The 273,256-nt window shown below is 40.6% G+C and overlaps 1 protein-coding gene and 2 long non-coding RNA genes across 5 annotated transcripts; 1 reads left to right on the forward strand and 2 right to left on the reverse strand.

Moving 5' to 3' along the window:
- Positions 1–98,046: 98,046 nt before the first annotated feature.
- On the reverse strand, positions 98,047–99,936 carry LOC136298840 (uncharacterized). Of its 2 annotated transcripts, none has more exons than XR_010723388.1 (3): positions 99,863–99,936; positions 98,695–98,781; positions 98,047–98,345 (listed from the first exon to the last, which is right to left on the reverse strand). It is a non-coding gene; the product is annotated as an uncharacterized lncRNA (long non-coding RNA). The 2 variants fall into 2 exon arrangements; XR_010723387.1 differs by lacking the exon at positions 99,863–99,936 and adding an exon at positions 99,146–99,735.
- On the forward strand, positions 98,875–221,984 carry ZEB1 (zinc finger E-box binding homeobox 1). 2 transcript variants are annotated; one of them, XM_066199856.1, is made up of 9 exons: positions 98,875–98,971; positions 197,714–197,914; positions 202,969–203,031; positions 204,611–204,772; positions 207,673–207,875; positions 213,114–213,219; positions 214,032–215,842; positions 217,311–217,491; positions 219,495–221,984. In XM_066199856.1, exons 1-9 carry the CDS (start codon positions 98,914–98,916, stop codon positions 220,046–220,048), a joined length of 3,339 nt encoding a protein of 1,112 aa, XP_066055953.1. In that variant the 5' UTR covers positions 98,875–98,913; the 3' UTR covers positions 220,049–221,984. The 2 variants fall into 2 exon arrangements, with proteins under 2 accessions (XP_066055953.1, XP_066055961.1); XM_066199864.1 differs by lacking the exon at positions 98,875–98,971 and adding an exon at positions 99,768–99,858.
- A 41,307-nt stretch (positions 221,985–263,291) lies between these two features.
- Positions 263,292–266,743, reverse strand: LOC136294152 (uncharacterized). The gene is made up of 4 exons (XR_010722337.1): positions 266,465–266,743; positions 265,864–266,048; positions 264,756–264,848; positions 263,292–263,820 (listed from the first exon to the last, which is right to left on the reverse strand). It is a non-coding gene; the product is annotated as an uncharacterized lncRNA (long non-coding RNA).
- Positions 266,744–273,256: the final 6,513 nt, after the last annotated feature.

Genomic DNA, 273,256 nt, shown 5'->3' on the forward strand with positions numbered 1-273,256 from the left:
CCATGTCTCAGGTACTGGGCTTGGGTTTGGGGCCCTCATTTTAAGGCGGACACTGAGGTGCTGGAGCGTGTCCAGGGAAAGACAGTGAAGATGGTGAAGCATCTGAAGGAAGTCTCATGAGGAGCAGCTGAGGGAGCTGGGGGTGTTTAGTCTGGAGAAAAGGAGAAACAGGAAGGACCTTATTGCTCTTTAGAGCTACCTAAAAGGAGGTTGGAGTGAGGTGGGGGCCAATCTCACTAGTAACAAGTGATAAAACAAAAGGAAATGGCCTCTAAGTTGTGACAGGGAAGGTTTAGTTTGGATATAAAGCAAATAATCTTGAGTATCCTCACAGCCTCACACGGCACATACAGTTAATCAGGCCCAGCTAGCATGAGTTTATTAAAGGCAGGTCCTGACTGACTGACCTGTTGCTCTGTTACAGGGTCACCCAGTTAGTGGATGAGGGAAAGGCTGTGGCTGTGTCTACCTGAACATCACTAAAGCCTTTGACACCATTCCCCACAGCATTCTGGAGAAACTACTCTTCATGGTTTGGACAGGTGTGCTCTTCTTTGTGTAAAAATACTGTCCAGATGGCTAGGCCTAGAGAGAGCTGGTGAATGGAGCTACATCCAGCTGGTTACCAGTGGTGTTCCTCAGGGTTCAGTGTTGGGGTCAGGCACGTTTAATACCTTTATTCATGATCTGACTGAGGAGACCAAGACCACCCTCCGTTTATGTACATGAGCAGAAGTGTTGATCTCCTGGAAAGTAGAAAGGCTCTGCAGAGGGATCTGGGCAGGCTGGATCAATGGGATGAGGCCACTGGTACAAGGTTCAACAAGGCCAAATGCTGGACCCTGCACTTGGGTCACAACAACCCCTGCAGTGCTATAGGCTAGGGGAAGAACAGCTGGAAAACTGCCTGGTGGAAAAGGACCTGGGGGTATTGGTGGACAGCAGCTGAACATGAGCCAGTGAGTGACCAGGTGGGTATCAGTCCCTTTTGCCAAGCAACAAGAACTAGGATGAGAGGAAGTGGCCCCAAATTGCACCAGAGGAGGGTTAGATTGGATATTGTAAGAATTTCTTTTCCAGAAGGGTTGTTAAACACTGGAACAGGTTGCCAGGGGTAATGATATAGTCACCATCCCTGGAGATATTTAAAAGATGTTCAAAAAGGTGTTTGAAAGGCATTGGGCTTAGGGACATGGTATAGTGGTGAACTTCACAGTGCTGTGTTAACAGTTGGATGATCTTAAAGTCTTTTCCAATCTAAATGGTTCTATAATTCTATGGTTCTCTGAAAGGAAGAATGAAAGTGTGACAGAAATAGATAATACGGGATTTAAGAGGAGTCTGAAAGAAGTTTTTTGGGCAGGAGAGAGGTGAGAAGGTGCAGAAGAAAAAAGGAAAGTATAGAATATGTAGGTGTGAAAAGAAAAGAGAAGGGAAACAACATTGAGAAATTTTTAAAAAAACATTGTTGCAGCGGCGTGTGCAGATAGTAAATGCCACAACCTTCCCCAAAAGTGTCTCCTTACACGAAGCCGCCTGGGCAGGCACATGAGCCATCACACTGTCCACACAGTCACACACAATGGATAGAAGTCAGCGAATGAGAGCTGGGAAGAGTCTTCTGTATGGGGTTCTGGTGGAGTTTATTGGTGTCACACCGAAGGGTTCCAGGGACAGAAAGACCAAGAATGCTGGAGGGTATAGGTTTAAGTGCAGGGGAAGTGGGGGCAGAGCAGAGCATCAGCTCCAATGGTCTGAGGGTACAGGGGTGGGTTAAAGGGTAACAACCAGTAGGGGATGCCAGGGTAGATAGGTGGGGATCCAGAAACCAATGAGGAAATACGGGAAATGGGCTGAACTGAGGTGACATGAACTTACACCATCTTAACAAACCGATGGAGTAACAGAATCCAGAAGATATTGACATGTTGCTGCAAGGATCCATAGGAGAGAAGCCTTTCTCACCAAATAATAAAAGTCACATGAACCCTATGGTGGCAGGCCCCCTGGGCCTCCACAAAACCTCTTTTCTTTACCTTCTTCTAACCATCTCTTCTACCATGGAGATGTAACTTGTGGGGAAGAAAAGGGCTTCTGTCTGCACCACTTCAAAGCTTTTTGGACATTGAGGCCACGTCCTTTTCCAGCTTCATCCTGTGATGCAGGAGTGTCTCCATTTTCACGAGCTCCTCTTGTATGTGCTTTGCCAAGACACCTCCATCTCCCATGAGCCTGCACTCAGCACGGCCTTCTGCCATAGCCCTTTGCTGGAAGAAGGGGTGACAGGGATCCCCTAGCCACAGCTGGAACAAAGAATCTGTGGAAAAGCATTGACACAGCTTCTGGGAAGTGGGAGTAAGGGAAAGGAGGAAGTGGTGTTAAGCTAAGCATTTCATTCTGATGGTTTTTGCTATCATCTCCTTAGCATGATGATGCTGCTGTGATAAGATGTCCAAAAGTGGCAAAAGAAATCAGCGTGGGAGAAGATAAAAGGAACATGGGATATCTTCCAAATATTCACATTTCTTTATGTGTACCTAAGGCTGAAGTTTGAACTGTGTAGGTATAGACAGTATGCTAACAATTAGAAATATATTTAAAATTAATATGTTTAAAATGTTTGTGCAGTTTTCTGAAGACCTGTTTCTGCAGCTCACTGCAAAATGACAGCTAAGGAAGCAGATATCCTGAGTACCTGACACTTTTTTCTAGTGTAGCCTAACAATAAAAAGAAGTTAAAAGTTTAGGCTCTTTTTGAACTCAGATTTTCTGAAATTAATTGTGAATTAGAATTAGTGACTTTGAATATAAGCACAATTTTGTGAATACAGTAATTGCATCTTGGCAAATGAAATTTGTGGTGATAAAACAGGCAGACTGACTCAATCATTTCAGAACATTTATGATATGATACTTTCTTTCAGTCATGTATTCCACTTGGAAGTTCTGTATCTGAAAAACCTGTTTTGGTGCTTCAGAATGCTTCCTTTAAAAGTCATTGACAATTTCAACAGGAACTGAAGTTTAAAAATAAACATACTTATTCTTCACCTTTTTGTACCTACTAAAGCTGAAGTGGTTTGCAGTTAGAGCTTATCAAATACAGTGAATTTGAAGGTGAGTCTTCCAAATGGTGTTAAATAATTATAATTCCTTTTGGATTTATACAAGTCCTAACTGTTGGTCAAGCAAAAGTATTATTATATCCATTGTATGTACTGCCTTTCTGAACCACTCATGTGGCAAAATGGGCATACAATGGTTCTTGATATATTACGTGCCACTTGGAGAGACACAAAATATTCTTTCCAATGTGCACATGTGTTTGTGCCTTTACTAACTATTAGTTTTCATGTAAAAATAAAATGCTACAGTGGATTTATCTGCTGCTGGTGAAAAAGAAAAGAGATCTGATGACAATATAAGCTTCATGTATAGACTATTTTCAGTTTTTGCAGAAAAAATCAGTCATTTCTAATAGTGTATTAATTTTCCTCAAGCCTTACCTTATTAAATACTCTAGAAACTTTGTAGCAGTGATAATTAATGTCAATCTGGAATATAAAGTTTTAAAACAACACTAGGAAAAATATTTCATTGTGACTAGTTGAAGAAAATAATTTTTGTGGCGTAGTACCTCAACATGTGAGCTTATAATATTCAGTAGTACTGTTTCTTGGGTATTTTTCAGAAAAGTGTGTCAGTGATCTCAATCTTATTTTACAAGCTTTTGTGAAGGAGTTTTTCTTGAAAGTGAAGTAATAGAATGAGTTCCTGCTTAGAATTGAAAGTAAGCAGACCTTAGTCACCAATAAACAATACCATAGACACCATAGGAAAAAATGAAAGCTGTCATATCTGAAGATAATACTTTCTCTTTTTGCAGTCTAAGTGAACAAAGAGCTACTTACTGTTTTAGAGATTACATTGATAATGATTTAGAAGAGTGGTAGTGTAATATCAGATAGAGTAAACTGAAGAGTATACCTACATGATTAAGAATTTTATGATGTACAGTATTAATGTGCACTACTTAGAATTCAGGGAAATAAAAAATCCACAGTTGCAATGCTCACATTAATTTTTTTGTATTTAGCAATGTGGTGTATTTTCAGAATTAAATCAATAGAGGTGTTTGCACAGCAATGCTTTTGCTGTGTATCAGTGCAAGTGGAAATGCCAAAATGTGGTCAAAAGAGGTGAACCACTGTGTTCTGTGGTGCTGTGAACTGAATAATCCATGAAGTTTTAGAACATTAATTGTTACCCTACTGTTCTCTCTTGCACTTCGGTCTACATGTAGGAATTTTACATCACCTCTAAAGAAAATCCTCCCACATGCAGTAAGGTATTACTGCATAGTACTACTTTCCTTTAGACCAGGCAGAGAATCATTTAGGTTGGTGTTGGTTTAGGTAGTTAAGTTTGTAGTACTTCAGAACACTGTTATTTCAAGATGATGGAGGTACTTAACTCCGCTGTACTAGAGCACAGTTTCAAAGAAGTTGGGAAACTTGGACAATACCGAACACAAGCTTTGTAAAACCTCTTAGTACCAGATTTCTTCTGCTTCCTACAGATTAGGCCTCCTGCTGACTATTTGTACTTTTTAAATGTGTAAGAGATTTAAGCTTTAATGTCTGCACCTCGGTTCACCTGCCTTTGAAACAGCAGTGGTAATTCTGACTTAAATATTGTGATGATACATTAATAAATATGAGCAAAACTCTTTGAAGTTGAAAAATATAATGAGATTTATGTACATTCCTTTTTGTCATGATTAACCTGTCAGACATTTAAGAACTGAAATATTGCTTTTTGAAAAAAAAAAAAAAAAGGGAGAAATGCCAACAAAGATAATAAAGAATCCAAGATCCAGGTCAAATAAGCAGAAGAAGCAACTTAAATAAATACAGGGGGAAAATCCAAGGGACAGAGCAGATCAAAATCTACAGCTCAAAAATGAGAAGAAAAAAATTTGAAACAAATGCTGCTGGAAATCAGAAGGGCGGTTAATATGCTACTAAGAAACACTTTTGCATAAGATTCAAAGTGAATGTGTATTAAGACAATGTGTCAGAGAAGTGTGGGCAGCAATTTTACTCCCACAGTCTCAAACAGATCAATGGTGTCCTATAAGTTCTTGTTTCTTCTCCTCTGACTCTAAGAGGAGCCTATAGCACTACTTCAGATGAGCTCAAGTAACTCTGGTGTTAGGGGATGCTTGAATGGAGATTTTCAGACAATGGTTTTGATGTTATCTTGATGCAGACTGGACAAGAAGACTGAGTCTGGGCGGAGTCCCATAAGTGAAGTCAAAAGACTTCAGTCTGCTGAAGTGGGACAGGATAGACTTGCAGGAGAAAGTAGGAGGAAGGACAAATTCATGGACAGCAAGCAGAATAATCTTGCACACCGGAATACACCCTTTTCCAAATCCTGGAATGGATTAGCGATGTTTAATTTTAATATTTCCCCTTACAATAATATATATCTGCAAATTAAAGGCCAAAAGCATGTATCTTCATTTGCACAGAAGGTGAGAATCCATGACTGCTAGTGGTCACCACAGTAGTCAAAACAACAGCACTCTGTATGGTTAATCACCCACCTGACCAGAAAGAGAAAGTAAATACACTCATTTGTAATTGCTCATTTAGCCCACCTCTTGTTCTGTTAAAAAAAATTAAAAAAAAAAAAAAAAAAATAAAAAAAAAAAAAGTTGGGCACATATAACTAAGAACTGTATCATCATCAAGAGCATGAAAGCCAAGATCAGGCTGGTTGGAATTTCCTAAATTCTCAGGTTGTGATTTCTCAACCTCCTAGAATTCTTTCAACGTAGCTTTTGTGTTGTGAAGGCTAGAATTTATGTCCTTTATTATTGCTTTATGGAAGAGAGTAGGAACATATTTTAAGTATTTATTATCCTTCTTTTGAGGTGACACTTTCAAAAGCTTCTAAGAAGTCGTAAAGTAAGAAAAATCCCTCTTTGAACTGATTTTGTACCAGCTTAGGTTGACTGATTTTTCAGAGACAGCAATACATTTCAGCAACATGAAAGGCTTGACTGGTGATGCCAAATAAAAATTATTTTTAAAAACCCACAAGCTGCTTGTTCTAAAGTTTTCATTTTGTGCCCAACAAGTTGATCTCTGTCCTTCAAGGTAGTAAAATACTGTGACAAGCCAAGAACACATAGTTCTTGTCTCTTTTTTTGTTGTTGTTTTTCTTAATGAGAAGCCAAGGAAGCACACATGACTGAGAGGAAACCTGCAGGCTTGTAAGCAGGAAGAAGCAAACTCCCTTCTTTCAGCATCACGAAATGTTTTTTACTACTACTGTGGACTAAAAAGCCTCTACAAAACCTCTACAAAGAACTATAACATTGTGAAACAAATGAACAAAATGAAACAGTAACATGAACAATGAAACATACCAAAATTAAAAAATAAAGAGAAATATATACAAAAATAAAATATTTTTAAATGGGATGTTAGAAAAAAAAGAAATTATACTTAAAAATGTGGGGAAAATAAGCTTTTGTAAACAGAATGAAGGTGAAGGGAAACTGAAAATAAACACAAGATTAAATGGGAATGACAGAAATTAGTGACTGAGAAATAGTGAAGATAATGTTTCATATTCATTTAGAAAGGAATTTCCATAAAGGTTGGACAACTTAGAAGTAACAAAAGGTTTATAGAAATAGTTGTTCCTAAAAAGCAGTCAAGGAAACATTTGAAAAATGTGCAGAGTTGTAAGTCCATCAGCCAGCCCAGCTGCTATGCATCCTAGGGGATAAAAGGTATTTGCTGTGAAACTTCCTGTAGTGCTGTCAATGAAGCTTGAAAAGAGGGACAAATACTGGAAGACTGAAAAAAAATCAAATATGACCTCTTTTCAATGGAAATATAGAACGCCCTTTGTAACTGCAATTCTACTTGACCACTATGTATCTTATTGTAGCAATGCTGTATAGCAAGAGTGCTGTGTTCCAGAGACAAGGATTAAACTGCTTTTGCTTAGAATTTTAAGTTTGTTCTTGAGGGTGTTATGCTGACAATGAAGAGATGCTTTGTAAAAATAAACTTTTGAATGAAGACTGCAGCTCACAGAGAGACTGTTCAAGGCAGTCAGTGGAGCAGGAACCCTGCACAGACAGCCGTGCTTTTAACACCTGATGATCTGTGGCAGGGATACACTGTTGGCTTTCTAGGTGGTTTATTACATGTCCTCATAAAAATCTTAATTTGTGTGTCTGTTTTGCAATATGTCTCTTATGTAATACAAGGAAGTGCCCCTCTGTTTCAGTTTCGTAATGCATAGGACTTTCACATTGGGACTTGGCTTCTTGCTGATGATTGTGCCAGGGTACAGTTTGCAAAGGACCTTCTAGGAGTGCAAAGGTGGCACACGTGCAGCTGTGTCTAGCAGAGCTGCAGATTGAGGGTGAGCAAATTGCTCTTGAATCACAGGACAGACAGTTGGTTTTATTGAAAATTGCAATCTGGATTTATTTTAAACCATCCTATAGGTATCTGCAGAGTGTATGGGAATGGGATGCGAGGGAGATTGGACTACAAAGAATTTTTGTCATTTTAATCTCAAGAAATTTCAAATAGTTCTTTAGTACTTTTTGGGGCAGTTCTTGCTATTTTCTTTCTTTCATTTCAAAGAATTAATTAGAATACCTTATCTGTATGCCACTCAGTGGGCAAGGAAACTATATTTTCCTTTTCCAGTTAGCCATTGAGGCAGGAAAGCCTTAATGTTTTTCGCAGGGTTTCTCAGAGAATCCCAGCCAGTCTGTTCTGCCCAGACTGACAATTAAGACAGAGGCTTCTGTTAGAGGCAAACCATATAGGAAAAGGATCCTGGTGTGAAAAAGCTGAGTGTCATTGAGCTACTGTCAGTCTTCTCTGGAAAATTCTTTTTCCTTGTCTGCTCTTTATAATATATATTAAAGTTGTGTTTGTTGTTTTTTTCTTTTACCATTACTGGCAGTATATAATTTCTATATCCCTTGTCTTCAGTGTACTTCACTACACGAGAGAGTTATAAGTACATCTAAATTTATTTGGTCAACTTCTGTGTTTATACAGTTCCCACTGAAGTGAGGTCACTGAACTAGAGAACTGACTCTCCAACTGGTTCTCAAACCCTTGCAGCATCTCACTGTCATTCTTGGCACATGAAGCGTGACCTCTTGTCCCTCAGTGGCCAGGCATATTACCAAGAGGTTTTATCATAGTCACTTACTCCACATTTAATTGGTAATATTTTTTTTCACAGCAGTGCATCTACATGGCAGTTTTATTTTTCATTTCCATTAATAACTCTGCACTCTATGGTGTACAGATAAAGGTGAGAGATCAAAGGTCCCTGTAAATGCTTACATTTCTGGAAAACTATAACATGGGGAAAAAAGAACCCTGAAAATTATGGTCAAATTTTATGTACTCCTATTCCCCAGCTGAATTTTAAAAATCATGGGAACCAGCTTCAGCCACTAAGGAGTATCATGTGCTGAAACCTCATCACATCGACACATCACCAGCTAAGTACAGAGTAAACTTCTGGATGCAATCAAGTGACCCATGGCCTTGGCAAAGATCTGGCTTGAAGTCTCTTGGGGAAATAATTTCTGGCTCTTAATTTAAGATAAAGCCAAAGGAATTGAGCCCTTCAAGTGCTACAGTTAAAACCCAGAAATCCCATTTTGATTTGAATAGTGAGCTTCTCAGTTGCTAGCAGGTATGTGTGTAAGAGTTAGTGAGGCACAGATTTCCTGCTATTTTGCCCTTAATGTGGAAAAATCAATCACCCTCTTTAAACGGTAGACTTCAGATTAAACATGCACTGCTCAGTCCTTATAAAAAGGCTCTCTTTTTCCAAGACTTTGATAAGAGGAGGAAGTTAAACAGAATTTTAACCTTTTTTGTGAGTACTTTTGAAGTGACTGAGGACCTGATTTTCATTTGCATCAAGGCTTCTGCATTAAGCTTAAAGAACCTTAAATGGGCATAAGCTGTAATTAGGACCAAGTCCCCTGTCTCTCCTAGCTTAAGGTATGTAACGACTCTGAATCTTTAATGTCTATAGATGCAGCTCCAGGGGAGAACCTCTGATGTCCAGAGATTCAGCTCTAGGGAATAGTGACAGCCTGGCAACAGCCCAGAAATACGATTAAACAAAAGTCTGTCCTCTGAAACCCCTAGAAAGTCAGTATGTTAAATGCATTAAAAATTTATTATTATTCTTTATTCAGGATTCATAACACACATAAATATGAAACCAACTATTATAGCTTTCAGTCAGTGGTGAAAAAGCCTAATAATTTTCATAGTTTCTTTTCTTAGTATTTTACATTGATAATACATTTATTTTATTTTTCATATATATTATTTGTACATAGGTATATTAAAAATATGTTGGAGAATAAGGTGCACAAAGAAAAGCTATAGCTACTTTAAATTAGAATTAGAAAAAGAATCCAGTTTACATGTTTTCTTTATGATTACAGTGAGTGCATAATTTCAGAAGGTGTGTTTGGGAAAATGATCTAATGCTCATATAGTGCCTTGTGATCCTCAAATAGAAAAATTATACAAAGGCAAAACCTGACTTTAGCTTTAAAACCATAAATAGAATGTTCTTGAAAGGGTAGCATAAGGCACGAAAGGAAGTTGTTCCTGTAGTCTTGAAATTCCTACACCTTGATTTGCCATACATTTGTCTACCTCCATCGCATTCAGGACCATCCTGATGTTCCCAGTCTTTCAAGGGACACCAGTATTGTGGCTAGCAATGCTTGGAGCTTGCTGGGTCATCAGCCAGCTGCTGCCACTCAAAATATGGCACAATTTATGTCCAACTAATCCACTCAAATGGCACAATTTTACCTCGCTGTTCTCCCCTACCTGCTTATTGCTGCAAAACCTGTAAGAATGTCATTTTCTTTGAGACTCCTCTTTTGGATGAAGACAAAGTTCCTCTGTGGATTTCTCTGTTACTACCAGGGCACTGGCAAGCATTTAAAAAAAAAAAAAAAAAAAAAGGCAAAACAAACCGCATCACCAGAGGAAAAGCAGTGTTGCAAATACCTCATTTCCGTGGGCAGCCAGGTTAAGAAAAGAAGATTATAAGGCCTGTGACCATCCGGCTCTTGGCCATGGGCAGTCCAGCAGTGAGAGGAAGGAAAAGACCAATAATACTGAGCTGTGATTCTTCAGTGCAAATCCTGTGCCAAGACATCTGTGTCCTGAACAGAAAGGAATGGAACCATTTTGATAGTTTGTCTCCTGGGTTAAGGGTAAAATATGTCACAAGAAGGATGCAGGATATCCTAGGGAGTTCTTACCAATTATAGCCCACATAGTAATGGTAACACAAATGGAGGTAGATTTAGTGCACTCATCAAATTACTTAGCAGATGTAAGAGAGAAGAAAGGAGATGCCTGATGTCAGGAACCTCGTGGTGTCTGGTACAGAGGACAGAAAAGGAGCTTCCCACAGCTTCTTCCTCCTACGCTGGTTCCATAGCAGCACAATGTGTCTGTATAAAAAGTGAGGAAAGCACTTTTGTTTGGCACAAGAAAACTAGCTAAGGTTTTCCAGTTTGTGAAATAAAACTGAAGAAAAGTATTAGCCTAATAATGGCAAGTATAAAACATAAAAAATAGCATCTATATTATTATATTTAATTAAAATATATGGTAAACTAAATGAAGGTTTTTTTGAAAAAACAGGTATTCCTAGGGCCACAATTTGTGGAAGGTAGGAAAGTATTCCAAAGTACTGAAATATGCTTTTCTTGTAGTACTCTTCCCTGCATATCTGCTAGGAGGTAGGATGTTGGAATAGATGAATCTTTGGTCAGGAAAGCCTTATATCAGTCTGTTTGTTCATACTTCAATTACTGACGTTTAAAGTTGGATGTTTCATACTGTAGTCAAAGGAATTATTCAGTAAAGCTCCCTGTGATGGCAGTGGTAACATATATCCTGGTGTTTATTTTCTTCATAGAAGGCAACAACTATATTTTAATTCATGAGCATGCATTTTACATAATTTAAGTTACATGAAATGGAGAGAGAGAGCACCGTATCTAGAGGTGAACTATAATGGCTTTATTGTTGCATATCTGAAATAGAGGCTGAGTGGGAAGGAGTCATAGTTTGATTTACTCTTGGAAGGAAAAAGTATATGCTTTTATATCACCAGGTTTTTCCCAAATGTCACATAAAAAGGTTTTTTAAAGTATCACTAATTAATTGATCTTTACAGTCAGTACATGAGCCTTTTAGTCCTATACAAGTGAAATTGGTGTATTTGAGAAGAAAGCAAAGGTTCTGATGTATATGTATGTCTATTTAGTATTTTTATAATTTATATACTTTAGACTTGAAAATATAGTCAGAATTATGTTGAAATTTTTTAAAAATCCTGGAAACAGAAGGCAAAACCTGAAATTTAGTAGCTGTCACTAATGATTCCAGATTGGATGCTTTCATGCATAGCCTACTAAGCCAAATGAAGGTGCATAATAAAAAATGTCACTGAATTGAGAATGTTAATTTTTCAGAAGATGTTGAGTTGGTAGTTGTCTTTTTTTTATATTTTTAGCTAGGAACACACACCAAAGAATGTTCTAAGTTATGTATAAATAACTACACCTTTCCCCTGTGAAGAGAGAGTATGTCTCACAATTTGCACTGGTAAAATTTAGGATGATGGAACATACATAGTATAAAAGCAGAATATGGAAGAAGGACTGTTTTGAATTTTAACATAAAAAACTTCTGTCTATGGAGGAGAGAAAGAAACAAAGCTTTTTAGGGGTACTCCTAATTGAAACAGACTGAATAATAAAGTGTACAGAATTAGAAGTCCTTTTTACAAAGCAATAGAGAGAAAATATTCCAAAAGGGGGGACATGCCTTGGGGGACATCAGTGGAAAATTCCTGGATATGTCTACTTGGGGTTATTCCATTGGATTAGTTTAGTCATGCACTGAAATTACAGTGATTGCATTGTAATTGCAGTGTAATTTAATTACAATTAAAAAGATTAAACAGAAGTGCACACATGCCACCCTTTTTTTTCCCAGTTAACCCTAACCCTAACCCTACAGCTCTCTGTCTATATATATTAATAAATCCTCCAATATTCCATGAGGCTATTCTATAGTTGTTTTTCTAATGATGAATTCCAGGATTTCTACCAGAAACTACAGAAATTTGGAAACTGGATTTAAAAGTAACAACTCCTGTGATTCCTGTGCTGGCATCTGCTGATTTTGCCAGCGTGACCTTTGACCTGCTGACAGGCAGTGCAGGGGATGCTGCCGAGCGTGTCCATCAGAGTGTATACACATTGGCAGGTGGGCAGCAGACTGGTTTGGTAGTGTAATTTCAGCAGGTTTCTGAGGACATGGGAATATCCTTAACAGAGAGGAAGAAAGACGAGGACTGAAAAGCAGTTTTTCTGGAACCGCTGCACATGATATGAGATGTGCTTGTAGGCTGAGTCAACTAGCAGAGTTCCTGGGATGGGTGGTGAAGCAAAACTCAGACGTCTTAGCTTCCTAGCAGATAGATAGAAAGGTAAAGGAAACTCCTGAGAAATCTGTGTCCTAGAAGTCACCTAAGTGTTGCAGCACCGGAGCAGCAGTATGAAAGTTGTCCCCAGTGCAGGAGAACTAAGTTGCCCTTGCTCTTTGGAGTGCTAGCTGCCCCCACTGACTGCCTGTTAGTAGTTAACCAGGTTGGGGCTGGCAGATCAGCTTCTGGGCTTGTTGCCATGGAAGATTGAGATATTTCTTTGAGTAGTGCTGCTCTACCAGGTGTATACACAGGAGGAACTGGCATCTTTTCAGAAAGCAGAGGAGAGAGATTTGTGTCCACTGATTTTTGGGAGCAACTTTTCTGCTTCATTTGCTCTGACAGTGCCTTCTCAATGTCTGGGTTTGTGACTCGTAGATAGAACTAAATGTAACAATTGGGAAGGACAGGACTGACCTCTGCAGTAGTCCATGCACATGCATGGCAGTCCATGCAATGATTGCTGCAGAGCATCTTTGCCTAGCTTTACCTCAGACAACAGTAGAGTTTGAAAAAAGAGTTCCCATGTAGCTGGCACAGACACTACTTAAAAACATTGAAATGCTGCCACCTGTTTCAAGGGCTAAAAAAGGAGTAGAAAACTTGCTTGCTGGTATTCTCGGTGAGAAAAGTGACATACGAAAATGCAGAAAGTACCTTGATAAGGCTTTTGGAAGTAAAGCATAAGGATGGCATGTAACACCACGGGCTGGCAGAGGCTGTGGCAACAGAAGCTGCTCCTTAGTAGGCTGGACACTTGAGAGAAGTTCACTGTAATCTTCCCTTCTCCCTACATCTGCTCTTGTTTTAAAATCCTAATTCAGTTGTAAAAACCTTTAGTTCCGCTTCCTCCACTTAAATCAATGAAAAAAGACTCTTTAGACAAATTCTGATCCTGATCCCACGTATCTAAAACAAAATTAACTGGGTTGACTTTAATGGCATCAGTTGGGGCATACTTTACTGAGACCCATCAGCAATTAGATCACTTGGCTTAAGTCAAATGCATAAATAACAAAGGTATTTCCAGTGCTTTCTCTGTAACCTGGATTCATTTGGCTGTCCCTGGAGTTAATTTTAGCCCTGAGTTCAAAAAAACACTGGATTTCACTCAGAGGTGTTCCATCAGCATAAATCTGGCCTAAATGATACCAGAATAAGCTCTACCAGCTGAGTGAACCATGCAAGCACCTTTCAACTGCAAGTTTGGGGCTTTCAGTGCACCTGTCTAGTACCCTGCTGAGGCAGAAAGGGAGCACATTTCACCAGTGATGGGAAAACAAGAGAAGAGAAACATGTTTGCAATTCCAAAATAACTACATGGAAAAGCATTGCTTAAAATAACTCCACACACATCCTTGCATAAGTATCCTTTGTCTGTGTGCAGGGCTAACTTGTAGTGAACTCCTTGATGTGGGATTTTATTTTCAGACCACTGCAGACACAGATTTTTTTTCAAAGCAACAACTGTACTATTTACTGCATGCCACAGCTGGTTTTAGAAAGAATTGCTGCAAAATGTAATTTAAAAAGGACTTTTGTGTAAGCACCACAAATTTCAAAGTATCCTTACCAAACAGTTCACATTTCTATCAAAAACCTCTATTCCATTTTTCTCAAATAACAATATTATTATATAATTCTTTGCTTCAGAAGACATCAATATTTTGTTCTTTTCCTGTATGTTAATGGGAAGGGAACAAGAGGTTGCTTTGATTCTAGTCTGTTTTGCCTTTATCTGTAATACTTATCATGCAAAATAGATGCAGGCTACTGTCGGGTATTTGAGCAGCTTTCTGTGCACATTTTGAAAGTGGTTTGCCCAGATAGCTGCATATGAAACAATGTGTGGGAAAATCAGGGCCCAAAACTCAACTGAAGACATACCTGGACTGAGGGCCATACCCCCTTTATGACATAAAGCAACATCATTCTATTTTTAATGGAGCCCATTTTCTGTAGATAAGGATGTGGCCTTAGGGGTCCTCAAACTGCTATAGCTGAGAAATTTCGTATGGAAACTAGAATGGGAAAAATAGTCTAATATCCAACTTCTCATTTGATTATACTGAAAATTAGTAGTCGCCCTTCATTAATTGTGAATCTAAAAGGTGAAAAATAGCTGATTAAAAAAAAAAAAAAAGAAATTGCTATGTCCACAAGCATCTCTCTGTCCTGAATCCTGGGCTAGAAATCTCTTTCCATAGAAAGTTTTGCTTAAGACTCGCTTACCCAGTCTGGTAGCAAGTCTGCCTCTGTACATGAACTACATACACTCTTCTTAGTTATGACCATAAAGAAGAAACAGAAATCATGCATTTAGAAACTCAACATCCATTTTACCCTCATCTATCTGCAATCCTTGATTATTCAATATCTTCAGATGTGTGCATGCAGCTTCTAATGGGTGAATTTATGCCAGTGCCATACTGAGCAGCACTGCATTTCCCTGCTGAATAGCTATGTCAGTTTTCAGCTGCTGAAAGGACACACTTTGAGGTTAAGCATTCTCACTGTCTGTCTGTCTGGGATGCCCAGAGTTACAGTTTTTCTGTGTGCTTTCAATGGTGAAGTATGGGTGGGCCACTGGCTGCAAGAAGGTCCCCTAATTTTGTTCTTTAACACTGTTGTATCCAAACAAGTGACAAAACACAGAGGACTGAAACTAAATCAGATACCTCTGCCTTTAATTAATCAAAGCTGTAGTGCAGATAGGTCTTGAAAAGGCTGGAAGGAACTCCAGCATCTTATCTTCTTTTGTTGCATTTTTTGCAGATGTGCATGCCAACTTTTCTTTCTTTTGAGATAAATATAATCAAATATATGTGCATATTATCTACAATATTATTTTATATAACTCAGTATTTACCTGTTTATATACTATATATAAGCACACAGAATTTTTTTAGCTGAAAATTTAAGATGACAACTGAAAAGCTACTTGTAGGAGAAATACATATTTTCAAAAATGTGAAAGCTCTATTTTTGGGAGCAAAGCTCTAAGCAATGTATGTCATTTTCTCACAGACCCCTTTCCTTTTGTACTCCCTCCTTTGCCTTTATTGATGCTACTTCACTTTAAAACACAGTGCTCTAGGGTAGACCTCAGAGCCCCAGTTCCTATCAACCTCTTCCTCTCTTATTCTCAGTACCAGAAGCTACTGCAAGGTTACTTTGTGATCAAGAAAAGAAGTTTATACAATGCCCCAACTCTGCAGCTTTCAACTGTTCCTCATTTTTCCAGATTAGTGCCTTAATTAAGTCCAAATGTTTTTCATTTTCTCCCTTATGGTCCCTTCTGTGAAACCTGATGCTGGCCATGGACACTGTCCTCTTGTGACCTTTTCTCTTCCTGTTCCTGCTGCTGGCTGGCTTTTAAATTGTGAGCAATTGTAGGAGGGTGATGGTTGCACACTTTTTTGTCTCTTCACACACACAGAGGGCTGTTCACTCTGCTACTGAAATCAGAACCAGTCAGGACTCCACCTTGCTTTTCCTCTTCTCTATGAGGCAGAAGAGAGTGAGAAGAAAACAGATTTTTAGCTGGTGGATAAAGCAGTTCATACTATCCACTTCAGTTACTCTCAGTATAAACTCTTAATACAGTGCAACAGTAATTTATCACATTGCATAAAATGCATAAATGAGGTTTCTTAAGTCCAGCCATTGATTTCAAGATGATTATTTTTTGGGAGCTATCTTGCAAGTTCAGCCTGCAATTTGACATGCATTATTTTAGCAAATCACATGGGTGCCTGTGAGGGCAGGAAGAGAGCTCAAAATACTCAACACACAGGAAAGAGTTCAATAGAATGGAAATACAGAAATTTTAACTGACTCATTTAGAAATTTACCTGTAACAATGAAATACAAATTTTGCCAATACAGTATGTCAATAGAGCTGAACTGAAGATAACAGAGGAAAATTAAATTAGCTAAGAATCTGGCCCAAGTGATTAAGGAAAAAGAAACTAAGGAAAACAAAAAAAAGGGCTTAATCTTTTTCTTGTGGCGTGAGTAGCCCCAGTTACTGGAACTACACTGATGTAAAATTGGTTTATGTAGCAGAAAAATCAAATCATATGTCAATTGGAATTGCATGACTGATGGTAAACATAAAAATTAAGCATGAAAACCATGATTAGAGACAAAACCATTGCAATGGGAAAAAGATGGCAGTAGCATCCTCAACAGCACTTATCTGCAGGAAATAAAAGAGAGAACTTCTAACACTTTTATTTTAAAACAAAGCAATAGCATGTCTTGCTTTTCAAACAAAACTTTGTATCATTAACTTCATTTCTCTATGTGAGGTTTAATAGGATTTGTAGAAATCATGCAGATGTGTCCACAAAAACTGCAAGTATCAGAAGATGAAAGGGGTACAGAAACAGTAATTGTTTACTTTTTCCGTGCAAGATTTGTTCATTGTTTCCCTCAGGGAGATAGATGTGCAGACTGTATGTGCTGAGTGAAATGAGTACCCCTTCCTTTTTGACACCTTTAAAATTATTAGAATTAAATCTATACTTTGCTAAGTGAAATGTTTCAATTTAATCAAACTGTGCTGTCATGACCATACTTACATTAAGAGTTTAAGAGCCCTACTTTGCCCTCAGCTAATCCCTCACATATGAGGTTTCCATGGTTAAACTGTCTCCTGTGTAAGTAATCAAGTTCATATGAACTTTGCTGCTAGGGAAATTGAGCACAAGTCAAAATCTCTAAGAATGAATTGCTACAAACAGGGGAGTTAAGGAAAGGAAGGGAGCTGGCCTCAGTCATCAGGTCCTCCTGATTCTCTCTCTTACCATGCAACATACTCCAGTGAAAATCTTAAAGATGAGCAATATCTGCTTCTGTACCAAGAAAATGCATTCAATCTGTGTGCTCCTGCTGCCAGTCTTTCACTCTTCTAATCATTCTCATAATTATATTTTGAAAAGCGAACACTCATCATCTTATATTAATGCTGGTCCATGGAATAAGATGCAAGACCTAAAGGACAGCATCGCTGTGTAAGTTTCCAAGTGTCTGGAAAGTGGGCCCAGCAGGAATGAAAAGGGCAATAATGGAACTTCCAGTTAAGAATACTTTTTTGTAGGATGACTGGAAAATGTTGCAATCAAAAATCAGGGAAAGCAAGTGGAAGAATTCCAGTATTTAAGGAGGTTAGAGGTATATAAGCCAAAGCAGGACCACTGTGAATTTTTAATCATGAATTTAAAAATTCACAGAGAGAAGGTGGTAAAGAGCCAAGATTTAGGCCTTTATGTGATGAACATACACATAAAGGAAGCATGTGAACAATTGCAAAGTTGATTAATAAATGAAGCACAGTTCTATAAAAGTTGAATAAATGCCTAGAAGGATGGTCAAGAGGTCATGTAGCCCACTGTTTTACCCACTAATAGGAACTATTTATAGATGACTTCTGACAGTTTCTTGTCTTTCCTAAAAACCTCCACTGATGTAAAATCTGTGATGTCCCTACTCACAAACAATATATATTAGTTTTCTGCTACTTTACCACTGAAAATATTACTTAATGTTGAAATTAAAATTTTTGCTGTAGTCTGATCCTATGTTTAAAAAAAAAGAAAAAAAAGCCCTCTCATTTTTATGGCACTTTTAATCTATTTGAGAATAATTTTCATTTTCCATCACAGCTCCTTTCCCCTTTATTTTCTGTGTTGTTTATGCTGTACAAGTGTTTCATTTTACTTCCTTTGGCCATATTTTGCAGATAGCTTAACCAGTTTGTTCTCTTTTTACAGTGTCTATAGTTTCTCTCATGTGGAATAATATATGCTTAGCAACATTTTTGAGGAATTTACAGCTGTCTTTGATGCTTATGTTCACTTAGCTACTTGCTGTCTATTAGTTTATTGAAGCCTCCACACTTCTAGTCCATCATCTTTTTTTGCTCTTCTTCCTTGCCTTTCCAAGAATCTTATACCCTGTGACTCCAGGGTTACTCTTACATATGTAAACTTTCACCTTCACGTTCTCACATTATTCTTTACTGCTTAGCTTCAAATCTGGAAAACCCTACACTTTTTTAAACAGGAATTGCCAGTAATTCCAGGAACTCACTGGACATTGGCGTTCTGTTGCGTTCTTTCACTAAGGAATACCTGGATTGTTAAAATCCCTAGTTAATATTATATCCTGTCCTTTGGCTGATTCTGCTTTTTGGACATAAAAAGCCTCAAGTCTTCCTTGTTTAATATTTTGCAATCCTTGCAATCAAAGCCTTCATATTCTTTTCCCCTTTTACCTTCTCAGTGATAGTAAATTCCTCCGCATTCTGAATCTCCCAGCACACCTGTGTACCCTTGAATGCAGGGCAGTATATCTAATCTTTCCTGTCCTTTCAAGCAAGCTAATGCTTCCTTTATTAATATTCCAGTCATGCCACCGCCTCAGCACAATTCATGAGTATGTTGGTGAAGGCAGTCCCCATTAATGAGTTGAAAAAGTCTTAGTGCCTTTAAGAAGATGCATTCGTTGGAAAGCCCAAGGACCTAAAAAACTGAAAAATAATTAGGGGAAGTCTTCTGAGGAAAAAAAGAAACTCTCAGAAAGATAGGACAGAGCAGGGAGAGTTCAGCATAACAACAGTTCACACCACTCACCTTGAGGCAGGAGCTAATATGAGACTGGATAAGTGCTCTGAGAGACCTGAGAAACCACGAGTGGCTGAGCTTGTTGGACACCACAGCAGAGAACAACAGAAGCATTCACTTATATAGAGAGAACCTGAAAAAAAATGAAGGAAGTATGTTAAGAAAGGAATATTTTCCACTACCTACAAGGAGAGAAATCTTTGGACACATGGCTTGTGCCAAATATTTTCCTATGCTTGGTGCATCAGCAGGATTCTGGCAGGTGTCCTTAGGAAAACAGAGCACATGTTTGTGTGCACATTTTGCACCTCCTCTGGGAGACACTGTTTCTGCAGATGGCTGTTTGGGTTGTGTTTGGCGCCCACAGTATTTCATGGGACAACGCAGGAAAAAAGCAATGGAGGTGATATTAAAGGGTATTAAAGTATTAGATGATATTCTTACCTGGGGAAGGCAGTAGAAAAACATGACCAGAAACTCTGAGTAGCCAGAGGTTTACCAAAATACCAACAGTAAGTATTGTTAAGCAGAAACAACACATCTGGGAGAAAAATTAGGATGTGAGTAGGCCACTGTAAAGCCATTTCCGATTCGTTTGCTCGAAGAGGCAAGAATGCTGAAGACTGCATTCCCCAGCTGTCCCTGCCAGGCTGGGAAGTGCTGACTGTTCAAGTTGTCCAGCTCCAAAGCAGCAGCCTGCTCCTACGGATAGAGGTGTCCTGTGGCTGTGGCCACAGTGTCTCGTGGCAGGCAGTCTATGGTGGCTCGTCAGGACCTGTGGCTGCTTGGTTAGCAGATGGATGTTTTTAGGCAGTGACTTTGGCTGGAGCATAGCTCTGCTCTGGCACATGTGAAGCCAGAGACAGTTACTTAGGTGTTATGGGTACAAACAGAAATGGTGCCACTGCACTCATGTAGAGAAGGAGGCTTCAGCCTGAAATCAGGAGTGAAAAGTAACCATGTTCTGTAAAAAGCAGAGGCTGTTGAGCTGACCATAAGCCATTGTCCCTAGGGACCTACTAAACTTCCTAAAAGGATTTGAAACTCATTTTTGCAGCTACATTTTAACCTTTGATTTAAAATCAAATGCAAATCTGAGAAAGATTTACAGCTGCAAATTTAGTTTCTATACCACAAATAGTCAGAGTGCAAAAACTGGAATTAAATTTCCCTTAGGTCGGTGTGATAAAAGAAAACAGTGCAGCCTTGGACAAATGATTGTCAGGAGCTGAAGTGCATGTTAGGCAAAGCACCACTATGCTTTTTTGTACACTTTTCTCTAAATAATCACAACTGATCTTTGTTGGTGACAAGGTACTTGGTTGGGAAGACCTCTGGTCTGGCAGTTATTTGTTCCTCTGAACTTCTGGTGAGAACAGAAAGTAGTGAAATCCATGAGCAGTGGCCCATGTACAGCTTATTTTCTCACCCTGCTAAGATGGAGTTCTTGTTGTTTGGAAGTATTTTGTTTAAAGGCACTGAGCAGTAATTCCGAAGGCACCATAAAAAATGTGCTTAAAAGGATACATGAAAGTCGACCAAGGGACTGAAAAATCTAGCAGAAGGGCCAGGGATATTTTATATTGGCCTTAAATAAACAGTGCCATTGTGGGAAGTTAAATATGGTAGCATCTGCCAAAAATACTACTCAAGCAAAAGAGCCTATGTTGGTAGCAAAAGAAATACATCCCCCCTCTCCTCTGCTGGCATGAAGCAGGCGTAGGTTTGTTTATGTTGGCTATATAAACTTCATTGCTTCAAGAGAATTATTCTCAATTCCTGAAATGGACTCATTTGAAGATATTAGAATAAAAAAAGGACGATCTCATGTAGTAACTCTGTTTCACTGTAGCTGAGTTTTCTCCATTATCAGACATCGTGCTTGAGCTGACATAGAGGCTTGGAGGGGTAACCAATGCAGAACTAGGACCCAATCAAATCATATTTTTCCACAGAGTCTCACACAGTCAGAGATCCCAGGAGGGTATGCCATTTGAGTCCCAGAACACAGTATAAGCAAACCAAAAAGGTTTACAACCAACCTGAGAATATGAGACCTGGGGAGCACAATTTGTCCCCTAACTGAGTAAACACAGTAGCTGCATTTTATAGCTCCAAATTCAAGAGGTCATTCCTGCCTGAAAAAGTACCGGCGTGTGCTTAATACCCATTGAATACCTCTGTAATCTGAGCCTCAGCCAGTCCAATAGGCAGGTCACAGAGGAAAAATATCTTCAAAACACACAGAGATTTGCATGCAGAAGGACGATGCTCACGTGTCTAGAGAACCACAAAGGGCAGAAGAGGTACAAAGACTTTGCCTAATGCAACTGCAGCTGAACAATGACTGGGAATCTGCTTCTTGCACAAAGCAAAATTGCACAAACCACAATTTCTCCTCCCTGGGAACACAGAGATCAGTGGAGCTCACCTCCTGCCTGCAGCCGAGTTAGCCATTTTCTGCAAGGAGAACATTGCATTTAATCCAGCAGGGAGGTCCCCATTCAGGTCTCTACCAAATGCTGCCTTTCAGCTTAATGTTTAATCATTCAAGCTGCCCTCATGCCTTTATGAATATAATATGAAAGGGATGGAAAAAGAACTGTTTGCCTCTAAGATTCATTGCCATCAGATAAAACAATGATATTTATGTGGTGTGTTACACTAAAGAAAATTACTCTACTGAGGCATAGCTCAGTGCTGGCAGAAACAGTGAAAGAGATGCTAAATTTCTGGAACTGCTGTGAGAGACTGAAGAAATTTGTTATTTCACTATCATGATAAGCAATATGTGCATTGAAATTCTATTCTGTAAAAGACTGTATACTGACATTCAATCAATAAGACCTTTTGTTTTGTGGGGGTTTTTTCCCCTCAAGGATTTTATTCAGGTCATGCCTCAGAAATTAACAATGAGCATGTAAAGTTTAAACTTTTACATTAAGTTGCTCGAGACCGTAGAAGACTGAGTGCATGTGGAGAAAAAAGCAGAGGATCTTCTATTCTCCACTTAATCATGCTGGTTACATTTTTCTATTGTTCTGACTTGGAGATACACAGAAAGCAAACAGTATTTATAGCATAAAAAATATTCAGTTGCCATCCTTTATGCTTTCAGATGGAAGATGTGAAAATGCCACAGGCTGAGATTTTTATTTATGTAAATATATATTTTTATGTTTCAAGTGTTTGTCAGGCCAGAAGAGTGTAAAAAATTGAATTTGACAGTTAATTTCTAATAACCTCCTTTATCATCCATTGCAGTGCAGTAATAAATCCTACTTCACCTCTCCCTTGGACTCTTTTTATTCTAATCACTGCATTTCCGTGGCTGATGTTTTCATACCTCTACCTCCTTTTCTAGGCTCTAACGTGCTTCAGGATCCATCATCAGAGTTCCACTGTCTAGCAAAGCCCACAAACACCTAACATTTAGAAATATTACATTAACAAAGGGAAAGGAGTGTTTAATTGGATTTTTCTCAATGTATTTAATACATTTAGTGATGTATATCCTTTTACCATGTCATCTTCAGGCTTGGTTCACACAAGAAAATGGTTAGCAACTAATAAAATAAGTTGATGAAACCTTGATGGTTCACTGCATCCAGCAACAGCCCCTGGGCCAAAAATGACTTGGGAACAAGGGCAGCAAAGTAGTAATGAGAGGGAATGGAAATTCTACTTTGCATAAGGAGGCCAGAAGAGCTTGACATATTTAGTGTAGCAAAACAAAAGCTGATACAGAATGTCATTGCTTTCTATAAATACACTGGAAGGTTAAACATCAAGGAAGGAAAAGATCTTTTGAAGATAAAGTACAGTGTTGGCACAAGAACAAATGGGCATAAACTGCCCATGAATGTATTTTAACTGGAAGCTGAAAGACATTATGTAGCCAGTTGAGCAATCCGCGCTGGAGAGAGCAGACAAAATGCAAGTTTGGGGGCACGAGAGGGTTTGTAAGATGGAGTGAGAACAGCTGAGGAAAGGCATTGTGTGATGTGGCCTCGGGCTAGCAGGGGACTAGGCTCCAAGACACAGGGGGTCCCTTCCAGCCCTCTGTTCCTTTGTTTTAATTTTTCTCAAAGGTATTTGGAGATTCTACATGGTGATGTCTCACAGCTGGTAAAGGATATGGCTCAGAGAAGAAAAAGAAATAAGCAACATGTTTTAGCTCACCAGATGTATGTTATTACTTTATTCCCAATTCACAGGAAATGAACGATCATTTAGTACTGACAGGTACATACTGGAACCTACTATCTTTCTTTTAAACCTTAAAATAATGTACTACAGAAGTTTAGCATTAAACTTAAAGTAGATGTCACATTTTTGCCAAGGTTACTGTGATAACTTGTGAAACCTATGGGGGAAAACAGGAGAAGGAGGAGGCAGCAGGCAGAAACGATATAAATTGCTGCCAGAATGGCTGAAATGTAAGCAAGGTTAAAAAACCCCCAATCATCCAAAACTCTTCTGCTCACAGAGAAACCTCACTGAAAGGTCTCTTGGGAGCTGCAGAAGGTTAGGTGGGTCTGATTTTCACTGGGATGTAACCCAAATTACCTTCTTAACAGACAATTAGACAAGACAAAAGTAATGGTAAAAGCAGCCAGTGTCTCACTGAATCAAACTACTACAGTTTGTTAACTGCATTAAGTGGAGTGTGTTACAGCTATATAAGGGTAGGTCATTTCAGGTCTAAGACAAGGTCAGTGTTGTTTACCAGGATGATTCAGTTTGGCTTTTTACATAACTTTTTAGTGTTTGCCTCTGAAGAGGTGGAGGTTAGGTATGAAAGCAACCAAAAAAAAAAACTCAGGCCAGTACTTTCTAATGTTGCTAGAGAGTTCAGCATACCTTTCCTTAAAAACAGATAAAGCTGGGCATTCAAAGGCAGGCAAGTATCCAGCCGTATCAGCAGCCTGTTTGTCTAAAGGAGAAATCTGAATGGCGTTTGAGGGCCAGCAGGCTGCTGCTCAGAATGTCACCATTGCCACTTTCTCCTTTTCCACTGAGCAAGTCAATGCCAGAAGTGACATTGGAAAGTCACGGTTTTCCCAGACACCCTTTGAACTGGCAAGTCAGGATGCTTTCTAAATAGTAAATGGAAACAGAACCGTTCAGGTTGAAAGGGCCTTCTGGATATCACCTTACCCAGTCTGCTCTTCAAAGCATGGTAAACCTGCCCAGCTGAGGTTTGAGTATCTCTAACAACTATCACAATCCCTCTGGGGAACCTGGCCAATGTTCAACTATTCTCACTGGGAGCTTTTTCTCCCATATGTCCAAGTGGAACTTCACGTCCTCACATTTGCCTTGCCTGTTATCTTCCTGCTATGCAGCTTCAGGAAGAGTCAGTCCCATCCTTCTCTACAACCATTCCCTAGGTAACTGAAAACAACAGTAAGATTTCTCCTGATCCTTTTCATCCCCAGGCTCAGCAAAGCCAGTTCTCTCCGCTTTATTGCCTCCTGCTTCAGCCCTTGAGCATCTTGCTGGCCTTCTGGACTCCACCACGTATCAGTGTTTCTCTTGTACCAGGGGTTCCCATACTGGACACATTATTTCATACATGGTCTCATGATTGTCAAGGGGATGAGAATAGTCCCTTCCTTTGGCCCCTTGGTTTTACCCTTCTGTCAGAGATTAGTCAATCCTTGAACCCTTCCTGTTACAGCCCAGTATGCAGAGGGACCTTTGTTCCCAGAGGGCACACTACTGACATGTTTAACCTGTTGTTCACCAGGACTGCCGTCTTCTTTCCTGGTGAGCCAGCACTAGTCCAGTTGTTCTCCTGTGTTGGGTTAATTCATCCCAGGGGCAGCTTTTAGGTTTTCCTTTGTTGTACTGCAAGAGTTTTCTCATGACCCATTTCTCCAGCCTGTTGATGTCCTCCTGAAAGGCAGCTCTGCCCTCCAGAATACTGATCACTCTCCCCAGTTTGATATTATCTGCAAATCTGCTGAGAGTACATTATGGATTATTGTCCAAGACACTAAGGAATACATTAAACAGAATCAACCCCACTGTTAAATCCAGTAAACTATTCAACTGGTTATCAGTTAGACTGAACCATTGCTTAGTTTTCTTTGAGCCTGGAGATTCAGTTAGTTTATCACAGATCTTCAAGTCCAGCCATTTAGTCCATATCTCTCCAGTTTGGCTACAAGGATGCTATAGGAAATAATCCCTGAAGTATTGCTTAAATCAAGGGAAATGCTCTCTATTGTATTGCCTTCATGTACGGAGCCAGACATCTTATCACAGAAGGCAACCAGGCTAGAGCAATTTAAATCCTTTAAAAATATAATTTGGTTTTTATTCTGAATTTCATATTTAAGTTTGGAAATTGCCACCTTTTCCAACATCCTTCCTCCAAAACTATATCTCACATCCAGAATATCACTAATATGATTGGGCTTTATTCTTGAGGTAGGATCAGTAACACAGCACTTTCAAATCTCTGTCACCAAGACTCAGTAGCTGTCCTGAAAATCACCCAGATCTTTGCTCATGAATCTTTTTCAACCTCTTTAAAAATAAGGCTAACCGGAGGCCCCTGCCCTTCCTTTATTCGTTCATTTTAAGTGAGCCAGAATTAAAAGATACAGATAAGAAAGCTAACTTCACTTTTCACTTTCCATCTCTGTATTTTTTCCCTCTGTGAACTTACATTTGTTTCACTAGAATCTATAAAGTCTATTTTCCTCTTTTTATGTTGTGTGAGGAAGGATATAAATGGACTAGCACCCTTTTTTTTTGAGCTTATGCACGTTCTCATTTTCTTTTCCCCTTTTTTTTTTTTAATGGATATTTATGTGAGTTTGGCTAAACTGAACTCTTGCAAGTAACGGTAAGGCTGAACTACCTGCAGGTAATTTTTAGTACCCTCAGAGGAATGCAGTTAACTTCTACTCATCTCCAGTCTGAGTTGGTTCTTTTTGAAGTAGGTCTTCATGTGGTGAACAGGAAGACTATGAGGGTTTTATTATAGTTGGCTTCCTTTACTGCATTAGCATTTATATTTTCCCAGTAGAAATCCCCAAATTGAAAATATAGAGGTGTCAGCTAGCACCACTTTATTTAAGGTTGTGTCAACATTTCCTATAAATGTTGTTTTTCTACGGTTTATAACTAGACCGTAAAAATGTGTTCAACGCAGAAACTTGGCATAAAAGTGTTCAGCCTGGGAGAGAATTTTCACAATTAAAAATTGAAAAGTCCACTCTGCTGATTTTACCTAATATCCGTGTAATTAAATGGAAATTAGTTGATTTAAAGATGGATTTTTACAACAGAATTCAAAGCAAGCTTTTATTTAAAAGAATAAATTCATCAAGGGATTATTTCATTAATGTTATCTTGTTGCATTCAGTAATATTGAAAAAGCCAAAATTACTAAGGTATTACCCACTAGGAAATACTGACTATATCTGCAAGTGCTGGTTTGTATAAGCCTCTTGGCTACACATAAGGAAACATTTTTAATGGGGGGGGGCTAATAGTGTATAATATGATATTTTTACAATATTTCCTATTATAAAATCACATTTTGACACATTGTCAAGTTTTAACCATTTGGGATGATATCTTATATTCCAGGTGTATGCCTAAGGCAGAATTTTTGGAAAAAAAATTTGTCAAAACAGTTTAGCAGATTCTGGGAACAAGATTTGAGAAAATATTTTGGTTTGTTCATATTACCAAAAAAATGATAACAAACTTTTTTTTTTTTTTTTCCAAAAAGGCCTAGTTTCTCAGAAGTCTGTAGCAGTGACTCAGAATGTCAGAGTGGAGCTAAGTGGCCTTTTCTGTTAGGACATGCCTGTTGCTGTTTTTACATAAGTCTCTCATTTAGGTCCAGTTAGAAACTTTTGGAATAAAACCTACTTTGCCCATGCTAAGTAGAGACATTTTAATTTACGAATTATTATATCCTAAGTAGAGACATTTTAATTTACGAATTATTATATCCATACCTCCCATCTTTAGGGCACACGTGCAAGTTTCTCAGGGCTGCTGGAGTGGATGAAAGAAGATGCTGCTTGTCCATGGAGAGTGACTGCACATGTTCTGTCCACTCAGAGCTCCTGCCTGGCACAAAGCTGGTATGAGCATCATCTTCACCCTGGGCTGAATGTACTCCATTCAAAGTCAAATAAAGTTGATTTCTCCAACTTTGGTCGCTCAAAGTAAAAGACAGGGATGGGATGAAACACCCCTGCCAGAACTGAGACAGTGTAAACAAGGAATTCTTTGGAGCAGCTGGAAAGAAGGCAAAAACTTGACTAAAGGAAAACAACAAACAGATGGTGGAACCAAGAAGTAGCAACAGGTTAGGAGTGGGAATTGACTGACCAAAGAGGGAGGGACATGACAGTGGTGGGGGTCTGGGCTCCTCAGGTAAGAAGACTGAGGCTGAGAGCCAGGATCTGGGACTGTGGCAGATGTTGTGAGAGAACTGGGCAAGAAAAAAATATTCTTCCTCAAGGATATATGAGCTTGCATCTCCAGTGATCAGACTAGGCCAGAGTTTTAGACATCCATCTGAATTTCAGAGGATGGGTTGTGAACTTTGAGAATGGAGCCAAGTACTGGTCCAGACACTAGTAAGTCCTGGTGGTGACTGGTAAATCCAAGAATTTATCATCTGGATGTTTTTTTCTAATACTTAAAGGACACTACAACTACATTATGGTGTACTGTCAGTGTCTTTTTTTAGATATGCAGTTGATGTGACTGAAGTAAAGATGTTCAGTCATCACTGGGGAAGAGCTGCTCCCCACAGCTGGGGAGAGGACAGCATGGACTTCTGAGTGGAAACAGCAGAGGAGTGCTCGCAGGGCAGCCTCCTATAAAGTTCAAGGCAATGCTATGATTAGTCCTAGGGTCCCTATTCCAGATGTAACCCAAACTTGGTCTCCTAAATGTCTCTCTTCCGAGCAAATAGCAGAACAATGGCAGAGTGAAAGATCTAAGAGAAACCTTCTTTGGTGTTGAGCTCCCTGAGTTGAAAATACTATATATACCAATTAAATACAGCCAGGCTGTTTGAACTGCTGTGTTTTAGTAAGCAAGCAGTATATCACAGCAACACCTGAGGGTGCTGCTTTGATCACAGCCTGTCAGCATTTCCGCTGTGAACTTTGTTTATTAGAGGTAGGCTGCAAAAGATCTCTCTATGCTGAAATTTCAGTGCAAAGCCTGTCCCAGTGATCAGTTTACGAGAATCAGGAGGAAAGAAGCTCAAGCAATAATGTCATACTCCTATGTGGGATTTTCTTTTTAAATCTGAGGCTTTTCTCCTTTTCTGGAAACTAAAGTTTCGGTATCATCTTCAAAGTGCATTAATCCTTACTGCATACTGAAGAAGAAAATCAAACATCTGAATTATTAAGTGAAGTGCTTGAATGGCTGAAAAACTTCTCATCAAATTTTTATCCATTCATTTTGTACAGTTTTCAGGACACAAACGAAGCATTCCTCATCCTGTCTTCCTGCTGGACTCTGAGGTGGTTAAACCACATCTAACTGGAATAAAGACGGGGTGGGGGAGAGAAGAGAAAGGAAGTGTCACATCCTCCGCTGTGAATAGCTAACACGCTCACAGCTATGCTGAGCCGAATGCTCAAATCCTTCATCTGCCTGCTCTGGAGCAGGCGCCTGGGATCGGGTGTCTCTGCTGCGCACTCTGATCAGTGGCTCTCACTGCCGGGTCCCTCCCAGGCTCCCCTGCTGAAGCCGCTCTGCTTTGTATGAGCTGATTAAATATTCAGAGGATGGGAATGAAAAGGGCTCTGCGGCTTGGGGTGGGGGTGCTCATCCAGGAGGCCGGCTCCCAGTCCCCGTGCCAATGAATATTTAATGGCTTTGTACAAAGTGGAAGAGTTTCAAAAGGAATCCCTGAAAATCTGTAGCTTGGCAGCTCGGGTATTTAACCGAGAAGAGTCTTGGGTCAGAGCCCCTTTTCAGTATTGTGCGGGAGAAGGGATTTAGACGTAAAACCCTGAGAAATGCTTTAGCCACTACAGTCTTCAGGACGTAGCTTTAGGGTCGTGGTGTGAGAGCTGGCTTAGGCAGTCAGCTCGGAGGAAGGAGCGCTGTCCTTCCCACCCCAATTAGCCGTGTGTGCCCTGCTGGGCTCCGAGCGCTGCGATCCCTCCCAGGAGCGCGCACGGACCGCAGGACACCCGCACTGCACGGGCCGAGGCGGGGGGCAGCACTTCGCCACTGCCATACAGCTACCCCTGGGTCCCTCGGAGGCTTTTGCACTGGGGCTGTCGCTCGGCGGTGTCGTGTTTCACCTTCCTGAGAAACATTCAGCGATTTCCTTGGACGGCGGTGAGGTTGTGTGCTTGCTGCAGGTGGGGCACTGCCAGCTGAGAGGACAGGCTCTGAGCAGGTCCTCCTAGATGGAGTTGGAGTTGTAGCGTTGGACAGCTTCTACTGCTGTGTTCTTGGTCTGTGGCTGCCCTTGGGAAAAGAAGAGATTTTTAAAAAGCCCAGCATCTTTTACTGCTACAATATTCATGAGGGGGAAAAAATTTTACAAAGGAGTCTGTTTTATGATCACAGCAACCTTCACTACGTATTTTTATAACTCTATAGGAACAAGTAACTATGTTATTATAAACTGGAGTCAATTTGTATCTACACCTGTTTGTAACTATAGATACATGTGCACATCAAGTAACATATACATACAAGTGTATACGTGCATCTCGGTCGATAAAATTCAGTGCTTTCACAGTCTGGAAGTGATCATGCCTGGCCATCAACAAAACTGTCCTCCCCAGTGCCCTGCCAAGCGTTGCCACGGCTTATCGTATCACTTCAGCAATCAAACGACAAGTTCATTGTGGCTGAAACCCCAGCCTGGATTCAGAGAAATATTTACAGATGTGCTTAACTTTCCGTGAGTGAAATTCCACCCCTATTTAGTAACACACTTGATCTCAGCAAGATCCAGCTGCTGCTCCAGGGCTGACATCCCTGGATGTGCTGGTCCTTCTCTGAAGTAACCTGGGCACATCAGTAGTACCTGCAGGTTATCGGGTTTTTATAGGAGCTTGATGAAAAGAGGACTAGTCGTTCTTTGTCAGCTTCTGTGCTGTGGGAGAGAAACAGCAAGGACTGAATAAAGGACACCAGAGGGGCTCCCTCCATCCTGCTGCTGGAGCCCACGTTGCCCTGCCCTTCCTGCAGCACTAATCCTTCGGGCTGAGCTCCCACGAAAACTGAGGCAAGCGCTGGCCAGAGCTGCGTGTGGGCTCCTGGGATTCCCAGGCTGCATGTGCCGAGGGGCCCGTGCCTTCCCACAGGGCTGCTGCTCCCCCCGCAGAAACGTGACCTGGGGAAGCATCCTCATCTCCCTTCATCTCTCCTCTGGCGGGTCACGCTCCCAGTGTGAGAAAGCTCGCCAGCTTTGCAGTGAAACCGGACCCCGCACGGCCGGTGAAGGTGACCAGATGTCGTGGTTTCACCAGCAGCAGTGGCCCCCGGAGGGGAATCGCGCGGTGGCCAAAACGCCCCGCTCTGCCAGTCCCCCCGCGCAGATGGCCAACCTGGAAATCCCACCCCAGCGCTGCCGCGTGGGAGATGCCGATCGGCCAAATCTGCTGCTGTCAGCAAAAGACAAAACCTCTCCCAAGCCTTGAGGCTGGCGATAAAAGGGAGCGGGCACAGGAGCAGCCCTGCGGAGGCCCCTCGGGAACAATGGCAACCTTTTCGCGAGCCGGCGAGGCAAGGCTGGACAAAGGCTCATGCTGCCCCCAAACTCCAGCTGCTGCCTCAACACAAAACAGGGAGCTGCAAATTTGGTTTCTTTCATCTAAATCCTCTTAGGCGGTGCGAACGCGGAGAGCAGGCCAGCACCCCCGCGTGTCACACTCCCTCCCTGGGCCGTCAGGACACGCAGCCCCAACGCCGGGCGAAGATTTATTGTGGGTTTATTTGACTTTTGTAGGAACGGGGCGCTTTCCGTGATGGGAGCACACAGGGAAACAGGCAGCGGAGGGCCATGGAGAGTATTGACCAGAGAATTTGTGCCTGCCTTGTGCTGTTTTGCCTGGAAAAGGCTGAACTTTTCAAGTTTTGAAAAGCCAGATGAACAGCACAAGTCATTAGTCACCCAGGTATTTACAGTGTTTTTCCTATTTCCTTTCTCCCATGGCCTCTGTGGTCAGCAGTATAAAATTCCTAGGCACTCCCACCTAAACACAAGTTTCCTGTTTATGCTCTCAGTGGCTTTTATGTTTAGCTGTTAAAACCCGTTGTCTAAAGAACCATAAAACAATATGAACAGAGTCTGCAGGTGAGCAAGCAGGGGGGAAAAAAGCAAAGGCAAAGGCACGAGCAGGCTGCGCGGAGGCTGGTCTGGCCAGGGAAGCGGGGCTGGGGAAACAAAGGAACAAAGCTCCGCGGCAGCCAGGCTGCTGCTGCTGCTGCCCGAGCGCCGCCGGATGCGCCCGCGCTGCCGCCGCTCCGCCGAGAGAGCTGCGCTGGCTGAGCTTCCTCATCTCAAATCGGCTGGAAACACCTGATATTAAAACTTAGGTGGGTCAGTGGGTAATAAAAGTCATTCAACGTTTGTGTTATTTAATAACGTAGAGTTGGTTGAGTCATGACACTTCTTTTGAGTATTTCCCTTACAGTAGCATTGCACTCACGCTGTTCCTGTTTGGTCTGGCAGCATTTACATCATGTAAGTTCCTCCTTTAATGTAAGTGATGTCTGCTTCATCCTGAAACCTAGTAGAAAACTTGCCGGCAAGAGCAACGCTGAGATTCTCTGGAGCTGCAGGAAGGGAAAAGCTGAAGCTGACCACCAAACCTACCCCTGGAGGTGTTGTGAATTCCTGTCCTGCCACAGGCTTTCCTACACCTTGGTCAGACTGCACGAACAATCTAAAGTTATGCTGACATCAAGAAAATCCAATTTAAGACACTTTGTCGTGACTACATGAGGTCATAATTTCTGAGGACACAAAATATGGTAGTGGTCACACCACAGATTTAGATAACTCTTCCCAGAGCCTTTAGGTAACTTTTTACCCATAGCTATATCTGTATCACAAGGTAATATTATAGACTGATCAACTCACTTTTATCACCCTCTCAAATATGCCAACTGCTCAAAATAACACTATCATTGGCTTTGACTACCATTGAAATAAAGAAGAATAATTATAAAAATACAAAATAGACCTTGACCCACCATAAAATTTGTAATTAAAATTAACATGATTCTGTGAAAAACTTTTTTACACAACAGTGTGATTTAAGGGCCTTTGTCAATACTGTCTTTGATTTTTTTGGTTAATTTGGTTTAGCCAGACACTTACAGCTATTTAAACATAGTTTTGTGTATTTAATTATATCATACATTATGTCATTTTTTTACTACGGGCATCCTTGACATTTAATGTATTTCATCCAGTAATTAGTAAAGAATAATTAAGCTTTTACTACTTCAACTGCTTCTAATGATCCTATGTCTTCTAGAGCAAGATAGAGCAGGAGTAGCAAAGTTTATGTTTCAGATACTAAGATTTATTTGCTTTCACATTAAACGTCTGTAATTTTACAGTATCTGTATACAAAGCAAGTACTGGGAAGAAACAACATGTTACAGAATGTAAGTGTTCCCTTACGGAGATTAGCATGAGTGAATAATAGATCCACTTCTTTCGAAATCACAGCATACACAGGGAGATGATTTTATGTGTATATATAATATATATAAATACTTGTGATCTATATGTTGCATCATTTTGGGGGGTTTTTGTTTAGTGGGACTAAAAAGGTTCTAACACATGTACAAAGACTTCATTGCAATATATGCAGCATCATTTCAACAGCTCTGTTTGTACTGGCAACTCTCTCATGAGCGATATGTCACTTCACAAACTTTTTAAACACTCTTTTTCAAATACAGATGGTCTTATTTCCAAATATCATTATATTTTCTCTGTATGATGCACAGTGGAGCACTGGCCACTGTTCCTTGGTGCACGTTGAAGGTTTGATGTTTTATTATTTTTACCCTAAATTTCAGGCCCTTCAGCAGCCACGCCACAGGAACAGTGTGCTACCCTGGAGCATGGCATGGTCTGAACATGTGTTTGTCCACAGTGGGCCTCCAGAGCATGTTTTTTAGTGTGTGTTTCACTTAAAAGGCATTGGGCTTATCTTCTCCAGATCCACTTCACAAACGAAAAGAAAGCACAGGAAGGAGGGACTGCTGGGACACTGGCTTTGGTAGCTGGCTCCTGGCCCAAAGTAAGATGCTGGTGTGGATGCACCGGTGTTCAGGTTTGGATCTTACTGTCACAGTTCCTTCAGATCCTCCATCGAAGTATGCAGACTTCAGAGAAGTGTGTCCCCAAATCTCATCTTCTGACAACCTCTCTGCAGCCCTGTTCAAATGAGCCCCTTCCCTGCCTTCCCTGCAGTAGTTCACATACCATTCTCCTGGTCCCCAGCTGACATCACTCTCTCCCACTGCAGAGAGGGTATTGAAAGCACCTTCCTGGCCTGGCTGTCAATGGAAAGTTAACTTAGTCTGCAAACCAGGCTAATTTGTAGATATGATGAAGCATTACAATAAGAGACACATGGGAAAAAAAAAAAGAAAAGAAAAAAAAAGAAGATGGGAAGTCTTTGAAGAAGTCAACACAGAGGACGTACTTTAATACTTTAATTTAGTCTTGATTTTGTAAATCACTTCGGTTTCATGCTCAGCATCCCAGAGAGGCATCATCACTTGGTGTGTGTGTAGGCAGAAGGTAGACAGGGAGAGGACTCACTAGTGCAGGAACACAAGAGGGGAAGCCAGAGCATCATCTGTGGGAACCTTTGAAGAGAAAAGAAAATGTCTCTGCTGACAGAAGGCTACAAATCTTCATGCTTGTTGCAATATGTGCATCCAACCACTAGCATCATTCTAAGAGCAGCCAAGGAAGCATGAAGAGAGAAAAACTGCTTTAAGAAAAGCAATCTGAAACATGTATTTAATTCTACAAGCAATAAAGCTTTTACCAGTGCTGAGGCAAAACCAGACCTAGCAGAAAGTGATCTTTGCCCAGCTGCTAGTTCTCAGGTGAAAGCAAGCAGAAGTTTCCAGCACTGTACCCTTTATTTCCACTACAGGTTCTTGTGGCCATTTTCCACCCATACCAGTGACAATGTACAAGTGTGTAATCCACTCCTCAGTCTCTTAGAAAGTACAACCTTCCCTTTCTCCTGTCACAGAAGTTCTAGCGCAAATAAAAATACAAAATAGGCATAACAAATCTGTTGTTCCTTTGTCAGGTCACTAACAGCTGTGTTCCTGAAAACCAGAGAGCTTTCAGCAGTCCTGAGGGAGCCAGGTAGTCTCCAAGCTGGAAGTGCAGAGGGTGGATTAGGGCAGAGGAGGAAGGACTGGGTGGGCTTCCTTCTCGAGTGCTCAGACAAGATGGGGGCCCTGTTCGTCATGGTGGTGCAGCTGCCTGTGGTGGCTCTTGCAGGCAGGACTGTGTCTGCCAAGCTGCAGCTCCAGCACTGAACTGTCCCAGGTGACTTGAGGCTGTCCTGCCAGTGTCCCACCTGGGCGATGGTGTCCCTGCTGTGGCTGTGCTCCCCTCCTGTGCCACCTGCATTTCTAGAAGCATCTTCTACCAGTCACTGCATTAGAAGGGGTGGTGCTGGTCCAAGTAGGCAGGGGAGAGGGAAAGCAGCATCTTCTCTCTAGCCCATATTCCCTGCCAGGATAGAGGTTGCTCCAAGAGAGGTTTCTGTGGGAGGGAGGAAAGAGGTGAGGGGCAACTCTTAAGGAGCAACCCAGCTCATGCTGAAGCCAAGACAGCCCTTGTGCAGCCATGGAGGGAAAGCCATTGCCCCCATGCCCAGGCACCTTTACAAAGAGAGCATTCCCCCACTTCCTCCTGGCGCTGCAGGATAATCCACTGAAATACAAAAAGTTTCCTCTCTCTTCTTTAGCTCATCACAGGGCTGGTCCTCACAGCACCACAGCTGGAAATTCAACTTTGAAAGACAAGTGTTTTCTGTACCACTGACACTCAAACATGGAATAACAATATGGGTCTGGACACAAATCTGATCTTCCCTGGAAATCCTTGGGCTGGCATCATTTTAAACTGCAAAAATTAGAATTACTAAATACATGCTCCCTGTCTCAAGTAAACATGCTACTCTTTTGTCCCTGAATTTCACACATCTCTGATTAAAGAGGAAACTAGAAGTTCCACTGTTTGTTGTGATTATGGCTGTTATCTTTGCATTTGGACTCAACTGATATTATGGGTGGTCCAGCTCATGCACAAAGCTTGACTTGTTCTACCCTGCTACAGCTGGGTGGATATTCTGTAATGAGACTTGAAGACAGGTGGACACAGATATAGATCACAGGTCAAGCTGGATTCAAATTTGTGGAGAGTCACAAGGCTTTCAGCAGACATGGACCAGTTTCTGCTTCCAGGTGGGAGTCAGACTAAACTCTGGCTTCATCTGTTTTTCTGGAAATCCCAAAACAAAGCACAGCTCAGCAGTTTGAGAGAAGTTTGGCTTCGTTTTTACAAATCTAACAGTAAAAAAAGAAAAAAAAACTAAAAAAAAAAAAATCCATGCAAGGGAAAACTGCACAAAATAGCTTCAAGAACCCCTGAAGCTAGGACTGCTGAGATTAATTTACTGTCCCAGATTACTTCCCTAGTTTAAGTACACAGTGATTTCTGCCGGTCAGCTCCCTTGAAGTCAGTAGGAGTTTTGTAACACGTTCCATTGCTGCAGTCACTTTCCATTATCCATGGGTGGCTTCTCTGTTGGCAGATAAGCTGCATCCTGGGCCTGAGCCAGCTGAGCCAGCTCCGTGCAGCTCGGCTGAGGTGGAGCTCTGAGCTCAGCCCTGCACACCTCTGGGTGACCACGGAGCAGACACTGGAGTTGGCTGTTTTGATCTGCTGTGAAGGCAGGGAAACTTTCAGAGGGCTGGGAAAGGGGAAGAACAGTGGCAGAAAGCAGTAACAGGCTTCAAACAAATAGTTAAAGTCCTTTGAAAAACAGTCAATGTGGAATGGGCGTGTTTAGAATTCACTCTTCACTCTTCACTATTGGCTGAGTCCTTCTAAGTGGAAGGAAAAGATCTGTCTGTGCTTCTAAATCCCAAGGAACAGGGAAGGTATTGCAGAGTTGTACCTCCCTGTGGGCAGCAGGCAGCCTCATCCTGCCTGGGGGAGAATGCTGCCTGCTCTCATGCCCACAGGCAGGCACTGTCCCCTTCCTTCCCCCATTGCTGGGTGTTGACAGGCCAGACTACTCCTGCATGGTTGCCTAATTACACAAATGTAGCATCTTCAGGTCTGAGCTTTTGCTTTCAGTTCAGACAGAACCCCCAGAGTAAAGAATTGATCCAACAGGGATGAATGTTGCTTAAATGAGCAATTTCTACTTAGTTTCTTTCTGATGGAGAGAGGAGAAAGAAAATGAAGTGCAAATCCCATCTATTTACCAAGTCCTTGTTGATTCTAAACAGTCTTAATATGTACAGTTCTGCCTTTATAGAGGACACCACATACACTATATATACACATTTATTTACACACAGCCACAGGTTGCATGGCAAGTTATCTGTGGAATGGTGTCTTGGAGCTCTACCAAGTCAAGGAGGAATGAAGCTACACAGATTGAGGGGAATTCAGAGAAGATGTTTTGTTAGCTCATCCAAAGGAAAGAATGTTAACATGCACTTGAGGTGCTGTGAGCAGGGAAGGTTAAAAAATACTGACTACAGAAAAGAGAGGCACTCAACCCATGGAAAATAGTCCATTTAATCACCGGTCTTTATATTCAAGCAACAAAACTGGATTTTGTGGAAGACCCCACTTCTAGCCTCAAGTCCCCTTGTTTTTAGAGGTTTTGTGTGGCCAGGGAGCTGTCTGTAGCAGCACAGCATGGACGTATCTTTCATGACTGGCACAAACAGCCTTACCCAACAGTAACAGTTCCCCAGCAATAACAGTGTAATATCTTCTTCCCTCTGGAATTTTATATCACACAAGATTTCCCAAAGGTGGATAACTGTTGAGAAAGATTTCAACCCCTTTGAGCGAGTTTGGAAATGATATGAACGCACAAAATTCCCAATGCTAGGACACACCTTCTCTCGTGCTGTATCCACTGAGCATGCAGAAGCTCTCAATTGTTCCCCACTGAATTCAGAGCTGAAATGCCAGATTTGCACAGAGGTCCATTTTAGGGCCAGTTCTGGCTGTTTCTTTCTCTCAGCGACGGACAGCTGCTGACACTGGCTTTTCCTCAAATGCAACAGTGTGATAGGAGAGGAAGTCCATTCCAGTTAGTTCAAAACAGGAGAAAGTGCCCCTAACAGTGATCTGGAGTCACCTTTGGGTCCTCCAGGTGCCACTGAAAGGACTCTCTCTCCCAGCACTATGCAGTACCCTCAGAGCTATCACTCTAGATCTGTGTGGGGCCAGAGGAAAGGTTGGGATGTGCCCAACACTCAGCCATGCAGGTAGGCATGAGCCTTATGGGGCTTCCTTTGGTCAGGACTTCAGGTTTCATTCCACAAGGCTACAAGACTCCAGTAGAAGTTCTGAAATGACCTGTGAGGAGCACATTGCTGCTCAAAAATACCCAAGAGAAAATAGAGAAGGTGGCAGGGCCTGGTGAAAAGCGCTGTTGAGCTTCTTTGCTCTACTGCTTTCTGTGCAGGGATGCAGGGACATGAAATTCAATGAAAAAGGGTGAGACAGAAGTGTCCCCAAATCACAACAGCAAACATCATCCTCACAAAAGTACTCCAAATTCAGTGATCATACAACAGAACGCTTTAAATCCTGAGTAACCTCACTTGGCTGAGAGTGCATGACTGATGTCAGATTTTTTGAACAGAGGGACTTAAATCACCTCAAGATGAAAACTGCATTAAGGATCAGAGAACAGACAGAATCCCTGTCCTCTTCTCCTGAGCAGATTTCTCCTTGATATATGGTTCCCAAAGTATAAAGAGCAAGAAGTTGTCCAAGTAAAAATCAGCTCAAGGTGTGTGGGATGAGAGGTAAAAGAGTCTCAGACACAGATACTGCTGGAGATTTGGCAATGTCTCGTATCAAGCAGAGTGAAAATTTCAGACATCAGCAATTTGGTCTAAACCCACTGTTTTTCATGTGGGTTTTACAAACCCAAGCTTGTACAACAGATGTCACAAAACGTCCCCAGACATATCTAAGAGACAATTCACAGGCAGCTCCTGCCTTCCTAAACATTTTAGGGATTTAATCCATAATCCAAGAGTTTGATCTCAGGCATGTAAATGTTTGAATTAAATGCTTGATTTGGAACTGGCTCCTCATCCTGTCTTATTTCTGCTTGGGTTTATTGGGAATACAAACCTTCAGAGTGTGGATGTGTCATCTATTTTGTTTCTGCTGACTTTGGCATGTGAACGTATCCTGCTCGTAAAGACGACGAGGCTGATCCCCGCTGTGGCCAGCTGGATGTATCTCATAAGGGACTACCTCCTGTTGAAGTAAATTGTTTTTATTCCTCAAACAGAAGCCAGGAGATTTCTACAATTAATGGCCCACAATATTGGAATGCCTGAAATCTCAAAGAAATCAGGTTGTCAGAGCACTACACGTCAGGCCTGGGGAGTGGCAGCCTGCTGAATTAGCCTTCTCCAGTTATGCAAGATCCAGAAATTTCTATTGCAGGTAGGGTCATGCCAACTGACAGTGACAAAATTTGCCAGAACCCACAAAAAGAAAAAGAAAAAAAAAAAAGAAAAAAAAAAAAAAAAAAAAAAAAAAAAAAAAAAAAAAAAAAGAAAAAAGAAGAAAGAAAAAGAAGAAAAAAACACACATACACAAAAAAAGGAAAGAAAAAAGCCACCCAAAATGTCTGTTACTTTGTATGCATGGACCTGCTGCAAGGTGCTGGATCTGCATACAAGCCTCACAGAATAATGTGCACACTGGTAACTGCAAAATTGTTCTTTTGGGTATGGTAAGTGATCCAAGCAGTCCTGCACAAACATTGTTTACCCAGAAATAGAAAATGCCATACTGAATACATTTATTAGCTTTATTTCTGCCTGCACTTGTTACTGTTTCAAGCCAGCCGTGTAGTTATTTCACATGCTAACAGGGATCAGGCCACTTCAACCAAGGATATGTGGAGAAGAGGGAAAAGACTGAAGCTCCAGCCTGGTTCGGTACTGCTGATTCTCAAAGTGCTCATATCCACAGAGAGAACCTGCATGATCATCTCAGGGGCTGCCCCTGTGCTGTAACCCAGCTGTTGGACATGGCCCAACACCCATGGAAGTGTGCAGGGCCAGAGCAGCTACACATAAAACCTACACATTAAAGGCACTGGAAGTGGAGAAAACTGTTCTTTTGTAGTGTGACCTTTGGGAGTCTGAAAAGGGAGCTAGTGTAGCTGCTGTAGCACAGATCTACACCACAGTTTACTGTGCATTAAAAAGCAATATAATCACCCATCAAATCCACAGAGCAGTCAATATATTCACGTTCTCCTATTTTTAGCTTTTTTTTTTTTTCTTTTTTCTGGATACAAAATGTACTTGGCCCCCAAGGGTAATGGCCTGGGGAAGAGGCACAGGTTTAAGCCCATGTACGTGTCAGCCTGCTCATCACTCTGCTGTGTGGTGGCCTCATTACTCATTAGAGGAGCTCAAAGAAAGTCTGAATGAGTACAGAGGATCCAGATGAAATTTTACTTACCACATATTTAAATATTTATTTCTATAGCAACATGATTCACTTTTCATTCTTTGTAAAATCCCCCCAATGTAGTCCTATCCACTATCTATTCCAAAAGCCATTGCATCCTCTTTTTAATGAGAATCAGATGCATCCTTTAATTTGGACCAGCTTATCAAGTTCAGGCTTCTGCAACCCAGCTCTTAGAAATATGTCCTACATTCATATGAAAATTATACTGAAATCAAAGACACCAAAGGAACTGGGCCTGGTGGTCCAGTGCTATGTTTGGAACATATGCTATTCAACCAAAAGCAGACAAACAGAACCCTAACGAGTTTTGTTTGATGTTTAGTGGGAAGGTACCTGCCAGACTCACCTTTCAATGTGTGCCCATACATTAAATAGCCCCACCACTTTCTAATCTGCCAGATCCCACTTCCTCTTTGTCCTCTTTGATTTCTTTGGAGCAAAGGCATCAGTCCTATGGACTGGGGTCCTGGAAGCACAGAAACACCTGAAAAAAAATAAGCCTTTCCTATCTGCCATTTTGCATCTAAATTCCCTTTCTGCGTTGAAGACCCACTGTGAATAAGACATATGTTTTTAAAGAGACACAGTTTTGTCTTGCTGATCACAATGTAATTAGAAAGCTATTTGGCACATACAGGAAATTCTGTACTAATTTGGCACTGTCCCATCCTACTACTGGCAGCATTGGTTTTGCTTCCTGTTGGCGACTCTCCTAGATGTCTTACAGCTCCTGGAAAGATCAGCCATGCCTATTCAAGGAATAAGCTGGCAGGATGCTGGCACCTTGTGCAGTACATCCAGCAGCAATGTGACTGTGAGGTGTTGGCTCATTATCAGACTCCACCACTGGATCTTCTGGTGGGGTATGGCACTATAGAGACAGGTGCATGGTTTGTATTATGAAAGCCAGCATGACATTTCCCATTAACTCAGCTTCAGTTACAGGGTTTTATTTGAGTTATGCTTCAAACTGGGGTCCTATGTCAATTCCTCATTAACTTTTTTTCCTGAAGAACTTAAAGGAGAAAGCTTTTTCCCCCTTTGGTCTCACTTGCTTTAATAGGACAGGACACATCCAGCTCCTGAGTTATGATGCTTCAGGTTTCAGAGGTATCAGATATCCTTGTTGATGATCCATGGGATTGTGGGTCTCCCTAATCCAGCCCACTGTCTCCAGCAATCTCTTGTCACTTTCATCAGTAAGGAGAAAACACGTATTGCTAGTTCCTGTGTGGCAATTCTGGAAGAGAAGAGCTCTTAACTTTTACAAAATAATGTTTTTTGTTATGATTACTTGACCAATGACTACTTTCTTATTGCTGTTTGGATATTTTAGCTGTCCCACTAGATCAGGACTCCATACCCTCCAAGTGAACACACAGGCAAAACATGAAATAATCCAGTGTGGTGAAGTCTTTGCCTGATCTACTGTAGGACTGAGCTGTCCTCCTTGGTGCTGTTGATCCTCATTTTCAGCAGTTCTTTGAAATCCAGACTCCCTCATCATTTCCAGGGTTATTTGAGCTTCTTTAAGAGGCTTTTCACTGCCTTCTTCAGTGTACTTTAGAAGAGGAAAATGTAAAGCTGCTTCCTCCTTCCTAGCCCTTCCTTCTGTTTCCTCAGTCTCTCCTTGGTGTCAGTGGCTACTTGCACCTCCTCATGCCTATTGGAACACTCCATGCAGGTGCCATCAGCTCCAGAAGCTGTTCTCAGTATTGCTGACATTAGCCACTCACACATCATGACCTATCAAAAAAAAAAAAAAAAAAAAAGCAAATTTTGTTGGCTTTTTTATTGGGTTCTTTTTGGTTTCTTAAAACTTTGGGAGTCAGATTTTCGGTTTTGTTTGTACAGTATGAAAAAACCCACTTCCTTCTTTCATTGAAAACTTTGATTTTCACACAGTATTACCGCCAGAGAGAAAGGACTCAGCAAACTCTGGGACGAGGTTCATGACAAATGAGGAGGGTCATGGAGCAGAGAATACCCGCTACTGCCCCTCTGGCTTCAATCCTTTGTGCCAGGCCAGGGAAAACGTTTTGGGTCTTAACATCTTTTACAGCCACTGTAACTACTGCAGTGCAAATATTACTTTTATAAAAAGCTGGTGCTTTTCTAATCCTGCAAAATACATTAAAAACTTTCTTCAGTGAATTCTACTGGTTTACTCTACCCTACTTATTCATGGTTCTCTTTGTCAGCTTTAAAAATGTCATCTTGTAAATACAAGCTTCCCCTTTTCCTTGTTTTCTGGGACAGGCAGAACAAGAGCATCTGACTGGCAAAGATGTTGATCCCCTATGCTCATGAAAATGTGGGAAGAATTAGGTCCTTCCTGCAGATTTGACTGCATTCTTCAGAAACTAAGCTTTCATTTAAAAACCTAATGAAGTGTTTTGCCTTCTGGTAGCAAAGATAACCATGCTTCAGTTTGCATTTTGCAGGGGTTATCTTGTGTCAAAGCCAGAGAAACTGCAACTGAACCAGAGTTACAGGCTTCCTCTCTTTATCTTAAATGAGAACTAGGTGTGGAGCAATGTGTCAGGGATGTTGGTGCAGCACAGACCTGGAGACAGACAAAAGTTTGCTGAAGAGAGGTTGTCTGAGGGGTTGATCCAGTCTGGATGAGAGTCCCATGGGATTCTACTATCTCTTGTCTCCTCTCCACTCCTTATTGCACACTTTCAGTGTTCTCCTGCAGTTTCATCTCCCAGCCCTCCCTTTCTTGGTGCCTTTGTGAATCCTGACTAGCACTGTTTCAGTTTTCCATATGGGTTTATGCACCCAGGCCATAAGTATGACAATAATTAGTGATATGAGAGACAAGACGGGCCATGATCCCTTTTGGAAATGACAGAGGGGCAAATTTTGGTGGAAGTACTTGGAAATATCCTGAAAAGAAGCAGAAGGCCCAAGGCTGATGAGATGTCTGTGTGCTCAGACACCCTTTATGCCAACCCAAACCTTCCCTTTCTGTCAACTTTTGGTACATTGCCAGAAGGACTGGCTGGCTCCGAGACACACGTGACCAGCTTCATCATCCTCAGCTCTTCTTCTCACTTGGGAACCATGAATTATTCACAGGTTCTTTTAGTAGGTTCACATTGAACATGTGGCATCTGAAGCTGCATACAGTAATGAGGCTGATGAGCCACCCCTCTGAGTGCACATGTGGCTACACCTGCAGCCACATCTGCACACCAGGGTTGGTACATTCTTATTCTCTTCTTAATGCATCCCCTCACAGCAGCATCTCAGGCACAGGTTTTTTTTGCTTCTGCTGCTTAGTATCTTCACTGAGCTGTTCACAATAATGCTCAGGTCTTTTCTCCAGAGATTACAGTTAATTCAGAAGCCATCAGTGTGTCAGAGTAGTTTAAATTATTTCTTTCAAATGCATTACCTTTTAGTTCAAGTTCATCTGCCATCATGTTAGGACAACCACTGCTGGTATTAGAGTTGTCTGGTGTTTCAAACAATCCTTTGCAGCTTTTCCTTTTTGATCAAGCTTTTATCAGCTGTATATTTTGACATTTCATTGTTCATCAAATTCTTAGTGTTATTAGGAAATGCAGTACTTAGCAAATCCACTGAAACTATGATCATAGCCTTAAGACATCTGTCTTAAGACGTACAAAATCTATAAAAAACTTAATGGATACATTCCTTATCTCAAAGTCCATATTTATCTGCTGTCTGTTGTAAACAGATCCTCATAGAAACTGAAGGAAACCAGTGTAATGTATGTACAACATAGTCACCTGCACATGGATAGATAAAAAAAAAGTCCTTATAGACTTCCTTAGGGCGCTTCACTCTTAATATTTTTCAGCCTCAGGCTTCAGACACTTATTTCCACTGCCAGCTTGTCTCTTCAGCAGTTGTTAATCCAGGACAAGATTTTACCACACTTTCTTGTTACCAGACTTCTTTCATATTCTCACAGGCAGAATCCTATCGGAAGCTTTTCAACACTCTAAATAAATTATATCCATCATCTTGCTTTAATGTACTATTTTTTTTTTAACTCAGAGAATTCTATGAGTTTAGGAGAACCATCATTTACTTCTATGTGTGTCATGCTAGTATGTTCTTACCAAATTATAAAGATTCTTGTGCTTTATTAGTCTAATTATTTTTTCAATTTTCTACATACTGAAGTATTTGATTCAAAAATTATCCTTAGCTCAATATTTAAATGTGGGCTCCATATTGAGCACTTCTGCCTGTGTTGGTGCCTCAGTTTCTGCTGTATGTGAGGGAAAGTTGTCTAAGCTTTTATTCACAAACTATCTTCAGATATAACAGTAACCTCTGCAGCTCTTGGAATTGACTGCAGTGGAGAAAGCAGCATACCTTGAAATGAGAGCTTTCAACATTTTTTTAAAGATTGTTTTCCGATAACTGTCTTAGTACAAACCTCCTCCACAGTTTTAACAAATCTTGTTATAATAATTCACTGGGTGTTACACATAAGCTGCTGTGACACAGTTGTTTCCATTAATGGCTTTATTGGGAATATTACCACAAACTGAGGAAAACAAAAGCGCTGTGGGAACTTTAACTCTACTAGCTAGACTACTGTACTTAGCTATGAGGACTATTATTAACCCAGTTACAGAAACATTTACTTGAATAATGAATGAGCTATTACTGCATGCTGTAGGCTGTGAGATTTAAAAGGGAAAGCTGAAATTGTTCACACAGAACAGTGGAGGACAAACAAGGAAAAAGGAAAAAAAATCGTCAAATATTTAATTTTTCTTCTCGGTTAGTTTGGGAAAGGTATTGCTTCGCATCTGAGGATAGCGATCTTCTTCCCAAAGACTAAGATGAAAATCAGTCCATATATGAAACTGCACCTTTGACAGGTTGGGAGGTAAATTAACCCTCAGACACAAAGCTCCTTATTTTTCCTTCCCTGCAGAAATGGATCCTCTTCCTCCTCCCTCACTTAATCCCGCACAACCCAAGGCAACTTTTTATCAAGCTGCCAGGAGCACCACAGTTGGGCAGTGCCAAGGTCCTTGGTGGCAGCCCTGACCCTCACCAGGCTTGAGCTCCTGCTGCCTAGAAAGGTGCCCAGCTGCACCACAGTGTCCCAGCTGGCTGGAGAAAACGGCACAGAGGACGCATTTATTACAGAGCCAGCGTGAGGAGGGACCACCATCCCTCTGGCCACACACCTCTCTGAGGCCTCAGCTGTTGGTGCTTCCATGCATGAACGCTGAAGTCCCCTTGAGTTCTTTATGGCCACCTCTCTGGACATTTCTTCAAGGTCTGGTCCTTTGAGAAGGGAAAAGGGTTTACAGTTGGGTCTTCCATGGCCCAGACAAAGGACAGGGTGAGTAGAAGATGAAGGAGGAAAAAATGACACCTCCCCTTCTGGCTCCTTCTTTGCTTCCTTCTCCCTTCCTTCTTGCCAAAAAAAAAAAGAAAAAAAAAAAAAAAAAAAAAAAAAAAAAAAAAAAAAAAAAGAGAGACAGAAATGAAGTGAAACTATTTGAGTGCCTCGAGCTGAGCTCACAAATAGTTTCAGGAGTTTCAAAACCACATTTCCGTGTAAATTTACTCTTCCTCCAAGGATTTCACCAGCTTCTCCCTCACTCATGGTTTTATTTTCTGACTGGTTATGGTGTGTTGAGAGGCCAGCAATAAGTCCATTGTTAACACTGCTCAGCCTTCTGGTTATTGGAAACAACTTTCTTCCTCTGTAGGGTTGCCCATGAAATGTCTTAAGATGTTTCTAGCTCCTTGCAATCCTGTTAGCACCCTGCCTGCCTTTACTTTTTTGACATCTCTCCAATCAACTCCATCAACTGCAGAAGTGTTGTTACACTTTTAATCACCTGTTTTTCTAGAATAGTATTTTGATTTAACAAAACTGTTAAATTTTTCCCAGGTGAAAATTAATCATTTACTGTCATTTATTCTCAGTTTTAGCTCTGATCAGCTAGGGAAAAGGTTTACCAAACTTTAGGGGCATATGTAATTTATCCTTTCCCTATCCATATACTAATAAAAAATCCTGTTTATTTCCTCATAAATTCACTGAATCCCTTGAAGGCAGACTGTTGACAAAACACTCGGAAAAAAACACTTTTTTTTTTCAATTTTTAAAAATTATTATTATTTCTACAGCTACTTTTGCTGAAAATGTTTCATATTTACAATCATTTCATATTTACTGTATTTTTTATATTAGACTGTTTACATTTCTTCTTGTGGATGCATGGAGGGGGGATTTTAATTTTCTGGAAGATACCTGGATGGCTCCAACTACCTGTTCAGTCTTTCTGCTTGGCCATCTGGCAGAGGGAGCTGCAGGGACCCAGTCTCAGCCTGTGTGCTCATACTCTGACAAACAGGGTGCCTGCACTTCTCACAGTGGGAACCACCCTGCCATGTCCCAGGGCCAACTTCAGCTTCATCTTTACACTCTCAGAGCTCACTCCTGTGATGAAGCTGAAATGAGGATTCACCAACACGGGATCAGATGAGATGTGCACAGAGGGCTGAGGAGCTGCATTGCACATCACTGAGAATCATCTCATTGCTTTGAAACCTCTGGCTTTAATAGACATTTTTGTTGGCTTTGCCTCCCAAGGTTTTTTCCTCCTGTCTCCATTCATCTTGCTACTCATAAAGGAGTCCAGAGTTTGTACAGGGACACAAAAGTCATTTGAGTAAGACTAGATTAATTTCTATATTGCAATCATTCCAAGAAATAACAGAGCTAATATTATGTCTGAGAGTAAAGCATATTTGGACTGCTTTCATACTTTAATGAAAAGTATTTTCCACTGAGTATCAACACCAAACAACATTACCTAGAGATATGTTAGTAATAGCTTTGTCGCTTACTGGAAGATTAAGATTTCGCGATTCTCACAGAAGCACAGCATTCTATGTAAATTCCTCTTAAGCCTTGACAACAGTACTACAGAACTGATAATTTATTTATTTTAAAAATGTCAGCAGGGTATGACCACTGAGATGAAACATCTCATTTTCAAGAACATCTTCAGGGATGATGGCAAATTACAGGCACTCACAGCGACGCACATGGCATTAAAGAATGCAGTGTACTATCAAATATGACAAGTAGAGGACTGTTGGGGGTTTTTTATAACCAGAACAATAAATTTGCCTAAAAGGTAGATAAATTGTGATAGAATGTAACATTCTGTACTGTGGTGTTCTAGTTCAATAGCTCTGAATAACTAAGGAATTTTGTTTAGTTTTTATTTCAGAAATTTAAACTCTCTCATCTTCAGTTTGTGTTAGTTATCAAACATGGTCTGGTATTGCACTAGACAGAGAAATAATAACCTAATAAACAACAGAACAGTTTTATACAACTAGATTTTTTTTTTTTTTATTTTTCCCTCCCAGGGAAACTATCATAGAATTTCTTGCTGCTATTTTATATAAGATACTGCTTTGGGGTTTATATTTTCTTTCTTATGTGAAGTTCTTTTTTTTTCCCAAGAATTTTATAATTTGTTCATCTTTGTAATGTTTTTTTTTTAAGTCTCAGACTTTCCACTGTGTTACAAAAATCATCCAGTGATCAAAACACCAATGATGTTTCATTTGCTGAAATAAAACCACAGATGGCTTAATAAAGAAGTCCACTTTCCATCAGAGCAGCAATGGTCTGGAAATTGCCCTACTAGTAAATATGCATCCAAATTTTTTCAAATGCATTATCTTTTAGTTCAAGTTCAAGGATCACAGAAGATACAGAAATATTTTAAGGGCTCAGTGTAAGATTTTCTTTCTTAAGTATACAATGCTAAACTCCTTTGTTCCTTTTTGAAATACTGTTTCTGTAGAAAGATGCCTTAAAAATCATAAGAAATAAGTTCTTAGTGCTGCACAACTCCCAGACACGGACACTATCATCTTTTAAAGACTTTAGAGTCAGCCACTCACCTCTATAGGTCAGGATGGCCCTGCTGGCCACAGTGACAGCTCACATCAGGTGGGACTTCAGCTTTCATGATTTCCAAGAAGTCTCTGTAGTGTACAGTGGGTTACAGATTTAAATACTTGTAGTTTTGCTGATTACACAAATGTTTCCAAAGAACCTGACGTTGGAACAAAGTGTGTTTCTCTACAGAAGAGATGTTTCTCCACGTTTAGACACTGCAGTGACTACTGCATGGGAAAAAAAAAAGTCTTTCTGAAGTCTTTTTTGTCTGAGAGTCTCTAAGCCTCATGCTGGGGGCCTGGGCATAGCCTCCCCTGCTTCTAGCACATGCATTTTCCGTGAGCGCACACAGGGGTAGCCCTTCTGTGGGTGTGCAGGACCAGGGCACACAAGCTGGGACCAGCAGCATAGGAGCGGAGTTCCCAGATCAGTCCTCCCTGTACACCACGACACCTGCGAGCACACACAAAGCTGTGCTTGCACCCTGACACAGCCAGCTGTTCTTCAGAAGCTCCTGAGTGCTCAGTTGTCGCTCCTTCAATGGCAAACTGCTTTTATTTCTGAGGTGACCAGGGCTGCCCTGACAGAATGGCTGCAGGGTGCCCAGTGCCAGCGGGTTCCAGCCCGGTGCCATTGCGACGGCTCAGCCACCTCCTGCCTCCTTTGCCACCCAGGCAGATCAAAACTCCTGAGCTCTAGTCATCCCAGCCCTCAGCTGTGGCATGACTCAAACGCTGGAACAGGAATCCAGGAAAGGATAGGATTCACCACTCTACTGGGATAATTCATGCTGTTTTGCTGGGGGAAACGTTTCTTCAGTGTTCCCATGGACTCCCTTCGGTAGGGGAGTTATTTAGTGCTAAAAACTGCTTCTTTACCGCTTCCACTCCCTATCCCAAAACAGGAGCAATGATTACTCGAGAATGTATTTATAATCCCTCCAGTGTTCTGCCCCTGCCATGGACCTTGGGACATTCAGAGTAGCAGTAAGAAAGTCTAAGATTATTTTTACATCATTACGAATGGCACCAGTCCATTATTTTCCTCTTCATCCTGTGCTACACTGGTAGCACGTTGGCCACCTATGAGCTTTAGCCTGCAGTCTCTGGAGTGTTGCTTCAGCATGAACTCCTGCTGTTTTCCCTGTCAGGAAGCTTGAGATGATCATCTTCAATAGCTCTTACAGACAGTGTAGGTTAAAAACCTGTTTCATGAGTACTTTGTGTCTCATGCCCATCCCATTGAAAGGTGAACCTTTTTCCCAGTTCTCCTTTCTGTCATGTGCAAACACAGAGCAATGGCTGAGAAAGCCTTTGGCCAGAGCTTCTACCATAATTTCAAAGCAGAGGACTAACTGGGATAGTGTGTGTGCACCTGGGAACATGACAGGATCAGGGGCTGGGCTGTTTCCTCAAGCAGCCACCTGCAGCAATTGCCTCCTTCTCCAGCCATAGCCCACAGTCCTCCAGCTGCAGCTTGAAACCTCAGCAGAGAAATTTGGGTACTCAGCAGAGCTGAACCACACACCACCATCTGCTACAGCTGTATCCCATGTCCTCCAGAAGTCCAGTGAGCTGGGGTTTAGGGCTGTGTCCTGAACATGCAGGTGAAGAAAATACATTCAGGACTAATGTGTCAAAAGCTGGATCAGAAATTTATATCCCAGACAGGATAAAATGCAAGAAGACAGATTTCTACTCCAGACTAGGCTAGACAGAGGGACGTGAGAAAGAGAATAAATCTGTACAAAAATTGGAAAGAGGACCAATATGAAAAAAAAGAGAGGAGCAGAGGTATTCTTAGCACTGCCAAAGGAAAACTGAGATTGATCTCGCAAAGCTTGACGCAAAAGAGCAAGAGCTCTTCGGCAGTGTAAAACATAACAAAATAGAAGACAGATACTATGGATCCAGACTTTGCCTCAGTTTCCCACAGGGGTGATAAGTTTAATCATGAGAGGAAAAGAAGGATGATGGTAAAAAGAGCTGGAAATCACGGTGGAAACAAAACTCAAAGAGTTGAATGCACTTGGTTCAGAGAAACTGTGTGATCTCATCTGTGTGTTCTGAAAAATACTGGCACAAAAAATGGCAAGACGGGTGCTTCAGAAGGAAAATAAAGTACTCAGATTAATTCTAGACTCATTAGTCTGTCTCAGCAGTATTCATGGTTTAAAACAGATTTTGAAGAAAATTGTAATTTAAAAAGTGATAAAACGCAACAGGAGAGATTTTAAGGTAGCTTCTGCCAGATTGCCTTAGATAAAACGTTAAATTTATCAAATAAAGAAAATATTCCATACAAAGTCTCTGGACTTTAGTAGGATATTATACTATAGGTCATATTCAAATCCTTTCTTTAAACTGGAAAAGCTGGGGTCAGCTGGGAAAGTGAAAGTTGAGTAAGAAGCTGGCTTAGAGATTGGAGTGTGGAGGAAAAGGAGACAGTGAGTAATCCTGCTAGAAATACGGGGTTGGAAGGAGGTTACCAGGAGAGACTCCAAAGTCTTAATATTTTGATAATGTCCTTGTCAAAGCCATTAGAACTGTGCAGATGAATTAGCTGGTGACCTAATGTTAAGGAACATCATGAATACGGAGGAATAGCAGAATACCATACAAAAGAAGAATTATATGGCCCTCGAGGCGAGAGTAAAGGGAAGGGATGAAATCCTACAGTACCAAAAATGAGCTCATGCTCTTGGGAACAAAAGATCTTCACACAGAACCAGTCCTAGCTTCCAGCTATGGAATTTGGTCAGTCATGCCAGCATAACAAAAGTGTTATCTCTCATTGATTGGAGTGATAAGCAGCCTCCAAAACATCTTTAAATTAAGGAACAAATTTGTATGGACAAAACAAGAGGAGATGACATTTTACACTCTGCTCCAGGGTGAATGGGTGCCCCATCCGCATCATCTTCATAAAATCCTCTTGTGAATGACAGCCTCACACAGAGGTAGGTGTGGAACAGCCACTGGAGCTCCCTGTGCTGGCCACTGGCTCCTGACCCCCGAGGAAGGGTGGCCTGTCATGTTCTCTGTCTGAGCACCAGGCAGCCTCGGGGCACAGGAGACTCGAGGGTGTCCAAGTCTGTCTTACCACAAGTTTCTCGACGGTCCTGATCAGGAACAGGGGGTTTGGAGCAGGTTCAGAAACAACAGATGGTCAACCTCAAGGGACTGGTTTTGGAGGAGAGAGCTCCCAAATCCCTCAGTAAGAAATAGCAGGAGCTATTTTTTATTCCTAATGGGAAAAAGGACAATGGCAACCTCCACTGCTTGGGACCTTTTTCTGATCAGTTTTCATATGCCAGGGAGGGCATGGGCACAGATGACTTTTTGCAGAGCAGTTTCTCTTGAGGCCCTGTGAAGCCTCAAGGAGAAACATTAGCCAAAAAAATAAAGCAGAAGCCAACTCTAAATTTGTTCCCTTGCCATATTGCTCTGCCACCACAGACGCAAGCGCTTGAATTCAGATCTAAGCATACATGCTTGCAAATTCACAAATGCATTTCCCTGAGCTAGACGTACTTTGCATAAACTGAATGGAGGCAGTTTGGATTAACTTGGCTTTAGAACCAGTACAGACCCAGAATTCGGGTGTTCTTACACTATAGAGGAAAGGGAGCCTTCTTTTAGCTTGGTGAATAACTACTGAATGGTATTTTCAATAATCTTTACAGAGTGTCTGTAATTATTAAAACTGACTCTACAAGCAATGGATAAAGATCTCTGAAGATTTGAAATAGTAAATATTCTAAATATCACGTTCTAGCAAGGTGTGCAGATGGCCAGTCCTCTGTGTGAATAAGCTATTAAGGTATTTATAAAAAGCCAGAAAATAACCTACCCTAAAAAAATCTCTCAGATCAGAGAAATAAATTTAGTGGCTATTTTTCAGCTTTGAAGGAAAGAACGTCATAGGTCTATCCAATTTCCACATGTTAAGACCTCAAAATTACAGTCAAATATGGCTTTGGAGTTACTACTGCTGCAATATAAGGACTTGTCTAAAAAAAATGCACAGAAAGAGTTTGTCTGAAAAACAGGAATTCTGATGAAACGGTATCAGCAAGGAGCTTGGTAAAGATCCCAAACACATCTATAATACATGGGCTGAAATCATGGTTTAAATTTATTGTTCAATTACAGCTTCAGGCTCTTGGAGTTCACTGCTGCCAAGAAATATATATGACATTAAATTATGGAATATTTTCTTAAATATTTTAATACATTTGAGTACTTGTAACATTTTATTTAAGCATATTATTCAGAGAACAGAAAACATTGCTCTTTCCTAATTAAAGTGTGAGTCAGCAAGACCAATAAAATGCTTACTCCAGTGTTGGAGAAAACTCTGAAGAGGGAGAAAAATCCTATTAGAAAGTCCCCTATTATCCTGGCAGTGCCTGCCTGAGTGACATCTCAATGTATTTTTGCTGAGTTAAGCCTTACAAGCCCCATCCACTTATGGCACAAGATTTCATTTCACCATTAATTTATTTGATTTGTCAAGAGATTAATAGGCATGTGAGATGTTAGTTAAAATTTCAGAGCACCTTGTGAGGCTCTATCAGATAGAGGAAGGCTATTATTGGCAGGAGTGTAGATGCCATCTGAAGAGTGCAGGGTCACAAAATGGGACTGGTAACCTTAGGTGGGAAGGGCCATGCAGACACTGGGCAGCACCTTCCCACTGCTCTGGCCAATGATCCCAGCAGCAAAACTATCAGAAAAGAACCAGATAAGGGATGGAATCTTAATTTCCAAAGGGTATTCTGGGTTTGAGGTGTTTTACTTCTTATGACATCTGCAAAGCACACTCGACCTTGTAGCTCTGTAGAAGTATGACAGTTAGCAGACTGAAAGTCTGGTCTCTCACTTCTAGGGTTGGACCCACACCTGAAGAGCTCAGCAGCTGGAGGCTTGGCCAGCTACCTCTGGATGAGGCAGGTCTGCTCCTTGGTGCGCTCATGATCTGTCATGCAGAGCACTGGAATCCAGTTTTTTTTCTTAGCTTTTCTGTTCTTTGGAAACCTCAGCACACAAAGAATGAATCCAGCCCTCACCCCTGAATGGGTTTAGACTTTCAACATTCTCTGTAGCTAAATGTGAGAGGTAGGAAGAGCCCTTGGTCCTGTAACTCAGATGGAGCCCTGTGGAGCAGCAAAGGCAGTGCAGAGGACTACAAAAAGATTTTCACCTTTACTCTAGCTCTTCTAATTGCTGAATGGATCAATCATTAAAGCAGCTTGCATGGCTTTTCAAATGGTTTTGAATGATTTGTGAGCATCCAACTTTCTCCACTCTCTCAAGAACCATTAAAGAGGCTGTCTCTGATCTGAGATCTGTTAAGTAGGAATGCAGTATTTAAACTGGGATTACCCTCTCAGCTGCAAATTTTTAATAAAATTTCTAAATGGCAACATTACCGTCATTAGTAATGAAGTAGATACAATTATTTCTAAGTGAACATTTGATACGTATTAATAGCATCTCATTCAAACATGCAGGAAAATTTCATTAGTTCCAGAATGTATCCTGCAGGGAACAGTCTTTCACTGCCATGAGGCCAGATTCCCATGTTGTTCAAATCCATACAGTTAATAGAATAATTCTGATAACTTCTTGTAGGTTTGAGAGAAAAATATTTTCAACAGCCTTCCACAAATCAAGGGTCTGATGTCTTGTGAGTGAGGGGTAAATCCATAGAGGAGTTTGGCCACTGCAATGCTCCTTTACTCCACAGCCTCCCTGATACTCCCTGTCTCACTAAGTTTGTCAACTAGGAACACTTCAAAACAGGAGATGAGGGTCAGAATCCCTTCAGGCAATGACAGCATCTGAAATCAGATTTCTCATTCCTGTAAGGTCCTCTCACCACTAAAAACCTGGCAAAACCAGGTGTCAAAGAGAAACATGACCACCTGGTTCTCAAGCACTACACAGGTGGGTGCTGAGCCTCTGGAAAAGTCTCCCACTTCCGGGCCATGCCTAGGCAAAGACTGTGACATGAAGCTCTGAGCCAGCTCTAATGGCACCTCCACTCTTTCCTTTTGCCTTGGTGTAGGTATCTTCCTCAGAAGTTGAGACCTAACCCTTCCATGCTCTCTCTAGGCTGCAAGCAGGCTGGATTTAACTCCTTCTACACCCTGTTCCTGGCCCAGATAATCTTATTTTAAAGCATTGCCTAATTTGAATCAACTAAAACAGCTTTTTTTTGGATGGCACTGTAATACACCACTGAGCCCCATAGCCTTTCACATCCACCGGTGTCTCATCTGTGTTGTAAGAACTGAACTCAGCTCCTCTACCTACTTCCACAGATTATTTAAACCAGAGCTATGCTCTCTAGTTGCAGTTACCTGTCCCTGTTAATGCAGGAAATGTCTGGTTGGTGTTCAAGGTCATCAGCCCCTGTGCACAAGCACATCTCCTCTTGGCTTCAGGTCTCTTCACTGTGAGGGTCACATACAGAGATGGTGATGCTCCTCTCCACTGCCATTCTTCCAGGAGACTTTCTGAAGCGAAGCATTGCTACTGTGCAGATCTCCTGGAAACAGCTGTCTCCTGAAGTTTGCTGTATCTTCAAATATTTAATGAAATCCTTATAGAAGCTGTGGCTGAAATTAAAGCTGAGAGAAGAGTCTGGTAGGATTTGAAAAGCCCAATTCAGTGAGAGGCATGAGAGTCTCTTGAAGCAAAGCTCTCTGAAGTGGTACAGTCATTGCTCTGGATGAACATATGTTTGCCTTGTCCCTGTAGGAGTGGAGCACATTCCCCACCAACACACAGTCTCGTTGTTCTAAAGAGGGATTTTCTGAACATCAGCAGCTTGTCCAAATGCTAATCCTGAAATTATTGAAGCAATTCTTCTCTAAAGACTATTTTTTTTCAATACATATTAGAGTGTTATTCTGAACACTGTTTTTCTTTTCATCTGTCCACAAAACCTGCAAGAGATTTTCCTGTTTAGGGCGTGAGTCTGCACCTTTGAATTTAGCAAGAATGTTAGTATTGAAATAATATGAATCCAGATTTTTTTTTAATGTGGTACATAAAATAGAACTTTTCCAACAGCCAGAACTTATAAACATTATGTATTTTCCCCTTTTTAAGGGGAGTGGCATAACAGTGTTGCCAGAAAAGAAATATTCCCTGTTCTCTTTCCATTTCTCACTTGTACACACACATTTATAGTGAATGTCAAGAAAATTACAGTATAAATTACCATAACTGAGAGTTTAGAAATTGCCCAGAACTATAAAATGTTGGATGGAAAACAGCCAGAAAAGGCTTCTGACTCTCTGAGTACTGACCACGAGCACTACAGTGGAAGAAGATGGACATGGAGCTTGCAGTAAGACACTGGCAGTCTCTGTAGGGAGCTGTCACTCTGTGGCTGAAAACACAGATAACACATATCCCCAAAGCCATTTGGACTGAAACATGGATCTCCTCCTCCTAGTACCAAATTTGTGGATTTCTGCATATTGAGAGCAGCAGTGTTAGTGCTACCAAGCATCACACTTTGCCCTTCCACTTCCAGACAACTCCATTGGTATAATGCCATATTTTCTATCTGAAGATCAGTTTTATCTCATAGTTAAAGCCTCCAGTGTAATGTTTGCAGAGGTCTGACAATCCAGGATTTACCTGGAATGAGTGACTGAAGGCAGAAGAGCCATGGTGGATGTTGTGGGTAAGCAGGAAGATCCAGACATCAAGGCCCTCACAGGAGCATGACAGCATTCCAGCCTTTATGCCATGGTTCCCACCACATCCTATGTCTCCTCTTTGCACCTTGTCTTGCTTCCATTACATCTCTCTTTCCATCTTCAAACGTCAACATTGCATGGGCGTGGTGTGGTTTTAAATTGCCCTTGCATGTCCTTCATTTTCGTCCAGGGAATACCAACACATTTCTCCATAATGTATTTTCTTAAAAGTTTTATCTAAGACCAACATATTTATGTTACAGATATCAGATCTGAGTTTTTCAGTATCAGCATCAGCAGAATGTGTCAGAATAATGCAGTGAATATCTTGGCATACTTGTATTCCTTTCCCCATGCATGCAGAAAAGGAGTGGATTCTAGACACTGTGACTCTAACTTACAAGCGGCTTTCAGAGTTTCTGTTTCACATGTAAAGCAATTAACTCCCTTAATCCTGAATATTTTCCTGCAGTCTTACAAACGCTGATAATTATTCTGAAATTAGAGCAGCAGCACCAAATTTTTATGGGAAAATTTTGTTCAGGATTTACTTACTTCTTGAGGAATTTATGTGAGGAAATATGTATGGTTGCTTTCCCATGGAACTCACAAGAAGGATGCTGCTTTAACACCCCAAATGTTAAAAAACTAATAGTCAGTTCTAGATGTGAATCTGCAGAGAATAAAGTGACCCACGATGATTCATAATTTTCTGGGAATAAGCAACCCAAGACTGTGTCATCAGAATGGACAAATACCATAAGCACAGCAGTTTTGCTAGCAGCCACCTGAGGTTAAATAACTTGCTTGAACTTCACCCAGACATCCTGTCATGGCTGTGAGGTCACCATGGCAAAAGACAGATGATAATGTATGAGTTCAAGGACATAGCTGGGCTTTATACGCTTTGTTCCTGGGTCAAAAATATTTTTCCTTTATTGAACTTGTTATTATCCCAACATGAAATAGGGAAATAGCCAATACAATGTATTTCTCAGAAGAAATGAGAAAAAAGTGAGGGGCTTTCATGCTCTTTCTTAACTGGGCAGTTCAAAGACCTCTGCAGATTTTCCTTTGGATTTACTGATTTTGTCCTTTGAGCTTTTCGCAGGTGGAAATTTTCCTGGGAAAAAAGCAGGCTCCTAAAGAGAAGTAACTGCATTGTTGCAACAGCTGAAAACTTGGAACCCTCAACAAACATTTTCACAGGCTGAAGGAGTAGCCAGGCAATAGGCATTTTCAAATTGTTGCTATCTACCTTAAATCATCCAGAACAGCCCTGTGCATTCCCAGTTTTTGGCCTGGGATGTAGGTTTCTTGGGCCTCCTGGAATAACTCCAAATCCCGACTGAGATGACGGTGCCAAAGCCTTAAGTGCTGCAGCACTGCTTCTATCGCTGTGCAGAGCCAGGGAAGAAAAGTGATCTGGGTCCTGCCAAGCAGACCACAAACGACTCGCTGAGCCCATTGTTGCTTTGTTTCCCTTAAAATAGGGGTTCTCTTCTTTTCCTGGCCGCGTTTTTTACCGGTATGTGATGCTGACTGGTTCCCAAATGTGAAAGGAGACCCGGGTGGGCTGTGAAACTGCGGGAGCCAGAGGCTTGTCTGGTGAAAGGAAAATCTCATGCTTCCTTTCCCAGCCCTGATGGAGCTGGTGGCCGTCTCCAGTAGCAGGTAGATCACCATCCTTCTGGGAACACACCCCACATCCACAGTGTCTCAGGTTAGGCCAGCCCCAGGATTCCAGCTTGTTAGTGACCACAGTGCCAGCGGCAGAAAAGGCTTCCTTGGGATGCGCCTCCCTCCTGACCCATGCCTCATCCTGCTTTGTACCACTCCTTGGAGTACAACAATGGTGTGGGCTCTGCCGGGCTGGAGGCAGCCAAAGAGAAGAAAAAGCATCAGAGGCAGTAAATAAGTGCATGTTAAAAGTTAATGCCATCAGTCAAAAGCCTCAGAGATGGAACATTATCAATCTTTGAAAGTTATTATGCAGAAGCAAGCTGCTGAGTGCATAAATATTTTATAGATCTTAAACTATTGAACAGTTATTGGAGCTGGGATTTAATCTCTTTCAGCCTGACTCAACAAAATAACAAAAAAGGGGGTCATAGTGAGAAAACAGACTATGAACTGGTATGATGAAACCTTGGAGTCTATCCAGAGAGTCCATTCTTCTCCCATACTGGTAATTGCTGTAATTCACTGACTTTAATGAAGTTACTTTTTATTCCCACCCAAAATAAGCTGGAAAAAATATAGTGCAAAGCTCTTGATTAGTCTTTGGAAGGTCTGCAGTATTTGAACCTCATCATCTGTGTTCCAAGGTCATCTCCTGTGTGGTAAATATTCCTAGTGCCCTTCAAGTGCAGATGTAGACTCTATTTTGTCATAAAACCAAAGGAACAGACTTGATATATAAGGGTCTTTAGATGTGCCCTAAAATACTTCCCACAAATACACAGGAAAATTCCCAAAGTTTTCCTGAAGGAGTGCTTTGTACTATGACTATGACCCTTTACATCTCCATAATGGCTTCATTTGCTGTGTAAATTTTAGGAAACGTTGGGAAATGCCCCAGGGTGGCTTTCCAAATGATAAGACAGGGCTTCTCCCAGCTGCACATAAAACCTCATGCATTGTCTCACCTGCACAAACAAGGATGAACCCACTAAACCACAGACTGAGCTTTGCAGATCCTTTCCTTTTGTTTCCTGCAAACCCTTTACTTTTGTCTGTTTCCTGTACAGCATGGAAAGGACTTTGCTGATGGACTCAGGACAATTAAAATGTGCTGCCTGCCTCAGGAGCAGCTGCTGCAGCACTTCCACCTCCCACAGGTGGCCCACACCAGCTGCCTGCAGTGCAGGGCTCCTGTCCAAGGGCTCATCATGACGGGGTCGGGGCCCTGGTGCTCTGAGGGTACGTGGCAGGTGGAAAGTGGAGCTGCCTCGAATGGAAACACTGCTTTCCATCAAGTGGGCACGGTTTTCCCTGCCTGGACAATGTCCCTGGAAAAGTCTCTCCTCCTTTCTGGGAATGCAAGACCAAACCCTGCCAGGCCCTGCTGTCAGGACCTCTGACTCTTCTCTGCCGTTACTGAACCCTCCACATGCTCATAGCACAGAAAATGACCTGCCCTTAAGCACAGCCTGACAAAAGTCTTATCTTTCTTTTCTTGTTTTTGGTTTTGGTTTTGGTTTTGGTTTTTGTTGGTTTTTTTGGTTGGTTGGTTGGGTGGTTGGTTTTGGTTGGGGTTTTTCCTCAAATGTTTTTCCTTTCTGTGTGAGACAGGAAGATCTGCTTTCCTGGAGTCACTCTATAAATTAGTTGACCAGCTTTGATCCTGAGGTAGAAAGGCAAACCTCTCTACTAATCTATTAGAAAAGGGTCTCATTCAGGTTAAAGTGGGGCTGGTTTCTAGCTCCTCTTTCTACTGAATATTGCCACAGATTTTCTAATGCAAACCACTGGAACAGATTTTTTTGGTAAAGGTCAAAAATACATTTTTTTAGGAAAAGTGTCCCTTTCTGTTACTTTTTAGGGTTATCGGCCTAGGTCATACTGAAGAGAGGTGCCCATAGAGCACTTGCACCAGCACAAACTGGAGAAACATTGGGCATGATTAGACTGTGTCTGTATGACAGCAGTGTACCTTAGACCCCATTAAATTAAATTAGACTTCCCATTAAATTAAATTAGTCTCCTCTTTACTTCTTGGGCTCGCCTGACACAAAGAAAATGAATTGCTGCGATTTACGTGCTGCTTTGGCTTGTACCATCTTTCAGCTGTTCGACATGTAAGATACACACATTTAAATCTATGTGGAATAAAGTAAATGAAGGTGGATTGAAGGAAACACAGAAGTATGCAAGATTTGATGACTTGCATGTGGGAATTTGTCCTACCAGTCTCAGTCCTGAAAGGAGGGAAGCCTTAGTGGCTACAGCAGGATACTCCAACTCTGCCTTCCCCTGCAGACCTAATCCTATTGCCATTTCTGGGTTTCTTTGGTTTCTCTGAGGGATGTGGAATGTTTTTTATGGATTCCATCTCCCCTCATCAACCTCTCTTACTCCTACCCCTAAGGCAAGCATGGAACAACATTCGTTTTGTTACCTCCAAAGAAAAACTTCTAACATTTCATTCACTCATTAGCAAATTTTGGTGCTTGTTTCCCTCCTGTGTATCAGTGAAGCTGGTTAAAGAAAAAGACTACTTCATTTTGTCTTTCTGCCTGCTAAATGTAATTCTCCTTCTTTTATGCAATGGCACAGCATATTATTAAGAAATATTTACCACATTTAGGCAACAGTTTCCAAGAGCAGCTGGCATAGAATCATTCTGTTAAACTTTAGGCTGTGTTTTATTTTTAAAGTTACTTCTTCACAATGTAAATTCTGACTCTGGAAATTTCCTTCCGATGTTTAATCAGCTCCTGGGAAATGCACTTGCAGCAGCTGTTCTTTTGAAGCTGGCACACCAGACCAAATTCTGTGTTAGATAAAGAGTGTTTCTCATATCTCCATTCAGAATAGTCAACATTTAAAGGCTCAGCTAGATATCTTCCAGCTTCAGCAGGGCTGGTGAGAGTACAGTCAGCCTGTGCCTTCAGCTTGTGTACTTTCAGACTTCCAGGACTTCACAGAGCTTTAGGGGCTCAATACTCTATCACACACCATTTGTGAATTTGCCTTCACCCAGGCAAGATAATTGCCTGGATTTTGCATTTTCTCTGATTTTTCTTCACGTCCTTTCTTTCTTCACTTTATTCTTTGCTCACAAATACCTGCTTGCTAATGTCTACGTATTAGAGAGGAATATCTTATTTTCTCCATTCCGCCTTGAATGTATTCAGAAACTGTTCTACATGATGCTGAAGTTCTCAAAAGCCTCAGTCTTGGGCTACAAGAAATGCTATATTGCTGAATTAACTATCCCTCAGAATACGGCTGAATTAAGCTGAATTAAGCTGAATATCAATGGTGGCAGAGGGAGCTCAATCTTCTTCAGAACAAGTCCCTGCCTATGTATGGCACTGCTGGAAAGACGCTACAGTTCTGTTCCAGGGAGCTGAAGGTACTGGTTGCATCACAGGACCCTTTCTATTATAAATCCTCTAAATCACTGATTTTTCATTAAAAAATATTAATAAGATACAAAAAATACATTAATATGCTAGCACAAGTTAGAAGTACTTTGTTTCCTTGCATTGTGCTACACTTTCATTGCAAAGTAATAGTTTGATTTTATACAACATAATGTTGATTTACCTTTTCTACAAGTAATGCAGAATTTTTTTCACATAAAGGTGGCATTCCGTAATATTGATTTCTTACTGTTATATATACTGTCATGTCAGCATGTCTTTATCAGTGTGGGCCAACATTGTGGATCCTAAATGCAGCAATATGAGTAAAACATTTGTGTTTTAGAGGTGCGGAGTGTAAAATGCCTCTCCTGGGATTCACCTGGATGGAGATGTCCTGCAGAACAAGAACTAGGGAAGTTTTAATGCTCTCCAGACTTGCAGCTGAGGGAGTTTCAAGACAGGTGGATGTAATAGACTACAGATGCCATGAGATGTTAACTCTTGTCTTAGGCTGTTTGGCTGGGCAGCTGCAAGGTCTGCCCTGCCTTGCTCGTGCATGGTCCTATAGATAACCAACAGCCCTGGCCCCTGCATGCACAGAGCAGAACCAGAGCCCCTCTGTGCCTCCTCTACAGAGGAAGATAACAGCCATGCCTGGTGAGAGATGTCAGAGGCAGCAGAGGATGCCACAGGGATGATAAAAGTGGGGGTCATGACAGGCAGACACCAAAGCCTTTGAGTGCATGGCAGGAGCTGTGAGGATGCTCCCGGGTGTCCTGTGTGGTGGGGTGTGATCTCTATGCCCTCCTTGTCCTCAGCCCTGAACTCAGCTCGGCAGGAGTTATGCCGTATAACATCTGCTCTTATTGTGACATCAATAGTAAAAAAAGTAAGACAGGTACACAGCCCAAAATACATTATAGCCAGGTTAAAATGGCCAGTGAGAAGTTTTCTATTTGACCACACATGTTTGTAGAAGTTTGAGTAGTAATGTGCCAACCTCAGGTCGAGAGGTTGATAGCAGGGGAGAGGATTGCAGAGCATAAAATGAACAATCATGCACAGGTGGACAATGCAAATGATAAGATCTCAGAGACTGCAATTAATGAGAGAAAAATAGATGATCTCAGAATTAAAACATAAATTGGAGCACTGACATCTGGGAAATAAAGACCCATATGAATATGAGGTGGCAAATATGGAACAGTTTGCCCTGTATCAAGAAAAAATATACCAATCTGATGATACCATGGAATACATGCTTTTAAAGGCTCCGAGCTTGGACAAAGCAAGCCCACACATATAGTTCATGAAGACTCTGTAAAAAGTTTCACTGTAACTTCAGCATGTGTTTTAAACAGTCTCTAGTCCCCAGTAATCTATTTTCTGGTTTCCTTCCAGGCCTCTTCATTGCTATCTCCACTTGCTGCAGAAATCGAGTACTTGTGTACGTGGGAGGTGTGGTGTAGCACGGATTTATCACGCCAAACAGAGCACTCCTTGTTGGAGGCATGCTGCTAATACCTCTGAAAGGCTACAGGGCCTGTTGGAAAGGACTTAAATCATCTGCTGCTATTTATTTCAGCTCAAAGTTATGCATGCAAAATAGTCATAAAAAGGGTGGCTCGATGAATCTTTCCTGGCCTGAACTTGCACTACACCTTCTAGCTGACCTGCTCTGGCTCAGACACATGCCCCATGAGCTCTCCCATCCCTGTCCTCCTCCCTCCTCCTCTTCTTAGGAGAGAAAGAACGATAAAGGGAAGCTCTCAGCTGCAAACCTGCTGTCAGTATCCTTTGAGAAGTGCAATCCCCTGGCAGGGGCCCAGTGTCCCAGCAGTGCCTGGCTGGCCCCTGCCTGCTCCTTGGCTCAGACTTCTCATGCAGGGACACCAACCCAGTGCTGGGATCCCTCTGGCAGTCCCCAGCCGGGCCCTGAGCAGCATTGCTGCTGCCTTGAGATCCTTAGCTGAGCTTGAAGGGTTTGCTGTTCTCACCTCACGCCACTGCCCAAAACAGTTGTTATATCTCAGCCCAGATGCTTCATTTCAGAGGCAAATGCCGTGATTCCTGTATACATTTGCTTTCTCAGCTTGTCAAGCACTTAAGTGCCTTTCATCTTGAAGTATCCTGAATGATTATATGCACTTATATAGCTTAAGCTCCTCTAATGAATGAGGTTCTTCATAAACACTTGGTAATTAGGTCTCACAACTGCACAATGAGCTGGGAACAACTCTCTGCAGGGGTGCAGAGGGATGAGCTGAGGCTGTGAGGAGACAGGCAGGGTTCAGGCTGTCAGCTCAACTCAAAGCTCAGTGGCCACGGGGCACTGGGAGCTGTGTCTGCCACGAGAAGAGTTGCCCTTGTGTCCATGAGGAAAGAGCACAAACCCCAGACTTTTTCCCAGAAATTACTTTCCATATGACTGAAGATAGTGAAAACTGAATGGTTTCTGTTTCCTGAGTGCCTGCCCACCACCTCTGTTCAGAGCTTGTGGTGACCCAGCCCCGCCCCTTGCTCCATTGCTGATGCTGTTGGTGGTGGAACAGGGACCCCTGGCACTGCTGCCAAAGTTCTCCTGAACTTGGTCATCACAGCCTCCATTTTGGCTAGGGAGTGGCATTTTTTTTTACCTTTCTCAGCATTGTTGTCATCTGTCACTGACAGCTCTATGGTGGGAATTTCCTTTCTCTTTGACTATTTTGTAGCACTTCCAGCACTGAGACAATCAGGAATTGTACATATCACAATTCTAGCTTTCAGCTAAAGGAAAGGACCTCTTCTGCAAGGTCTTTCATTGTGTCTTCCACAGTGACTCTTCCAAAGATACAATGAAATTTGCTTGCTTGAGTCGAAGAAAGTGGCACTGCTCAGACACATGCAGCTGCTACTTTTCCTCTCGTGGGTTCTTATACAACTTCCAGATACTGAACTACCCTTTGGGTGTGATCTTCCTATCTCTTTGCTGCTGACACTCGTTTTTTTACTAACCCATAGGATTCAGGCACCCTGCTGAGGTATCATACAGTAATGGTGTTGCCTTCTTCCCGTGATGCCCAGGAAGACATAAACCCATTTCCTGCTTTTCTGAACCCTGAAGTTACCCACTCCAGCAGTACAGCAGTGTGTGTTTCGCCTTGCCAGTGCAGTAAATCTAAGACAGCAATAAAGCATTATAGGAAAAAATCTGTCCTTGTGCTTTTCCCAGCTCTGTTGTGGGTTTTCTGGTGCTGCCAAGGTGTGTTTTTGGTGACCTGTCCTGCCTGCCCTCCTGCCCTGTGGGGGTGGTCTCCCCTTGCTATTCGATTGCTCCTTGCTGCACCTTTCAGTTCAGTTTTTGCTTTTTTCCTCATGCCAGCTCCCCCCTCCATTTATTTCCCTCAGTGCTGAGGCTTTTCCTGCCCTCTCAGCCTCGCTCCCCATTTCAGTTCAGCTTAGCAAGCCCTGGGCCTGCCTCAGTCCCCAGAGGACGGGACACCAGCTCTGTCCCCTCGGCACACACTCAACAGCAAAGTTGCACTAATGCTTTCCTTTGCTTCCTTTCTCTCCCCTCCCTCTGTCTCTAGGTGAGATCTGTCTTTCCTTACACCAGAGTGTGAGCAGAGAGAAACCAGACTCAAGGCAAAATTCCCATTAACTGCAGTGGGGGCAGGATTTCACCTCAAGTGTTTCATGTCCTGGGCACTGGACAACAACATGAAAGGACTCCACACTTGTAAAACCTGAGACGCCGCAGCCATTCAAGCCAAGCAAATGCAGATGCAGTTCCTGGTGCCCCCTTCAAGCCCCTCTCCACAGTCACACTTGCTCCTCTAAGACCTTTAAAGGTCATTAATCTCTCCTCTTAGCTGTTTATTGTTGCCATGTTGGCAGCTATTTCTAAGCGAGGAGTTACCCCTGCACAGCCTGGCCTCTGACTGTTGCTGCTGCTGTCCAACAGTACCTAGAGCCCTCGCTGTCTTTCAAGTGTGCACCCCTTCAGTCCAGCCTTCCCCATCTTGTTTGTGTTATTGCTACTGATGAGGCTTTTCAAGCCTCTTCGTCTGCTTCAGTCATGCAGGCTCCTCTGGCTTCCTGGGACAACCATTTTCCCAGTATTCCTTTGTTGAATCAGTGAATTCCTGAAATCTTGCTATGTCTGCCTTGCTCTCCACTTGCCTTCTGGTGATCTGTCTTCAGTTTTACCTCCACTGCTGCCCTGAGTACCAGCAGGCACTCACCAGCACCCATGTGTCTCAGCAGATCACAGCATTGCCCCGTGCCTCATGGCTGGTCTGCCACGCAGGCACTGTCCACTGTCCTATAGAGGCTTTACCCTCAGCTCCCTTTTTTGCTGCAAGTCCCTGGTCTATCCCAGCACCGTGATGCCTGTGGCTGCTGACAGCCTGTCTGTCAGCTTACCCTGGGGTCTAGATTTTGCTACTCACTGGTCTCTTGCTGAGCTGGTGTTTTGTCCCTGGGAGGATTGCTGCAAGAGCATGGTATTTTTGAATAGACATCTCTTCTTGTCTGTGCAGTTTTTGCTTCTGGCTCTTTACTGTCATTCCTGCTTTTCACTTGTTTTGTAGGTACCCAGGGGAAGAGGTCTTGTGCTCAGATTCCCCTGGTACTGAATTATTTGAATTTTGCTGCAGTGCATTACAACCTACTGAGAAATGTACCTTGCATTTCATGATCTCTGTTCTTGCTTGAATGCCTTCCACACAGCCCATTTTTTAGAAAGAGAAGTAACAATTTAACATGGCCATGTAGTTAGTGCCTCTAAAATTGAGCAAATCAGTTCTGACTGTTTTGGACCTAGTATATTCCTGACCTGATCACTCAATGGTCACACTATTTGATGTACATCAGCTGAGTACCCTATTTTGGCTGCCAGAGATACTGGCTTGCCTGAGTGTTCATCTCCTGGTGCCAGTCTGCTGGGACTACAGCTCTGCCTATTGCCATGGTCACAGATGGTCTCTCACCAAGCAGCAACAGGGAGTTTCCTTGGCACTATTCCTTCTACAAGTGACCATGAGCTGCTCTACTCTCTACAGCACCTGGAGCTCTTCAGTACTTTGTTAGATGCCTGAACATTTCCAACATGGTTTCATCATGTGTTAAGTATTATTTATTTTCCTCAGAGAAATGTAGCTTGGGAGTTGTTCTAAGGAGAGTACTTTATTTTCCACTGTAGTACTAAAGAAAGAAAAAAAGTCACGTAGTTGCTTAGTTCGATTACCTATGTCATTAGGACCTCTCTGGGATATTAGCACTGATCAAAACCTCTATGTTGAATTAAAGGATCTAAAGAAAATAGAGGAGAGAAACTCTTCTGTTGTTTTTGCTCTACCCAACAGTATGCTGGGTCTCTGTCTCCAAACATCCAGGGCTGCTGAAATTTGCTCTGCTTTGTTCACAGTCATCCTTCTGTGGCAGCAGGCTGGAGCTCTGGTTGTGCCACAGAAACTGAGGCCCCCAAGGTCTCCCCATTCCTGTCCCTGGGCTTTCCAAAGGGAAGACAGCTGCCTGTCTGTACAAATGGTCAGATTTCTTCTTTTGTTTGGGGCTTGTCAATCAGTGTCCTTCATAAACCAGCAGACATCAGATGCAGAGGGTTAGCATCAAGCTAATTTTGCCCTGGTGTTCTCCTAACCATTGTGCTGAGTTTGCAGAATGCAGACACACATTCCTGCAGACTTCCTCTGTCACACAGCTCTGCCTGCAATACCCTGAAGCTGCTGGTGCTGCAGCACCTTTCTGGCTGGCCAGATGCCCAGGGGAATTTCTGCCAAGCTTTACTTGCCAGGAGCTGTGTCGGCACTGATAGGCAGCTGAATGGCTCATCCATCTCAGTGAGCCCATCACTGCACCACCAGAGGTGCACGTTATTCCTACACTGTTGGGATAATCATATCATTTAGTCATTCTTTTCAATATTCAGTTTACCTGCCTTCAGTGGCAGATGCTGTGATTACCTGAGAGTTTTCTCCCTGCCACAGGCAGACCCAGACTCTGTGCTGGCATTGGAGGATGAACAATGCCTGTTTCTGCAGACCTGCCTGTCCTTTATCACTGTCTTGCAAAAACAGATGATCTGCAGCTTGGCACTCATGGGTGCACTCCGTGGAGCAGGGCAGGGAGACCATTTCAAGCTTCAGCCACATCTTGGGCTCTCAGAGGCTGTGATCCCCAAGGCCTTCCTCCCAGGAGGATTGTTTACATGCCGCCCAGAGTTGCACTCATCCTCTCTTCTCCAGCAGATCCAGTGGCTGATCCTGGTGACAAACAGCTCCGTCTTCAGCTGCCTCAACAGCCACCTTGTTCACCATTCTGGGTCACAGAATGGGTTTGTGACCCAGCTCCTGGTGGCTTTTCTCCACCTGATCCAGCTGCCCTGCAGTGCTCCATTCACCTGGTTCCACCCACAACCTGAATAGGGATTTTTCCAGACAGTATAGAAGAAGACTTTCTCTGGTGTCCCATATCTCTTCTTCCCTTGTGTCCATTTTTTTCCCCAGGGCAGTTTTGTGGCCCTTGCTATTTTGAGGCATTTAACTATGGTTTAGAACTGTTTCTTTCACTGATCATTCCAGCAAGCTGGAAGCACATATCTCACAAATGACCCTGTCATTAACCAGGGAATATTTAATATCTCTAAATTCATAGGTGATGCCAGATTTCTCATCTGTGTAGGATAAATCTCAATTTTCCTCTTGGGCAGTCTCATCTGCCTGGAACAGGCCATTTGTCTGACACTGTTATCCACTTGTTCTGTAGTTTGGATATTATTCCTTGCTGAAGTCTCACTCACTCCTTGTTATTTGCTGTGTCTGTTGAGGGCAAGAAAGTAAATTTAAAAAGCTTTACCTTCATTTTTGTCTTTTCATGGCTATGCACATGGCTTTGTACAAGCATTCAGGTTTTGCCCCCACTTTCTCCCTACTCAGAGTATCTCTCCTGACTCTCTACCTTCTTTATCTACTCTTGGAGTCTATTCGTTAATCCTACAACCTACTAAGAGTATGTGTCAAGTGCTGGGGCCAAAGCTGGGAAAATAAAGGCAGTGATATACAAAGTTGTTGCACCTGTGGCAAACACTGAACCATGTGCACAGAGATTGACCTTTTACTGCCTTCTCCAAAATACTCTGCCTTGCAGGCTGTTTTCCTCCCCCAGCTTCCCAGCAGCTTCATATATCCAATGTCTAGCTCAAGACCTCCTACCAGCATGACCTCCTACCTTGAAATCATTCATTTTATTAAAACATTCCTCCAAGGTAGTCTGGGTCTGTTTCACAAACAGGGAACCACAAATTCCAGAATTTCAACTCTTTACTCAGTGGAGAAAATTAAAAAAATACAAATTAATAAGAAAAGAATCCTTATTTGGATGAAAGCAAGCAATAAGAAGGAGGAGAAGAATTTTTTATTCTTATATGATGGAAGAAGACAAAGCTTTGGATGTTCAGATAACATGGCAGATTAGAAAGTCAGACATTTCTGGTTTCTAATATTAAACAAGGATAACAACATATCCTTGGGCAGAGGGTGGGGGATGTTAGAGGGTGGAAGGGGTGGTAGAAAGGGAATGCTGGGACATCAAGAAATTTGGGCTTTGTAAATATTTCACAGAGTAAAAGCTACTTCCATTAGGTTCCTCTGTTTACTTCATCTAGGCAACACAGGTGCTTGCAGATCCCTCTCCAGATGTATTGCATGTCTTGTGTTAGGGCAGAACCTGGCTGTTATCTTGAACTAACAGAGTTCTGTCTGTCTTCTGCAGTGAGTAGAAACCACGACTTCTTAGAAGCGTATTTTGAAGAAGTAAATAAACTAGGAAGAAAGAAATTGTGACCTCTAAGGGAGTTCTAGAGTCTCAGTGGGCAAGAAGGCTGAATAGCAAGTTTCTTTAATTTTTATTATGCATTTTTCCAAGTAGCAAGAAAAAAAATACAAATTTAAAATAAAAACTATCAAAAACATAAAGGGAAAAAAAAGTGCTTGAGACTGAAGGATTTGTGTCAACATCTGGACTTGGGGCTTGAAAACTAGGTGGCTGAGGTCATTCCACTTTATAAACCCAGCTTATGAACAGTATACACAGCCTGTGAACAAGTGCAAAACCTGGAGTCACATAAACAGTATACTTCATTCCTGAACATTGAAATAACAAAAAGGGCAGAGCCAAAGGGTTCCTCTCAGCATGTGCACTTTAACTGTATGTGGAGGGCCTATGTGACACCGAAACAGCAACACTGGGAATACAGAAAATGAGACTGAGCAATATTTATATTACCTTTTTTTTTTTTTACAGGGGTGAAGGGTTAAATTTGTTTAATGATAGGCAGTTGTGGTCAAGGATATGGGCTCCATCACCTTTCCAAAGCTCTCTGAACAATTAAAACTAGTAAGATGTTTCCTTAGAAACAAATTATTATTGTAATCTGAAGCCATTTCTCCCCGTAAACATATTTGCTTGTTAAAGCAAGTAAGAACACCCTTGCTTTATGGTGGAAACTGAAATAAAAAATTAAATTTGAAGGACTGTTTCTTCCAATCCTTCTCTCCCCTACATCTTCGTGTCCTGGCCAGGAGGTCCGAGCTACCCAGTAGTGCACAGGGATTAATTGTGACAGCTGTGTTACACCTATGACTCTATTAGCAAACCTGCTCTGATCTCAACATGAAAATGGAGAGCTGTTTCTGCACCCATATGTTGGCCTCACGCTTTTTGGTTGAAATTGGCAATCACAGGAAGGTTAAGGGCAGCTCTACAAGCTCAAAATTCCTCACTGTCTCAAAACCCAAAGCCTGTGTCTCTCAAATCCCGTGGTGTTTCTGAGACAGCCGGGTCTGAACACACCAGTGCAATGCTCTGCAACAGCTGAAGGCACAAGCAGCCTGCAGGAGCTCTTAGGAGAGAAACAGCAAGAGGACCAGGAATCAGTGTGCCACTGCCTCAGCCCTGGGAGCTCCTGCTTCATGAGTGCTGCACGGGGCCCAGGTATCTCATTTCAGAGAGAACACAGCACAACTGCAGAGAATAAAGGATGTATGATGCAGATCAGAGGTCTGGAAAAGCATTTGTAGAGGGAACCTGCTGTGGCTAAGATTTTCGATTTCAGAAGTGAAATTATTCCTCTTTTATATGGCTGCAATGCAAATCTGTGAAATTATGACTGGTTTGTGGGGGGAAAAAAAAGGAGAAAATTAGGTGCTATTTATCACAACAGAATTAGAGAGTGCCAAAGTGCTTATCACACAGTAATTTTAGAACAATCAAACATCAGTCCTTTTTCTTACAGTTCTTAATTACTCTCTGAAAACTGCTGTCACAGGACAGGGATGAAATAATAGCTGAGTGAAAAAAATAAATTGATTTCTTATTTGAAATGGAACACTATCATAACTGATATGTATATCTATGCATGATGAGCCCAGTGCCTCAAAGTGAACTACTTATTGCATCATTCCTTAAAACACTTGTAAAATGGGAGGGTACTAGGAATCTCATTCTGTAGTTTCCCCTTTCTCCACAGAGCTCTTGCATGGCCTGAAACACACTAGAGACAGGACTGGGGGCTGAAGGGGCTGGGCCTGATCCAATTTCCTAGTTTCTGTATTCTTAAGAAAGTTATGGGCAGGTGGCCAGGCCTTGTGCAACCATGCACACTTTGGAACCTTCATTTTGGAGTATACGGACTACAGTCATTGATAGGTTGGAGCTGTGAGGAAGGAGTGTAGAGGGAGTTCATGCCAGCAGACCTGATTCCTGGGGACTTAGACATTATCCTTCACAGGGGATTAGCATTCAAACTCAGTTTAATTCACTAGTCCGAAGATGAATGAACACTGATGATGGTATCCTTTTGGGAGATACTTAGGACTTTCACCTAGATGATGACACAAGTTTTTCAAAGAACATGACAATGATTTGCATGAATCACAGCACAAAATGTTTAGGTTTGTTCCCCCCAAAATTCCCACAAGGCAATATTGATCTGAGATTGCCTTTAAAATAAAAACCTGACCACTTAGACTTAAAAGGTCTTTGTCAGCCTTGGAAATAATAATTAGAAGGTCTTTTCCCTTCTTTGATCCGTGTTTGTTTAGTTTCATAAAATAACTTCAAAACAGTGCTGTCTTTCTGCCAGTTCAGACCACAGCTCAGATAGCAGCAGTTCTGTGACAAATAAACCTCTCAGGAATCATGGACCAGAAAGCAAATGAGAGATCATAAATAGGCAATGAATGAAAGAGTGTTACCAAATTGTGATAACTTTCAATCCTGGTAATGGTACCCATTGGGCAGCCAATGTGATTTCATGCTCGTCTGGGCCTGCAGATTTTACAGAGAGGGCCAACCTTTGCAAGGTAAATTAATCTAATTTACATACACCACTGTTAACTAGGGCCCAAGACAAAGCAGAAGAATGGAATGACTCAGAGAACTTTCAAGTAAAGAGAAAACGTTTCACATGTTAAAGACTAGTAGCAATCACAATCTGTTCTTAGCTGATGGCTGTGCTAATTTCATGTCATACACAAATGGGACCAGCACAGCCCAGATGGATTTGTTTTGGGTGTCTGGACAAAACCAAGGACTTACAATGTCACAAAAGCCACAGGACTTTATCCTGATTACACTAGCTCTTCGGGTCAGGGCAGATGTCCTGACTGTGGGTCAGGGAGGAAAAAGCTGGACTCCCTCTGCAGTTTCTTGTTGGATGGGCAGAAAAACCTGTCCTTCCGCATGCTCATTTCAGCTCAGTAGTATATGGCCCCTAAGTCCAGCAGGGGAAAGCCTTGGACAGAAAAATAAACACTGTTCAGTGCATTTTCTTCAAAATGTCAATCTGTTTTGTGATATCATACATTCATAGCAAAATCTCTGCCATTTTTTTCATACAGTTTGTCACTTCAGATCTATATTTTCATTTTTGATTCTTGCCAGTCATTTCAAGAGTTTTAGCACTGAGAAAAACATCTTATCTCCATAACATCACAACAAAGAAGTTACCTCTTCCATTTTCAGACTCAATCCAACAATTTATCAGAGCAAATATTTCATAAGATTTCTGAATGATTTATTTTTGCTGTCATGAAAATATTTTCTTATTTCAACTTTTCTGCTAATGTTGCATTTCAGACACTATCTGCATGGTGGATGTTTTCGTTATCTTTTTCCTTCATAGGTGAAAATTGGTGACAATAGGAACTTTAGCTATTTGTCTTTTTCAAAAAAAAGTACTTGTACAGAAAAAAATGCCCTGTTTTTCCAGTGTAACCATGAACACACTTGCTTAATGTGTGTTTCTACTGTGCTCATAAAATGTATATGCTTTCCCTGGCCAGAAAAAACCCTAATGGAATAAACTCTTCAGAAGTAACTGTAACTCTGTTGAGTTCCATAAATGGGCAATGTACAATTTTGGCTGAATTTTTAAAATTTGAATCATATTTTAATTTTGCCTATTTTTCTCCCATAATCCTTGTTATGACAGCTTGCATATTTTAATATTAAGATTTATTTCCTTCCCATTTCTTAATATTCCCTGGAGACAGCAAAACAACTTGACTACCATTAAACATGTATTTTACATTGGAGCCCAAATATTTGATTGAATTGGTTGTTTCAGTGACTTAATCACCTAATTGCTGAGGTTTTATTTCTGTGATAGAAATTGCCAGTGAGTTTGGAAGATCAGTTTCATTGCTGGAGACTGGAAATAATCTCCTTCCAAATGACATAAATAGTTGAACAATTCAGGCAAAATATGCCCTGAATGTACATCCAATGCAAACTTTGGCTTAAGCAAGTTGGAACATCATGTCTGTTTTTCTTTAAATTCATTTTTACAGAATACTAGGTGTCTATTTGAGTTATATTTTAAGATTAATAAAATTATTAAAATTATACTTTTGTGTGCATACGCTCAAAACCACATTTATGATTTTTCCCCAAGCATAGTCTTATATTGCTTAGATTAAAGATAATGTTGCAAACTGCTCATTTTTAAACAGATGCAATCAGTATGATGATCCTCCAACATCTGCAGTGCAGAAAGAGAGAGAACCTGGAGGGTTGAGGCTTTCCAAAAGGAAATATCATGAGATAAAAGTAAATTAAAAATTGGAAACTACATCTCAAATATTTGTCTTAAAGATGGACTCTAGATAAAATCTCATCAGCCTTTCTATTTCTATTAAAATAAAGTATGTTCTTTAATGGTTAATAACAGCATCACTCCAAATCTCTGTATTAGTATACGCTCTGTTTCAAATGGTTTTTATAATTGCTGGTTGGTGAGCATATATCAAACCTGGCAAATTAGACTAGTGCTCACTCAGCCCCTTGGTTTGGCTGGAAAGAGAGCCAAAACACGTTCTTGAAACTGAAGGAGAAAACCTGAGGTGTGGCACAGAGCGAGAGCAGAGTATAGATGTGCTCCATAAAAAAGTCCTTTGCCTGCTGCCTGCTCTTCTAGTAGTATTCACTTTTTAATGCACTAGTGTCTTTGGAAGTGGTAATTTTATGGCAGATCCAAGGATGTAAACACCCAAGTTATGTTCCAGCACTAACAGCAGAAAAAAGCCTTGTCATAACGCCAGGAATGCTCTTGGAAACTTTGGGTGAGGACTTTAGGGAGGTAACTGCTGCTGAGGAGAAGGAGGAGGTTTGTGGCTCTGTGGCGAAGGCGCTGCTTCCCGACTGCCCACCAACCTGGCCTTGGGGACTGTAACATCAGACATTCCCAGCAAAGCCACGGGGAGGGTATGGCAAACTCAGCACCTGAACATGAGATCCTGACTTTAACAGCTCCACTGTTTATGGGGCTGTTTCCTATGTGCTTGCTAGGAGATCAAAGGCTGGCCCAGGGGAAGGCAGCCTGGCTCCCTGTGCAGCCCTGGACTGCAGTGAGTGCTGTGGGATGAGATGCCTGGGCTCCTGCTCTGTGCAAGATCTGAAGGGGAGAGCAAAGTGAGGTCCTGAGAACGAAGGTACGTGTAAAAGTGAGACATTGTTACCCACCACCACAGCAGTCTGGCGCTTGGTTATGTACCTTGAAGAGCTGTTTGGGAGCTTGGCTGAGCTCTGCTGGCAGTGGGAGCAGTGGCAGCGCTACCTGGAGAAGTGCAGGGCACAACACTTCTGAAACTCCACTTTTGGAATTAAACTTCCTGCAGCATTAAAATTTCACAAAACATTTCAGGCTTTGACATAGTTTGACATAGGATTTTATGGTGACCTTAAAAGGGTGAGGCTGGAGTGATGTGTCAGGCAGGTAGATACTTCTCCAGATCCACAGTACAGCCCACTCTGTTGCTAAAAATCTAAACAATTGTAACTTAGATACAGCCAAACAGATATTGGATTGTTCTCACTTTTTGTAAAATAAATTCACTGCCAGACTGAGATATTGTATGCCAAGTTTCAGACTGGAGTGCATTTTATGGCTGAGTTATAAACCCCTGGAAGAAGAGGTTTGCAATGTAAATGCTGACACAGCCAGAGCTGTAACAGAGTGAACAGTATTGCAATGATATCTCATTTACCTCTAGCAAGGAGCATATAAGAAAAACTAAATAATGAATTCCTGTTGCTACAGATCATTTAATCAGTATAACTTTTCTCTGATTTTATTTGGTAGGTTAAAACTACAAAGGTTGTGCATTGCTTAAGCAAGAGTAATGATAGTCTTCATATTCCTCTGCACCACAAGATTTACATATGTTCTTGTGATAAAACACATATTTATTTTAAATTTGTTAAAACCTATTTTTCATAAAAGGAGAATTTATAAAGAACAAAGAAGCATAACAAAAAAGTATCAAAACTGCAGCAACCTATTGCAAATTACTGCAACCATCACAAAAGGTACATACAGGTGAATGTTGCACATGATTGAGTACCCAAATAGTACCCAGTGCTGCCTTTTTTACAGATATGAATAATTTACAGCAGAAACCCCAGAAATGCTCTGCTGTAGCACGACATCTGCTTAACTGAGCAGGAAAGACTTGCATTGAGCTAGCAAGTTAAAAATGGGAAGACAGTCATTCGTAGGTAACCTGAAGAGAGCGGTCTGGAAATTTTGGTCACTGGCTGCCAGTCTCTGCCATGACCTACAAATGCAGCACATCTGTTGGGGATGTGCATGGTGCAGAATTCGCTTGATCAAGTTGTCTCTAGGTTGCTCCTGTGTAAGAACCAGTGCCTATGCCTTGGCATTCTGTACTCTGACCTCTCTGATGTCTATTATTGGGTGTGGCTTGGCAAGCTGCACTGCAGAATAAACCTTCCAATTCTGAGAAGCGGTTTTTCAGGCACCTCTGTCATTTCTGGATGAAATATATTCAGCCTCCTGGAGCAGACAAATAAGTCTAACCATGCAATGTACAACGTTTTCTCCTGTATTTTGTAAAACTGAAATGACTGAAATAATATTTCTGGAGAAGATTTTGCTCTCTTTGCTCCAGTGTGCTTTGGCAGTCCCCACACAGTGAATACTTTCTCCAACTTCAGAGGAATGCCTCTTGGATGAGGATGGAGCTCACGGTGAATTTAGCTGGCCTGCTGCTTCTGCAGGAATTCAGGAACACGCACTTACACATTATACAGGAAAAAATACACAAATGTCCAAAGACAAGTATATATTGTTGACATTGTATCCAAGAAAAACTATTGTATACATGAAAGAATGTGTCTGTTTGGCACTAGCTGACATACGAACAGTCAAGATTTTGTGGTCTGGGCTCTTTTTAAGTCTTTACATGATGAGACCGAGCGCCAGTTTCTGAGCATTTTTGCAACACTTCCCTGTATTGGTCCTCTTCCCTGTCCCCTCACCAAGAGTTCTGCAGTTTGCTGAGCATTCCCTTGAGCTCTGAGATTAGTGATACACCCTAATTTTTCTACTTAGGCACAGGAATCAAATTGAAAAACTCAGATTGATTTTCTTTTTTTGCAATTTGTTTATTTCTCCACCTACAAAGCAAAGGCAGTCTTTGCTCTGTAATTTAATGTCCACCTCTTTTTCCACCAGGTTGGTTTGGTATTTCCTTTGCAAACCTCAATTGTTGGCATTAAAAACTTGGCCATTTCAACTCTACTGAACTAAAACTTGGCAAGCAGATTGTCAGCTAGTATTTAATTTATTCTTCTAAAATATCTTGCTTTTTATGAGTAATCTATGACCAGTCTTTATCTGTGCAATCCTCACAACGCTTCTAGGTCTCCAGTGAATCACTGGAAGCAACTGCCTTAAAAATGCTGCTGACTCCCCTCACACATAAACCAGAGACTGCAGAGCCCAAATTCTGTACCAAAGCACAGTTATCATTCTGTCTGTCTGCCTGTCTGCCTGCAGGCAGCCTTTTTTAACCCTTATCCATATGAGGCCAAAGTCTCTCAGCAGGAAAGGGAGACAGTCCTTACCAAAGTCAGAAGGGAAGAGAAGCAAGAAGGCAGGGAGTAAATCTCTCCTGGTGCAAGATCTGGGCTGTGTCACCTCGGTGCTTCTGTGTTTCAAAGTGTTTCACAGCATAAAGGAGTTTCTACTTTCGGTAATATACAGGAGACTGTACCAACTAATTTTGTTTAGAAATGGTGGGGTCAGGGTGTAGAGAGGCCCAGATGAAGCACCACAGAAGCAAAGCTCACCCTAACCCAGAGCAGTGGCTTGCAGCCAGAGGGAGGAACAAGACAAAGAGGCCGTGTTGTAGGGCCAGGTGAGCTAGGAAGTGGGGAAAAACCCTTTACCACTGCCTGTAAAGGTAAAAGTGTAAAGTGTACCCAAGTGCACTTCAATGCTGATAGTCAAGAGTGAAGAAAGGTAGCTCTGAAAGCTCCCTGTGAGCACAGGGAGGAGCAGGTTTCACAGATTCACTGAATATTCTGAGATGGAATGTACCCACAAGGATCATTAGGTCTAACTCTTAAGTGAATGGCCTGTACAGGGATCAAACCCATGACCTTGGCATTATCAGCACCCTGCTCTTACCAGCTGAGGTAATCTTGGTGATGAGACAGTCCTGGCCTTTCCTGACCACCAGCTGACATGCCTCAATGCGTGGTGTCTCCAAGTGTGGGGTGACAGTCACTCAGCCCTCCTCCTGAGTGGGTAAATCACAGTGGTGTCCCAGCAGTATGGGGAGTTCACTTTATGTGGACAAACCCTCTGGTAGCCAGCCCTCCTGCCATGGTCAAGTATAGCATATTTGTTCAAAGCCAGCTGGTAATTAAAACCTGATCCCAGGGGGAAAAATATATATATTTAAAGCCGGGAAAAATGAAGTAAGTGCTTATTTGTTGAAAAAACATGTGTAGAGTAAGATGGAGCTGCTCAAAGGGGTATAGCTTGGCATGATAATATTTAGATTTCTTCCTCAGAAAGCCATGAAAAGGTGAGTGCAGGTCCCATGCACCCCATCTCTGACCCCATCACCTCACCAAGGCCATGGAGTTGGTGGGAACTGGATTCACTTTGGAAGAGCAGGGGAAAGGCTTCCTGACCATGATCTTAACACAAGATTCCTGGGAAATGTAGCAGACACTACCTGATTCCTGGCAAATCTCACAAACAGGTATCAGCAGTTTTTAAAGGAAGGCCTCTTCTATAATTGTCCATTTTGAGGGGGAAGGAGGTAGTCAGAGCACTGTGGTTTAACTGCTAGGTAGCAGCTCCATTTTTGGTCTGCTAGCAATGAAAGGCTGCTTGGGTTCATGGTGCACCTTAAGTACTCCCTGATTGACATGGGAAAAACTGTTCAAAGCCTAGTATGCCAGGATGGATGACATTATTTTTCTAAACCCAGTTGCAGGGTATTCTCTTGGGATAGGTGGCATACCAACTGACTCATCTGCTAGTAGGGTGTGCTGCTAAGTGACCACAAGTTAAATAAACTTGAATTCCTCAGTCATGACTGAGGGATAATGAGGAAAGTTCTCTTCAGCTCTGCAAGTATCTTCTGCAGGTGTTGGACATCTGGAACTCCCTCAGCTCCCAAAATCTATTAACCACCGAGAAGAGAACAGACTGATTAGATTATTGTGGGTTTGGATGAAACAAGAAATCAGAGACATTTCTGAGGAACAAACACTGCTTATAAGTGCTTGCTACAATCCCAATTCCCATGCTAAATGGTTTCTCTCTAGAAGTTTCCACAAAGCCTTTGCATTTCATGAAAATCATATAAGCAGAACAAGTTACCTGGTCAGGACGGTCCATATAAAAGACTCAAATAAATTCTCAGGCATGTGAGTCATTTATTTCTTCACATGTCAGGAAAACAGAATACATGTATAAAGCCACATAATTCTGTAAAGATAAGTTGGGCTGAAATTCAACAAAGTGTGTTATTTTTAGTAGTTGCGGATCATAAGTGGACATTTTACAGAGAAACCTACAAAAGCTAGTTGTGCTTTCTGGTAGTAATTACCTCCCACAAATATGACTCACTTCTGCAGTTTAAATGCAATGGTTTAGTGTCCCAAAATCAACAGTTTTATAAATAAATCTCTGAATCACAGACTGAATGCCTGAAGTGTTTAAATATTTCTTACTGGCCTGGGAAGTAGTTTGCATTTAAGGTTTTTCTTTATAACAAATTCCCAGTGAGAAGGGGAAAGGGACTGACAGTGAAAGGGACTGAGTACAAAGTAGAAAGGCTGCAGCGATATAGGCTGCTCCAGTGACCTGGAGATAGATAGCATAAACTGTGTTTTCTCAGTCTTTAGTATTTCTGCTAACAAGAAGTGGGATTACCAAGCTAGATGTGAATAGGACCCAGGATGGAATCAAATTTTCTTGTTTCACAGCATCCCCTTCTATGGAAATTATACCAGTAGCTGGGGTCACCTTGCTCCATGCAGAACTGGGGGGACTGTTTCAGGTCTCCTGGGGTTGCAAATCATCTCCATAAGAAATGAGGAATGACTGTAAAAGAAGAGGCCTCCCCTCAAAAAGCCAGCGAGGTTAAAAAAGAAAATCATTTCACTTTTCAAGATAATTGGATTTTATGTTGTAGAAACTACAGTTAACATAATAGTTAATAACTCTAGTTAACTTGTAGTTAGTCTTTTTGAAACGACATGAGGTTTTCTGCTTGAATGCGCTCAGGTTTGCCTCCTGCCTGACGTTTAGCACGAAGTGCCCCTGCAGTAGGGCGATCGCTGCCGTTGTGGCGCACCCGCGGTCCCACCGGGAATGCGCTGCACGGCCGAGGGAGCAGAGCTGCGGCAGGCATCCTCCGTCCCGCCTGCTGCTGCTGCTGCTGCTGCTCAACATCAGCTTTCAGCTCTTTCTGGGTGCGCTTCCTGCTCTGCAGCTGTTCCCGCGGCCGCTCTGTCTGCCTGGAATTGGCAGGACACGGGGAACACATCGGCCCCGCGGCCGCCAAGGGCCGGCTGCTGCCAGGGCCGAGTGTCCCCGGGCGGCTCCCGCGGCGGGCCCGGGCCGGGAAGGGCCGTGCGGGCCCCGAGCGCCGCCGGAGCCGCCGCACGGAGCTCCCGCCGCCCCTCGCAGCCGCGCTGGCAGCGCGCCTCCGCCGGGAGCAGCGCACGGACGGCTGCAAAAGGGCGGAAAAGGGAGAAAAAGACCAGTCTCACCTGTGGAGCTTTGCCTCAAGGAAAATGAGCCTCTCAGAAACAAAAACAAAAACAAAAAAGCATGGATTTTTGCTGTGTCCTATCGAGGATTCTTCTAGTTTCACTGCGCACTGAACTCAGATTTTTCTCCAGTTAGACAAGAAAAACAACCAACCAACCAACAAAACTCCAAACCTGTCCCTCCCCTAGCTGACACTGGCATACCAGCATGGCTTGCTTGACTAGAGGTGACCTAAATAATACTAATCTGATCAGATAGAAAAGCAGAAATATTTATACATGTACATGTGCTGAAAATTCAGTTAGCTTGGAAAACAAAACCACACAGAAGACAAGAAATGCAGATACACATTTGAAACCTATAAACCTTCTATCTTTCTTTAATTGCAATCTGTCAGTTAAAATTACTACTGAATGTGGGATTTCTACTGAGAAGTTATGTATCATAAGTGACAGCACAGAACATGCAGTCCTTTTTATTTATATTTAATTAGAGAAAAAAATACAGAGAAAAAGGAAAAGGCAAGAGAACAGAAAGCTAAAGAAATAGGAGCTGAATAAAAGAAAGAGAAAGAAACAGGAACATTTTAGATGGATCATCCACCAGCAATTAATCAAAGATTTCAAAAATGTTCAAGCCCAGAGTCTGCAGCCTTATCTTGGCTAAGGAGTCTCAATGTGATCTACAAAACAGCCCACTTACGAGTAAATGCATTCACCTCTTGGCTGACTCATCCTCAGACATTTGCCTTTCTCCTTTATTTATATTTCAGCTGCTATAAAATCTCTAATGCTTCTTCAAACCCACCTTTGTGGAACATACTGATCACTGCTGTTTCTACTGCATGGCCACTCAGAGACCTGCTGTACCAGCCCCAAAAGCAGCAAATTCTCCACCTGTGAGCTTTTAAAATTCTACTGGTAACAGGACAGTCAATTTATTTTCTCTCTCACCTTCAGCAACTGGAGAGTGATAACTTGGTCAGGCTCAGTTATATCCATTTACATTTATTTTATCTAGAAATAAATGTTCCTCTGATATTATGCAAGCAAAGATTAGAACAAAGCACATCATTACAATTATTGTGAGGCTCCATTTTTGATAACTGTGCACAATATCACTTAATCAATTGTATAAACTCCCTACAGTGATTCCCTGTGAGCTGCAGACTCTGTGTGTGTTGCCAGCCACTACATCACTTGCTTTACACAAGCTGCCTGCCCTGGTGCAGTCAGCAGGCATATGCTGCCTAAGACTTTCTGTATTAATGCAATTTTTAAAAGTGCAAGGCCTCCTGATTCTTCTGCTTGGAGTTTCACATTATTATTTTGCATAAAATACAAGTGCCTTAAAGAAAAGCAATAGATAAGGTGGCACAATTAACATAGCACTTTTTTTTTTTTCTCCTTTTCCCCCCCCCCAAGAAAAAGTCAGGAAGAGGGACTGAGGTACTAGGCATGAGCAGAAACTTAAAAGTAGAAAGTGTGAGATTAAGAATTTCAACAAACAACCAGAAAAAAGTGGAAACAACAGAGGAGCAAGATAAGCATGAACTTGCTGGCTGATCACAGGATTAGTGCAGCCGAGACAGGATTGTCCTGATAAATTACAAACATGATTATAGGATGCAAAACATAATCATAAGATACAGAAAAGCATTGGTAGCACATAGGAAGAATTCAGGCCATTGTCCAAGGCACTGAACACCTTTGCTGTCATCTTTTGAATAACTGGGATGCTCACACAGAAAAGACAAAGTCAAATTGGGATAGGTGCAAAGTAAGACTATGAGGTTAAGCAGTTTATTTTATGAATAAACTACCTTATGAGACTACAAAAACCCATGGCCAAATAAAGCCAGAGAGGAGAAATAATTGTTGTCTTTAAATCTCTCCTATTCATGTTATTGATGCTAAGGAAGAAAAGGGGAAAAAAAAAAAAAAGGCACAGATCTAGAAATACCATAGCAATGAAGCAATGAAACACATTTGCAGAACTAAATCGGTTTGAAAGTCCACACTGACTTCTCTGAACAACACTCAAGAGCTATGCAGGCACACCAGCCTTCCCAAGGCCAAGTCAGAGATCTGACTAGCCCAGTTAGCATAGAGATGGAGTGTAAGTAAGAAGAGTTGGCAGGTTACTGGTATCTGCTGTGCTTGAGCTACCTACCTATCCCTACCTATTCCTGCCCCTTGGTCAGCTTTACCGAGTCTGAAGCCATGGGGACACTTCAATAACTTGCAAATGCTGCCCATTTACTGAGGAGTCCCGGTCCCAGAGGGAAGCAGGTTTCTCTTCAATAGGTTGGGAAAAGACTATTTATCCTATCTTTCATCCTGAGTCTACAAGGTGGAAGTAAAGGTGGCCTAAAATATAAACACCCCAAGGCTTAGCCCCTCAGGGAACAGGGTTCAGATACAGCCTCCCCTGCTGCTCTTGCCAAGGATAGCTGCTCTGCCATCCCCTTTGAGAACAAGCAAGCCGCTAAAGGTCACATTTCTCTTGAGGGACAGCGAGTTCCTGTGCAGGTTGTGCCCTAGGCATAACCGCGGCACAGCCCCCTCTGTCCTCGCCCGCTCTCTCCTCCCTGCAGAGCAGCCAGGCCTAATTGGGTTCCTATTTTTGCCCTTGCTACAGAACGCCTGAAAAGGAAGAAATTTTTCTTCACAGTGAAAAGATGTTTCTAAGAGAAGAAATGCTGCCTGAGTGCAGTGGCTCTTGTGGCGTGCTCCCTATACACGTTCAGACTCTTGCTGTAAATGCTGCAAGGCTTTCCCCTGGTATAGTGTCCTCTCAAATGCTCTGTGTAGTCATTTGTCCTCTGCTTAAGATCACAACTTTGAAATGCTTCAAGTGGTGAGTGTGCTGTCCCATCTCTGGCTGCAGTGGCAGAGGGGACAGCTACGTAAGCCACGGGCGCAGGACACTGGCACTTCATCCTGAGAATGCAGTTTGAAGCAGTGAAGAAAATGGAGTCTGATTAATGCATCTTCAGTGCAAAAAATGGACAGTGATTGTCCTTTGTTTCTCTATTTGTGACTTTGCAGTGTGGATTGATCGCAGTGCTCTGAACTCAGCAGATTTTCTCCCTGCAAGCAGTGGAAAACATTGGCTTTATTAAAAAAGAATTTCTGGAAGGCCTGTTGCACACGCGTATCAACAACTACTTGCTTGGATGGTTTTGATTTAATAGGGTTTTGAAAAGCATATGGAGAAAATTTCTGTTGCAGTGTGTTTGCTTTAGAAGTGAGGGGTGCCTGAAGGAGTGAGTTCTTAGGAGTTACAATGTGCCCAGGTAAAGTGAGTGCAGGGATGTGTATTTGTGTCTTTTTGCAAGCTCTGGAGCCTGTGGCTGGATTGCACCTTGCTGAAGAATTCAGCTTTTATGTAGGCAAGGCTCTGTGTAGAATTTACATTTGCTAAAATGGTTTGCTCAAGGCCTTGAGTTTTATAACCTTTTTTTATGACGTTTGCTCTTTGGAGCAATACCTACAATATGTTCATTTTCCTTTTACTCCAAGCTCCAGCAATCACCCTAAAATGGCATTACATAACATAGCACATCTGGCCTGGAAAAGAGCAGTTCAAATATTCTGTATTTGGGTTGTGATCATTATTTTAATGTAGGTCTAGTGAGGGGATTTGAAGATAGATAATGTCTCTAAAATTTGAAACAATTTACCTTGTCCTTTTATGGTATTTGTTTTAACTGACCTTTCTTTATTTCCAGGTTGTGGGAAAAGCCCTTCAGAGTTGACACACAGAAGAAATACGGAATACAAGCAAGGTGTGTCTAGAATCTGCAGGGACCCAATATACCCAGCACTAACACTTAAACGAGTGGGAATATGCATCCCTCGAACACCACCGCTTTTTGGCTATATTTGAATTTCTGATTATTCTCTCCCTTACAAATAGTTTCTGATTTCATGGTGTGTGGTAGCAAGTCTGAACTCACAAAAATCAGGTCACTGTTATTCAGACTTATTTTATTTCAAAATAACCCAGTACCTGATGCAATTCACTTTAAATAGTACATCCTCAAATCATTGTTTTAGAAGCTTCCTTAAAATTTGTTAAGGGGCTTTTCTGCTTCCCTATTAAAATTTACAGTGGTTGGTTCAGCAAGAAAGAAACTAATCATGATCCCAAATCTAAAAAATCTCTACATACACAGTTAGCCAAAATAAAGTAATACGTACATGTTAAGTCTTTGCAGGAACTGGATTCAGATCACCATAAAGTAGAAACTATAAAATTCGACTGTCATCCAAAGCACAGAGCAAACAGAAAAAGTCAGACCATTTAGTAACTTATCTCAATTTAATCAAGTTGCAGGCACATGAAGTACTCATTTCTCAGCCAGCACTGTGATTTTCAGATGGGAGGCAAACCTTCAGGATTATTCCAAACAGGTCTCACAAGTTATTTAAAAGTACGTATCCATTATTTATAACTAAAGTATTTCTCTTGTTTCACTTACAATGAAACTCAAATTTGAACTTTTTACTGGCTTTATTAAAGCATTATTTAACCTGATTAAAGACCTTACTTTCACAATGCAGACTGAAAAATACAGCACACACATGACAGAGCAGGTAAATATGAAGGACAAATGCATAGATGCTAATGTGAAAAGCAACAGGTCTCACATTGGGAAACAAGGAGGAACTGAAAGAGAAAAGACTGGGAAGTAAGCAGAAGAGGAAAGGAGACAAGAATAAGCACTAACAACCTGAGTCAACATTAACAAGAAAAGACTCCCTGAAGGGAAGAGGTCCCTTTCTCATGACTTTTCTGTTTATTGATTCAAGTGGAAGTAGATAGATACCACATTGTGGACCTGTTTTCTAATTAGCAAACACACTGAAAGCTATAATTAAAACAACTGATTTAAAGAATGAATGATAAGCAACCTTACTGTTTTGACTATGACCTGTTTAGTCTGCTTTGAGCTTTTTAGGCGTTCAATATCAGAGGTTATGGAACAGATGGAAAAGAAGCAACACCAGCACATTTTTTTCCCATAAGCTAAATAATAGGGGATGGAGTAGGTAGATATCACATAAGTGGTAGACAAAACCTTGATTTAGATCCTAGAACTTGTAAACACCCTACACATTGCAATTTTTAGTTACTGAAAATCAGTACTATATCTTTAGTCTGAAAAAAAAAAAACCAAACAAAAACAAAAACAAAAAAAAAAAAAAAAGCCCAAACAAAAAGCTTCCCAGATAATTTTAGGATGCAGCAATGTGTCAAACTTACTCATCAAAAAAACTCAGTTCACACTGCTTTTTCTTCCATATCTTATATAGGAAGGATGCTTTCAGCACACTGTAAATCAGTTGCATATCCAATGTCATTAACCTTAACACAGTCTTCCCAAGGTTTTGAAGCTCTGCAGTGTCCCTGGTCACGCTCGCAGCTTGCAGCAATCACGACTAGGTTGCAGACATACTCCCACCAGATTTTCTGGATCCAATGAAGCCACAAGAACATATGTGTTTGCAGTGATCCCACGCTTAAGCTCACCACAGGAAAAGCTGCTCAGACTTGCTCTAAGCCTGCAGTTAAATGGAAGAAGACAGACAACTTCCAGGGCCTGACCCAAAATCCACCGGTTTCTCATGGAGACTTGGCAAAGACAGTGTTAGCCTGTCTGTCAGGCCCCTTGGCATTTGGTGTCCAGCACACCCAGCTCTAAGAGCTGTTTCAAAACCAGGAGCAATATGTCTTATTTGAAACCTGCTGGTTTGTGAACTTATCTCCAATACTCCCAGTATCAAAAAACAGTATCTAAAATTATTGACATACTGAGTAACCTGTGAAGGAAAACAAACACTTTTCTCTAATCACAGAATTGCTGTGATTGCTTCTGTGAACACTAATAAGGCAATTTATTTCTTAGATCTTACTGATGACACAAAAAAAAAAGGGGGGGTCAGGGGGAAGGATACAAGGACAATGAAAAGCAGAAGAGATTTTCACTTTGGTAGAGCACCAAGGAAATACCAGAGCCTCTGTCTATGTTACATCAATAATCTCCCTATTTGTTAGCAGTGAGCTGGATGCTAAAAAGAGACTTAACAGAGAATGGAGCTAAGACACAGTGCTGTATGTCAAATAATCTTCACTGACCAAGATCCCAAGTATTTGTGATCTTTACACATCTTCAACATTTTTTATTATTATGGTTAAAAATGTCATTATCCAAGGACCATCTGATAATCTCTTCCAGAAAACACCTAGGAAGAAGTCAGTGAGTCAGGTGGTCATGGTTTTGGTTTTACAGTGATGTGAAAGACAAAATTCATTTATAAAAGGGAGAATAAAATCTACACTTCAAAGTTTTGTAAGTATCAGGGAATTTTATTGGTAAAACAGGGAAGGAAAATAAATATGGATTTCATCAGCTAAGCCCCACTAAAGTTAAAACTGCTGGGAGGTTAAATATGTACATATTTCTGCTGCCTTTCAGCATTTTTACTGGTGCATCAATCAAGTGTATCTCAGTGGTTTAATTCTGTCCCTGCTTTGGAGCATGCTTGAGTAGATGGATATCTTTTTCTTTTTTTTGGACAGCCATGTACTAAATTTGTACAAATAGCTACAACTTCTGAGACTTTGCACAGAAAGCAGAAAAGACATCCCAACAAGATGGTGAGTTTTTTGCCAAATTTTAAACAAGCTTAAATTACAGCTATTCTCTATATGGTCAAAATAACACATTTTTGCTTAATTGCTTGATAGATAGTCATGAAAAAATTTAGTGAACTTCTGGCTTGAAAAAGTCAGGACTGTAGGATTTAGCCAGCAAAAGAGACTCCTGTTTCAACCAACCAACAGCTGAAATTGTAGCCAACAGAATCCTGCCTCTTATAATGGAAATGCCAGACATCAGTAATTGTAGGACACCACCAGTTCTGCCTACAACTGAGTAATTTTATTTTCATCCATAGAAATGAATGGAGTTTGGGGGAAAAAACTTTTGCCTATTAAATTCAAAATACAGGCCTCACTATTGCTCTGGTTTGGGCCAGCCAAGCAGCAACAGAATTCCCACCCCACTTGTTTGCTGTGGTTACACAGCCCTGTGTTATTTCCACTATCTCACACACAGAGCCAGAAGAACTTGGAAGATGAATATACTTTTGCTTTCAAATATTTTCCTTTTAAAAGCAGAAAGCTAAGTGTAATTCTATGAATGCATTATTATTTTGGAAGCACTGCTGAAGTCAGGAAATTCCAAGTCAATGTTATGTTATATTCATTGTGCAGATGTACCACTTTCTATTCCTCTTTTCCTTGTTAAATATAACCTGTTGTGGCATATTTTTTATTACAGAATGTGCAATGGGACAGTTTCTGCAGTAATTCTGGAATCTCCACCCAGGGGAGTGATCTGAAGTGGATGGGCAAAAAAGAAGAGTAAAAAATGGCTGAAAGCAAGGCACTGTGGGCCAGAAAATGAAGCTCATAATCCATAGGATTTTCACTCCGAGAAATTCAAGACTCTGCTCATTTTCAGATAATTATCTGGGGTGTTTCCCTGATGTCCCACTAACCAGTAGCTTCGTTATTTTTTTGTAACAGTCTGTATCAAAAACTTGTACTCAAAATTCTGGGAATGATTACTAATTCAAATATTTGGTAATTCTCTTGTTTTTTATCTACGCTTCACTATTTTGGAGCAGTTTGTTCTAAACCACTTAGGAATAGAAAGTAATAAATATAATTATATAATATATATATCATTAAAAGGAGAAAACAAAGAAAAAGCCACCTAAAAATCCCCTCGAAAACAAAACACAACAACAAAAAAAACCCCAATCAAACAAACAAAAAAAAAACCCAAACAAAAAACCCAAACAAAAACCCCCAAACAAACCCCAAGAGTTCTCAAGCGACTTACACTGATTTACAGCCCCACCTGTTCTTCCCAGACATAGGTCATCCTCTTGCCTCAAGGCTCTGCCTAATTGAGGATCCTTAATTACCAGCTCATGCTGCAGGATATCTTCCAACCTGATCTGGCTGCTCGTTCTGCTAATAGGGCGCTAATGGTGCTTTCCCCGGGGGGATGCAGAGGGGTGTTCCGAGGCTCGGGGAGCAGCGCCGGGCAGGGGCACCCACCCCGATGCCTGAGCCGCTCCTGAGGCTGTTGGCTGCCAAGTGCACACCAGGAGAGTTTCCAAAAGCCTCTGGCTTATGGGTCTGCTAACCAGGCAGGAATTAAATACTATAGAAGGCAGTTGTGTTGCTTGCCATTTCATGCTTCGCTTTAAGCATCACTTTGTCAACCAAATTATTTTGCTGGACTTTCTCCCCAAAGCAAGATTTTACTTCTCCACTTGTCACTTCTCTCTGCCCTTGCAAAAGCAGCTTTTCCAGTTGTATGCCAGTGACACCCACTTCTACCCATCCCTCTGCACAGCTGGCTCATGACAAATTCACCTACTGTTCAGTTTCGGGCAATGGATTTATTTCAACTGTGTCACTCCAAAAAAGGACTACAATTGCTTTTTAATTTTTACTTACTTGAAGGGTGACTACAGGCTAATTACCCTCAACAGACTGCATTGAAACACTCTTATAATGATATTAACTGTTACAAAATACTAAATACACTAAAACCAAAAATTTGGATGCCATGTACATCAATTCAAGCAAGAAGAAATAGAGACCAAGCACCAGCAGCAGTGTGTAGAAGAGATAGAACAGTGATGCTGGCAAATCTTATAGTAAGGCCCACCACAGACAGTTCTGTAGATACTTACTACTGACTAATTGATCACCCCAAAAATCCTTCTTCAGTAGAGTCCTGTGGATTAATTCAGTGGGATTGATGCTGGGTAGAATCTGCAGTTGCATTGCTTGGGTTCCATGAGTAATGGGGCCCTCCTTGTATTTTTCTTGGATATTCAAAAGAAGAGGCTATGAAAGCACTTCAGCCGTTCCCTTTCTTTCCTTCTATGACTTCCAAAGATCCTTAGCTGTAATTAGGACTCCCAAGAGAGAATATGTATTGACTTAATGCTGACTTGACTCAGCAGAATGTGGCGAAGCATCATCTCAAACCTCCCTCTGTTCATCTCAAAGAGCCCTGATTTCCAGGGAGTAGCTTCCCCTGTCTCTCTAAGTGCCTTCTGTAGATTCCCACTCTGGGAACAGTTGGATAAGCAGTGCTGTCAGGTGAGGAGAGAACGCACTCCCAGCAATGGATACATCACCAGCAAGCAGAGCACTCACCACTGGTCAGATGGACCCGGTTTAGAAAACACGTTGTTAGAGCCTAACGGAACAGCACTGAAAAATTCATCACGGAAAATGAAAACAAGGTGATTACCTTTAGCCTTGTGGGATGTGATATAATTCCTAATGGGAGAGGCAAATAAAAAACCTGACACTCTGCTCATAGTATATCTTAACCCCTAAAATGTCCTAACATACAGTCAACACATATTAATCTTTGTGTTTTATTATTATATTTAACTGTGTCATTATTAAATCATTATTCCCTATTATTTTCTGCATAACCCTAAGCCAGCAATATCTTAAACTCTTTGACGCTCTTTAGACAGGAAGGTTATACTCACTTAGCATCTAACGGAGGAATTTAGCTTTTATCTGATACTGCTTTGCGTCTTGCTTCAATATGTTTTGATTAAATATGGCAAGCTAAAATATTCTTTCTAATACTGGAACGATGTTTTTCTTTTAAAAAGATCCCAGATGATCAGATAACAGAAGACAGGTCTGTTCACTGAAATTAATAGTAACTTAAAAATTGGATATTACTAGTCCCTAATATCAAATAGCATCTTCTAAAGGGAAAAGTAGAAAAATTACTGCTACATGCTCATCCTGAAACTTACATTCTCAGGCTAGGGATCAATGTCCTGATATTAATTGATGCCTATATTTTTTTTTTTGAGATCATATCGTTAACTAAAATATAAAAGGGCTCTATAAAACCTGCTGATGGATTGTGGGCCAAGGAGCACTGACTGCATCTTCTTGAGGAAGCAGGAATCTTCCTGTGACTTCAGGAAGTAATGGATCTCTGTAACGAAACAGCATGCTCACCTTTCATACACGATTTAGGAGAATACAGCGAGAGCCATATGGCATGCCCTAAAATTAGCTATCACTTAACACAGTACCTAATTGCAAGGCCACCGAGCCTACATCTGTTGGAACTGGGTGTAGCATGAAATGTCAAATGCAGATTTAGATCCAAGTAGGACTGCAAAAGGGAAGTTTTCAACATTCTTTTAATGGAGGAAGAAAAGAGCTTTCTGATGAATTTGTTAAGATTCTGAGAAGGGAGAGCAAAAGGTTTGGCGAAAACGGAATCTTTTCCCATCAGGAAAGTGGAATAAAAAGTATTTGGAACTTTTCTGCTACCTACTCCCCCATGCTACACCCCAACAGAGATGCGTCCCCTTAGCTTGGTAGTTAACGGTATCATAGAAGTTGGTGGAACAAGAAATGACCAAATGAATCCTCAAACACTTTTCCTGGCAAAGGAAATTTCCCATTTTGGCTAGTTTCTCAAAGCATTTAGGAAGACTACTCCAACGAATGAAATACGTCTGACATGATGTATGACCTTCCATATATTGCATAAGTCAAAATCACACATAAGCATCTGCCCAGGGCTGCTTTCCATGGAAATTCCGAGATCGTCTTCAGAGTGGGGTTTGCATAACCTGCATGATTAGGATTTGGAAACTATTTTGAACAAGGAGGAAAGATACATTAATACATTGCCAAGAGACACACGTTCTCAAGCTGCAGGAAGAGATGGGGTAATGAAGCTAACATGTTATGGGATAAAACTAAAACTCTGTAACTGAAAAGAGAAGAAGTAATATTTCCATTCTGTAATGTTGCCATCCATGCTCGATATAGCTGGAGAAGCTGAAAAGAACATTGATCCTACAGCTGGAAACAGTAGCCTCTTCAGCCACTTCAAATAAATGGGAGAAAGACCGGGTCTGCAGCTGCTGGTCCAGTGGAGCATTTTTTAATTTGGACTACTGCTGTTTTCAGTTTGCTAATACACGAGGATTTGAACAGCAGCCTTGGCTGCAGTGGGAGTAATCTCCGGGGAAGGGATGGAGCAGCCAGATGCGGGTATAACCAAGGGATCATGAATCTAGGCCAAGCCCATGACTTTGTGACCTTCCTAATCTTTAAAAATAGCTTTATGCATGTGTGTATATATACAAACAGATAAATTGTAGTAACAGATATACACCATAAATTGTTTTGCATATTTTTAACATTCTGAAAGATAAGAAAAGTTAATGAAGAAATGCACCCTGAGCTCTGGTGTAGTAGGACATGAGAGACATTGTGTAACAAGCAAGTAAAAGAACACACAGATGAATTTACATGAAATATTTCCATTTCATTTTAGCCATGGGCTTTGCTCTGGTACATTTGGTGATTCCTGGCTATCTGGGCACTGTGTCTATATTTTCTTTTATGTATGAAGAATGGCCTGTTTGCTAAGTTTGGCATTTCAGACTAGGTAGTCAGAGCAATGGACAGGTCTGTCTGTTTGCTTTTTTTTCTCTGATCTTGCCCAAGTCAACAGAAAGGGTTATCCATCACTATTCCAGAGGAAAAACAGGCTGGGAAAAAGGCACCAAAACAGTTTGCTTAGGATTCATACCAGCATGCATCAGTTTAAGGAGAATGGAGATCCAAGCAATGCATATGTTCTTAAAATGCAGTTACAGAAGCTGTAAAACAAATGCAGTGCATTACTGTTCAACAGAAAATGTGACTGTGATTTGACTCAGATTAACACTAGGCTGTTGTTAGTATGTCATGAAATAGAGTCTGAAAAATAGTTGCCCAAAAGCTACCTGTCAAAGGGGAAATTAACAGGAGTTGAAAAGATAATTTTTCAGACCTTCTGGAACAAACATTTAAGCAAGAAACAAGATAAAAACATTAACAGAACATATAAACATCATTCAGGAGCAGAGCACAATTTATGAAGCAATCAGCAACTAAAGATAAAGCAGTCTAAGGTGAAGAATGCAAGGTAGGCACAGCCCTGGATTCATGGTGAAGAGCACTATTGAAGTGAAGAGTTTATCCATTTTGCAAATTGATGTAATACCAAAAATTAGCAATGAATCCCATGAAGCTTTTTGACATTATTTAGAATAAATAGCATGACACCAAAGTACTATTATTAATATAGTTAAGCTAATTTCTTCTGTCCATCTCTGAAAGATGCTGCAATGATGAATCCAAACACATCTGGCTGCAGGAATAAACTCTGAACTTTAGAATTGTACATCTCTGCAGAATAAGGCCTCCACAGTTATCCTCTCTCTGCTGAGACTGCCCAGATGTTTTAAAAAATTTGTCTGGATTTCAAATATTTATGGGAAAAAAAAGGAATGTTTTTCATGCTATTGTTTCCTTTGGTGTTGTGTGAGACATGGTACATTATATGAAAATCCACAGAGGACGGCCTAGTCATGAAACAATACCTAAATATATTTGGCAAAGCAGACATCAGTCGCAGGTAAGACAACAAATTCTAGGACTTTTCACCCCACCAAACTGGGAGTGAAAGTTAGAGCACAGGAATGAAGTCATTTCCAAAACCCCAAACACCTCATGACAGGAAAATACATGTCACTGATTGGACTGATGTCAGGAGTAAAGGATGGGTTGAAATTTATCTCAGTTTACTTATGTGCCTGTGAGATGTGCCAGGTTCTACTGAATAGATCTTCACTAACTGCAAAGGCAGTAGGAAGGAATAGCCCAAAAGTAAAACTTACGTGAGGCAGCTGAGTCCCCCACAGGGTTACCGACCATGGTTACTAAACAGGAATTAGTCATCACCTGCAAGAACTCAACTACTCCACTGAAGGCCTACCAACAGCTACTGAAATAGGTAATGAATCTTTTAAATAAAACAAAATTACCTTAAACAAATCAAATTTTAATTGTTTTACTTCAGATAGCTTTTTTGTATTTGCAAAACCCTGGTCAGTCAAGATCCTGGAGACACCTAAAAAGCTCTGAATTACTATTTTCAGCTTCCACCTAATTCCAGATATTCAGGATTTTCCAGGTAAATTCTCTGGGCATGTGAAGATCTACTTCTGGTATTCCCTAGTCTGCCTAATTCTTCACTCTACTTAACCACCTGCAGATCTTTAAACTTGGTTTTTCTCTAGCTAACTGCTCTTCCACAACCAATTTGGCTTTTTCAGAGCAAGCCCAGCATGCACGAAACATTGGGTATGATCAATCTTTAATATGAAATCCCAGTAGTCACTGAGTTCCTGCAGGATATTAAAAAACCAAGGTTCAATTATATCCTCTTCGAATAAAAATCTGAACCATTGTCACTCAGCAATGATGGAAATTCACCATCCTAAAGAAAACTCAGACGGTCTTCATCAGTACTGATGAATGTTTTTGGTTATAAAATACTTAAAATAATAAGGGAACTAGAGAAATATTACAATCTAATGGCCACAACATTTATCTAAGTGTTGTGGAGAGTGTTTTAAAGTTCTTCTCTTAAGATGACACAGGAGGTCTTGTCCTTTTTAGAGTACTTAGTCATTAATAAGAGAAAATGAAAGTTCTTCATAATATCTAAAGCCCAGGGATTTAAGATACTGCCCACCATAGACATCTCTGTTCAAATCTCCCCAGTAAGAAAGAGAACCAAATAAAGTGAATTTTCAGATCATTTAGTTCATAGAAACCTGCGGACCACCTCTCTACTTTAACAGTTGCTTTTGCAGGCTTCTAATAGTAGGGTAAAAAAAAGACATTTTCTAGATGATCCCACATAAAATCTTTTTTTTTTTTCTTTTTTTTTTTTTTTCCCCCCACGAGGGAAAACAGAAAACCTTATTATTTGGATGGATCCAAACTAGGGTTTCCTTTTTGATAGTGCAACCCAAAATTCTTGTTATGCATAGCCTTACGTGAGAATCACAGTCCCTTTCCAATTCTGTATCTACACATGATTATTCTTGCACTGAACTGCTGTTCCTGCTCCAACAAACTCAACTCAGATATAATTACACTAGAATTTTACACAGCCCTGTAGTTCCAACAAGTGTGGTCTATGCATCTGAGTTTCAAACATATTGCATTTTAACACCATATGTTTGTAACTACCAGACAGACCTTGCCAACCCTGAGAATCAGACCAACTATGCTGAGTGCACCAAAGCTTCACTACACATTCCAGAAATTAACCTTTGCAATATCTGTTTCTCCTTATGGCATTGGCTGATGATTTGTTGAGGTCTCTTAAGCAAAATGAGAGACTGTATTTCAATTGTATTTATTTGTTTGTTTTGGTAGAGTCTCATACTTTTTTTTTTCTGTTTTTCTTTATGTTAATTCTGTATATTCAGAAGACACACTGCAAGCTCCAGAACAACTGCTTTCCTTTTATGTATTAACAAACATTCCCTGGAGAAGCATTATGCACTTAAAGTGAGAAAAAACAAGAAACAAGAGATAACAAATGAGTAACGCCTAACATTAGAACGTGTTTCAACTACTAAAACCCCCAAATATAAATGAGAAGACTATGCAATGAAACAATTAAGAAATCAGTTTTAAGTTGGGATTCAAAGAGCTGTGTGAGCCAGCTGTGCAGACACCATAACAAAGGGAATAACCCCAAATGGGAGCCAAATGAGCAATTGCACAAAACTGTGAGACAGCAAACAGCAAGAAGGCTGGGAAGCAGAACTAAATCAGAAATAGAGTGGAAGTTACAGAAGCAAACAAACACGATCCATATGTGAAAATATTCACAACCCATTAGTGTTTAATTAGTATAAAGGATAAGAACACTTAACAGAGTCATCATAAACAAAGATGAATGGAAAACATGCTGCTATTAAAAGTGGGCAATCTAATTGCTGTACAAGTGTAATTTGATCAGTTACAACTTCAGGTTTAATGAAAAAAAATAGTATTTTGAAACACCACTTTGCTACTGCATCTAGTGGTAGAAAAAGAAATTGTTGAAATAGACATTCTCATCTGAAATTCCAGGTATTTTGAAAGCAAACAAACAAAAAAACCCCACAACTGTTCACTATCCAACACTTATACCCAAATTTGCATTTCAATTCCATTTTGAATACATGAGATTTACCTTTTGGATGAAGAATGTGAAATTAGCTTTTCAAGTTTTTTCTCAAGTAATTTTTTTAGCTTGTGTGAAGGCTCTGAAACAGAGATCACACTGAAAGTTAAAATTAGTATAAGAATGGAAGGGTAGGTCCTGTGTTCTAGTACATTCATTTTTTTACAGCATTCTAATCTGACATAGGCATCAGCACAGGTTGATTGCTGTCATGGAAAAGCAATATGCAACAAGTAGGGCAAAGGGAGAGCAAGGGAAACAAAATGGGTTTGAAGGACTTTGTGACCTTCACAAACACTTTTTCTTAATAAGGAAGTTGTTAGAAAAGTCAGTTGCATATGTGCAAGTCATTATAGCTATCTATAGCTATGTACTTATTGATGATTTATGGCAGAGTTACACCCTCACATCTTTCAAGCAGGTACAATCTCCTCAAGTTGTGCAAAGACATGACAACCTATTAGACCTCATAAGCTTCAAGCATTAAATGAACAAGTAATTTCATGGTAAAGTTTGGAAACAGAAAACAAAATTATGACATGAGGAAAGTGAAAAAAGGTAACTTCCCATGATAAATGTTTACAAAATCTGCTCTAAATGAATGTGAAAATTTCAAGCAGCTTTACTATTTTTTGAGACTATACAACATTCCAGGGTACACCTTCAAAACTTACTAGATTCATTTGGAAGCATAAATAAAAATTGGAGAACATCTGAAAGGGCACTACACCTCTGTTGTTACCTCTAAAATTAACATTTTATTCAAGATTAGTTCCTCAGCTGCAGAAAACTGTGCATTTTTGGCATTGTTTGCCTAATAAATCTTTCAACTACAATTCCTAAAGAGGAATAAAAGTTCATTTAACAAAAATCCAAAGAAAAAATCATCAACTGAAAAATAAATTTTAGGAACTGAGATTCCAAGAAATACATGGAATTGAAAACAAAGTTTCACTCATGGAAATTAAAAAAAAAAAAAAAAAAAAAGAAAAAAGAAAAAGAATCTCCACAAATCAGAAAGGAAACAAGAAACAATAAACAAGAAACCATACTGAGTTGTTTTCCACTGTAATTCCTAATTCATTAACTAAATGAACATCCTTAAATCTAGAATACTCAAGATCCTACATGAAACTTCATTTCATGAGCATCAATAAGGAGTAAGAATACAAACAAAGGACTGATTGCTTTTATTTAATGATACATACTTAAGAGATCATAAATCATAACACAACATACAGGAACATTTTTTAAATGGGAAAAACTGTCTGTAAGAATCATTACCCGGTTTTTGAACATCCATAAACAGCGTGACTATGGAAGTATTTTAATTTTTGTCTTCAGACAATGGAAATAAATTTCAAAAAAGATTAAGTACAGCAGCTGTGCAATCTCGTGTTTTAACTACAATATGCCTATTTAGGTTGCCTAAATTCCCATAAAAATTATGTTACTAGAAATTGTTATGGATGACCACTGTCTTAGAATTCCTCCTTTAAAGAGTTATCTTCTCAAGACTGCCACATTTAGGAGGATGCAGAAATATACTTCTTCTCTAAGATTTTGCAAATGAACCCATTAATTAATTCCTGCATCCTTGACTGAAAAGTCAGACTGAAAGCTGTACACCATAATGGAAAACCAGATTTTCCATTTTTGAAGCATAAACCAGTTTAAGTTACATATACAACATGCTCATGTATTGCAGAACATGACAAAGATAATAGGAATTTTAACTAGTTGCTTTGCATCCAGGATTAGAAGAACGTATTAGGTAAAAGTGCTTTTACAGTGGCTGCATCCTTAATTTAGCACAGTAAATAATGGGAGCTTTGTATACAAAGATCTGAAGTGCCCAGTTGCTTGGATTAAATACAACAAAGTTGAAAAATCAAACCTCAAAACGCCAACCTATCTACATATCTATTTACAAGTTGTGAATGAGACACTTTTCACAATGAATCATGATTGGGGTCATCAATAACTTGATGCAAAACATTATTCTCTGCTTTGTTTTTAGTTTCTAGACCTCCTTGGTCTCAAAGTTAATGTATACAAAGGTTGCTTTGGTTTTCTCTTCTCATTTTTCCAAACTATAGCAGTGTACAGCTACCAATGTTCCTGCCAGTTTCAGTTCTGCTCTTCAGAAACTAATGGGCAGCAGGAGTTGTCACCAGTTTCTCCCAGCTGCTCGGAAATCTCAGGAGACTCAAGTTCAAACAGACACTAGGGTTATTGGAAAAAGAGCACAACAAACACCAGGAGACTGTTTCTCTTCTCATTCTGTTAGGAAACATAAATTGCTCAAAAGGAAGAGACAAGAATTCTTATCCAGAAGTGAAAAGTGACAAAACTCAAAGAAATAAGCTCTTCAAAGTTGCTTAAAGAGGGCCTGGAACTTTATGGGGGCAGGCAGGAGAATATTCTTACAAATCTACAAATATGTTTACAGACATTATTTATTATTTGCAGCTACTTTCTAAGAACATGACTAAATTTAAGGAAGTAAAAATTTTGCAAGAAAACCTGTATATCATATTTTAGTTCATTGTCAAATTCATCCACAGAATGATAAAAAACATCTAACAATTCCAACACCTTAAGCACTCACTTGCAAACAGTTTCGCAGCCACGGGTTATCTTCTGCACAGAAACTTTACAAGCAAGGATATTGAACTAAAAACTAAACTCTGCCTTAAAATTTGTAATTCATTCACTCGAAATTTGAGCTGACAAGTTTCACTCTTATCGTATACTTGGTTTCATGTTGCAGTTCTTAGCCATCCTCCTATTTGGGGTTCAGTACTCCCAGCTGATGACAAATCTAATGCTTCTGAATGACTCCTGTTAGTCCATCAAGCACTTGGTACTGTTTGATTTGCTTCTTTTGTCACTCTTAGGTAGATCCTCATTAAAATACTGAGGTCAGCAGCCAACCATCACTGAGTGAAGACACATATGTAAAAACAATACTCCTAAACTTAACAATTTTTTGAGAACTATCAGACAAATGATTGGTACCTGCAAACACTGTTTTCATGTGAGTATCCAAACCCAAGACTCAGGGTTTTTTGAGGGTACAATTGATTAGGAAAATATCCCTTTGGATCTTTACCTAATTTTGCATCCATTTTAGCCCAAAACTTCTTTTCTAAGCACTTCTGATTGTCCAAACTCTTGTGGGAGCTTCAGATGCAAGGTATGCCCATAAACTGACAGTCTTCAATAGTTCCTAGAGACATGTTATGCTGCTTCCATGAAACAAGGTGACTTGTTACAGAATGTTCATAAATAGCACGTGGAATGTGACAATGTAGAACAGCTGAAGGCCCCAAGTTCTGTAGTGTATCAATTTCTTATTGAAAGTATCCCATTATGAGAAATGCTTTCACTGAAATCTAATTTCTTTAGAAAAAAGAGTTCCCCAGAAGCACTGAACTGTAAATTCTACAGAATCATGACAGGATAAGGAAAAAAAAAAAAAAAAGAGAAATAAGGAAGCCTAGAGGCAAGCTTACAAAATTATTTTATTGCCTGAAGTGAAAAGCAAGAGTAAATAAATAGTACAAGTGTTTGATGGTTTTAATTTTTAATTCATTAAATAAGTTCATTAAGCACAACAGAGGTTGCTCATTAATTATCCGTGAAAAATTGCTCCCTTCTTTTTATTTTTTACGGCACTGAATTTTATACCTCTCCTCCTCTTGGTAAAACCGGGAAGTATGACTAAGGAAAGCCCGAGTGCGGCAGATTTCACGTACGGTGGGAACGGCGTCAATACGATCCAGCTGTTTGCTTCTCGCTCAGCCCTGTTGGAGCAGACGCCGGTCTCGCTGAGCCCCGGGCGCGCCCGCAGCGCTGCGCGCCCCGCCAGGTGCGGGCACTGCGGGCCGGGAGCGCGGCCCCGCGCCGGGACAGCCCCGCCGCACCTGGGGGCGGCTGCCGGGGGCCGCACCTGGCAGCGGGGCGGGCGCCGGGCCGGCCCATCAGCGCGGCGCTGCGGGACTGCCCCGCGGGGATCCTCCCGCGCCGCCCGGGGGCCGGTGACTGCCGACACCCCCAGCCCGGCCCCGCCCCGCGGGGGTCCCCCCGCGCTGCCGCCGGCGCGGGGGTCGGGGGGCCCGAGCCCCCCCCGGGCGGAGCCGCCGCTCCCGGTACCTGCGGGCGCAACTTTTCCCCCGCCGCCGTTCAAATGCGCTGCCGTAAAGCACCCGTCTCCCGTGGCAACAAGGTTCCGGGCGAGCACTAGGTGTAGGAAGGTGATGTAAAAGTAAAACCACCCAGTGTCGTAAACCAGGTCCGGGGGGGAGGGGAGGGAGTGAGGGGGGCGGGCGGGGGAGGAGGTGACTGGAGCATTTAGACACCAGCGAGCGGATCATGGCGGATGGCCCCAGGTGTAAGCGCAGGAAGCAGCCGAACCCGCGCCGCAACAACGGTCAGTCACCCGCGGGGCAGCGCCGCGGCCGCGCTGGGGCGGCGGCGGGGCCGGGGCGGGGGCCGGGCACAGCCGTCCCGAGCGCGCAGGGGGGAGGTCGGGCGGGCGCCAAAGTAATTCCCCCGCCGCGGCTCGCCGGGAGCGCGGCTCCCTCCGCACCGTTATATCCGCTACCTGGAGCCTCCCTCGCCGCCGCCTCCCTCCTCCGCCTAGCGGTGCCTCCGCACTTCGCCGCTGTCCGGGACCGTTACACGCTGCTTCCCCCTCACGCCCCGCAACCGCCCCGCCACCGGCGGCGGGCTCGGGGGCCCCCGGCCGCGCCGCCGCCCTCCGGCCCCGGCGGGGACGCCGAGCCCCGCGGGGAGCGGCGGGGGAGCGGCCGCCGCCCGCCCGGCCGCGGCAGCCCCAACTCCGAAACTTGTTACCTGCGCGCTACCCCGGGCGGAGCGGGGCCTCCCCCCGGCCCCGCGGGCGGGATCGCCCCGCCGTCCGCCCGGGAGCGCCTCTGCCGCCCGCCGGAGTTTCCCCCCCGTTCGCCCGGCAGCGGGCCGGCTTCTCGCCCCCGGCCGGCACTCCCCTTTCGGGGGGCGGCGGTGGGGGACGCCGGCCGTCCCCCAGTGGGCACACCCGGGCGCACACGCGGGGGAGGCACCGCCGCGGCAGCGGGCAGCGATTCGCGCGGGGGCAGCGCGGCCGCCCCGGGCCGGCGCCCCCGCTCCGCGCCCGCCCGCCCGCCCGCTCAGCGCCTCCCCGCCCCGCCGAGAGTTGGTGCCCGGCGGCGCCCCGCGGCCGCGCTGCCGCCCCGCCGGGCCGGTGGGGAAGGGAGGGCTGCGCCCGGGCGGCGGGGGCGGGCGGCGAAGTTTCTTCGCTTCCCTCTGGCTTCGGAGGTACCTGTTTGTATAATAATGGGTGGTAACGGTTTGGCCGGGGGCCCCCGCTCCGCTCTCCGTGCGTGTGTGACCAGCTGCTGCAGTCTATATAAGGAATTACATTTACATTTCAGACTTAAGGGCTGCTGTGGGGTGGTGTTTTTTTCCCCTTTGGTACGTCTGTTACTTTAAGATGCAATGGGAAGGTACACGGCGGGGGGAATAAAGGCTCGTAACACCCACTCCCTACTTATTTTCTGGAAAATGGAGAAGTAGTTCGGTCCTCGTAGCACGACTCTTCGGAATAGGATGTAGAGTAGGCAATTTTGTAACCCTCCTTGGCAATTTTAGGTTTTATGTGGCATTTCCTGTGCAGGGTCACAGATAGGAAGGCTTCGCCTGCGATCTGAGATGTTTTCATGTGCAGTGAACGGTCTCCGAAACAGATCGGAGTCACGATCGGTGCTTCACCTCTCTAATCCTGACTGTTCGGGGCGTAACGTGGTGATAAATGACGGCCTTTCCAGGGGCTAACGGGTTGGTTTGATTGCGTTGAACTTAAAAGGGTTTTCTTATTTTTGCTGTATGCGTTTTCTAGCAAGTATTCTTGTTTGCACGCTCATGTTATTAATTCCTTGTCCTAGTGTAAATATTTATATTTAGCTCATGATTTGGCTGTGCTAAAGGTAAGTTTGGAAAGTGCTTTTCTCTTTACCTTATTAAAAATGTGGATGATCAGAGAAAGGGGCTTTTCTTGTTGCTGACGACAACATGTGTGACATGTGAGTCTGAACCACCCAGCGTCTGTGCAGGAGCTGTAAACATGTTTACCTGAACAGGAAAGAAAATGGATTTTTCTCTTAAAGATCCAGTGATATGAATACTGTACTCTTAAAGCATATCAACAGATGACTTGAGAGAGAAATTTTCTGAAAACCTGGCTTTTGAAATCGACGGGAAAAAAAGATCCTTGATTGCTGCAGCAAATGGCAACTTGTGCAGGTAGAAAAAAAAGATGGTGTTTAGTTTTCTCCTGCATGCATGTCAGCCCCCTCCTGTCTGCTGCTTTCATTCTCAAGGGAGGGATTTATTTACCACGCTTGCTGTCAGTGTTTTTCCTTTGTGCTTAATATTAGAAAACCAGATTTAAGGCTGTTTAGCACAAACCATTTTGTCTGTAGCGTGTATCACTTGCAGAAAACAAAAGGTGTATAAGATGTGGTATCATTCCAGGTATTTTTCATCTTCATCACTTTTGGACTTCATTGTTGTGCCCACTTTATTATAAAAAGCCTCTGAGTCTTTATCAACAAGTTCTGCAATGTAGAATGTAGTGTGTCTTGGTTTAGGCTGGTTTTGGTTCCCTTTATTGAGGAATTAAAACCAACTTAAGTCATTGTGCATTGGAGCATCAGGATCGGTTAGATAATAGAATCTGGATAATAGAGATTTCTCAGCAGTGGGTTTATGTTTGACTTGCAAATATTTACTGAAGAAAATGCATAGAAAAAATGTTAACCCTTTAACCTTTAAAATAAATGAGGCTCCCTCCCCCCACCCCCCCCGGAGTCTCTAAATGTACTTGGTTCTTATATGTGTCTTCTGTTAATGAGGAATGGGCATAGGGGAGATGCGTAAGCAACTGACTTGTTTGCATAAACATCATTAAAAAAAAAGCATTTTTATGCTGTTTCCTTTCCACTTTCCCACGGAATAGGAGACTATTGCAGAGAGATTGCATTAGACATCCAGTGTGCCAGTTAATAATACTGGGCTATGACACTGAGTTATGATACTGTAAACTTTTCTTTCTTTTTATCTCTTTTTAAACTTAATACAGCTATTCTTACACTGTAAACTTTTGGGGTTTTTGGGTTTGTTTGTTTTTTGTTTTTTGTTTTTTTTTCTTCCCCCCCCCCCCCCCCCCCCCCGCTTTCTCTCTGTGTTTGGGAGCCATCCTGGTGCTTTAAGTCTAGCTGGAAAGACAGTCTTATCTTCTTAACTCTAGAGCTGGTTCCTTTCCTACCTTGTTTATTGCTGCCTACAGGAGATCAGCAAAGAGCCTATTGGTGCTGCCATTAAAGCCTCACTTGCAAGGAAATCTGGCACTTCCTACCTGAAGAAAACTATCCTGTGTCATTGTCCTTAGTTCTGGCCAATACACAAAAACATCTGCTACAGCAGGGCACTTTACGAATTGTTGAGATACTGTGATACAGCAGAAACACAGCGCTGGTTGGGAGTCTCTCATCCTGTCTACTTTTTCCCCTTCTCCCCCTCTTTTGATAGATGAACGAAGAGGAGGAAAGAGAGACACGGTTTGGGTATTTTTTGCCGGTGATCCGCATAGCCGCACTCTTGTGAGACTCCTGTGCAGACTTCAAATAGATTCAGTATCAGCAGAGGTTTTCTTATTCTGAGTTAGTTTGCAGCCAGGATTAGTTGCTTTCTTAGCTTCTCTCATGTATGTTATGGGATTGTCTTATTAAACAGCAGAACTGAAACTGATAAATCTTGTTCTTCAGCAATGCTGTGAGATAAGTAAAACAAACAAAATATTTAAAACTTTCCTTCCTAGAGTGTAAAAAGATATCAACCTTAAGTATAAATGTTCTGAAAATAATGCAAGCATGCATTCAGGTTTTCAGATGCATATTTAATGGTAAAAAAGAACACATGAATCTGAGTAAATTCTGTATGCTGTCTGGTACATGTGAAGAGAAGGTATTAGCCAGTCTTGGTCACAGTGAGTTCATTACTAAAAGGTTATGTAGATTGACTTGTTAGAGTGCTATTTCGGTTGCTTTGCAGTTGATGCTCTTCTCTTTTTATTTCTATTAGATAACAATTTTGTATAAAGTTTTGCTACCAAGCCAAGAACTGTACTAAGACTGTAAGTCCCTTTGAATATGGCAAAAGCATATTTCTTTTAGCTCCAAGGTGTTAACTGCTGGCAGGATGTCAGGTGTTAGTGACACTTGGGATACAACATTCTTGGTTGTGCCTGTCTTCTCTTGCCCCCTTGCCTTTCTTTTTTGCTAGCTATCATGTTTTCACTTTAGTGTTAATTTAAATTTGAAATTTGGGATTTGTGGAATGTAGTCTGAGTTAAAATTCCAGGCACAGTGAACAGGTCTACATGGACAACTAAATTAACTGTTTGAGACCAAGGAAACCTTCTCTCTTATAGACAAGTAGTACTTCTGTTTTAATGTTAGCTTGTGAAATATAATGTGAGTTCTGTTAAAAGGTCACTATCTCTTTGTTTCTCTGTCAGCAATCAGTGTGTTATTTTAACAGTTGTGAAACAGGGTGTCTTAAGGTAATTAACTACCTGAGGCAGTAGTTAGCTTTTTTTTAAGGTAATTTGTTTTCTGAAACATTTTGCCTAGCTTGTAGGGCTCTGCATGTGTGCTGCTAAAAGCAGGAGGATGAAACTTTCCTTCTGACATGGGCTTCTCACCCCTAGGAATCACTCAGTTTTTTTAGTTAGAAGTCTGAGGATTTGACTTCCTTGAATTCAGTCCAGATTTTCTGTTGAATATTTTTAGTTACATCAGATAGACTCAATGGGGAAGGATTTCTGTGGACTTTGGGCTTTGTGACAGGTCCTGTTAATTGGTGTTACTGACTTTGGTTGGGCCCTTGCTCTCCTCTGTGCGCAGAGCACGAAGAAGGGGTTCTATAGCTGTTCCCTGCATCCTTCCCCACTGAGACTCCAGTTGTGGTATTAACCTGTAATTTCTTCTTATAGAAGTTTTCCAGTGCTGGGAGGAGAGGCTGAAGTACTCTGAAGTCAAAATATCACTGTAATGCCTTTCCTCATGTGGAAACATCTGTTTTAATAGAGTTTGAAATGCCAGTGAGGAGTGGCAGACATTTTTAACGCGTGTGGGACTCTGTATTATGATGGCAAAGAAATAAAGTTAACTTCTGTGAAACTTGTGTTGTAGGTTTTTTGCTTGTTGGGTTGTTTTGTGGTTTTTTTTTAATGTGATTTTTGGTCGACTGCTCTCTATTGCAGAGAAACTGCTGGAACTGCATTATCTGGCCAAATGCCTCTTAAGCATCCCTGCTTCTAAATTCAGTCATTATTATTTACCAAAAATATAAGCTTATTGCTCTCAAGTCATTAGCAGTTTGTAGTCACTTCAAAAACATGTAATTAATTGATATTGCAAGCTGATTGAAGTAGGTGTGCTTTGTCAACTGTAAACCCACTCTTTAACAGTACATTCGACATCTCTGGAAATCATAAGGATTCTACTCATGGTAGGTTTCAAATACCCAAAACTAGAGATTGACAACAAAAAAATTACTCTGTTTTTCTGTAAGCATTCATACTGTATTACAGAGTTCCAGATTAACTTTCAGCTGATTAACATCAATATTCCTGTTTTTGGTGGCTGTTACCTATATTTTTCAAGAGGACTCACACATAGGAACTTTTCTGTTTTGGGCAACTAAGCAGAACCCTGCCGTTCATTTGTGGTCTCAGAAACATTGGTGCTTCATAATGGCCGCTGTAATAGGCCTGTTATTTTTGAGAACTGAATTCTCAAGTGACTTACCCAAGGTCATACAGGAAGTCCATAGCAAGACTGAGTCTCAATCCATTTTTAATCCTCAGGACTACCCTTGAATTTGGCTTGATCGAGAGCCTTAAAGGGAAAGAATAGTTTTGTAATTTGGTAGTTACTGTTCCTTTCGGCTTAATTATTTAAGTTCTTTTATGTTTATTGGAATATTTTTGCTTTTAGCAAACAAGTGGCAAGATGCAAAACTCAGTTTTGTCTTTAGCCATTTTTAGATGGTATTAAGATATTTCACTGGTGATGTTTCCTGTCTTCTTAGTCTATGTAATGATGTGCCAGAGAAGTGGAATGTTTTCTGGTGTGTTTTGTATTCCCAAATCTTAAGTTCAGTGATGCAAGGGTAGACAAAAATAAATCACATCAGGAGGGAATTAGTTAAAGACTACACTGTTAACATCAACACCCCTGCTGGGATGTGGAGGGTTTTAAGGGGGCTCTTTCCTTGGAGTTTAACATCTGGGCAGAAATTATTTCATCAGATGTTGGTTTTGTTGTGACAGTAATGACTAAAGAAGAGTCTCAGTGTATTACTGGTATTTCTAATATTTGAAAATGATAAATAAGTAAAAAAGCATAAGTCTTCCTCAAAACAGCAATTTCCCAGAAATGAGTAAATAAGTGCCAGGCCTGGTAAGTCATCTTGTCTGGGACAAACACATGCAAGTCTAGGTTTTACCACCACAGCTGCTTGTCACAGGTGGAGCTGTGTGGGAAGTGGCTGTGGGTGCAGGTGGGTGCTGCTCCTGCCTGGGCAGCCTGAGGCAAAGGTGGGTGTGAAGAGTGTTCTCATATCTTCATTTGTGAAGTTGTGTGGTTAGCTCCAGTCATGAGACACTGCAGTACATCAGTTTGGGTAGGGATTCTTTCCTGCTGAGGGAAATGCTGTTTGAAGTCTTTAGGAGTTAAAAAAAGAAAAAAAAAAAATGAACAAACCCCCAAGCAAAGGTTGGGGAGCAGAGGGTTGTATGCATGAGTGCTGGATGGGTGAGGCAAAGCATGTATGGGGAAGGAGGGACAGTGGAATAGGCATGGGACTGCTTCTCACAGAAAGTCTGATACCTGATTTCTGATGCACCTTGCTGTTTTTCCAGGGAGGAATGTATTTGGCTGCTGCATGAGAAGATTGCAGCAGTAAATAGCTTTGACCTCAGTTGGCTGGGTGATGCCTTGAAATACTGGAATTGTTGTTGAGTTGTGTAGGGGGTTTCATGAGTGTATTGTTTTGTAATGCTTTCTATTTCCATGTTATGTTGGCAAGTTTTTTAAACCTTTTATAAGCCATTGCTTCTAATACTCTGAGTTGATTTTTTAAACTAATTATTATGTGCTCATGTATTTCTCAGTCTTGGTTTGCTTTTCTGGTTGTCCAGTTCCTTGCATCTTATTTTATTGTTGTTGGAAAGAGAAACAAAAACTTGACGTTTTAAAAAACTCTTCACAGTTGCAACTTTCTAGTCTTTGTGACCATTTCTTTTAAGGAAAGACTAGAGTTGCTTTCATTTTTCCTACTGAGCTACAGTTTGTTTATTTAATAATCTATTTATCTCTTTCTTGCATACATAAGTAATACTCCTGAGTGACAGTCAAGGAGAATGGGAAGCCCAGTCAAGAGCAGCGAGACTTGATGGATAAAATACCAACTCCAGTTTAAATGCAGCATAGCTTTATAAATCTATTTCAGTACTCCTGAGAAAAATACTACTTCCATCACACAGTATGTAAGCACCTTTCAGGCAGTAAAAATGTATGTATTGAGTCTTCCTGTGTCTTGGCCTATACATGCAATTCCTTGTGTGAGTACCTGGCAGTTTACATTCATGTGTTAGGAGGACAGGTGATGGTAGAATAGAAAGAAGAAACTTGTTAAATTTTTATCTGTGTGTGGAGCAGTGAGGCAGGATTCAGGTGTTTCAGTTGGGTAGTGCTGAACACATTAACCAGGTTTCTTTAGACTTGTACATTTGTCCCCATAAGGGACAATAGAGATGAAAGGAGTCTTTTCTACTTTGCCTCACTCTGATTGTCTCAGATGCCATTACTGTAATGTAACTATATATTTTATTTTAACATGCTTTTTCAGAGCACCAGAAGTTAACTAAAAATATGCTTTCTCATTTTTGAGAAGTCAGTACTGTTTGAAAGCAGCCTGTTTCAGTTCTCTCCTTTTCAGCTGTCATTCCCAGCTGTCACAATCTCCTTGATATGAGGACATTACCCCTGTTGTTTCAAAGCAGTTTGGTTAACAGCTGCTGTCACCCAAAGGTTAAAACCTGAAAACAGGCATCCTTTATTGGTTTTCTTACAAATATTTGCTTTATGTTTGGTAGCATCCTTCTTGTTTCTCTCCCTTCAATGTGTGCCATTGATCCTATTTTTGGAAAACTGTGTAAAGCAAATGAACATGTCTAACGATGAATGTATTCTTCGAGATGTGGTAGGGTGCTTAATTATAACTGAAAAAGAGAGCAGAAAGAAGTTCTTTGCTGTGCTGAGATGACATTGCATCCTGTTCTGTTAGGATCTGTGAATATGAGTAGCAGTTCTTGTAAAGGACAAGGACATGTAAAATAGTTCTTTAAACACCAAGAACTCTCTGTGATATGGAAGCGTATCAGAAGGAAAAGAAACAACTGTTCCTCAACTAACTTCATAGTATTCTGTACTTCTTTTGATGTAGATATCCTCTCTTTCTGCAGCTCCTCAGTTCTTTAGCTTCTCACAGGTCAAGTGATAGATCAGGAACACTGGAGGAGCTGGCAAGATCGTTGAAGATAAATGAGTTTTAAACCTTTCTATTCACCATGATCCTGAGAGTGATTTTCATGGACAGCACTTGAAGCAAAGGGGTTAAGAATCTGATGTGGTAGAGAATTTTTTTACCTATGAAGTGGTGTGCCTGTCCTTGTTAGGATCAAATGCTAGTTGGGCCAGTGATGCTAGAGACCACATTCAGTTATTGTGATATAAAATGTTTTCATTATTTCAGCAAATGTCTCTTTCCCAATTCTCTTTGATAGGCAGCTGACAGACAGTGAGGGCAATTTTCTGTTCTATTTTGTAGGCATCCATCCACAGATGTGTAAATGGAAGAAAGCAAAATGATATTACAAAACATGACAAATGTGGCATGATTTGTAAAAGGCCTGGGGGAATCTATTCCATCTGAAAAAGGGCAAACTAAAGAACAGAAAAATCGGGCCTTAACTACAAGACTTAAGTTGGTTTTTGTTGAACTGGTAGATCCCTTAAGAAGCAGGTTGGGCTTTTTGTTTGTTTCCCTAACGCTTTCCTTCTCACCTCAGCTAACGTAATTTTTGTTAATGCCTAGAACCATCAGGGAGATGAGTTGTCCCTTTTTTCTAAGACGCACTTGTCTTTAAAAAGTTTTTCTTAATGCCTTGAGGTATTTTTGCCGTGTGTGCTTGCAGGTATGTATCCTTCTTCACACCTTCTAGTCAATTTTATAATTTCTCTTAAGTTCCTGTAAGCTACTGTAAGTCATGTTAAGTCTTAGACTGGAAAAGGAGATATAGTTCAGAATCTGTAACCTGTTTTATCTTCCATCCTGTTTTGTTTATGTCTTTCCATAGCCTTTCCTTTTCTTCATAGTATTCCTGGCACAGCTTATTTGGTTAAGTCAAGCAAAATAGAACCAGTCACACACTACTGGATTCATTCTTATGCTATTGTTCACAGGAAGGACCTAGGTACAGTTTGCCTGGTAAAGAGCATGAGGTGGTAAATAAGGACTTTGAAGCAGATTTGGAGCTGAAATGACTGGCTTCCTTCCCTGCTGCTGTCCCTTCCCCTTCCTTGCTAAGCATTTTCATTTGAAATACTAAGGTGTGGTCATCAGGCATATCTGTTCTCAACTTCCAGTAATTTTCTGCTCACTGCTGAGCTGCACCATAATTACATATGCAAATGTAGTATTTTTTTTTTCCCCTTCTTACCTTGTACATGTGGGAGAGGAAGATAAGGTTGCAGAGTGCTGTTGGAGATGTGCTGCTGTTGAGGAGGTGCTGCAGATGGCTGCAGAAGGAGGCAAGTACTCAACCTGCAGGACAAGGCTCAGCAGGGGATTTCGGAACTTCCAGGTCTGAAAGGCAACAAGAAAACAGTATTCTTGCCAACTTTAAACTTTAGATAGGAGCAGATTGTTGGATGGCTTGTTATAACAACCTATTTTGATACATTCTAGCTACTGAGTGCTGAAAGTAAATTTGCATTTCCAGTACGGATTTGTTTTGTAGACATATATATATCTACATCTATCTCTATATATATCTGTAGTTATATCCAATAATTTAATCTATTAGACTGGCTTGAATGCTTCCAGTAGTAACACAAGGTAGACTTCTGTTCATAAGAGTTGTAAAGATAGTGAAACCACAGGGACTAATTCTATGGAACAGACTATTCTGACTACTTCTGCCCTTCATGGTAAGGCTTACCTTGTACATTTTCCAGATTTGGAATTGACAGATGTACTCTATTTCTGGAACACTGAATATGATTTTGAGCAAATATTGGAAGATAGAATTGGTTCTATAGTGCAATCAAAATGCAGGGAGACTTTCTGAACAAAAGTGAAATAATACCTTAGAAATGAGAAGCGTAATTTAATTGGTAGTTGTGGCATAGGGAAAGAGAAATAGTTCCAGTGACATGTCACGCAGTATAACGTACCACGGTTCTCTCTGTGTCACCACGTGATTAATCACTCCTGCATACTTCATGTGGTAGGTGCATGATGGAGACTGACACGTTAAAAAGATGAGCCTGGCTTTTACCTCACCGTGAGTGAATAGACCTAGTGGCAGATTTTCTGTTTCTGTGAACTAAGCCAGTTCACAAAAGGAGAATTTTAGCTTTCCAACTGTAAAGGATACAAATAGACTTGGTTGAATAAAAATCATGAGATGTGGCAGAGGTTTATGATCTTGACAGAAAATTCTTATGAGATGTTTGGTGCAAACTGTTGTCTGTGGATCTGATGCTTTAAAAATATTTTTGGCAGTATTGCTTGTGACAGTGCTCAGATGCTTTCCTTCAAAAGTGAAATAAAGTAAGGTGGTTAAGAACTCCAGCAAATATGGGCATTTTCTTTGTTTTAGTATGAAGTTGCAAGCCTCCTTGGTTTATTTATGTCATGTGCCGGGAAAAAGTAATTAAAAAACTCCTTGTTGTGCAGTACTGTATGCAAATCATTTCATTGCATTTGCTTTTTCATATGTATGGTGTCACAATACTTTGGCATGTAGAAAATATATACAGCTTTTTAGAAAAGAGTACTCTCAAAAAAAGAACTCTCTCTTTTGAGCTGGTAAAAAAACAGTGCTGAAATTGAGAGCTTATAAAATGTCTTGTTCTAATAGTTAACAATTGCCTATATTTAGCTATTATTTAATCTTTCTGACTTTGACAATATTTTTAAGCATTTTGGAGGTCTCATATAGCAAATTCTCAGAACAAAAATGTTTGTGACTTTTCAAGTTCCAAGATGCTCTCTTGCTGTATAGAATCTCCCAGGTTTGTCCCTTAATGTATCTTAATAGGCATCCTAATTAAGCTTTTTATACCTTAAGTATTTCCCCAACCTGTCTACCTTTAAAGAATTCATGTGTCTTCCTTCAGCCACAGTTTTAAGTAGGACTGTCAATCCAATGTGCGTCTTGTTCATTCTTGGGTCTGCTGTCGGAACACTTTGTAGCTGAAGTGTGTGTGCGCGCATGTGCAGCTGCAAGTGCTGTTTTCCTGCCTTTTCCTTTTGTCTGTCAAGCTCCTGGCTGATAGCAGATTAGCCATCTGAATGTGGGCAGCAAAGAGTAATGGGCTATACAGAATGCCTGGGGCTTCTTGCCTACAATAAAATGACTCCATTATAAAGCAAAAAATGACAAGCCTGCCATGGAAGATGTCTGTACTAGGGAGATGGAGAGAGTAGCCTTTGGTTTATGATCACGTTAATGGGTGTAAAATAAACTTAATTTTTTTCAACTGTCAAAAGTATTCCTAGGTGCTTTACAGAGCAGTGCTGACGGTTCTTCTAGCAGGAAAATACTTATGAACTAAATTGGTGATGTACTACTTGCTATTCCTGATTGCTGTAGATGTGTGGGGGAAGGAAGGGAGTAACAGCATGATGGCTCAGTTTCATTTTCATCATGCAGGTGTGCGTGGTTTTTTTCCTTTCTTTTCAATTTTTTTTATCTCTAATGTTTTGCTTAGTTACAGGATTACATAATCTGCCCTGCAGAAGTGTGTTAGCTTTATTAAGTCTTTTGGAAGATGTGGTAATACAGATTTGAAGGAAATTGGACCAGGAACATGGCCGAGACACAGGAAATCCAGATGCTGGAGGAGGACATGAAATATAAAGCTGTAGAAAGTTGGATCAGGTTGACAAATGAGGCTGTGTCCAGAAGCATAGTAGCAGGAAAGCTAATGGGGAATCTTACCAAGCGTTTTTTTGACAGCTATACTTACCCATTGTAAGAATCTGGTGTTTAAAAAGCCCTCTTGATTGTCTACTGTTTACTGTGTCATAAAGCAGTAGTGGCTGCTTGTGCACTTCTAACTTCCAGTTTCAGCTTTCAAGAAGATTTCTTTGTTTTTATGGCATTCAAGCTCTAAAAGGTGATCTCCCCCATTAAAAAAATCATGTGCAGTATGTTAATTTATGCTAAATGGAAGATCTTCCTGGTTTGCATCTGCTCAGGAAATTAAGACAGCTTCTGATCTGTCTGAGCTTCCAAACTAACTGGCAAGTCAGGATAAAAACAATTTGATACATGGAATATGGATGTATTTTTGAAATGTGGAGAAGTTGTTTTAAAATGCTTAAACAAACCTCTTAACTGACATTTGGTGTAGTTTGTCTTGCTTGTTGTAGTCTGTTCAATTTGTTGCTGTGGTTACAAGTGAAGTGGACTCTGGAAATCTATGCTTTAGCAGCAAAATGTATGATTTGCAACTTTTAATAAATAAAATGGGAATACTGTTTGAACAAGCTTTGTTTTTCTCATTCTGTTAGCTGTTGCCAGGTCTCCTTGTGACTGTTCTGGATGCGAATACTGTTTGTTGTGAGGATTGTGTCCTTTGAAGATCCCCTTTTTGCTACAAAGTTACACACCAACTTTCCCCAGTCTTGGATTGATTTGCCTTAAGCAAAAACCCTTCCTAAACATTTCTGCACCCTTCCTCTCCTCCAATAAAGTCTGCTAGCCATTGCTTCCTCCCCCCTCTCCCAAGAAAAAGGAAACAACCAAAACTGATTATACCATAGAGCTCCACAAATGCTGCTCCCTTGACATCAGTACTAATTCTCTTTACATACATTTTTGTTTTGCATTCAGAATGGTTTCTATAATCACACGACCTTTTTATGGTGGTGAAGACTGTAGCTACTTAGCGAGAAAGCTGGTGATAAAACTAAAGCTTAACTATCTCTAGCAGTGGGCAGTACGTAACTGGTGACAAATAAAATACATTCCAGATTAGTTTAAGAGAGATCTGTGGGGTTTTTCTCATCTCCTCTTTCCTTGCCCCATGTGATTGCTGTGGTTTACAGTAGGAAGCCACTAGTTTCTGCAGTCACAGATGGAAAGGGAGATGTATTCACTGCTAAGTGATGTAAAGACATCTGAGTAAGAATAAGAAAGTGAACTCTCTTGGGGGGGCAAGGAGTTAGCTACATATTTTACAAATCTTTCAACATCTGTGACTTAAATGGCACTCCTGAAACCAGTATGTTGCACATGAATGCAGCTTAGGAGAGCTGCATTTATGATTATGACTAAAAAGATCTAGACCTGGTTTTGTCTTTTATTGGATTTTCGTAGTTGCTCATCAGACTGAGGAGGGTACTGCCTTCGACTGACCTGGCTGGCATGGCTACAGTATTGTGCCATGGCTGGTTTTAAGGACAGACAGGGGAAATTGCAGAAGAGCAGAGTGGCAGAACAGTTGAAAGATCATCTTCACATAACCAGAAGAAGATGTGGAAAATGGGGGTCTCATTATTTTAAAAATATTTAGGTACAGAAAAAAATAATTTTTTGGTGGACAGTTTTATTTGTGGTTTTTCTGTGTTGTTTAAGGTGGAACGATGGTATCGCTGTCTCAAACACCATATAATGAGGAAAGTTTGCAGATATGAAAGGATCTGTCCTAATATATTCCAAACATCCATAAAAGAAGTCTTGTGATGGAATATATATACCACTGAGGAATGGCATAGGGTGTGTGGAACCCAGTGTCCTTGCTTCCTGGAGTTGAATGATTGGTCTTAATTAGTGACAAGTGATGTGGTATATCAGTCTGACCAAGCAGTGCACTGTTTCTAAATGTCCCTTTCAGAAAAATTCACTAAAACCAGGAATTTTTGAGAACTTTGTGTCCTGCTAGTACCTGTTAGTTTGGGAATAAACATTTGGTTAACTAGTATGGTTGAAGTTCTCTATTTAAAAATACACTAGTAAAATACAGTTCTTGTACTAATAAACAGGATTAGCCCTCAGTTATAACAGCCTTTTGCTTGATGCTTGAGATCTCTCTGTAATTTTTTGTTGGCAAATACTGGTACAGCAGGATTGGAATCCCGAGTTTAGGACGTGATAATTAAAAGCACCAGCTGCAGAGCTATGAAGTGCCTGAAGTGGTATGGGGCAGAGACTGGTAAATCCATATTTTTTGGGTTTAAAAGGTAACCAATTCAGAGTATTTATTTCTAGATTTAACTCAAACTACAACGTATTTTAAAGCTGTGCAAACAGGTTGTCGTTTGTTGATTGGAGTGAGGAGGATGTGGAAAGAGCTTAGTGTGTCCTCTGTAAAGTATCTAATGTACAAACTATGAATTTATAGAAGGCCTTTTGCAAACAAGAGTGCAGTGCTTGTCACAAAATGAGATGCTTAGAAAATAGGGGCCTGGAAGGTGCCTTCTTGTATCCTTCACATTGTATCCTTCCCCCAGTTTTCCTGTTGTGAATCCTAGTGGCCAGTCCTTGCCTTAAGCTTTGACTAACACAGTGCTATTAAGATGTGGAAGCTCACAGGTTTACGGTGATTTTTCTCTTGCTTCCTGCTTCAGTCTAGAACCATGCAGTTTACCTGTCTTTCAACTGTCTGCTGTTTTTCTTAGGTGGAATGGATTTGTTCCTGCAGTAGACAAGTTAGGGTATGTGAAATATTGTTTATTGCCACCTTTTCTATGTGTTGTAGGCCCTGTGTGAATCTTGGTGACTCCAGCAAATACGAAGAAGAGTCTTTTAGATGTGCTGTGGAGACAGATGTTAGAAAGCCTCATGGGTTTTTTCCCTTATTCTGGAATTGAGTAGTTCTTAAAAGAAATTACATGAGTCAGTGCAATGTTCTTGCTCCTGGATGAAGTATTGAATACGGTGAATCCTATCATGCTTATCTAGCTGTCCAAGAACGTCAAGATTTTAAGATGAGCAAAACTACAGTGTATTTTCCCCTCCATTCTTCCCCCTCTTCCAAGCAAGAATGTTTTAGAGTTGGGAAAAAATGCTACCAGAAAAAGCCAAATCTACATTTTTCAGCTTAAATAAAGCTTATGATTATCTCTGCTGTAATAATAGGTAGTTTTGGTTTCTTAGAGCAAATCATGCAGTTTTGTAAAACCTATGTGATTATTACAGAGTACTTCAGTAGACAGTCTCTGATACAGTTGGGAACTCTTTAATTTGGGTAACTTGCAGAGACTGAAATGTAATCCTCAGCTGATCAATCTGTAGTGTATGAGAACAAGGAGTGTCAAGTTCTGTTTTGGAGGAAGAATGTATTCAAAATCATTCAGGTTCATTCACTTGTGTGCTTGCCCTTAGATTTCCTTTTGATGCTGAATCATAATCATGTTCTGGAAAATCATACAGCCAAAAGCATGTTGGTATTACTGCCTTGGGTGTTAATTGATGAGACTAATCAATACCTCTGATTCTGTCTCTTTTTTAGCTTTTTAAAGTTTTGTTAACTGAATCTTTTTTCTCTGTACCTCGCAGATTCCTGAAGTGTCTGGTAGCCATCACAGCCATCGACAAAACTCAAAATATTCTAAAACTAGTAAGCAACTGCACCAACATGACAAATCTGTTTGCTTACACAGCATGATAGAACAGGAGGGGTTTCTGTACCATCTTGAACACAACCTGCCAGGCATTAGGAAAGCAATGTGCTTTGTTCACAGCGGGGGACAGAAGGGATTTGGAGAGAAGTGAGGCCTGCATTGCCTTGTGATGCTTGTGTTGTCATCCTCATGTGAGAAAGAATAAGTGTTTTTTAGTCATCTCTCCTGTCTCAAACCCTCTAGAAGTGTTATTTTTGTTGTTTTTCTCCATTTCTGCAAGTGGGACACTCATGGAAAGCCTACGTGTAGGTTTCCATTTCGGCTTGAGGGCTCCGGAACAAAATATTCAGTCTTTGAGATCATGTCAATCTTCTACTTTTAATGGAATCTTAGTTATTCATATGGGAAAGGTGTAGATGAAGAAGTCATACTGAACATCTGCAGGATTCAGGGCGCCTATTTCCTTAGTCAAAAAGAACAAGCATATTTTGTGCTTCCTTCAGAGATGGTTTTTTCCCCATTTGTCAAAAGAATAAAGACTGTCTCCTGCCCAAAGGTTAGTTAAATTGATGCCCTAGTGTTTGAGGTGAGAGCATGTAATGCAACTAATTCCTGTCAGTTAATGGTGTGTGTCCCACTAAACACAGCCCTCTTGCTGTTGCCTTGAGAAGCAGTCAGCAGGGCGGTCCCGTGTCTGCTGTTACCAAATTGTATGCCTTTGGTGGAAACCGTGAGGATTAGAGGCTGCTTTTGGCAGATGCACTCACAGTGCTTTGGCATAGGAGCTAGAGGTGGTAGCAGTAGGAGATGTTGGTGCATTATTCTTCAGCTTGGGGGAGTCTGGGTTGCTGACAAAGTGACAGAAATGTGTCTGATTGCCAGCTATGGTGAGCCAGCATCCTTATGTGAAGCCACCTCCTGTAATAAAGTGAGGTTTGATATTCTCTCTAGTTAAGATGTCTACTGGTAGCAAAATGCTGTATTATTTGTAAGACATAAAGAAAACAGAGTTGTTCCTAGGAAAACACTGCCTCAGAAACGCCAGTTTTTAGGGTGTAGACCTCTTCGTCGGCAGTAAAAACAAATAACAACTTGCTTGCTGAACTGTGACCTGTTTTGGAGTGACAGTCTTGCAGCTTGCTGAATCGACAGCTGGGCTTGCCACTGTGCTGCCTGGAGCTGAGAGCGAGCTTCACAAAGGCTTTGGGAGAATACATTTGTTTTCGTTCACTGTTGTTATTTCTCAGCAGGTTTTCAGTTGCTGCTCCCCCACTTTTAGTAGCCCTGAAGCTTCCCAGCCCGCTACTGTTTCAAGTTAGTTTCTGGTGTTCCTTCTTTAAATATCCTTAATGGTAGCTGGAAAACTCAAATAATATTTGAGAAACTAAGAAAATCAATGAAAAGTTATTTGATAAAGCTTTTTGAGGTCTCTGGTTTAGCTAAGTGATTTAAATGTGAATTTTTTTCCCAGTTTGAAGCAACTATTTAACTTCTAGTTAGGTAGAAGAAGCTGTGGGTTTGTTTTTTTTATGTAAAGAAGGAAGGATATAAATGGCTTGGTCAGACCTTCTTCCTGGTAATAATTCAATATTCTGCAGCTGAGTTATGTGAGTTGACATGTATCTGGCTAAAAAGGAAAATTATCCATCTTTTCCAGATGAGATAGTGCCAATTGTGAGGATTAAATGTTTGTGCAAAAATTATATTATCTCTGAGCTAAATTTTGCTAAACATGCTGTGACATATTTGGCTGGCATAAACTGTATGTCAGTGTTTGTGACAATGGGGGTTTAAACTAGTTCATTTCAAATCCTAGCAAGCAGCAGCTGAAACACTGCTGAATGACCTTTGACATAGGGACCCATGAATGCCCCAAGTATGATTTCACTTTCACCACGTTCTTTGTGAATCTGAATGCTTGTCAAATCAGATGTGTGTTTAGACCTTTTCACTGAATATGCTTGGAGGGAAAGAACAAAGCCTGGGGTCAACTTGGCATAATCCCTGCGTTTATCTTTATTCTATTATAGCGGCTTGTGGGGGATGGAGTTACTATTCTCCGTGAGGTGAAAGTACGAGTAGAGTGTAGGTAGACTATCCATCCTTTCTTCCAGACTTTCCCAGCAGCCTGACTGCTCTCCCATGATTTACTTGTGTTCATGTACGGCTGACTAGGCAGATTGCTGGTTGATGCATGTACTTTGCTAGTTTTTCTGCCCATCACTATTCTGTAGCTGCTGCACCTACCCACTAGTGTAAACAAGCACCTATAGCTTGTCCTGAGTAGCACATGCAGGAACGGCTCTGTGCTACGAAGTGCTTTGTTCTCCCCGGTGGACATGAGAGAGGAAGTAACATGGGTTTTCACATTACAACTACTTTTGCTTCAGTGCAATTTTTTTATTATTATTATTTTTAAGAGATAGCTTCATATGGTACATATGTATTTTTTGCTTTTACAGGCTATTACTTGAGTCACACTCAAGTAAGGAGTGACTAAGTCTGTTATTACCCATTCAAATTGGGAAAGCCTTTGTCTCTAAGGGAAGAACCGTAGAGTTCTACAAAATGATTGTTATAGACTTTCTGCAGTATTTTTAGATTTTACTCCTCTGGTAGATTCACTTCACAATACAGGATTGTTTCTGTGTGGAGCTGGAGTGGTCTGAATCTGTAAACGAGCCATTGTGCGGTAAAGTACGAGTGGGTGGAGGAACTATATGACAAAAGGCCTAGTTACCTTTACAGTTTGTTCGCTGTACCTCATACACTTTGTTTCAGAAGAAAAGCACTATTCAACGACTGGAGGATAAGGAGGCAGCCTTTCACACGAGGCTTATGGGAAATTTCTCTCTGACTTGGGGGTTTTCAGCTTGTGTACCCTGCACCTTCTGAGGCTTTCCCTGAAACAACTTAATGTGTCTCTGAACCCTGTGCACCTCATAGGGTGAGCTCTTCCAAGTCTGATGCTTTGTCCAGTGTTTTCCACCTTAACATGCGCACTCGTTTGAGGTTTTTTTCTGTTGGCTTTTTAATTAAATTTTGAAAAATGTATTTTTAAGGAAAGAGTCTGTTCCCTTGTGTTTTAAAGGTTTCCTAACTAGGAAATAACTCACCCTCATTAACTTCAGAGATTTACAGCACATTACATATCAAGGAGATCTGTCTTTTTGATATATATAACTAAACCTAGGGAGTAATTGTGAAATTGTGAGTGTACTTCTTTAGTTTTTGAACTGAACTTTGAAGCTCGATGTCCTCAGCAGTTCTCTTCAACTTCTTCCATGTTTTTTCATTGTTTACTTTCTCTTTTCTTAGTGTAGAGGATAAATACTTAGAAACCTGTTCATTCTGCTTGAAAACAAATATGCTTCACTCAGCACCCAATTTTCAGATTTAAAACACTTTTGCACAAAGAATTGCTTTTAAGCTGGATGTTTTGGGGGGCTTTAATTTTTTTTTTTTTTTAAGGAGAATTGTGTTATTTCAGTCCATTTTAGAAGAGGGGAGAACGAGTGCTCTGGGGAGAGCAGGACTCTGCTTCTCTTGCCTGACCCAGGCAAGCAGGGGATGGCTGAAGACAAGCAGCTGCCACGCTGTCTCTGGACATGAACACCCAGAGCTGGCTCCTGCTTTCCTCCCAGAAGCACTGGAAGGTGTACTCAGCTTCACAGGTCACCGCCATGCGCATGAGTTGGAACTAAAAGACTTCAGCCCAGTAGAATAATTTTAAAAAGTAGTGGAGGCCTGGACCTATACCTGTGTTGTCTGTCTGGGTTATGGAGGCAGTAGCCAGTGGCAGGAGGGCAGAAGATATTTCATCATCTCTTGCTGCTTTAAGGAATATGTTTAGTGCCTTTGTTTGACACTACCAACATAATTTTGCTCAGAAAATCAGGCTGAGCAGCATGGTGTGCTTTTTTTTGCTTGGATGCTGCCCTGACTATGTATCCTATCGCTACCTGCCTTGGTTTGGATGTCGCACTTTCATACCTGAGTGTCACTAGCCTGCATTTAGGAGCCTGCAAATCTGCCTGTAGTGTTCTTTGTGGCATGTTTAGTTCAATTGTATAATATTAATGACAGCAAGAGCTTGCATCTTAAAACCCCTTGCTGTTGCAGGCTCTAAACTAGTAAGTTACAAAATATGCCACAATGCTTTCTGTTTCTCAGTATAAGAAAACTCTGAACACTTGAACCATAGGTGAGTGAAACTGATATGTGTTTTTCAGAGCTTTTTATGAGCTCTCATCTACTAATCTTGGGTACTTGTAAATAATACCAGAAAATCCTGTGCTTGTATTAATGAGAATGAAAAGGCAAGAGTCGAATGTTCACTTTTGCAGTTTCAAGTTTTTAAATTGGTATATCAAACCTTCTGCTCTTAAAATGCTACTTACACATTATGTAAAAACAACTTTTATTTCAGCCTGCCTCCTCTTCTGTCAGGCTATGAAACTACTGCTGTGTAAGAGTTTCTATTTTCTTTATGTTCTCTGTTTCCAGACTGTTTCAAACTTGAAATGTTAAGGGATGTTTTCTAGTAACTAATGCTCCCACAGCTTCTCCATTGGTTTCCAAGCCTGGTACATTCTCTTGGGGTTCTTTTGGGTCTAGTCGTGTGAGGGTGGGATTTGGAGAAGCATCTCTACCAGCTGTGAAGTGAAAGGCTGAACTGGAGAAGCAGTGCTGGAGGAAACAAACCTGCTGTTTTGTATCTAGTTGCAAAGCTGATCTGATTTCACAGTTGATCTCAAATGCAGTCTAGTTCAAGGAGACAGCTATATACTTCAGTAATACCAACAGCTGACAATTCAGGAATGTAAACTTGTTGGATTTTACGTTTCTCTTACTGTCCCAAGCGCAAGTGCCTGGGGAAATAAATAACTCTAATGTGCCTTAAAGGCTAATTTGAATAGTTGAGACCATAAAGGCACAGACAGAAGTGCATCCAAAGCCCCAGTTCCTGGCAGAACAGCTGACCAGAGGCCTGCCATGTGGGTGTCCTTCAGCTCATCTGCCCCTTCAACTTGCCATGCTGCTGCAGAGTCTTCTTGCTAATTTGGGAAGTCTTTCTTCTGAGGCCTGGAGCCCATTGGCATAAAGCATTCCTTCAAACTGGACTGAAATCTGTGTTCTACCTTCCTGCTCTGGCTTTGAGCTCTTAAACATTGTAATGTGTTGAACATGTGAATGGTCCTATTCTCAAAATGGAGAGTGGTGGGTTTGTCTCCAGGTTTCTTTCTGTCTGGGAACAGTTGAGTCTTCTTGAATGTCTGGCTACTGACAAGCCCCAAGGCTTTTGTTTTGCTTTGAACTTCAGCTAACTACTGTCATTTGGTTATGTTTTAGAATGCTTTGCTCCAAAAGGAAAATTAAAAGTTACTTCACCTGCTCATTTAAAAATGGCTCTGATCCTATTTAAGTAGCAACTACTAAAGACTGAAAAAAGCTAACAGCTCCGCACTGCTAGTGGTGTGGAATTGTTTGCCGGGATTTTTATTTGTTGGTTGGTTTATTTCTTGAAGCCAGTCCTGTCCTAGTAGCTAAGAGAGGATGCAAGACAATCAAAATAATTACAAATTCAGATCCTCAGGCAAAATAGCAGAGGCTACTTGGGATTACTTGACAAAGTATTAGATGAAGGAAATAATTTCCTGTCAAGTAAAGGTTTAGCAAAAATGTTAGGTCTGTTGGTCATGTTGAAAAAGTAAAAGTGAGGAAAGAACAGCTTTTGTCAGACTTGAAGACAGCAGAATAATGCAGAATCACTGTCATGTTATTTCCAGCAATATTTTGCTCAAGTCTTCATGTGACTGCTGCTTGAATCTATGCTTTAATATCTTGATTTCTTGACTGAAAATTGTTCCTGGTCAAGGAGACAGGCAAGGCCAAAGGAGAGAAAGAATTAATGAATTGTGGATAGAGGTTTCACTCACAGTCTGCCCTGGAGAATCCTGTTCGCCAAAAAAGCCGAATGTAGACGAACCCCTCAGTAGGCCAAGTGTTGGCATCTCAAGGGTTAAGAATGTAGTCTGTGCTTTCCCTGCTTTCACTCTTCTGTCCTTTCCTCTAACTGTGATACTGAGGGACTGAGAGAGAGAGGGATGTTAGCCTGCATAATTGTCAAACAAGTGGTCCCAGTGTTATTCTATGGACAACCAATTGATGCAATCTGTGGCTCTGTCAACAAGTGGATCTGTTATCTCACAATTGGGAGAGATTAAGAACAAGTGGTCAATTTACAGCAATTCAGGGAAGTGGTGCTTTGTTGTCTTATTGCAGTGTCTGAGCATGCCCTAACTCAAATTCTAGCTTCTGTGTTGTAGGAGCTTTCTGGTGTGGGATTTTCCTTTTTTGTTTGGGGTTTTGCTCAGTTTAGAATATGTTATTTTCTTTCACTCGACCTTTATTTAATTTTCTAGTTTGTAAATCCAGTGCTATGTACGCATGTGTGGCAACTGGGAAAAATGTGACACAACTATAATAAAAAGATACATCCGTGTCAGCCCTTCCCCACAGCTCATGAATGAGGGATGTTTTCCCTAAGCAGTTGTGTGCTGAAAGTCATTCAGATGTGTTGCTATTTTTAAAGACAATTTTTGTACGGCAGAATAATTTCCTCCTTATGTATATCTAGAAACTATTTTCTTTTCATGCAGACTGAAACTTTTATGGAACATAGTTCAGGAATTCAGCTTGTTCTGTTAGCAGGCTTTCTTATTGCCTTCTCTTTTCTCCTACGTCCTTTTTCAGAAAAGGTTTTTTAAAGGACTGTTGTCCCAGGGGTTGCCTACAGCATGTGTATGTTTGGCCTATCAGCATGCCTATGTACTTCGGCTGTGTAAATTGTAGGGTTGGTTCACAGTCTTGGGCACCTAAATTTAGATGCCAGAGTGTGAGCTCATTGCCTGTGCTCCCCTTATAGTCTGCAGAGACTTAGCCAGTGGACCTGAAGAACGGCTCAGCTGACTGAACATAGGTGTCTGCTTTAGGATGAGTAGAATATACCATTGATTATAGTGGGAACTTAAGCAGCTAGTTGATGTAAAAATGCCTGAATCTAGGTTTTACTGTCTGGGAGCTGTGTCTCACCTTAATGCTGTTTTTGCCTCTACCTGTCAAAAAACTGTTTCATGCGCTTTCACTGTTAAAACTCCTTCAGTGAGTTCTCTCCGAAGATAATAACAGTGGTTGATATTCCTGAGTGCTAAAAGCTACATCTTGAAGATGTTACCTGTCAAGAACTTTCTCTAACCATCTAATCTTCAATTCTCTGGGACTTACAGACTGGTATCTTAGTTCAGCTGGGGAACAGGCTACCTGCCATCCCCCTGCCCCATGTACCTCCCTTCAAGTCAGGTTTCTTGTATCTCCTGCTGGGAAAGGAATGAGCTTCTTGCAATCTATATGCTGTCTCAGAATGTTGTTAGGAAACAGCAATGAGGTTATGCTGTTTTCTCTAGGTCAGTTGCATGTGCTGTTATAGGTTGTCACAACTAGCTTTTGACTTAAGATATTAATTTCTGTTGATTACTTAAATAGTGCTTCTGTACTGCAGCAGTGATCATAAATGAGACTGAGGCATTGTAGTGGGGAGGTTTAATAATGGGAAAAGCTGGTTTGAAGCTTTGAATTGAGATGTATCTGTGAAGGACTGATTTTTTTTTAAATTTATTTTTTTAATAGCAGTGAAGTTTTCAGGGCCTTGAGTTCAATGTGAGTAGAGTGATTGCTAGTTGTTTCAGATCAAGGAAGAATCAATTGTGTAGCTGAGCAACTCAGACACAAAAATATCTTTTCTTATTCCCTTCTTCTTCTTCCTGTATAGTAGTAGTTGCCTTCTTGAAGGTTTCTTGCACATCTTGGATTTTGCTATGTCCTCAATATTCAGAGTGCTCACTAACCACAGGATGCCTTCAGTACTTAAAGAGTGAAGTGTCTGTGGGGGGCAGCACAGACAAGAACTGAAGAATGGTGCTTTAACAAATAGATACTTCTAGTTAAATCTCTGCCACTGTACGAAGTTATAGCTGAAGTTGTTCCATCTTTTAGTGTTCATGCTGAACAGTGTTGTTTTACAGTCCTTTCGACTTCTTTTATGGGAATGAATAGATTTATGTTAGAACAGGAATAGGTTTGCACTGTTGTAATAAGGTAGGGGGACTGGTGGAAGGCAGAGTAGGCATCCTGTAGGAATTCAGCCTGTAACTGGGTCTTTTAAAATCTCAGGTTCTGAGGTAAAGTGGTAGGATTGTTTGAACCATCCCTACAGGTGTAGATTTCTTAGGAGGAGACTAAGAGGGTTGGTATCTCAAACTTCATGCTGGTTTTTTTCTTCAGTGTCTTGTTTTGCAGATATAAATACAGGCAGTCTGACAAGTATCTTTTCTTCCTTTCCTTCTCTCCCATAACTGTATCAATGTAGCATCTATCTGCTTTGAAACTTCAGTTTGTGTCTGGGGTTTTTTGTGTCATGGCTTTTACTTGAGAGTTAAAAATTCCTATTAAAAATTACAGAGGAGATAAGTCTATATGCATAACTGTATTAAAAGTTTTGCATTAATTTTTCCAAATTTCCATTGGAAAGAACTAATTTAATTTCATGGACTAAGCAATACACTAATCCATTTCTGTAGAAATCAAAATCTCTTGAAGTTATACAAGAAGCTCTCTTAAATGTTGCCACACTCCTTCAATGATCTGGAAATGTGATATTTGAGTGAAAATGATCTATGTAGTGTTTTCTTCTGATCCTTTCATGTTAGTGTTAATTTTAAGAAGTCTTTAGGAAATACTTTTTAAAAACCCCAAAAACATATTAAAACAGCATATTTTAGCTGTTCCAAATACCCTTTTGAAGAATTTAAATCCATGTGATAGGGATTTGATAGTGAAACTTATGAAAAGTAACATGAAAGAAACTGGTGATCTGAAAATAATTTGTCCTATATGAAGCAGTAAGTGACGTTATCTACTCAGAAGGAATGTTCACTCCCTAACTTTTCATATTGACCTTTTGGGGATTGCAATCTTGAATAACTTCAGCTAGAGTGTAATTACAGAAAACACTTTCAGAAAGTCTTTCAGACTAGTTGCTCACTGCTGCTAATGTGTGCATACCTTTGAAAGGGTGGTCCTGGATGACACTGAGGTTCATGGTGGCCAGCTGATTTTGAGCTTCAAGGACTCCAAAATGGCTCCTTGTTGACAGGAAAACGCTAAGGAGGTAGTGTTGCAGTTGTATATGTCACTAGTGAAGACCAAAACTAGATTATCATGCCTGCTTCTTGTACCAGCTCTTCAAAATTGCTGGCAGCATGATATACAGGAAAGGTTGTGTCTGTGTTGGTATTAAAAAACAAAGCAAAGTCAAACAAATATTAAAAAACCCAACCAAAACTACCACGACCACAAACAAAAACAACCCCCAAAACACCAAACTTACATTAAAATTTTAGCAAAACTGTTGGTACTGAAAATAAAGAAGCCTGCTTTGAGTTTACCTGGAGGAAGAGTAGGAAATGTTGTTTTAAGTCTCATAGCTCAGAGGAAGATGTGAAAGCTGAAGTTGGGTAGTTCTAGCAAGTAAAGGTAGATGTCTGTTGCTTTTCAGCAGTTACTTCTAGCATAGCTTCTTCTACATGTCAGATCTTAAAGACAGTTAAATTTGGGGAATTTGCCAAATGCTAGTTTGTGATGAACATATATGAATTTTTAAAATGGGCTTAATAAGCCTTTTTAAATAGTAGTTTAACCAGTAGGTTAACCAGGAATCATGGGCTTCTTGAGCTGCTGGCTGAAATTTGTGTTTTGTGCTGCTCAAGGCACCAGACTAGATCATCTTGCTGGTATCTGTTTTTAACTCAGGAATGGGGAGGGGGGGCACATAATTCTTTGCACATTTGGAAATTGGTTATAGTCTAGATATAAGATTACCATATTTGTTTCCTGGGAAATGTTCCCAAATGCTGATTGCTTAAGAAAAGTTGGGAAAAACTTCCTCAGATGCAGTTTGGTTAAACTGCATGCAACACATCTCTAAGATAGGAGAATATATGCAGCCTTTTTCATAAATACTCTTTTCTGTGATAATTTGACTGTATGTTTTCTACAGTTTGCTTAAAATGAATATGCCTGCATCCCTCTCTTGTGGCAAAAGTACATTGCAGTGAAAGGGTTGGTGGGCAGGGCTGGTGTCTGTGAGAGCTTTCTGCAGATAGTGGAGCTCTTAGGGATTACTTGCCCCAACAGGTAAATCGTGAAGTTAATAGCTAATTCCTACACCACCTCCACTATTGAGTTTTGTGTGTACTGTAAACAGTTGAAGAAGTATATTCTTGGAGTTAAAACACAAGAACAGCAGGTAAAACTTACTCTCAGGTAGAACTGTAGGTTACTTGCATTACTTATATGTTCAAATATCAGACTTCTGAGTTTTTGAATTATGTACCTGGCCATACTTTTTCTGGGGGCTGGGTGATGCTCGGTTCTCTTTATTGATCACATTAGCAGCAACTGCCCATTATAAGCTGGAGATGCTCTTGGTCTACACTTCATATCCCCAACTTCTTTCAACTAGTTTGGTGTGTTGGGAAGAAACATAGTTACACTCTACAATGTATTGGCTGCTGTTGGCTTCTAAAAGCTCAGCGAGGAGTGTACTGTTAACATCCTTCTGTTACAGGATGTATTTTATTGTTTACCCCTCAAGGTGTCTGAGCATTTTTTAGTCAGCTTTAAACATGGGATGCTGTTGACTGGGGTGGAAGGGGAAAACATGCATTACTGATACTGTCAATGATCCTTTCTGCTGTTTATTGAATGGAGTAACTGATAAAGGTGACTGTTTTGATCCTTGCTCATGTGCTGATGCACCTTAAATCTCTGACATGACCATTGGAAAGGCTTTGATTGCATTTTTTTAGCACTGTGCATATCTAGTAATTTTGATTTATCTTCCAAAAGGGGAGAAAATTAGTTGTGATGTTTCAAATGGATCAGTAAGGAAAAAGGAACTATGCTGGTCATCAGCGTAACTTCAACTCTAATTGATAGCTATTTTGCAAAGGAATGATGGTGGTGTGAAATAGACATCTTTTTCCCATTCTTCTCTTGGATGCACTCTTCTATAGGTTCTTGCTGGTGCAGTTGTAAGCCGGTAAATAATGGTTGTAACCTACAGTGCTGTAGTTCCAATGTTTGGTTTTTCTCCAAGGTGGTTTTCTGCTGAATATGTGTGCTCTTTGATTATCTACTCTGTGCTTCAGAATATCTAGGGTTCCTGGCCTTCTGGAAGCACAGCCCAACGTGACCCTTAATTGCACAGCTGGCAAGGTACAGTGGTGTTGGCCAGGATCAGTTTTGAAATGCTGGAAGCTCCAGGAGTCTGTCTGCTTTCTGTATTGGGCAGGAGTTCTCTGGAGGACTGTGCTTGGTAAAGTCCAGGAGACTGCACCCCATGGGTCAACCAGCTTTACTGGGTAGGAACAAGAACTATTTCATAAGTTTACTTAATAGCATCCTCCTGTAAATTAAATAACAAAGGTTTTTTGGGTGGAAGAATTACCCAGGTAGGAATATCCATATGCAGTGCAATTCTGTTCCATGTTGAATGTAACTCTTTGCAGAAGATAGTGAAAAGTTACAGTGTCAATCAGCCTCTACAAATTACTTTGCTGCAAGCAACATTGCAAGCAAGAATGTTACTATGGTTCAGAAGGTCTGGTTCTTTCTGAAGTCTTGAACAGAGCAGATTTACTTAGTCTAGTCTAGTGCAAGTAAAATGCATCACAGACTTTCCACAGCTGCATCTTCTCAAGTTGGAATCTCTACAGGAACTGTACGCTACTTTATTGTTTGAATTTTTTTAGTTTTGGGAAAGCGATGTTCTCAGCTAAAAAAATATTCTTTCAACTGTACAAACCAAAAGTCTTCAGATTCTTGGTATTGTAGGGATTTAAATGTATTTGTTCTGTTCCAAGTGTAAGGACATATGTGGCAGGAAATTGTTTGGGGGTTTGTAAGTTGGTTAGAGTTATTTCTTCTTTTGAAAGATGTTTGATTGTTCTGGTGTATTCTTGGTGCAGTAGTGTGTATAGTTGAACTGAATCAAGGCCAACAGTCTCTGTTGGTGTAATTACAGCACTGAGATGTTGATCACATGTAGGGGCAAAAATCCGTGATCTATGCTAGAAGAACTCAAGTTTAGAAGAGGCTGCATCTGTTTCATCTTAAACATTCTTCTGAATCAGCTTACTAGTTCTTTGTATTTTTGTCTTTTTTTCTTGTAGTTTTTGCATTCCTGCTATGCTTTTCCACAGTTTTTTGTTTATATTGCAAAGATGATAAAGGGTGGATGCTTTTTGGGTTTGGGGTCCAAGTGAACCTTTCTGCTTGTGGATCTGTGTGATGTTTTTTCCCTTTCTTTCCCCTTCGCCCGGCCCACTTAAACCCCCTTTGCTCCAGTCCTCAAGCTAATTGGAGTGTTTAGGTTAATCTCTAGCAGTGCTCTGAACCCAGTTTCTGGTGAAATAGGAACAAAGCTTCTGCTAGCTGAGCAAATGTAGAATATCTGTGTAAATTGCTAAATGTGATGAATATAACAATTACACAAATATGCAATTCAGTCTTGGTTTTCTTTTAGGATGGTGCTCTGAAGTTGCACTTGTAATTTTTTGGTAAGGTCAGTAATGACCTAGAACAGTCCTGTAATGATCATGTAGAGCTGTGTAGTGTTTGTGTGTGAAAGACTAGGGACAGGGACATCTGTATTAAGTACAATTTTCTCCTGTTGTGCCATCAAGATAAAAGTTTAAATAACAGTCTTGGTAACTGTAAAGCATCTCTTGTCCTGTGACTGAATTAACTGCTAACAATGTTATCATACCTACCAGTGGTTTCCTTTGAGGTATATCAACCAATTTTTGGTAAAGAAAGACTCCTACTATGATGTCTGCTGGAGTCTGGACAGCTGATCACCATTTTCCAGTGGTTGTTTTGAACCACCAAAGCAGCACTTTATGATAATGGACCATTTCAAACCTATGTGGTTTGCACTTACTTTAGTACAGTAAATCAGGTGAAGCGGCTGTAAATAGTCCAGCGGTTTTTTAGGTAGGTTTGAGGAGTTCCCTAAGGAATAACTTCTGAAAGGGACCCATAAGTAATTTCTTTTAAATGCTTAGCAATGTTTTTGGTATCCCGAACTGTAACAGATTTTTCAGTGTAGAAAGCAGGCAGCTGTCAGACATTGTTTGGGAAGTTACAGTTTGTTAAGAAAAAAGAAAAAAAAGACAGAAGTTTTTTTTGCATGAGGTTTTCCTTTCCTAAAACAGTTGGCACTACCATAGATCCAGCCCTCCATGTCACCAGCATGAGAAACATGGAAGAAATGTAGTTTTTGTCCCAGTGTATAGGAGTTTGGGAAGAGTCCCATAAAGAGTATTTTTATAGCTTTGAGCTCCAAAACCGAACAAAACCCAATCCCCTCCTCCCAATTTTAAATGTGGTTGGGATAGATGAAACCAACCACAAACTAATGCAAAGATGTCTGACAGTCTGTTTTGCAACTCATTTCAAAGTAAGATGTGTGGCATTTAGCTGGTTGTAAGGAGCTGTTCAGAGTCCTTAACTTTGAGGTTTCAGAATCTAGGTATTCACATTTAGAAATAAATTTCACTGTTATTAGTTTCACTGTTTCTGATTCTAGGTTCCATGTGCTATTGTTAAATTAATAAATAGCACAACCAATAAAATATATGAGGTATGGCTGGAGGCATTGTTAACAGCTTAATTTCCACTGTTCCCATGGAGGTGAGATGTGAATGAAGAGCTCAGCTTGTGTTTTGAAGATGACAACACAACTTTGCTGCTGTACTTTTACCTATCCAAACCTGAAAGATAGCACCTATTTGGGGATTGTCAAGCAGTTGCTGTTGAATTCTGTTGAAAATGACCAGACTTCCTGAAATGTTGCAATACTCCTATGTTATTTAACTGTATAAACATGTTCTGCTGCCTTCATCCCTTCCTTCCAGCCTAACCACGGGTTGAGACAGGCTAGATCAGTAATTGTCTTCCATGATGCTGTGCCAGGAATAATCTCAGTAGAGAGGTCTACCAGAGTTCCAATTGCAATCCTGAGAAATTAATCTGGCTGTATTTTGGAACTTCTGTGGTATTTGTATGGATGCTTGTTCAGCATCGCAAGAAGCACCAAAAGACTGTTTTTCAGACAATACAAATATGGAAATGGGTGGCTCCCTAGATTTTTTTCAGCTCTTCCTCCAACTTGCTCCACTTTAATGAATGTTAGTGAACAAGGAGAGAGGGACCACAGGTAAGTGAAGGTGTGTGTGCTTCAGCTGGTGAGCTCTTAACTTTTTGAGCTGTAGGAATGCTTATCTTGAGTGGATATTCCTGTAGCTGGTTCTTCTATGGTGCTCTAAATGCTTTTAATGGTATACTTAACAATTCAGACAACTGTTCTGCACAGAAGTGTGCAGAAGCCAAGTTTTGCAATTTACTACTGTTATTGAAGCTCATACTTTCCCATTAGAAAAAGGTATGCAATTCCAAGAGCAGCATATCCCAAGGCAAGAGTATTTTCTACAGTTAGCTGCTTGGTCTTGTGTCAGGAGAGGAACATCTCTTTTGGGGCATGTCAGAACTAACTTGCAGCAAGGTCAGGAAGGTAGACACTGTGGTCTATTGTCATTGTCCAGGTAGTGCTATGTACTTACTTGGAATCAGGACGGAGCTGGTAGAGTAAGTTGAAAATCCAGAATGTGTTGCTGCGGGCTGATACGTCTCATTGTACAGCAGTTTTGTTTCCTTATGCTCTGTGCCTCAAGTAGGGGTATTCTGAAGGTTTATAAAACAGAAGGGTTTATGCTGTTTCTCAAGCATTAGGCTGCCACTGTATTTGGATAAAAACCTTTGAACCGCGGCACCTGTTCAAAGTTGCTTTGTGAAACCAGTTACTTCATATTTCCCCAAGTAGATATAGAAGCAGGTATCTACAGAGTATTCTTATACTGTGTAGTATGTATTGTTATGACTTCAGTTACTGTTTCTGAAAGTCATTTATGAATGAGGAAATCCACCTTGTTAATGCCTCTAAATCTGATCATTCTCATAGTGTGGCAATTCCTGTGTATTTCAAGTTCTGAAACTTAATGGCCTGTTCCCTGATATGAAAGCATCCACTTTTTTTTAGACTTTTCTCAACCATCATTAAATGTACTGAGAAGTAATTTATTCTTTTTCTTCAAAGGTGTCTGGCCAAGATGGCAGAAAAATTCTTATCCTGATACTGAAGCATGTCTTGTAAATTACCTGTTCATTGACCTGTGTGAAACAGGATGATTCCAATGGAAAAGCTGTTAGTGTGATCTCTTGTGATTGTCATACCTGCTCTGTTAATATAAACCTTTAATTTTCTTTGTTTTGAATACCAAAAGAGATGTCTGCTGCTATATCCAATTGACTCACTTTAAAGGCACTATTTAGAAGGGAAGAGTTTGGCTCAGTAAAAAGATTTAATTGTGAAGTAGAGAAAAGTTGTCTGTGAAGCTGTGGATGAGGGAAATGATGTTGATGTTCCAGCCATCCATCGATACCTCATCCCAAAACACTACTGCACTTCAGAGGAAGTAGGACTCCAAAGGTGAGGCAGTAGTGTATTGGAAACTCATCCTGACTGCATTGCTTTCAGAGGTATTGGCAAGAGGCATAGCCATGTGCCTTGACTGATACAGCTATGGCAGGTAAACTTCCCTGAGTCACTTAGGAGTTTATATTGACAAACTTTGATATTCCTGTAACACACTTGGAGATATTAAGATAAGCCAGTAAATGTTGTTAGATCTGTCCTTTTCCTAAGCAGACAGTGCAGGTCATCACTTGGCTGATTTTCTCGAACTGGCAAAGCCCTTCAATTACACATCTCATGCTGCAGAGTGGAATGGGATTCTTGAGGCCCATGGAATGTGGGCTTCCTCACCCATGAATCTGAAGGATGGTGTAGCGTGACCTCACTTTTGTGCTGGTGCATGGTGGCTCTGGTGGTTGTCCTACACAAGAACTGAAGTCTTAACCTCTTGTGATTTTGGAAAACCAGGCTTTTTTCCTCAAGCCTGATTAACTGTTAATTCCTTATCAATTTGACTTCTGCTGTGTCATGCCCTTTATTTTAATAGCTGTGACTCACTCTGTGGGCACCAGTGTGTTATGCTGAGTTCAGTTATAGCCTTCCCTCGGTCATGGCCGTGCTTCGGCGTCGGGCTCTGGCTGTCAGCGGCATTGGGTTACTCACGAGAGGAAGGGCGTGGAGGAAATGTGATACAGCTTGACAAATGGCCTGTAACCCATTTAGCCTGAACCTGCCAGAACATACACACATAGTCAAGGCCATATGCTGCTTAAAGATTATTTTATATATGAAAAGAGAAGAGCAGCTGGCAGACAGAGCTCAAATAGGGGAGTTCATGGAGTTGAGATGTCCCGGGCCTGAAACTTCAGGCCTCTGGGAACCAGCCCAGTTGCAGGGAGAGATACGTCTTAAGGCTGTGCGTTAATTCAAGAGGAAAAAATCAGTTCTAAGTTTTGGGGTTTTTTTTATAAAAGAAGCATAAGGAAAACAGGAAAAAAAAATATCAGAAATTGTACTTCAAGTACAGGTGGTTGGTGCAGTGCTTTTTTGAGGAAATAGTAGCTGATAAAAGCAGAATGAAAAGACACCCATACAAATGTAGGGACCCATAACATGTTTGAAGATACAATATAAAGCCTCGGTGTGAAAGAGCAACCCTGAGCAAGAACTAAAAGTTTTGGAATAAGACGTTTTCTACTTCTTGGCCTGCCTTGGCTTTCTTTCTTTCTCTTGTAAACCTCCCAGTTTAGTATTTGAGTACTGTCATTTGTTTTCAGCTAATAGTAAGCCAGTCTCAAGACAAGCAGATTCATGTTTTCAAATCTCTTGTAAGGACCTCCTGTCTCTGTGATGCATTGAAGAAATAATGCCCAGCATTATGACTACATCGAAACTCAAAAGTAAAGTGTTCATATAACTGTCAATAAACACTGTCTTGATAGGCTGTAGGTTTTGTTGAGGTCTCAGTGTTCCTTTGACTGCCTCATTTGCCATCATGCTAGTCAAAGAGTAACAAAGGAGGTGACTATTAGAGGATGATCAGAAAAGCAATGGAAGAAGGAGCCATGTTCTCAAAAATATTTATTGTGTGCATTTTACAACCATTTCCCCTGCACTTACGTGGGCTGAAGGTGTTTCTGTGTAATGACGGTTTTTTTATAAGTTCATCCCTTACTGTTCCCACTGGACCTTCTCCTCAACTGCTTACTTGCTTGTCTCATACTGTGAGTGAGGAAGAAAAGTAGAAAAATTTTCCAGTGTTTGGAGTAGAGTCAGCCAGGAATGGCTTTGGGTTGTCTTCCAGAGCAGGGAGATGTGCTGCAGTGAAAGGAGTGCACAGGGAAGGAGGCATGAAAGGAGCTATGGCAGACTCTGTCCTGTGGGATAAGGGATGAGGTACGCTAGTTTCATCTTAATTTAATGTGAAATGTGGGGGAGGGCTGAGGATGGGGATTCTAAGCTCTGTATTACATAAAGGTATAAGATTCTGGAACTTAGCTCTGTGTGAAGGAAGCATTATATAACAAAATAAAATATTAATATGAGAAGGAGACAAATTTAAGATTTAACACTTGTCATAGTCAGCTATATTAAAGCCACTGGATTTGTATGATTCAGAAATCTAGGAACTGTCTGTTATGTTCAAGGGTGCCTGTGTGCCTTCTGTACTCCCATCTCTTCATCTTCCATTTATTTGCTTCCCTTCTATTGGGAGAGAGGAATCATACATGACTTTTATGGATTTGAGACTGGCCTAATGCGCACAGCTTGTCAGTAACTTTTTGTAATTGTTAACGGTGGCTTTCTCCTCCTACTGAAAATACATTTTATGGTTGGGCAAGTTGTGGAAAAATTCACTTAAGTTTTCTAACAGTGATTTTTAATGCTCCATTTGCTGGAGGGGCAGCCAAAGTGGGGAAATCAGTTTGGCTGTGAGTTCCATGTTGGATGTGTTTTGCTAACAAAGGTCAATGCTTACATTTTCACTTCAGAAGTGCTTGGAACTTGTCTTTGCTAGACCTCTGGAAGAAGCAGTTTGTTAGGCTTCATTGCCTATTGAATAGGAGTTTAGTGAACGGTTAAATTACTTTGCATGTGAACTATGGCTCTTTTATGACCTGTTTAAAACTAATTAACACATCATGCTTACTTGAAGCAACTTGTGAGTTTTGACTTTGAACAGCAAAACCCCAAGCTTGAGCAAGTGCTAAACTTCAGTAAGACTTCAGTCCACTGTAAAAAAATTCCCCTGAATCACACTTTACTTTTCTCTCTTACTGTTTGCATGCTTTTTCTTTCAGCTACTACCAGTCACAGTAAAATACTTTGTTATATTCTACCATGGGAGGAATGGCAATAGCAGCACATGTGGATGTTCGGCCTTTAAAGGTCCCTTCCAACTCAGACTGTTTCACGATTCTGAATTTCAGGTCAGAAGCATATACAATGCCTGACACACCACCTCTGCCAAAAAAAAAATCCCAAACCCTAACAGCACCCACCAAAAAAAGCCTTCAAGAACACACACCAAAAGAAAACCAAACCCAAAACAAACCTATCATTAAACAGAACTTAAGGAAGAGAGCAAGCGTGGAAGTATAAAAGTACTTTCAATACTATTCCTGATTGAGGTAGGCAGTTTTTTAATGGACAGATTTTCATCACAAATGGTGGTATAAAGAAATGCAATTTGTAGCAAGAAGTGAACAAATTATTGCTACCGAACTTGAAATCACAGTTGGTAGCATTTAGTTTTGTTTGCTTTGGTGGTGTTCGGTGTGATTTTTTAAAAACTTGTATGTTGTCTTTTTGTTTCTTATACTGATCAGTTTTACAAGTCATGCGTAACATTTCAGGAGCAGTATCAAAATACATACCTTCAGTTTCTCTATCTAAAAATGTTGTTCTTTCCTTTTAGGAAAGTTCTTTCCTTGCCTGAAAAATGCCTGCAGATTACTTCTAGTATCAACAGCAGGGATGTCGTGTACCTTCTTTCTCATCTCAATGGCTGTTTAGAACATATAATTTATAGTAGAGCTGCTTCTGAGCCTTTCCCAAGTTATCTGTCTATATTAAACATTGAAGAAGCAGTTCTAATCACTGGCAGTGTGTGTAAGCCTGAGCTGCCCTGTGTTAGAACATCCAATTGTGGCATGTACTGCCTAGAAGAAAACTCATTTCCAGTAACTGGGTGGCAAAGAGTCTGAAGCCACTACAGCTAAAAAATAAGGAACCTGAGGAGATGAAGAAAACACAGGATTTTGTCCTGGTGTTTGCTTTTAAATATTCTTCTGGAAAGAACTGAGTGTAAATTTGGAAAAAAATTGATATTGTTTTTTTTCCCTCCCAAGTTTTGAGATGTAATTCCAGCTTTATTATCATCAGGCGCCTGGGATCATTCTTCTATTGCTTTATTATAAAAAAGCTCCACCTATTATTATACAACTATGTGAAATTTTGTGGGAATTAGGGGATTTAAATGCAAAGCATGTATATAGGTTCGAGATCAAAGTGTAATTGTACTGTTAAGTAAATGCTGAAGGGTCACAGTTGGTGCTTCTTAGTCCTAAAAAGGTAAGTTAAAAAATTCTTGGAGTAGGGCACCAATATGTACATCTTAATATTTAAGAGCCCTCCAGTGGCTAAGTATATCTTTCATTTATGCAGATGAAAGCAGTGTGAACTAATATTGTTTTATAGAGGTGGTACTAAATACATTTATATGATCTCCTTTATGTTTATGTCTGTTGAGGCTTTATCCTATTTAATGCCCTGTTGTATTGCAAAAGAGACAGGTGGCAGTAGAGTTTTTGTTGTGGGCATTTCCCCCCTTCCCAAACCCTTTGTTTTTGTTTGGTTTAGGCTTTGCTGATAAAGCAGCAGCACTTACCAAAAGCCCATTAGATAATTGCTTCTTAAAACAGTGATTTGCATGTATTGTTTTCTGTCGTGGTAGGCATGGTGAATCTTGTTCTCTCTAAGAGTACTGCCGCTGCTAGCCAAACACTGAGTTACTGCTGGGACACTTATGTGCTGTAGCATGAGGTAAATTTCCCTCTCATCCTCTCTAAGCAAACAAAAAAAAATTGCTTGGAATTTCTTGCAATCTTCTGTTGATTCCTGTGTCTTCCAGTCTATTATGGACAACGACTTTACATTTTCTTTGCTGTGGTTTTGCTTGTGGGTTTGGGGACTTTTGTGAGTCTTTCGGGAACTTCTGGATATTGGAGATCAACAGCAGAGACAGCTGGCTGATTGCTCCTAAGGTTATTAGCAGGCAGATGGAGCAAAAAGCATGTCAGTCTTTTTGGCACTATTTCAGCTACACTTGCCCTCTGCACAAAGGACTTTTGTATTTTCCGTTACACTGAGGATCCTTGTATAGCAAAACAAATCATGATGGGAAAATTAAGTATATGGGATAGTTGTACTCCTTCTGACTCTTCACTGTTGTAATCCTTCTGTGTTCAGCTTGTGACAAACTTCGTGCTGAACCCTTTGTTTTCTCCTAGGAAACAGTGCAAGGCCTCAGCTTGTGTCTAAGAGTAAACTACACAGGATCTAGAAGCCTGGAAATCCAGACTGTGGCTTCTTCCTTTGTCCTGGGGAATAGCATCCTTTTTATATCACTGTGAAACAAACCAGCAAGGGCTGCTGGAGGAAACTGTTTGTGAGACTGTATTAATATCATTAGACAGAGGTAATTTTTGCTAATTAACCACTTACTTTGGTTGCCGAAAAAGAATAGAAGGAAACTTAAAAAGTGTGGAGTTTTTTCCCTTGCCTTCACTGTGTTTGAAATTCTGAAGACAGATATCCTCACACTAAAAAGGTAAATTTAAGATTGCATCACATCTTGAGGAAGGTGAGACTTCTTCCTTTAATGAATGATCTTTAGTATATATTTTCATCACTTAAGACCTAGAAACTGATGTAGATTTAAAAGAACTAGAGAGTGTTTTCTGACTATAATAAAGAAAAAAATCCCAGAGTATTTCTGACTATATAAAAAATGAGATTTGTGAGGGTATTTGGTATGCTTTTTTGGCTGCCACTGTTCTCTCCATTTTCTGTTAGAAATTTTTAGTGGGATCGATGACTGCTCACTCCTTGTTGAAAGCTTTTTTAGTCTAGAATACTGATGCCCCTGAAGAACATGGGATGATGTGCTCACAACCACTTTCACGCATGTTGACTTGCTCCACTGTTTCTTAAATGTCCTTCTTTAAAGTTTCACAGATGGTCATGGATAGGCAATCCAGGAGCAACTAACCTTTTGGTTTTTTCATGCTAACTCTATCTTCATCTCACTGAATTTTCTAAAAGCTCATTGAGGCTCAAGAACTTTTGTCGGGTGGACAAAGAACAACATCTTTGGACAATTTAAGGGTTGGTTGGTTTGGTTGGTTGGTTGGGGTTTTTTTTTTGTTTTTTTTTTTTTTCTGTTGGTTGAGGTTTTGTTTGTTTATTTCTACTTTTCTGTTTCTCTGCAGAATTTAATCTGATAGAAATTTTCGTTCTTCACTTATATATTCCATTTGAGATTCTGGATCTGTTCTTACTAGGACAAGTTAGAAAACTAGAACAGAGGTTTTTCTTTCACCTGTTTTCAGCACAACATGAGGTAGCACGTGCCTGTATATTGAACACATTCACTGTGTATTAAGAATGGGAATTCTCTGTGTGTGTATGTGTTGAATAGGCTTTGCTGGGGAATTAAAGGCATGCAGGTACATTGCTTCTGTCAGAACTTCTGCATGGCTGTGGAAGGTGTAAAACATTTTAAGTGATCAGGAGGCAAGCTGCTCGTGCATTATGGTTTAACTGAGTCTTTGGATTAGGGAGATGTTTTCAATAAATATGTAACACACTTTTTATTTATGTCTTTCATTGCACAAGATGTAAAATCTGTAGCATGTGCAGTGATGCAATACTTGTTAAAGCAGCTTTGAGCCTTTCTAGATGAGCTGGTTCCAGATGTACTAAAGAGCTTCATCTTCTATGGCAGTATAAAATGAGACTTTATATTTTTTTCCCAGAGTTCTTGGTGGCGATCCTCACATACTGCTGTGTCCATCAGGTGCTTTGGGGACTGAATGACTGTAGGCTGAGGGGGTTTTATATTGCGTGATGTATGAAACTAGTCACCACTCAGAAAATCCTCAATTAAGTTACATCGTTCCTACATTGAATGAAGTAGAAGTTATATTTTTGGTGTCAAAAAGTGATAATTCATGATGTATCTAATGTTGTACAATCAAAACTGATATGCTGAAGGATGAAGCATACCACTTTCATGAAAGCGTGGTCAAAGCATAAGGAGGATAGGGGGGTTTCCTTCTTGTGTAACCCTGTCTCAGAGTATGGAAGGATATGTGGTATTGAAAAATAAGCATTTTTTATGTGAGCATAACCAATCTATCTTTAATTGCCTGGATGTGGTTGAAGAAATGAATGCCTGTCTCATGTTGCACTCCTCTTCAAGAAGCTTCACCAGGTGCAGAAGTTGAGCTCAACAAAAGTGGCTGTGAGAAAACCTGGCTTTTTCTACCTAACCACCAGTATTTCTACACTAAATCTCACTACTGTTTTGTTAGTCATTTTCCACCTTTCATTTTCTTTCTGCACTAATGTGCAAGTATGGGTAAGGAACTTGCTGATAAAGTGAAACAGGTGACTGCTTTTAACCTTGCTGGAACTTGCCTTCTTTGAAGGATTTGGAGGTTTGGCATGTGTCCTTCTAATCAACACTGGTTGTTTCCCCACAAATTACATGCTTGCTCTTCCTTGCTACCCTGAAAGATGAGTAATGAAGAAGAACACATCTACCTTATGGAGGAAAAGTAGATTTCATCTTAATTTTTTTCTACTGTCTTTGACTCCTGTGCTGTAATCAGCTTCAAATGGAGTAGTTGTGTTCAGTTCTTGGTGCTGTCTAGCTCTGGTAATCAGTCTCCCTCTTCTAAATCATTAATAGGCACTGGCTTTAAGGTTGCTTGATGGTGAATGGAGAGCACGTGTTTGGTTTTAGTTTGTTTGCTTTGTTTGGGGCTTCATTTTTGAGGGTATTTGTTTGTTTGTTTGTTTGTTTGTTTGTTTTTAGTTTTCACTAATGCTTTATGTAGAGCATCTCCCACTTGCTGTGCCTTTGAATGTAACTCACTTAGAGCCAGTTTAGGTCATTTGCAGCACCTTAATAATGTCAGCAACCTGCGACCCCTTACAGCAGATGGCTATTAGGCATTAGGTTACTATGGAAAATTCTGTACAATAATGATGATAAGCTGCTTTCTGTATTTATCAAGAACATACCCATCTGATGTTTAGGATATTACTTGCTGCTTTTCATGCAATTTTTTTGCCATATTTATATAGTCGTTAAAAATACTTTGTAGGTTAATGTGGAATCACCTGTTTGTTTTGTTAGGAAACAATGACTGTCACCAGATTCTTGCTGTGGAGTATATGGTTGAGGAAGTTTCGTGTGTCTGTTCAAGGCCAACTTTAAAGACTTTCCCTAGAATTAGATGGAGAGCATTCAAAAGCTTGATCCAAATGGGTTTCATCTGCTTTTGGAGTCTCTTCACATTGAAGGTATTGTCGTCATACATAGCTCACTATTTTGGATATACTGCTTGTTCCATGGGTTAACAAAAGTTAATAGGGTCTTTTTGAGTACTATGGATCAAATAATGTTATTTCAAGTGTCTTTGAAATAGTCAGAAACTTCTTAGCAGAATTTAGCTTCTGATGCCTTTTTAAATTTCTGACTTCAGGTTCCCTTTAGGCAAATAACATGACCAGAAGTTAAAACTTGGGTTTGGTAAGCTAAGTTTCATAGGCTACCCTGATTGCTTCTTAGTGTGTGGATATCATTGAAAGTTTAGAGAAAAGCTGTAGGACATGTAAAAACTTAAATCTATTTGAGGAAATGTATGCAAAAGATGTTAAATCTTCCCAGGTGGTAGAGAAAATGCTAACTCCATACAGTAATTATGCTGTTAAGTTCAACTCAACATGCCATAAGGTGATGGAGAAATTAAACTTTCTGTTGTTTTTTTAAGGGTTGTGATGGATGGGAGCTGTTGAGAACAATCCCTCAAAAAGAGCCATTTTCAAAATTGATTATAATTATTTTAGGCTATTCTTCATTTATTTTGTCTACTTAATAGCCCCCTAAAGTTCTTGAACCAGGTTATTCACCAAATTAAACAGATTAAACCAGAACACAGTTTATCAGAACATGTTGGCTAACTCCATGAAAGTAGCTTCAGAAGAGAAGTCAAAATAACTCATGGTTTGAGTAAATCCTGAGTTGGAGTGAGTTCCTCTGGATGTTTTACAGATGTTTTGTGGTGTACTGTATAGCTCAGAGTAATGCTCTTCATGGCGAGCAACTGTAGACTGGGGACACAACCAGAAGTAATGTTACTAATAACTGAGGATGCTTCTAAATTAATCCTACATTAGGAAAATAATAATTTACAAAGGTACACGTTACAGTATTTCCTGAACAAAGTAAATTTGAAAGGCAGCTTTTGTCGGTGTAATTGAGGCTTTTGTGGTGTTAATATATATAATTCATACTTATTATATTAAGTCAAGATTTTAAAACTAGACCTTCCTAGTGAGACCTCATCCAGAAATGCTCTGGCTTTAGTAGCATGAAAACAGGCACATGCTGAAATGTGTGAACCTCTTTCTGTGTCTGTTTGTATTAATAACCTCTTCTCACACTGTTCCAGATGACAAATAGTGACAGCATACCCAAACAGACAAATTATTGGAATAATAATGATGAATAACCTTATATATTTGCTCTGTGAAATCTGTCAGCTATAAAGCTTTTGGTAGGTGTAAAGGTCATGGAAAGCTAGGCAGTGGAGTTGTTCAGAAAGTTAAAAGAAATACTCAGATTATCCTCTAAGTTCTTCAAGCTGTAATAGTTTGTATTTGTCAAGCTTTCAAGTACCATCTTAAGGCACTTCAGTGCACGGAAAAAAAATGCTTCTGCAGGAGACTGTGTAGTCTCACTGCAGAACTGTGTCCCCTTAATGTACAGCTACCACCCATGCCTGCAGAGATTCCCCAGTTTCTGCTTGTCCTTAAGGCTTCAGCTCATGAATGAAGTTAATGCTAACAGTACTCAAGGATGGTTTGAAACTGTAATTCATGTTTTCTTCCTACTGGCTGGTCTTCTGTTCATTGAACTCACAGTTGTGCTTGGGAATTTGCTTTTGCACTCTGGCGTGTAAAGCAGCCAAAGTAGCAATTTCTGCAACATGAGGTATTGTCTTATTGACTCAAGGAGCAGAAAGAGTAAGTGATTATCCACCTAGGATGGGAGTAGGGCTGGGAAGCAGGACAAATTAGACATGTTCCCTATTCTGAGAGGGTAAGGAGATTGCTGAGCTAATTACACAAGTCTGTTAGTTACATTAGTCCATGTCCTAATGCATTAGTGGATCTGTGTGTTCTGGGAATATAGGTCTCCTATTGAAGTTAAAATAATTTCTCTTATCGTGGGTCTCCTGTGGGGTCTCAGGTCCTGCCACGAAACTGCTCCTGCATAGGCTCCTCTTTCCACTGGTCCTACGAGGAGTCTGCTCCACCATGAGCTTCTCACTGCCCTTCTTTGGGCATCCACCTGCTTTGGTGGGGGTTCTTCCATGGGCTGCAGGTGGATATTTGCTCCCCTGTGGACCTGCAGGGGCTCAGCCAAATCACCATGGTCTTTCTTTACCATGGGCTGCAGGGGAATCTCAGCTGTGGCACATGGAGCACCTCCTGCCCCTCCTTCTCCACTGATCTTGGTGTCTGCAGAGTTACTTCTCTCGCATATTCACTCTTCTCTCCACTGGTGTTATTCCAAGCAGTTTCCCTCTTAAATGTTTTATTCCAGCGATGCTGCTGCAAGGGCTTGGCCTGGAGCTGGCTGGCATTGGTTCTGTTGGGCATAGGGGAAGCTTCTGGTCTCCTCTCCTAGAAGCCATCCCTGTAGCCCCCCACTACCAACAACTTGAAGTGCAAAGCTGATAAAGACCTGTATCTTGTGACATTCCTTAAAGGAAGTTTGAAGAGAGGACAAACCTGATTTTAAGCAATATTGACAAGACTGTCATTCTCTTGAGGAAAAAGCCTGCCAGCAAAACTAATTCTGCCTCTACTTAGTTTGGCTTGTCCTTCCAGTGGTCCAAGGGCATTAATTTGCTGACATGATTTCATTTATAGTGACCCTACAAACTTGTTGACAAGTGGTGTGTATTTACACCACACTGAAAGTGAGAGAAGTTTCAAATGTGAGGTGTAGAAGTGTAATGGTGTTGGGACACTACTGGGACTCTGCTGAGACAGCCTTAACTGTGTAACTATGTTGTCCTGGGATCTCACTGAGGGGTGTGGTTACTAATATGATTGTGTATAAATGCCAGTAAAGGTCCTTACAGGATTTAATTAGCACAGAAGTGCATGTGTTTTGCAGGCTGAAGTAACTATCTGGTTTTGGACTTGACAGTTCCATTTTGAATAGTGATGTTCTACCTAATTTAGATGACATGCAGGAGTAATGGGACAGAATGAAGGCTAATACTTAAATTTAGATACTGAGATTCAGACTGATATTTGACCTTTCTATTTTTCCTCCTTTTTAAAACTGCAGTATTTGTCTCTCTTCAAAGTTGAAATATATTTATCTCAATTTTTGTTAGTTTTGTGATGATGTTTTGGTGTTTTTGGAGATAGGAAAAGGAGAGCATTTCTGTAAAAATATCTTCGTATCAGTTAATATTTGTCAAGTGCCATCTGTGAGACTTCTGTTAGTATGCATTAGCATTAGTGATTAACCTGCTGTGCCTACCTCTGTATTTAACTTGAGTTGCATTGTTCATGGGGAAGTTGGAGATTAACTGAACAAAATATGATTATTCCAACATCTCAATTCAGGGTGTGATTTTGATCTTCAGGTGATGGTATTTATTGGCAGTTGGTGACTAAATTTCTGAATTTGTTGAATTGCTAAATATAAATTGCATAGGTGTTGGTTTCAGTGTTCTTTGTGGGTCCTTTTCAATGCAGCATGCTCCATGATTTGGAAAGCTGTTCATGTTTGGGAGGCAGGGGGAAGTATTTTAGTACAGGTTTATATATGTACTGCTTGTTGTCTTTCATCATCTACCTGGGCATCTTCTTGGTTTAGGTAACCTACACTTGTATCTCTAATTTTTTAGGTCTTTCCATTTATCCTCCTGAAGAGTTCTACTCTTAAGTGTCTTCATGCAGTCATTTAAAGTTAAGAGCATCACGATGAGAACAGTGTCTCCTTTAGCCTGCAATAGGAACTTTACCTCTTAAAAAGGCAGTTGTCCATGCAGAGAGAAGTGTAGAACTGTTTATTCATCTCAGTAGTTGCAAACAGTTCTTGAAGAAGGCATTGTGAGCTACAACTTAAGTGTTTATGTTTCAAAAGGAAAAACTTAAAAAGAAATGTAGAACTGGTATTTCAGTATTCTTCCTTAGCACTTGTACTTATTGTACACAAGTAAGTGCTGCTGTACTTATCTTACTTGACTGGAGAACAGGTTGAAATTATTCAAAAGTATTTGTAAAAAAGCATGACTTAACTCCGGCTGTAATAGGAAAACATAAACAGTTGCAGTGTGACTAAGCCTTAAATTCTACATGTTTTGTTTTCAATGGAGAAGATGGATGGGTTATAAAACACAGCATGGAGTAGATACTCAGGCTTTGCAAATGTTTAATATAACTATGATAGTTTTCAGTCCCATACCTTGTGAAGGTACTCCTGTAGAGGGATGTTGGTTTTGGTGAGAATTCTTGTTCTTACAAATTTTAAGTAGTTTTCCCTCTTTACTCATCAGCTGTCTCTATAGTAATTACCTATCCATATGTTTGTGCTTCTTTCAACTAAATCATTGCTCACTTGTAATGTTTCCAGATACTGTCTACTTACAAATTAGCAGCTGCAGAAAACAAAACAGATTTAAAAGAACATTTAAGGAAGGAAAAGGTGCATGCAGTTTTTCTCTTCAGTCTGCTGCTAGTACCCATAGTGTGTAAAATGTAAAGCTACTGGGCCATATTAAAGCATTGTATTCTGGCTTCCGTAAACATCTCCCTCCTTGTGAAACACAGTTGAACACTATAGCTGAATAGTGCTCAGGATTACTCATGTAAGTCTGCACTGTGTCACTGTCAGTTTGGTACTATGAGGGTTTGTAAAACATCCTTTCAGTATGCATTGCATTTCTCATGTAAACTACCATCCCTTGTACTAGCTCCCTTTTTTTGCTTGCATCTTCCTTGTCGCTGTGTAGAACAGCAGCAGGAAGAAGGAACGGAAGCTGGAAAAATTTCAGTTGCTGAACAAGTTATAGAATGTCCTTGTAAACTATTGAGAGGGGCCCTGCTCTTGCAAGGTGTGTGCAAATGTTGATGCTAGTGGAAATTGCTGCATCATGTTTCCTGCACAGCCTGGCATAGGAGCTCATGGGTTTTGCTTTATAATCTGCTTGTTGCTGTGGGACTTCTGCGGGGGAAGGTTGATGCATTTTTACTTGTGGAATTCTGTTTAAACTTGGTTGTCAGTGGCTGGGAATGGATCAAATGTACAGGTTGAACACCTACTGTTCTAGATTATCTCTGACTGCCACCAACACAATGGGTTTTACACATTTTCAGTAGAGCTTGTGAACACTTGTAGCAAACCACTGATTCTTCTGTGGAACAGGCTTGGATGCAGTTATTGCATTCAAGTTTGGCATGTGGAAATATTTAACATGCGTAACCGAGCAGAAAGTTAAGTATATTCTAAATTCATCGTTAAGAGAGAGGCAAAAGTTTATATTGTGTATCTGTGGCTTTAATGGTTCAATTGAAAATAAACAGTGGTAATAGATGAGAATATTTGGCTTTAGTTTTATGTGCTAAGGAAAGAGACTCTGCAATGCTGGTGTTACACTGCTGTTAAAAAGTGTGAAAATAAAGTTGTTCCATGTCCAGCATGATGATGCCATTAATTCCTACTACTCCACTGTGCAGAGCAACAATAACCCCTGCCAATCTCCTCTGTTTGGGAGGGACAAAAGGGTGGGGAAGAATGTCAGACTGTTAGCATAGTTTTCTAGCCCTGTTTCAAATATTTATTGAGACCGTTAACAAATACAAAATGAGCCATAGTCCTTGTAAAGAGAGGGCTTGACTCCTTTTGTTGCCCTCGTGCCATTATGTAATGCAGAGTTACACAGGAATGGGTCAGAAAGATAACTTCCATGTTCTGTGGTCCTAATGGCACTTCATACTACATATTGAACACTTGAAACCTAAAAGTAAACTGAACAGGCTATATTTAAAACCATGATTCCACAAGGTTTTTTCATGTTCACATTGCTCTTGAGGGCTTTCCTTTCCTCCCACCTCTGACATCCTAAATTAGTAGTTTTATGTGTTTCTAAAAGGCTTGGAACCAAGGTAATTTCAAATGAAAACTTGGGATGATTTGTCTGAGGAAAATAATCCAAAAAATAGACTAGGATTCTTGTTAGATCATACAAGTCCTGAACGTTCTTCCTCGTCTTTCCTTTTATTTGCGGTGTTCAAGCTACATCTTCCCACTCCAAATCAATGTTTCTGGGCTAGGGACAGCATGTCAGTGGCAGCTGTGCCCTAGTCCATGAGCTCCATGGACCTTCTCCTATGTTACATTAAGCAATGAAGCTTTCTTTAAAAGTATTAGACATTCAGGGGACTCTGATTGTATAGACAGAAACAGTTGTTTCATAAATATCTGAGGAGCAGTGATATACCTGTTTCAGCACAGGTTCTGTTTTGGAGAATGTGTGTAACTTCTAAATGATGGGTTAACATGTTCTCTTTTGTCCCCTAGTTGTCTACAGCTACACTGAAGAGGTAAAAAAGCACTGATGAGCATTCTACTGAGTTTTGGTGCATGGATAGACTGATATTACTGAACACAAAAAGCTTTGAAATTTATAAAGCTCATGTTCAAATGTAATAAACAGAATTGCCAGAAGGCTGCATGTGTCAATTAGCTAGAAGATGTGTGGGGTTAGGATGGGATAGGACTGTGAGCAAGCAGTGTAAATACCTTTCTTCCCGATTTGCTGATTGAGAGTGCTCTGATTTTGCTTGGCTTGGCTTCTCAGAGATCATAAACCTGTCAGTCAGAGGAGATCTTTTTGCTCCTAACTGTCAGTGTAATTTTTTAAAAATTACTTCTTGTGTCTTTTGATTGCTTCATCTGTAATGTCTTGTAAGGGACTACCAGTTTTCATGAGACACTACTTAATAATGCACATGCTGAAGAGGAGCTGTACAGTATTCTTTTTCTGCTCTGTCTTTCAGGAAACAACTTCCTTGTGAAGTTTTGTGCATACTGTGTGCGGGGTTTTAATACATGAGTTACCAGACCTCTGAGTCTGGTAAGCATCTTGTTTGCGTAAGTTGAAAGCAAGTTATTTGTAGAGTTTCCCTACAGCTGTCCTCTGTCTGTGCCTGTAAGAGGCAAAGTAAACTGGAAAATCTGTATTTAAAACCCAGCAACTGAACCGATACAGGCGGAATTCCTTCTCCCTGCCATCAGTCTTTGAGGAAGACTGCTGTGAAAGCGTGTTTCTTGTGAGGTGTGTTAGGAGATACAGAGCTTGTCATTTGCTATTTGTACTGATGAAGGTTTCGCTATGTAGCTTTAGTTATGTAATCGTTAATCACACCCATTTAAATTTTTAAATAATATGAAACTCAGAATGCTTGTCATTTTAGGATGTCTTACATATCTGCTATGTTTCAGCTTTAAGCAGATGTTTTAAGAAGCCGATGGGATTGGTATTCAGCGCAAAGCTAAGCTGCTGGTGATTCTGAACCAGAGCTTTTCCTGAAGTTGTATAGAAAGCAGAATTCCTCATGTTCTCCATATTCCTCAAGATATGAAAATTACTGAGGAGTGAACTTGTGTGAAAGAATAACATTTCGGGATGTAATTTAAATGGAGGTATGGTGCTTTATCAGTCTTAACTTTGTGTGATGAGCATCTTCAAAGAACACATTCTGTGATAAGAATCCATCCTTTGCACAGAAAAAGTTCATTATGGCTTGTAGTCAACCATTCCGTCTCTTCCCTGTCACTTATTTTGGTACCTAGTGCTTAAAATCTTTCTATCTGTGAGAAAATCCTAGGTTTTTTTTTATTTTATTCCACTGATAAAAGTCTTTACAACTTCATAATCCATTTTCTTTCAAGTGTTATTTGGTGGCAAAAAAACCCCTGATCCAGGCAATAACCCCTTATGGACAGCTTGGGAAGAATAATTGAAGCTGAAGGAAACACCAAGTGACATTCCATGAAACCCAAGAACTTCTGAAGGATAAATCTGCTTCTCTAATTCATCCATTTTAGGAGAAGATTGTTGTTCTTTTTACTGATGTTTATCTTGTTCAATTTTGTAATAGTATTCTCCAGATTGATGTTAAAATAACATCCCTTTTGCTGTCCTTCTTCCCCATCCCGGTGTCTGTCTGTCCCCTACAGAGAGTCCCAGAAAAACCTTGTAACTCTTCATTGTTACATGTTGACTTACCTGTGGGGATATTATGCCGCTTGTGGGGGTATGTGTACGTTAGAAAACAGTTTTTAAAAGAAAGATTTATTATTTTTACTACTGGATATCTAAGTCATCTCTGCAATGATAAAAATTTCATCCTTTAAAGCATATTCCTTTTGCAGGAATATCTGCTGCATCAGTTCTCAGCTGGAGGATTTACTTTTTTTATACAGCCAGTGTGTTTAAGCTTCAAATGCCATAGTCTTTCTGTTCATCTTCAGTCATTAGTAAAGTACAGGCTACAGGGCAGGAGGAGAGATAATTTACATATTTTGGTTAGTTTCAGAAGTGTAGAGTGGTTCACATGCTGATCTTTGCTTGCAAGAGTAGTTCTGGTATTTATGTGGCTTTTGGGAATTTGTTAGTCAACAGCTACTTGTATGCAGTGATCTTAATCACTTTGTAGCTTACTTTCAGATTTATATTTTTTTATTTGGTTTGGGTATGAGTTGTTCATTGTTTTAAGGTGCTTAAAAGTTCAGTTTTGATTCTTCAGGAAGTTTCATGCTGTTTCAAAGAGCAGTTGTACTGTCAGTTGTACTATCTTGACCTGGAGAATTGTACAGAAATATTTATGCAAGTCTTCCCTCAACCTATGCAGAGACAACAAACTTTGGCATTGTATATATGTGCTTGTTTGTGTATTGGAGTCTGCTTTCTGGGGACTCCGTGTGACCCTTGTTATCTCTTTCTCATGCTGGCCCTTTTAATTGGATGCTGAGTAACTTATTTTGTTTAAGATTTGTGTGGTTTCTTTTTATAACTGGTATGTGGTTTAAGGTGAGTACTTCCCTCCTCTGTTAATTTAATCTAGTAGTTGGGATCTTTTGTGCTGGTTATTCCTTTGAGAATTTCAGTGATGGGACTGTTTTACAGTTTTGGGTATGTGAGCAGTGTGAAATGTTCAAGAACAGGGAATTACAAACTTAAGCAGCAATGATATTTATTAAGTGTAAGTAAGGCAGATTCTTTAAGCAGATATTTAGGTAATTAAATAAACTGGAAGAGTCACACTGAAGAAGCATTCTAGCTGATCACATCTTGGCTGAGATTTCATATTAAAAAATAAAAGTAAAATATCTTCTTGTTTCTTGTGGAAGTTCAGCCTGCTGGAAATGCACATGGTATTGGGTAATACAGGTTCAAGTGCTGAGCTGTTGGGGCCAATTACTGACATTAATGTACCTTATGGAGCCAGATATTCTACTGTCATGAGTAGTAATTGCCATGTTATAACTCATGCCCTGGTTTCAGCAGCAAGTGGCTGCTTTGTAAATATTGCAGATATTTCATGTAGGATTCTGTAGACACCATTTGCTTTAAAATTTTGTGTTTATTCTGGTTTTCCTGTGAATTCTTGCTTGGTTTGTGTTAGATACCAGATAAATAGTCCATTAGGAGAAAATCTTGTATATGCAGAATGCTCATATTTTACTTGTCAGTACTTGTGTGTAGTATGCAAACAGATTTTATTCTAATTAAGTATTGCCCTACTTTTTTTTAATTGAATTATTTTATTATTTAAGGCAAGTAAAGAAAAATTAGTCCTTCAGGTTCTTCAGTGTACTGAAGTTACACATCAGTATATTCTGTGACCTACATACTTCCCCAACATGGACACTTGTGCAGGGGCTATAGCAAGTTAAATAAGGCATTTGAGTAGAAATCAGAAAGGTCAGGTAGAAGAAGGGACTTAACATACTTTATAGGTAAAGAATTCTAACTTTTCAAAAATCCTGTTATACACTTAAGAAGATGCAGATGCCACTGTAGTATTGAGGATTTTTTTTTTTTTTGGTCTCTTCAGCCAAATACATTTTTAAAAAAGCTTTTATTATTTTATTTCCTACTCTTTCCCCTCCCTCCTGTGCCCTTTCTGAAAGCATTCCTAACCTCTGGTTGCAAAATGCAGTTCTATTATTAACTTATTTTTAAATCTTTATGAAATGGCTTTATAAAATGTCTGGTTACTGCTTTTGATACTCTGAGTTATCTGTATTCTTCCCATGCAAGTTGAAAGGGAAAACCCCCATCCCCTGAAAAAGGATCGTGTATTCTCCTCCTCCTTTGAATTAATTTAGAGGAAACACTGAGAACTGAAAATTTAGATTCTAACTCCACTGTTTTTATTTCCTTCATGCTTTTGTATCAGAGATGAAAAGTAATTTTACAAAGGTATGACCAGTTGAAGACTTCCAGCTTTTTGGATAGGAACCAACATCACTCGAGAAACGACTATCAAATAAAATAGATGTCCATGGCAGTAGGTAAAGAAGCATTACTAAATATGTGTCTGTATTTAAATCGTTAAATGGAGGTATCAAAACATGCACTATAACGAATAGTAAAGAACAGTACAAAACAGCTGAGGCATACATGACATTAATTTTTCTGATTACATGACTGCATGCAATTACTATGACTAGTAAATGAAAGTGAAATGTAAATGCGGAAGAAGAATAGATAGTAAAGGCATATTTAAGTTTATAAAAAAAAGTTAAATTTAAAACAACTGACAAGTCACAGTCCAGCTGTTACTCTGGACTTGGAGACAAAACCTTCAAGGAGATGTTTAAAACCTCTTTGAATAAAAGAACCTCTGCATGAGCAAAGGTTTAGTGCCAAACTAGTTAGGATATTTTATATTTAAAAAAGAAAGGTACTAGAGAATGATCATGCTATCTTACTCAGAAGGAAATATTCAAATTTCATATTTATTGCCCATCTGTAAGAGGAGTTCTTCTGGCTTCTTGTCAATAGAAAAATTTTAAATTTGTCCTACATCTCCATTGTGTCCTGGTTACTTGGCCCCTGAAAGAGAATGAAGATATCATAACCTGCCCGTAGTGTTTACTCCTGTCTGTTAAAATGCAGTGTGTATTCTTGTCAATTTTTTAACCATACTAAATTCTAGACTTGAGCCCATCATAAATTAACAACATTCTTTCAGTCTTCTGTCCTGATCTACAGGCTCTAACTAACCCTCTGTGTTCATGAGTAAGTACAATCTTGTAGTTTTTATGGGTCTGGGTTTTTTGAGGGTGTGTGTAATAAATAGTTTCACCTATTCTTAGTTCCATATCAAATGTCCCATGGCCTACATTCAAAACCTGAGAGCTGGGATCTTGCTTTTACTTTTGCAGGAAGCCCACAGGATGATTTTGTGTGGGACTTGTGTCAAGACCTTGGATGTGGCGAAAGGTTGTTTGCTGTCTTCTTGGTGTGATACTGCTTTGGAGTGTCAGAACAGGGCACCCACTGCTCTGTGCTCTGCAACTGCTTTATCCCTGCTGATGCCTGGTCGTTTCTAGTGAACCAGCTTTGGCAGCCTCTGTTTCTTGCAGTAGCTGATGAACCTTTGCATGTTGTGTTTGAAAAAGGCATGGTAAACTTAGGTTAAAGCTTTAGTCAAAAATGAAAAAAAATCTGTATCCTGGTAGGAAAAGAAAAAGATGTATTGGTGGTGAGTTTCTTCTACAGCAATGCAATTAAAGACATACAACAGAATAGGTGTACTTCGGTCGACTTTCAAACATTTTTTTAAATACTTTTTTTGGTCTCTAAAGCTACTCCCTAATTTTCTTGACTGGAGACCATCTGTAATTTCTATTGAAACTGATGTGCTGATATAATTACCAGTGTTTATCATTGAGTGAACCAACTTGCTTATTCAGTGGCTTAGCTTCAAATCTAATGGATTTTTCTTTTAATAAGTAAGAAATTTAGAAATACTCTAAATGAAAGTATGCATTTCAGAAGTGGCAGGGGAAATGGCAATGCGCCTTGGTGCTACCAAGGCAGCTTGGAAAATCTGATAGAATAATGTTTTCCTAACTTGTTTACCAGAAAATTGAGAAAGTATTTTTCCTTAATCTGGAAATTCTATTGGAGTTTTCTGTATGGTAAACATATCCTGCTGCTAAAGTGGATTGATGAATAGTAGTTCTGATAAGGATTATGGGGTTTATTGAATACATTATAGTTCTTCATATTTGTACATTCAAGCAGCTACTGAAAATCTTCACCTGAGACTTCAGTATTCAAGCCTTGATTCAGAATATTTGAAAATGTAAAATTCAGAGTTTCTTCAGCTTCAAGATATCTTGTCAAAATATTTGTATATTTATTACCTTTGATGTATAATAAATGTCAAGACTTGGCTGTGAATGTCTTTAATTTGTCAGTTTTACTTAAGATTGCTTTGATTTGAATAGGGTTGTTTTGGTTTCACTTTTGGAATGCGAGTAATCCCTTCGCATTTTGCATCATGGCATGAAGATACCAAAGGAAATTATTAAATGCATGTGAATAAGAAAGACTGAAAACAGAATTCTGTAAGAATAACAGTAGATAGTAAATTTTTTTAATTACTCTTTGAACTTCTTTGTAAGAAGGGCTGGGGTGCTATTGTAGTTACAGTTTCATCTCAGTGAGCACTACTGAAATGCATGAAAGTGATTCTTGTTTTATGGCTTATGACTCCTGCTAAGAGTTTTTGTTCTATAAAGCCTGTCCCTTGAGAACTTTGTGTACACAGAGACTTGTGTATCATCCCTGTTAGGCGACATGACCTTATACTTCTTTTGACAGTGCAGCCTGACACTTGCAGGATGCAGGTTAAACATGTTTGCAATGTATTGATCTTGAAATCTTAGTTATGTATCTGATGATACAAGTGTTGATGGTATAAGGAACCAAAAATTCGGCTTCAGTCATTGTTATTTCCCATCAGTCAATACCTGGATAGCAATGAATGGAGATGAACATTCCCATGGCTATTTCTAATATGAAATTCTAGTTGCATATGTCAGAAGGAAATATGATTTTAAAATAAAATAAAATAAAGAAAATGCATCATTAATCTGACTCATATTCTTATATTGTCTGTGCTTCTATTAAAGAACAAACTAATCTTGTTAACGCCCAAACTTAACCCAAATGAATTTGTTTTCAGAAGGAGTGTTTCATTTGGTTGTAAACATCGTTGAGTTCTCACAAACCAAAGTATCTTACAGCACCGTATACAATGGGGAAAAAATATTATGTATTTAATTAGGTGCTTAGAGTGGAGAATGCGGCACGTAAGTGAGCTGCCGAAGTGCAAAAATAAAAGCTGTGATTGCTGAAGGGGGGTGATACAGCTTTCACTTCAGGCTGCTGTTATGCTCTGGCATTAATATGCAAATAAATGCACGTATACACAATCACATCGTCCCCAGCTGAACTTTGTTGTCCCCTCAAGGTCACAATAAAATCACTGCCCACACTGATTGTGTTCACAGATAATATGATTTGAAGGATCTGGAGGTGCCTTTTAAATTACACTGCAAGACTGGCAGATTCCAGAAAGACCAAAGAAATGCTGGGTCTTCCTTTTAGAGAAGGTGATAAGTTTGTGCAAGAAGTTGCCAGTATCCCAGTACACAGGATGACACTTTCATTAGACAGCAGAAATATCACTGACAGATTTTTGGAGAGCTTGCAAGGGAAGGTGGTTTTGGCTTGTCCTAAATGTCGTACTGAACCTGAATGAAGATACTGGAAATACTGTTATTGAGGAATTACTCTAACAGCAATCAAGCTATACTTCATTCCTGCAGGAATGTTTCAGCTGTCTGAAACGAGTCCTTTGTGGTTGTGTTGAAGGCCCCTCCCCACCCCCAAGGGGGATGTCTGTAAGAATGTTCCTTAAAACTAAAAAGAAATTGAAAGGGGCAGCCCAAAGTGGTGTGATTTTTCTTGAAGCCTTGAAATCACCACATAAGCTGCAAGTGGTTGACTTGTGTATAAGATTAAGAGAGTTTGTGTGATTAGATGGTGCAGTAAATGGAAGTACAGAAAGAGGAAAATAACCTTTCCTCATAAAGTTCAAATGGTGCCCAGCATTGGGAACAGGAAGTATATTAGGTTCCAGTAGGCTAAATCCAGAAACACGAGAGAGGGCCAAACCAAGAGTCTGGGGAACAATTTATGAAGTGCCTGAAAACTATTAAAGCCTGTTTCTTCAAGCATCTGAAACAAGAAGCTTTCTGTAATACTAGAAACTGATTAATGTATGGAAGTGGCACTTGAAGAAAATAAGGTCACAGAACAAAAAAGCGATGCCTTTAGGTGAGGTCATTCACAGCATAGGAGGTCAAACAAGTTCACTTCAGTCCAGCTCTGCTCTTTTGCAAAAGGAAACTGCCTTGAAACATGTTGTTAAGAGTCTGGGGGGAGTGAGCAGCCCCCTAGGTAACATGTAGTCTTCCTTATGGATGACATGAGAATGAAATCACTGAGCAATCTGTGGTGTTCAATACATTTATTGCTCAGGACTGCTTCAGTATCAGGGCAGTTGGGAAGGAGGGTGCAGCTCGGGGATGAGTCCAGAGAGTTCCAGACCTACAGGTTTCTCTGAGTCACAGGGCACATGGGCAAGAGGGATATGCAGTTGACGTGGTTAGCCAAAACCCTTGTGAAAGGTTCTTAAATCCTTCAGACAGAGAAATTAATTTAAAATTGAGGGAACCAGAAAAAGGGAGTAGTGATAAAATAGGGTACTCACACAAATGCAGGAAACTTTGGCTGTTTGGTAAATTATCTGGAAAAGGGTGTGGAGAGCAAAAAGAGTAACTTTGCAAGTGATGTGAAGTTATTCAGAGTCCTGGAAACAAGGTGACATGGAATTGCAAAGAGATGTCATGCTAGAATAGCATAAGGGACAAATGAAATTCAGTGTTTGAAAAACCCTAATACTGAAGCAGAGTACTTGTCCTATGACAAAGAACAAGTAGCTGGTCCATGATTCCTAACACATGCATCAGAAGAACAGACAGTTGTCTCATCTTTCAGAGAGGTTAATATCTTGACATGAAATATAAAATTTTTCAACAGAAATTCATGCAATAAAAGCAATTGTGCTGTAGCAGCTAGAACAAGAAAATAGATATTAAACCTAGTACTATTTAAACTATGGGGTTTTTTTCTTCTTAACCATTAGGCTGTGTTTTAAGCAAGAAGTTTATGAGAAAAAGAATCACTGCTCAAAAGAGGTGGAATGACAATATGAACATTTGAAATGGCAAATAGACTATAGATACAGATAAAAGTAGAAAGCAGAACTGGAAAACAGTTGGGCTTAGACAAAATTGCCATTTCATTTAAGCTGTTTTTCACTCCACGTTTTGGAACCAAATATTAACGTATTTTACCAGTGGATTGTGAGATCAAGTATGTAAAATCCATTTTTTAAAAGTACAAAATCAACTGATGTAAATTGTGTAGCTGTTCCCCGTGTTAAGGAAAACTTCATAAGCATAGAAAGAATTGGAGAGAGTGAAACATGCCAGATATTCTGGTAGCAATGTTCCTGAATTCTCTTAGAGTTTTGATTTTTATTTAAAGCATTTATTTGAGGCAAATGGTCCTGGTTACTGCAGTTGTGATTAGTTTCCCTCTCCAAGGAAATCAATACCATAACACACCATTAAACGAAACCAAAACTGCAATACAGGCACACTGAAAAGGTTTTTATAGTTCATTATGTATCAGATTATCATATTTACCAAATTACGTAAAGAGAAAATATCAACAACATTTCATCTAGTCTGTAGCCAGCGTAATCTAATTTAAAATGAATATGATACAAAATCCAGTGCAGAACAGGAAAGAACAATAAAAGGAAAAATTACAATCCATGGGGCAGGTGTAATGCAAGGAGGAAGAATAATCCTGCAATACAGTTGTTTTACATGGTTGCTGCTCCCATAGAATTACTTCTCTTGTAAGAAGAACCAAAAGAACAGATTAATTCACTGTCAAATCAAATTTTCCCCCTGAGACTACATATATCATTAAAAATGGGAACAGTGGTTTTTTAGCAACTCTCCATCTGAATCAGAGTGCACCAGACTCCAGAGAGTCCATCTAGTTGCTATAAATTCCCTCTTTTTTCAAGACAAGACATACCAGTCTGCAACATTCCCTGTTCATGAGAAAGCTTCTTTTAAATTATATTCTCTGTTTGGTCTTCAACTGCAGGAATGGAATTTTTTTCTTTCAAATGAAATACATCCACTTTAAATACGCAATATGTGTTGGATTCCAGTCTTTCTCTGGGTTACTTTTTCATCTTAGTTCAAACCTTTAAGACCAAGCTTTCCCATTGAGCTCAAGAGGATGCATGTACATGTAAAAAAGGAGAAAATATGTCACCAAATCTGCTAATTTATGTTTATTCTCTGACAGGTTTTGAAGTTTATTTTGGACAAAGGGCTACTATATTTTGCAGCGAAATTCATCCTTAGTCATGCCATTGATATGCATATAAAGTGAGTCACCATCACCTGTTCTTTATTTCCAGTGCAGAAGAGTTCCCTGTGTAACGTTCATTTCTACTTGGCTTTTGGCAGTTCTGTGGATATTCTGATTGAGAAGCAAATGCTTATATCTGACCAGAAAAGAATTGTTTTTCAAAACTGCTGGGTATTGCCTGGTAATTTTACTTGTTAAACTCTAGCAGCAAAAGAAGCTTTCAATGCTTTAAGTGGGCTGGAAGCATAATATACCACTTTGAGTTTAATTAATTGTTGATATCCGAATCTTGTCAAATGTAATTTGCTTTGAAAGATGCGTGACAGCAAATGGAGTACCTGGAGACTGTAGTCTAGCATTTGGAAGCCTTGTTCTATTAAAAAAAAAGAAAGAACATTAGAAGCAAGACCCCTTTAAATTCCTGTCCTTCTTGATTTATGTACTCTTATGTCTCAAACAGCTTTAACTTTTATTGCTGTAAGTGAGCACTCAGAGGTTAAAAAATGGGAAGCTACATAGTTAATTTGTATCTCACTGCTTTTCTGCTCTCTGTCTTTTCTCTTCAAACACAGATTTTTCACTGAATGTGTGTATGTGTATGGGGAATTGCTTTAAGATTCCTGATAACTTGCATTTTTTCCATGTAACTCAGGTTCCAGCACAGATGAGTGGTATATATTTAATGAAAAATTAATCACAGCAGTTTTCTACCCTATTGTTCCATGTATTGCTTTGAATCTTGCAGTGTAATGTTCAACACTATTCAGAAATAGAAATTATTTCTAAATAAGTATTTGTAGTACTTCACGACTGTCTATTTTCACAATGCTGCTTTGAGGTGCTATTGTAAAGGGAAGGTTTTCCATCAGTTTTGGGTGACTTTTTTACATTCTTAAATACTTCAGTGCTTAAACCTGCTTAACTTGTGCAATACCAAGAATAGTTCCTGCTAGCAAACCTGCAGCTGATTATTTAGTAGCTGTTTGCTTTTGAAGAAAATTCAGGTGAATATCTGAAAAAAAAGAAAAAAAAAGAAAAGAGAAAGTGGCATAATTAATGAGGTTTAAATAAATTTGGTCTGAATTACCTGCCTGGTGTCAATAGAGAATGTGTAGCAAAGACTGGAATAGCATATGGTTACATCAGCAAGAGACAGTCTTGCTGCAGTCGTGGTATCATTCGCAACTTTGCGAGTTCTGCAGTAAATGAACCAAAGATGCAACAGTCATTGACAGTTCCTCATTGTTTCCCAGTGGAGATGCATCCTCTACACTGAGGGTAACACAGTTTTGTTGGGAGGAGCCACAAAAATAATGGTTTTGTATGACTTTGTTTTCATGTGAGGTGGGAAGAGCGAAGTTTTACAGCCTGAACCTTTGCACTTTCATTCTGCCAGCCTGTATGCAGTTGATCATCAGCAAGTTGTGAACTCTTGAATTACCCAAAAAGTCATGTGGCCTGGGCTGTTGCTGCTGGTTCCACCAACTACTGTAGAATCGGAGAAGGCATGTTTTGCTAGCAAGCTGTATAACCTTTGCCAAGAGAGAAGACAGATAACAGTTAGGAGTTAGGAATTCCACTTGAAAAAGTTCCAAAAAGCATAGAAGCTTCTCCTTTTTCTCCAGCTCTGAGCATGAAAATTTCTCTTTCCCAACTTGCTTTCATACCCCCTACCCCTCCCTGCTCCATCTTTGGATGTTTCTCTCAGTCTTGTTCATGATACCTAACTGCATTATTCAGTGTTCCTGTGTCAATCACACTCTCTTTGTTCAGTCTGTGCCAATGTCTTCATGGAAACTTACCTGGTTGCCTTCTCCCTTTTTTCTGACTACCATTCTTTGTTTCCTTCCTTTGACCTCTTTCTAATTTTTCTCCTTTTTGCTCTGTTCCATCTTCTTGTGCCCCTATCTCAACAGTGTCTATCAGAAGAAATGGAACATAGCTACCAGAAATGGAAAATAGCTACATGAATGTGACTTCTTCCCATTGCCTTTCGACACCTGTGATACTGTCTCTGTGTCCCCTGCTTGTGCCTTTCTCTCTGTTCCCAGTTTTCCCACTTTCTCATTGTCACTCTTCATCCAACTGCTTGTTAGTCCTTCACCTGCCATTTTTCTTATTGTCCCTTAGTCAATTGCCTGTCTTCCATGATTTGGTTTTCCATTGACCCTTCCTCCAGTTCCCACTGTTCTTGCCAAGTAGGCTCAAATCCTCTCTTGCCAGTTTCCTGCAGCTTCCCACTCACCACATCTGCTACAATCTGCTTTTTTTCCTTTTCCTCAGTTCATTCATGCCCTTTGCATTCTAATCACATTTTCCTTTCTATGTTGCCTAGGTGTCAGCACAGAGTAGTTGAAAGCTTAGGAGAAACTTTCTGGCTTCTGGATTGTATTTTCAGTGCTTACCTAATCAAAGAGCTAAAACTGTGGGGAAAATTCATTTTTGAAAAGACCAACTTTATCCTTGAAGTAATGGTTGTCAAAGAAAGATTGTAAAACTTTCTTGGTAAAATTCCTAAACTTTTTCCAGTGCTGCTGTGGCAGTATTCTTCCAGAAAATGTTAGTGCACAAAAGATACTCAGTTGTTGGGGCTGTGTCTATATACTGCATAAAACAGTTTGGGTGCTGTAACTTGGATACTTTTTCTCTGGGGAAAATGAATCATAGAGACCTCTGACAATATCGAGGGTGTCCACAGTTTTTAGACCACTTAGCTGATAAAGTTGAAAAGACCTACTGGGACTTGCTGTGTGGTGTTGTGGATCTCAACTTTTTTTATTGTCATTAGTATGTACAAATTTCTTATTCCCACAGTGCCTTGGAGATGTATTTTAGACCAATTCTAGGGGACCAAAACAGTAAAATGCCAGTTTCTATCCTGTCAATTGCACATTGTTAAACATATCAAGCTCCTTCTACTAAATGTACAGGTGCCACTGTGCCAAATTATGTGTTTTCAACACATGTATTTTGCTCAGGTTTTAAAATATTTTGCGTATCCAGGTTTCTTGAAATGATTTTAGCTATTTTATGACAGATTAGCTCCATGTTGAGTATTTTCCTCAAATTAGACAATATGTCACAACTCTTAACAAAATTGGCTGATGTTACTTTTTATAAGAAAGTGAAAACAAAGTGTTCTAATAGCAACTTGAATGTTGAGCAATCTTTAAATTTCATTCTAGCCTGCATAATTTTAAACAGCTCCTGTGGAATAACAATAAATGTCTTGGTTCCTTGCTGCACTGTTGGAAAAAGGAGCTATCCCTTAACCTTAACATGATGACAAGGTAATTAAAGCCTCTTGATCATAGCTGTCCCTTTGCTCTCCACCCTTACTGTGTGCAGTTCCACCAGAGCCAAACTAGTGAAGTCTGGTCAAGGATTCAGATTTTTAGTGTCTTAAGATAGAAATTATGCATCAAAACTGTTGCCTTGTTTTCTGCAACTGAGTCATCAAATCTGATTGTAAGGACTGTGTGCCCTGAATCAGACTAAGGATCTGGCTAGGGAGTGTCCTTCACTGGTCTCTCTATAGTTTTTGAGGTCCCTTTGTGGAGGAGGGTGTGTTCGTACCTTCTACTTCCAGGCTCCACAGAGATTCCTATGTGATGGAGGCTTTCTGTTCATGGAGCACTGTGGCATGGGCTTTCCTTTTTCGTGTTTGAGGGCTCCAAGGTGACCAATAGCTCTTTACCTTCATATCAAAAGATCTTTTCCAAAACTATTACGAGTAATAGCCAGTCTTTCACCAAACCACCTTGGAACCTGAAAGCTTCTCAACACAATTGCATCTCTCTTGGTCATTCAGAGAGTGAAGAAGCTACAGCACAATCCCCATCCCACACACAAGCCTGAAGATCCCCTTACCATGCCATGTGCTAGAGAGCCCATGAAGTAGGTTTAGGTAGCCTTGGTGGATCCCATGCTGCTTGTCTATCCCACCTGCTGCAGAAGTTGAGCATTGCGATTTTCCATCTTCGACAAGTCTTCCTAGACTCACATTTCTGGGCAGAGCACCACTGGGTATCATCCACCATCTCCTTGGACACCTTCAAGGATCAGTGGGTGTTGGCAGTGCTGCTCTGCTTGGCATCTCCTCATAATTCATCTTCCAACCTCCAAACCCTGACAATTACTTGATTTGTTGTTCAGCTCTGACAGATGAGCTGTTTGGTTTTGCAGCATAAATGGAGAAAAATGTAAAAGATACTTGCTAACTGCAGATGCTAAGGGAACATATTGAAAAAAGGACAGCAAACTATCCACATTTAGCAGTGTGGCTCAGTGACTCCAGTAACTTCCCAAATCAAAATGTCTGAATACAATAAAAGTCAAACAAGATTTTATATGTATGCTCTGTAGAATGTCTTTGTGATCTATAATGCCCCATTATGTTACTCTACAAAGTTTTCTCATTATCACACTGTAAACGCATTGCCTTTCTATTTAGATATTCTGGGGTTTTCTTCCTTTTTATTTTACTCTGGGTTTTGCCTATAGGGAGTAATTTTGCAGTGACAAACCAATAATAATAACATCTATTTTGTGTAGTAGTAAATTATCTGAGATGCTGCTTACTTAGTTTTTAATGGCTAACAACCAATATTTCTACCTGAACTGTCATACACTTCATAATTGTTTTGTTTAGTGTGTTAAAATAAGCAGTGATTCTTGGAGTTTGAGCTGTGTAAACATGAAACAGCTATTTTGAAATGCACTTAGAACATTCTCAATTAAGCACTGAATATGTGGATGATTGCAAAGATTTTAATTTTCTGTATTAATGCTACTTTATGAAAGTTAATTTCCATGTTTAACTTTTTATTTTAGAAGTGTCATTAGCATAGTTCTGGTTTTTACCAATAGCACATAGCAGTAGTCGAAAGGCATTTGATGTGGTTGATTCTGTATGCCTTTATTGGAATTACACTTGCTTTTAGCCAAGTTTCACTATGCGTAAAACTAGTTTAGCATTTCACTGCTCTGATTTTTAGGTTCTTCCCCTTAAATTCAGGGTGTTTGTATGTGTATATGAACTTCTTTTATGATTGTGGCTTTTTAAATACCTAAATTCTGAAAGTAAAGCTGTCATCCTGTGACTCATAGGGAAAAAAACCCCAACCCATTAAGGTACCATTACATAAAAAATAAAAAATACTTAGCAACTTCTACCTTTGATTTCTTAGAATTGTTCCATTTCTGGGTTTCTCTGCCTCTTTATTAAGGCTGTACAACACACACACACACACAGAGGCACACATATATTTATATATATGTGTGTGTATGTGAATGTATATGTATTCTGTCTTTCTGGTTGCAATTTCAATAAATCTGGAAGAAAAGACCCAACTTTTCCTGATGGTAGTAAGAGGATTTTTGGCATGGTACATGAGCTGGAATTGGATGTTACAAGTGGAGCAACAAACAATCTTGAGGAAGTAGATTATTTGATTTTTCCTATTTATAAGTTTCATGCTGTTTTAAATTAGGTACACCTGTAAAACGGAAAAGCAATGTATTTTAGTGCACTTCCTAGAGAAAATACAGAGCATTTTTAATTAGTGTGATGACTAGTCAACTTAATCTGTTCTGTTCTGCTTGGAAATGTTGCTAATTTTTGTTTTTCTTGACACCACTTATTTCTTCCTTTCTGTTTGTGCCTCTTTGACCTGTAAGAATCAATACTCTGTTTCCCCTGTTTTTCAGTGTTTACTTTTACATTACGGTTCTGAAAACATGACCCCTTGGGATCCTTCCTGCCTAGCGTTAGCTGATATGGCACAGATTGCTTAGGGAAGAAGAGTTAGAAGGATCCTGTTTGGGTTTGTGTTTTTTTTGTTGGGTTTTTTATTTTCCTTTTCTTGGAACAGCTTCAGCTTGTGAAAGTTGTCAGAGTTGCAGTTTTACTTTGCAACTGGCACTTTGATTTAAATGTAAGTCTGGAAAACAGCAGGAAGCTGTGGTTAAAAATAGCTGTAAGTATTTCCTTATCTTCTAAAGTATTAATTGACGAAAATCTATACTGCCCTCATCTGTTCTTTTCCTTTCAATTCTTGAACATCTGCTTTAACAGATTTTCCTTATAACAGCAGTTCCAGACTCTGAGATTTGATCTTAAAACCAATATCTTACTAATTATTTAAAATGTGTATTAAATATATGCTGCATCTGGGTAACATGTTACCTTGTAAAAGCAAGATTTTGTTTCCTTTTTTTTTTCTTTTATTTTTTTTGCTTGTTTGTTTGTTTTTGTTATTTTTGTTGTTGTTGCTTATTGTTTTGTGAAAACTTAAGTTTTCATGCTGGAGTTTGTGCTGTTTCTTCCTCAGGATTCATGTCTCTGTTAAAAAAATCCTTTTTGCTGTGGAGCGTCTTTGCTAAGTTTATGAAGTGAAATTTGAGCGCATGATTTGTCTTAAGTTTTGAACACAGTGTTCTGTAAGGTTTCATTAAGAGTTTTCATTTGCTTTTTAACTGAGAAAAGATGTCTGTATCTTGCAAAAGGATGGTGAATTTAAGGCCAGGAAAAAAGGTTTCGATATGGCTAGTAATGTACCCCTAAGAATACTCTTGGAATTCAGGTTTCTCAAGTGTGGGTAATAAATGTGTACAGTTGTTAAGATTTAGCTCTCGTCAGAGATCTGATAAGTAAGGTGTGTTCCATCTTAAATATTTAAATGATGCAATTTTTTTTTACCACTAATCATAATAGCTCTTAGAATTTCAGGAGTCCTCAAAATGATCATTTTTAGGTGTCTTTGTTATCTCTCAAACTGAATTTATAGAAAAACCACTCTGTTCGGTAGGATTTTGCTACTGAACCTCAGACGTGAGTGTGGGTCCCTTTAGCATGATTTCATTAACTGCTTATAATCTTGGAATATCGTCTAAAAAGAAAAATATAAAAAAGACCCCAAAGGTTTTCAAAACTGTGGAGAAACTGCCTGCAAGGCCTGAATTAGCCCAATCACGTGTGCACTTGAGAAAAGTATTTTTAATTGAATATTAAATTCTGTGTGCCTGTCACATTACTTTGATATTTTATTAACCTCTTTGAATTCTGTGGGTTAAAGTAAAGGAACTGTAAAGACATGACCTGGAAACTAGCTGATGGGGAAGAGAAGGCTCTAAGGAAAGGATCAAGAAGCAGGTTGTAGCTCTTTGCCAGGGCTGATCTCGACTGAGATTGTTGGGAAAAGAGGAGTGTAAATGTTTGCAGAAGGTTTTAAGTTACCAAAGACTACTGTACATGTAAAGCTTTGTCTTCAAGCTTTTGCTTTCATTCTCATCTGTCTTCAGGATTTAATGAATAGTATCTTTCAAAGATACTGATGCAAGGTTATTTCAGGTCTCTGACTGGAAACTCTTGAGAGACAAAATAAATTTGCTAACATTACTTGCAGGGTTGAGAAGGAGAGGTACAAGTCTGAGATCCTGTTTGACACTGAGTTATTGCAGTTATTATGCAGTGCAGCCAGGATCCAAAAGATGAGCCAGGTCACCAGCTGCAAGAAAGAATGTATGTAAAATGTGAAGCATGGCCACTGCATACCTGGAACAGTAGTGGTTACAGTGGTCTGTAGTGTACAGCTTTCTATCACATCTGTTTCTCATTCAGTGGTCAATGAACAGAGCTTGCTCTGGCTGTGTAGTTACTGCTCAGGTCACTTTTGTAAAACACTTGGTGTTCACAGGAACAGCTGCACTCTTAAAATTCTCATCTGCACATGCATGTGGCTGTCAAAATGATAAATACTTTTAAAAACTTGAACTTCCAAATTATTGAACACAAATTGTTGGTTTGTGTACCAACAAAACTTTTTATTTGATTTTTAAATCTGATCTTACTTTATCAAGTGAAGCCTAGTCTTCCTGTTATCCAAGTGATGTTGTGAAGATGTTTAAGTACATGGATATAAAGAATCAGAGGATCATTAAATATTTTGAGTTGAAGGGGACCTATCAGGATCATTGAGTCCAACTCCTGGCCCTACACAGGACACCCCAGGAATCTCACGATCTCCCCTGAGAGCATTGACCAAACACTTCTGAGCTCTGTCAGGCTTGGTGTGGTGACCACATCCCTGGGGAGCCTGTTCCAACCCACCCTCTGAGCCCAACCACCCTCTGGGTGAGAAACCTTTTCCTGATATCCAGCCTAAACGTCTCCTACCACAGCTTCTTGCTCTTGCCTTGAGTCCTGTCACTGGTCACAAGAGTGAAGAGATCAGTGCCTGGCCCCTCCGTTTCCCCTTATGAAGATGTTGAAGATCAAGTAAAGTCTCTCCTCAGTGTTCTCTTCTCCAGGCTGAACAAACCAAGTGACCTCATCTACTCCTCTGGCTTCCCCTCCAGACCCTTTAGCATCCTCGGGAGCCTTCTTTGGACACTCCGTAACAACTTAATGTCTTTTTTATATTGTAGCACCCAGAACTGCATGTATTATCCAAGGAGAACCTGCCCAGTGCAGAGCAGAGCAGGACAATCCCCTCCCTTGCCCAGCTTTGCCTGATGCCCCCCAGAACAGGGTTGGCCCTCCTGGCTGCCCAGGCACTGCTGGCTCAGGTTCAACTTGCCATGGACCAGGACCTCCAGGTCCCTTTCCATGGCACAGCTCTCCAGCCTCTCATTCCCCAGTCTGTCCATACAGTCAAGTTACTTCATCCTAGGTGCAGAATGCTGCACTTTCCCTTGGTGAACTTCATATAGTTGGTGATTGCCCAGACCTCTAATTTGCAGTGGTTTCTCTGCGGGGCCTCTGCCCCGGCAGCTTCTTCCAGTTTAGTGTCAATGGCAAACTTACTTAGTATTCCTTTGAATCATTAATGAAGCTGTTGAAGGGAGCTGGTCTGAGGATGGATCCCTGTGGAGCCCCACTAATAACACCAGCCTGATGTCACCTCATTCACTGTAACTCTTCATGCCTATCCCACGATCCACTTGCTCACCCATCAGGTGACCGAGCTGTCATGCTGTGAGCTGGACGCTTTGTCTATAAGGATATTGTGAGTGAGTATTGAAAGCTTTGCTGAAGTCCAAAAAGGTTACATCTACTGGCTTTCCTAGATCAGCTCAGTGGGTTACTCTGTTGTAGAAGGAAATCAGGTTCAACAAGCAGGACTTTCCCCTCATGAGGCTGTGCTGGCTGTGAACAATGACTGTATTGTCCTTCAGGTGTTTTTCAGTTCTTCCTTTCCTTGATTTTACCAGGCACTAAAGTGAGAGTAACAGGTCTGTTGTTTCTGAGGTCTTCCTTCTTGCCCTTCATCAAAACAGTATTCAACCATCTTCCATCCAGCTGGGACCTCTCTGGATTCTTGAGACCTCTCGGAAAGCATCCAGAGAGGTTCTGTGAAGACATTAGCCAAGTCTTTAAGGATTCTTGAATGAATCCCATCAGGCCCCCTAGGTTTGTAATGATCCACCTGGAGCAGTAGACCCCACACAATTTTAGGGTCATCTGGAAGTTGAACATTCTGACAGTGATGCCTTTGCAAATTAAATCTGCCTACCTGCTTAGTGGAAGAGCATTGCCTGTCTTGTATGTGGAATGAGACAAAAGTCCCATGAAAAAATGGCTAGTGGTTATGGGAGTGAAAAATGTAGTATAGTGTCATAGGGCCTCAACCTGAATTTGCAGGAGCCATTATTTTCCCCTCAGCTGTGCAGTCATCTTCCTTGCTTAACTTCTGATTATGTCTTTTATGTAACCTCTGCTGAGTTATTTTTATATGCTGAGTCTGCTCTTATCTCTTCTACAATGTTCAGTGCTTTTCAGATTAATTTGCCCAGCTGGGTATTAGTCGAAATGTGGATGTATCACGTGCCATGCAGAGGGTATCTGCCAGTGGCTTTCAGCACTCAATTTGTAGACCCTAAAACTTTCTTGAGGATGATACAGAGGACTGTATTATGAATTCAAGTTTCTTAATGCATTTTCCTAGATACTGTTAGCAAAATTCTTGAAAATAACTTAGTGATCTGTAAAATAAAAACTAATGGTTTTACTCCTTTGAATTGTCCTGTTTCTGTCCTACATACCCCAGAAATTGTACACTTACAGCAATATAGTTTTATTGAAAATAGTAATTTAATTTAATGAAGCACTGACCTAAAGAAAAATTATTCAAGGTAGATTCAGAGTCTTAAGAAAACAAAACCCAAACCTTAGACCTGCTTTAACTTTTTTTCCTTTCATATGCATGATTTTCTGCTTTACATCTCAAAGCTAGCAGTTATGCCTGGTCACAGGTCCTTTAAAACTGGGGAATTTAACACAGTATCAAAAGTTGAATACATGTTTCTAGATTTGACAGTCTTTTCTACACACACTAAAAGCTGTTTTATACAATTAATTTTGGGTTTGCTTTAAGCTGCCAACTATTTTTAGCTTCTACAATTTCAGACCTCTTTATATCCTTCCTGGGGTATGGCTTGCTCACCTGATAGCTGCAGCGTAGCAACTGGTTACAGGAATTTACTCTTCCTAAGTATCTAGAATATTTGACATCGTTATAATAAAGCAGAAAATGTTCAAGTAGCTTTGTACATGAGATGGAAAACAGAAGAATTATGTTTTGCCATTTTGAAAATAGAGTATTAATAATGTTGAGAATCCAGGAGCACTTCTGTCCAGACCCATGGACCTGGCATGAGGTTACTTCTTTATGCTGATGTGGAGCTCTCTCTTCATTCCAAAAATGACGACCATTGTATTTATAGCAGTTCTTTTGACTCTGCAAAGGCTGTTGAACACTTTTTTTTTTTTTTAATGAATAAGATTTTGAAAGCATTTTTTAATGTAATTAAAAGCTTAAAAATTGGACAGAATATCAGTGAGCAGGACAGCATGGATTTTGTTGGATGAATAGTGGAATACTTGAAAAGCTGCTTGCAAGTTGATACCCATCTTACTGCCACTTTGTCTTGGAGAAGATATTCAGTTAGCCAGAGGCCTGGAAGAAGCAGAAGTAAAGAACGTTTTTCTTTCTTTATCCTAGCATACTGCCTGTTATCAGGGGAGTTTTTCCAGCTACTTGTTCACCCATAGTAGTTTTTTTCTTCTGCTTTGAAGGAGCATAGCATGTCTCAGGCTTTAAGGATTTCCTATTCTCATAGCAAAATCTAGGAACAAATAAAACTGTAAACTGTAAAGGTTTGAGAGGAAACGTTCTTTGTTGTCATGGATGGCATGCTGACAGACCTATGGAAGAGGGCAAGGGAACTGGCAAAGTAGTGCCACAGCAAACCCCTTCTGTTCTTGCTCTCCAGTGGATATCCACCTGCAACAACCCCCAAAATTTGGTGCTTTGCAGTATGATCAGTTGGACTATCAAACAGTTTTCCTCTTATTATCTAATGCAACGTTATTTTTCAAGTATATTTTGTGATGCTTTAGAGTTTAGCTGTAAGACAGTAAACGTAAGCAGTAGCAGAAACTATTGTTTTTATTGCTGCATCTGTTAGGGTTTCCTGTTACAGTCGTGGTGTGCTGAGAGAGGGTAGGATCTGCAGTCAGCCCACTTTTTTTTTTTGTCTGTTTAACTTTATTTGGTCTAATTTAATTCTCTTATCAGTGAAATACTCAACTGGCAACAATTCTAGATATTAGGTCTGGCACTTGGATCTTTTTAGTTGGAATCTAATAATACAGTCAGAACATTAATTTTTCCTAAAAGTGCTAATGTGAGGTACTGTCACATCAAGAGCCACAGACTCTTTCAGTCTACTCATTTCAGAGGAAGGCTGTCAACGAGCTAAGTATCCGAGTTTCAATATTGAAGTGTATTTTTTATATCCTCTCCCCACTTGATTTCAGATTGTTGTTTTAAGGATGTTGCATTCAGATGTGGTGGTGATGCCTGAGAGAACGTACAAATTAAAAAAACACACTTTCTAGTTAATATTAGCATAGGAGATAATGTAAAGGCTGGTCTTTATTGGAGGCCTCCAGGGGCAGATATGGAAAATGACCACATAACTCCCACCCCCCTCCCCCACAGGGTGAATACAGTTTTATAAGTTTAGCAAATTAGCATAACTGACAAAAATCACTAATTAGAGACATAAGTGGTGAGGTAATTCCCCCTAGTTCAACCCTCTCTGAACCCTCCCCCACCCCAGATGAGAACCAACCTTTGTTTATAAAAATGTGTCTTGAAGAGCTGGTTTCAACCTTGGTTTCCAGGGAGAACCAAGATGGGATAAGGGCCTTGTACCCCTCAGGGCTTGGAGCTCTGGAATATGTTTTGTCTTTCTGCCTACAGAAAAGGTAGGGAAAAGTACCGGGACTATGAATAAAATAATAGGTTACAAATATATGTGTAAAGAATGCAGGGAATACATAAAAGAAAAAAGACAAAGATCAATTTGGCATCAGTGAGACAACTGCTATTAGTCTATAGGACAACAAAATGCCTCTCACAACATTGGAACAGAAGGTGTAAGGTTTCTGTAACAGTGGGAAAAATTTCTTCACAGAAAGGGAGGTTAGACATTGGAATGGGCTGCCCAGGGAAGTGATGGAGTCACTGTCCCTGGAGGTGCATAAGAAAAGACTGGACATGGCATGTGATGTGGTGGTGTCCAGTCAAAGCTTGGACCCCATGACCCCAGAGGGTTTTTCCAACCCTTATTCTGTAATTAATATCTCTAAAGCCCATTAATGTATTTTCTATTGTAGCTACAAATGGTGCAGAAGACAGATATGCTGCATTTTTGAAGTTATGCACAGCTCAAAATACTTAGTCACTCTTCTGTTCTGCCTAAAGCATAGAGATGCCTCCGACAAAATGTTGAATTTTCTTATTTTAGTCATACATATGCTAATATTTACCACTTCTATTTCTTCTTTGCTCATTGCAGAAAATTTTGTCAGCGTTGAAATGAATTCTCTGTTGGTGAATGCACAGCTGCTCCTAAAAAGTGCTATAAAAACAGTATTTTTATCTGTTTAAGTGACAGACACAATTTACTTTTGGGTTTGAAATTGCCATGACACCTGTAGACCAGTGTTGTGGAGAGATTCGTTTTCCTAACTATTGAAAATGAAAATACTTCTTCTGGTCTCTTACCTGTGGTGCCAAAATTGTGCATGCTGTCATGATTTGTTATCTAAATTTATGGGCATGCGCATGCACATGTGTTGTATGATCAGTAGGTGGGCTGCTCAGCAAGGGGAGGGTGTGCTAGGCACAACATTCAGCCACTCCTGCAGAGATGCTCTGTATCATGGAGTTGGTGCTGATTTGTGATGATAATGTTATTGAGATACTCTCCAAAGTTAGATTAAATAAGAAAAATCTAATGAGGTTGAGGGAGGTGATTCTGCCCTTCTGCTTTGTTCTGGTGAGACCCCACCTGCAGTGCTGTGTCCAGCTGTGGGGTTCCCAGCATCCATCCCTGCTCCCCACCAAGATGATGGGAGGGATGGAGCAGGTCTCCTACAAGAAAAGCTTGGGAGAATTGGGATTTTTCAGCCTGGGAAAGAGAAGGCTTTGAGGTAACCTAACTGTGGCTTTCCAATACCTGAAGGGAGCCTTCAAGAAATTGGAGATTTTTTACAAGGATTTGTAACGACAGGACAGGGGAGAATGGCTTCAAACTGGGAGAGAGTAGGTTTAGATTAGGTATTAGGAAGGAATTCCTTACTGGTGAGGCACTGAACAGATTGCCCAGAGAAGCTTTGAATGCCTCATCCCTGGAAGTGTTCAAGACCAGGTTGGATGAGGCTTTGAGCAACCTGCTCTAGGGTTAGGTGTCCCTGCCCATAGCAACGGGTTGGAACTAGGTGATCTATGATTTGGGTATAGAGGATATTATATTACTGGAAATATTCTAATTGGCACAGCTTGAACAGGGCTGTTGATCTGTTAACTGCCAGTCACTGATTCTGAAGGAAGAATGTATTTTGTGACATTTCTTATCAGTCTATTCTTAGAATGTTTCCGAAGGTAAGTTAGAAAATAATTATTTTAAGAACTAAAGTTAAAGTGTAAGCCTTTTTTTTTAATAAAAATTTCAATTTCAGATGGTATCATGCAAAAGTAACTTTTCACTTCCTCTTTTTTAATCTCTAAGATCAATGCATAGTTTCAAGTTTAAAGTTGACTTTGTGCTATGAAAATTTTTTTCTCGCCTTCAGACTTGTCTCTGTCATTTGTTTAAATACGACTGCTTCAATTTGCTTTTAGAGAACAGTTTGGATAAGGTTTCTCTGTACACAAATTTTAGTTGACAAATGTAGGAGAAGAGGACTTGCCATGTTAGTACTTCCTGAAAAAAATGTTGTACAGGAAATAAAAGGATATTATTCAGAACAATTTTTAGTCTAAGTAGACAAGGCTACCATATGCGTACAGAACAAACTCTAGGCTGCTAACTAATAAAGTAAACATAAATACACGCTTGCAGATGTGGATTCCAGACTTTTTTCATCTAAGCCTGTCTTGACACTGCCATCTCCACCTGTCCTGGGATTTCTTGAGCCATTCATTTAAGGGGGAAAATTCCTTCCTTCCCACTCTCACTTCTCATGTGTCAGCAGAAGCCCAGGAGCTCTGGGAAGCTGGAGCCCCAGGCTCTGACCTTTTATAAAGCTGGCAGAGATCTGGGGAACTTTGTGTTCTGTCTCAGCACCCCTCACTTCCCTTGTGCTGTGTGAGAGTCTCTCTTACCAGTCGGGAAGAGAAATTTGAAACTCATTACCACTTTCCTTATAAATGTATATTTTTCTTTGTCTTTAGTCAAATATGAGCACCTTTATGTTTCAGAATAGTTATTAAAAAGCGAAGGTGAAAAGAGTTGTTTTTCTCTGAAGCACGCTTTTCTAAGTTCTGAAAATAAAAGCTGTTTAGCACTATGCCTTGCAAACCTAACATGGAGGGAACCTGTGAAATTCTATTCAGATGAAGTAAGTCCAAATGTAGGTGCTATTTAAAAGTTGTAATCTTGTTTACTGTCTGAAATATTTTACTAGGTTTATTAAATAGGAATATTTTTGATAGGTTAGTTGAAGCTCTGACATAGGTCCAAAGGTGAGACTTCATCTAATGAACTACTTTTAATACTGTAGTGCTTTTTTCTTCATTACAATGAAATGTCTTATGTTCCTCATGCAATCAGGTTATGTGGATCCTAAAATACTTGGTGATGTTGGTCAGTTTTTCTCCAGGAAGCAGTACATTAAATTCAAGAGTATCATATTAATTGAATGACATTTCCTACTAGTAATAAGATTTCAGTAGTCTGTCTTCAGTGTGTGAGGTTAATAATGATTTTAAAAATTTGAAATCGGTATAGAAATCATCCTTTGATGTATTTTCATCTTAGGGTAATTTCTTCTTGATGATGATTTAAATATGGACCTGGAAAAGGGAAAACATAACCCAATTTTAAAAAGGGGGAAAAGAAAGATCTCAGTGCCCAGCAAGTCCATGGAGGAGATCCTCCTGGAGACTGTGCTAAGACATATGGAAAATAAGGAAATTATTAGTGGCAGCCAGTATGGCTTCACTAAGGACAAATCATGTCTGACAAATTTGGTGGGCTTATATGACAGGGTTATGGCAGTGGTGGATAAAGGAAGAGCAGCTATGTCATCTGCCTGGACTTGTGGAAAGAATGCTATCCCATGAGACATGCTCGTCTCTAAGCTGGAGAGATGTGGATCTGATGGATGCAACAGTCAGTGGATAAGAAATTGCCTGATTAGTCACACTCAAAAGTTGTGGTCATGGGCTCGATGTCCAAGTGGAGACCAGTGGCAAGTGACATTCTTGGGGTTGCCACTGGGACTGCTGCTGTTTAACATCTTTGTCAGCAAAGTGGACAGTAAGATGAACTGCACCCTAAGCAGGACACCAAGCTCTGTGGTGCAGAGTTCCTTCCACTGGAGGGAAGGCATACTATCTAGAGGGACCTTGACAGGCTTGAGAGGTGGGTGCAGGCAAACCTCATGAAATTCAACAAGGCCAAGTGCAAGGTCCAGCAGCTGTGTTGGAATTAAATGATCTGTAAGGCCACTTCCAATCCAAACCATTCTGTGTTTTTATGATTCTCTATACATAACTTCTAAGATATGGAGTAGGAAAAAACTGCCCTGTCAAATTCTTCTCAGTGGACCTACCACCTGCACCAGTGTGTAGTTAATTCAGAATGACTTCAGAAAGCAAAATGAACCTTTCCCATGGATATTTTCTGACAACTGGCTCATCTTTTCATATTATTGGCAAGAACCAAGTTAAGACATTCTGTCATTGATCCTTTTTTCATTGTTCTAATTCCTTTTCTCAGCAGGGTAAAGTACACATTGTCTTGGAAATTCCCTGCTGGTAAGCTGAGAGAAGATGTACTCCCTGTGTCAGGACAGCTGAACATGGACTGCCGTGTCCACAATGCAGTCAGTTATGTAGGATGGCTTCTGAGTAGCCCAGAGTAGCCTGTGGATTGGAGAGCAGAATTCAGAACTGAAGATTAGGTGCCCCTTTTTGTTTTGTTGAACCAAGTGGCAAGTTAAATAAATACATTATTTAGTTACCCTGACTGATTTCTCCAGGGATTTGGTGAAACATTTGTTGTACCTGGTACATCATTTGACAGAAGCAGTGCAGTCACAGACACAAAAACAAAGGAAGCAACATATTATAAAACCAAAAGGAATCTGAGCACTTCTTAGTTACATGCAGAGTAGGGAAGTAGGAAAGTAAACTTTAGGAAACAAAAACTGTGATTAAGGCAGTTTCGAGCTTGAGAAGGATCTCTTTCCTTTGCAGTATGTATTTCTCTTAGAGCACATTGGCAGCTTTTGCTGTATGCAGGTGTTGCTGCAGTCACTGGTGCAAAATGCAGTGAGAAAGCACCAGAGGCTTTCTGAAGAGAAGCACTGCACAGCAGGAGCCAGTGATCAAGAAAACACTTAATGTGAGTGGGAAAAACTAAACTGTGATCATGGGTCCATGCAAGTCTGAGATCTTGCAGATCTTATCTGGACCAAAGACTCACCCCCATTAAAATTTCCAGCCATCTATCTTCTGCTCTTACTGTTGCCTGGTTTTGGAAAAAAGTTGTACAGTTTGATTACGTGTAATAAGTTTCTAAAACTCATATCTGCATGACCTCAAGTTGAGGAAAATTACGTTATAAACTGCTGTTTCTGATCAATGTCATAATTTCCAAATAAAAATCTTTTAAAATCATTTTTCAATGTTACAACAGCAGCAAAGAAGCATAAGAAGAGTGACGTCTTATATTACATTCATGTTAGGATGCTCAAATCTTTTTTTTTTCAGTATGCTTTAGACCTTTTGCTTCTCCCACTGTTACTTTCTAGCTGTTCTTGACTGGGTTAGGGACCCAAGCACTAAGATGTAGGGGTAGAAATGAAGGAGAAAATTAAGCTCCCTACACTGACAGTCTTTTTTTGAAAGAAATAGGACTGAACACTCCCTTGACACTGGTTTCATCTCTTTTAGGCTACGAATTGTTCTGAAGAGGGTTTGGAGTGGCAGAGCTTGACTTACCAAGAGAGTTCTCTGCCAAGTATGGTGTCCATAGCAGGAAGAGTGAAGCTCTTTGGGAGCTCCTAGCTGAAACTGCTGCCTTTTTTTCTTTTTATTCCTTGAGTTTATTTATAGTTACATACTCTTTTTTTTTATTCCAGTTTGCTTGCACTACTGCTCTGAATGAGTTTGAAACAGGTGATCTGTATGTTTATAGCAGCATACCTGCACTAATGAGCCAAGCTAAGTAGCAGGATGGGTTTGCCTGGGCCTGGCACAAGCTGGGACATGGATGAGGGTTTTGGTTTGTTGTTGCCTTTTGCCAAGTCAAGCTGGAACCCGATGGAGCTCACTTCAACTTGGTGAAGAGCCTGTATACAAAGGTTGGCCCTTCTCTGCAGTGTGCAGCAGACCTTAGTTTTCTGCAGGGCTCGTTCAGTGATGGTAATACTGTCAGCCTTGCGCAGTAGCTACTAATGTGTTAAGCTTGGCCATGTTAGCTGTCCCCTCTCATACTTTCTGAATGTGTCACTCACTATTTCTGCACATTTAAGGAAGTTCAGACATCTCTTCCCAAGTATATTTAAATAAGAATGTTGGAGGAGACCGGGGTAAAACTGAAAGTCAAATGGATTTGTAAAAGGGAAGTTATCTCAGTTTGCTGATACACATTTTCTTCCCATTACCTTCTGGGAGAAGGTTCAAGTACACCTTAATCCTAGAAGTGTATGTTTTCTTCTTGGTTATGGCCAGGTATCTTCTCCCAGGTATTTTCTTCCTTAGGTACCTTGTCATAGTCACCTGTGCTTATGAGTTGTTAGCATTTTAGATGCTGAGATCTGGGCTAGTTCTGCTACATTCATTCCACTTAATCTTGGAGAGAAGTAAGCACTCCTACAGGGCAGCCCATCTCTCCTGAAGCAGGTGGCTGTTCTGGGTACACTAAGCATCCATTGGAAGCACTAAATATATTCTATTTTTAAAAAGTGTGAAATTCTTCATTTGTATAGTCACCAAAGAGGAAAATAAAATAACAAAACATAATTTCAGATGTTGTTTACTACTCATTCCTTTGATGTCATATCCAATGGAGCATGAGTATTATTAAGGTATAATTGGTAACATACTGTATGTCAATCCAAATATTGCTTCATTTCTGGGATCCATATATCTTTCCTTAAACTATTTAATTCAATGTAATTTGAATTATCTATTAAAATGTGTAACAAATGAGTAAGCAAGTTGGGTCAGACATGAGAAATTAAGCAGGGCTATTCACAAGCTTGAAGACAAGACTGTGGTTTTAAAGTTTTGAATTTCTTAGGGTAATTCAGTTTAATTAATTCATAAAATTAAAAATAATTTTATTGTAGTATGATGAAAGTAGGGCTGTGCTTTTGGTCGGTGTTCCTAATGAAGTGAATTCATGTTCATGTGCAGATTCTTGTTTGTGTGTGCCCCAAGACCTTCTTTGGAATGTTATCTCTAAATTTGAATTTCATTAGCTGATATTTCTTCCCATGTGGCCTGCCCACCTGCTAGTTTTTAAAGTTTTTAGTGTGTAAGTCTTGGTTTTCATTCTCATTTACAGCTCATATAGGTGTAGCTGTCGTGCTGCTCTCATTTGTGTATGTGTATTGTATTCTTCTCCATTTACTCTGTCATGGTCCTAACATACTGAGTAATATTCTGCTATCATGTGAGTGCTGGGTTTATTTTTAACTCATTTGGTTCACAGTTGAGTTGTATCATTTCTGTTGTGTTCCCTTTTCCATTCCTGCTTCTGTTCTCAGCTCGGAGTACGAACACAGCAAGGACCGAGGTCCCTTCCCTGGTTTACAATAAAATTGTTTTTCCTGTAGTTGTTGACTGTCAAGTAGGTTGCAGTGATCTTTAAGGATATTAGGCACTTCATAAATAGTTATTTATAGTAGTTATTTATGTGTGTGTGTGTGTGTGTGTGTGTGTAAACACATCTGTATATCTATAGTCTTAATATAGATGTATCTTATAGAACTCAAATTGTATTTTTTTCTTTTTTACTTTTTATAGAGGTCACATCTGATACTAATGAATACAAAGAGCAGTTAAAAGTTTTTTGTGGTTTATGTCTTTATTGTTTTCCATTTGTTTTGGGGTTCAGCTTGCTCTAGACCTTTTTGTACTTTATGGTGAACTTGATTTTTTTCATCTTGAGTATCATAATTGGTACTGAAAGGTCATGGGATTTTTCCAGTTTCACTTCCATGATCCTTTCCTACTTGGTTGTGGAGTGCAACTTTCTTGATCTCTAATGATAGAGCTGAATACCTTGTCCTTAAACATTTTAAAGGTCCAGGACCTGTCACCTTCCAGTTCATTGTGCTTTGTGAATCCAAATTCTGCCCTTCTCACTGTGGTGGGAAATGTATCCCAATTCTTTGGTTTGTTTATCAGAACTCAGTATTCTTCCGTGGCTTCTGCAAAGTGGTGAGGCAGCTAAAAGCAAATTATCGTGAGGCTCACAGCAACCACTGAAACTACTCTTAGCACTAGACTTCTCCCAGTTACCAGGTTATAAGCTTAGTTACATATTGGATGAGAAGAAAGGTTTCTGTTTTATTGACAATAGTTCAATGAAGGTGTCCTCTCTAATATTAGGAAAAGCTTGAAATCCTCCCTCCTAAAATGCTCATACAAGTAAGAAATCATGTATAAGTGACTCTGTTGCTTCCAGAAAACTCTGATTGTGTACTGCACTGTAAACAGCAAGTAAGAGGCTTTGTTATTACCAGAAGTTGTTAGTATGAAAGTACAGATAAACTGCACTTAACTGTAAACTTATACAGAACAAATGGAAAAATCAGGGGTGGCTTATCAATATATGTATAGTACATATAAGATAGTGCATATTTTTGGAGGAAGATATTTCATTTCTATTCAGGCATAGCTCCATTTCCTTGACACAGGTTAAAAAAAAAAAGGTGGTTAATAAAACTTAGAGTTATCTGTAACACCGGCCTAGCTCTTATAAACAAATTATGGAACTTAAGGCAGATGGAGGACCTACACCTAAGAAAACAGAAGTTTGCAAGCTTTGGGGAATGAACCAAACTTGGGTCACATTAAGGCTGAGAAGGTGTGTTTCTTTGTGTAAGCTATTTCCTTTTCTAAGTATTCGTTAGTGGCTTTTGTGAGGGAGATGACAGTGAACCAGATGAAAAAGTAACATACCTAATGTGGAGATGGACGTGGTCTAAGAAGCCTGTTGACATCTGAAACTTTTCTACTTCTTTATTGTCTCGGAACTGAAACGGCACAGCTTGCTCCTTGCTTTTATGTAGATCTTGCTGTAGTCAGCTGCAATTTTATCACTTCACTGTGTAAGCTACTATAATATGATTTATTTAAAACATGGAAATCCAGTTAGAAGGTATAGCTGTGTAGAATACCAATACTGCCTTCCTGTGGGGAAATATTGAGAGGAGTGGATCCTTTACACTGTTTCCTAGGGTGTTTATGGTTGTAGGTAAATGTTTTGATAGCTGTGAAGTTCGTAATTGAATTCTGAAGGTAATTCAGTTCTTAATTGGATTGAACTTCTGAATATCCTTTATGCGGGAGGTCACTCTTGCTTTATGGTGAGACCATGAAACATCAAGAAGATGCAGCAGAGTGGTAAGGTTGGGGATGGTGCTGTTGGGATACAGCTGCTGGGCAGGGCCAGCTCCAAGTGCACATAAAAAGAGTGATGCCTCCTGTGTCTGTCCAGATGCATGAATACTTAAATACGGCATTTTAATATTAAGATATGTTTTGAGGTTGGAGAAAGATTTAGATATTTTGCTGCTCATGGGAAGTAATAGCTTTTTTAGAATCAGGTACAAAGCAGCAAACTGGATAAAACACCTTTGAGCTAAATCTGATAAATAAATAAATGAGGCTTAAATTGTAACTGGGTTAAATACCTCAGAAAGGTTTGGGAAGTGGGTAGTATTGGCGTCCCCTACACATGGAGCTCATTTTCTGAAATGAATCACAGCAGAGCAGGTAAGGACTGTAGATATATGGGCGGATATAGCACAATGTATCAGTAGGCCTTGAAAATCGCAGGCAAGTCTCTGTATAATACAAAGAGGGCAGCAAAGATGGTGCAGGGCCATGAGGGGAAGCTGTGTGAGGAGCAGCTGAGATCACTTGGGCTGTTCAGCCTGGAAGAGAGGAGACTGAGTGGAGACCTCACTGCAGCCTGCAGCTTCTTTGTGAGGGGAAGAGGAGGGACAGACACTGATCTTTTCTTTCTGGTCACCAGTGACAGGACCTGAGGGAATGGCCTGAAGGTGTGTCAAGTGAGATTTTTAGTGTTGATATTAGAAGATTCTTAACCCAGAGGGTGGTTGGGTACTGGAACAGGCTCCCCACATCTGGTGCTGTGACCACTGCCTACCAGAGTTCCTGAAGTGTTTGGACAACGCTCTTGGTCTCCTGGTAGCATTCTTGGGGTTGTCCTGTGCAGGGTCAGAAGCTGGACTTTGTGGTCCCTTTGGATGCCTTTCAACTCAGAATGTTCTATGATTCTATGAGTATCAAGTCAGAAAAACAAAGCTTATAATAGGAAGAAGTGTTCCAATACTTCTCACAGTTAACAGCAAAATGTGGGGTCAGTAAAATGAGAGCTATTTGGGGTTTTTTTACTACTAATTTTTCTTTTTTCTGGTAGTGCTAAATTGATGTCTTTAAACTGTGGTCCACTTAACTATGATAGTGCTTCGAGAAAGAAAATAGCATAGTTGTTATCATGTTTTGTCTGAGCTAATTGATAAAGAATTGATTTCAGTGTTGTCATATTTGTCATTTTATCAAGTAATCTTGAATCTCAAAAAATGTGGGGAACGGGAAAAAATTAAAACTTCTACTTGTGCAGATCTTTACTTGCTTTTCTTTATGCAACAATTTCTAATTATTTAAAATCTCAGGAAAAACTAGACAACAGTCTCATATGAATCAGGGTTGCACATAAGTTGTTTCTTTGTGCTGTTCTTCTGGGAAAACAGAGAGAAGGTGTTTCATATTCGTGTGAAATGTTTGCATAATACACTTACTCATGCAGTTCTGTGTATTGTATTAACTTAATTTGTATTACTCTATATTTGTAAATAATGCCATCGAAGCTGGATTTTGTGAGCAAGTCTTAATAGTTTCATTTCTTTCAGATCTGTTTGCAAACTACCACATAATTGGCCTGGTTTATTGATCTTACAGAGATTACGTGTCTGACACTGCACCAGTTAATAAAAGGTTTTGTTGGCTTTCTTTAAACTGAGTATTTGAGAACACACCGTTCTGTTATGCTGTAGAATTTAAATTGCTTATGTACTGGAATATTTACTACCCTCTTTGTTGTTTCATTTCAGAATGACCTTATTTAAAAATGTATGAGGCTATTTATAATCGACTCTGTGGCAGTGATTAAAGAGGTGTGAATAATAGCTTATTGGAAGTTGACAGCTCCTTGTTTGCTAAACTGCTGTTAGAACGTTTATGCTGCTCAGTTGTACCTCATTTTTCTGAGGGGAAGCTGCATTTTGACAAGTGCACAGAACAGGTATATGTGGCTGACATTTTTATTATTTAAAGAAAACATTTTGGGTTTATTTCTTTAACTGCACAAAGTTAATTAATTGCTTACTCTGTGCCTAATGATCTGTCTATAGTGTGTTAGTAATATAAGAATGAACGAACGCATTTTTCCTTGCAAAAATCAGATGTTGTTCTTTCTGAATAAAAAGTGTAGCTCCAAACATGTTTGATCAAGCAGCCAGGCATCTGTCTTTCTGATGAGGGTAAGACTGGTCTCTGATGTTTTTGATTTGTTATTAGGATTCTAAATCTCTCTAACTTCAAGAAGGCAACCAGGTAATTTTTTTCATTGCTATTCAAAAATAAGAACAAAGGAAAAAAGGACCATGACTTATTTATTTGCAAGTCACGTTGAAGTAATTCAGTTTTTTGTAACAGCATACATAGATACCAGTGAGCTTGAAGATAAGACTGATAATCAGATAATAATCAGTGTTTATCCATACAGCTGGCAACACAAATAACTTTCTGGCTTTTGCTCTGCCATCAGTAGTATCTCATTCGACCTAGTGGACCCATTTTAAAGGTGAACAGTTATTAAAGCCCCCCTTCCCTCTAGTGTCTTGGCTTATGGGAATAAGTCCTGTAGGTCTGCACGCCCCATGGTGACAGTATAAAACAGAAAACTTTTTAGCTTATTTCCAAAAGGGTATGTCAGAATAGTGCAGGGACTTCCATGTGCATCTTGAGTTTCTTGCAACCAAAAATTGGTAGTAAATTTTCTCCACGACAGCACTGCCTTATAGTGGTGACCTGACTATAACATCAGAACTGTTTATTCGAAGTGTTTAATAACTGGTGCAGAAATTCATCATTTCAGATTGGCTTACTAATAAAAAAATTTTACTGATCCTACTGCACTATTATGTCTAATGGTACAAGTCACAGTAGAATTACAGAAAGAATGTATAATTTTGCTTGATCCTTTAAGAATTCCTAATTGATTAATTTGTTCTAGCAAAATGCTGTCATACAGGTTATCTCTCCATAAGCATTAGTTCATAATTTCGCGAGTTTTACTCCATAAGGCACTAAAATGAGATAGTGCATAATTAGTATTCCGAGTGCACTGAGCTGATGGACTACTATAGGATCTAGATATTGTTTAAATAAATATGTTATGAAATTAATCTTCATTGCTTCTGTTCTTAAAAACTAGTTTGGGCTTTCTTACAGAGAAAGGATGTATTTTCTTAGGTGTGTTCAAATTATGGCAACATATTGTTTTCAGCTCTTCTGGTGTGTTCAGCTTCCTCAGAACTCTGCTTCAGGTGGTCAAAAATGAATGTGAGGTTCAGGAGTTGCCTAGTTTGTACTGTTGAGTGTTTCCATTGTGGGTAGTCAGTCAAAATACCTGGAAATTCTCCTGGAGAAAAGAATCTGAATGTCATATGGCCTGAGTTTTCCTCAAGTATGTAGATAGAGTATATGTCAAGAGAATGTAGCTCTGCAAAACAGATTTTTATATGGGAAAAAATAATATTTGAAATATCAACGTTCTAGAACTCTGTATGGTTTTCTAAGTGCCTGAAATACTTTGTCTTGCTCTTATGTTGTTTTTGTATGCCTTATTCTCAAAGCAATGGCCCTGAGATTGTACTTTTTCATCCAAAAACATATTACCTGACTTTGCTGTTGAGCTAAGCATTATAGAATTGGCTTTAATAGATACTATATGCTTTAATATATACTATAAGTAGTTTTATATTTATGAATATATATATTTATATTATACATATTTATATAATTTTTTATTTTCCTCAGGATTCCTAACTTTTCTGATCTCCTCTTGTATGTTTAACGTCACTTTTGGGTTGATTAAAAAGGCAGTGCTGCTGTCCTTTCAGTACAGCAAGCACATTACAATTTGACGATTTATCTGAAATTTTTAAATTTATCTGACATTTTTGTTTTAAATTCTACATCATCCTGGTCACCCTGATAGTCTTGTGTCTCAGAAGTCACTGTCATTGTTCAGAACTTCCAATCACAGGGAGTTTAAATCATTCTTGTGTTAAGAAAGTTTGGTTCCTTTTGTGTTTTTTTAATGTCTTTAAGTAGGTATGAGTGGTATTACAACACTGTAATGTTGGAGAAGGAACCTGGAATGAAGCCAGTGTGGGGAATGTTCACATGTGTTTCTGTGCACTGTGTAGTAAACGAAAAGTTTAATTACCCACTCCACTCCCTCATTATTTGTTTCTCTTTCCTTGTGTGGCCTTGAGTTTGTTAATCAACAGTCCCTATAAGTGAGGCAGATGATGTATTGTTAGAGCGCCTTTACAGCTGCTGCTTTCCAGCGATTACCTGCACTGGCCAAGGCCTGTTGCTTCCTATTAGACTACAGTGTTTACTAATTGATCTAAATCTAGCTGGTAAAGCAAAGTCGATTTTCACTCTTACACTAAATGGTTTTTAAAGTCATACTGTATTTAAATTGTAATGTGAAGCCTTGTGGGTCTGTTCTAAATTCTTTGCTCTTTATCTCTCTGTTTTCCTTGTCCTCCAAAAAGAACCAATATGTCATTTATGTCAGCTTGCAAAAAGATGAGTGTTCTGAAGGCAAGGGTAAACTTACTGACTCATATTTTCAGAAAGAAATATTTATTTCACCTCATGTTTGGTTTAAACAATAAAATTGTAGTATGAGATTTCATAGGTGTCTCTCAGTTTTTACCAGTCCACAACAGATCTCTCAAGTTTCTACACAGTGTCTTTAACCACAAAGGTTCATCCTAATAATGCTCTTTCTTAATGTTCATGGAGTTCAGAAAAGTTGTCGATTTTACTTGGGGTCCCTAGAGCAGTATGGATGTATTTGTCTATTACTGGTACAAACAATAATATTTTCAGCTATTTCATTAGACTTTTTACGAGGCAGCTCTTCATCCTGGCCATAACACCTCTGAGGATTCTACTTTCTGTGCTAAAGGAAAGTTAGGGCACAGAGTCTTTCCATACAATCCTCATCACAGTGGAAATGTATCTTTTCTCCTCTACTGCTGCCTTTCCCAGAAGTGCTATTTCTGTCAGGCAGCCTTGCAGAGTTGTGAGTTTTTTTCTTTTTAAACATCTCATCTCATCTTTTCACCTTCATTGTGGCCATTTGTTTTTCATGAGTAAATTGATTTCTTCTTCAGTGATGACTTCTCAGTAGCCTTCTGCTCACTGACTGTGCTTGTATTCTAATCATCAGTCCATTTCCCTGCACTCCCCTTTCTCTGATGGCATCACAGCTCCAAAAAATATAATCCCCCTGAAAAACTAGTCCAGTATTGATGTAGCCCCTTCCACGATTCCAATTGCTCTAGAAGATCCCGTTTATTTTAGTTACACTTGTAACCATAAAGATCTCTCAACTGCTTCTAGGACAAACAAAAGATTAGATAGATCTTAGTAAAGAGTGTGGGTATGTTCTTGGAAAAATCATCAGAGGTTGGAAAACATCGTTCTCTTTTTAGAAGATCCAAAAGTCAGGTATTACAACTATTACATAGTACATAATGCAACAGGTATTATCAACTATTACATACATTAAAGTAGCTATAGGTAACACTGCCTTTGTTGTCTTCAGTAGCTCTCTGGCTTGTAAATTTAACCAGATAGCTCTTAAAAAATCTCTCAGATGCTGTCTGTGAGGTAATAAAAAAAAACTTCACAGGGTATTTGGAACTTTTTCTCCCTTTTTAGAATTTCTGTCTTTTCATAGGAGACCTGATACAGTAAGCTTGAAAATCATTTGCCTTCTAAACAAAGGAATTTTACCTGTAAACCACACATTGAGGTTTGTCAGGGTTCAGCTGTTTTTGTAGTAGCCTTTACAAAGCAAGGTTTGACTTGCAGTGACTGCCAGTTGTTTCTTGCTGTCTTCCTCAGTACTCATCTGAAATCAGACACATCTAAGTTGCTTTCTGTTTGTCTTTTCAATTTGTTTACAAGAAGTTGGCAGAGTTAAATTTAAGAATGCCTCTAATGTGTGTCAAGTCATTTACATGAATAAATATGGGGGTGAATAGGGGCTCTTTTTTTTTTTTTTTTTTGGAAACAAGTCTCCTTGTTTAAGCTACCCTGTAACTGGTCCTTTGTTGGATTGTTCTTTACTGCTGTTTGTATTTCAATGTTGCATGAAACAGATAAATTCTTTTAAATTAAAGTCTCAAAATGATTGACTTCATCCTTGTGTAGACAGTGGGAATTTGGAGGTGTTGGACTAAACTAAATACAGTTATTCATCAGCATTAACAAGTCTTGCAACACACCTGCCATGCAGTAAATTCCAGTATCATATTTAAAATCTTAGTTTTCTTTTATGAATTGATATTTGGAAACCTCTCTATTTGCTTTATTTTTTAAAGTATTTTTTGGTTAGGAACCTTTTACAGGCTTTGCTGTGCCGTGTGTTGATCCTCTGCAAGCGTGCGTGCATGCTTTTGTAGAAATTCAGTGTATCATGTAGTTGCATACTGTAAAAAGTAATTACGAATGGTTAAGAACGGTTTTAGCATTGGCTTATTAGCCACGGTTCATTCAGCTCACTTTACACTCCTGTTCACACTGACTGAAGAATGTCAAAAAAGCTTTTCTTCCTTCCACTGTTTTGTGCCAACACTTAATTTGCCCCTCCAAACAATAATTACAGATAATATTATATAAACATAAATAATAATTATCTGCAGTCTCTCTCTTTTTTTTTTTTTTTAGGTAGAAACAAATGAGTGAAAGAGTAGAAATCTTTTTGCCTGTGGGTTTTGCTGTTGGGTTTTTTTTTTTGTGTGACTGGAAAATGCAAAATAGTGTAAGGAGTAATTCACTTTAGGGTTTATGAAGAAACAAATGTGAGGTTGAATGAAGCAAAGCAGCTGAGGGAGTTTCTCCAGAGGTGCAGCAGAGGACAACACAACAGCTTTTTCTGGATCTCAGTCACATTACAGACCCAATTGCTTCAGTTGTGTTCAGTAAGGAAAGCTATTTCTTTTCTGAGTGTAAAAGTGCTTTCTAGGCCATTGCTTCTTTAAGGTAGATAAATACTTTAAATTAGGTAAAAAATAAATAGTAATGTTAGAAATCCTGGCACTTTGTGTCAGTTACAGCCGTTTCTCCCTGTACTGGGTTTGTTTATGAATTTGACATCTCTCTTGAGAGAGGCAGGTTATTTTTCTAAGTCATTGAACAATATACAAATTTTCAGCAGTTGATAGGGATTTCTGTTCCTGGTAGGATTCAGAAAAGCAGGAATGAACTATAATCAGAGGAATATAAGGTTTAAAGGCAAGGGTTGCCTTTTGGAAGGAACCCTGATGCTCAGGAAGGGAAGGGAAGAGTAGGTGCCCTCCCTGGGGGTGCCAGCAGCCTCCAGGATTGCAGGAAGGGCAGACAGTGGCCTTCTTCCCCTGCTCCATTGCTCTGCCAGTCCGAGAGCCTGTTCCAGTGCTCAGACACCCTCTGGTGAAAAACCTTTTCCTGATAGCCAACCTAGACCTTCCCTGACACAGCTTCAGGCCATTTCCTCGTGTTCTGTCACTGATCACAAGAGTGAAGAGATTGGTGCCTGCCTCTCCCCTTCCCTGGTGAGGATGTTGAAGACCACAGCAAGGTCTCCCCTCAGTCTCTTCTCCAGGCTGAACAAACCAAGTGACCTCAGCCACTCCTCACACAGCTTCCCCTCCAGACCCTGTGTGCTTTGCACACCCTTTAACAGCTCAATGTCTTTTTCTATTGTGGCTCCCAAAACTGCCCCCAGCACTCAAGGTGAGGCTGCCCCAGCTCAGAGCAGAACGGGACAATCCCCTCCCTTGCCCGGCTGTGCCTGATGTCCCCCAGGACAGGGTTGGCCATCCTGGCTGCCCGGACACTGCTGGCTCATGTTCAACTTGCCATGGACAGGACCCCCAGGTCACTTTCTGAAACTGCTCTCTAGCCTCTCGTTGCCCAGCTTACTCTGCCACATAAGTTCAGACAGAGATAATATCATGTCATCATGTTATGTCTGCTCTGAAGTTCCTGGCTTTGCAGGGTGTTTTCTTATTCATTAGGACTGTTTTGATAGATAGAGTATCATTCTTCAAGGCTAGCAGTGCTGTATTCTCAGGATGTTATTTCTCATTTTAAGGGAAACAGTCTGAAACAGTTTGCTAGAACACTTAATAGTTTACTAGTTTATTTAAGCAACTTATATTGAGAACTGAATGAGAATTTTTTTTTTTAATTTAGGCTAGTGCCTAATTTACTATATCTTTGTGTTAGAGTACATGTATGAGTGTATTTCAGAAAGGCTCTTGTATGTGTTCCTCTTCATTCTTGCAGCACTTTCTCAGTGCTGATTTGAATCTTCATATCTGGTGGGGAGCTGCTGTAGTGTCAGTATCAGCATGGCTGTGTAAATCCTGAAAGTTTACTGTGTTCTTGTATCGTTTTTGGGTATGAGACTTCTCTTGAAGCATATGCTTACTGTGACTGTGAAATATTGCAATAGATAGAAAGGGATTATTCTTAAACATGGGAGCCAAAGAGCTGGTTTGTCCAGTTTTTGGTCAAAACATTTGTGTCTAAGTGCCTTTGCAGGGAGATTCAGTAGCTATCTGTGAACAATTTGTATGCAGAAATGGAACAGTGTAAATCCAGATGACAGTTTTAAAGAAGTTAACCCCAGCTTTGGAAGCCTCTGTCATAAATTACTTGATCTTCAGAGAAAAATAACTTCTTGCTAATGTGTGTTGTGGAATACATTCATAGTCTTTTCACAGTATTTTCAAGAGGTTCATATGGCGAAATATGTTTATTTCCTAAACATAATATCATAAATACCAATTAAGTTTCATTCTGGTTTGTGTAAATATAAAAATTCTTATATAAATATATAAAATTCACTGACATAAAACTTCCCATTGCTATTTTAGTAATGTATATAGTCTTCATGGAATGCATCTTTTGAAAATTAAATTATTCCTTAAGCTTTAGTTTTCCATTTAAACAGGATAAATGAGGCCTTTACATAATCTCATGTAGCCACCTGTTTCAAGAGAACACCAGGGATTGTCTATCCTTGAAATCCTGTAAAATGCCGTAAATCCGTTGCGTGTTTTTTGACCATCTCTTTTTTCATGCTCTTACACTGCAATAGATTCCCGGGAATGATAGCTGTTCATTATCTTGCAAAGAGGACAAGTCACACTTAGAATTTAGATGGTGCTTTATTTCCCACTTCACACAAATAAATTATATAAATGGTCAGTGATTTCATATTTTAAAAGAATTGAAAATCAGTAATGTGAAAAATCTGTAATGTAAAAATGAGCATTGTAGAAATATAGTAGACAGTTAGAAATTAGAGGGACTTGGAACTTGTCATACCACTCCCAGACAATTTTCTGCTGCTAATGTTTTGGTTGATTAGCTGTGAATATAAATACAAAAAATTATCTGTGTGTCATATATGAATATGCATAATAAACTCACGTTAGTCAAGGTATAAAGCTATGTGTAGCAAACCAGATCATCCCAATTACATGCTTAAACTATGTTCATCTACATTTTAATATTCTAGCATCTCTTTATAATCTCAAAAAAAAAAAAAAAAGGGAATTAGAAATGTTTGCTATAACTGTCCGTCATGATAATAACATATAATCACTACAAATTAGTTACCCTGAATCCAAAAGTCAGGACACATATTTTGAAAACTGAAACATAAAACACCATTGTCATGGGTTTTGTAAAGAGCATATTATTCTATTCCATCTGGGTGGAGCAGAATTGCTTATCTTTGCCCAAATGGGTCAGTGTCACTTATCAGATGGTAGAGTGCTACTTATCTCTCTTCATTGTTTCACTACTTCCATGGGAATGTCTTCTGCTAATGGACCATTAAGAGCTCATCAGTGACATTACACATTACACTGCACTATTGTAAGCTGCTCCACACAGGGAGGAGGAGCCAAACCATCTTAACCTAGATAAAAAGGAGCCACAGTCCCACTAGGTATCCAGTTTTTCCACCGGATCCCTAGAGGAAGACTGGACCCATCTCACCATTACTGGACTCTTTTTCAACGGGACCATCTCTACTCCAACAGAACCACATCTGCCACTCCTAGGAGGGCTTACTTTGGACTGCTTCCAACACCCTGACCAACAGGGTGTCAAGTTGTATTTCTGACTCTGTCAGGGTTTTCTAGCATTTCTTGTTTGTTTATTTGTTTGCTTATTCTTCTGTACTACAACATCTGTATTTTTCTATCCCTAGTAAAAAACTGCTATACCTATTCCCAAAATCTTTGCCTGACAGCCTTTTAATTGCAAATTTATGGGGGGGAGAGGCTTGCATTTTAAGGGAGACTCCAACCCTCCCTGGCAGATACCTGTCTATCTAAACCAAGACAACCATTAAGAGTGCTGTTCTGTTATGTGGAATTAGGGTGCAGCCAGAATGTCAACTTAATAGACAAATAAAAGAAGTCCCTTCGCCTGTGTCATAAGCAGGGAACAGCCAGGGGAGTTACTTGAATACTGGAGTGCTTGAACTTATTGTCAGAATAAATGGATGACCATTGTACATTTGACAAACTACCTGTCTCTCAAGAGATATATTTAAGAAATTAATTGGACATCAGGAAAAAATATTTTGAAATATGAAATGAAAATAAATCTGTACTCTCTACATAAATGTATTTTGATAATTTATTAATTTAGATTGTATTTATGCAACATCTCTTCAAAATTGCACCATTTATTGCTCTATTAATTTAGGAATGAGTGAAGAATAATGTCAGAGCTTCACAAGGCATGTGATTAATTTCAGTGATATGTGTGCCATATATAAAATTTTCATAATGCTGAAGGTTTTTCTAGTGGCATCTTATGATAGTCATAAAATTTTTAGGACAAGAAAAAATTTCTGTCATAGACTATTCTCATATATAAATTGTGCCATTGTAGTATCATCTTTCTGCTTATATTTAAGAGGATCTCAAAACTTTAAAGCCAAACTGGTATTCCTGTATTGTAGTCTTTTTATTATCCCTGAAATAAAAATTTACTGTCTATAAACCTAGGTAATGGTGTTTTATAAAATAACCAGTATTATGAAATATATACATTTCAATACAGTCAACTGTGTCTTCCTGAAGGATTAACCTGGCCTAATGGTATCTGTGTTGGTTGAGGGATTGAGTAGCATCAATGAGTGGATTTGGTTACAAGTGATAGCTTCTAGTAACCCAACTTCTTATGTAGAGTGCTGTGGCTGTAGAAAACGTGACTGTCAAGTTTTTCAGCATGGATTAAGGTAATTGTCAAACTGACATTCAGATTAAGTCTTTAATGAGGATAAATCTAAAGCAACCGTGTTAGAGTTGCGTTCAATTTATGAAGTTGTGACCAGAAATAAGATATTACACTTGTTCAGCAAGTTGATCAGTATGAGGGAACTTGTATATAATTTTGGTGTGTGTGGTTTATGCCTGTATGTATCTTATAATCAGTGCCTCCATCTTGCTGCAATCAAATAATCTCCTCTTACCACATTTTCCCAAATGATTGGAATCCATTGGTACCTAGTTCCAGTTAATGAGACAATTTTCTGTGGCTCATCTTTGGTTGGTGGCATTTTTCTGTGTGCAAGGGTTAATTTCTACTGTAATAATAAATTATCTTTTTAAAAACCTGTTTCTGAGAAAGTAATTGATGGTCTTATCTCCTGAATGCATGTCTTAGCTAATATTTTTCAATATCTGAGAAGTTTTATAAAGAAAAAAATGTCAACTGTCTGGAGTTAAGAGTATTTTGAACAGAGAGCAGTGGTACAGTCACCAGTGGAAACGTAATTTTTGAAGAGTTAAACAGACTATGTAATACATGGACATAGTTCTTCCTCTCAGTCTTTCATCAGTTTGGTTCACTGTTTCCATTTGTTCAGTAATTTGAGGTACTAAAAGATGAAGGTTTCTCAGATGTTTATACATCTTATGCTTGATTTTTATGATCATGGCACTCAGTTGTCTTGGAGGCAGTAAATCCCTGCATTCCTCAGACTATACTCGCCTGTGAGGGACAGATTTGGTTGTGCAGGTTAATTTTTACAGTCTTCCAAGTAAAACGATAACCTTTATAACTAATACTGGTGATGGAAATTCAAACTTATCAGCAGTCACATAGGACATGAGGGAAAGGTTTCTACTTTCTTCCTCTTTGATTTAATCAGACAGTGACTTAAATGTTGCCACCTCCCCAGAATTGGTCCCTGCAGTATATTTTTGGAAATTCTTTTTTTTTTTTTAATCATTAACGTCAAGATTTTCTATTTAGGCCTGTGCAACTTTATGGACAATCTGTGTGTTCTTTAGAAAGCAAAAAATGGACAGAGTACAGATTTGTTCAGAAGTTCATGCCTGTGCATTAGATAGCTAACTCTCACTTTCTGCCTGATATTTATTTTGTGCAAATGTATTCACAAATATAAATACTTGTAAAAATGCCCATGTTGCATAGTAGAAGTTTAGTCATCTGTATTGAGTGAACACTACTCTGCTTTTTCTGCAGCTCCCTGAGGGACAGCATGTGAAATGGGGGAGCCCTGAGAGAGAAAAATGTACAATCGTACATGGCTCCTTCTCTTCTGAGTGTTTAAAGTTGCAGTGAAATTATAGAATTTTTTTTTAAAAAAAATGCATGGAGGGGATATGGTTCTTTTTTCACTGCTTCATGTTTTTATAAATACTTCCTTAAAGTATTAAATTTCCTAAAAGTTTTTGTAAAGCTTTCTGACAGCAGTAGGTGGAATTACACAAACAGAGTTACGTTCGCATTTGTAGAAACGTTGGCTTGTACAGGGTGATAACAGGCAAAGGGTACAGTTAATTTTCTCATACACCTTTGGCTGTCTTGTTTTTGAAGGTTAATTTCTTTCTTGTGGGACCATTTATAGTATTTTCAAACCTCTAAGCACCATGTAGTAATACCATTTTTCAAATTATGCTGCCACTGAGAATTTTTGTATGTGCATGTATTTACATCATTCCGGAGACTATAAAGAGAGAAAATTTGGACAATAGTTAGCTTTTTCATTAGAATGACCACCATTTGCAAATCCAGTAGAGAATTTAGTATTGCAAGTCCCTTTGTGTCACTGAAAGACTGAAAGACTTAATTTTGCAAAGCTATAAAGCTTGCATTTTTAACACAGAAGAGCTGCAGTGTAATGAAGAGTCTCAAAGCAGCATGGTGCAAATTATATTTAAGTTACTTTTCTGTAGGAGCCCTTATAAGAGAAATATTTCAAAAGTAGATTATTTTTGTATTATGATATAGGTATTCATTTCCAAATCTATCTTTAGGCCATCGGACGTGAAAATGTGTATGTAAGTATGTACGTATGTATGTGTGTATGTGTAAACATATGTTTCCTGTATTTAAGATTAGTTTTGGACCAAGGTTAAAACACCTGAAATATTTGTCTGTGTATACTCTTTGCTTCTCATCTCTGGACTCACGTCAGTTCTACATATGCCTAAATTCTCATATGAGTGCAGGAGTTGATTTTGGAGTTTCCTGCCCTTGTCTAGACATTTGTAACAAGTAGCTCTAAGGCACCAGTGGTGGCCAAAATTCCACCCTGTCTGCTCCACTGGGGAGCCTTGAGCTCATCCTGCATTTCCAAATGGTACGCCACCAAACTGTCCTGTTCCAATGTCATTTTGCATGTAGGACTGTTACCTGAGACTGACCTGATGATAAGAACAAAGGCAACCAACAGAAAATTTTCTCACTGAGACTGGAATATTTGCCAGATTTGCGCCAAGTGTCACTTATGTCATCTTGGAGTGTAGTTCCAGGACTGTAGCCATTATCCTTGTTCGGGGGAATTGGTCATGACTTAGATCATCAGACTTTACTCCAGACTTTGCCATCAACACTGAGGGTCAGGGGTTTTTTAGTGTCAAATGATGATTGATTTTAAAACCATGATTTAAAATTGACAAGCAGAAAAATTCTATTTACATCATTGATTTTAATGTGTGTTGGGTAAGCCAAGCCAAACATCCAGTCTCCCTTTTGGTACAGCATTTAGAGCACATTTTTGTCTGCAGTGTGCTTGCTAAGCATTTGTTTTAAACTCAAAGTTTCTTTGAGTTGACCTGAAGCCCAAATAATCCAGTGCATGTGTATTGAGGTGATTTATATACCTTAGTGCTTGTTAAGATTCTTGAATTTTATGAGTTTTAATGTGAATTCATTTGAAGTGTGTCAAGCTAGTCAAGCTGAATTTGACTAGAATTCAGTTAAGAGGTGTAAAGCTATTTTGAAAGAGGTTTTTATTAGTTAAAATTATCAGAAGTGTGCTTGGTACATATAAATATTTAGACATATATTTTTCCAGCTATTCATATATTTATATAAACATGCGTGGGACATGTAAGTTTGATCCCTTCAGGCAGAGGAAGGACTGAATCCAGTTTCCCCCATCCTGTGTGAGCACATTCACGTGTGTGTCTATCTACACAAATATAAATCAACACAGGTCAACCTTTTATATATAAAATATAGTTCTGCTCTCCGCAGTCATAGCACATATACTGTTCTTAAAAGCAGAATGACTTTTCTGAAAATTGCAAGTATGTTCTTAAATTACATTTTAAATTGATTGTTTCAGAAACTAATCTCTGGCATGGTTTTTGTTCCTGAACAATTTAATTGAGAGTGTAATACAGTTTCCTCATACTTTGCACATAATGAGATCTCATTGTGTGTTTTTACTGAATTCAACAGGCTACCTAATGGAATGTTTTTTGCTGCCTCCACTCTTCTCTGTAATGCTGCTGGCCATCCCAGTCCTACAGGAAATCACTCTGCTGCCTGATAGAGGCAGTGACATGAGTGTGAAGCAGCAAATATTTTCACTAAGGGTTGCTTGTACTTGTTTGGGGAATAATGGCAGTATTTCCACATAGTCGAGCCAGTAGAAGTGAAGGCAGTATATGTTGAGGAAGGGTCCCGTTGAGGAATGGGTTCTGAGCTGATTGTTACCATTCAGGAAACAGCACTTCTGGGTTTACAGATAATAAACCTTTAGTAATGCCAGCTTAATTGCAGAAGTCAAGAAAAGTCCTAGAAATATGGTTGTGTTGTTAGAAAAGGGATAGAGAAGAAAACAGTGCGTTGTTGTGCTGCCATTCTAAGCCAAGATGAATGCTGAGTGGAGTTCTAGGTTGTCATCTCTCCCCCTGCTAGCACAGGGATGCAGCAGAACAGAAGGTCCAGGGAGGTGCAGCAAAAATGATCAGTGGAAAAACTTTTTAAGAGTAAGAAGCAAACAAAGACTCTTGGCGTTGTAGGGGAGGGCAGCGCAATGACGTGTATAAAATCATGGGCAGCATAGAGCACACAAGGAGGGCAATTCCATGGACACCCACTGGATGTAGTGCAGAGCAGGTTCAAAATCAACAAATTTATTTTGTTGAAACTTATTCTGCCCACAACACAGAGCTGTGAAACTGCTTGCCTCAGACTACCGTGGATGCCAACATTTTCATGAATTCAAGAAGTAAGCAGATAAATTCACAGAAATTAAGCTCTTAGGTATGAAGACAACACAAGTCATTTAGTAATTCCAGAAGCCAGAAAGCTCCAGGCAGGGAACTTTAGTAGAAGCATGAGCATATGCCTTCTTTTCTCTTTAGCTCTTTCTCATGTTTCTGCTTCAGGTGGTAGCATGGTTATGTATATATTATTGCGTGTCAAGTGTATGTATTAAACTGAGAGGAAAAATATGAAAATAACATAAAGGTCTAGCTTTATTGAAGACACTGGGCAGCTTGTCACTTGAAAGTATGGCATTTCATTCAGGAGTAGTAACAAAATTAATAGTATACCCTAAAATCTAAATATAAAATACTGAATGCTAAATGACTAGGTTTCAGACTTCACAATGTATTTTGCTTAAATATTGCACTAGAGCTAAATAATATATAGGAGCAGATTTTTGGGTGGGCTGACAGAGAGTAAATGGTTTCCAAGAGATGATTGTAGGCTGTCAGAGCAGAATTCTATGAACCAGGAATGAACTTCAGAGAGCACAGGAGTTGTTCCAGTTTGTAGAATCAAACCTTTCTTTCTCAGAGTATTCGTGCATGAGCATTCACAGTTGTTTGTTTTTGGTTGTTTTTTTTTTTTTCTGGAAGAGCTTTTAGAAGTAGAATTTCTAAAAGATCAGAATCTCTCGCAGCTGTTCTACATCCCCTGCCAGTTCAGTGTTGAGATGCTGAGCTCACACAGCTTAGATGTGTTGGTTATGTGTTCAACATCTTAAAATTTTCAACAGTGTTTGTGTTAACTCACAAATTCCTAAAAGTTGTGGGGTGTTTTTTGTTCAGTGGAAATAGGTAGGGTTTTTGGATTAAGTATGGAGAGGTGTACAAAAGACAGCTAGTAAGAATGCTGGACCAAATGCTACATAAAAGACAGTCACCATTGTCAAGTACCGAACAAAAGGTTTTAGCAGGTTCAAAGCAGCCTTCCAGATCCCCGTGTTAGGCACTTTGTCTTAGTTCTGTGGAATTCTGTCCTCATTTTAGTGTAGTTTTGTCCTCTTGCCACCTGATCTCAAATTATTCTGATGCATATTCCACCACATATGTTTTCATCTTGCTGAGTGACATCGACTTGATTGTGTCATTCCTTGTGTTGGGAATGTCATCTAATGATTCTGAGGGCAGGTCTGGATGGGGGAGTGGCGAGCAGGTAACCACTGACGGCTTTTTAAGAAACTTTTCTTCTATTGCCACCCAGGTGGCAGTAATAGTAATTGTCTTTTTGGGGACTCACCCATTATGTTACGGAAACAATGAATCCTATGGTCTTTCATCACCACAATATTAGTGTTCACCTTGAATTTCCTGGTTTTACTGGTTTTGAATCAGCAACTAGCAATTTTTTCCTTTCAAATATCATGTTTGATTTGATTAGACATATGTATCATAGTTTCCCACCTGTATTCAACCAGCAAAATAATATACATCTCTGTTTCAGCTCTTTAATCACTACTTCCATCTGAGCACTTTTTTTTTTTAATTAGAATTGTGCAACGTCATACATCTGCTTTGCATTTAGGACTGTAAAAATTCAGAAAGCGAAACTCATTTTCCGAGGTTCATTTTGCAGTCATTTGTTCTTAGAGCAAGGAAAGTTTCAACTACAGACAGTCATTTGTTCTTTAAGAACCAGGATACTGTATCAAGAAAGTGAGCAAGAGGAGAAAAAGTAATTATGGTTCATGAAATATAGTTTTAATTACTACTTCACAATTATTTCAGACGTTATATAGTAATGATATAAAAATTGGTTTTATTGAATAAATATTTAGTCTTCAGTGTAATTTATAATATTTTTGTTGAGGCTTTCTATTAATCTATGAAAGTGCAGCTGAAATTAATAATTAAACTTTAATAATGTGAAATTTTGCTAAGGTGTCATACTGTATATTGAACAGAGTAGACCCATGTGTGTGTCATACATCATATGTGCTTGTCTGGTGACCTGTCTTCAGTGGATTACAGCCGTGGTTCATGGTCTGTAGCTTTTATAGTTGAAGATAAGACACCCCTCAGTGGTCTGCTGCTTGTCCCCTGTGGCTGATGGCTGTCTCTGGAGCCATGGTGGCCGAGGGTGACGTAACCTCTCTAATTATCCTTGCTTTTCACAGAGCAGTGTCTCATCGTGGAGACACCGACTACTGTTGGTGCCAGATTTCTGTGATACAGGCTGAATTATTTTATTTAGCTAGTCCCTACTTTTAAATGACATTAGCTGAAAGTAAATAATACTGAAGTCTGAAATACTTGTAGCTCCTTCACTGGGAAACCATAACTGTTCCAGGCAAGGTTTTACGTGTGTTTTATTTTCTGCATAGAATATTTTGCCAAATTAGAAGCCCCTTGAAGTCATCATTTATGTATAGTCAATTGAATTTCTTTCAGAGATTGTAAGCAGTTGTCTCTACATATTGCTTTTGTATTGAGTATACATCCAAAAAGGTTTAATGAAATTTATTCCTCCCAACTTCAGCAGCTACTGTGGCGCCAGGCATTAAGCAAGGCTTGTGAACTTGTTGTCCTCTTCTTTCAGTGGTGACTATCCTGAGGAAACATCAAGGACATGAGGAGAAAACACACAAAATTATGTACAGATAGGGAAGGTCTAAACTTGGCTCTAGGGCTGAACTGCAGAAAGGAGAGGAGGGGGAAGTTGATTACCTCTGGAATTGAATGCCAGATGCCATAGTTGCTGTGAAACATGGAGCCAGAACCTGTCCAAGCAAATGGGAGGCAGCAGCTTCCTACTACCACCCATTTGTCTCGTGGGGCACGAGGGGCAAATCTGCATTGCTAAAGCTAAGATATGGGGCCATGAAGGTATCAGTGTGTAATGGGATTTTGATTTTAATTTTAATTAGCTAAAAATACAGTAAATTACAGGGTTTGATTGGGGTTTTTTTACCATGGTTTTCATTAAAGAATGTTAATACATTCTTTGAAATCAAACACTTGACTTTGAAAGCTGAACATTCAAAAAAAAGTTGGAAAATGTCAAAATGAAGATTGTTCAAACTGTTTTAATTTGTCTCTTGCATGTATGCATAACGATAAGATCTTTAATTATGTGATCACATAATTTTTTCACAGGAGGAATTCTGCCCAGAGAATGAATCAGGGGTGTTTATTGAAGGAAGCTGTTGCCTTCAGAACCCTTGCCTTAATTGCTGGAAAGCGTAGTAATTTAAGTAGAGGGCTGCAGGAATCAAAAGCACTCTCTCCAGGGTGTTTGAAAGCTCCGCAGAAAGACTAGATTTTACTTTCTCATTTTGAAAGAGGTTTTATGTGATTCTGGGAGGTCACTTATTTGGAAGTGATCTCTGTGTTTCTAGTTGCTGTGGCACACAGACCAAGGTACCTGGGCTCTGGGCACAGCTGCATTTGGAATGAACACAAGTGTGCTTTGAATGTGTTAAACGCTGTATAAATGCAAAGTCCTCTGAAAAGCACAGCCTGAAGCGCCCTGCACTGACGTGGCAATGCCAGGATTGCCGGAAGACTTTGCTGAGTTTTAAGCAGTGAGGTTCTAATCTGCAAAATGGGAATAGCATCACCCTACTACAGTTCAGTTAATTATATGTTTTGAAGCATTCCTGCTGAACACCGTATAAGGAAATTATATAGAATATAAAATATATAAACATATAATTATACAACATATAGTTACAACATATTGCATATAGGCATATGCCATACATTATAATACATAATATGGAATCCCATTCTGGCTAACGTTCTTTAAGGGAAGTTTTGGAAACACTGCTGGCTGTAGGGAATAAGAAGTATGAGCAATCACTTTGCAATCTAAATAAAATGAGGCAGAATGCTACAAATTCTCAGATCACTCCATAAAACTGAGCATTCCCTTCCTATTTCCTGTCACTGCACTAGATGAGGCAAAGATCTTGCAGAAGGAAGGCAGCATGTAATCATTTAGTTAAAATTATATGTAGGTATATAAATGGTTCTGTCATTTTAAGTGCTTGACTTTCTGCTGTGTTTGGTGGTGGGTTGCCTGGCCGGCCCAAATATGCTGAGACCTTTGAGATGCAGCTTTGGTAGATTTATTTTCCCCAAATCCTTTTGGGAAAAGGGAAAAAGGAATGTTAGAGCCAGATTTCTTGTTTGCTTTATTGTCTTGCCTTGTTGGCAACTGACTTTTAATGGAAGGAACTGAAATCCTGAAGACCATTTGTTCCTCATTTTTTGTGAGGAAGGAGGAGTTTTTAACTTTTGCAGAATTGGCACCTGAGTATGGTGAGTATATATGGAAATGTAGTAAGGTGAAGAGAGCCATAATGAATAGATTGTATCTGTAATATATTTTGACTGTTTGATTATGGTTTTGTTTTCCATAAAACCACTCTCAGTCTAATATAAGGAATGCCACTTAATTTCCTAAGCTAAACAGGAAATTTATTTTTAAAAAATCAAGTATTCATTATCTACATCTGAAGTTATCCCTTTAAATTTTGATCCCCCCTCTTAATAATCTCTTTTATGTGTGGCAAATGTAAATACGTTGCTATTTTATATTAATAATCCTCTGCATCTAAGCCTCAGAGTAAAACCCAATCAATAGAAAAGGCTAAAATTATTTTCCACTTCCTCTTGTTTTATGTCTGTTCTCACACTTTTTTAAAGTTGCATTTGCCATTTCTCAGGAGGATAAATTCATAAATCTCTTCTGCTTTGGTGAGGGAATACGTCTTCTCTATTTGTATGTCTTCTATATCACACAGTATTACAGCATCACTTGCAGTAGCTATTTTACTTTGCAAAATCAGTTACAGGATATTAAGTGAATATCAATTTATCAATTGAAATGGACCAGATACTAGTTTTTAGGCAATTTGCCTAAATTTGCCGCTTTAGAAGATGTCAATACCATGAGTAGTGGGGAGTTACTACATTTTTCAAATAGCACTATGTAAAACATGGAAACATTGAATGATTGCTTTAAATTCAAAAGGCTCTTCTGTCATTCTCATGCATGTTTTAAATGAGACATTTTTCTCCTGAATCGGAAGGAAATGAGATAGTTGCCTATCTATTCATAATTTTACTCACTTTTCCTGGCTATATGCATTTTTAAATGACTGAAATATCTGCTTTAAAAAAAAAAGAGCTAACTTCAGAAGAGCAGGAGTCTGGTTTGCTATTTATCTACCTTAATAGGCAGTATTTCACATGAAAGAATCAGTCTGGCTTCTTGTCAACTAACAGTGACAGGATGCAGGTAACATAAAGTACCATGATTATGTGCCTCCCAGGTATAATTCTGATAACCACTGAAGGAGTGCTGCAGCCAAGTCTTGTTGGTTTATCCATCTATAAATTTATGCTCTTTCTTGGACTGTATTTTGGAGCATTTTAGTAAGAAGTTCAAACATGGCAGTGAAGAAATTATACCTGTGTAGTCCTGTTTCATAGTTTAACTTCAGTGTAAGTAACAACACATTTAAACAGATTGTGAAAGTATTTTTTTCTTAATACAGTTTACTTACAGTTCCTTACATTTTAAGTTGAAATGGCCATAACAGATCTTTTATGCCTACAAATGAAGACTATTTTAATAATAATCTGCTCCCATATGACAGAAACATATATATTGTCACGTAATCCTTTGTCCAAAGACTCTTGCAATATGTTCTCTGGGCTAAGAAAGTGCAGTTATTACCTTTTCAGGGTTACTGGGCAAATGTTATGTGAGATTCCCTGTCTAAGTGATCTCTGTGATTTTTCCTTTCACATTCATCCTGCTCAGTCTTTATTGGGTGTAACTACAAGAGCATTTTAGCTGAATATTTATTCTGAATTCAATCTCATTATTGTTCCCACTTGTTTCTCCATGATTCCCACAGCTGGAGCGTGGGGTGGCATTGGTTACAGGAGGAGGCAGTGGGAAGCTGGGCTGGGGAAACACACAGTGTGTGCCTGCAGGAAGGGGCTGGCTCCGTGGGACCCTGAGAGCAGCTGGGATGCCTTCTCTGAACGGCGCTCCACCTGGGGCCATGGGGTCTTCAATGCCATAATAATCGTAAATGAGGCATACCACAGTGCTGGCATCCGCATTGGAGTGTTCCAGTTGGAATTCCCTTGCTCCACGCTGGCTCCAGCTCTGGAATTTCCCTCTGCCTTCTCTTGTGCAGCATGATAGTGGGTGTGCACAGTGAGAGGAGGAAGGAGTCCAGGAGCTGTCAGGTGCTCCTTGTGCGCCAGCATTACGGCCAAGTTGCTCACAAGGCGGTGCCATCCCTATGGGGCAAGGAGCAATAATAATGTGACCCCACAGAGATGCCCCGTGTAGACCACCTGGCCAGAGTACTGAAAGCTTTGGACCTCCATGCCGTCAGTTAAGAGTATATTGATCAGTATTTTGTTTTTGTCTGTCCACAGTCACCAATTACAACAATGTGGTAGAAGCAAACTCAGATTCAGATGATGAAGATAAATTGCATATAGTGGAAGAAGAAAGTGTAACGGATGCAGCAGACTGTGATGCTAGTGTGCCAGAAGATGACTTGCCAACGGACCATATAGTATTACCAGAAAACAGTGAAAGAGAAGGGAGTACAAACAGTTGCTGGGAAGATGAAGGTATGTTCATTTCTACTGATGATACTATGTAAAGAAAGGTTTCTAAAATGAAGATTCAATAGAACTTTTTTTTGGTCCTTTTATCGCTGAAATAACATGTAATATTTACAATCAAAAAGAGGTTTTATAACGTATTTATTGTACCCTACTTCATGTTCTTCATTTATTATTTGAAGCAGATTCAGAGGTGGATTAATTCCTTGGCATTTTTAAACGAAGGCTTACAGTCTGTAGATGCAGCACTCCAAAGGCTGATTAGAGACTGGTTACTAGATCTTGGTTTTTCAAGTCTTTGCCTGGCAGGTCTCTGCCAGAGCTCCTTGTAAGGTTCAGGATTGGCTCAGCTTGAGGAGTAAGCAGTAAACAAAAAACATGGGAAAAAAAATCAGATGTTAATTTCTCTCTTTTTCCTTGTAAAACACAGGCAGGAAAAATAATTTTTAGATTAATAGTTTTAGAACTGGCTATGTAAGTCATAGTGAATCATTATTTTGAGAACACTGGAAGGAGATAAATGTTGCACATATTGTGCATCAGGTTTAGAAGCTGAAAATTTTAAGTAGACAGGAAATGGGCCTTTTTTACTGTGGAATCAGATACTGAGTTTCATAATATCACACAGCATGCTTACTTTTGAGCCAAATTGGGATAAATGCATAAATTAGTGGAATTTATTGTGGAATTTGGCCTTAATGCCCTGAAAGATACAGAATGTTTTCCAGCATATCCCTGATTGTATCTGAACTCCAGCCACAATTCCTAGCATCCACCTTTTCACACTGGTGGTTTAATACACAGTGCATGACCTCACATCTAAATAAATGGAAAGCAGTCATATGGTCCCTAACTGCAGTCCAGCTGAGAGAGAGCAGCTGAGAGTTCAAAGAATAGCACCAGCTCAGCCTGTTTTTACATAGCTGCTATTGCCAAGGTATGCTGTGCTGGGAAATGAGTATTTTGAAGCTAAATTATTAGATAGGTAATTTTCTTCATTTTCCTGTAATATCCTAGTTCTCCTGCAGGCTGTGTCTGTCAGAAATTGCAGTTACATTGAAGTGGGCTCTGTATAGGCTTGAACCCTTCAAGCACAGGTGTAGGAAACCTGAAGAGGGGAAGGAAGAAGAGCACTGGCTCCCAGACATTTGAGAGCAGGACCTAGACATGTGATGGCATCTTTTTTGATTCCTTATGTCAAATGTACCATTTTTAACCTTCAAAAATTTGTTTGGTAAAATTCTAAATTCCGTTTAATTTTAAATTCTACTGTGTAGATTTGCAATGTAGGCAGTGTATCTCTGCTTTGGAGTTTGCTAATGAAGACAGAATTTCATTGGTAGCCAGACAGAGGATTATTCAATTGCCATACAGGCTTGCTCAACAACCACAGATTTCCTCTGTAAAAATTATATGTTCTGAAGCCTGTTTTGTAGCAGTCTGGTGGGTTTTTTAAGGAAGGGTTTTTTAATTTGATAATCAGAGTTTTTTAAATAAATAGTTTAAATTTTTGGCAATGACTGTATGAGAAAAGTGAAAGCTACATTAGATTTTATGGAGCTTTGATTTGCTAGGGTAGAATACTGTTTACTCTTTTGATAGCTTTTCTGGAAGGAAAGGTATGAACTGAAAATCACATCATCAGTCTTGGTTGCATGTCAGAAATATGAAGAGAGAGGTACTGAATACACGATCTCTCATATACAAGGAAATGTACTCGGGTAGGTGGTGTGCAACCATCTTCAAGACTGGTGATTATCTTTAGAAAAATATACTCTACAGTGGTTTTAGTAAGTTTGTTTCATCAGTAAAGTTCTACTCAGTAGTTCTGGGTTTAGCTGAACTTGACAGAAGGAGTTTTTGGCATATTTATTCTGTTCGTGAATTGCCAAAAATAGAAACAACACACACAACATTTCTTTATCAGATTAGTTTCCTTCCGTTTCCAGTCATTCTAACTGAATTTCTAAAAGACCCTAGGAACAGGTGTTTTAAATATAAGGTGTGTTTCTCAAGAGGTTTAACTGAAACAGTCCTATGGGTTTAAAAAAGTGAACCACGTGTATCCTGTGCAAGTTATTGACAGTGTGCCAGCATTCATGTGTGCAATGATTCCCTAATATGATTTTTCTTAGCTATAGTTAGAAGTAAAACCTATGCTACAATTAAAAGAAGAAAAAAAAAAAAGGCAGGATTAATACTTACTGTATTAATGCTCTTAAAAAAGTGTTATTATGTACTGTGACTATTTAGTAAACCTGGAGGCCTCAGGACTGGAGCTAAGATATTTTTGAAAAACTGAATTGAAAAAAAAAAATCCAGACTTGGAAATAACCTTCAAAAATGAAGGAAGTTATGTTTTATCTTTAAGCTCTTTCTGGAATTCAAAAATTTTTTAAGTCATCAAATTTTAGGTTGAGCCTATATGCTCAAAAGTGTGTTTTGACGTTTGGTGGGTTGTGTGGCATCTTTTTGACCAAAAAGCAACCAACCAGTCAATAATGCAAGCTACAAATAGTGCTTGCTACATGAGTATCAGAAAATTAGCTCTGAAGAATTTAAATTATAAACTCTCTCGATGGGTTTTGGAATTTATTCCCTTCTCTGCAGATAAAGACCACAGTGGAAATTTCAGTGAAGTTTGTCTTTCTGCCTACAGCCAAAATCCCCACTTTGCTAGTGGTTTCAATTTGATCAGTTATCTTAGCCATGAAGAGATCTTTACTGTCAGCCAATGTCAGTAGTTGTCAGGCATGTTTGCTGCTAGTTAACACTGTTCCCTGTCATCTGAAAATCATCAGCATTTAACCCCGGGAAGCCACACTGTGTCTCTAAGCAGTAGCTCATAAGCAGTGATGAGATGTAGAAGTCCAAGAACCTTTTTTACAGCTATCTGGTATGTCCAGCTGTAGTATCAGGATGGATATTCATGACCTAGATGCTATTTGTGGAGACCTCTATTTAAGCTGTCATTTAGCAGGTAGCTTGAATTTCCTCTGGAACTCAGAGCTGTGACTTCTGCTTGGTGGAAGTGTCTTAAGATCGCTTCCCCCACCATCACATCCCGTTCTGTTGCTTCTCAGCTGTGTGATAACTGGGCCTCTGAGGGCACGATTGCCTTTCTTTGTGGACCATACATAGTTATAAAGATGTATATCTACTTTATGTTTTTCAAATTGTTAATTATTCCTACAGCATTTCCCTGTGTAAAAAGGTTTCTCCCTGTCTTATACCCTACTTTTAGCTATTGGGAAGAGACAGTACCAAACAGAGGTTAGGATTATTAGAATTGAGAAGGGGTTTAACTTCACTAGATTAATCTGTAATTCCATAAATCCTTGACATTCCCTTGGGAAGCATAACTTTTATGTGTACTGAAGCCAGTGGAATTTACTGGAGACACTAATTTAAATTTCCAAAGTAATAACTTACTGATATTCCTCCCCTCATGTAGATCTTATTTCATAATGGAGAAAAATCACAACCATCAAAACCCCTCCTTTAAAGGAAAACTTTAGGAAATTTAAAGTTTGACTTTAAGAAATTGAATTTTTGGTTTAAATTTACCTTGTGTCCAGTCATCCATCTTACAAACTCTGAACCAAGTGTAGTACCATGAGCCAAAAATGGAATTAGTTCACAATGCAGAACTGACCAATATAATGCAGGCTGTTTGTGTTGGGGTTTTTTGAGGGTTTTTTTAGATGTCAGTTGAAATTAAGGTAAGATTTAAGAGTTGCAGTTTCCTTTCAGCCACATTTCTTGTTTAAAGCAAGAAATGTGTTTAAATTGTCACTATTTGCAGAAACTTCGGGTCTGTGGACCTTAGTCAAAGTAGGCAGAATTGAGAAGCTTTTCCTCCTGTGAGGAACTGGTACTATTTGAGAACTTAAAAGTTCTCCTAGGATTTATCGTCTTCCACATAAAGGAGAAATTGGCTTCTCCTGTAATTAAAAAGCTGGAATGTTCTGGGCTTTTGACATGCCAACCTAAAGGATTTTTTTCCTGCACTGAAGTAGAGTGAAGTAATTAAATAGAAGTATAACAGTTGCATTTCAGGTCAGGGCAGCTGTGTGCTCTAACTTCTGCATCACCTGGAAGGCTTTTCCTAGAGGTCTGAGGCATCCAAGGTTTCCATAATGGAACTATGAAAAAACACTTTAGTTTCACATCTATTAGCATTGCATAGTACTGATAAAGAGCAAACCAAGCAACAAAGCTTTCCTATGTACTTCTGGAATAAGCCAGGTACTGATGGAAATGTCCGCAGAGGCTTTTCCTGTGGGAACTTCCCAGTCTATGCTAACCAGTGAACCAAAATGAAGAACAATTTGGCTGTTCATTGATTTGAACCAACAACCTGTAGTGAGTTAAAACTTCCATGCTGCATCCTTGAAGGCGGAAGCTCAGCAGAGCTGGGGCAGCAGGTTGGTTCTGCAGACTCATACCGAGTCTTGGAATTGATAGTTGTTCTGAAGGGGGAGCACGTGTTTAAAATCCCTTTTTTGTTTAAGCAATCACAGCCTTAAGTGGTTTCCAGATGATTTGCCAGAAAGAGAACACATTAGGTTGCTGTTTGCAGACATTACCAGCAAATTATCAATCATTTCTGAAAACCGCTAATTGGAGAAAATAACATAACTGCATTTGTTTTATGATGCTCTGATTTCTGGAAATAATATTCCAGTGTATCAGATGGCTGCTTTTGTTGATAGGGTCATTTAAGTAGCTGACTCTCTATTTTCTGGTGAAACTGTCCATGTCTTCACCTCTCTTCACATAACGGTCAGTGTTTAGCATTGCTTCCTTTTAAGGTTTGGTTTCCTTAAGTATGAAATATCTTTGTGGTTCAGCTGATCACACACCGCTGAAATAATGTGCCATCCATATTTTTGAAAGAACATTGTGTTTAAATGCACTTCTTCTAAACAATACAGAAATGGAAGGCACTGCTGAAGAAAAAGCTCAAGTATATTAAGTTTTTGGTGTGCATGTGGCTTTTGTTGTTTTTTGGGGTTTTGTTTAAATATTCATTCTTTTTGTGAAATGTACTATTTCAGCTGGAAAAGAAAGAAAGGACATCCTGGGGCCTGAAGCTCAGACAAATGAAATTGGATGTACAGGTATTTTTTTGTTAATCTCAGTCCCTTATTCATAAAGTACTATTGAATTTTGGTTTGGTGAGTGTCATTCTGAAATCTTTGGAATTCTCCCACCTCTGTTTATAAAAAATGCTTTGCTTTCCATGCCAGAGGTCTTAAACTGTAAACACTGTTTTAGCTGAGGAAAAAAGTCTGGGCACCTTTTGGTGTCCAGGGTCCAGTGGTGTAGGTGGCCAGTGACACAGAGCAGCCCTCCCTCCCAAGGACTGACCACACATCTCCAGCAGCACCATATCTCCAAAGGGCAAAACAAGGAATAGCAATGATCTTACATGTAGGTGTCACCATGTAGGGTTTTAAACTGTGAATAGACTTAAGCTAATTCTGTATTTTATTACTGACTCCTCTGTTTGTAGTGATTACACAGAAGGCAAAATAAAATGCATACTTCAGTTTCAGACTCAAACAAAAACAGATGGTTTGTTATTTTTTCTATTTCTCTGCTTGACAGAAGATTAATACATATCCCATCCAACATTTTAGAAGTTTTTGGGGGGTTTATTTAATGCCCTTACTAGATAGGTAGATAATATCAGAGTAAGTCTTATTTAAAAGCAACCCCAAATCTAAACATTGATGAGTTTTAAACTCTAATTTCACACATTCTTTTCAGTTCCTGTAAGGTCAGTTTGCTCCCCCTAAGTATGGAGAGCTGCATTATTCATTGCATTACATGTGAGAGACTGCCTCATGTCATAAAAAGATTGTGTCAAATTGTAAATTGAGTATGTGACTTCATACTGAGAGATGAATCATAAAACTTCTCTTCCCTATTAGAAATATACCTCACATTAATAGTGGAGAACATCTGTCATGATTTAGGGTGCTGCAGGCAGAGCTTTCACAGAATGTTCCACCATGGTAAAAATAAACTCTATGAATAATATATTTAGGCAAATACTTGGAATCAAGTATTTATTGTATTTAATTTATTATCTGCTGATTTTGCAATACAGTTTTTCTTTGGGTTTTTCTCTTAAGATTTTAACAGGAAAATATTGAAGGTTGTTAACTAGATCTGAAGCTTTTTTGGTAGCCATTTCCAACGCCAGAGAACAAGCCAGTCAGAGTTCAAGTTTGCTGCATTATTCTGGCCAGCTTGTTACTGAGTTTAAATATCTTCTGAGCTTGTGCTAATGAACAGTTATAAATAACATTAAAAATTGTGTCTTGAAAGCAACAAACGCAAACACAGGAGCCAAGATAGTAAACTGGCCTTCCAACTACAAGGCCTAAATCGTAATTAACATTGCATTTAAAATTTTTAGCAAAATTGAGAAGAACAGCTAAATCTGAAAGGATAAAAAATGCACTGAGTTAAAGAGGCACACTGTGTTTAGTCAAGTTTTGAAATATCTTTATGCTACCAGATCTTTTAAAACATGGCATAATCTGGCATCTTAAAGGGACTGACCTACACTAGTATGTGTAGTTTTTAAATCCTTAGTTAGAGGGAGATTTGGCAATATGAATTACTAAATCTCATTTACATTCCTTTTAAACTTAATTTTGTATCTTGTGCCTTGTTTTTCACACTTAGTAAAAGAAGATGAATGTGATTCTGATGCAGAAAATGAGCAAAACCATGACCCTAATGTTGAAGAATTCCTTAAACAAGAAGATACAGCTGTTATCTACCCTGAAGCACCTGAGGAGGACCAGAGACAAGGCACGCCAGAAGCTAGTGGTCAGGATGAAAATGGTAAATATGTCACCAGTTCAGTTCTTACGAAATCACTTGTGCTCACTGACCCAAAACTTCTGCTGTACTTAAGAAGACAGCATATACATGTAACTATAGAGGAAAAAACCCCTTAGCTACGTAATTATAAGAGGATAGGATCATCATGCAAAAAACATTGCCACTTGCTTTTGTGAAACAAGACATGCACTGGGATTCAGTTTTATGAGTACCTAAATTATAACCTCAGGTCATTGAAAAGAAAAGTTCAAGCTTTCATAAATCCATTAAACATCATCATATGAAAGAAAAGAGTAAATTTTTATTAAATATAATAGAAGAATAGCAAAATAGTACAGTTTTATATAAAAATAACTTAAGGAGAGTTGTATTTCTTTTGTATTTCTAAACAAAGCTCCCAAAAGGATCTATTAGATAGAATTTCTTTTATTGGTTAGCCAGCCTATGACGGGCTTTTGGGTTTTTTTTGCCTGAAAGGACAGCAGCAGAGAAAAAAAAAAAAGCATTGTTCATACAAAGATGTTTATCTGAAACATAAAGACCTGTTGTTATTTTTAAGTAGATACATTTTTTTTTCCTCTGAGGAAGTTTCATGCTTAAGGTGTTCTGAGTGAAATGAGAAGTTACACTTTGTTCATTTCTTCATCATGAAATATTTGAAGATGAATGCTGTTGAGATTGGTTTTTCATTCTGTGTGTTTTCTCAAGTGTTCAGCTTAGATAGCTCGTGACAATTGGAGCATTTATGATTTTTCAAGAAAAAGTAATAGCCTACATAAATGGTTAGGAGTTGTGTTCTAGTTGTTTTAAGAAATGAATATAACTGCACAGATAAATGTCATTGTAGCTGTAGTACTGTACTGAAGTCTGAGGGAGAACAATGAAAGAAGTAAAGATAACCTTTTTGTTCTGCTCCTCCCGAGATTTTATGCTATTACGGATTTTACTTTAAAAATTGCATTCATTAATTTAGGATTTTAATATATGGTTGCAGTGGCACATGTTGTCAAGTTGATTTTACAGACTTGCCAGATGTTTTCCATGTAATCATTGTGAATATACATTTGTGTTAATCATTTTAATTGGATCTATCCCAGTAACTTCACTGAGAGGTATTGTGAAGATCACAACGCTGAATAATAGTGTTTAGTGTTTTAATCATTTTGGAACAGAAAACGCCAAAAATATAGTGATATTTAGTAAAGATGCATGCTTCCAAACTGGAAAAATAGACAAGAGAAGCAACAGAATCAGAGATTTTAGTGACTTTGGGTAACTTTACATTTCTCCATTTCCTCCAATGGAAATAGAATTTAAGTTAACGTACTTCTGACATTTTCACTGAGTTGTATTTGTGCTGAAATGGAGTATTCTTTACGTCAGATGGGTTGAATTATAGATGGTAAAAAGAGAATTGAAAGGAAATATGCTTGGTCTACACATATGGGGATGGCTTTGTTTTTGGACAATTCAGCTAAACCAGTAAAAGCAGAAATGGATAGAGCAACAAAAAATCCCTGTGGGTAGGGGTTATTTTGATTGTTAATATAACAAGTGTAGAAGAACCTATATGACAGAAAAAGTGGTGAGTTTTAGTAATAGGGAAAAATGGTCTGATTACTTTTCACTGTTGCAAGATCAGTGGCACATTCAGTAAAAATTAAGTTAGTAAATTCCACACAAACAGAATAAATTGCTACTGCGTAGAACATATAGTCAGTCTGGGGTGATAACTTCTGGAAGAGGTCATGAAGGTAAATAATTCAGAAGTACTTTCTAAAGTACTGGTTCATTTTGTGAATATTAATAATTCTTACAGTTCTGAAACTTAAAATGACAGCGTGTACAAATGTGCCTCTTGTGCGTCAGAGCATAAAATGTTAATCAGTAAAGACCTTCCACCTTTCTCATGCTCAGCACAGTGCATAGGTGCATCCTTGCAGCATTTGCTTCCTGTTTGTCTTGAAGCAAGCAAGAGTAGCATGAAGGATATCACAGCTATAAATTGATGGCTTGAGCAAATACAGCAAACCCTACATTTATTTGAACTTACCTTTATCAATTTATAAAGAAATATTTTTTTGGTCATTTAAAAATTAATTTTTCAAGGATAGAATGAGTTACTATGTGGAGGGCTAGACATGCTGGTAAGAAAGGATTGCGCTAGAACTTCATAAATGGTGACTTCTTGAAATAGACTTGTGAAATTAATATTTAGCTTCAATCTTGTTTCACTTTTCCCTGTACTAATATAGAAGTACTTTATGAAAGCCAGCAAAATAGATTCCATATATCACATTAAACTCATATATATGGCCTCACGTTTGATCTCTCTACTTTCTGTCCTGCAGACAGTATGTCCTACTAATACATACATACCTGTGAATCATAGAATGATTTGGGTTGGACAGGACCTTTAAAGGTCATCTAGGTCCAACCCCTCTGGAATGAGTTGGGGCATTTTCAAGTTTATAATGTTGCTCAGAACCCTGGTCTTGAATATTCAGTCCAAGCTGGTCTGGAATATTTCCAGAAATGAGACATTTGCCACCCCTCTAGGCAACCAGTTGAAGTATTCTACTACCCTCATCATGAAAGATTTCTTCTTTATATCTCATCTCCATCTACTCTTTTTTGGTTTAAAGCCATTCCCCCTTGTCCTATCAGCATATTGTGCTGACTCTCTCCAAGGTACATTGGGGCAACCATACCATAGTGTGGGATGTTGCATAATACCAACAGAAAAAATCTAAAATTATCACTAGTCCTTCTCTAAAACAAGTGGAGCTTCCAGCAGCTGCATGTTTTCTTACAGTAATAGGTGTGAATGTAAAGCCTATTTGTTGTAATAAATTTGGAACTTGTTTATTTAAGTGTGGTGCATTGTCTCTCCTGTGTAGGAACACCTGACGCGTTTTCCCAACTGCTCACCTGCCCATACTGTGATCGAGGGTACAAGCGTTTCACCTCTCTGAAGGAACACATTAAATACCGCCATGAAAAAAACGAAGATAACTTCAGCTGCTCCTTGTGCAGTTACACGTTTGCGTACAGAACACAGCTCGACCGCCACATGACATCACACAAATCAGGAAGAGATCCAGTAAGTGGCGCTTGAATTAAGGGTTGTTGTCCTCTGTAGCAATGCTGTGATTTGTTAAGTGCACAGAAACATGTGAACTGTTCACATGTGGCAGATCATCTGTGTGCTGATGGTCCGGTCTCAGAGCTTGCTGCTCAAGTCAGGCTTTTTCTGTAACCATCAAAGGTTGAGATCCCAATTTCTGTTTTCATTCGTCTAGGCAGTAGGGTTGTTTTCAGAAATGGTTTATTACATTTATAGGTAATTTGCTGGTTTTTCTCTGTTCATTGGCTACTATTGCATAAAAAATATGACTCAAATCTAATTTCAAGCCTTTAATGAAACACTTCCTTTTTTTTTTTTTTGTAAGTCCTGTTTGAATAATTCACAATTTACTGTAGCATTTTTTGCCCTTAAGAAACAAACCATTGTGTTGCTTGAACTGTGAGGTGCAGTTTTTAAATGCAGTTCATGCTGTAAGACAATATACAAATAATTAGCTCATAAAATAAGGTGTTTCAGTACTAAATGAAGCAATAGAAAAGGCTATAGATGTTATGAGCTTGTTTTCTCTGGTTCATGGGCTGACCTGAAGGCATGGGTCACTGGAATACCTTCCATGAGTTAACTGTCTGATCATGCAGAAGATCCTGAGACTCTGTTCTCCTGTCCCTCTTTTTCTTTTCTTTTCTTTTCTTTTCTTTTCTTTTCTTTTCTTTTCTTTTCTTTTCTTTTCTTTTCTTTTCTTTTCTTTTCTTTTCTTTTCTTTTCTTTTCTTTTCTTTTCTTTTCTTTTCTTTTCTCTTCTCTTCTCTTCTCTTCTCTTCTCTTCTCTTCTCTTCTCTTCTCTTCTCTTCTCTTCTCTTCTCTTCTCTTCTCTTCTTTTCTTTTCTTTTCTTTTCTTTTCTTTTCTTTTCTTTTCCCCACAATGTCTCATCATCCATCCCCAGTATATGCCTCCATACCTTATCAGAGGCACTCTGAGGTGCAGGAACCAACTGAAACAGTCAGGAATTATCAAGAGAAAAAAAATACAGATTTTCCACCACCAAGTTAAAGCGGCTTGGAGATGTTTCCTTCAGAGGACAGACTAGAAAGATGGATACTCTCCAGAAACAAAACAGGAGACAAATACAAGAGAAAAGTGCAAAACTGAATGTAAAAGTAAAGGTACTTCCATCATTTCTGGTAGCAGCAAACCAACAGCCTGTAGCCCAGAGCAAAGGAAGATGCTCTACTTAAGGAAACCAGAGTAAAGGAGCTGCTTTTTTACACATTGGCTGTTAACCTCCATCCTACAAAGTATCACCAAGTGCAACATTTTAACAGGCTTAAAAATCTATTATACGTTTTTATACTTGAGTGTTCACATTCACAAGTCAATTAAATCAGTACAAGAAGTACTGGCCATCCTACTGCAGGGATTTTATTGTCTCACAAGCTTTGGAATAATCTCACCAACATATTCTGGTGTGACATTTCTTTTTTACTCAAATATTCTTCCCATGAACAATTAATTTCTGTTTCACTTCGTTTTTGGCTCGACTTGCACTTTAAAAGTTACCTGCATCGTACATATATCTTACATTTCTAACTATAAAATCTGTGAATGCTATTTATATGCTTTTCTTGTGGGCTACCACATTTGTTTTCAGTCTTTTCAGTCACAAGCCTAAAACCATAAGAATAAAGTAGCTGGGGGGGGATAGAAGCCTTTCCCATACTTGCATGTAGTTTGAATGAAAAAGCAAAAAATACTAAGTGAGTAAGCACTCAGAAGAATCACTAAAAGGGACCTTAAACTGTATTCCCACAAAAATATTTTAATGGATTTATACTTTTGAAGGCACAATTGTATTTGAATAATGTTGTTTCTATGGAGTATCTGGAACTCAGTATTACATCCATTTAAGTGTGTTCTTTTCTCAAGCCGTAGCCAGAATTTAAACTACAATACTTTAGACACTTGGCAAATTTGAAATACTTGCTTGTTTATGTTATTATTGCAAAGTTGTCATGTCTTCAAAATTGGCTTAGTCTACATGATTACATCATTTGTGTAATGGAAAATGAACTTTTGTCCTTAGTAAAGTATAGACCTCCTGGCTGTGGATCTTAAACAGCTGCATGTTTAAAACTTGATGTCTTATTCTTAAAGAGCTTCACCTGACCATAGATTGTTAGGGTAACTTTGTTAGCTGGTGATGTCCATCATGTGACAATTTTGTTCTGTATTGTTCTGTACAAAGAAGCAATGAGCAAAGATAAAATCTATCTTAGTGAAGGCAGTGGAAGGGGTACCTGCACACTGGACCTTCTTCAGAGCCCCAGGGGAAGATGTGCAAAACTCCTGCTCCAGCAGAGAGCCGAGACCCATCCTGCATCTTCTCCTTCTTCCCTCTCTCATTCCCATGGTCTTCACAGCACCCTTGGCTGCTCCTACACCACTGACAGTTGGTAGGAGGTGATGCTGCATGTGTCGTCTGCCTTCACATGTGAAGCACCAAAAGTGATGTTGAAGCGTGAAAAAGTGCTTCTTATATTTAATTTTTTTCTCATCAATTTATGAAGCACCTGTAGGTAGTCTTTCAAAATTGCACAGTATCATGCACACTGCTGAGAAATGGCAGTTCTTGGAAACTGTGGTCAAACCATCTGTGAAAAACCCCTGATACACCTGTAGTTTCTGTCTTCCAAGTAACTTTTGAGGAGTCTCATTAATTAGTTTTCTTCTCTGGTGTGAGAGGGGTAGGTTTTACACAGTAAACATTTGGTGCAGGGATGTATTAGTGACTAGTTACAGACCTTAATGCTGCTGTTTCTTTTTTCAGTCCTTGAAGGAGTGCAGAAGAATATTAATATTCTTTGAATGTTGTAGTTAATTCTTTAATGAGGAGAAAACATCAATTATATACCGTGTACTAGAAGTATATCACATATCACAGGCACAGGCAAATGTGGCTTTAACAGTGCTGAGATGGGGAAAACCATTTGAATCTGAGAAAATGAAGGTGAAAGTGTTACAGGTGGTACTTTGGAGAAGTGTTACGATTTCTCAGTTACATTTAAAGAAGATCCTTCAAAATAATTCTGAGGAAGTCCCAGATTTATTAAACAGTATTATGAGAGACAGCAAGAAAGCTGAACAGAGAGTTACAAATGTAAGAAGCTAAGGCAAAATACATTTGGAAACGCTACGTAGCAGAAAACACCTTACAGCTATGACCAGGAAAACAGGAAAACTCATTGGAAATTTGATAAGTGGAGCGTGGACTTCCATGCCTTAGAAATAGAACATTAGATTTTAAAGACTGGAGCAGAAACATTTCTGACAGATTGAATACATGCACTGGTATTATGTAGTCCAGGACCTGCAGTAACTGTATATATCCTAAGATCTGTTAGCTTGTATAATTCAAGTCAAAGGGTAGTAACTGATTCTCGACAGGCTTAAGTAAATCCTGGCATGGTCCTCTAGACTCATTGCAGTTGGTCATTAAAGTGAAATACAGTGAGTCAGCCACAATCTTCTAGAACATCATCTTGAAGGGACTTAGTTAAACGGGGCCGAAAAGCAAAAGACAGCTGACAAACTCGGGAATGAGGTTCAGGTGCTAATTGGGATAAGTTGGAGTGGAGACCTCACTGTAGAGCTTGGGGAGAGGCAGGAAGCAGCCCACCCACCCTGAGCAGGGTGGGAGCAGTATCTGCTGAGAGGTAAAATCTGCAGCTTAACCAAATGCTTCTCCCAAGGGAACTGTTGAATTAGAGTATGTGGAAGTAATTTAGATGATCTTCTTTTGATTTATCTTCTCTTAAAGGAGAACAGGGAGGAGGACAGGAAGGGTTGATAATTTGGACAGCATATCTCATAGCAGAGAGTTCAGACTTTAATGCAGCAACCTGCACGGCCGCAGGTTCTTCAGATCTCCAGGCATGTCTCACAGCAGGGTCATCATCCTGTGTTTTATCCATCCCTGCTCCTCCAGCACAGTGCTCAGCCCCCAGTTGTCATGTCTGTGCTCAGGAAGAGCCCCAGCACCTGGTGAGCATCTGCTCCCGGTGCTACCAAGCACAGCAGACCAGAGCCAGGGTTAGGAGTTCCCCCCAAGCTTTCACTCCAGAGGCAGCTGATCCACACCAGCTGTTGGTGGTGGGCAGCCTGTTTGTCCCCAGAGCCCATGAACAGCTCTGTTCATGAGCTTATGAATATGCCTTCCCTGGTTACCAAAAATCTGCAGTGCATCCTAATAGTGGTAGAGTATCTTTTTGCCAAGTGAGCTCTACTTAAAAAGGAGATGCTGGGTTTTTTTAATAAACAAGTTGCTTGAACAGAAAAATTCCTAATTCCTCCATTTTATGTTGGTAATTAGGCTGCCTAAACTTTAAAAGTGCATGTAATTTTTGTCCTCAAAAATACACATTCATAGATTTGTACAAGTTGTGGGAAAATTACAGGTCTTGCACATGTGTGTCAAGTATATACTACATATATTTACATGTCTGTCTTAGCTTTTGCTTTTTTTAACTAATATAGCAATAAAAACAGAAACAATTTAGAACTTAACAATAAGTGCTCTCACTAGGCAAAATCTAACAAAATGTGCAAATAGTGAAGAGGTTTGGTGTTGTGTACTTGGGAAACCCCTCCGTATTTTTATTTGTTTTGGTTTAGTTTCTCACATTTATCTTGCAAATTAATTGTGACCGAGAGTACTTTTATTGTCACTGAGCTACCATCTCTTGAGCAATCCTGTGGCATCATTATATAGAGGAATCCAAGGCCAACAGTAAGCCCTGGAAGCATGTAAATGGAGAAATCAAAGTCAACTGATTAAAGTTTAAACAGATTTCTCTAGACTTTACTGTTTCTCTGTCCTGCATGAAATATTCTGTGGGTAGTGGGCTTGGGATTTTTCCTGATGACTTTGCTTTCACAAGCAGAATTAGCATTCATTCTGTAACTTTCTACTAACATGTCAGTGTAAACTTCACCTGAATTTAGGAGAAGGAGCAACTATATTTTGAGTTTAATTTGTTTCTTTCTTTTTACTGTACCAGATTCTTTTAGAAGAAATGTGTGCCTCAATTTTTTTACCTGATTTGTAATTTGTTTCTTTTTCCATACCACCTTCAGTCTCTTACAATTATGGTTGATGCTTTTCAGGCTTGTATTGCATTTTCTCTGTTGCAGTGTGAAAATGCAAGGTGTTTCTGCAAAATCTTGTCCTGTACAATAATTAAGACTTCTTTCTTACAGAGACATGTGACGCAGTCCAGCGGTAATCGAAAATTCAAGTGCACTGAATGTGGAAAAGCTTTTAAATATAAACATCACCTAAAGGAGCACCTACGAATCCACAGTGGTAAATAAATCAAGCATTGAACTGAGTACTAATGTTGCCATTTCTGCTCTTTATAACTGATGTAATAGCAGTCTTGTAAGTCTAAGTTTAAAATACTAGTGTTTTCCTTGTTTTTTTTTCTTTCTGGAATACTGCAAGCACTGACGGCAGCCTTCAGCTGTGTGCAGGGAATATGTAGAAATACTCGAGGATTTACAGTTGCAACTTAATCTATTACAGTTAAGGAAAACTTGACTTGTCACAGAAGAAATGGGGATGTCTTTCTGGTCCTTTTTACTTGTCTGTTTTTTCTTCAATGTTTTCAGATCATTCAGTGTGTTACAAGCCTTGCTAGAGAATTTTAACGGATAATAATCAGGACATAAGAATTGTGTATTCCTCCTGTGGCTGTAATTGTCATCATTCGAGATTAGTCATATTAAAGTACACTCAGGACACAATTTATTAGAAAAGGTATTAGAAAAGTTATAAGAAATGTTGTATAAGAAGTTAGAAGTTACTGGTGGTATTACTTTAACGGAGTTCAGTGAAATCTATAATTGTCAATAAAGAAATGCTGAAACACATGATCCTGTGGGCTTCATCCTGTATTTACTAGTGGATCACAAACTTATTAAAGAAGCCTTGGCTCGGAGCTATACTCTTACTCTTCAATTCACTAGATAAGATGGGTTTTTTTCCTAGGACTCTTTAAGAGGTCATTATGATGTAATTATTCTGGTAATTATTGTTTGATGAAGTTACTCTGTAACCTGGTTAACTGTTGCATATGCCTTTTTTATTTTCTTTTTTCTTTTTTTTCTTTTCTTTAGGAGAGAAGCCATATGAGTGCCCAAACTGCAAGAAACGTTTTTCCCATTCTGGTTCATACAGTTCACACATAAGCAGTAAGAAGTGTATTGGTTTGATGCCCGTGAATGGTCGAGCCCGGTCAGGGCTTAAGATGTCTCAGTGCTCCTCCCCTTCCCTTTCTGCATCACCAGGTAGCCCAGCAAGACCACAGATACGACAAAAGATAGAAAATAAACCCTTGCAAGAGCAGCTTCCTCTTAACCAAATTAAAACTGAACCTGTGGATTATGAATTCAAGCCCATAGTGGTTGCTTCAGGAATTAATTGTTCAACCCCTTTGCAGAATGGGGTTTTTAGTGGTGGTAGCCCATTGCAGGCAACCAGTTCTCCTCAGGGTGTGGTGCAAGCTGTTGTTCTACCAACAGTAGGTCTGGTGTCTCCCATAAGCATCAATTTAAGTGACATTCAAAATGTACTAAAAGTGGCAGTGGATGGTAATGTAATAAGGCAAGTACTGGAAAACAATCATGCTAATCTTGCGTCCAAAGAACAAGAAACCATCAACAATGCATCTATACAACAAGCTGGCCATTCCCTCATTTCAGCTATCAGTCTTCCTTTGGTTGACCAAGATGGGACAACCAAAATTATCATCAACTACAGCTTGGAGCAGCCAAGTCAGCTTCAGGTTGTTCCACAAAATCTAAAAAAAGAAAACTCTGTTCCTGCAAATAGTTGCAAAAATGAGAAATTACCAGAAGATCTCACAGTGAAGTCTGAGAAAGATAAGAACTTTGAAGGAGAAACCAACGATAGCACTTGTCTTCTTTGTGATGACTGTCCAGGAGATCTTAATGCACTTCAAGAATTAAAGCACTATGAAACAAAAAGCCCTCCTCAGCTTCCCCAGCCCAGTGGAACAGAAGCTGAGAAACCCGAGTCCCCTGTCCCATCAGAAAGTGGGGAGAACAGCTTGTCTCCTGCTCAGCCACCTTTAAAGAACCTTCTATCGCTCCTAAAAGCGTATTATGCATTAAATGCACAACCAAGCGCAGAAGAGCTTTCAAAAATAGCAGATTCCGTAAACCTACCACTGGATGTGGTAAAAAAGTGGTTTGAAAAAATGCAAGCTGGACAAATTTCTGTGCAATCTTCTGGACCATCTTCTCCTGAACAAGTTAAATTAAGCAGTCCTGCAGACAATGATGATCAAGCAGCAACTACAAATGTGGAAGAACCCCAGAACAGCACAAATGACTCACAAAATCCTGTCAGTACAGCAAAATCTCAGACTTTACCGGGGGCTTCAACTCTGAATGGTTCACACAGTAGCACGCCATCTGCATCACCACTAAACCTTTCTTCATCAAGAAATTCACAGGGTTACACGTACACAGCAGAGGGTGTACAAGAAGAGCCACAAATAGAACCTCTTGACCTTTCGCTACCAAAGCAACATGGAGAACTGTTGGAAAGATCTACCATAACTAGTGTTTACCAGAACAGTGTTTATTCTGTCCAAGAAGAACCTTTGAACTTAACTTGTGCAAAAAAAGAACCACAAAAGGACAACAGTGTTACAGACTCTGATCCTATTGTAAATGTAATCCCACCAAGTGCCAATCCCATAAATATTGCTATACCTACAGTCACTGCCCAGTTACCTACAATTGTTGCCATTGCTGACCAGAACAGTGTTCCCTGCTTGAGAGCTCTCGCTGCCAATAAGCAAACCATTTTGATTCCACAGGTGGCTTATACATACTCTACCACAGTTAGTCCTGCAGTTCATGAGACACCACCAAAACAGACCCAAGCCAATGGAAATCAGGTACTTCGGTCCTCATATTCTTACATGATGTATGTATGGTGTACCCAATCTGTACCTGTGCTGAACTAACAGAAAACTATCAAGCTAAATAAATAAAAATATAAATAAAAGCTATCAGGCTTATTTTACTTGATTGTAAATGGGTAATAGATATTACTGTTGTGCCCTCTGCAAAGCTAGTTAGCTCAGGCAGCGTGAGTCCAGACTAACAGAAACTGTTGTGCATGGACAACTCAGTTATTCTCCATATTTAATCTTCTAGGACATTAGTGCTCACTATTTTAAAGACTATCTAATGCTCCTGATCAAAAAGGAAAATAAAACCATGACTTCTGTCTTTTGCTGGCTCTGTATCTCCTTTTTCCCCGTATTCAGAAAAGAAACTCTTTGGAACTTTTGGCTACTCCTTTCATGCTGCTCTGCTTCCTTGATTTGCAGAGCAGCTGAATTCATCCTACACCATAATGGCACTTTAAAGAAAATGCAGATATATTCTCAGTTGAAAGTCAGGGAGGTATTTATCTTCATCTGCCATTCCCGTATCCTGGCTTGTTCCTCCCTGGGTACATCCAGATGTAATCTAATCAGGGTCAGTCCTCCTGAGAATCACCTGTGCACATTAAGGTAGGGACAGGGCAAAACAGAAAAGTGGCTCAGTGTTTCTACTTAAATCTTAGAAATTGGCTGTCCAGCAATTAATTCAAGCTTCTGTATTGCCAGAGACTGAGGAGCCTTGAAGAGTTACGAGGCTGCTTATATAAAAAGTTTGAGGCTAACATGTACACTCTTATATTCAGACTTGATAATATATGATAAAATATGTGTGATGCTGCTGATATCAGTAGAAAATACTGTGATTTTGCAGGGAAACTTTATCACTTAAAATGCTTAGAAATTCACAACAATTATATTTTTGAAAATATTTACTAATGAAACTACTTGAAGTCCCCTAAATTTTGGGTTAAGCAGTACATGTGGTAGTTTCATGAGGAAGAGGGTAGTCAAATATGCAAATTCAAATGGTGACTTACATAGTTTTTTGTGAAAACTTCAGCTAAAAGTATTTTAACTTCATAAAATCTGTGAGACAACAAAAGGTAGATGAACAGCATCAGCTGAAAAGTGTAGTTAGGTGGCAGATTTGCTCTTCCCACTAACTGGAGTGCTCTACAGGTCAGTAATATTGCATTTATTTTATGGGCCCTAAAATACAGCATGCCAGCGTGGCTTAGACCTGGCCAACAGTCAGATTTGGATGCGATTAAACCAGTCCCAGTGAGGATTCTGCATCTGGATGGTGGCAGGGACTGCAAAGCAGAACAATGCAGTAAAGGATTTTTTTTTTTGACTGTGGAAGTGTAAACAATTTTGTTTGGCTATTTATGAAATTGAATGAGAGTAGCAGCTTCAGTTTACGTGGGTGACTTCTTTTATTGGACTTAATTGGTTTTTTGTAATTTTTCTGAAGGATGAAAGGCAAGACACTAGCTCAGAAGGAATATCCAATGTAGAAGATCAAAACGATTCTGATTCAACACCCCCAAAGAAAAAAATGAGAAAGACAGAAAACGGGATGTATGCATGTGATTTATGTGACAAAATATTCCAGAAGAGCAGCTCATTATTGAGACACAAGTATGAACACACAGGTATGTACTAGGAAAAGACTTTTCCAATCGTTATTACTTTGGTAACGTGTAACTGATAATCTCAACTGGAATTCTGTTCTTGGACAGTGTAGCAGTCCTAGCGGCCTGTGCTAAGCTTTCTTTAGAAACCCCTGTTTTTGTATATTTGTTTGACAGAACAGCAATTCTTTCTTTAAATTTGTTCGACCTAAACCCTAATTAGAAAAAGAGGAGTTTTTGCATCTGGCTTGTGGATAATCATCTGTGAACTGCAGCCTATACTGAGGATATATTGCTTCTAATTTACCTTGTCTGGTTATAAATTTTTAAAAAGTCTTTTAAAAACGGGGAAAAAAGGATTGTCTATGTATTTGATACTGTACATGAAAAGCAGCATGCCTATCTGGCATGAAGGATTTTCAAACTGAGCCACATTTATACTGACCTGAAGTTAACAGCTTCAGCCGTTCATTAGACATAGAATATAACCACTAAAGAACACCCTTTTGGCCTTGATTTTTAATTTCTCGTAGTTGTTCCTTTTGGCTCCAGTTCTGGTATCTTTAGGATTTTTTTAATACCTCTTGCTCTCTAATTTCTTCTGTGAGGTCTTAAAATAAAAATTCTTTTTTTTTCTTGGTTTGGTGTCAATATATTGGGTTTCGTATTATACATTCCTTTCTTGCTGGCTCTATTACCTTCTCTTCCCCCATATCCATGAAATAAACTCTTTAGTTTGGCTGCTCCCTTCATGCTGCTCTACTTTCTTGGTTATATTTCTGCATATTATCATTTTAATGACATCTCACATATAAAATTAAAAGCATAACAAGTCAGTTTTTCTCTTGATCAAGTTTCTCAAGTGGTATTCATTAAGGGTATCTAATTTCATACCTATCCTGTCTTGAGGCTCTTTTAACTCCTTTTTCTAAAACAATTGTTCTTCCCCTACCAGTTTTAAGTTCAATGTAATGTTCAAAATCATTGAATCATTTAGGTTGGAAAAGACCTTTAAGATCATTGACTCCAACCATTAACCCAGCACTGCCAAGTCCACTGGTAAGCCATGTCCCAAAAGTGCCACATCTGTTTGTCTTTTAAATAACCTTTGGGGATGGTGACTCTACCACTTCCCTGAGCAGCCTGTGCCAGTGCTTGACAACTCTTTTGGGGAAGAAACTTTTCCTAATTTCCAATCTAAACTTCCCCTGGCGCAACTTGAGGCCATTTCCTCTTGTCCTGTCACTTGTTTCTTGGGAAGAGAGACCAACACCCTCCTTGTTGCTTGTTTAGCATGAGATGACATGGATATGCTGGTCATCTGTGTAGTGTGATCAAAAACCTGATGTCTTACTGCCTTTGGCTTTTATGTCTGAGCTAAGACTGCAAAATTGTTTTGTGTAACAACTTTAAATGTTAAAATCAAAATAACACTGCTAGGCTCCTGATACATTTATATAAGAGAGTAAAAACAAGACAACAGACTCAGAAACACACCAAGTGAAACAGATTTTTTTCATGTCAATACATGTGTAGTCAGCAAGTTTTGTACATAAAGCATTCAACCTAGATTTTAGAATGATTTTCCATTTACCTGTGTCATGGCTGGTACACAAAAACCAGCGTAAAAGCTCAGTTAATTTTAAATTGCCAGTAATATAGAAAAGGTAAAATGCTTTCAATTCAAAATAGTTTATGCAAGAAAAATGTCTCCTTTTCTAATTTATATATGCACTTTTTTGTGCTAGAAGTCATATATGAGAATCTCTTTATCCTCCTATGATGAGTTTTCCTAAAAAACCTTAAAAATTACTGTGGTGATTGTGACAATGTACCTTTGCACCTTTGTACTTGGGGCTCAGGAGAGAAACTCAGGCTGATAATGCATGGAGGAGAACATCTTGTTATATAAAATTTAATTGATGCTAATACGTTCACCAACAGTATTTTACAATGAAAACAGCAGTGTACATTTTTAAAACTTCACCTACAAGATGTCCAACTGTTTGTGCTTTTTTTTACAGGTAAAAGACCTCACGAGTGTGGAATCTGTACAAAAGCATTTAAACACAAACACCATTTGATTGAACACATGCGACTGCATTCTGGGGAAAAGCCCTACCAATGTGACAAGTGTGGAAAGAGGTTTTCACACTCGGGCTCTTACTCTCAACACATGAACCATCGCTACTCCTACTGCAAACGGGAGACGGAGGAGCGCGACAGCGCTGAGCCCGAGGAGATGGGCCCGGAGATCCTGAGCAGCGAGCACGTGGTAGTCAGGGCGTCGCCCTCGCAGATCGACTCGGATGAGAGGGAGAGCCTCACCAGGGAAGAGGAGGAATACAGTGAGAAAGAGGAAGAGGAGGAAGAAGAAAAAGACATAGAGGGACTTCAGGAAGAAAAAGAATGTAGGGAACTACAAGAAGTAGGGGATGCAGAGGAAGAAGCAGCAGTAGAAGAGGAAGATGGGAAAACTGAAGGTAGCAAGAATGATGAAGCTATAAATCAAGCAAGCAATGCAGAACCAGAAGTTATACAAAATAATGGGCAGGTGTCAGAAGAAAATAACGAATAAAGCTTACATGCTAGGTTTTTTCTAAAAGGAAGAAAAAAAATTGGTAATGAAGTTCCTTCTATATTATACATGCTTTTCATGGAAACACAGTAGCCTGCATACTGTGATTTCTGTTCACTACTGTGTAAAAAAATATATATATAAAAAAAATGAAAAGAAAAAAAAAAAAAAGAAATCCAGGTGTGCCTGAACCTCAAACTTAGTAATTTTTCACACAGTTTTCAAAGTTAGGAACAAGTTTATAACATGAAGCAGATTAGAAAAATACAGTGACTCTGGAAGCAAAGATTTAACAGGTTGTAGGAAACCTGATTATTAGACAAGCATCTGGCATTGTTTGTTTTATCAGTATTAATTTTCATTCTTAAGTTGATTAATTTTTAAACTGTACAATTGGGAGAGATTTATATGATTTTTTTTTTTATGGTAAAACATTTCCTAAATCCACTTCAGTATTTTCTTATGTTTTACAATGTGAGAACTTCTGCACTACAAAATTCCCTTTTGCAGAGACGTGTAATGCAGTTGCAAACAGTGCTTGGCTACCTTTGTAAATTCAACCTAGAAGGTAGCAGTTTATGACATTAGATGTTGTAGTAGAGCATATTATCATTTAAAGTGTATTGTTAGCCTTAAGAAAGAAGATGATAGAAGAACTGAAGTTTCTTACTCACGTGGTTAAAAATGTAGTTGAGAAGATTGTCGTTGAGTTCTGATTGCAGGGACTAACAGTGTTAATACTGGTAAGGACAGGAAAGTTGTCAAAAACAGTGTTTGTAATTGTGTTTTGAGTATGTAGTAACAATATGAAGGATATGATATGAAGCTTTGTATCTCCTTTGGCCTTATGCAAGACCTATGTGCTGTAAGTGCCATTTATCAGTATTACAAAGGCTCTAAGCAGCCTTTATCCAATGTGTGGCCTACAATAACTAGCATTTGTTGATTTGTATCAAACTTCTAAACTATTCATGGGGAAAAAACACTCAGCCATCAGAGAAGTAAGAACACTGGTATATTTCATTATTTAATTATTTGGTGGTATTTTGGGTTAATACCTGACTTGCAGAATTTCTCTACAATAATTACAAGGGAAATTTTCTAATCTGCTTTATTGCTTTATTGGTTTACTTTAATTTCAGACACATACATGACATGTTATCTGGCTCATAAGTATTTTCAAATGTTAGTTATTATGGACCCCATTTATTAACAATGTTAGCTGATTTTTACCTATCAGTATTATTTTATTTCTTTTAGTTTATAGATCTGTGCAACATTTTGTACTGTATGTCTTCAAACCTGGCAGTATTAATACCCTTCTTACTGACATATGTACCTTTTTAGTTTTAGAAAACTTTTATATTTATGTGTCTTATTTTTATATTTCTTTATTTATTACACAGTGTAGTGTATAATACTGTAGTTTGTATTAATACAATAATATATTTTAGTATGAAAATTTGGAAAGTTGATAAGATTTAAAGTAGAGATGCAATCGGTTCTCTTGCATTGAGATTTGATTTAACAGTGTTATGTTAACATTTATACTTGCCTTGGACTGTAGAACAGAAGAATTAAAATGGGAATGTATTAATTTTACAATTGCAATCAATTCATTTTACCTTTACCCAGTTTTTAATATAAAGCTCTTAAATTTTGAAATTCACTGTGTGACTAATAGCATGATGCTCTGCGGTTTTATTAAGAGATTAGTCTAACCATAAAACTCTCATTTCCTTAGTAAGCCAAATTAGAATAATCTTATAAAACAGTGTTGGGAACAATGTTTAACATTTTTGTGCCAATTTGTTCCTGTATTCATGTATGTATGTTACAAATCTGAAACTTCATTTTTAAGTTCCTTGTTACATCATGGTCATTTTCTAGTTTTTTACCAGACTCCCCATCTCACAATAAAATGCGTCAACAAGTCTGACTTACTGTCATTATTCTGGTAATGTAGAAAGTTGATTTAAATTATTTCTATGAGAAGTTACTGAGACACACCTCCTGCTTAGTGTCGATCCTGGGTTTCAGTGGTACATAAGGAGCATGGAAGTGAAAGAAGGGTTACTTTGAACTGTGTGCAGGCACAGGGATTCCTACATCAGTTCATTGATTTACCATTGTCAGAAGAACTGACTTTTCAAACTGAAGTGTGTTGTTCTTTTGGGTCTTTTTATTTTGCTGTACTTACCTAATACACTGTTTAATGCTATTTTTCAATAAGATTGCTTTTAAATGAAATAAATCCACAGCTGTTTTCTGGACTTAGCAATAACTTAGTTGTCCATGGGGAGGCTGACATATATATTGCTGTTGAACTTTCCAAAGATACAATACCAACATTGATTTCAGTAATGTAAGTATAAAGGCTTGAAAATTTTATTCTATATGCATGTTTACAAGGTTTTGCAGGTCACGCAAAGTTTGCAGACTGTTCTTTAAGCAAAGTTCTGTTCTTTAATGATCCCTAAAATGGGATTTCAGTTGTTAATATGGGGGGCGGGGGGTTCACAAACATATTTAAGTTACTTTATATTCACATACTTAAGTTTTGGGTATTTCTCAATCTTATTTTCTCAACATTAATACATACAAAGTATTTCTCCCATATATTAATCATTGTACTTCTTGTGCATTTTGCTGTACAGTGTATGAATACTGCACTTTTAAGTAAACTTCTACCTTCATAATACCACTGAGCTAAATACGAGAAAGGTGTTTTGGAAAAAACAACTATTTATGTTGCATTAATAATATTGCCTTGTCATTATTATCATAACAGAATTAATCAGGTGGTTCAGAATTTCTCACAGGTAAAACTGTTTCTGGTCTCTTTTAGGTAATGAAACACACCTTCTTGAAACTATTTTAAGATTATCTGTATTTTTCATACCCAGAGATGTCTGTGGTAATAAACCCAGTCGGACATTTGTTGAAATGGGAAAGTTCTGTCGTCTTCAGTATTAGAACAGAGGATTTTAATAAACCCACTCATGTGACAGCTGAATGTAGAACGCTAGTAACTTGGATAGAAAGTAAAGTCCAAGCAACTTTTACTCAGGAAATGTCATTGTTTTGGGGGAGAAAATTTATATTCTTTACTTATACTACGTTATTAACATTTTTATCTTCCAAATGGATTGGTGCATAGACTTTTCCATCTGTTAAGCTCAGTGATGTTTTTGGTGTTTGTGACTTTGTAACATCATCTGTTATCTGTTTGGAAAACGCAGAAACTGTGGTGTGTTTTCATTTAGTTGAGCAAACTCGTGTGGAAGCCAGAGGTGCTTAGAGGACGTGGGCACCATTCCCAGCCCCAGCAGTGAGATTCCAGCAGTGAGGAAGCTCTGTGTGTTTGAAGCTGCCTGGGCAGCTGTGATGGAGTCCAAGCCCCAGGGGAGCAGCAGCAGCCCAGCTGTGGCCATGTGGGGTTTTGTGGTTTTGTGACCTCTCTCTAAACTAATGGCAAAGGAGTTTCAAGGACAATAAGTTTCACACATTCAGCAACAACAACAACAACAACAACAACAAAAGAGGGGGGAGCAAAAGCGTAAAGCCTTTGGTTCTGTCTTTTAGAGATAAGTGGAAGTTGGGAAAGAGCAGTGAGCATAAGATGCGTAGTTTTAGTGAAATTCCACTGTGCTATGACCTGTTCTTCAGTCACAAGATGAAAAGTCCATCAGCTGCCCTGTGTGCCCAAGCTGATGTCTGCACCTGCTTCTTCCTCAGGCTCACCATGCATGGCTCATCTTGGCTCAGCAGTCAGGGAGCAGGCTGACAGATAGAAAAGTGTCCTTGGAATTCTGCATGGGACAGAGCCCTGCTGTGCCTGGGGTGCTGGTTTTGCTTCTGGGGTGCTGGTTTTGCTTCTGGCACTGACCTGTCTCCAGAATATAACAAATCACTGCCTCAAAATCGGTTCTAGTTGCAAAATTGTGACAGTTGTAGGTCCTCTTTTATCAAGTAATGTGAGAATAGGAAACATATTACAGAATAACTATAGGAAGATTGTTACAGAAGTAAATACTAAGTTTCGGCCCTGGGATGGCACATACCCTTTTGAGGTCCTGAGCTAATAGGAGAAGAGAGAGGGACTTAAGGCTACAGAGAAAACTCGAGGGGAGAAAATAGAGAATACATTGAGAAGGAATAACTGCTCCTTCTCTTTCAGTAATACTCATAAGGCTTCCCAGTGGTGATTTTGGTGGCATTCCCAAATTCTCCATAGCCACATTGCTGTCTACTTGCTGTTTTTCTGGAGAAACCTATCCACATGTGTAATCAATAGCACAGCAGCATTCAGCAATGCTGTATGTTGAGCTCAGAAGGGTTTTTTACATATTGTATTGAATTCCAAATAGATTAATGGATGCTAGAAAAATAATTGAAAAAGTTTTGTTAACTTTGGCTAATCTCAGAGTTGCAATGTGTTTCAGTAAATACCTTAAATTTTAGTAGAATAATGCAGTATGGCATATCAACCCAGAACATAACATATTTACCCTAAAAGTCACAATTGTTCAGACGGAGTAAAAATTGCTTCAACTGGCAACCAGTGTTGTACTCACACTCTTGAGTGAAATTATTCTAATGCAATTATTAATGGGAAACCCGGAGTCAGTGTCTGTACAAGCAGCACTTTACTCATGTTTGTGCTGGCAAAGTGTACCTGGGGTGGTGGTGGCCATCAGACTGAGTGGCAATTTGAAAGCAAAGCTATTTCCAAGATAGAAAATATCACACTACAGGTTTTGCCACAGCGAAATGCTACTCGGAGGCTTTTATCATCAAAGCAATGAAAGATCAGGACATGACACTCCAAACCAACATAGAAGTCTATAACAAGGAAATGAAAGTACTTCTTAGGGTACAGAAGACCATTAGAGGTGAAGGAAATGGTGTGAGGATGAGAAAAGTCCATTTTGGTCCTGGAGGCTGTAGTGAAGACAGATGATGGAGGAAGAGAGAGAAAAAGCTTAATGTGCACTGTGCTGAGCATTTCTTGAAAGTGTGCTCTTTCTAATTATTTACTACTAACGTATAAGTCTGCACACAATTCTTTGCTTGGATAGAGGTTTTGATGTGTGTTTTGTGGTTCACAGTCTGGTGCTTTAAGAAGTACTTTTTTCTCTCTCTTTCCTTGGCAGAATAGCTTGTTTAAGCTGCTTGATTATTGCTGTTACAATAACCTCTAAATTTCATAGCAGAAATTCAATATTGGAGTATCTTTCAAGTCTTTACTTTGTCATTTATTGTTCATATTTATTCTTCAACAGTTGTTATGACATTTGCACAGTCTGATTATCACCAAAAAAAAACCCCTAAACAAACAAACAAACAAACAAACAAACACCCCACAAAAGAATGTGATGACCAAATTAGCTCTCAAAAGTGACCAAATATTTACTACTTTTGTTTTATCCCTCTGCTCTTTTATGGCCTCTGGTTACTAATCTGTCACACAGTCACCTTAATTGTGTGTGTCATGCTTTTCATACACATGTATATTGTCTCTAGGGGAAACAATATATTGTTATATATTCATTGCTTAACAGAAAGTAATCTGCTTTTTTAAAAACTGTAATTAAAGAATAAATTGATAGTTGAGACTAAATATGAGATGTGCTGATGAAAGGAGCACTTTTGTGGCAGTTTGTCCTAGTAGCTTGCCAAATATGAAAGTCTTGTAGTATTAACCTACGATTAGGTAAAGTTCTCCAAGGCCTTACCTCTACACTGGCAGATCTTCCAAAAGATCTTTAAAAATTATGAGAAAAGTGGCAAGTAATCTTTAGAATATATATTTGAGAATGCCATTTTGGTCTTTCCTTTGGTTTTCTAGTAAACCTCAAGTCTTCTATTCTGATTCTACTTTTAGATTTTGACATTTCTGTATTGGGGGCTATCCTTGGGTTTTGTTTGTCATGTAAACTAGGGTTTGTGTAATGATCACAAGATTTACATTTTGTGTTAATTCAGGAATGAAGGGGATAAATTATTAAATGCAAAAAAACCCCTGAAACCTGCCTACACTAACTTTGTGTCATTCCTGCCAAGCTTCTGTTCTTCTGCCTGGAAATCCTGCTCAGTATTAGCTTTGGGCCCAAAGAAAGACCACCAGTCTGACAGCACTTGGGATGACTGGGTCCTCGTCCCATCTCTTACCCTTCAACAGCTCTCTCTTTAGGCCAAATTCTGCATGAGTATCATCAGATCTCTTGAATTCTGTGAAGCTTTCTACATTTTTAATGACAGGTAAGCTATTGAAAAATGGAGCATTTTTCTCTTTCAGTATGCAAAAATAAAATCTGCTGAAACAAATTGTTCAAAAAGTGAGTTAGTTGGAAAATCGTGAAATCCTGAAAGGAACAAGGGCTCCCAACAGGTTTGAAAGTTCCTGTACACAAAAAGGGTACTTGAAATCCTACTCCCTTCTCAAATCAAATGAATCTGATAGTGGGACAACATCTCTGTGGACAGTAGTTCTCAACTTCTTTTGTCCTGGCTGAGCATACTGCTGTCACGGGTCCTCTCCAAACCAGGAGCTGAGCTAAGACTTATACCGACTCTGTTTGAGTCCTTGTCATCAGAAAAGGCACAAGTCCCTTGCTGGAGTGAGGGGGAGCAAGGTTTGACCCTTCTGGAAGTTGGAGCGAGTTGTCCTGCTGGCAGCACTTTTTTGTGAGCTGCTGCCCCACTGGCTGGGCAGTGTTTGCAGTGGCCACAGTTAAACGGTGACCAGGGCAAATGATCTCAGCTGGGGTTGCAGAGAAAAGAGGGGCTTCCGTCAAGGCAAGCTGGCTAAGCTGACCTCAAGTCAGTTTTTCCTCCCTGATTTAGACAGCTCCAAAGAATGCCTCAGGCACAAGCCAGCAGTCATGCTTTGGAGGAGCTACTGGCTTACATCGCCAAGCCCAGAGAAAAGCCGCCCCTCAGTCTGTAAATTGAAAATTCTTGAGAGTAGTGACTCATGTTCCCCAAAACATGGTATTATCTTTAAAATCCTCCTTTTATCTTTTTAATCAGGCTTCTTATTGATATTCTGGTCTCCCAGACAATCTGTTGTGTCCCGAAGCTTAGGGAGATGCACTCTATAAACCAAGGAACAAGGAATTCTACTATTTGCATTTGTGATGAATGTTATCACCATTTCTGTATCTTTTCCAACTGTGATTGAGGTGAGTTTTCCTGTCTTAGAAGAAAAAGAAATATAAAAAGAAATAACTGGTGAATGGTAACATAACTTGAACAGACAGTTGGGAACAGAACTGAGGACTAACGGGAAAGCCTTCTGTCTTTGGCATGCAGTTTTTTTCTGAAGGACAGTGGCAAATGGAGCATTTCTGTGATTTTCAGCAGCCCAGGGGAGCTCAGCCATTAGCAGCTGCACCACTTGACAAACTTACCCTCTTACACTGTGGTCAGAGGCCAATTCAGTCCAACCAACAGTCTCAAACTTTGTATACACATAAAGTGTCATATGTGGGGTCAGCAGATGCCAAAACAAAGGGCTGGTGGGATTTCTGGCTAGGTGATTGGTTGCCACCAGCAATTCACCTCTAGAAATGTTCCCAGAAACCAGTGCTATTTGTGCCTTGTTGCTCCCTGCACAGGCTGATGCTGGGATTGCTGCTGCACGAGAAGGGGTGAGGATCTATCTGGAAGGAGCTCAGGTTCTGCCAGTGGCTCTTATGGAGGGGAAAGAATAAAAGCTTTGCTGATTCCCTATTGCTCCTGCTGGCCCAGTACATCATCTTGTTCCTTGTAGGTTTTTTGTGAAGGTCACCTGTTAGGGACATGTGTTTTGACTCCCCAGTAGAGGCTCTGCCTACAATCCTCAGGGGAGAGGAGTGGAGAGGAAAAAAACACCTCAGTGCAGCAAGTTGCATGTATGTTTAAAAATACAAATTGTTCCATCCTTCTTTACAGAAATTACTCATCTCATCATTACTTATGTCAGTAAAACCATTGTAGGATCTGCTTTTTCTCCTTTGCTATTAAAGTATTCTGATTTTTCAACATTTAGGAAAAACTGAATTTCTACTTTACTGTAGTTTCTTATTTAATCTAGTCCTTATTGCTTCACCATTTATGTTTAGAGATAGTACTACCTAACCCCCAACATACTGCATTGCTTACTCTCTGATAATAGAAATACATTTGGATCACTGAAATCTGAATCTGTTCAGCTCACTGCATATAAAACTAATTGAAAATAGCTGGAAAATTTGATGTAAAAAATGATGCATACATTTCATCACAAGAACCATCTGGTCAATGGCTGAAGACCATTTGTGTTCCTTGGTTTTTAAATTATATTTTTAAAACTTCTATTCAAGTCCATCTTCTGCTCCTCCTGCTACCCACTTCGGTCAGTTTTCCCTCATAGACCAAATCCACCCAAACACTTGTGCATCCCTCATCAGTGCTGTGGGTAAACAAGGTCCTCATGCAGTGGCCATGTTCCAGTGACTGTCTCTAGTGCTGGAAGAGCCAGCACTTGAAAACACTAGAACAGAAGGCAGCCTGGCTTCATTGTTGCAGTAGAACTGCCTCAAACAGACCACTGCACCATGGTCTAGTCATAGACTTCCTCCTAAGCACAAATTTTAAATTCCTCTGGGATTTCTCATGGTTAATACCCATGTAGTTCACAAATTAGCCTTTCCTATAATCCCTCTACATGAGCTCTCTCCTGTAGTTTCTGAAATGCATTTTGCCCATCTTTCTCCTTAGGTATGTAGAAACATTGTTTCCTGACGTGGAGTTTTCTGAGTGCATGTTGATACCCAATTTTCCTTGAGGAAAGCAGTCTTTGCTACCCCAAAAGGTGCATGTTACCATTAGTGTAATGCAGCTCACGGAGATGCTCTGTTGAATGTCCAGTGGTGACAAGGAGTGGAAGAATGCTGCTGCATAATCTCTGAGGTGCTCTAAATTTAGGATAATTATATATTTCTCAGCCGAAAAAAAAAAAAAAAAGGCAGAAATAAATTAAATAACCCTGTGAAATACCATTCCCTTGCTATAAATATCTTGTGACCACCTACCTTGGTTTTTGGCCTTGGTCTCCCAAGCAGTGGTATTTGTGAACTTGTGCTGCATGACCTTCTCTCATCTTACATTTTGACCCGATGATTATGCCTGGCCAATTTTGGCAGGGAAGGTGATGTGTCAAAGATGTGAAATCCTTGCCTGACTTCTGAAACTTGGCTTCCTAAGGCAGAGGACCAAACTAATGTCCTTGCTAGGCAAAGGCAGCTGTTACTGCATCCCTTACAGTACAGTTCTGAACTGCGCCCAGCATGTGCCACTGCTTGTCCAGCCAAGAGAGGTAGGAAAGGTGAGAGTTGGTTTCATTAGTTCAGTCACCCTCTTGTAAATGCTGTTATTTGAGAGGACAAAAGATAAAAGAAACAAACACAAAAGTGCAAGTATGAATGTCTAATTAGTGATTTACTATTGCACTGCCTTTAAACAGGAGACTTGAATTATGGTGCTAACTATGGTGTCTGGCCATTATCCATATGGGACACTGCCAACAGGATTGATACCTTCATCTCCATCACAGGCTAAGAATCATGTTTATTTGTTCATTCTCCAGCCAAACAAATACAGGATTCTGTCATGCAAAGTAGAGCTAACCCAACAATGGAGTCTTTGTCTTCTAGGAGGGCCAGAATAGAGTGTGCTGCCTTGAAACCTCCTCATTTCAATGGAAAAAGTGAGTGCAAGTTTCATATGTCCTTCATGAGTGCTGTAACATGGAAATAATCATGAATTATCTTGTTATTCTCACACCAGTGTGCAGTTCAGTCCAGATGTTTTAGGTGGGTTAAAACCTTTCTTGCCATTCTCCCCAAGAAATACAGGTGAAGGAAGAGATGGTCTGTGGGCTCAAATGGCTTAATCAGCATGCTGATGCTGGTGCACTTCTGGCAATGTCAGAAGCAGACGTTTAAACCTCCTGAGAACTATATTTCCAAATGCTGAGTTTGCAATTCAGCAGCCATTGCAGTTAGTAAGTGTTGCTGCTGCTGGAAGGGAGAATCCAGCACCCTCTCATCCTCTGCCCTCCCCCAGTACAGCCCCATCAGGACTGACCCTTAACAAGTTAACAACTAACCAGCCATTTTTCCTGGATTATTTTTCAGCTGAATCAGTTCCCCAAGTAACACCAAAGCAAGAGAAAGGAATGTTGGGGGGTGGATTTTCTCCTTTTAGACTAGTGCAAAGCAGGCGCTGAACATGTTCTGAAGTGTTCTTCACTTTTATTTAAAGCTGGTTTTCCCAAAAAGAAACGACCTGTACAGTTTATTAGTCCAAGACACATATCCCAGTATCAGTGTTGAGAAACAATTTAGGAAAGACCCTCTCATTGTTGTCGGCAGCAGTAATAGCTCATAATTAAACCCAGACTACTGGGTTTGCTCTGCTCTTTTTCCTGCAGTGACATTGGTTACTCTGAAATGTAAGTAAGCAGTGTCGTGTATATGAACTCCTTTGTTCCCTGTATGTGTGACTTCCAGCTACTGCTAAAAACTTCATTTATTTTGTGATGCAAGCCGATCATTTTTGTTTTGAGCTAAGAACTTCTTCCTGTGCTGTTTGACTTAAAATAGTTCTTCCCCACTCTCCCACTCCTATGTCTGTGCTTTGCATGCTGCTGCTTTTGCTAAAACTACAAAGTAGACTCTGGATTACAGGTATTCTACTTTTCTGTGTTTGCTTTACTCATCACAGGGTTTCTGTATGTTCTGATAGGTACCAGAGTGAAGCCAAGAACAGTGTTGCTTAAGATTGGACTGGAGGCCAAAAACTGAAGTAAATTACAAAGGTGAGCAGGACCCCTGGTAAGAGTGGGCTGCTGGCAGCACGTCTCTGCAAAGGCAAAAGTGGGCTGCTGAGTTATTGTCAGAGGTAGAAAATGTCCTTTGCCCTATTGTGTCAACCCCTCTTTCTCGCTTTCAAGCTGCCACAAGAGCACAGGGCACAATTCGCTCCATTAGTCATTTAGCAGATTCAAAATCTGAATGGGTTGGATTTTCCTTCCCTTATGAATGAGGAACTGGCAGCTGGACGTCATCACACTGAGACTGGAAGCTAGACATAAGAAAAGACTTGAGGGCCTGACCCTGTAATAAAGTCCAAGGATCTCTGTTGGGAAGCTACAGAGTGCAAAGGGAAAATTAGGCGCCTGGCATTGCCTTGGATCAGGGATGCACTCAGGTCCTTCTGTCTATGTGTGCTCCAAAAGATGGATTTCTCCCTGAGAATCTGTGTTTTTCCAGAACTGTGCTGGACAGGGCTCACTGCACTCCTTCAAGCCCCATGCCTGCCTATGTGCAAAAAGTGAAATCATTCACATGAGAAGGAATCCAACATCCTATTTAATTCACCTCATCCTATTTAATTGTCACCTCAGTAGTTGATCACCATAACTTAGCAGACACAAAGTGTTTCAGAGCAGCACTGGTGCACACCCTTTCCTTTTATTGAGGATGTTTTCCTCTTTAGACAGTGTTTCAGAACCTGTGAGAATGGAGAAGCAGGAGAGAGGACACAAGCCAAGCAAACAAGCATAGGCACCAGAGGGAACTTGTGTCTGATCCTGTGGGAGGAGCAGTCCCTTGGCAGAGGAGATGTCCCTGTGCTGTTGCTGTGTCCCAAGGACCAGTCCATGCACGTTCAGCCACCACATTCAGGTGGGGTAGGGCATGAGAAGCACCAGCCTGAGCACAGAATGATGTCTTTGCCGAGTGCTCTCGCTCTAAGCTGCTGCACAAGGAATAGTAACCTCTGCCACCCAAGTTTTGGAGTATGCTGAGATGACCTCAGAGCAGCCTGCAGATCAGGCTCATTAGGAGGTTTTGGGATCTCTCTAAAACAAGGCGTCCCTCACCTTGTAACTGTGGGCAGGAAGCACACACTGACCCACTGGCACTGAGGAGACCCAGATCACCTGGGCACAGGGACCTCTGCGTGCCTGATGGAGGGGCTGAGGCACCTCATTAGACCTGGCTTCTGCTGTCTACATCACATTAGCATACACATAGACTGGCTGTTTCCATTAACTGTGACAACAAAAAAGAAGTGCATCCATGTCCACTGCTTTGCTGGTTTTCATCCAGTCTCAATATGAACTCTTTCCAGCTAAGAGTAAGGCTCTGCAGTGTTTTCAGACCTGACCCCATGGAAGTTTTTTTACAGCTATCCAGCAGATGGTCAGAAAAACTTCCAAAAATACCCAAAGATCAACCTTGTTTTCCCTCCCCCTAGGTGAGCAGTGTGCTGCCCTACTGAAATAAAAACTATATTTGTGGGCATCTGAGTGGGTCTTGGTCTCTTTCTGTCAAAGCCAACAGGCAGAGCTGCCAGGGGAAACAGCCAGGTGCCTGCTTTTTCCACCTGTGCATGAACACATGAGGTGCCAAGCAAGAGTCCTGGATCCCAAACATTGCATTCGGGATGGAAGCGATTGAACCATTTCTACAGCAGGATAAAAAAACCCCTTTGTCTTTGGTCCGGTTTCCCTGTCTTTAGAGGAAAGGTAAGTGTAAGTCATTATCCACAGGCATGCTGTGGGATCCAATTTCAGTAATGCTCAGCTCGTGAAGCATGGGGGCTCTAGGAGAGCGAAGCTGCTGCCGTGTGGGTGGGGTTGGAGCACTGCCCGTGGTGTGGAGGTCGCCTGGTGCTCAGTTCCAGATGCTCTCTGCAGTAGGGGCCGTCCTGTACTTATGCTCAGATCCCAAGCCTCGCCTGAAGGGAGGGCAGACCATGGCTTTCCTGCACTTTTGGTGCAACACATGAAATCCTACATGCATGACGTGGCTCTCCCATGGTTGTAGCTCCCCCGGGGCATTGGGCCTGAAGACACTGCTCAAAAGAAGGCAGGAGGACTTCTCTGGGCCTGCTTGCTGCTTAAAGTCTGACAGCCCTGCCTGACTCTGTCCCAGTACGATCTGCTTCAAGCTGCTTATCATTTTTTGCAAAAGTTCTATTTTTCGTGTGGAGACTTGCATCTCAGATTTGTTAACTGTTTGTCAACTGTTTTTTATTTGTTTGGTTTTTTTTTAAAGTACAGGAGAGAGGATAAGCATCTTGTCCTGTGAGAAGGTGGAGCACTCATTATTATGTGTATTATGTGGAAAGAGGCAAATCAATGCTTTTCTTTCAAACATGGGTTTGACATGGTCTTTTTTTTCCACTGGATTAGGCAGGCAGCAGGTTTGTGGAGGTCAAGTCTCTCCTGTCTCTTGGGATGGTACTAAGGTAGAGACCACCTGGACAGAAAAGGAGCATGGCAAACACTGCTAAGAATGTGGAAGAAGGGGCAGGCCAACCAGGCAGAGAGATAGGAGACATGGGCCTCTGCAGCCCACACTGGGGTTCCTGATGGACAGGGTGTCCAGTTTCTCTGATTAACCCTGTGGTCCCTGCCCATGGTAATCCTCCAGTTCATGCTGGAAACTGAGGCTGTCCACATACAGGATAGGAAGGGTATTTTCTGCCTTTTGCTTTGTGTTTGTTAATGCAATTAGCTCAATATTTATTTGTTAAAGTACAAAGCTTACTTAAATTCCAAATGTTACGAGACAAAACACTATGGAGAATGAATTCAATATGTATTCCACATGCTTGTTACCACAGTTAGGTGAGAAGGGTTCACGTGCATGTAGACTGCAGACCTAAAAGGCTTTTGTTCTTCATAACCAACCTTTTCTGAGACACAATGAGCTAAGGAAAACATTACAGCCAGATAAAACTGGATGCAGTCATACTTGGACATTATTTAAGCCTGTTGTGCAATACCTCACAGTAAAACCACCAGTCATAAAGCAGCAAAATTATTTACCTTCATTGCACGGAAGAAAATCTTCCTTGGAATCAATTTGGTGTTTCACTTTTTTCTTCTGGTGTTTCCCAGTGAACTAGTGCTGGACAACTTGTTCTTGAGACAGGAAACTCTGTCTGGACATGTTGGAGGATGCTTACAACTGTCTCATCAAAGGGGTGTCAGGCTTTGTGCAGATGTTTCCTCAGCTCACTCACGAAGAATTATTCTCACTCCTTTTACTCTCACAGCCTTTTACTTTTTGGTGGTGGTAATCATGATTCCAAGCTGTGAAAACCTTTCCCACTGGTAGTAGTGTGCTCTCTGGAAGAGCTGCCAGTAAAACCTGTGTGTTGGGCAGGCAGGTCACAGGATTATCTTCGTGACCTGTGGCAATGCCACCACTCCTCACCTCCAGTGCTGGGTGTTGTTCCATTCATCCAGCTGTGTTTCCCTCACCCTGTTTCCAAGAGGGAACAAAAATACAGCAATAATAAGGATATTTTAGACTGAGAACTACAAAGACCCAAATGAGAATAAAATGTCCAGAATCTTGCACAAGGAATGGAGACAAAGGGTACCTGAAAACCTGGAAGTTGCCCACATTTGCTTTAGAGATCACTGCCAGCAGCCTACATCTGTGCACCATATGAGCAAGTGTCTTTGAGAAGGGTGTAATGTTGGTCCTGTGTCAATAATGGACCTAGTCCAAGGTACTGAAGCATCTGCTCTATATTTCAGTATTTTATTTCTTACACTTGTAAGGATATTTGAGAAGGTGAGTATCCACACCAAAAAGACTGCCTTTGAAGGGAAAGCTAAGACGTGGTCACCACCAGCCAAAATGTTCACTATGCTAGGAGGTACTTTGGACTCTCCTTCAGGCTACATGTCAACGTTGGAATCAAATGATCACCAGATGTAGGTCTGTAAAGCTCTGAAATTAGCTGTGTGGAGAGCAGCTCTGGGATGGTTACTGCTGGGTGGTTAACTGCCAGTGCAGGAGAATTAAATTATTATTGGCTCCCAATGTGACTCCTAAATGCTGTTAATTCATTCCTTGCAACTTAATTGTCAGCAGAGTAGAACAAGTCTCTTCCTTGGCTCAGGGAGTGTCATCAAAAGAGGTTTGCCAGTGGAGCCCAATCAGAGAGGCCCACAGGCCATCCTAGATGTGATTTAAGAGCATGTGGGAAGTGGGGTTTGGAAAGAAACAATTTAATCCATATCCTGTACAATCACAGAAAATATGGACTTCTACTGTATGTGACATGGAAGGGAACGAATCACAGCAACAGTTTTTCCATCCTTTTCTCTTCTGCAGCCTCTCACCCAACAAGGGGCATTTTCTTTTTTTTATATTTACAACATGATTTGCTATGCCTTGGGAGGGGTGAGATGCTCTTTTGTGTTGGGGTGTTCTCCCCAGCAGCACCAGCGAAAGGCAATTACGATGCTGGTGATGTGCTCTCCTTCCCTGAGGAGTTAATGAATTCCATCCTCCTATTGTTGCAGAGTTTCCCTGGGACCTGCAGCAGGGCAAGATCCTCCACGCTCTGCAAAGGGTTTGCTTCCTGGTAACAGAGCAATCCATTAGCTCTTGTAGCTGTTGTTCTTGAACTGAAAGCTCTGTGCTCTAAAGCCCAGCAGGAAGAGATAATTAGCACTAAATTGTGTATTCTGGGCAAAATCCATCCACTTCTGCCAAGATTTCACAAGGCCTCAAATACAGTGGAAATACGTGTGGGGTGGATGCTTTTTGCATAAATGTGGAAGGAAGTGTGCATGATTGCACTCTTGGTCAGCACAGCCCAGAAACAGGATCTGGGGTCGATGCAGGTCTGTGCCAGCTCCACACCCTGGGTGAGCTGTGGGTTTGGTGGTGACAGCTCCAGCAGGGGACAGGGGGCAGTGCCTGCAGGGGCAAGTTTCTGCAGTAACATGGGGGTGAAATAGCCCCTACCCCAGCCATTCACCTTGTTCTGCTGCCTTCTTTGGCTTTCTTTTGTGCACCCTGCTGCCAGCCCTGCTGGGCACTACATTGCTCTTGGTCCTTCAACAAGGTGGCCTTGTGGATGCCCCAGGCTTCAGTTTGGAAGTCTCTGTTGTAGGACAGACAGAAACCCCAGACCCTGCACAGCACTGTCACCGCAGCATGGTGTAATTCTTCATCCATGCACTGGGTGCTCCTGTAATATGTGCTTTAATAAACACTGCTGTTCCAATTCTTCTTCCTCTGCTTCACAGCACACTCAGTTCAGGTGCTTGGCCACAGGCTTTTGGCCATTTTCCCCTAGGAGGTGACACCTGAGTTCAGCTGCTGGTCCAGAAAGATGTAGGTCTTCTGTAGGTCCTGCGTCATTTCCAGCAGCCCTGGCAGGTGCATACTGAAGATGCCCACTTTGGAAATACCTCCAACACTGTGTGTCCAGGCGGTGTCTCCAAGGGCCACAGTCACTCCTCAGACTGGTGCTGTGACTAAGAACCATCGTGTCCCAGAGCTTGTCTCAGCTTCATTGCAGCATTTCAGGGCTAAACCAATATCCTGGACAACTGGGTATGTTCAAAAGCAGTTGGTTGTGAAGAATGCTGGCCACAAAACTGGATCCTGAGGCAAGTCTTGCAGGACTTTGATCTGAGGAAGCTCTGGCTCAGACAGATAAAAGGTCTGAAAATGTTCTAAGAGGTGATCTAAATTTGCACAGTCCTGCTGTACCAAACCTTACCAAACAAAAGCAGAGTGGAAGACTTCACATCGCACTTCTGCCAGACAGCTAAATTTTAAGTTTTCCTCACCTTCCCATTTCCACACACACACACACACAAAAAAAAAAATGCCCAATTCATCAGCCTTTTGTCTTGGATTGCATCTTCTAAACTTTTGGGCTTTCATATGAGAATCTTTGGACCTTGACCATCCATTTTCCTTAACCCATGATGCTGAGAACTGGACACCAAACTACGCAGAGAACGCACCGGTGCCGATTAGAGCACAATAATTTCTTCCATGTTCTACATGAAACACACTTGCAGGTGTGTGTGTCCCAGGATGGCATTTGCCTTCACTTTTGTTGTGGGCAGACAATACCAAACATCCAAATGTTTGCTGGATCTCTAAAGACTGTGGGTCCGTTTCTGCACAGCCTGCACTGTCTGGCAGGTCATTCTTCATGAGGGCCACAGGTTAGGCTTGTTTGTTGGGGACTTTTGCGTTTGACATTTTTCTCTTAAGTGTTTTTTACTGGCATCTATTTGATTTCTGACCATACCTCAGGGGTTTTCAGAATCAATTTGGATTCAAACCCTGTCTTCCTGTGGGAAATGGTATAGATGACTTGAGTTCAAGATGATCATTTATCTTAGTTTGGGTACTAAAAGAGTAGTGAATCTTGGCTACATGGACTTGTGCTTGACAGGCTGGAGAATTAGTTTACTCAAAAGGCTTTAACACTTCAGATAAATTACTCTTGGTTTCCCTTCTTTATTAGATGTCATAATGATATGGATATTTAGATTTGAAAATGTAGAGATTGTTCACTGCATTGTGAGCTGCTCCCCTGTCCCCGACTGCAACCAGTTACTCCAGAACTGCTTTTATTCTGCCCCTGCTAAGGACTGGCTGTGATGTGGTCTGGAAGCTCAGTTCTGTGCTAGGTTTTCCATTCAGGCTGCTGGGGCAGTATGGGAGGTGTGAGCACTGCCAAGGCACAGTGAGATCTGTAGGAGCACCCAGCACTGAGAAGTTAACTTTTCATTGTGCACAAAATGCTCAAAATGGCAAAGGGTAAGTTTGGCCTGGTGTGCAGTCTCATACAGCTCAGCAGATCCTGGCACAGACAGGTGGCCACAGCCTGGTTCACCCCACAGCATCGAGGCTGAGTCCCCAGGCCTGACCTGGGCAGGGTCACTCTGCTGTTTGGATTCTGCATCGTGCCATAGAGCAACCGGCAAAAAACGCTCTGGCATCCAGCTGTCAAATGTATCATGATTAGACCAAAGTGTGCTGTGAGGTTTCTCATTTTCTTAGGTGATGCATGATGTTAAATGCCAGCTATGGCTTTCATAATAGCTTTGGACCACTGCCTTTGCCTAGTCTGTGCCAGATTTGTGACAAACCTTGTTTGAACGTTATTTAATCCTCCAAATATGACAATGAAATATTGACTTTTTTTAAAAAAAAGCAGCCCACACTCTGTTTTCCAACTAGTTTTACATCTTTCTTGATATTTAATCTAGATTTTTTCCCACTAGTTTTCATGCAAGTATGTTTTCAAGAAGTGTGTTTTCCTTCTCATTGAGGAAAATGAATTAAACTAAGAGGATGTACAAACACGAGTATCCAGCAAATGGCTGATGCTTCAATCCCAGCAGGGCTGTGTGTATAACATTCCTGCAAAGTTAGACATTGAGTTTATTATGGAACCAGGGGGTTTTTGTTGGGTTTTTTGTTGTTGTTTTTTTGTTTTGGTTTGGTTTGGTTTTTGTTTTGGTTTGGGTTTTTTGTTTGTTTGTTTTTCCTATTGAAAGCAATAAAAAATGAAGTTATAGGAGATTTGCTTTGGAAAAGCAGTAAGAAAGAAGCAAAGAAGCTTGGCCGCACACATGTCAGGTGCTTTAAGTCCAGGGAGTGCTGTTAGTTCAAAGAACCTGACTGTTACAAAATAGATGGTCTTCCAGCAAGGTAAGAGGCAACACAGATCTTCAGGGCTATTACTGTGGCAATGTTGCCATTGACTTCAAAGGTGGTGACTGTACTTGCAAAGGGTTATCAAGGCTTTCTGTGCAGCATCGGATATGGGATTACTCTTGAATTTGTAAGGACTAGAAACCTCACATCCCTTTGAACATAAGATGCCAAGTGCATCTCTCATTATTACTAAATAGATCTCTTTCCAGTTACTGATTGCTTACGGTGCTGGGTAGCTCTGGATGCCTCAGAAATGTGCTAAATTTTTACTAAGATTTTTTGTTAATTTCTATACCTATATGCAACTTCCCTTCCCCCTCCACTTCCTAAAATAATTCCTGTGGGATTAACAGCACCCATGTGTTGGATTTGCAGCACCTGCTCTCAGCTGGACTGTGAGTGTGTTCCACAACATAAGCAATTCTGCTGCAGAAAGAAAAGATGAGAAAAGTGGCTTAACTGGGTCCTTCTTGGCTTCTAGAAACACCTCAGTCTTTGGACAATAATCCACAAATGGAGCAGGTGCTATTGGTATGATAAGTAAGACCTTCTGCCAGTGACAGGATTTGTCATCATTCAAATGACAAATCCTCAGGAATGAATGTATGAATAAGGAGTCTGGCAGGTCACTTTAACACCCTGTCTGTGTCCTGATTTCTGTGAGAAAAAGATGCTGCTCTTTGCAGCATCCCTGGGATGAGTTGCTGGACAGGCTGTCCCTTGTCCCCCCAAGGAAGCCTGCCCAGGAAGAGCAGATTATGATGTAGCTGTGTGCAGCAGCAGCTTCAGCATGTCAACAGATCTTCCCTCAAAGCCCAGAGTGATCTGCAGAGATCCACCCTCACATACACCACTGGTTATTTGTGCAGTAGAGGTGTCTCTCATTCCTTTCTGCAGCTGAGCTCCCAGGAGCAACTCTGCTGGCTCCTGGCTTCTGGGTGAGAAAAACCCCCCTCTGCCCCTTCCATCCTCCTCCCTCCATCAGCATCTTTCCAGCCATGCTGGCGTTTGGAGCTCTTGGAAGGAGTGGTACTTTGTTTAACCCTCATAACCTTTTCTGCCTGAAAATTAAAAAAGAAGGAAAAAGAATTAATGTTTTGAGAAAACATGTGAAACTGTTTTGAACCCCAGAGCTAAGCTGTGTCTCAAAATTAATTCTATTTCTCTATAAAGAAATGCAGTAGGTCAAAGGACATGGTGAAGTAATACATTATGGGGAAGCTGACAAGAGAACAGTAAGTTTGGGCTGAAGTGAAAAATTTTTTGCTTTGCTGGCTCTTGGTATGGAGCCAATAACAACAGAGCAGGAGCTGTCTTGAAATGACCATGGAGAGCAGGTGTCCTGCAGACAGTGTTGGAACTACTGAAAATAATACCCTGTGTTACGGCACTTCTGTTCAATGTCTAATAATAGTAATAATAATGATGATGATAATAATAATAATAATAATAATAATAATAATAATTGCCCTTTGTGGGATGCATGAGCACTGAAATACTGTTTTATTAGCAATCACTTTGCCTCTCTAGGAAGAGTCATATGGGACCCCTCCACACCACATTGGAACAAGGAAGTGTCATTTGTTTTAATGCAAGTTTCAGGGTTTACAATATGCAGTCTGTTGAAGAGTCAGAATGAAGAGATTTTCCTCTCTCCAGAGAGCCACACAGGCATCTGCTACCTACCAGCCCTTCTGATAACAGCTCTTTTTGTTCCACATTTTACACGCTGTTTCGCTGCAGCAAGTTGAGAAGCAACACTACATTCCCAGAACCAGTTGTGTCCCCAATTTCCAAGGGAACAGGTACTGCTGTTACGACCCCCACTCGATGCTGCCAGGAAGCAGGAAATCCAGGAAAATCACTTTATTGGACTCAAAACCCTTTCACTCTCCTGCCAGTAAATGAAGATCTTTTTATTAAGCAAAAGCCCTGTGTACAGATCCTGAAGGGAGATGAGCACCTGGAGGCCTCTTGAAGCCAATAGAAGTTGCTTGCAATGGCTAAAGAATTCTCAGGATTTGACTGTGAGGGCTTAACAATCCACCCTCTGACATGCTTTTTGTTTCCCCCCAGTGTCAATTATTTTAGACCCTGTATTTTCTGCAGCATGTGTTTCTCCTCCAGAGTCATGGCATACAAAACTGCTTTGATTCCTGATAGAGCTTCAGCTGGCCCGTCACACCACGCTGCTGAAAGATGAACCAGAAATGGTTTCTCTGTGCTGCAGGCACGGCAGAGCGCACCCGGCTCACCCCCAGCCCACTCTGGGCAGGCAAAAGGAGTGAGATGAAAGACAGACAGCACCAGAAACTGCAGGGGCAAGGGAAAGCTTTCCACTCACATTAGGCTTCAGACGCTTTTTGCAACAGTCAGACCAGAAACATTAAGTTCTTGTGCTGCTAACAGTGAGATTTGTGCCTGTGTTTATGCCAGGGACTGTAACAGTACACGAGAGGCAAGCTTTCTCCCTAAGTACATAGCCTCATTGCTGGGTAGAGGCAGGAAAAAATTACTTTATTTCATATAAGTGAAGTTTAGGCATTCCTCTGAAATGTTGAAAACCAAATATTGCTGGAGAAGAATCCCTGGGCTGGGTTGTTTTTCATAAGTGGTGTGGCAAACCATTATTTCTGAAGAAGAAAAGGGCTTACACAAGCAGATGTGCTGCATTTAACTGAGGTCATATAGTATCAGGTGACTGAGGGGAAAAGGTGGCTTGATATCTTGGTGGTTAGTGTTTTGGGAGGTTGGTAAATATTATTGATATGGCAATTTTTCTCTGAAGACTAGATTATTATATAAGTATGGTGCTAATTGCATGACAGCATTGTATTAGTCATAACAAGATCCTCTGCAATATTTTTTAAGTGCTCTTCCAGATGAGATCACAAATATGCAGAGAAAAACACAAAAAGTTATTCAATTTCATGTCACCTCTGTTTTCTGGGTTTTTTTGACTGGAAAGGGAAGCACTATAATAGAAACTTATGAAGACACATAATTTTTGCTAAGAAATAAACTGAAATTATCTTTAAATGTGGGGGTAAGGGGGATCGCATGGCAGGAGAGAAATAAGAAGGTAAGAGGGAATCCTACGTAGGATAAATAATAAGCCCAGAGAGACATATTGAAAGAATAATTACATCAAAGCCAGCCGAGTCCAAGTGCGTGTCACTGCTGAGGGCAGGGCAGGACACAGGTGGGGCTGCTCCAGTTTCCCAGGCAATAGATTCATCTGTGACAACATCACTGAAATCTGCCAAGACCAGAGCATTGTTGGAACTAAAAAGTCACAAGCTTCCCTAATTTTCCTAATCTAATATGCCTTTGGGCATAAAATGCAAGAGGAAGGGGGAAAAAATGGGAGGAGTTCTTTGAGTGACAGGTGCAGAGGCAGATGGAAAAGCCCGAGCTACAGAGAGCAGGAAAGGTTTCTAAAAAAGTGAAAAAAAATTCCTAAGGAAATAAAATCAGTTAGGACCAAGAAGAGAGCTGAACTATTGCCTCTCAGGGTAAACTGAAAAATCAAATCAGGCCATGTTAACACACAAAATCTGTGATGGGGTGAGGGACAATGGGGGGAAAGGAAAAGAAATCCTGACACAAGGAAGAACAGGTGGAAATCGAGGATAAGCTCCTTTCCCTGGTTTTCTGCCACCTTCGTGTGTGTCTGATCTGAGTCAAAGAGAAACAGCAGGATTCAAAGTGTGTGTGTCAGGTATGGGGTGATGCTGGGCAGGTGCAGAGGTCAGTCAGAGCACAGGACGACTGCTCCTGAGAGGTGATGGTTCAGGTGATGCTGTTACTGCCAAACCACACACAGCCCATGGAGGATGTCCCAGGGGAAGGGATGGCTGGTGACTGGTAAAGAATATCAGAAGCCAGAGGCAAAAAGCACAGCTGGAGGGAGGGGGAGAGAGATGCAGTCAGGAAGGAAAGCCTTTTCTGCTAGGGCAATGTCCGTGGGGAAGGCAATAGAGGGATTCTTCACAGGTCAGACTAAGCAGATTCTTTCCATCTGCTCATAGAGGAGGAATATCCAAAGCTCCACTTTGCTTTGGGTCCTCTTGAGTCTAATGCTGCTTCCAGGCAGCAGGAGGTTTCTGTGAAGCAAATGCAAATACAGGGGGGCAGTGGTGGAACGGGACTCAGTTGTGGGAGGTTATCAGGAGACACAAGAGGGAAGACCCAGCAAAGACTGGGCAGAGATAATGCACAGGGAGCAAATCATCTCAGATGCAGAAAGTGCCATTTCCCTGGGGGAACAAAAATTTGGGTAGGAGATAGAGGAAAAGTGGAGAGACTGTGGAAAAGACACCTCTGGTAGGCCACAGATAGCAAGAGAGATTTACAGGAGATAAAAAAGAAAAAACAGACTGTGAAGAAAAAAAATGGGAAAGAAAGGAAACCAGTCCTGTGCTGGGGCAGGCTGAGGCCTGCAGGGAGAGGGGCTGGGAAGGCAGACAGGGCTGGGAAAGCCTTTCATCAAGAGCTTTAGGCTGAGGATTTGGGCTGAAGAAGCTGTGAAATCTCGCAGATGTTGTGCCCTGATGTTCTGCTTGTACTAATGGGTTCACTGGCTGGGCAGGAAAAGGCTGCTTGCAGCCAGCACTGTGCCACAGGCTTCCACTCTTTGTTGCCCTACTAAAGCTTTTACAAAGTACCTGTAGGAATGGAGCTGTACCGGCTTCTTGCAGAGCCACTTACTGAACACCAAAGGAGAGTGGCTTTAATTCCACCCCTTTTTGTCATCAGCCATAATATCTGCAATATCAGAAGAGCCTTAAATAGGTGTTTTGGTAATATTTGAAATGGCAGATAAGACTTAAATAGGTGTTTTGTGTAGAACAACCTTTTATCTTAGCAGTTTGTGCAGATTGGTGAGCAAGTCTCATTTCTGCTTTCTGCCTCTTGTAAATGTATGAATTTTAGATTTGGGCCTCTGGCAGGCTGTGTGGAAAGAGCACTGCTCTCAGATGCCTGTGGGCAGCCCTTGTGAGAATGAAATTATGCCCCTTTTGTGTGACACTGCCCCATAATTTAAAATTCCCTGTAACATGTTTTAACTCATCATAGGTAAAAACCCAACAGGAGACATAGTCCTGAATTTTCAATTAAATCTCTTTTCCAATAAAAAATAACCTGCAAATTCCAGGGGCAGATTAAAACTTTGCTGAAGTTGTACACTTTTACAGAGTTCAAAGGTTACTGGATAAATTCCCCAGGAGCATCCCTCCACCTTCCATCCATCACAGTCACTTGACTGAGTGGTGGGAGGAAGAGCTGCGGAGGACAGGCTGTGGGGAGAGCTGCTGAGAAACGCACAGCAAAAGCAATGGGAGAGGAGCCAGAGGGGATGGAGCAGCTCCCTCGTGCAGGGCCGAGCATTTCTTTTTGCTGCAGAAGCAGGAAATGCCTCAGCTTCTGAAGTGGGACTGCTGTTCCTTGGAGTATTTCCAGCCCAGTCCCCTTGCTGGCTCCTCTTTCATGGCTGATGGTCATCCTCATGGAGTTGCTTTTTCTGTGCAGCCCAGGGCCCGGCTGCTGGCCCTGGTGGATGTGGTGGCCCTGCGTCTCGTCCTCCAAGAGACGGAGTGGCAGAACCCAGGCCTGGAAACAGAGCCAGAAATAGGGAAGGCGAGTATCTGAATCACAGTGTCCCAGTTTAGCCTCTCGTGATCACATGCCGTCTGCTCCCTGACAGCCCCACGCTAATGTTACAGACATCACAGAGCGCTGCTCCAGCGCCGTGCCTCCCGGTCACAAGTGGAGTCATGAGCTGGAAAAAAACCAAATACAAGCTAAAACTGCAACATCTTGAGGCAAAGATGAAGAAAAAGAAAAAATACAGCCAACACCTGATGGGGATGCATCATCTTACATAAAAGCTCTTCCTCAGCTGTCCCAGTTTGAAAGTGTGGGTGAGGGTTTAGTCATGTTAAAACTGGCATCTCCGAGGCTGCTGTTGTTTGTCACATTGCTAAAATCAGATGCAGTGATAATGGGAAAGATACTGATAATGATTTGGGTCCAGATAATCAGAGAGAAAGGCAAAATATTGCTGTCAGAAACAGCAGAGGCCCAGGCAACAACTATAACGAATGTATCAAACTGGATGTTTGCATTACAATATATCTTATGGAAGGCAAATATGTTCTGCAGCAGCATTTCTTGCTTCTTTCTTTCTAGGGTGTCTGCATTTTGGTCAGCATGCTCTAAGCCCAGCGCTGGTGTCACACATGCCAGGGCACTGACTATTCCGGCGGTGAAGCTGAGGCCGGACACCAGAGGCCTGCTGCTGTCCAGTTCTCAGGCTGGGTCTTACACAGCACCAATGGCAGACTGACCCCACCAAGCTTCCCAGCATCCCAATCCTTTGGGACTCACCCTGCGTGTGTCCTGGACATGGGCCATGCCTCCAGGATTCCCAAAGGGAAGCTCTGGTGCACAGACAAGGGCAGCCATCACATGCTCGTTGGACCATCGGTGACCAGGACAGGAAACGTAAGTCAGTTCACAGTGAGTCTTGCCAGCCCTGGGCAGACACAGCTCACTTTCAGCTGATCTTGTCTCTCCCTCATTCCCTGTACAATGGTGAAGGTGGCACGGGGCTCCCACGGCGTTTGGTCATGAGGACAAGGCATTTCTTTTGCACTTGCTCTTCCTGGTTAAGGGAGCAGCAAGCAGAACCCACAGTGGGCTGCCCTCCTGGAGTTAAGAAAACTCAAAAACCCCAAAAGGAAGTGAAATCAGCCTTTCTAGAACATGGAAACACTGAGGGGGTGCTTCATGCTCCAGCAGCCAGAGAGGTTCAAAAGGCAGCAGAAATCCCCTGACATGTCAGCAGTAGATGAGGGAGAAGAAGCAGCACTGCAGACATCAGAAGGAAGCAGCTGGCAGGCAGCTGAGGCAGTGAGGAGGAGCTGCTCAAGTCCCTGCTGGCACCAGGGAAGGGGGCAAGAGACAGAGAATGTGTCCCAAGACACGGAGACGGGCTCAGTGAGAGATGACAGCAACCCACTGCCAGTCTCGAACACCCAAAGAGGAGTGGAGGGTGATGTGTAAGAACTGCACCATAACTACCCTGGGACAGGTTGGGATCAGGCTTCTCTCAGGAATCTGTGCAACAATTTTCCCCCATTTCTACTGTAATCCTGCAATTCCGCTGTTCTGCTTGTAATCTCCTCACAAAAAGGATTCCAAGCAAAGCTACGGGGTGTGTCCCCAAGGCAAAGTTTTCCATGTAAGTCTCTTAATCAATCTTTCCTGAAAATTGTATGTTATAATGCAGTGAAACATTTAGAAATGAGGAGGCACCTAAAACATAAAGCATTGAAAAGGTTTTAGGTGGAGTGACCAAATTACAATGATTGCAAGGACATGAGCCTGAGATCCTGAGACAAACCAACATGCAATATATCTTCTTTTAAAAAAAAGCAAAGGTAAGAAAGGCAAAGAAAGGGGCCCCTGGAAGGAATACTTTTTGCATTAAGAGATTATAAGTAATAACAACCAGCTGGAGAATGAAAGATCTCAAATTTATGTAGAGATTGTCGAGCTACTCAGACTTAGCATGCCAAGAAGATAAACCTCTCTCTTCCAGGTCAAGTTACTGCCAGGTAAATTATGTCTAAGTTCTATTTGTAAGAAGCAATAGTGACCTCACATGGCTTTCTAAATTATTCCAGCAGATTGTGATCCCAGATCTTGTTATTACCTTGATGAAATAATCTAAATTCAAATCAGGCAGCCAGGTCTGAATGCCAGGGCACTCCTGTTCTCCTGGAAATGAAACTTCATTACGTAATGGGAAAGTTGGTGTCATGGGATGGGAGATGGGAAACACTGTCCAGCCCTTGAAGGATCCTGACAGATCATGGACAGGGATGGGTCTGATACCTATTTTGAATCCAATATTTTCAGTACCAGCTATCTCTTTGCAGCTGACTTAGGGTGGTGAAGGAGGGATACCCCAGCTTGGATGTTTCCCTTCTGACAATTTTTGGACAGCACTTTTGGGCAGCAGTGTCTCTTTGAGAGAAAATTTTTATTTTCACAGCTCTTTTGATATGACAGACGTGATTTCTAAGACATCAGTAACTGTTCAGTTAGGCACCAAATAAAAGAGCTCCTGGAAAAACTCCCTCTCTGTTCTCCATGGCCCTATTACAAAGCTCTTCCAGGGCCTGGGCCAGGATGCTTACAAATGGCAAACAGCACTGACCCACAGCAAAGACAGTAGCATTTTTCTATGGGACATGCAAGGTCAAATTTCCTACTAATGTCATAGAGCAGTACTAGGGCCCTAGGGGCAGAGACTTGCTGGGTATCCAAGGTCAAGAAGTATCAGTGCAGATTCCCCTGCCTGTGTTCCCAGATTGAGAAAGAAGCACTTTAACAGCTGCAAAGTAGATGGCTCTCCAGAATAATCAGACCTCACAGAGTGGGGTATTCTGCCCAACTGCACTGATGGTGGCAACTTGGACAGTACTTAGACTTCCAGGCAGGAAGTTCCTGAGCATGGAGTGCTTCAGCTCAGAACCAGGATGATTACAGCCATCTCCTGGTTAGCAGTAATCCTTGTTCCAACTTTACTTTGGACCTGGAGCTACAGATTCAGGGTGTGTTTGTACATGGGACGCTGCCAAATCAGCCCATGTCACATGTTTGACATGAGCTCCGGGCAGTCTGCAGCAAAGTGGGGAATAAAATCTCAGGAAGGATTTGTAGATGTTCAGGTCTGTTCACAGCCCTTTGGCAAAGTTGGAACACACACTGGAGCCACAAATCCACTCCGAGCAGGGTGCCTGCCTGAGAAGCTGCCTGCCAAATAGCTGGAGCTGCTCACATGGTAGTAAGTGTGCATAGGGTTTGGTTTATAAGGGGCCTGTGCGTGTCTGCCTGTGGAGGAAGACGAGAGGGCCTGAGGTCATCCTTTATTCAAGAAAGGAAGATGCTGAAGAAAGTCAGTGCTGCGTGTGCAGCTTTCCACCACCTCTGAAAAGCATTCCTGAAAGCTGACACTGCCAGTAATTTTTTGTTTTGTTCCAAGGTGCTCATACTTCAGATGGCGACATCTTGACATTCACATCCATTATGTGAACGGATTGCGGAAATAACTCAGCTCTTACTCTCTCTGTGATATTAATCCCCAGCTGCTGGCTGCAGCACAGAGCTGCCTCGGACCTCAGACACCCCAACAGCCCACCAGCTCCCCAGCCCCTGCTGTGCTTGGCTGCAAGGAAGGCAGAGGAGCATTTCCTAATTCAGCCTTTCCCTGCTTCAAAATCTGAATCCAAGTTGGCACATTAGAGCTTTCCTCCTTGCTGTGCAGCCACAGGTGCTTGGGGTGAAATATAAGGCCTTTAACATGAGCATTGTGATAATATAATTTCCCATCACGGGAACCAGACGGGCTTCATTAAACAACGGCTCAAAATTGTACAAATGAGAAAGGAGCCTGCAAATTAGGATACACAGTTCTTGTTCACATGGCAAAACATCATTAGCTTTGAGGTGGGAGACTCTGTTACCTTTTACACCCTGTTGACTTTTAATGCTGGTGTTTTTAATACACACGCTGCAAGCTGGTTTGGAAAATACAAACTGTGGTAATTGCTCCGAAGCTCAGTTCATCATTCCTTGGAACAGATGTCAGTGGGGAAGGAACCTGCTGAAGGGGAAGAAGAGGAGTGATCTAAAGGGCTGAGGAGTAGAAAAGCGGAGTAATTTTGTGTGAGTGAAATGGGTTACCCATCTGGACACAAAGACAGGGCTGGCAGTGCTCAGGGCTCTGCCGTGGTGCCTGGTACTTGCTTTTACCACTGGGCACTTGCACATTCAGCAGTGTTTAGGAGAAAACACCTCAGATGAGGGTTACATCAAAGGCTGAAAAACAAATGGTCCCTTTGCTTAAGTGCTGCCTCAGCTTAAACCTTGCCTAGCCCCAAAAAGCAAAGGTGATGCATTTTCTTTCTTTCTGTCTTTCTTTAAAGATGGGAGGAAACAAGAAGGGAGGAAAGCTTGAAGTGGAAAAACAAAACCAAACAAAAAAAAGCCTCCATGGACCTGTATGTGTGAATGCTGCCGAGAGCAAAGACACGCTGACAAAACAAGCCAGGAATGCTGAGGCCCGAGTTCTGAAACACATACGGTTTATGTTGTTCTTACCACAAACCAAAAATATGTTCCCATTTGAAATGGTTGAATCCACAGCTGTTTTAAAATCCCTTGGTACTTCTGAGACAAATGATCCAAGTCAGACTGTGCTAACAGGGTCAGTTTTAGAGCCAGGCGAGAGCTGTGACTGATGCAGAATCACTGCAGCTCCATCCTTTTCCACATCAATCATAGCTCAATGAAAATCCTGTGGGGCTGTCGGGCTCTCTTACAATATTGTTTACATTACAAGATGATGTAAAGCTCCTCCAGCAAAACTGCACTGCTGGATTATGATCTTCACTAACAGCAAAAGAGCTTAAGTTGCAGCTGCAGGACAGCACAGAGAGATGCAGGCACAAACCCCCGAATTTACATCTACAAAAGCAGTCATTAATGTTTCATAAAATACACCCATTGATTCATCTCTGCAGGCAAATTCTCTCCCTTTAAACCGATGATTATAAAGCACCTTGGGGCGACTCTACATCCTAGATGCTCTATAAAGTAACCAGCTTGTATTGTCATAAAAGCAGAAATGGCTTTAATCCATTTCCTCACAATAGCCGTTTTAATTCACTCCAAGAGGGCTGACTGTCAAGAAAATAGTATTTTTCTCAGATTCACACCTGAGGTCAAAACCTTGCCCTCTATGCCAAAGCTAATAAATCACATTTCTTTTTTCCTGTTCCTTTTGAACAGTGAGGACCGTCTTTTGCAGAAAGACAAAAAAAAAAAGGGTCTTTGCAGGAGCGTGTGCAGCATCGTGGGGGAGGGATGTGGAAAAAGTCCCAGCAGCATCCCATAATCATGTACCGGGGAGGGCAGGCTTGCAGCTGTGCCTGGCCTTGAAAAGAAAGACTCAGCACCTGTTTACTCTTGACTGAAAGGTCTCAAGTTATGGCTGCAATGCTCTAATACACCCCATTAAATATCTGCATATTAAACACACAGAAAATAAAACCTTTTTGAAGTGACAGAGAGTGAATAGCATTGCAGTCTCTCCCACTCTCCATGGGTCCCTCTAATTGGTCCCTCTCATCTTGACACTTGATTGCTCTGGAGACAGGGTGGGTTTTAAGGCAGAAATTCCCCAGGCATTCCAGTGGTGCACAGCAGTAGCTGCTTGCAGACAAAGCCCTGGCAGTTGCCATCACAGGAACTGGGTGTTGGCAGCCTTTCCCTCAGCTGAGGAGAGGAGACTAGACTGTCTCTCATGCAGTGTCAACAGGACCAATCATGGCAGGTCAAGACCTCTCTTCAGCCCAGCTTTCCCACCATCAGCATCCCTTTGTCAAATCAAGGGGAAGTCTGAAATCCAGAAATACTTCTTTCTTACCTGCAGACTCTGCCTGTATCCCCTAGGCCCCTGTGAAAGGTCTTCCTAAGTACCACAGCTCCTGCTGCAACTAAAGCCAGATTAAAAACCTTCTTTAGGCTGTACAACAAAATGCCAAGGTGCCCACAGAGCCTGCTGCCCTCAGCCAGCCAACAGTTCAGCACACCACGATGTTTTGGAACCACCCTGCCCACCCACAAATGCCCTGTACTGACGCCAGCAGATGGAATTGGGTCTTGCTGCACTTCCCAGCTCAGTGTTTGAGCACTTGGACAACCTGCCAGGGAGCAGCCATGGGGCTGGGGGGCACTGGCAGCACTGGGAGCACTCACACCAAAGTTCCGGAGGCTGGTCCATCCCCTGGCCAGAGCTGTTGGGATGAATGCTCTGCTTCACAGCACCGCCACGCCTGGGCCTGGGGACAACAGGAAATGTGACCACACCAGCCGTTTTGCCATGTACATTCGGCAGACTCAGCTGAAGTCAGACTTGCATGTGGTTTCAGAGGTAGTCAATGTCTGGTTTGATATTCTGTTGACATGGTTTGTTTTCAGTTGTGGTTTTAAGCACCAGCCTCACAAGTGCTCTGGCTGGTACAGAGTGCTTTTCATTTAAGGAGAGTGGCAGCAGGGGCCCCTCAGCTCACAAGCTGGGTTTGGACAAGCAGCAGAAGAACATTTAAGAAATGGCATCTCTGCCTGGGGTATGAACACTGGTTTTGGGCTTTCCAGCTCTCCAGCCTGCATGTGAACTACAACCCCAGCCTTGTAGGGTGCAGGAGAAGAGATTACCAACGAGGGCTGGTGCCCTGGCCATGTCTGGTATCCTTGCCAAAGGTCCCAGGACAGCCTGGTTGCACTAGAGCAGCAGATACCAGCCACCTCATGCTTTCAGAGACAACCCTGCAGCTGTGAGTCCTCACCTTTGCACCCTCAAGCTCCCTCACAGAGCAGTGAGATGGTCACCCTGGCACAGCTGACCCATGGCCTGGGGGGCAGAGGCAGGTGCAGGAGAAAGCCCCTTTTGGTGGCCTTTTTGCAATCAATGCTTCTGTGTGCTTTGCAGCATCAGAGAAAGACGCCTTATGCTGGGAAGGGATGCCTGATGCTGCCCTGTCTCTAGGGGTGTCTCTTCCACTGCCACACACTGGAAATGCTCTGCTCCTGGCACAAAGAAACTTTATTCTTACGGCAGAGGCTTTTATTGTGCCAAAGGAACTTGTTCAATACAACAGCCCCCTTTGTATGGCTGCTTCACCCATGAGCCATATGCAGTCCCAAGGCAAGGCCTGAATGCTGTGGAAGGCATTACATGATCTCTGTGCACAGAGATACATTCAGCTCAAACAGTGTTTTTTTTGTCTTACTTCTTGGAGACTGCCAGGGGAGACTGAGATGAAGACAATGGCAGGGAAAGTGTGCATGAGCCCTGCAGACACTTTATGTCTTTTCACTTACAAACATGTAGAGAGGGAAAAAGCTCACTGAGTTCCTGATGTGCCTAATTGCCCAGCAGCAGCAGAAAGTGACTTGGCAGTGTCTGCCTCAACCCACACCGGCTGGTTCCTCGCCTCACCATATGTCTGCTCAGACACTCACGACTCCCCTGAACAAACCACATGGCAGCTTGGACACTCCATAAGGGCTGTGCATGCTCTTCTAGAGGAGTAATCAAAAATAATTCCAAATGTTCAGCGTTTCTGTCCTTGCCAGAGACTAGGACTGGGCTTTTATGGTGCCATTCTATTCTGTAGTTTATTATAAGCGTTACAGGTGTTGGGAATGTGACCCTGCCCTCTTACCAGTCACATTTTTAAACAAATTATTTAATTAAATTACCAAATAGGTTGGCATTTCCTACTGTTCTTTACTGACTGGATAATTTTTCAGTCAAAAAACATCTTTAATCACAAGTTAGCCTGTAAGAAGTGCCTCCTCTGTCAGGTGCTACTGCTGAATGACCTTGAGCTAGAATGGTCACAGGCTCTCAGAGGTCTGGAAGGTTCAGCTAGTCCTGCTGCTCACCTGCAGGGTGGGTTTCTGGAGCAACACAGCCTTCCCTTCCAGCTGGCTCCTGCCTCCATCGCACCAGCAGAAGGCAACACATGGCTGGGTGTTACAGCAATTGCCCCTTCCGCCAAACCAACATTTTTCAGAATTACATTCAACCCTACCCTGAGCACCTATCTCATTGCACAGAAGTACCTCTTTACTGGGGTATGCACAAGCAACACAGCAGTCTCAGCTTCTTGGTTCTTGCTTCTGGGGGAAGGAGAATGCCTGAAAAATCTTTGTCACCAGCACTGTCATCAGCTCATCAACATTAGATGCTTTCATGTGATGGAAGGTGTTTTGGCCTGACACAATCCTAGCAGTGGAAGGAGTTAATAAAACTCTTGCTGTGAGGATTGCATGAAGCTCTTTCCTCCCTCAGCATTTAGCTTCCAGCAGCAAAAAGTAGACAAGTACATTTCTCTAAACCTGCTGCCCTGTTACAGGCTCAGTCGGGCAAAAATCTTCATTCCCTTCTTGTGGCAATGAAACAAAAAGCTTTACCAGCAAATAAGACCACATATACAGACTGAGAGCCCACTGGAGGCTCTACATTTTTCCTTCTCAGGCAGTTTTATACCCCATGGCAGTCGGATATGTGAGCTCCTTTCTTGAATTACCTTCAGTGCGTGAACACTGTGTAGAGGCAGGGAGAGAGCTCTACCAGCTCTAAAGGCACTGGGAAGACCTTGGATCTGGCCATGAGGTCACCCAGCCTGGGGCATGCCCGAGGGAGACAGGGTGTGTGGAGCAGTGTCAGACTCCCGGGCCATGCTCCTCTCCTCCAGCAGCTGTGTGCAGAAACGCAGATGGAAATGTTTTCCAAGCAGGCACTTTGCAAACCCTCACCCAGGGGGCAGGCAGCACAAATCCTCAAACAAGCAGCTACCAGCTGAGGAAAAGTGAGCAGCGTGGCTGTTGTCATAGCTTTGGGCCCACCACTACCGCTGTGCCTGGCACCTTGGCCTCCCTTCCAGCTCTAATCCCTCGCCGCTATCTGCTTCAGTGCAAGGCTAGCCTTGGCTGGGCTGCATTTTTTTTAATCTTTTCAGGCTGCCAAAACCCAAGCTGTCAAATACAAGTTAACAGACCGAAAACACAGATGTCCGTTCTTGACTGGGTTTCCCATGCAGACTGGACGTGCTCAGAACAGCTTTTAAGGTCAAAGCGCTGGTCCCTTTCACCAGGCCTGTTCCTCAGCGCTCAGTCCCTCACTGCCGGTGGCATCCCCCACACCCATCTCTGTGGGCATCGCTTTTCAGGCACATTGGTTTGATAAAGCACTGCCTGACGACATACATGGCTACAATTTATTAGGGACAAAAGCGAGGACTTCATGACACACACACTTTGTGTGATACAGTACACTGGGGATCAAAGATTTCTCAGCTACAGCGCTTGAGAGTGGCCTGAGGCAGGGGGATTCAAAGTGTGCAGGAAGTTTGTCTAAATGCCCTTCCTTCTCACCTGGAAACAGAGATGCTCTGCTTGCTCACAGGCCTGAAGAAACTTGAACTGCACAAAGATACGGCATATATGAATTATTTGTGTGCTGCACATAAAGAATACAGCATTGGGGACATCCAGGCTTTGCTAAGAGCCTCTGTTTGGCACCCAAGGCTGGGTACTGAGCACCCTCTTCATCAGTGGGCCTCGGATCTTCTCCAGAAGGTAATTATACCTGGGCTGAGATCATCACTCAGCTTCCATGCTGCCGAAACCTCAGTTTCTCTCCTGACACTGCCAATAAAACCACATACTCAATGAGCAGATGAGATCTGTCATTGTACCAGTGTGGGAGAATCTTGTTAATTCTTTCCTGATGAGTGTAGAAGTTTGCCCTCCACCTTCCCTGCTAGCTTACCTATTCCATGCACTTGTCACAGATTCTGTTCAAGAGGGTAAAACTTTTGAAAGCAGAGAGTGTTAAAACTGAGATAGGCTTGTGCATGGGCCACCACAGTGGGTCCTGAGCAGGGTGACTGGATGAAGCCTTTACACAGGACAAACTGCAATAATAAAAGAAGAACCTAATTGTTGGAATCAAACAACTCTTACCGAGGCCACCCAAGTTGGTGACTTCAGGGGTTTTTGAGCTGTAAGTGAAAGGCGGTTCTTGTGTGTCAAACTGCCAGAGTGAAATCTGATTTCTGAGACACTCACCCACAAAATTATCCCTGAGAAACCACAGCTCATTTTCAGCAGTGTCAGGGATACTCAGAACTGCATAAATATTAAAGTAAGATCTCTCCTAAAGAAATGATCAATAAAATGAAGCAAAAATAAAGTGAATACAATCATTCCCTGCAATACTGTATTAAGGTATTTTGTTCTCTGTTACTCTAGTTCCAGCTACTTTGAGATGAGGTAGTAAGTGTGAGTTAAGTATTTGGGATGCATTTCCAGACAGGTGCATTGTTTTTTAAATTGTTTTTTTCTTTTGTCTGAAGCATAAAGAATGGGCCACTGCCAGAGGCAGGGTACCAGGCTTGACAGACCAGTGGTCTGATCAAGTCTGGCATATCCTTTGTTCTTCTGTTCTAATTTAATGCCTGCTGGGAGTGAATTCCAGTCATGTGGGGATGTTTTTGCCAATGAATATTTACCAACATCCTGACTACCTGGGGAGTACAGTTAAAAAACTAACTGCCAGGGAAGTGAACACATACTAGAATAAATACTTAAAGATAAGCCATGAACTTTTTTCTGTAACACTGAAGGGAACAACATTTGGTTAAATTCCCATATACATTTAAGACTAAACTAACACAAAGGCACATACTCGATGTGTCATTGTTACTAGACCTGGATTTTTAGGCCATTTATAAGCATGTGGATCATATTTAAAGAATATATTATTTTAACAACCCACTGCATCCTTACAGTCCAGGGGACAAATAGGCAGGTGCTAATCTGATTTCGTTAACTGCAGAGAAAGTAACTTGTTAAAGACACAGGGTTTGTGCAGGTAACCCCAAAAATTCTAATCCCTGACTAGTACCAGGAACTCCTTCATCATGTTGAGTCTGTGGATACGCCTGTACCTCTCATCTTTATCAACTGCTGTCCCAGTTATGCTTTGAGGATCAGTTGGTACTTCTCCGTGAGAACTGGTTGATGATGCAGTGTTTGTTCTTCCTTTCTTCTAATTGCTAAGCTCCATTTAAACAGGCAAGAAATCAATGATACTCTTCCCTGGTGTCGCAGGGGAGAGCAGGCAATTGCAGCAGCTGTGGGAATGGCATGCCAGTAGTTGAAGAAGATGAGGTGGGTTCTGTGACTATATGAAGTGGTGGAGAATGTTGCCACTGGGTGATTTCTGCTCCAACCAGTCAATGAGTTTCAACCACCACTCTGCATTTTTTCATCCCTTGAAAAAGCATGAAAGGCAGGTAAATGTGAACTCTTCCTGGCCCCAAACACCTCAAGTCAAGCCTGCGAGAACAGAGGGCATCTAAGATCTTCTTCCCTGCATGAAGTTCACAAGAAACACACCTGAAGAGGATCTTTGTAGCACAGCTCTGCTAACACAATGGCTGGAGAGAACTCCAGAAGTACAGAGCTGCCCCGGCTTGTGTGGTGCTCAACGGAGTAGTGTTGGCGGCCTCAACATTCAGCCTGTCTGCCTGCTTAAAATTACAAGATTTTACAGTAGCCCCCAACAAAGATGAGAAACTTTTGAATTTTAGGTCTGTTACATGGCATTTGCTCATCTTTCCTGGCATTTCTCTGTAAAGAAGAAGGGTTAGAAAGTTGCTGGGGAGTTTTGTATATATTTTAGTTTGTTTTATGCTAAAAACATCCTGTAAACTCTTGTTGCAGAGCCTGTGGCTTCAAGAAAAAAGAAATCAAAGCCTCCCCATGAAAGCTGTGGTGCTGGCAGCACAAATGCTCTGTTCTGTTCTGTGATGTTGACCTGGTGTCCTGCACACAAATCCCCAGTCTCTAGAGGGGAGAGGGTTTCACCTTCCCGCTTTCATGTGCAAAATGATGACAGGGTCAGGATTTTCTCAGATGGAAGCTGTTTTGGGCAGAGAGGGATCTAGTGTTGCCAGTTTCACCTTGACCCATAGCACTTTGGAGCTCTAATAAAACCCAGGCTCTTGGAAGAGCGTGCTGGCTCCCATGCATGCCTTTGCTGGCACTGACCTCCTCCCTGCCCATTCAAGGCCTCACCACAGGTATGGAAAGAGGAGCAGCCCTGAGGACCTTCTTCCTCCTGCCTTATTTGGGCCTCACATGTTCCACTAGTGATTATCTGCATCTATCAGTGAGAGCAAATGGGCAGCAGAAGGGAATTGTTAGTGAGCAGCCTGACATGGGAATGCACATTTGTACCTCCTCTGGTCCTGGGTCATTTGGGGTGATGAGGAACTGATTGCACTGGAAGGAGTGAGACAGAACTCCAATATTTATACAGGTCACCATATAAGAACATGAAAAGTAGGACATGTAATTTTGCATTAACCTGTAATGTTAAGTACTTAATCAACAACTTAAATATTCCTCAAATTCCCAGCTTGACTGACAGCAACTGAATAGCTTTCTGCAAATTAAGTGGGCTTAAATTTAAGCACATTAGTGCTCTCTAGTTAGTATTGACAGTCATAACCAGGGCTTCAGCTATGCATATTTATGCTACAACACAGATAGGGTGTTCAGTCTAGATTTGGAGGATTTAGGAATTTTTAGAGTTCTAAAAATAAATGTAATGGAATGAAGTATCAGAAATATGACATCTGCTCTAGTGTATGATTTGCAAGAGACTGTAGGTCTGTTCCTTTGAGAGCATTATCATTGCCAGAAAATACTAAGTCCTAAAAAAAGTGTCAACTGTAATTTGCAAATACTAAGCCACATTCCTCAGTCATTCCTTTCCAGGGCAGCCTGTCTACTCTGTATCCGTTCAGGATGCTTCTCTCTTTCTAGTGCCAGAGAGTCTCAGAGTATTAAATGTACCTATCTTCATCAGCCTTGCAGGGCAGCAAAGTGCTGTCACCAGCCTTTAAAAGATGGGGAACATGAGCCTTTGGCTTGCCCACAGTCTCTGAGGTAAAGCAAGGAACAGAAAGACTGTTTTCAAATCCTGGTTTCCCTTTTATCTTTCCTGCTGGGTGGCTCGGCTGTTAAGGCAGCAGCTTTTAATGTGTAGGTCTGCTGGTGAGAAGTGCAGATGAAAGCAGTGGTTCCCCTTCAGCCACAGCAGTCTGGCTTCATGCTACTGGCTAAAAAAACAAAGTCCATAGACTTGTCAGAACAGGCAACCTCTCTATTTTTACACAGTGCTCAGCAAATAATAGGCAATTTGCAAACAATTAATATTTTATACCAGTTTTTCCAAACTTTGCCTGTCATTTCCTCAGGTGCCCTCGGTGTAACTGCTATTTTATAATTTCCAAAGTGATGAAATCAGAAGTCCTGTTTACATGGATACAGCTTTTTGGCACATCTTCCACACCTTTAAGATCAAGTCTCATAACTACTAGCAGAAAGGAACTGCACAAGGGGTTTATAGAGCTTGTGAAGGCTGGTTTTAGTGCCTCTTATTCAGTTCCAACTTGCCAGGAGATACAGTTGTGACTTAAACACTGACATGATTAAATGCTGCCTCCACAGTGATTTTGAAAGTCTATTTTTTAGCATGGATTAAACAGAACCTTGATTATAAGCAGTTGTTTAATCTTTCTTCCCCCTACCCCAAAATTGCATAAATATTTGATATTTACTATATCTCAGAGCCTAAACCTTGCCATATGGGACATGTAGACTGTGAGATTCTGAAGAGATGTATGAATAATGATTTTTGTTTGTTTTTTGTTTTTTGTTTTTGTTTTTGTTTTTTTTTTTTTTTTGTCTAGCAGCCAAAACTGTTACAAAAGAGTGAACTCACAAACACTTCTCTCACTCACATCTCAGGTCAGAGATAAAGGTGGGGGGTTTTTGGTTCTTTTCTAAATTATCTGCCCTTCCTATTATGATTAGCATAATTCAAGGTTAAATAAAAATCAGAAATATTGACTTTTAAAAATGCATAAATGAATAATCTATAAGTTTCAATGTTTCCTTCCTGATTTAGGGCAGCCCGTTAGGGTCCAGCCAGGTGGTTCATGGTTCACACTTACTAACAGATTTGATTGTCCTGCATATTTCTGGACCATGCAGCTTGGCAAAGGCAGCTGCTGAAGCCTGGGCTGAACAACATTGCTCAGATAAAGGCTTTACTTATTGAACCACCTGTAATGGCAGGAGCTGTTTTCTCCTGAAGCAGTTCCTTGGAAGTCTAGCAGGGCAAGTTGCCTTTTAGGCCAAAGTCAGGTGCTAAAAAAAGCAACACATTTTATTATATTTAATAAATACATTTATTAAACACATTTATTATTATATGGAAACAATTATAAAGCAATCCTTAAACATAAAGTCATGTCATCAATCTCTGTACTCAGTGTGTCACTGAGAAAATGGAAGACTTAAGGTACAGACCTATGAGACACTTTCAATAAATACAATTTTGTGTTTTCAGAAGTGCCCAGTAACACACTCTGTCAGCATCTCTGAAAATGCAGATGGTGGGGGGTTTTGTATTTTTTTTCACATATGTATTTAAAATTAAAAGAAGATGGTGCTTTGTGCTTGATGCAAAAATACCAAACTGGAGGTATCTCTGGGGGGAAAAAAGCCAGCAGGCTTCAGGGGTGGCCTGCTTGGGTGGCAGACTTGGCCCGAATGAGGGGCAGAGGCAGAGCATATCCCTTATCCCAGTCATGCTTGCTCAGAGAAAAGAGTTCTGCGAGATCTGCCTTAGAGGTGACAGTTTTGGTAGAGAAAAAGGACATTTACTAATGTAGCTGTTAGCTGCCATTAGCTGGAAACCAGGTGTAGACTGTGTGAATATTTAAAGTCTAATTTAATTTGGTGCTGGGATTAGGTGTGTGCTATTTATAAGCAAGCAATGCCAAGTGGTTCCTCAGGTCTTGCAGCAGGTGGGAGCCTATTTAGCGTGAGGTCAAGGAGCGCTGTGCATACTGCAGGATGAAGCTGGACTTCTCTGTGGCTGGCACTGCCAAAACCCAGCACACAGAGAGGAGATTTACGTTTTCTAACCAACGGAGTGGTGCTTAACAGGCAGAGCATGTGCATCCCCTCGGCTTTGTAATCGCATCCCTGAGAAACCGCGCAACCTTTTGTGCTGAATAACATTTGCATGAGGTGAGGACAAGTGGTTTGCTCTTGCTTTATGGCTCTCCCTGGTACAGGAGAGGTTTGGTATCTTCCTCTGGACACAAAGAGCCATTCCCAGCCACCCTGGCAGAAGGCTGTGGCCAGGAGCTGTGCTGCACTAGCAGTGCTGGTGAGAGGAGGTCAGGCTCAGTGTGTTCTGCACACAGTTTGCTTCACTATCTAGTTACTGAATTTTATTGGACACAGTGATTTGCAAACGGCCCTAAAAAAGTTTCCAGAGCAGTAAAACATTGTCAGAGATAGGAACAGGGCATTTAACCCATCAGATCTGGGCACAGTTGGTCCCAGCAAAACCACTCAAAAGCTGGATAAAAAGTGCTATAGGGAATGGCTGAAATCAGGAGAAACAGTCAGCTCAGTTAGTGATTCTTATTTCCCATGTCCCTTTGTTGGGGCATGGAAAATATTTTATAGTGCAGTCCGATGGCAAAGAAATTGATAAAAATACATAATGTCATTTTGTCTCCTGCTTACTGTACTAATATTACATTATTGCAAAAATAAATCCTTCAGATGGAGCAGACACATCCCCTAGACATTCAGTCATGGCAACCCTACACTTCTGTCTGTCTGAAACATGACAGGCACCCAGAAAGACCATCTGCTAGTGGCAGGAAGTTTGTCCTGGCTGTCCCAGCACTGCCAGGTGCTGTGACCGTACCCACTGCTGACTCACAGGAGGTCTGTGCATGGCTGCTGCTATGTTGTTGTGGAGAGAAGACCTCAAACATGGCTTGTCTGGGGTTTGGATGCACATTGTCCCACTAACTCCTTCCTTTTTCTATTTCCTGCGGTTTGCAGGGGGTACTGAAATGGGGGGAGATGGATAATTTATGTGCTGGAGGGCAGAGCTGCTGCACTTCAGGGCTTAACTGAACAACCTGGAGAGTAAGCTGAGAAGAATCTCATGAAACTCAAAAAAGACAAACACAGAGTCCTGTACCTAGGATGAAACAACCCCACATGGCAGGATGGGGTGGGGGTGCAGCAAATAGACAATGGTTTGGCAGAAAAGGATCTGGGAATCCTTGTGGACCAAATGTGGGACATGAGGCAGCAGTGTACCCTTGCAGCAAAGGCAGCCAGCTCCACGCTGAGCTGTGGGAGCATGAAGCAGAGGCAGCAGGCTGAGAGATATGAGAGTGTATCTGGAGCACTCTGTCCACTTTTGGACTCCACAGTACATCAACAAACAGGATTGAGTCCAGAGGAGGCCACAGAGATGGTGAGGAGGTTGGAGCAGCTGATGTATAGGGAGAGGTTGAGAACTGGGTTTGTTCAGCATGGAGAAGGGAAAGCTTCAGGAACGGCAGAACTAAGGGGCAGGTGGAGTCAGACTCCTCAGTGGTACACAGTGATGGGCAGTAGACACCAGCTGGAACATGGGAAATCCAAATTAGGCAGTGGGAAATCCCGATTGATCAGCAGGGCAGAGGGAGGTCCTGACCCTGCAACAACTTTCCCAGGGAGGTTGTAGTGTCTCCATCCTTGTAGATGTTCAAAACCCAGCTCATCAAAACCCTGAACAACATGCTGCAGTTGACCCTCTTCAAGCAGCAGGGTGACAAGATATCTTCAGAGATCCAACCTAAATTAGTCTGTGGTTCTAAGGCACCATCCAGGCTAACTGCTGAATTGGCCTCTTCAAGCATGTGTTCCAGAGCACAGGTCCAGGTTAGGTTCTTTGAACTGACCACTAAGAAGCTTTTTACTCTTTAATGAGACCTTAGAGAGATTATATGGGTAAATAAGTGTGCAATATTGGATTGCGGGAATATGCTCTTTAATTATCTGTAAGCCTGACGGCACACACACGGGTGTGAATGCTTAATTCTACTGAAATTGCTAGATCCTCCTTTTTCTGGAAATCACAACCTGATTTCTGAATCTTTTTGTTTCTTAAAAAATTATTATATACTTATTTTTTCAGCCTTCCAAAAATCTCAGATAAATTCTATTAGTATTGCAAAACATTTAAACACATGCCCAGCTAAATGACTACAGACATTATTGGTGAGATCAAAGCACTTGCATCACATCCCATCTTCAGACAAAAGTCAGAAGTGTGATATACTATATTTTTCACTGGGATTTTCTGTTTACTGCTTGTTTTCACTGTCCCAGTTGTTTGCTGTTAGCAGAACTACATGATGAGATGTGCTGGTTTCAAAACTGCAGAAAAAAACAGCAAATTCTGGCATGACTAGCAGTTTAGGATTTCCTAGCATTCTTTTATCAAGCTATCTCAGGGTCTTCTGCTAGGTATTTTTAGTCACTTGCCGTGAAACTACTAATGCATCAGTATATAAGCTATCTGCAGGCCAGTCCACCCTGCTAATTTAGGTGGATATTAGGCCAGGAGCTTTCTTATCCTATGTTAATTTATATTTCACCCCCTAAAAGTGGGTTACAGAGTGTCCTCCCACTATGATCTAGAGCTTTCTCTAGCCCCAGAGTTACTGGCCTGTGAACTTCTTAAGAAAGCCTGAATTTTCCCCTTAAGAACCATTTAATTGAGAGTAGTTTTCCTTCCTGCTGAAGAGAATAGTCGAAGTTTAGAAGTTCCAAATACCTGCAGCTACTATGAGCTTAAAAAAACCTCTGACAAGTTCCTGTGACTGCTTGTATATGATTTTTATGGTGTAGAACTGTATAACAAATACATTTTAAAGCCTCATCCTTGCACTGCCCTGCATGAGAATGTCTCAGTCAGTCATGACAGTGTCTTGAGAGCTGTGCTTTTCAGTACATACCTGCAAGCTCAGGCCACAAAGCCATACAAATCCCTTCTCTGCACACCTTCAGCTTGGTCTGAAATGAGTAGACGTTATCAGATTGTACCTAAAAATGGGAATCCAGCCTCCTTCTGGATTATTGGTATATGCAGACATTCATAGCTGTAGTGAGATTATGAAACTGAAAGAAGGTTTTATCTCCAAAAGCAACCTATGTACCTGTTTATGTCCTAGTTCTGATTGTCTTGAAAAGGAGAAAATTACCTCCCTTTTCCACTGGCTTTCAAACAGCAATGATTGCTTTTGAGTATTAAGGCACCTTATGTGCTAAGGAGGTTCTTAGTGCTTTCATTAGGCCAGAATTAAATTAGAAAATTATGGACCAGAAAGATCCATGAGATCTTTCTACCATTTCCCAGCAACAAAAGTTACAGAATGGAGTAAAATAACAGCAGCACATTTCACCTCTTTATTTTAGATAAGATTGATTGTAGCACAGAAAGTTTCTGCTTAAGGTTATCGAACAGGAAAATGTTGGCTATACAGGAAGTGGAAGGACTTGTCAACTTTTCAGAGGCGCTTTCTTTGTAAAGGTGAACCCTTTACCAGAGTATTTGACACATGCAGAGAAAAAGGTGTTAATCTGTTCACATCCAAGGCACAGTCTGCCGGGTGCTGGTAATTGCTGCCCCATAAATGTGCCTGTCATGCCTCCTTAGTCTTTAAATATCCAAACTCAAAATAGATGTCTGTGCAACATGTTGAGCCCAGCAGTATTGTTTCATGAGGCAGTATTATTCATTTAGCTTCAGCCAGCTGCTCTCTATATTCAGCCTGAAGGAACAGACTGGAATTTGTAACCAGACAGGCAGGCTGGGAAGCTATAACTTATTCCCTGGGCTGATAAACCAGTGCATCGAAAGTACAGTAAACAAACGCCCACTGGAAACCCATTCCAGTGCTCTGTCCCCTCCTTTCCCCCGCCACAAATAGCAGTGATCACAAGGGAACCTGCCTTCATAAACAAATACCCGAGACCTTAATTCTAGTATCAGCTGCATGACATAGTGTTGCTGGTATGTTAAACATGGCACATAACAGCAGGATACACTATTAGGTCACACATGGCAATATAAAATACTAGGTAAGGTCTATGCCTTCTGCTGGGTGGGGACCTGGAGCAGGTCGGTTGTTTGTAACCACATTGCCCTCTACTGACAGATGCCCTAAGAGGTTGAGACCCTAATTCTGCTGAACTTCACCCGGGGAGAGGCTGCCCTGCCACTCGTGGTGACGCAAAAGCAAGAGGTGGTGTCATGGCCCAGCCGGGCAGGAGATACCAGCATTCATCTCCTTTGATGAAGGCGACACCATTTATTCTAGTCCCAAGGATGGGTACTTGGCTATGAATTCATGTTCTCCACTGAGAAAGCCTCCTTCTTTTCCTTATTTGAAAACAAATAAACAAGTGTCTGAGCTGTTTTCTCTGCATTCTTCAACCTTTTGTGGACATTGGAAGCAACCATGTGCATAATCCCACTGCAGGCAAACAACCATTGTGAGTGGGAGTGCCTCCAGCCCCTCTGCAGCGCTCTGCAGCTGCGTGGAGCCTCAGCACAAGGACATCCTCTGGCAGCTGTTACTGCTGCTTGAGGAACAGGAATCTTTGCAGGGCTCCACAGGGATAAACTGGGAGGTCTGTCTCTGTATGTTCCTGCAAGAAATAATAAGGCAATGGGTGGCTTCTCCTCGGCCAACAGCTCCCAGTCGATGGCTGTGACTCTGTGCTTGCCTGTGGGAGTTGCTAAGGCTGTTAGAGCACTGGGCTGAGCAGGCACAGCCTTGACTTCATCTGCTCATCACAGACTCTCAGTCGGATTGTGTCTGGCCTTCAGCAGAAGCTGTGCTGTCTGCTGCTTGTAACAGGCTCTCACTCCCCATATGTCTTTGAACCACCTCCAGCAGCATGTGGGTTGCAGAGGAGACGGTGTTTGTCTGTGAGGCTGCAGTCTGAAAGGCTGAGAGCTGGCACACCAGATTAAAAAACCCATGAACTCCTGTTCTGAGACAATGGTGTGTTTTACTGAGGTACTTCAGTTTTCTCGGGCAGCAAAGTTTTAAAGAAAGCAAATGCAATTCTACAGCTATGATAGCGTTGTATCTTCTCAATTAGCAATTCATACAATCAAGACTCATTTATACATGTTCCTTAACGTGGGGAGAAATCTCAGATGCCATGTATTTTCCCAAGGGAAATTTCCACTAGTGCCTTTGCCATAAAAACTCAAATAGTACAAACTTCTTTTTGGTACTGTGCAATTTTGCCTGTCTCTGAAGACACTGTTTCATACCAAGAGAAACCAGTAAAAGAAATATTTTATCTTCATGAGAAAACATGTATACATGCACATGTCTGAAAAGAGTGTGTAAAGTATATGCATGTGTGTGTGTCCCTCTCTATAACAGGACTCATAAGATTAAAATCAGCACATTTACTTCAGGCATGAATTATTTTCAGTCACTGGTGGATTTGAAATGTTTTCAAAGATTCCATGAAAACAAGTGGGAACATCTGCAAAGCCAACAGACTGTGGTGTGTGTGGGACCGGGTGAGTTCAGAGGAAGGAAACCAGCCATTGATCAACTCACCATCAGGTGTCATCTCCATGGCTGGAAATGCTGGCAAGGAGGGAAGTTGGACACGGGAAGGAACTGAGCAGCAAACAAGCCATGTGTGAAGCCCTGGAATAAAAAATGCAAAAACAATGAAGCTTAGGTAATGGGAGAACTCCTGCCATGTAGGAAGAGGAACAGGCTGCAACTCATTTCAGCCCAATCACTCCAGGACAAGCATGTAAATCATCCGAGGGTGCACACAAGATGCTATTTATAGCTATTAGTTGAAGTACTTCTTATTTATTGTTGTGTTTATGCAGAAGGAAACCCACCAGTACAGGAAAGATGCTTCTCCAAGTCTCCAGTGTTTCCTGCAAATTTTATATATGTTCTTTAGCCCAGCTTTATTTATCTTCATGCTCTTTATTTTAAAAAGCACATGGATTAATGGTGCAGTGCTGATAAGCGTTTATTGATACCAGTGTGGTTGCTCCCAGGGATCCCTCCAAAGGTGGTGTGGGGGACCCCTGGGCTGATGAGTGCGTGCGACTCCTGCCAGGCCTTCCATTATCTCCTCCCTCAAGGGCACAAAAGGCTGAAACATGAAACGCCCCAGGCTCATCCTTACAAGATAAATAAATAAGTAGCAGCAGAGGGCTCGGTGGGCTCTGGAGGCCCGGAGGAGGAGGTGGCAGGTGAGCGAGAGGGCATGGTGAAGGCCACCTCTGGCTTTCCCCTGGGGAGTTTGTACAGCTCAGTTGTTCCCCACTAAATGCTCCTGGGTGATGAAACGCTTCAGTCCAGGAGCACCAGGGGCCTGCCTGAGGAGAGCAGCCCAGCAGCTCTGCTTCCCCCGGGGCTGCCTCCCCTCTGCCACCACTGCCTCGCTGGGGGCACTGGTGTGGGGGAAGCAGGAGCCCCGGGCACCACTCCTCTGACCCAGTAAAATGCCTTTCAGGCCTGCCTGTCTCCTGTCCCCCGGGGTTGGGAAGGCTAACAATGCATCCCTGAATTGCCAGCACTACAATGCTGGCAGCTTTGCTCCCAGACATTTTTCTTCTGTCCTTTCTGTCAGTCGGAACCCCCCCAGCTGCTAATGACCATGCAGAAAGAGGAGTGTTTGCGGGGCAGATCCGTTTACCCTATGGCTTCTGGTGGAATGAGACATGAGACTGGGTGGTGGTTCCCACTTCTCCTCCTGTGCCAGCTGGCTCCCCAGGGGAGCATTTCTGTCCTGCCTGATTGCTGCAGCTTTCAGGGCCTTTATCTGGTGGGCTGGAGATCTCCTGTCCGGCAAGGAGGTGGCGCGTCTTGGGTAACATTGTCCTGATTTGGTAAGAGGGAAGAAGAGGCAGTGAGATAGTGTTCAGCTGTAGGATTTGTCCTCCCCATTTGCATGCCTGTGTAATCCCATTTCACTGCTAGTCCTGCTGTAACCATCCGGCTCTCCTTTACTGAAGATTTCTGTTTAACCCTTTCCTGAAACGTCAGCTTCACTTCTGTCCTTCCAGAAAGCAATTCACAGATCTATTATTGACTGTAGGTGTCAGGAGTCCCCACTAGCATCAATGCGGAAATACCATTCAGTTCCTTGCTAAACAAATATCAAATACATTTTTAAAAACCTTACAGTAAGTACTATTTAGAATACCGGTGCTTTAGTTTTAAACAAAACCCATTCAGGCAGTAAATCCATCGGCTTCTCTCATACAAAATTTCCCCTTTGTTACCACTACACGTACTTGTAGTGAAAGGTCACATCACAGCACTTGCACTTCTGTACTTCAGTATGCATATAGAAACACAGTCCTCTCCAAATGTCTTTCAGAGGTAATTTTCCTGTCTTCATAGGATAACTGCTATTTGCAATCTAGACCTGAATTTCTTAGAGCTGGAAAAGAAGAGTATCTTCTTATTTGTTACCTAAACACTTCAAAACCCCTTCAGCAAGCAATCTGGGTATCTTCACAGCCAGCAATATTTTCCTGTTATGACTTGACCAGCCTCTTCAGCTGCAATGAGACTCCTCTGCTTTTGCTCCTACACTAATACAAACTCATTTGGCACACACCTAAATTTAATTACTAAATTTATAACCTCTCTCCAGGCTCAGACACCTGTCTGTCTCAGCAGAGCTGTAGTCAATGAAGAGGAGACACATTCACCTGGTAAGTTTTTTGAGCTGGGTGAACTTTCTTAGAAGTTAGAAATTGAAGACTTTAGTTAGGCCCTTCTGGATGAATTGTCCTGGACATCATATAGTCAAATAAAAAATGCATCATTGTTTTCATATGATTTCTTTCCCTTGCTTTTGCATTTCCCATCACAACTGAGGTGTGAAGAGGGTGGATTGTTCCTCCAGTTTTAGCATTGCTGAAAGATGTAATTTAGAAGTAACCTTGGGAGATCCCACCCAAACTCCATTCACAGCAGACAATGTCCAGCTTAGTAGCTAAGTGGAATTTTCCAGGTTCCAGATTGTGTTCATTGCCTTTTGTTGTGCACATCTAAGTGTCTGGCTCCCTCTTCCTTCTCCCCTGACCTCCAGTAGCTGTAGACGGCAGCAAGGGCCCTGACAGCCATCCATCTCCTGGCTGGGCAGGCCCCTCTCAGCCTCTCCTTGTCCACGTGCACCAGCCTCCAACCATCTTGGTGGCCTCCCCTGGGCACAGTTCAGTGTCTCAAGGTCAATCTTGTTCTGGGCAGTCCAAAAGTGGACATGGTACTCCCAGTGTATGCAATTCTGAATAAAGATTAATCACCGATTTCCTCAAAACATGAAAATTTGCTTCAAATTGTGGGAGCAAAAGCAGCCATTGCTGTGTTTCTGGGAATGGGATCATCATAAATAAGAATTTTCAAATCAAAGCAACCTCTTCCTGTCTTCAGCTGAGGCTTTAAGCTGAGCATCTGGGAGCTTCTCTTCAGTAGGAGAAACCTGCTTGGAAGCCACCTTTTCATGCCCAATGTTTCCTTTTAACAGTTCAGAAGAGGATTCATTACAAAGGGCAGAGGAAACCAGCTGCTCTTAACTTTCATTTCTATACTTTCTTTGTCCACAAAACCTGAAGCAAGACTCTTTTATAATGTCTTGGCAGCAAGGAAGAGGAAGCATTTAGCCCAGACGCCGTATTCTGTGTACATTATTTTATATCACTTGCATTAATGATGTCATTATAGTAAAGTGCAAAGAAGAAATTTGATCTGCTTTGCTCTTCCCTGAAGGGAATGCATTTTTTTCTTTGCTGTATGAACCTCCCAGCTTCTCACAAACATATGGTGTCTTAGGTGTAAGTGGTGCTCACCTGCTTTATTGTCTTTAGCAGGAAGGAACTAAATATATAACAGATGCTCAAGTACCTTGAAATGAATGTATTGTGCAAACAGAACTGTCATCACAGCCCTTGCAGTCACATTTTTCACCTGTTGTATGCTTGTTTATCTGTAGTTTGTTTTGACAATGTGTAAAATGTTTTTTTGAAAGCTTGGAAAACTACCAATTTCAGAGCTGGGCTAGTGTCTTACGTCTTCATAGGTGGCACCTTCATATCTAGACTATATATCTGTTTAAAACTCAAGTAAATGTATTTCACTCACCCCGCCCCTCCCCTTTTTTAAAAAATATTTTTTTAAAGTGTGCTAAATTCCTGCTTGGTAATAGGCAGTTTGGCAGAAAAAAGGTGTTCCATCTTCTGACAGCAGAAGACTTAGTCTTTTTTTTTTTTGCTTGGAATGAATCCATATATGGAGTCTGGACCTGAATTTGAATTCCTTGGATTTCAGAGGTTTTCAGGTCGGATTTCAGGTTTAGACCATCACAAAACACAAACCAAGATACACATTCTGGCTCCTGACTCAGTTTTTTCTTTCTTTTCTCCCCATCACTTTCACCAAGCAGAGTTTGGATGAGGATTTTTCCTGCCCCCGTGTTCCTCTTCACTGAACTAGATCTGTGTCATGTCAGCAAGTGACCCAGGTCCTCAGCCCAGGGCCTTCAACAGATCTTGCATGTAATCTATTTTCCTGGTTAAATTGAATTTTATTAAATGTCTAATCTTCATAACAGAAGAAGAGGAAGGTTTGCCTTTTTTACACTTCTGTCTATTAGGTGATTTGCACTACAACCCTTTTGGCACCGAAAAGCAACAAGTTGGCACTGGCATCCTCCTGAGCTCCACTTTGCAAGGTCTCCACCACTGCTGGGATTTCAGCGTGAGAGCAGCACCCATCCTCTCCTCTCCCCCTTTGTTTCTGAACTGCCTCATATTCATGGCTGTCAGCCATGCTGCACACAATGTATGACATGTACTACAGAGTTTACCTGCCCCAGAGCTTTTCTTGTGGAATCCAAGAGACAGGAGTTTTGTTTTCTCTCCACATGTATAAAGCTATGATGGAAATTGTGGGTCAGTGGACACTGCTTGGTTTGAAGGTTGTGCTTTTGGCACTGTTGAATTTGAGCACAAGGATGCAAACAGCCACATGGCAAAACTGTGACTAAGTGATGAACTCCTAGGAGAGTCCATGCTGCCAAGCATCGTGGGATGTGCCTGGTGGGCTGTTGAGCTGCTCCACAGCTCACATGAAGGGCAAGATCTCTGTTCAGATGCCCAGTGTAACCTAAGTGAAGGCAGTAAGGATTTGCTTACGGATTCAATCAGTTTTATCCTTTATTGTCTCCATAGAATGTTTGAAAGCCTCTCTCCCAAGTGCAGCCAAGTCAGAAGGACCATTTGAGGCACTTCACTGTGATGGTTAAATGGATAGAAGAGAGGAGCTCAGTGCAATCTACCTCAGAACTGCAGTACCTGACTTGCTGAGTGAGTTTTTTGTCTCTTTGATTCACTCAGGCTCCAGCTCTCCAGCCTTGTCCTGTATTGTGAGGCAAAAGAAATGGCTTCTGCTGCGGGGGCCAGAAGAGCCACCTTGCCCTCAGCTCAGATCCATACTCCAAGAGCACCTGAGGCTGGCAGGGGCATTCCTGAAGCTACCACAACCAGGGAGAGCTGTACCTCTACCTCCTACCTCATCAGGCAATTTGCCATTGCAGGATTTATAAAAGGCTGCAGACAGCTCTGCCTGAGGGATATAGGCTCTGTTGCTCCAAGGATGTCAATCTCAGATAGAGATAAGCCACTGCTCTTGCTGCAGGACTTCTATGTTTTCTGGGTGCATGGGCCAGTGCACAAGACAGATCTGAGTGTTTCCTAATTGCTGTGCAGGGTGATTCTTTACCCTGCAGTTTGGTTTTCATCACTCCTTGTTCAGAGGTGCTTGACTGCCTGCAGTCATACAGTGTGCAGAGAGCTTAGGGACATAACTCAGGACCATGACTCCTAGTTGGCAAATAAGGTCTTAAAAACCTTTTTTGTGCATCTTGCCCTGAGCGGTGTGCACCATGTGTGTGGTGTTAGTAGAGGGTCACTTCTCATGCTCACACACCCCTGACCCATAGCTGGCTGGCACACCGCACCAACCCAAGCTGGGCTCATTTTTAAGCTCTACAGCAATTTTTTGAGAGTTGTTCAAGGGCCTCCATCTGACTCTGAGACAAGACTCTCAGGCACTGTGCAGCTGTGTTAGCTGACTTGCCTCCTCTTGTATGCTGTGGTTGGCGCACCTAGTCCTCAGCAGAAAAGGAGGTGCCCAAGCCCCTTCCTGTCCAGCTCAAAGGGGAAATGGCACCTCACCTCTTTTTCCAGGCACCCACCAGCTCAATCAGCTCCAGGAAATGGTACAAATGCAGCTCTGCACCTGCAGGAGCACTGAAGCAGCAGTCAGAGAGAGTGGCTGGGCTGGGAGGGCGGAAAGGCTTTCTAACATTAGCACACTCAGAGTCCAGCTTCCTTCTCTTTGGCTGCTCCAGTATCTGCTTTACTTCAGTAGGACTACCTGGAAAGCCAAAGTGAGCAGAACCTGACTTTTGACAGAGGCAAAAGAGAGTGTAGTTTATTCAGCCCAGGCTTTCTTCTACTTTACTGTGCTTATCTGTATGTCACTTAATTCCTGGTACCAAACCATGGCAATCTCATTTCAAAAAGCAGCAGCTTCCAGGATCAGTCCCTGTTGCCCCTCTCATGAGTGATGAGGTGTATGGAAGGCTCAGAGGCACAGATCCTGAGACTGCACAAGCAGAGTTTGCAGGGATAAAGTGGGAATTGTGTCCCCGAAGGCCCCTGCTTCAGGGGTCCCTGTGGTCAGGCAGGCCCGGTTGTCTGGTGAGGTCCTCTAAAAAGTGGACAAAGAGCCTAAATTTTAATTTGATATGAGACAAACAAATCACGACTTAGACACTGGACGTTTCTCTGTTTAAACAAGAAGGAGTCTGTCTTGTTAATTTATTTATTCCTTTTTTCATCGTTTAATAATACCTAGAAGCAACATGATGGCTGTCCAAATCCTCATGCCTTGAAATACTTTCAGGATGAGATACTACAGAGAGTCTTGTATTGGTAATAGAATATTTTTAGAAGCCAGAAAAATCTTTGGAAGATAAATGAGAATAATTCTGTATGTTTGCTTACTTCATGTACAACATGTTTGAGAAAAACTCACCTTAACAAAACTGTTTTGATATACCACTGTCACGGGTAGTTAACCTTCAGCCAATTTCTTTCAGTTCTGCAACTTCCAGCCATGCATTAGGGGTCAGAAATTTCCCCCTGTCTTGGCACCTGTCGTGCAACTATTTCAAGTGGCATCTCTCATGGATTTTTTGTTTACAGCTTCGTTAAAGGTAAGGCATTGTGAACCCCACTTGATTTTGAAGAACACGTGACATCTTGCTGCAGTGACATCTCCAGCATCAGAGGTGTTCTCTTGTTCACTGTAAGATCAGAACGGTAGAAAACTGAAAATATTTGCAAACCGCATTATGCTCTGGCTGAATACAATTTCAGTGTGTATTCATAAACTCAAGTAACAATGACCTAAGTTAATTTGACCCTCATTCTCATCTACAATATCCTGCATTTTTCCAAATGTAGGTTTTTGTGGCTGTTAAACTGATGCCAACATTGGTCAACACAGGTTTGAATACCAGCCAAAATATCACTAAATATAACTCTGTGCTAATTCTGAGCAACTACACCTTGCAGGTTCTTTACCAAGTGGGCCTGCTGTGATCGACTGGCCTGCAAACGATTCCGTGAACAAGGAGTGAGTCTGCTGTTAGCACCAGGGAGGGTTTGGTAGCAGAGCTTGGCCACTGCAGTGTGCAGCACCCTCTCGTGGGAGCTGGCCCTGCTCCTCTGCTCCCTTCACTCAGAGTGATGCAATCATCCTTTTCATTGCAAACCTGGAGGCTGATTCTTCAACGACAGCATGTATAATTCCCAAAATCCATTATGGTGCACCTGCAGATGTCAGTATAGCCTAAAAAATATATACTTTATAAAAGGGCTCCCAATTAGTGAAGGCTAAGCCATTCATGCAAGGCTCATGACCTCACTCAGGACTTGGGGCTTCTGTAAGGGAAAAGGCTCCTACAGTAAGTGTCCATATGCTTCAGTCCACAAAATCAAGGCAACTGAAAGGAGACGAAAGGGGCAGAGGCTGGAGAAAGTGGCTTGCACTGCACAGGTAGGAACGGGTTGGGTTTTCTAGTTTGTGCAGCAGAGGGTGTGGCTCTGGAAAGCACAGGCTTGACTTCGCTTAGAGGTGAAGCAGTTGTCCATCACTGCACCTAGAGTTTATCTTTAGGCCATACTTCTAAAAGGAACACATGCTGAAATAGTGTTCCAGGACACATTATTTGCTTTTACAGCCTATGCCCATCTGTTTCAGCCTGGGCTGTTAGCCCAATATAACATTTGCAGACAAAATATGGGCAATTTGCATCATCTTTGTGTATTTGCAGGGGGTTAAAAGCCTGCCTTTGGGTCAAAAGCTGCAGCCTTTTTATTTCATGTGATTTCTGTCTTGGAGAAAAAGGTAATTACAGAGGTCAGATTTCCTGCTACATTCTGAATTTTTTAGACTAATAATGACGATGGGATGGTTATTCTTAGTTTGTCACTCAGGAAGTTAATCCTCTGTGCTCAAGGACACTGCCTGCCTTGTGAGCTGATGTCTGTGTATAAATTCAATCCTGGTAGAGGCTATTTGCTTGAAGGCTGAACTTGGTGGTCCCCTCCAACTCAGAATATTCTGTGAACACAGCTTTCTGCTGCCAGGGAAGACAGAGCACTTTGCAGGAGGGTTTTGGAGGCACTTGCTGCCTTTCTCCTGCAGGCTCTGAGGTGGGCCGAGCTGAGTTAGCTCAGTAATGTAAAGCTGTAGGTATTTGCATCTTGCTTTTGCAGCCTATTTGAGGTAACCTTCCTTGGAACTGAGCAGCAGATGAATGCCAAATAGCTTTCCTATAAGGGACTTCACGCTAAGCCTTTTAGGAGCCTGGCTTATGGCAAATACCGTGAGGATATAACACAGCAGCAAACAGCCTTGCAAAGAGCTGGCACTCCTCAAGCATGGTCTCTCTGGAGATTACTCAGAGGAAAAGCAGTGTATCTAGCTGAGCCCATGCCTGAGCAAGA

Source organism: Chamaea fasciata, unplaced genomic scaffold (assembly GCF_029207755.1).
Source record: "Chamaea fasciata isolate MVZ Bird 193981 ecotype frontalis unplaced genomic scaffold, bChaFas1.0.hap1 SCAF_1, whole genome shotgun sequence".
Taxonomy (NCBI): domain Eukaryota; kingdom Metazoa; phylum Chordata; class Aves; order Passeriformes; family Sylviidae; genus Chamaea; species Chamaea fasciata.

What these genes read in the sequence shown, in the direction of transcription:
- ZEB1 (XM_066199856.1), top strand. Translation starts at nt 98,914, where the DNA reads ATGGCGGATGGCCCCAGGTGTAAGCGCAGGAAGCAGCCGAACCCGCGC. An exon ending in GAACCCGCGCCGCAACAACG is followed by an intron (nt 98,972 to 197,713) that starts GTCAGTCACCCG and finishes GTCTGTCCACAG; the next exon opens with TCACCAATTACAACAATGTG. An exon ending in AAATGAAATTGGATGTACAG is followed by an intron (nt 203,032 to 204,610) that starts GTATTTTTTTGT and finishes TTTCACACTTAG; the next exon opens with TAAAAGAAGATGAATGTGAT.